The sequence below is a fragment of the Pezoporus flaviventris genome, unplaced genomic scaffold (genome assembly GCF_033815535.1).
Source record: "Pezoporus flaviventris isolate CSIRO_AGI_PZ_B2104156 unplaced genomic scaffold, CSIRO_AGI_Pfla_v1 ptg000059l, whole genome shotgun sequence".
NCBI classification, from domain to species: Eukaryota; Metazoa; Chordata; class Aves; order Psittaciformes; family Psittacidae; genus Pezoporus; species Pezoporus flaviventris.
The window spans coordinates 2,438,024-2,726,381 of record NW_026892607.1 but is presented as its reverse complement, the minus strand read 5'-3'; the positions used below and the strand labels follow the sequence as shown (position 1 = coordinate 2,726,381).

The 288,358-nt window shown below is 45.7% G+C and overlaps 5 protein-coding genes across 18 annotated transcripts; 2 read left to right on the top strand and 3 right to left on the bottom strand.

The window, feature by feature from the left end:
- Positions 1-6,527: 6,527 nt before the first annotated feature.
- Positions 6,528-22,551, bottom strand: LOC133277675 (cystathionine gamma-lyase-like). The gene is made up of 12 exons (XM_061469773.1): positions 22,337-22,551; positions 20,390-20,471; positions 19,783-19,878; positions 16,481-16,590; positions 15,525-15,656; positions 13,574-13,631; positions 12,550-12,627; positions 11,422-11,574; positions 11,102-11,223; positions 9,473-9,525; positions 8,081-8,219; positions 6,528-7,268 (listed from the first exon to the last, which is right to left on the bottom strand). Exons 1-12 carry the CDS (start codon positions 22,496-22,498, stop codon positions 7,248-7,250), a joined length of 1,206 nt encoding a protein of 401 aa, XP_061325757.1. The 5' UTR covers positions 22,499-22,551; the 3' UTR covers positions 6,528-7,247.
- Positions 22,552-26,496: 3,945 nt separating this feature from the next.
- Positions 26,497-50,904, top strand: ANKRD13C (ankyrin repeat domain 13C). Its single transcript, XM_061469755.1, has 13 exons — positions 26,497-27,096; positions 34,299-34,340; positions 38,128-38,232; positions 39,201-39,286; positions 40,503-40,548; positions 41,597-41,663; positions 43,090-43,234; positions 44,238-44,369; positions 45,111-45,272; positions 46,019-46,098; positions 47,275-47,373; positions 48,231-48,331; positions 49,444-50,904. Exons 1-13 carry the CDS (start codon positions 26,745-26,747, stop codon positions 49,572-49,574), a joined length of 1,548 nt encoding a protein of 515 aa, XP_061325739.1. The 5' UTR covers positions 26,497-26,744; the 3' UTR covers positions 49,575-50,904.
- Positions 50,905-55,932: 5,028 nt separating this feature from the next.
- Positions 55,933-76,772, bottom strand: SRSF11 (serine and arginine rich splicing factor 11). 6 transcript variants are annotated; one of them, XM_061469748.1, is made up of 13 exons: positions 76,658-76,772; positions 76,385-76,522; positions 70,169-70,302; positions 66,086-66,195; positions 64,035-64,127; positions 62,711-62,760; positions 61,483-61,610; positions 60,418-60,499; positions 59,187-59,318; positions 58,561-58,650; positions 57,903-57,998; positions 57,317-57,455; positions 55,933-57,207 (listed from the first exon to the last, which is right to left on the bottom strand). In XM_061469748.1, exons 2-13 carry the CDS (start codon positions 76,510-76,512, stop codon positions 57,010-57,012), a joined length of 1,380 nt encoding a protein of 459 aa, XP_061325732.1. In that variant the 5' UTR covers positions 76,513-76,522; positions 76,658-76,772; the 3' UTR covers positions 55,933-57,009. The 6 variants fall into 6 exon arrangements, with proteins under 6 accessions (XP_061325732.1, XP_061325733.1, XP_061325737.1 ...); XM_061469749.1 differs by lacking the exon at positions 76,658-76,772 and having other exon boundaries at positions 55,933-57,204; positions 76,385-76,573; XM_061469753.1 differs by lacking the exons at positions 76,385-76,522; positions 76,658-76,772 and adding an exon at positions 66,493-66,609 and having other exon boundaries at positions 67,256-70,302.
- Positions 76,773-79,193: 2,421 nt separating this feature from the next.
- LRRC40 (leucine rich repeat containing 40) lies at positions 79,194-95,699 on the top strand. The gene is made up of 15 exons (XM_061469747.1): positions 79,194-79,374; positions 79,927-80,108; positions 80,772-80,845; positions 81,744-81,873; positions 82,298-82,421; positions 83,218-83,360; positions 84,348-84,520; positions 84,806-84,896; positions 87,367-87,412; positions 88,995-89,103; positions 89,992-90,099; positions 92,260-92,370; positions 93,542-93,619; positions 94,339-94,524; positions 95,327-95,699. The coding sequence occupies exons 1-15, from the start codon at positions 79,224-79,226 to the stop codon at positions 95,430-95,432; spliced, it is 1,812 nt and encodes a 603-aa protein (XP_061325731.1). The 5' UTR covers positions 79,194-79,223; the 3' UTR covers positions 95,433-95,699.
- Positions 95,700-103,207: 7,508 nt separating this feature from the next.
- Positions 103,208-264,520, bottom strand: LRRC7 (leucine rich repeat containing 7). Of its 9 annotated transcripts, XM_061469768.1 has the most exons (26): positions 264,401-264,520; positions 195,800-196,002; positions 189,446-189,563; positions 188,444-188,522; positions 187,641-187,730; positions 185,151-185,207; positions 163,148-163,211; positions 158,936-159,010; positions 156,671-156,815; positions 154,743-154,815; positions 148,779-148,908; positions 148,028-148,143; positions 139,980-140,049; positions 138,141-138,240; positions 137,383-137,507; positions 131,958-132,158; positions 125,790-125,912; positions 123,902-124,013; positions 123,400-123,580; positions 120,770-122,447; positions 118,950-119,099; positions 114,249-114,368; positions 110,737-110,955; positions 109,323-109,415; positions 107,348-107,422; positions 103,208-103,507 (listed from the first exon to the last, which is right to left on the bottom strand). In XM_061469768.1, exons 1-26 carry the CDS (start codon positions 264,423-264,425, stop codon positions 103,400-103,402), a joined length of 4,530 nt encoding a protein of 1,509 aa, XP_061325752.1. In that variant the 5' UTR covers positions 264,426-264,520; the 3' UTR covers positions 103,208-103,399. The 9 variants fall into 9 exon arrangements, with proteins under 9 accessions (XP_061325752.1, XP_061325744.1, XP_061325747.1 ...); XM_061469760.1 differs by lacking the exon at positions 125,790-125,912; XM_061469763.1 differs by lacking the exon at positions 125,790-125,912 and having other exon boundaries at positions 107,348-107,405.
- Between the last annotated feature and the right edge of the window lie 23,838 nt (positions 264,521-288,358).

Here is a 288,358-nt window from a genome sequence, read left to right as displayed (position 1 = left end):
CTCACCGCCGCAGCCCCCTCACCGCCGCAGCCCCCTCCCCTCAAGCGTTGCAACAAGACACCACTTCGAGCCACCCAGCCCGCTTTTCTCTCTCACAATCCTGTGTAGCAATACAACTGGCCTCCCCCCCTGTACTTACAGAGTACCACAGTTACAGAGTCAAAAGGAGAATTGTTTCACATAACGACAGCCACAGAGAGCCTCCCTCCCCCCAAACTCCTTGATGAACAAACCCCACACATTACAGGGCCGCTGACCCCACCGGGGATCCCGGGGAGTGAACGGGCTCTGCGCCAGACGGCTTCAGCCTGACACACTCCGGGGGTGCAGCGAGGTCACACAGGCTGAACCGGGATACGTGCGGGTGGGAACAGAGACTTGGGGCAGGGGAAGTTAATCCTGTGGTGACAGATGTGAAGAACATGAGCATAAATCCATGTTTGGATTGCACAAGCAAATTTGCACAAGCAAATTTTCCAGAGTCAAAGTGCAGAAAATGCAGCTCCACGTTGCCACAATACCTGACCCTGCTACTTTCTGCTGAATTGCCTAGTGTCTGAGAGCAATTTAAGTAATTTAAGGAGATAGAGAATATAAACAAGATAAACATAATAATAAATTATTAGACCCCAAATACTCTCACAAAGTGGAAGGCACAGAACAGGACACATGGATATGCCACAAATGCTGGTTTTCACAGAGCAGTTCCCATTAGTAATGCATCCATTATATTTCTGCATTGAATAAGGTGTTAGAGAGGGTGAAGTTTTTACAATAAAATAATCATATAAAATAGTAAAATGATTATATTTGAGAAATTTATAAATCAATAGTGAGGCTTTGTATATTAGAAGACGTTGTAACTTTGCCATTTTGTATCATAGTTACTCTGTAACTACATGATACAATGGTAGTCTTGGTAGCAAGAGCTAACATAACTGCATATGGTGAGGGGAGTATGGGTGTATGTATTGTAAAACTCTACCCAAGCAGAACCTAAGTTTAAGATAGCCAAAAAGGGCATACCAGAAACATCCTGGTGAAGATAAGAGAATGCTAACGTCCACAAGACGATTGGGACCTAGCCAAGTACAGAAAAGGTGAAGAGGACAACCTGAGGAAGACTTCTTACTTCATCTGAGGAAGACTCCTTACTTCATCAGGGTGACCACCAGAGGGGGCTGCGCAAGCGCAAAGGAGGCTGATGTCGTAATAGATTGATGTAGCAATCTTTGATGCATATGTATTAGTAAATGATGTAATCTGTGTTGAATATGTATTAGTTACGAAATTTTTAGTGTATAAATTGCGAACGCGATGTGACGGGAATCGGAACCAGATTTGGGTGCGTACCCCTGGTTCCCGCTGCCTCAATAAAGCACCTCATATAACCATTCCGGTGGTTATGTGTCAGTTCTTACGCTAACAAAGGGACTCCATAATAAGCTGGTAAACAGTGACTTCATGCCTCTGCCTCCTCTTAGCTGGCCTTCAGTAATTAAAATTGCAACGTGAAGTTTCCAACATCACCTACAACCTGAGTTCCTGCATCTCTTCCACAGGAGCATGAGCAGCAAGTCAAGGGAAGGGATTCTCCCTCTCTGCTGCACTCAAAGGAACCCCCTTGCAGCCCTGATCCACCTCCAGGGCAGCAGCACAAGAGGGACGTGGAGGTGCTGGAGTGAGGCCAGAGGAGGCCATGGAGATGCTGCGAGGGCTGGAGCAGCTCTGCTCTGGAGCCAGGCTGAGAGAGCTGGGCTGGGGCAGCCTGGAGAAGAGAAGGCTCCTGAAGGGGAGACCTGAGAGCAGCTCCAGTGCCTAAAGGGGCTCCAAGAAACCTGGAGAGGGGCTTTGGGCAAGGGCCTGTAGGGACGGGCCAAGGGAAATGAATGGCTTTAACCTGCCAAAGGGGAGACTGAGATGAGCTCTTAGGCAGAAGCTCTTCCTTGTGAGGGTGCTGAGGCGCTAGCACAGGGTACCCAGAGGAGCTCTGTCTCCATCCTACACCACTGGGCTTCTTAGCAAGACATGGGAGAATCAATATTTTCCTAATGGAAGACGACAGAAGGGAGGAACACAAATTGCATTTGTCTGTCAGCTCCTGCACACAACAGCAGATAAAAAATTATGAAGCCCTTTGTCAGGCTCAAACTCATTTCAGTGTTTCACAAGCACTTGCTTGTGATGGTTAGGAGTCTGTATCAATACGATAGTGCATCTGCTTTGATGGATCACTGCCTTTGAGTCTGCTAAATCCCCAAATATGCAGGATGCTGAGCTGCCATTCCCAGTTCATTCTCCAGCACAGACCTACAGCAGTGGGTAAGATGAAACACCTTCGTATTTGTGTTCATGGTCAGGGGTGACAGAAAGGGCCCGTCTGCAGCTCTGCACAGTGGGCAGAGGAGATGGAAAGTATGCACAGCCCCGCCTGAGAGCCCCTACATACACAAGTTTATGCAATTGTGACAAATAGTGGATTTCAATTACAGCAACTTTCCTGTAAGTGAAAGCTGGGAGTTTCTAAGAACCCTTCTGACTAATGTGGTCCCGCTCTTGGCTGTGCTATGGCTGGGAAACAGAAAAGCCCTTCATCATAGGGCTGTAACGGCGACTGCAGCTGATAGATGCCAAAGCAAGCTCCAGTCAGGGGAACCCAAGACTGGGAGAGAGCAGGAGGTGCTGACTCCTGCCCCCGCTGACATTTGCGATGCTGGGAGCCAGCAGCCAGGAGCTGCATCTCCTCTGCTCAGTGCTGCAGGGGTGGGGAGCAAAGATCCCAAGAAAAAAGGTCCCCTCATGGAGGATGGCACCACTCACCTGGTGCCCCAGTGCTCAGCACATCCCACAGCGCGTCCTGGCTGCTGCAGGCATCCTCATGGGGGATTCCGGATGGAGATACCCACATGTTCCCTTCCCCAGATACCCCTTCGGGCTGCGGAGAGGGGGCTCATGGCCACATCTGCCTTCAGTGCAAAACGCACCACCTCCGTGACAGTGGTGCTCGGGTGAAGCTGTGCCCAGAGGAGCTGTGGCTGCCCCATCCCTGGCAGTGTTCAAGGCCAAGTTGGACACAGGGGCTTGGAGCAAGCTGCTCTAGTGGAAGGGGTCCCTGCCCATGGCAGGGGTTGGAGCTGGAGGAGCTTTAAGGTCCCTTCCAGCACAAACCAGGCTGGGATTCTGACCTGGTCAAGCTGCTGTACTACAGAAGAGGCAGGGCAGGCACTGGCAGAGCTTTCAGCATCAAAAGCCAGCTCTGCTCTCATTGATTCCCAAGGCACCCTCTCTTCCCAGCAGGTTCCTGCTGGTGTAAGGACAAGGACCATTTTGCCTCCAGCATCCCTCACCATGCAGGTTCACAGCACAGCACAGCACATTCACAGGGCAAGGAGCAGAGCTCCGTGCCACATTACATCCCTGGCCCCTGAGTGCTGCTGAGCCACCTGAGGCTGCGGTCCCTCACAACAGACATGGTTTAATCAGTCTCACTCCTGGGCTTAGTGTGAGACAATTATCTCCCAGGGAACAAGATGTAATCCTGAGTCAATGCAAGTGTGATCTGGGCCTCAACATGAAAAGAGAAATTCCCCTTGAAGTGTAATGCAGTCCGAATCCATGGCTGCAAAATCTAATCAAAGGATGAAACGTGCCCTTTTAAGTTCAGAAAGAATGCAAGATGTGAAATACATGATAGATCTGGAAGGGGCAGCTGGGCTGACTCCAGGAAAGTCATAGAAAGAATGGATGTTTAGAGCAGATCCCAAAGGATTACCTTCTGCTCAGATGTATAATCAGATGTTGCATTCTCCTGCCATTCACTTCAAACCCTCCCCACAAAGAGATGAGTTTCTGGCATGTCCAATGTGAGGCCAAGCCCCCAGTCTTGGGTAGGACAACCTCAGAGCCAGCTTCAGACCCACACTGAGTGTGTTAACAAAATCACTGAGCAGCTCATTGCGAATTCAGCTCTGGCAGTTTCATCTGTCCTTTCCCCATATAAATGGCACAAAAGAAATCCACATCTGCAGGGAGCAGCAGCTGGAGAACACAGAAACACACAAGCTGTTCCTGTGATAGTGAATATTCTTTTGATAGAAACCAGACACTTGTGCCCCTTTGCAAGCAGCCAAAGACCAACCGTTCCCACACCAGGACCTGGAGCTCATTGCACAGCATCGTGGCTGCACACTTCAAAATGTGTGTATCTGTGAGACTTCCGATGGATGGGCTTTTACTTTTTGACCTGCTGCAAACAGTAACCCACATTTTGGAGGAATTAAAGCTAAACCAGACACCAACACATTACACACAGTGCCACAACCCCACCACAAGCTGCAGTGTCCTGCTCTGGAGAGAACCAGCAGACCGAGCACAAAACCAGGTCTCCCCTCAAATCGCAGCTCTGTCAAGGGCCATGCTCACAAATGGTCATGGAATCCCAGCCTGGTTTGGGTTGAAGGGAGCTTAAAGCTCACCCAGCTCCAACCCCTGCCATGGGCAGGGACACCTTCCACTGGAGCAGCTTGCTCCAAGCCCCTGTGTCCAACCTGGCCTTGAACACTGCCAGGGATGGGGCAGCCACAGCTCCTCTGGTCCTCCCTCAGGACTCGCTTCATCCACCCTCAAGGTGCCGTTCAGCCTCCCAGGGCTCGGCTCTCCTTTGCCATGAACCATGCTCAGGCATTGCTTAGCAGCTCTGTATTCAGCATTCCAGTGAAACCCTATTTGGGCGTTTGTGATCTGATTTGCAAACACTGATCAAGGGTATTCAGAGGAGTAAATAATAATGGAAGTTACTTCTGGTTCCCGATGTCCTGGGGAGGGCACAGATGAGAGCTGCTCACCTTCTACTGCTCGCTCTGTGGAGCAGGGGGGTTCCAGCCCACCACTGCAGCCTCAGCACACCTACAGACACGGGATGTTCACAGCTCCCCATCAACTCCTTGCAGGCGCAGGCACATCTTCCTCTGCAGTTTATCCTTCCTAAAACTGCCCTTTTTCATTTAGTAACCTCCTTGTTAATGAAGACATGACAGAAACCAGCAGGACTGGGAATACAGAAATTAAGTCAGATATTTAGTGAAAAAATGTAACCACAAGCATGATAATTTCAAAGAGATTAACAGGGAAGAGATAGTTTTTACTACAGGGAGGATGAGAGGTACTAACTCACACAATAAACCCCCAATGCCCTTGAGGCTTTTCACTACCAGTTTTGGGCTTTCTGAAAGTAACAAGAGCTCCTCATTTTCATACCACCCACCCACCTACATCCCCTATAGCATCTTACTGTTTGCTTTTATAATATACTCCCATGCAATGAGGTGCTGCAGCATCCTGGTGAACCAGGAGTCACTGTGCCTGACTCATTTTGCTAAAAAGTACCTTCTTGTCCCCATTTCTGGAGGGCTGTTTGCTGGGCATGCATACCTTCAGCTCACTTTTCCCAGGAGTTCATCATTCCAGAGAATCAAGACTATTAGAACTTGTAACAGTCTTCCAATACCTAAGTGTGCTGACAAGAATGTGGAGAGGGGCTTGGGACAAGGGCCTGTAGGGACAGGCCAAGGGGAATGGCTTTAAGCTGCCAGAGGGGAGACTGAGATGAGCTCTTAGGCAGAAGCTCTTCCCTGTGGGGGTGCTGAGGCGCTGGCACAGGGTGCCCAGAGAAGCTGTGGCTGCCCCATCCCTGGCAGTGTTCAAGGCCAGGTTGGACACAGGGGCTTGGAGCAAGCTGCTCTAGTGGAAGGGGTCCCTGCCTGTGGCAGGGGGCTGGGACTGGATGAGCTTTAAGGTCCCTTCCAACCCAAACCAGGCTGGGATTCTGTGACTCTATTCTGTTTGCATGTGAATATATCCAGCTGTTCACTGCTCTGGAAGGCACAGTGCCGAGGCTGGCTGATAGGATTGTCTTTTTACTCTGTGCTTTCACACAGAAATGCTGTATTGATCCAGGATGGAAAGCAGTCTGCATTTTAATGACAAGAAATAGAAGTTTTCACCTATTTAATGCTCTGCTTGCACTCAGACACTGTGCTTTCTTCATCTGAGAAAGAAACAGAATGAAAAGACACCTCTGGAAATCCCATTTTTATTCAGTTTGGGAAAGCTGAACGCGGATCTGTGCAATCAGACTTGTAACAAGCAGCACTTTGTGACAAATGCCAGTAGTACTTTGTAAGCCATACCTGTAGTAGTTTGTGAGAAATGCCTGTAGTACTTGCACCTCCTTTATGGTTCTTCAGTATTTCATAAGCTGTGGGCAAGCTCTGCTCAGAGATGAAACCTTGCAGCCACCCACCACCTACCTCAAGCCAGCAGCACCCTGAAACACCTGGATATTCCTCGCCTGAATACTGCATTTTGCAGAATAAGTTGTCATAGATTAGAATTTATATCCTTTTTTTGACAAAAGCAAAAACATCAGTGACATCCATCTCCCACTGGAAAATTTACACAAATCCAGGGTCATTTCATCAGCTGATTTGGAATGCTGGTATAGGAAAAGATCAAATCAATACATCAGGGAAATTCAAAGCATATTTTAATTAATATTCCAGTTCCAAATATAAATCAAATCATTACCATAATTGACATCAGATGATTTTGTACTTTTTAAGTGAAAGAATCCTCTTTAAAAAGTTCCCATTGTTTACCAGGTATTGGATCTCGCTTCATTTTCAATGCTCCATAAGATATCAACAGGAGAAAAAACATTTAACCACATTTCCAACCTAATTAAACAACAAATACCTAACTCAGCACTTCTCAAGTTGGGCTGTTGGGTTAGAAGAGATGAGAAAAACTTGTTGTGCAGTTTGAGGAGCACTCACATTACCAACCAACCAACCCTTTGACAGAACAGCCCTGCAGCGCCAGCGTGACAAATAGAAACACTACCGAAACACTACCCTCACTGACAGAGCCAGGATAATATTCCTGAGTGTGCATCTGGCTGCTCTCAGACACAGTGTATTGACTCTATGAATTCCAAACCCAAGGGATTACAATAGAACAGGAAGGGACCCCCAGGAGAGCCCAGGCTGTGTGTCACAGTGCACGGTCCATGCACAGCCTGGCAGCAGCAGAATAAACCTACAGCACAAGGATCCCCAGGGATGCAGGGATTCCATTGAACAGATTCAAATTCTCAGAGACAAATCAACAGAAAATCATTAGCAATTTGGCTTTCCATGTCATCTTTCTTAGGCATTTCCACATTCAATTCCAAGTTCTGGCCTTAGACTTCAAGCTTTACACTCTGTGACCTGCGGTAAGAAGGAAAAATGAAAGACAATTACGCTAAGCACCTGTATCAACTGTGCTGGTTTTGTTTTCCTTTTCATAAATAAGGTACATTTTAGCATTAGATTATCTTCATGCTCGGTGCTGGCATATAGAAATACGTGCTCTTACTATGGTTTATTTTCCCTATCACCCAACAAAAAGAGAGTGAAAAACAGAGGGACAAAAAGTACATCGAACTAGGAGTCTATGATTCTATGTGTGTGTGCTCATACACAAACACATCTACACCTCATGCATTTTATGTGAGCTGCCTTGAGAAATGAAGTCCCTGTGTGGCATCACGTTCACTACCATGAATAAAGAACAATTTTAATCTACTGTCTCAAATCCAGAAGGTTGGGTAGAGGAGTAGGAGTAGTGCTTACAAATGAAATAGGTTACTCCAGTATTGGACTTACTGTCTGATAGGAGCTCTTCGCTTGAAGCTCCTTAATATATTTCAACCCTCTAAAACTATGACATGAAACATCTGAAGCACGCACTAGGCACTTCCATGTCTACATGAGTTTCCCCTCAGCCTGACTTTAGTGGATACCCGCATCACTGGGTCAGGCACATCCTGTCTGAATCTATGTCAACTCAGATGGTGGCTGACAAGGATTGTAAACCTTGGTGCACAGAGAAACCTAACAACAAAAGCTTTACACACACTCTGCAAGGTACCCTTATGATTAAATCAAGTGAAGCAAGAATTACCAGCAGATAGTTTGGTGAGGGAGGCAGAGGGGAAATCATTTTGGGAGTGATGGCACTAAGGTAACAACCCACTTACTGCAGCTTCCAGGGCCTGATCTAGATCTTTCAGTAAGTCTTCTTCATCTTCCAAACCAATCGACAGGCGAATTAATGTGTCGCTGATTCCAAGAGCTTCTCTGTCTTCTTTAGGCACTGAAGAGTGAGTCATGATGGCCCTGGAGGAAAAAAATAGCCTTTTTTCTAAGAAGTTTTTAGTTTTATCATTAAAGACAAAACCAATTGGTTTCCTGGCAGCATTCCCTGAAAATCCATGAAGGTTTTACACCTTTTGGGTCCCACCTGCTGATTAACCCACAGATGCAAAGGGATCATGTCCTCAACTCCTGTAAGTTACATGAACTGCAGACAAGTCAGTGACTTGTATCTCCCAGTACAGTATTTCCAAGCCACTCCTGATGAATAACAAGTGGATACTTAATCTGGACCTGAAAAAGGAGAAAGTCCTATTCCTCTTCCTCCCAGATATATTTAATTTCTATCTTATTTTCTAGAAAAGGGTACCTAAAAGCTCTGCTTTAAGCACATGGAGAAACAGCTGCAATAGACAATCTCCAGAGTGAAATCTCCTGAGATTTTGATTTTAACTTTTGGTTTCTTGGGTCATTTGTCAAACTGCACCCACTTACAGTGACGAGTTTGTTCCATCTGCTATGGAGGATATAGCTAAGGAGCTATTTACCCCATGTGTTCAGTCACTGACATTCACCAATTCACAATTACATTTTGGATTAGAATCCAAAATGGTTTGTGTTGGAAGGGGCCTTAAAGATCATCCAGTTCCAATCCCTGCCAGAGGCAGGGAACTGCTTGAGTGTTTTAAGATTTGCTGTTATTCAAAAATGAATAACTGAAAATATTGAGCATATAAATTTAGCCATAACTTTCTGTGTATTTCTTTGAAAAGCAGACTGGATTTAAGTGAAATAATCTAATTTCATAAAAATCCTATTTTTTAGCCTTTTAACCTAGATAGGGGCACCTAAGCATTACTAAATTCCCCACAAAATTCCCCTGACATGGAGCAGTCAATGCAGCATGCTGACCATGCCCTCTTGTGTAAGCAGGCAGAACAGCAGAGCTCCTTCCTCAACAGGGCGACCAAAACTGCTCACTACTAAAACACATGTTGATTTCTTGGATTTCTTATCATCACAGTAACAGATCACATCTCAGTCCCCAGTTAAGACAAGGAAACGTGGAAATCCTTTTAACATCCCACTCATATTGACTAAAGCCACGCTCATTCTGGAGTAACCTCTGGGGTTTGCTCTATACAACATTCTATCCTTGGATCTCAATTATATGCCAAATATCTTGGCTTTGTGGACTAGAAAGTTTTAGAACTCCCATCACGTTTTTTTGTTACCCTGCAGCTGGTTTTAGGCTTTTAAGATGAAGGATGACTTACGGATGCTCTGCGAGGCTTTCATAGCCACCCAGACTCTCAGCCAGCGTAAAAACCTACAGGAAAATCAAGTTAACATAACAAGTGTAAGGTTCTGAATGCTTGGAAAGAGATGGTTAAGGGAAAAGGAATGTTTAGGGGTTTTTCTAAGTTTTTCTATGATAATTTTTATATTAGAAAAGGTATTACCTGTAATTAGGGTATAAATTCTACATTTAGCAGGTAAGAGATGATACTAAGATTTAAACCAGACTCGTCCTAAAAAAGGCTCTGAAGAGACACTGATGCAAAGCTGAAACTAAAATATGCCCATGTTGATCAAATGTAATTCAGGAGTAGCTCCCACAATGTGATACATGGGCAGCACGGAGGAAGGGCAGAAGGGAAAATGCACAACAGGAGGGAGCAGCTCTGCCTGGGCACCAGCAGTGTTCACTCTGTTCAGATAGAGCAGGCTGCCTGAACAAAGACTCAGATCTCATAAATTTCAGCTGAGGTTTAAGTGATTATACCCTATCTTACAACCCCTTCTTTCAGCAGTGATCTCTGAATTATGGGCATACATTCCTGGGTGACAAAGGGCCCTCTGGAGAGCCAGCTGCATCAAACATAAATTCACAGCGTGTCTGCTGTGAATGCACTTACTGCCCTCAATGTTCCTCTGCTGCTCCTGCTGCTCATATTCACTTTTATTCCCTTTAAACAAACTAACCCTAAACCTATCAACTAAATAACTCTCTTCTCGCCATGGTTTAAGGAAATGGCTTTACTTCTGTACCAACCTAGTGACAAGCTGATGGCTATCCAAGTCAAAGGGCTGACCTGAGTATACTCATAAGAACTTGCTTCTCCTGGATTGTATTTCCTGACACTTTCTGTCCAAGCTGGTAGATCTCCCGTGCCAGGATTAAATGCTCTCTCGTGTAAAACAGTATTTTATCGGAAAACCATGTCTTTAGTAAGTCATTTTCAGCTTCCCACATTGAGTGGGAAGTAAGTAAGACAGGGAGGAGAAGGAAGTTCTAATTTTCTTCTTTTGATTATTATATGTTGATTTGTTTTCCAAGAACAAACCAGCAAAAGCACAAGTGCAGGAAGCAAATTAACCAGAGATCAAGACTAGCCAACACATTAAAGAGTACAGGCAGAATAAATACATGGCAAAGACAAAGGCAAAAGCCTATGGTTTAAGTAAAATAAACAAACAAGTCTTCCCCAACCTGAGGGACTCCCTCTTTGTTTCATGATTCACGTCATTTCTCAACGGGATTTTGCCCTGATGAGTGCTTTGAACTATTACAACAGTATTACACCAGCCCCAGCTCCTCTGCTTTCAAATCCTACAGGCATTTCTGCAGAAGGCAGGTATGCAGGCCCTTTGTAGGCCTGGATATACTACACCCTACTGTGTAAACAAACACCTCAAATCAGCTTAGGCATCCTTTACTTCCCTCTCATTAGCCTCCCTTTACAAATAATCTATTATTTAGGGATGGCTACACCCAAAAGACTTCAAGAGCTTTGCAAGTCCAGAGAAAGACTCTTCCCACCCCAAGAAAAAACACTTCCTTTACCACCCTCAGTAGCACAGTCTCAGTCCCTCTAAAGCAGCATGCATTTACCATCATTTACCTTTAAATTCTTGAGGAAGGTAGCAGCATGTTTGAGACTCCCTTTAATGTAAAAGGTGACCATGCCAGGACAGCCAGTACACTGCCGTTTGATCAGCTCATGCTGAGGGTGTGAAGGCAAACCTGAAATCCAGAGAAGTTGCTTTAATTTAATTGCTATCATTTCAAAGGGTAGAGCAGCTCACTCACAGCAACGCAGAAACAGCTGCTGCCGAGGTGGACACGCAGTCAAGTCACCCAACGTGAAGAGCGTACAAGCTACACATAGTACTGCAGTGCTCAACTCCAGACGTCACCCACTCTGAAGTCTTGCCAGCATACCTGGGAAAATGACTTTCTCCACCCGGGAATCTGACTCAAGGAACCGAGCAACAGCCAACGCGTTGTGGAAATGTTGCTTCATCCGGAGGTGCAGTGTCTTCAGACCACGATTGCACAGGTAACAGTCAAAGGGGGATGGAACGGCTCCAAGAGCTACAGAAATGAAAACGTGCAACAAAGGGGGGGAAGGTTTAGTAAAATTTCACAAAGTCCCGATTCCCAAATTCCTAAAGTTAGAACAAGACCAGTGGAAAGAGATCTGATGCAATCTGCCTTCCTCACACGGTAACCCAGGCAATTAATGAGCTGGATGAACAAGGTGAAGACGCAAGGATTAAATGCATTAGACACAATATACCTTTAGTCTCTCTGTTGTAGACAGAGGGCAGACAGAATACTACGCAGAAATGTATTGTTACAATTAAGAGGCAGTAAAACTGTTAAAATCAACCTATATAAGAAAACTGCATTAGGCATATCCTCTGATGGGTGAATGAGTTTAAAAACCCAGATGTACTTGATACGAGTTAGGTGGAATTAAATAAAGGCAAAATTTAAATGTTTATATGCCTCTTCATGTACAACATCAAGATAATATAGGAAATGATGGTGCTTTCTGCCATGGCCTTAACTGCAACCTAAAGAGAGGCTTGGCAAGGAGCCGTGTCCCATGTAACTGCAGGTGCTGCCCATGGGGACAGCATCTGATGCTTTCAGGAAAGCAGGGACAGAGGGAATTACAGTCCTGAGGCCAAGAGTGCTACCTCCATTCAAGCCCCTGCCCCAGACAATTCATTCCGCTCAGCAGCCCCTGGTGAACAAATGGGGAACAACCCACCCTGCTCTCAGTGGGAAGCGTTGTTAACATTATTCGAGAGAGAAGCCAGGGAGGCACACCAAAAGCTGTGGGGTTTGTATAAGGCCAGTGAAAAGCAGGGAAGAGAATTCAGGATTCTTACATCTGTGTCACCACTTCCTCTCTGGACATTTACACTTCTAAACATTTAAATGACTGAGCTACATCTCTAGATAGGTTTCATACTTGTGTGCATGCAACATGCTTTCCATTACAAGCTGGTACATTTGAACACAACTGATTTCAAGGTACTTCCTACATTGACTACTTACAGTTTTGTAAGAATTTAAGCCTTTCGTAGAGATCATCACGGTTTACTGAAACGAGTCCCATTACAACATCACTATGCCCTAAAAACACAAGGAGAAGACAAGAACAGAATCAGCCACTCCATCAGCTGCAGGGTTATGCCACAAACCCATGTTTTCTCAGTCTTTTTGCTAATACAGTCCCTTTTTTGCAAGACACTGGGCTCCTTGTCATTGCTACATCTGTCCTTCCTGCACAGCACAAGGACTGTAAGGCAGATTTCAGCTTTTTCTAAAGCTCTGGTGAGCAGCATGCTCCGCCCTGTGCCCCCAGACAGTTCCCAATAGAACTGCCAGAAAGTGGGAATTCCAGGGTACAGGAATCAGGTGTGTCCTGCTGAGCTGTCTTAGCAAGGGTGAACACCAGCCAGAAAACTTCCTCTTCTACCCACATCACCAAGGACATCCAGTCACGTTAGCTCCATGTGGGCTGCCTGGGACACAACACAGTGAATGTGCTTTTGGACAGGCTCCACCACAGATGAATGAAACCTGCTTTGAACCTGAATGGAATTTCTAGCCACCACCTTCTACTGAAGCCACTTGCTTTACTGTAGTCAAAACCAACACGGCTAGAAACACCTCTAGGTCTATTGCCTGAAGACAGGTCAATATTCCTTCTCCCAGGGATAGTTTAGGAGCTATGAAGACTAATGGTCTACTGGATGGCCCATCTCCTCTGACAATCCATGTAAGAATTACTAAAAGGCACACTGGTTTTCGTGAACTAGGAAGGTGCTGAGGTGCTGGCACAGGGTGCCCAGAGAAGCTGTGGCTGCCCCATCCCTGGCAGTGCTCAAGGCCAGGCTGGACACAGGGGCTTGGAGCAAGCTGCTCTAGTGGAAGGGGTCCCTGCCCGTGGCAGGGGTTGGAGCTGGGTGAGCTTTAAGGTCCCTTCCAACCTCAACCAGTCTGATACTATGAACTGCCCACAGCCAGAATGGCTCTTGAACAGCCAGCCTGAGCTGTGTCAAAGTGACACACTTACCATTCATGTATTTGGTGGCAGAATACATGCAAATATCAGCCCCCAGAGATAAAGGACGCTGAAATGAAATGGAAACAATAGGTATGGTTAAAGCTCATGTGTACTGTGGTTCATTTCAAGCTACCCAAAAGGCTGCGATCCAACACAGAAAGTAACAATAGGTGAAGAAACTAAAAACCACAAAAACTTAAGACCTTAAACATAAAACCCTGAGAATGAAGATAGGATATGTGACAAAAACAATAGTACAGGAAAGCACTCCGAGTTCAAGAAAAGCACAATAAAAAGAACACAAAATAAGATGTAATTTAAAAGCACTGGTCCAATTCCCACCAGCTTCAGGGGAGGAGGGACTGAATACATCCAACATACATTCATATTTGTGAAAAAATAGTTCTATTGCTCAGCTGAGGCAGGGATAAGTAATGCTATTTACGGTGTGTTTGTTTGGGAAATGAAGGCCTCAATGCAGTCTGCAAAGAAAAAGATCTGCACTGCTGTCTAGATATGGGTACTGGTGATACCAGTATTAGTGATACAGCACTGAAAGAGCAACTGAAACCTGAAGAGGTTTCCTTTGCCAGGTCTCTCTTCCCTGACCTCCCAGAAGCCTTTCGAAGGTGAAGCAAAGGCAGATGTTGATGGGCGAGAAGTAATGACCAATATTTTTAATCAGTCACTAAGCAAAGGACTTTGCACATAAGATAAACACATTTCAAAGGCTGAAAAGTATCAATATGTTAAAAGGTAACAAAGCAGATTTAGAATGAAATGCTGCTGCTGTCAGCTTAAACGCGGGCACCTAGTCAAGGAACGTGGATGATGTGCATTCCCGGTGCGCAGCCAGGAGAGCAGCAGCATAAACACCAGTGCCTCTTACACTCAACAGTGCTACACAAATCACCCTCAAATTAGGATCTTCTCAGCACAGTGCATCAGCAGCAGTATGGAGGGGTTTAAAGGCATTCACTATTAATTAGAGTTAATCATTACAACTGACTTTCTCTTAGCAGCAGGCCAATAAAAGCCACATTAACTAGCTCATATATCCAGATGCTCACTTGGCTTCTTTCAAACTTGTCTTGCCAAGTAAATGTATGTTGCAAAGGGGAAATCGTCAAGCCTTTGGTATGCAGAAGACAAACTCAAGTGCTGCTTTAGCTAAGCATTAACACCTTCTGAAAGCTCTCTTAATTTATAAAGATCTCAGTGCCCTTAACAAAAACAGACACCTTGCCTTTTGCATTCATAAAAAGCTTTTACTTTAGACTTAAAAACACAGCGAATCAGCATCATCTCCTGGGAAATACAAATGAATATTTCTAGCCCACGTTAAGATGAACCAGACTTCAAAGTTTAATAGTCTTCACTTCATGTATTCTAGTTATCCAAGCATAAATGTTATGCTAGTTGTTTGAGATCAAAAGGACAAACTCTTAAGCCACACATTCAACAAGATATTGAAGAAAAGTTAAATTGAATGTCTCAAAAGGAAACAAAGTTTGCTTGGTTTAACTTTTTCTTCCACTGCTCTTTTCAGAATATCAAGTGGTTCAGAACAGATCATAAACAGCATATACAAAAGAAATGGTATAAAAAGGCCAAAGTTAGGAAACAGGATACTTCTTAATAGGCCTGTTATGATTTCCATCAGTGAGAACTAAAAAAACATGATTTTTGAATGGCTTACCTGATTCAGTGTGTTTATTGGACTGTTGAGCTATACTGGGTTTGCTGGTATCAATCACACTGGGATGGGGCTAGCTACAAAGTACTGCACATACCATCCTTAGTAATGTAAATAGCACAGTACATGGGTTGTATTTAGAAACAGAACAGGTCATTTTACAAGACATAGATCAAAACTACAGTCCCATGGTGGTGTTTCCATTTAAAAAATGCACCTTTTAATACATTGAAATGATGGGGTAATTGTAAACAAAGTGCTTACCTGGAAATATGCAGACATAAAAGTGTTATCTACCGCCAGAAGAACATCTTTATGCTTGTGTACTGAATCTGCACACGCTTGAATGTCAATGACCTTCAGTGTGGGGTTTGTGGGTGTTTCAATCCAAACAAGCTGCAGTAATTCAACAACACAAAATGTCAGTTTAGAGGTTTTACAGTGCTGGCGATGATACACGTGTAAGTCCACAAGTGGTTTAATTTGTTGAGTGTCAGCTTCTCCTGCAGGTTTGCAGAGTGGCAATAAGACAGCATCCCTACTGCAGAAAGACAGGGTGCCCAGAGAAGCTGTGGCTGCCCCATCCCTGGCAGTGTTCAAGGCCAGGTTGGACACAGGGGCTTGGAGCAAGCTGCTCTAGTGGAAGGTGTCCCTGCCCGTGGCAGGGGGTTGGAAATGGATGGGCTTTAAGCTCCATTCCAACACAAGCCATTCTGTGATTCTGTGGCTCTTGAGAGAGGCAATATTTTACATAAAAATAGCTGATAAAAGGGAATAACATCAAAGCTTTGGAAAACCTCAGCGCATTGCATCTGAAGAAGGCCTGACATAGCCACACCAAAGTCTTTACATTCAAAACTTTGTAAGCCTTTTCCAGCTCAGTGATCTTCCACTAGAGCAGAGGGTTATTTATCTGTTCCAGTGACAGGGAGCACCCCCTCTTCCTCTGACCTTGCTGCTCCCTTTGCTGTTTCTGACCTTTTCTCTCTTCCCCTCTCTCTCCATACTGTTTTTATCCTTCTAAGTGTTGTCAGTGAGGCACCACCACCAAGTGGACTGGAGTGGAGAAGTGCTGGAGCCAGCTCTGCCCCAATCTGTCCCCACAAAAGACACCCCTGTAGCCCACTCTGTTTGACACGTACACCCATTACAATAAGAGCAAGAATCGAATTGTTGAACGACATTAAGCAAGTAAGTTCAGCAATTTCCCTCTCCCCTACCTTGGTCTCTGGTGTAATTGCAGCTTCCAGGCATTTAATACTTGAACAGTCAACAAAAACTACATTCAAACCCATTTTCATGGCTACTTTCCTGAAGTACCTGTTTGTGCCTAAAAAACACAAACGAAAAAATCAGAGGTGCAAAACAAAACTTCACTGATCCCCAGACTCCTGCATTCATGCATGGAAAGTCAGGAGGGTACAGTTTTATGCTGTACACCATGAATGGCACATTAGTATTTTTTATTCCCAAAAAGTTTAAAGATTTCCATAGATCACGGAAAAGGACTAATGGGAATATGGAATCAGAGTGATTGAAGAAGTACTTTCAATTATCAGCTCTTTGGGGTTGGTTTAATCAGAAAATTAAATGGACCCCTTTTAGTTCACCTGCTTCTAACATTTCCTCCAGTCCTTTGCCATGCACAAGTCAGTGGTTACAGCTTTCACATTCTCTTTCCCACTTTTCAATTACTTCTTTCCACCACACAAACTCTTTTCTATTTCATAAGCTTCACTGCTGCTTCTTCTCCCACATTCTCAAGGGGAAAACTCCAGCTACTGTGTTTCTTTACCATTCCATTGAAGCAACATGTAGCAAGAAACATAAAGGAGTGATTACTTCCTTCCTTTCTGTCTTTGCAACCCTTCATTGGAAAGACTAAAAGAAGAAGCCAGGAGCAACCAGTTGCTCATTAGAAGTGCAGCATAGTGACTATCTGCTGCCTGGATTAAAAATTAATTCCTTCAGTCTTTCTGCCAAGGTTGTTTAACATTCATTCACTCACACGGAACACGAGTTTGCCATTTAGCCATAAAGTCCTAACACGTGCAGGGTATGATCCTGTGCGCTGAATGCTGTGTCTGAATGATGATTTTTTAAAGGAAATACTTTTATGTCTACAATGAGCTGTATATTATAGTGTCACTTGTGCTGTAGGAAATATGTGCAGGTATAGGAAATTTGCGCCTAGGCTGTCAGCTCTACAAACAACAGAAAGTTGCTTTACATACTTCAAGTAATAACACACTACAATGAAACCTTAGATGGAAATCAAAGGTTGCACAGAAAGTAGCTCTTTTAAGAAGTTACATCAGCGGCTCACAGTTCAGAAGTGCCAAAACCTGACAGCTCCTCCTCACCCTCCCAAAACTCAGCAACTCTTAAACACATCCCAGGCAGCGCACTTGTCAGCATTGCCTGAGAGCCTTTCAATTCTTTCACTGTTTTTCTGTCAGCCTTGCAATCTGCAGCCTCATTTGAGTTAGCAAGTGCAGCACTGCTCTGTTAGCAAGTGCAGCACTGCTCTGTTAGCAAGTGCAGCGCTGCTCTGTTAGCAAGTGCAGAGCTGCTCTCCTATCCAACCCGGCCTTTTACAGAAAAACATGGTAAAAGCTTAGCAAAGCCAGTGTGCCCTTGACGGAGCAGGGGCACATACCAGTGCTCATACCCACTGACTCAAAGGTTGCTATTACAAGGCTGAAAAGACAGGCTGAGAGAGCTGGGCTGGTTTGGCCTGGAGAAGAGAAGGCTCCTGAAGGGGAGACCTGAGAGCAGCTCCAGTGCCTGAAGGGGCTGCAGGAAACCTGGAGAGGGGCTTGGGACAAGGGATGTAGGGACAGGCCAAGGGGAATGGCTTGAACCTGCCAGAGGGGAGACTGAGCTGAGCTCTTAGGCAGAAGCTCTTCCCTGTGGGGGTGCTGAGGCGCTGGCACAGGGTGCCCAGAGAAGCTGTGGCTGCCCCATCCCTGGCAGTGTTCAAGGCCAGGTTGGACACAGGGGCTTGGAGCAAGCTGCTCTAGTGGAAGATGTCCCTGCCCATGGCAGGGGTTGGAGCTGGAGGAGCTTAAAGGCCCCTTCAACCCAAATCAGTCTGTGATTCTATGATTCTAAGAACACGAGCAGGAAAGAGGACTAGGAACAGCCAGAAGAGCACGAGCTAGGAGAAAAGCAAGCAGGGATGTCAGGGGACAAGGAGCCCCTAACAGCCAAAAGAGGAACGAAGGGGATGAACACATATTGGCCACAGTATTCAATGGCAGATCTGCAGATGTAACATGTATGGGGTGTGAGGTCTGCTGAATAAGGCTGGCTGGGGGGAAGCTGGTCTCTTTACAACAAAAGCATGAAAAAAACCCTCAGGGAAGAAACCATGAGATTCATCTGTGCCGAAACCACCAGGGGCTGAGGCTTTAATGAGCAGATGAACTGGTTTTGCTTGAAAAATACACCCATGGGCCTTTCTGAAGTGAGAAGCTGATAATACACTTTGGCCAAATGACTTACTGAGTTCTGAGGTGGGAGGGCAGTGTATTAAAGGACTAGCTTGTCACTGGGGACTCCTGCTCCACTCAGCTTGGCTCCAGATGTACTTGGAGATGAGCTATCTGACATGAACTAAGACATTAAAGCAAATGTGTGTATCTGTATTTGATGTGCACAACCACAGAGAACTGATTAGCAAACAGTAATCACTCAGCACTGGGAAAGGTGATTACTCTTGCTAAAAGGTTTTCCAGCTATTGCTTGGGAAAGCACAGCCTGTTGCTGGCCTCTCTAACCTTCCTTTGGAAACAAAGCAGGTTTGATCTCCTTGTGCCAAGGACTTGGAGCAGATGGAGACAAGCTTTTCTGACCAGTGAAACATAGGAGTTGGGCACTGAGGACACTGATTGTCATAGGGCGTTCGAGCTGACTTTCCTACTAAGGACTGTTAGGTGGCATCAATCTTTTGAAGGACTTTGGCAGAGGTGGATGAACTCTGTTCCTGGGGAGTTTCTTGGAAGAATGGATAAAAAAAAAACTATACAAGATCAAAACCTAATAGTGAGCTGCAGCACCGCTGAAGCATTCAGAAGACATGTGCATAGCAGATGCAAGTTGTGCTTTCAGGAAAGATGACAGAATTGTTGTTTGAAACAGTTCAGACAAAATGCTGGTTGATAAAGGGTCAGACCTGGGAAAGGGATAGTAAAATACCAGGAGCTGGGAAACTTTGCTGTGCTGGACTGTGGGGGGTCCTGCTTTGCAAACAAATCTGTGCAAGGCCAAGATATTGCTGTTTTCTACTTATTATTAGTTAGTTATATTGTTTTAAACCTGCATGTTATGCCACAGAACCTTTCAGTGTCTGAATTCCTAACACCAAAATCAGACAGGGGTGTTCTGTGTTCTCAGAAAGTGAAAAGGCTGTAAAGGGAAGTAAGGTCCTGTGTGGGAAATTCAGTTCATGACAAGCACAAATAGGTACATTTAATCACTTGTGCAATGAACATCAAAAGCATCCTTGTGGTTTACATACCTCCATAGACATCATCCATGCAGATAATCGTGTCCCCTGCCTTTAACAGGTGAGTAATATTCAAAGTAGCAGCTAAGCCAGAAGCATAAGCCAAACCTAAAAGAGAAAACAGTAAGGGGCAGACACTGTGTTTTAATGTGATAAAACCTTGTCAAACTTGCCTTCAATTTCCTCACTTTGCTTTTAAAAGGAACCTGTTCTGTCACTCTCACACTATCTCAATCATTCAGTGGACTGAGTAAAAGCAGCAGCCTGATTTTACACAGAGTGGAACCCAGAATGAACAATAGTCCAGGAAGCACTGCTGCCTGTCTCCTGCTCCCCACTGCACTCAGTGCGGCTGCACAAGGACAGATTCCATTTAGCTCAGACATCAAATGCAGCGAGAGGAAGCCCTGCAGAAGCCCAGGGATTGAGCTGGACTTTGCTGAATGTGTTGAACACTTTTCACTCTTGCCCATAACCAGCAGGTACAGGCTGTGAAAGCCTTGCTGTGATGTGACTGCTGCTGACAGCTTGGTGTCCTTGCTCCCCAAGTTATGCTTCCTGTAGACCATCAGGAAACACCATGCTGCCATCTTGCTTGAGGAAACTATTAATTACTTACAGTATTTAGCTCCATCTAGTACTGCCACAGCCTTCTCCAGGCAATTCCGGCTGGGGTTTCCACTCCGGCTGTATTCATAACCCTATCGGGAAAGCAAGAAACAGACACAACTTAAGAGAGAGCACGGAGGAAGCTGTGTACAATAGTTGTCCCAGGTTCCTTAAAAAGCCCTTGTGCTCAGCACTGAGATTATGCATCCACCTCCTCCAAGACCATCAGGCTGGTTTCCTGGCTACACCAAGCTGCTGTACACAGCATCTGATCAGGCATCCCCAACCTCAGAATGGTTTCTAGGGATGTGCTGGGGGAAGTATCCCACTGCTGGCCATGTTCTCCTACTTTTTCCCAGATAACCACTTCTGGTCACTGTTGGAGAAAAGGCTGACAGATTCCACACATTCTTATGTTATCAGGAAGGATGTGTCCCATCACCACAATGCTCTGCTTGGAAGATGCTACAGGGCACTGACCAGCGCCAACCTGTACCCATCAAAAGTTCTTGAAAGCTCAGCCGTTTCCCTGGCATGAAACCAGACCAAGTTCCACTTTCCAGTGCAACAGTTTTTATGTGAAGACGGAGAAAATTGAACAAGAAACAAAAAATACTCATGCAGGGGAGACCTTACAGCAGCTCCAGTGCCTAAAGGGGCTGCAGGAAAGCTGGAGAGGGGCTTTGTCCAATGGCCTGCAGGGACAGGCCAAGGGGAATGGCTTTAAGCTGCCAGAGGGGAGACTGAGCTGAGCTCTTAGGCAGAAGCTCTTCCCTGGGAGGGTGCTGAGGCGCTGGCACAGGGTGCCCAGAGAAGCTGTGGCTGCCCCATCCCTGGCAGTGTTCAAGGCCAGGTTGGACACAGGGGCTTGGAGCAAGCTGCTCCAGTGGAAGGGGTCCCTGCCCGTGGCAGGGGTTGGAGCTGGAGGAGCTTTATGGTCCCTTCCAACACAAACCAGGCTGGGGTTCTGTGCATGGATGCACATGTTACAGAGGGAACTGTTAAGTGTCCTGGTATCTGTGTACTTTCAGGACTTCTGCTTAATGAGAACTTGGTTGCATGCAGGAATCTGGCAGATGGCTCTCACAGAGCTTCCAGCAGGAACACAGCCATGCTCTTGTCAGCACAGGGACACAGCAGCATGTGACTGCTTCATCTGTGGTCTTCTTCAAAACAGCTGCTGACTTAGAAGCACTCACAGCATTATGCGAGTGGCTGTGTGGAATCAAAGATCACACGGCAAACACGGATTGCCCAACCAGCACAGGGTGATGTTCAGGCACCAGCTTAGGAACAAACTGGTTTGTGAACGGCAGGTTTGTGCCATCTCCCTCATACTTGAGTGGCAGCCATCAGAAACCTCACGATAGTTCAACCCCGATGCTTCCCGCACTTTCTACAATACAATAAAATACAAACCATTTGACATGGTTTAGTGGTGGCCATGACAATGCTAGGAGAACGGTTGGACTTGATGATCATACAGGTCTTTTCCAACTTGGCTGATTCTATGATGCTATCCACAAAACGCTGCTGAAACACTTGTTTGCTCTGCAAGGACAACTGGGGCAGCCTCTTACACAACTGCTGTAATTGGGAAAACAGATCTTGCTCGGGGACAGCAGAAAGTTTTGTCATCACGCAGACTTCAAGAGAGCCCCAGCCGCACAGAAACCATCCGACCGGCGCCTGAACCTTAGAGCCCGGTTACAGCTTCCTCCACCCACCGTCCACGTGGGAAACGATGTCTGAGGGTCGTTCGGGAGCGAGAATAAAGGGACTGTTTCCACGTGCTGCAACCGGGAGTCCCCATCCCTTTCCGTCCCTTCCCATCTCCTCTCCTCCCCTTCCCAGAGGCTGCCGCTCCCCCTCTGGCCCCTCCCGCCATGCCGGAGCCCCCCGGTCCGTCCCGGCGAGGACAAGCCCGCCCCGGTGCCCCGCCGCCGGCCGCACTCACCGCGTGCTGCCCGGGGCCCTGCTGCTTGAAGGTGGTGGAGAGGGAGATGGGCGGCACCACGGCGCCAGAGCTCCACTGCTCGGGCTCCTGCCCGGCGTGAATCGCCTGCGTGGCGAAGCGCGCGAACGGCGGCAGGAAGTCCCGGGCCCCGCCGTGCTCCATGGCTGCGCTCCGGACACCGCCACCGCTGCCGCGCCACAGGGACCGGCACCGGCACCACAGCCCCACGCCACCAGGGGCCCGGCGCGGGCGGGGCCTCGCCGCCGCCTCCCATTGGCTGCGGCGGGGAAGGGCGGGGCGGGACCGGGCAGCGCCCGCGCCGCCGGGAGGGGAGCGCCTTCCGGTGCGGTCCCGCCCGCCCGCCGGGGGGCGCCGCAGCACCGCAGCACGGCCCCGGGGAGGGCGGGAAGAGGCTGCCCGGCGGCTGGGGCTCTGCGGACGGGGATGGGGGCCGCTGACCCCACCGGGGATCCCGGGGAGTGAACGGGCTCTGCGCCAGAGGGTTTCAGCCTGACACACGCCGGGGGTGCAGCGAGGTCACACAGGCTGAACCGGGATACGTGCGGGTGGGAACAGAGACTTGGGGCAGGGGAAGTTAATCCTGTGGTGACAGATGTGAAGAACATGAGCATAAATCCAGAGGGACCTGGACCGTGGGAACCTCCTGGAGCTCAACAAGGGCAAGGGTAAGGGCAAGGTCCTGCCCCTGGGTCGGGGCAATCCCCACCACGAACCCAGGCTGGGGGAGACGGGATGGAGCATCCCTGAGGAGAAGGACTTGGGGGTTGGGTGAGGAGAAGCTCCTCACTTAAGCTATGATGTCTTAAACCTCCTCACCTACTTTTTCCTGTTCAGTTTAATTCCCCTGAATATCCTCTGTCACTCTACAAGACGACTGCTACCTAGCATCGATCCTGCCAGCCATTCTGAATGCCTGGGAGAAGCAGAAGTTAATTTCTCCACAGCTGGGAAATTCCATTCACCGTCCTCCAGGACCTCATTTATTTTTGTTTCGCCTTGTGGAAGTAAGGAGAGGCAACCAGAGCGCACCCCTCTACACTAAGGCGCTTTCAGTACTCTATTAGTTACTCTTCATGACTTTAAATGTTGCAGTTACGCTCCCAGCAAGGATAAATGCAGAGAGACATTTGTCATTTTCACTTACTGCCTACCTTCGGGTTTTGAACAAATTTAGCTTTTTATTCCTCTCCAATCTTTTTACCTATTCCTTTACATACTAAAAATACCAGCATCCTTCCTGGAGGAACACACCCATTGGAAATTACTCCTCCATTATTTGTTTTCCACTTGAGCAATTGCACAAGCAAATTTTCCATAGAGTCAAAGCCCAGAAAATGCAGCTCCACGTTGCCACAATACCTGACCCTGCTACTTTCTGCTGAATTGCCTAGTGTCTGAGAGCAATTTAAGTAATTTAAGAAGATGGAGAATATAAACAAGATAAACATAATAATAAATTATTAGACCCCAAATACTCTCACAAAGTTGAAGGCACAGCACAGGAGGACACATGGATATGCCACAAACGCTGGTTTTCACAGAGCAGTTCCCATTAGTAATGCATCCATTATATTTCTGCATTGAATAAGGGACTCCATAATAAGCTGGTAAACAGTGACTTCATGCCTCTGCCTCCTCTTAGCTGGCCTTCAGTAATTAAAAATGCAACGTGAAGTTTCCAACATCACCTACAACCTGAGTTCCTGCATCTCTTCCACAGGAACATGAGCAGCAAGTCAAGGGAGGGGATTCTCCCTCTCTGCTGCACTCAGAGGACCCCCCTTGCAGTCCTGATCCAGCTCTGGGGCAGCAGCACAAGAGGGACGTGGAGGTGCTGGAGTGAGGCCAGAGGAGGCCATGGAGATGCTGCGAGGGCTGGAGCAGCTCTGCTCTGGAGCCAGGCTGAGAGAGCTGGGCTGGGGCAGCCTGGAGAAGAGAAGGCTCCTGAAGGGGAGACCTGAGAGCAGCTCCAGTGCCTAAAGGGGCTCCAAGAAACCTGGAGAGGGGCTTTGGGCAAGAGCCTGTAAGGACAGGCCAAGGGAAATGAATGGCTTTAACCTGCCAAAGGGGAGACTGAGATGAGCTCTTAGGCAGAAGCTCTTCCCTGTGAGGGTGCTGAGGCGCTGGCACAGGGTGCCCAGAGAAGCTGTGGCTGCCCCATCCCTGGCAGTGTCCAAGGCCAGGTTGGACACAGGGGCTTGGAGCAAGCTGCTCCAGTGGAAGGTGTCCCTGCCTGTGGCAGGGGGCTGGGACTGGATGAGCTTTAAGGTCCCTTCCAACCCAAAGCAGTCTGTGATTCTGTGATTCTAAGACTGGCTCTGCACCATACATGTCTCCAGCATCGGGGCAAACAGTCTCTTGTGAGCATGGAACAAGAGACAGCTTTGCCAGTGGTGCCAACCTCTCAAATTCTGTTTGTTGATGGGTCTTAGTTTTCTCTACAAACAAGAAGATACAAGAGTCTTGTCAGAAAGACCAATGGAGTATAGAGCAAAGGTGACTTTTTTTCCCCTATAATCATTTAAAATTGTAAATATCCATGTGGGAAGCAGCTATCACTGTGAAGACAACAGGCACAGAAATTGGATTTCATAGTTCCATCTCTAGTAGAACTCTCCTTAGCTGCTTGGTAGAAGAGGAGATGATGCAAATCAGGTGAAGAAAAAGGTCACTCAGAGTAGTTTTTTTATCTTTTATCTAATCTTGCTGACAAGGTGTGGGCTCTTTCTCCTGGAAGCCCTAGTAAAAGAATCCAGTTTACCTGGATTGTGACATGTCCTCATGTTTTTATGATTCATCCCACTATTGTTAAGTTAATACGTGCAGGAGCAGCACTGAAGGAGTTGCTGCAGGGAACTTGGGGAACTCTGAACCTAATGCAGTTACTTTATGAGATGATAACACATCTACACAGACACGACACCTGTCTTATCCTTCCCTTTTCCTGTGCGTGCTTTTGAGGAAAGCAATTTGTACCAGTGTCATCATTCTCCAGATAACTTATTGTTTCATTGTCATGGATCATGCTGGGTCTTTGCCTTCTCTTTCCCTCTCTCAGTGACTGAAATACCCTGACAAACAAGGGAAATGGGTGAACAGGGCAGCGTTTTGTTCAGACTAGCATTAGCAGCCCATTTCTTTTCCTCAGCTCACACAGAGGTTCACCGAAGGAGCACTGGAGACGATGCCCAATTGCTGACTTGAGGTCACCTTGTGAAATCCATTGATGTTTCATGATCTGGGAAGTGGCCCAGAGCTTCTGTTCTCTCAGCAAACAAGGCGCATTGGCTCATCTCGTTTATTTCATTGCTGTGCGGTTTGTTTACACCTCTGGCACGCAGCACCGACCAGAACATGCACTGTCATCTCTACACTTGCGTAACTAAGCCTCAAGCCAAGGCACTCCTGGATCCACTTGGCCACTTCACAAATGAATCTGAGAGGAATCCGTAGGAGTCATCACAGCAGATTCTTGCCACAGGCTGAGGATCTGGAGCCATCCCTCACAGTATGCCAGCACCAGACACGGTGCTTCTTCCCCTCTGCAGTCCTGGTCAGCCAAGAGCACTTCCGAACGGCCACAGCCTGTGCGGTACCTGCTGTAGTGTTCCAACGATATGGAAGTAAGGCCTGTGGGAAGGCACAGCTCCCTGCGCAGTGCAGTGACCCCACAGAAGAACGGCAAGCTGCCTGCCCCACAGGGTGTTCCCGCTCTCTACACCCATCAGGCACTGACAGACGTTCCCCTGGAGATGACAGATATATTCTTAGCGCAGATACACGAGCGTGCCCGTAAATCCCTACGAAGGATACACCCGAGCCCGGAGCCAAAGAGCCAGCGCGGGGGCTGTCGGCGGGATTCCAAGCTCTGGCTCAGCCTTCACCTCAGCGGCGGCGGCGGCCACCAGCGCCTGCCCGCGGGCTCCTGTACCTGTTGAAGGCCTGGTTGTGAACGCGCCGGCCTCTCGCAGCCCCGTCAAGCCGAGGTGAGCGCGGCGAGGGGCGGCACCGGGACGGTACCGGAGGCACCGGGGCGGCACCGGGGAGGCACCGGGGAGGCACCGGGGAGGCACCGGGGCGGTACCGGAGGAACCGGGGCCGCCTCCTCAGCCACTTCCTCAGCCGCCGCTTCCCGCCGTCCGCGCAGTCTCGCGGTGCCTGCGGAAGTCTCGCCTCGTGCTGCTCTTCTCGCGGGCTCAAGCTACCAAGATGGCGGCGGCGCCGGGCTGCTGAGCGGGACCCTGCGGCCGGGCGGGCTCCGGGCGCTGCTGGCGGGGGATGCGGACGGGACCGGGCGCGCCGCCGCGGCTCTGAGCGCATCGACACCCCCCGGGCTGGGCCGAGCCTTCTTGGCGGGGCCCCGCCGCTGGTGGGGCGGCCGCTGGCGATGACCGGAGAGAAGCTGCGCTCGCTGCGCAGGGACCATAAGCCCAGTAAGGAGGACGGGGACCTGCTGGCGCCCGGCGAAGAGGAGGCGGCCGCCGCGCCCGGGGGCATCTTCACCGGCGGCCGCGGGAGCAGTGGGAAGGGTGGCCGGGCCGGCGGCCACCGTATCTTCAGCAACCACCACCAACGGCTGCCGCTGAAGGGGGGCCCGGCAGCCGGCGGGACGGGCCCCTCTGCCGAGCCCGACAAGTGCCCGGCGCACTTCCCGGTGCACGAGTGCGTCTTCAAGGGGGACGTGAGGCGGCTCTCGGCCCTCATCCGCACCCAGGGCATCGGGCAGAAGGACAGTCACGGTGAGCGCCCGTCGGGCCGGGGTGCGGGGAGTGGCGGGTGGGGGAGCGGCCGCGCTGTGGGAGCTCCGCGGCCCCTTCCCGCTGCCCTGCCGGGTGTGGGGCCCCGGGGCCGGGCTGCGGAGGAGCGGGGCTGCACGGTTGGGAAGCATAGAGCCGTGGAATGGTTTGGGTTGAAGGGACCTTGAAGCTCATTCAGCTCCAATCCCTTGCCATGGGCAGGGACACCTTCCACTAGAGCAGCTTGCTCCAAGCCCCTGTGTCCTACCTGGCCTTGAGCACTGCCAGGGATGGGGCAGCCACAGCTTCTCTGGGCAAACCCCTGGGGTTTTGGCGATAGGAGGGAGCACAGTGTTAGCTTTTGTGACAGTGTAGTGGTGGGAGAGCTGCTTCTGACCGGCTCTGCCTCGTGTCCTGAAACCTACTCCATTTAACAACAAAGAAATACTATATTTTCCAGATGTCTGAAGTGTCACCTGTTTGGTTTTGGAGGTTCTGAGTCCCCCCAAAGTGTGGCTCCTTTGGCGTTGCTGGAATTTGCTTTGTTTTTTTCCCCGGGGTAAAACTCCAGAACTTCTTTTTTCCTCCTTAAGTGTTTTAGTTCAGGGGTTTGAAAGAGACAAAATCTTGTTCTCTGTTCTCCTCCAAGCTGGGTCTGGACATAGAAGTGGCAATAGCAGATACAGAAATACAATCCTCATGCTGCTCCCTAATGCATAAATATTTAGCTCACTAGATGATCCTTAAGGTCCCTTCCAACCCAAACCAGTCCATGATTCTATTTAAATCCTGCTAGGACATCTTAAAATAATATCAGAGAATCCCAGCCTGGTTTGGGTTGGAAGGGACCTTAAGGCTCATCCAGTTCCAACCCCCTGCTGCAGGCAGGGACATCTTCCACTAGAGCAGCTTGCTCCAAGCCCCTTCCATCCTGGCCTTGAACACTGCCAGAGATGTGGCATCTATATATTTAATTTGGGAAATATTTTACATTTAAAAATACTAAATCAACCTGTCAAGTCAGCTTAAGTTTCATGTTTTTCATCTGTAGGCTTCCTACCTATTTTAAGAGTAACATCATTGTGCTGAAGAATGCTAAGTTATCCTTTGTGTGGTGTCTGGGAAGTTGTGATTAAAGGGTGCAGTTATGTTCTGTTTCTGATTAAGAGATAAATGTTCCATTTGTTTTACTTAATTGTCTTATGTAAAAAAGAACATTAAGGTAGAACCCCCTTTGGGATTGGCAGAATGGGAAGAACAGCATAATTGGAAATTAAAAGCTATGTCCATGATAACTTTGGGCACTCTGAGACACAGACTAATGTATGTGGAGGAATACACAGCTCGGTTTCCTCAATCAAGGCAGGGAGGAGTATTTCTTCCAACTGTCATAACATTTTTCTGAGTATGTTGCTGTAAATATAGCTACGGATATATTTATCCTGTCATCTTCATTCCAAAGGCTGCAGCAAATACTGGGAGAATGAAAGCAGCAGACTGGGGAAGAAATTCTCTCACTTAGTGTATTCCTTCTGCTGACTTCTCCCCTACACCTCCTCCAGTTCCTTGTCAAGTAACTCATCATCACAAGTTTAACATCTTTACTTGATCCATCTTTGCTGCACTCTCCTCTTCAGTGTCTATCACAAACACTGATCCTATCCTTTTTTAATATATATATATGCACCACATATATATATATACATTTCAAATGAAGATCTTTCTGCTTTCTCAGTAGCAGTGCTTTGGGGATTTCTGTCTCATTACCCTCCTCCAAGTTTTTATTTTAAGCATTTCTTTACTATTAAGCTTTCAGATAAACCCCAATAACAAACTTCTTAATGTCCTGACATACCAAAGGCCTGACTAGTATTTCCTTGTTATTGTTTTCCTTCTGTTTGAATCCATCTGTCACTTGTTTACATATCTGAATCATACGTTATTTGGGGTAGATATTATACTCGGAAATAAGCCTGAAGAATCCCAGTGCATGATAAGGAAGTGAGAGAGGGGAAAAAGAACTGCTTGTAACAGTGTTTATAATTCAGTCCCATTTTTAGCGTGGTTAAGTGCAGAAAAGCCAAGTTCTGTAGAGTGTTAAACTCTTGGTGTTCAGATAAAACAGCTGATGGTTGTGACTGTAAATGGTGTGCAGCCTCACTCACTCTAAATTGACCTCAAAAACCATTACTCATTGGAATGCCAGCATCATTGTTCCAAAACCAGTGAGTTTCTGGGGAGAAGCTTGTCTGTATCCCTTTCAGGTTACTTGTACTATAATATGCATTTAAGAACTTTAACACATATTCAAAATGAAACCATGTTGTATTTTGGAATAGCCAAATCATCTTGCTGAATTACTCTTGGAAAGCAGACTCAGCTTCTTTGTAGGTGTGCCAGATGCCTCACAAAAGGTTAAAGGCTGCACACACATGCAGACAAGTGCTGTATTTTATGTGTCATTTTGTGCAAATGGGTTTTGTTTGCCTACCCTGGAATGCATGTGTAGGATTTCAGGCACTGTTGTATCACTGCTTTCTCAGAATAAGGCCCTGGAGGCTCAGTGACTCGGGGAGGGAAGTGTACAAGCTCATTTCCCAAAGCTATAGATGTCGATGAAGTCGTCCTTAGATGGAAAGGAAACATGAGATTTGTTTATGTGGTGGCTCAAGCTGTTGCCAAAAGATAATGAATTTGATTGCAGCTGCTCAAGTATGTGCCCATTCACGTTCCAGTCGGTGTCTTCAAGTGATCGTATCAAACACGTTGTCATTATGATTAAATTGCACGGAAGTAATCAAAATGACACATCAGCCACTTCATTAGAGTGCCCTTTTTATTCCACCTCCAAGAGGTGAAGCACACAGTTATATCTTTGCACCCTCCTCTTCCTCTCCAGCAGCCGTCTTGTGTAAAGCTCCTTGTTTTTATGGAATCTAACATTGACTGTTGTGGCTTGGGCTGGGGTTCTTGGAAAACCTCATCCTGTGCAACTGGAAGAAGTGAAACTGCCCTTGCCACACTCTTGCCTGTCCTGCCAGAAATGCCTACCTGTGCTGTGCACTGGCTGGGAAAAATAGAGTGGTGTTAAAGCTCACCGTGTGTTTTCATCAGGCTCATTTTGCCTAGAATGGTTCTCTGTGCTCTGGCTACGTCTAGAGGAGCCGCTGCTGTTCCTGCCGTGATCGAGCAACTAAACATCATTTGTGTTTTAGGATCCTGAGGTTGCAGTGCAATAGTATTCCACTGGAGTGGTTTCCTTTGAGCCCTGTAAGCACTGATCCTGATTAATTTATCAGTCTGGGACTTCATGCATCATGATGGTGGGTCTCTGTTTCAGCAGCTGCTGGAATTGGGTTTACACCTTCAGATCCCATCTCTCCCAAAGCAGTAGAAGTTAACTTGTCCCGTTGTGTCTGTGAGCCAGCCAGGTTTCTGGGATTAAATGTGTGGAATGTTTTTGGCTGCTGTGTGCTTGAACAGCTCTTCCCTTTCTCCTGGGGTTGGGGGGAAGAACCTGAAGATTGCATGGAGACATTCTATGAGTTGAGGGATTCCTCAACTGTAATTTCTTATACAGCCTTGCACAGTTTAGGTGGCTTATTTTGATAAGTCAGAGTTCAATTTGCTGCTGATAAACCTCATTTTGCTTGGCCCAAAGAGCATCAAGACTTACCCAGATCTATCCGATGGATGATTAGCGGTGGAGCTGTGCAAAATGCCATTCAGCGTTTGCCTTTTGGGTGCCCCAAAGCTAGCAGTATGTCTTAGCTGTTGTTGAGACTGCTTTCTTTTGATCAGGGAGGTTCTCTTCTGAAGTAGCTGTGGAGTTTTGATGGAATAGAAATCTGTGTGAGATTACTGCGGTCTTACAGGGTTTGGTGTGCTGCGTGTGTGGTGTTAGACCACCCCATCCACAGTCCTGCCACCAGGCTCTCCAGAGCAGCCACATGCTGTTGTGTCCGTGGCTGCTGAACTTGGCTGGTCCAGATTGAGGGCTGTCTGGAGGGGAGTTTATCAGGGCAGTGAGAAGTTTCATCATATCCCTTTTCTGTGTGTTTCTCTTCCGGGCCCCCTTTTCTAAAGGAGCTTTCCTGGCTTACCTGTTATTGTGCTCCTCTCCCTTTGGTACCACAGCTAACCTCTTACGTTACCTCACTGTTGTTTGTTAAACCTTAGACTTCTTCCCAGGGACTCTCTGGCTGAAGACCAGCAAGCAGGATGTCACCTCTTTTCAGGTTCCTCATAAATAGCTTTTTATATTTCTATTCCTTCTGGAATTGACAGGTTCCACTTTCTGTACTTTATCAGTTATTGCACTGTCTGGTTTTCTGCCTGCTGCTCTTCCTCCCCCTCATCTGCTCTATCCAGATTTCTTGTCTAGTTTCTGAATTGCATACTTTGAAAGAACATTGAATCAAAGAAAAATCTATGCTGTAAGAGCTCTCTGGAGGTGGGCTAGTCCAGCCTGCTGCTCGAAGTAGAGATAACACTGGAGTTAGATCAGGTTGCTCAGAAGGAGATCTAGTCCAACCTCCTGCGCAAAGCAGAGATAACAGCTGAGTTAGATCAGGTTCCTCAGAACTGGGTCCAGAGGAGTTTTGAGATGATGTGTGCCATTGCACACCTGCGCTTTCTGCTTACGGGCTGAATGAGATCTGACAGAGTTCCCAGGAAAGCTGTCAGGGGCCTGGTTAGCTTTGGGTTTGGTGTTTTTTGCAATGGCAAGAAACACCATGCTGTCATAGCTGGTGGAGCTGTCTGGCTCTTTTCTATCCACCCTTTGAAATGTGGGGTGAGTTTTTAATTTTAAGGTATATTGATGTAAGAGAAAACTTAGTGCAGAGCTATTTTTATATATACATAGAATCCCAAACTGGTTTAGGTTGAAGGGACCTTAAAGCTCATCCAGTTCCAACCCCTGCCACGGGTACGACACCTTCCACTAGAGCAGCTTGCTCCAAGCCCCTGTGTCCAACCTGGCCTTGAACACTGCCAGGGATGGGGCAGCCACAGCTTCTCTGGGCACCCTGTGCCAGCGCCTCAGCACCCTCACAGGAAGAATTTACATAGGCAAGCACACATACACACACACAAATATATATATGTATGCATGTGTATCGCCCATTGAAGTGCTTGATAAGGTGAGGAAGATGTTTACCCCTGGCTTCCATAATTTGAAGTTTCTGAGCACATGGTTTGGCTCCTTCTCAAGTCTGTTCCTCAATAACGTTATTCCAGTCACTTAACAAAGAGTGGCTGCATCCGGTATTCTGCATTGTGTCTTGGCTCAGAGATGTGATGAAATCTATTAATAGACAATTTGAGGTTAGCTCAGAGTGTGCATAATGAACTAGGCTGGAGCTGTTTGTGATGTTGCTAGTGACCCACAAGAATCATCGGTGCTTTGTGTTGAGTAGCTCATACAAAACCACTTGGAACCTGCCTTTGCTTGCCTATCTTGATCAGACATTTCATGATACTGTAGTATGCTGGCAGTTACTTCGTATAGAAGCCTCTCAGTTCTTGGATTGCATCTTTTAGGTGTATGGTACATCAGCCTTTACATGTAGCAAGTACTTACAGTTAACATGATACTGGAAAATAACGCTAAAATCAGTACATTTGCTGTAGTTGCAAATGACTGGTTTTCCAGTGATTTTTCTCTTAACTCCACTAAGAAAATATTTATATATTTAAACAGAGCAATGCAGTTAAATGCAAGCTACATCAGTAAAATGTGCCAGAATTCTGGTAGCATCACTGATCCAGAAAATCAACCCTCCGTACCTCACAGTGCATATTTAATAGCAGAAGTACAGAATGTGTCATATGCGTAGCCAGGAAAACAAGCTCGTGTTTGTAATATCTGCTGATAATCTCGGAAGCTTTCTTTGGAAACAAGGCACCAAAACAACCAAAAAGGGCTTTTGTAGGGAAGTTGCTGTTATTTCACAATCTGTCCAGTACTGTATTAGTGAAAATTTTGTATTAAAGCTATGAAAAAGTAATAAAATAGGCTCTTAAAATTTTAATCAGTGTCATATCTTTGAGTAGCTTTTAGCCTAGATATGTCATTCTTTGTAAGGTATCAGACTTTTCAGACCATGATAAGCATAGAGGTTTGTGTTATCTGTCTTGAAGATACAATTGGGCCTCTTTGGCTGGCTTAAGTTTCAAGATGTCACTCCAAAAATATCTCCCTTGGTCCATGAAATGTGTTTTGGATATATTTATTCTAACAAGTATAATCCAAATGCTTGCTCAGAAGAACGCAACTGCTTTGGTGTATTGTAGTGTATTCCGTGGATGGATCATGTAACAGGTTTCGTAACATGTTTGAGTTCTATATGCAGATACCTGAAGGAACTGCAATGGATTCATGGAGTTCAGCAAGTTCAAGAGCCTGCTCCTGAGTTGGGGCAATCCCCAGCACAGGCCCAGGCTGGAGGAAACTGGATGGAACATCCCTGAGGAGAAGGACTTGGGGGCATTGGTCAATGAGAAGCTCCCCATGATCTGACTTGAGCGTGTGCTTGAGCCCAGACCCCCCCCCCCCCCCCCTTCCCCATGCTGGGCTGCACCCCCAGAGCGTGAGCAGCAGCTCAGGGAGGGGATCCTGCCCCTCTGCTGTGCTCTGGGGAGACCCCCCCTGCAGCCCTGATCCAGCTCTGGGGCAGCAGCACAAGAGGGACGTGGAGCTGTTGGAGCGAGGCCAGAGGAGGCCATGGAGATGCTGCGAGGGCTGGAGCAGCTCTGCTCTGGAGCCAGGCTGAGAGAGCTGGGCTGGGTCAGCCTGGAGAAGAGAAGGCTCCTGAAGGGGAGACCTGAGAGCAGCTCCAGTGCCTGAAGGGGCTGCAGGAAAGCTGGAGAGGGGCTTGGGACAAGGGATGTAGGGACAGGCCAAGGGGAATGGCTTTAACCTGCCAGAGGGGAGACTGAGCTGAGCTCTTAGGCAGAAGCTCTTCCCTTTGAGGGTGCTGAGGCGCTGGCACAGGGTGCCCAGAGAAGCTGTGGCTGCCCAATCCCTGGCAGTGTTCAAGGGCAGGTTGGACACAGGGGCTTGGAGCAAGCTGCTCCAGTGGAAGGTGTCCCTGCCCGTGGCAGGGGTTGGAGCTGGAGGAGCTTTAAGGTCCCTTCCAACCCAAACCAGGCTGGGGATTCTATGACGTTGACTCTAACATCTTGCTATTTCATTATTTTAGGAAACACTCCGTTACACCTTGCTGTGATGCTGGGACATAAAGGTAAGTAAAATATGAATTTTGTTGGCTTTTAAATTATCTCAGAGATTTGGTGGCAGGAAGAAAAAAGTTTTTTTTTTTATTTTTCCTGCACATGATCTTGTGTTTCTGGTTGAAAGTTGAGGTTTTCTGAAAAGAAGCCACCACATGAATTTACAAGGGGAAAGTTGGAGACGAGGTTAGAGCTGTTCTTCAGGCCAAGATCCAGGAGCTTGGTAGTGAATCGAGTACAGTGGATAGGAGCTGTAGCTGTTGGACTCTCTGTGAGTCTAGAACAACAGTGGGTGGACCCAGCTCCTCTCTTCTTGCAGAGTTGGGAGGAAATTGGGAAATTTGGAACATGGTAGAAGATTGAGAAACAGCTCAAAGCTGGGGCGTGCAGCAGGGGCAAGCATCTGCACGCCTGCTTCCCCTTTCCTACACGAGCAGCTGAAGTGGAGGGATGTGCTCAGGATGTGTAGGCAGGGGACTTGATCCAGGCAGATCTCTATCTTACTCTGCAATTAATTCATGTGTGGAAGGGTTACTAATACCTGTTTGTGGGGTGATACCCTTTCTTTTAGTCAGTGCTGCTCTGGTTATTAGTGTCACTGTGTGTTGCTGATCTGCTCACTAGAGGTGTCTGATAACCCCATTTTGCTTTCCCAGTGAAGTGAATCAGACTAACATCCTCTAGAATAAAATGACTCTGTGAGTGGAAATGGAACCTCTCACCTGCATTTTGCATACTCTCTCACTCACTGGATTGGAATTCCTGACTCACTGCCTAGCTGTCCCTTCAGGTGTCAACCCCTGTAGGGGGCATGGGACAGGTACAGGGCTGTTGACTCTCCATGGCTCCCAGTTTTGCAAATTCCCTTCAAGGAGTTCTTTACAGCAGAATTTCAGAGCACAGGATTTATATTTCTACTTCAAGTAGGAAGTATAGATATAGACACGTCTCAAGACTGGGAAGAACCCTGGAATATGATTGTTCAGTGTCTGTGGCAGTAAAATTTCACTGCTGCAGCAGGGATGGCTTGGTGTCATTCAGCCCTGTGAGTCCTGTGCCTGGGTATGTGGTACTGCTCCATGAGAGAGCTGCTGTGAACCAACACACCTGGCTGGTTTGGAGAGGGGAACAGGAACTGCAGTAAGTTGTCTTAGGATGTTTTGGAAACACCTATGAAGTGATCCAAGATAATTGAGAGTTAGAGCAGGAAGTGATTTTGAAGGAAGAAGGGAAGAGGTGGCATATGCAGAAGAAGAGGCAGTAGAGCTTGCTGGAATCTGCTGATACTAGCCCAGGCTGGGGTACTTTTAAAATAAGTCAGTAAAAAAGGGAAGAAAAAGAAGCTATGCAAACACTTTTTGTGACAGCAGTGAGTCAAATATGTTTTACAAGTCACAGATAGGAGTTTTTTTCAGTGAAAAATGAGGCTTCATCAGAATTGCTATTTTCCAGTGAGGGTCCTATGCTAGAGGCTTGGATCACCAGAAGGAAATGGAGGCAGAAGCCTCTTTCATTTCTCAGCCATACATAAGGCATTTTTCTTTGTAAGGTACATTTTAGTTCTGTAACTACTCTGCGTTGCCAAGCAGTGGTGACCAGCAGTGTGCATGTTTCAGGCTTTAGTTTGTCACGGTCATTAGGTGTAGAAGAGGTTGAGTGGTTTTGGTTAGAAGGTGATGAGCTGTCATGAAGGGACACATTCCATATAGCTACAACAGTATCATACCACATTAATGAATACAAACAATTCTGAGCCAAGATGCTTCTAATAAAACTGGTAGAAAAGCATTTGCCAACTTTAATTCAGTATGGCTGACTATTTATTCTGAGTCTCTCTTATGTTTTGGTTACTTTATGTAAAGGATAAAGAGCAATCTATTCAGTGCAGACAGGTTCCTTCAGTGAGCTATCCTCACGTAGAGCACAGCAAAGAGAGCCTTTCTTCCCTCTTCTCCTGTTCTGCTTGACTGCGTATTTTAGATTTCAGTTTGCAGTTCATCTCTTGGCCTCTTTCCATGTAGTCGGTCATCCTGTGGGTAAAGCCGTAAATCCCTTAGGATGCTTGTGGCAAGCCTCTGTCTAGTTTGCCTAGAGCAGGGCTGTTTGTGCACAGCATCCAGCACGATTCCTGCTTTTACTGTTTTGACTTCAAATCCTGCATAGTTGTTGATCACCAAGAGCCCCGAGTCCTTTCCTACCTCATTGGTCTGTCTCATTGATATTGAGAGTCAATTTTCTGTCTTTCCAGGTGATGCATATAGATTGTTCAGCTGTGTAGCAGTGTTATAGCTGGGGTTTTCTGAAGAGCAGGGTGAATTTACATCCTGTTTATTTAACTACAGTGTAACCTGGCTGGTAAGTGCAGGCTTATTTGCCTGCTTGCTGTGCAGTGCTGTTACTGCATTTGGCACTGTATTTAAGCAACCATAAAAATACGTCTCTGTTTGTGCTGACTGAGTAGTCAGGGCTTTTGTTTATTTACCACAGAAGATAGTATATTCACCAGTGAGGTATCTCTTCCTTCCTAAACACTGTGCTTGCTGGTGACTCATAACTGTTGCATCTGGAATGACTGGTATGGTTTCCTGTAACACCTATAGCAGGAGAATAATCCAGGAAGTTCCTCTATCCGTCCTGCCTGGCCATCCTATTCATAACGAGACATTTGTCCAGCCTGCAGCTCCAGCTTGTACTGCTCTGCCATTTGCAGATGGGTCAGGTTGATTTTAATGAGATGTGGTGAGGAAACTTTCTGTAGTTGGAAACTGAAGAACGGTTTCGTATGAAGACAGCTTATTCAAAACATGGAAACAACAAAAGCTTTCTGTGCTCCCTGATTTTAAGGACTGCTTGTTATTCCATCACCTTTTACCCATAGACAGAGAAGGGAAGGCAGGTTGAGCTGTGTCCCCGCTAGGAACGTGTGTGTGTGTGTGTGTGTGGCTTTGAGATGTGGAAGTTACTTTATCAGCACAGCATGTGCATGCTGAGTCTCAGGGTTAGCACTGGTGCTCGCTGTTACTGGTGATGCTGGTGAGAAATGGAGCACGTTGCAGGTGTGGAGCACAGGACTGTGAGCCGTGTGCTCCAGATACCCATGTTGTCAGTCCTGCAGTACCTGTTACTTGTGCAGCTGGTCATGCACATGCTCTGAGGCTTTCCTCGGTCAGTGAGCTTGTTTGCTCACTTCAGATGCCACAGGACGTCCCAGCGTGCAGTGATGTGTTAGTGCCACAGCTTCCTCTGCTACCCATGCACATGCAGTTCTCAGGACTTGCCTAAGTCTACATCTCCATGCAGTTTTCTAGCAAACCAGTTTACCATTGACCTTTAGGTGAAGGGGGTTGAGATGGAGAGGAGGGGGAAGCATGTGCACAACTTCCATGTGTGGAAGACTTATGAAGTGTGTCTTGGTGCTTGGATTTGTACATTAAGTAGAGCTGATGCAATATTTTAGAAGCATTTGTTACATAGTTTTGTGTCTGTATATGCATCCAGACATACAGCTTCATAAAAAGCAAAACACAAGAAGCAGAAGGGATGTTTCTTCAGTGGTTGTGTAATTGGTGGTTAATCACTAATTATATTTTTAGTGCCAGTGTTTACCAGGGAAGTGCTATAAATACATGAATGGGTTTTATTTGTCCATAGTTTGACTTGGGATCCAGATACGTACTTTGATAAACTGTTTTATATGTTGAATATCTTACTTTTGCTTTATTATCTTTTCCTTTATTACGAGTGATATTGCTACATCCTTGATGTTTATTGCAAATAATGATTACTGTTTTGTTACAGAATGTGCCCACTTGCTATTAGCCCATAATGCTCCAGTAAAGGTGAAAAATGCTCAGGGATGGAGCCCTCTTGCAGAAGCCATCAGCTATGGAGACAGACAAATGAGTAAGAGCCCCTGCTTCCCTATTAAGGCCTTATTCAGAACAGGAAAACAGGTTTTCAAGCTATGTTTTTTTTTAATAATATGCCTATTTTAGTTCTCTGAAGAGTTTATCTTAATATTTTCTCTATCTAAATATGATATGATAAGCTCTACCTACACATGTTCATTTCCTTGATAAGAAAGATACTGCATTAGGATACATAATGCTAAGTAAATATTTTGCTTGAAGTGATTGTAGAAGCTATAAAACAGGATTCTGTATTTAAAATTGGAGTTACAAGATCAGAATGGATTTTAGCTGTATAGGATCATCCAATTAGAACTGCTTCATGTGATCATACATATCAGTTATATGGAGATGTATATCAGATATATCAATTGGCAATGGGATATTGCTTTCATGTTGCATCTCAACAGGCCAGTGGGCAAATACAATGATTACTTACTCCAGATATAAAGTAGTAAAGAGAAAATTATTTTACTGCTGCTCACTAGTGGATGTTCATAGTATTATATATTCCCATGTCGCATAGCAGAAAACTCGGATCTATTACTATATTAATGCACTAGTTTGTAATATACTACCAACATTCTGCATGTCAGCTCCTCACTACTAAAGAAGTTCCTCAGTGAAGTAGATGTCATGCAGTCTATAGACTCACATTCAATAACACATGTATATCACATGTTTAGTAATGTGCATGTCAGAGACCTGTTCAAGGTCTTCAGTGATGTTCTGTCTTGACATGATTGTATTCTTGTCATTCTAAGTAATTACTGAGTCTTTTCTTCCTGTTTTAATCAGAGAAGGCTGTGTATAATTACTGTAACTTGAGGTTAATTTCTCTGAAGTCTGATGAAATGTTACCTTTGCATTGTTTTTCCTTTTAGATGTCAAATAATGACACCAACCTTTCATAAACCAACAAATAAATGGAACAGATTTACCTGATAGTTAATTTCTATTTAGTTTCAGCACTCCTAAGGAAGCTCAAACAGCAGTCCAGGGAAAGTGTTGAAGAAAAGCGACCTCGATTATTAAAAGCCCTGAAAGAGGTAAGTTCAAGGCAGTTGTGCTGACAAAACAGATCGTAGAATCACAGAGTGGTTTGGGTTGGAAAGGACCTTAGAGCTCCTCCAATTCCAACCCCTGCCACAGGCAGGGACACCTTCCACTAGAGCAGGTTGCTGAAAGCCTTCTCAGATTCTAAAAGTTCCAGTAAAAGGTTTGTGTAGGACAGACCTCTGGTCTTTGCAATCCAAAAGTTAAAGGCTGTATTCTTAATCTGTATTTATTTAATTAGATTTTTAGGCTCTCCAAAATCTTTTGTTTGGGTGAATAATGCCACCAAGAAATCTGGAGAGAGACTTTTTACAGGTGTTTATTTCCCTTTAGGTGGGGTGAGCTGCTCCTGCCTACTCATGGTAAAATACGAATGGGTTTATAGAAAACCAGCTGTTTGTCTTAAGTTAATGAACCCATGCCTCTTAAAAGTTAAGTGAAACTGCATCTGTGATATGCTCTGTAAATATGCTCTGCCAGTTTCATTGATCCAAGAAAAAACCAAACCTGCTGTCTGTCTAGGAGTGAAAAGCTTTCAGTTTTTGTGTAAGAGCAGGCAGAAAGCAGATGCAGCCTTAATCAAACAGCTCTGCCATTCCTTATTCCTGCTGGAGCAAGGCCTGTTCTGGAGTTGCATGGAGTGCAATTATGTGGCTACCTCAGTGTACTACCAACATTTGCTAATTTTAATCAAGTCACCCCTTCCTTTGTTTTTGCTTTGCATACAGTGTAAAGGAGTTGGCTGGCAGGTGTTTATGGAGATAGAGCTTTTATATAATGAATTAAGCATGTTTCCAGAAGGCAGATTGAGATTTGCCTATGTGAATGCTCCTAGCTAATACTTGGCTCATTAATATAAGCCAGAACTTGTAATTCCATAGGGTTCAATGTGATCAATCAAAGCAAGCAGAGGTCCATAGGTCTTTTTCTAAACACATATTTACAATAAATCTTTTACAATCCACTACTTAATAGCTGTGTAAACGATTATTTTTTTAAAAGGGTGGTTCAAATGAGTTGTGAAATGTTAGCATTGATTCTAGTCTAGCTAGAGCTTCAGAAATGCTTAAATTCGGTATCAGTTCAAATAGTAACGTTAGAGAAAGTTTTCTTTGTCAGCAAAGCCCAGTTTCTGCCTGTCTGTCAGCAGATTTTATACTTGTCATTTAGCCTGAAAAACTTGTTAATATGTTGTTCTTTTCATCTCAGCTAGGTGACTTCTATCTAGAGCTTCACTGGGATTTTCAAAGTTGGGGTAAGCAACTGCATATTCCCTTCACAGGGAGATAGTGTAATCAGTCTTCAGCACACTTGTTCTCTCAAGCTGAAATTATCAATTGGTTTGGATGTTGGAAAGTTCACCATTCAGTACTCAAGATCTAAATTACAAGGAAAAGAGGACAGCTCTCTTTTTGAGCTATTTTTGCTTAGTTGTATTTTTGCTTATTCACTTTTGGAGCTGAATTTTGTTCTGTACTTCAGTGACACAGTGTGGGGGGGACAAGCTGCTGTTTACTTTAAGAAATGGATTATTAGAAAAGTGAAATATCTGTATCTGGTTGATTTGTGTCACTACAGAGCATTGGTTTGAACAATTTAATTGAGTTGAGGCATTTAATTTCCTGAACTTAGCCTGTACTGTGAATGGTGACTGTCAGTTAAGTGGAGCTGTGTGGTATGTTCTTCAAGCCTGAGCTTCACCTTAATACTTCTTTTATGTGACTGTATAACCTTCCACCTCCTCTTATTTGAGTAGAAAAATAGAAATAAATGAGCAAAAATGTAAGGAGAGCTGCAGTCTCATGTGTCCACCTTGTAATTCTATATGGCCTCTTGGTTCCACCAGTGCTTTTGTCTTTGCTTGGTGTTTTAGTGCATTGGGGTTTTTTTTCCTGCTTATGGGTGTTCAGCTTTAATGGCAGCTGGGCTTTCAGTTGGAACAATATAGTAAATAAACTATCAAATCCTAGAATTAAGGTTTCAAACTGCTAGAAGACGAGTTATTGGGATTTATAAATGATTTAGCTGTGCCTGAGGACACTTTAAATTATATCCTGATGCTGAAAGCAGCCTGTACAATTACAAATCGGTTTTGCAGTTATTGAGTAGAAGTAACCCTGGTATTAGTATTGAATAGAAATAACCCTGGTATTAGTAAGTTATATCTGTATTGAGATCATAATGGAAAATGGGTGCAATATATTAAAATGAAAAGAGAGATTCAAAGTGATGCATAGTTTTAATAGAAATACATTGCAGAGGAACCTCAGTGTCTTGATTATGTTCTCTCTTCCTACCTTCAGTGCCTTTACTTTCCCGAATTCTGCCTTCTGATGCATGTAAAATACACAAACAAGGTATAAATATCAGGTAAGTCTGATTTAACAGTGTGTGTTGTCTGAGTCAGAAACATCTGTGTGCCAGTGAAAATGCTGGATTCCACTGTGGACTGAACGAAGTCACTGAGGAGCATGCAAATGTTGGTGAAACAGCCTTGTGTGTGCACACTGGTGGCTAGAGCCAGGAAGTGGTTTGAACTTCAGACTGTCTCTTCCCCCCCACATTGGTCTGAGTTTAACTTCAGTTCCTGAGTCACTTAAAATGGAAAAGAAAAGCAGTTGAGCTGTATAAGGCTTTATCTACCAGACATGACAATGACAAGTTGAAAAATAGGAATTTGGTGTTTTTAATAAAATTTCAAATAAATGAGCTTTCAGTATTTTGTGGAGAACAGGAGAACAGTTGCTACTCCTGTCTCTGTAGTAAAATACTTAATGTGACAGATTCACAAGGTCAAGCGAGTGTTTCCAGGAGTCTGTCCATGTTCTGCTCCTTCAACTTGCTTGGTTTAGGCATTTGGATTTAAGTGTCTTTTGTGGCTTTTTCTTTAGGTTCCAAAATCTAAAATAGACAACCCCCCAGTAGTATGGTTCAGAAGATTTAATCTGTAGAAGACCTTGTGCTGTTAAAGCTGTTAGCACAGGTGTGGGAACTGATTTTTTTTAGGTCAGATTTGAGTCTGAGCCCATTTTCTCCTCATTTCTGTGTGCTATGAGACTGTTTCTGTGAGACTGGCATTGAGCAGAAATAGCTGCAGATTATTGAAATCAGAGGTCAATATAGGATGACTGTTAAGCAGTCACCCCTTAGACCTGAAGTGGTCACTGAATTCAGGTTCTTCAACCATCTTTGTTAAAGAAGTAGATATTCTAGCAATAATAGATATGAATTGCTAGAGAGGTCCTTGTCCTTGCCTCCCATCTTCTAGTTATTCAGGTCAGCAGAAGCATTTCTTTTGTGTTGGTGAGGGGGAAAAGTAGAAATAGCAACTAAAATAAGTCAAAGAAAAACCCAGTCTGTTTCTTAGTCCTCTTTGTAATTTGGGTCATGTCCTAATATTGTTACTCACATCAGTGGCTGCTGCTTGCAGAATAGAGTGCTGCTCACATGGAGTAGTTGTATTTCTCGATGTGTAGCACTGGCTACATAAATAATGTCACTTCCACATGCTGGCAGTTTGGGAATAAAGTCTTCTGAAGAAGATGTTACCTTTCCCTCTGAAGTTGGCATAGTAATAGTTTGGAATGCATTTATAATGGTAGAGATGTGATAATGTGGAACTTATTGTTAATAGCAATTTGATTTCTGCATCCAGGCTTCACTTAGGAAATGTATTAAAACTTAGGCTTTGGTGTGTTTGGTTGTGATTAAACAAATCAAAATGCTTCTGCTTGAAAACTGAATTTAGGAGTGTATTTGAGTGTTCATGGGTCCCTGTGTTGGTGTATTTTCACAGGCTGGACACAACTCTCATAGACTTTACCGACATGAAGTGCCAACGAGGGGATTTAAGCTTCATTTTTAATGGTGATGCCGCACCCTCTGAATCTTTTGTAGTTTTAGACAATGAACAAAAAGTTTACCAGCGAATACATCACGAGGTAAAGTCCTGTGTGAGCAGAGAGTGTGAAATAGCTCAAGTTTTAATTTCATTTCAGAAATCTTATTAAACAAAATGTGCCTCTCAGAAAGACCCCAACAAGCTCCAAGGAAATGCAAACAGTTGTTATAAGTTCAGCTGTGTAGGTGACATGAGAGTTTGCTGTGATAAACAGTGCTCTTGAATGCAAACTTTGAAATGAGGAAAAAGCTGGAATGTAAACCTTTTGGAATAATCTGTTACCATTCTGGGCAGGCAAATCTGTTTTAAGTTATGATGTGTGCTACTTTTAATCTTCCCAGTGGGCTCCCTGGGGGGGGGGGGTCCCAGGTGGGTTTTCAAATTTCCTTGCCAATGCTTGGTATCTGTTCCATCACCCTGTGCCCAACTGAGTTGCTAACAAGCACAAGGATCTGACTCCTTGGACCCCTTGTATTTTAGTCAAGGTTTTAATTTACAGCTTTACCAACCAGTTACGTACGTAAATGGATCTTTGCATGTAGGAAGAGGCTGCTGAGCTTCTGGATAAATCACTTGAATGCTTTATTTCATGGAATCTTAGAATGGCTGGTGTTGGAAGGGAGCTTAAAGCTCATCCAGTTCCAGCCCCCTGCCATGGACAGGGACCCCTTCCACTGGAGCAGCTTGCTCCAAGCCCCTGTGTCCAACCTGGCCTTGAACACTGCCAGGGATGGGGCAGCCACAGCTTCTCTGGGCACCCTGTGCCAGCGCCTCAGCACCCTCACAGGGAAGAGCTTGTGCCTAAGAGCTCATCTCAGTCTACCCTCTGGCAGTTTTTTATTTTCATTAATACTTAAGATGAAACTATTGGTAACCATTTGGCCTAGAAAAGTTTGAAAATTCAGGAAACACTGGTTCTGGGAGACGTTCCAAGTGAAGAGATTTATTGATTTACTGCTAACTTCTTTTCTTCTATAAGAAATGTTAAAAAAGAGTAATCACCATTATTAAGTTCTGTTCATATTTGGGAATTTTTCTTCTAGGAATCTGAGATGGAAACAGAAGAGGAGGTTGACATTTTGATGAGCAGTGATATTTACTCAGCAACATTATCAACAAAATCCATCACCTTCACGCGTGCCCAAACGGGATGGCTGTTTCGAGAAGACAAAACAGTAAGCAGACAGAAAACTTCACAGGCTGCATTACTGGGGACAAAATAGTGCAGACAGCCTTATGATAAAAATTACTTCATTGTAGGAGTATGAGGCCTCTGCACATTCATTCCGGGGTGTGCAGTGAGGAGTCTATGCTTTCCTGTGTCAAAGTAGCAGGGAGATGGGAGCTTTGAGGGTAGTTTCCTTTGGGTGTTCCTTTTTGTGTTATCCATCTGTCTGAGATCTGAGTTCTCAGCTGTGAAGAAATTGAAATGGCCACTGTGGTATCTTCTTGAGTAGGAAATGATTATCTTGTGACTACGAAGTAATTTGGTTTCATCTGCATATGTTCAGGTAGTGCCATTCCTCACGGATTTTCATCTGAGCTAGTGCTGCACAACTTTCTTCCTTTTGGATACCAAATCCATATTCTGCACCTGTAAATTATCCTTCAACACAGCTTGCTGCTGAAGGGAGTTTCAGTCACATTCCCCTTGGCCACTCTTAAATTGTTAAGCAGTCCTTTCTGTCTTAAAATTGCCATTGGTACAAAATACCTGCTCATGATGGCATTCTTGTGTTTGTGCTGTCCAGACCTTGCTGGGATTGTCCACTGACAGTTCATGTGGTTGGTTGTGTGAATGACAGCATTTCAGTCCTGAAGTTATTGCACTGATGTGCAATTATTTTGGTATACAAGAATTTAAATGGTTTTATTTTATCCCTGTGAGTCACTAATGTCCAATTCCTTTCCTGCAGGAAAGAGTAGGAAACTTTTTGGCAGATTTCTACTTGGTTAATGGACTTGTATTAGAATCAAGGAAAAGAAGAGAACATCTCAGTGAGGAGGATATTCTTCGAAATAAAGCTATTATGGAGAGCCTCAGTAAAGGTGGCAACTTGATGGAGCAAAATTTTGAGGTATAATCAAGTAATTCTTCACAGTATGTGTATTTGTGCATAGGAGAATAATCCTTCACTCCATTTAGCAGAATCTCTAGATAATGGTTTATTCCATTTTGATTCACTGAATTTATAATAACAAATCCAACTTACAAGTATAACCATGGTGATACATTAATGAATTATCCTCATTAGTGCACACATTCAGGAATGTCTGTGATTATATTGGATATTTCAGTCTTAATTTGGCCCTTAGTAAAAAATGATGGGTTTGGCTGTGGCAGATCACTTTAACTTCTTTTAGGGGAAATGTTTATGGTTCAGACTCCCTTTCTGCTTTGCTTTCAATCATGGTTTTCTTTAGCTTCATTAAAACGGAGCTAAGCATGTTATTATCGCCATGAAATCAAGAGCTATTCAGAATGAGCCAGACGTCATCTGGGAACGTGCATTTTAAAATGGACTTATTTATGTCTGTATTAGCTTGTCCTTTGTTACTTGTCATTGACACTTGAATTGACTGATTAACTGATGTATTAAACCAGCCAACATCTATGTAAAATACAGTTTGAGGCCAAATACCTAAATGGAGACTATGAGAGCGAGAGCAGGCGATTGAAAAGCCCAGTGAAGCATCAGCCACAGACTGGATAGACTATATTGCTGTTCTGTGTAGAGTGGAAGAGCAGTTGTATCTTTTGAATGGCAAAATTGTAAGAGCATGTAAGGAAAGATAAAGAGTTAAGACCTGTTTTTCTGAACAGCCTGTCAGACGGCAGTCCCTTACTCCTCCATCACCCAATACAATTACATGGGAAGAGTACATATCTGCTGAAAATGGAAAGTGAGTATTACTGCTTCATTGGCACTAATGTCCATAGACACTGTTAGAGTATTGGGTTAGGGTTGTGGGGTTTGGGGTTGGTTTGTTGTTATCTATATTCTGTTTACATTATGTATTTATATTCTATTTATATTATGTCCCTGGGTTAGCTAATCCTGAGCACAGAGACAGGCAGGGCAGCAGATGGGTTGAGAGCAGCCCTGAGGGGAAGCTCCCCAAGACCTTCAGTGTGAGCTTGAGCCCAGAACTCCCCCATGTGCGGGGCTGCACCCCCAGAGCGTGAGCAGCAGCTCAGGGAGGGGATCCTGCCCCTCTGCTGCATGAAGGGGAGACCTTGGAGCAGCTTCAGTGCCTAAAGGGGCTCCAGGGAACCTGGTGAGGGGCTTTGGACAACGGCCTTTAGGGACAGGATAAGGGGAATGGCTTTAACCTGCCAGAGGGAAGATTGACATGGATCTGTTGTGGGGTTTTGGGGGTTTTAACTAGTTTAATTTTTAATATATTTGAGATGGAATGAGTATTCAAGCAGAATAAATAGGCTGTGCTTGAACAGCTCTTGCTACTGGGGCAGAAATATGTATGCAAGATTTTGCTTTCTTTAATAATCTGAAGGGAGTTTAATGGGGAAAACAGGTTTCTAGCTACTATAAAGCAAAAGAGGAAAAGATTGGTTATGTTGTTTGTTACCTGTCCTGTAGCAGTCCTGTGTTTTCCAGTATTGCCTTGCAGTGCTTGTAGAGTAACTTTTTTTTTCTGAGATTGTGTTGCATTTTAGGCTGAAATAAAATTACCCTTTTTCTACTCCAGCCTGATTCTTTGTTCACATACAGCCTGTTTGAATTCACACCTGAAGTCAGCTGTATGTGTTTCTGGGTATCTGCCATGTCTTTCTTTAGAGCTTACGAATGTAATGTTCATGAGGAATTATATGAAGATTTTTAAGTCATTCTACACACTGCTTTTGTCTTGTCTCCTGGTTTAGCAGAGCTCACAGTAACCTGAATTAAGGTGGTTACTGACTATTCTTTACTGTGCCCAGCTTTTACTTTTAAGGTATTTCCTTTAGTGAAGGGATTCTTTACTGATATTTTCAAACCTGAGTCTGTCTTCTTGCGTTTAAAACTGAGGTTTCATCGAGAGGAAAACTGACTTTGGCTTTCTCCCCTCCCCTTACAGAGCTCCTCATCTGGGTAGGGAGCTGGTGTGCAAAGAAAGCAAGAAAACCTTTAAAGCCACGATAGCTATGAGCCAGGAATTTCCCTTAGGAATTGAATCGTAAGTCAAACTAAGTGGCCGTGAATGTTACTAATGTGTAGGAAATGTTTTAATGTGTTTATGAACTGCAGAATCCTTCATATCTTCAGATAAGGAAAATGGCTTAAAACATAGGAGTGAAGTCATGCTGCTAAGCAAATACACTGCTAAATTAGAGACCTCAGTGGTGGGGTGCCTGTTATTAGAAGAGCTGAGCGCTTATCTTGCTTAATACCAAACCAGAGAGGTTTGACCTGTACTGTTTGACATGTACCTGTAGGACTGAGTCCAGGGGAGGCCATGGGGATGCTGCAAGGGCTGGAGCAGCTCTGCTCTGGAGCCAGGCTGAGAGAGCTGGGCTGGGGCAGCCTGGAGAAGAGAAGGCTCCTGAAGGGGAGACCTGAGAGCAGCTCCAGTGCCTGAAGGGGCTACAGGAAAGCTGGAGAGGGGCTTGGGACAAGGGATGTAGGGACAGGCCAAGGGGAATGGCTTTAACCTGTCAGAGGGGAGACTGATACTTCTTCTTAGGCAGAAGCTCTTCCCTGTGAGGGTGCTGAGGCGCTGGCACAGGGTGCCCAGAGAAGCTGTGGCTGCCCCATCCCTGGCAGTGTTCAAGGGCAGGTTGGACACAGGGGCTTGGAGCAAGCTGCTCCAGTGGAAGGTGTCCCTGCCCGTGGCAGGGGTTGGAGCTGGAGGAGCTTTAAGGTCCCTTTACCCCAAACTGTTTTGTGACTAATGTCACGATACTGATGTGCCTGTGTGTACAGAATTGTGGAGTGTATTTGCCTGTAACAAGTCTTAGCCCAGAGTTACATCCTCTTCTCTAGAGGGAAAGCTGTGAAACAGGAATTTATAATGAAATCTGGTTTTCTTTTCAGATTGTTGAATGTTTTAGAAGTAATTGCACCCTTCAAGCACTTTAACAAACTTAGGGAATTTGTTCAAATGAAGCTTCCACCAGGCTTCCCTGTAAAATTAGGTAAGATAACTACAACAGCTCTGGCTTTCTTTTTCCAAATGGGTGTATTTATTCATACAGTACATTCACAACTCCCGTTGAGTTTTGGAAAAGAACTCTGACATAAGAACTTTGTTGCTGTAGACTTCAGGAGGAAGAGTTAAGTTTGTGGAAGTAACATCAGGTAGGAAATGTGCAGCTGAAAGGTGAATCTAGTCCTAGTCAGGAAGAGAGCTTGGTTATTTACCTTTTCCTTATGTTTGCTCTAAGAGTGATGCAGATTTGGTTAATTGTCCTTGCGTTAAAAGCTGATCTGTCATGAGTTAAGCATTTTGAAGCATTTTCATGTTTCTTTTTCGTCAGGGATTACTGATGATTACTGACTTTTTCACTTACAAAAATAGAGGAAACTATTACACTTCTAACCAATGGAAATGTGTAAAGCAGTTTAGTCATGGTATAGATTATCACAGCATAAGCTGCCAGGAAGTAATAAGTGTAACACCTTTCTAAGTGTGACAGGATTTCTGTCATCCCTGTAAGCTGTTCAGGCTCAACAAGCCTGAACAGACTCTTCTGCTCCTATCCCATTTGCACAGCTCTGTTTATTGAGGATTGAATTTTTGCTGTGCTCATAAAGTTAGTGTCTGGGCAGGACCAGTTTTATTGAGGATAACTCAAGTGTTCAAGGTCAGTCCAGATTGGAAAAGGGTGGTATTGTCAAAGCAAACATGGGAAAAGTTCATCTTTTCATGTGTGTTTGCTCAAGGGAAGCCTACCTGTGGCAAGGTTATCTTAGAGGCAGATACCCTCTATCTTAACAGATTAATCTGTGTGTTCACAGCACCTTGGTTTCCATGTCAGTCTGCAGCAGGAAATGAAATTCACTGGATTTATATTACTAAGAGTTCCTGGAAGGGTGTGTTGAGATGGGTATTGTTTCTCTGCTCAGGGTATCTGGGTATATTCTGAAGTAACTTCCTTTAAACCCCTTTGTTAAAGAGCTTTGAACACCAGACAAGCTTCCATGTCTCCACCAAGTCTGAAGTTACAAATCCCTGAGTAACAGAGGGTGCTTATTGGCAGGGTTGCATTTCTTTGCCCTTCACTGTACCGTTTTGCTTCCTGTCCAGATATTCCTGTATTTCCCACCATCACAGCCACTGTGACTTTTCAGGAGTTCCGTTACGATGAATTTGATGAATCCATCTTCACTATTCCTGATGACTACAAGGAGGACCCCAGCCGTTTCCCTGATCTCTAACTAAACTGGAAGGTGAATGGGGAATACCAATACCAGCGTACCACAGTGAAAGCAAAAGGCTGCAAAAAGAGCCCACAGCTAGAGCTAGAAAAAGTGGGTCGTGAAGGAAGGGATAAACTTAATAACCCAGAAGAAAAGGGAACATGTATCAAATGACTGATGTACTGTACTCACTATAATGGGCGTCTAATGTAGTTCCTGATTTCCAGCAAGTCTCCTGACGTGTCGTTCACACTCGTCTCCGCGCAGGTCTGCAGCGTGGCGGTGCCACCCCGATGGCCCTGGGGACACTGAGCAGCTGTGAGGACTATCATTTGTTTTTAAATTTTATACATTTCTTGGTGATACAAAAAGCACTCTCGGACCATTAGCGTACAGGCTGACGTGTCTTAGCCCGATATTAGCCCTCTGCATCATCCCACCGTGCTTACGACTGACCATATTGTATTCTTTCAAGCTTTGTTTTCATGGATTGTAAACTACGTATCACAATGTATAGTTCAGTAATCTGAATGTTAGCTGAACGTATATTAGAAGGAATGCTCTTTCTGTAGAGGAATGAACCAAATGGTAACCATTAAACAGTTGGGTTTTCACACTGCAATACACTTCAGAGATAGCGTTTGCTCTGCAGGGAATAAGGTACCTCCTTAGCACCTTAGTGCGGTCCATTGTGGTGCTATCCATGTCTCTGAACCCTTTGTTTCTTCACTGACCTTTCTTGTGTTGGCTTCATGATCAACTTCATCATGCTGGCTTGGACATCCCTGCTGTGCCCATGCTGCTGTGCTGATGAATGTGCTCGGGGGGTGGGGGGGTTGTTAGCTACAGATTGTCACCTTTTTCCTTCTCTTTTCACATCCACGTAGGAGACTTGCTCCATAATGGTTGAGATCATTTCGTGTCTGTGTTCAGCAGCCACTTGGAACCATGGGGTGCATAGAAAGAGTTACTGGAACAGTACACTCGAGCATTAAACCTTCATACAAGAAGTTGTTTCTCTTGAGGTTAGTTTAATTGTAGTGCACATCGAATAGGGCTCACGTTGGAAGACTTCATTTGCAGATGCTTAGGATGTTTCCAGGTTTAATTTCCTTTCTCTTGATGTTTTGTAGGTAGGTGCTTCAGTACTATGGCCTCTTGAGCTCATTCTCATTCCAAGTGGTTCCAGTCTCCTAATTTGACAATAATCCAGCTTTTTCGTTTTGTTAGAAAGAACTTGTGCAAAAGGCTAATGGTGCTATTTGTTTGTATTGAGACATTGAAAGTGCTGTGGTGTAATTGTACAAAACTGTAAATATTTCCAAAATTATATTCTTTGTGCACTGTAGTTAAAACTTTTTTCTGGAAGTCATAGAGTCAAGTATCAAACTTCATATCAGAGAGCTCCAGCCATGCTTCGTAGAGGTACCTGACCTAACTAACCATGCAGGTCATGAGTGGAGGTGTCTCATTGCAGGGCAATAGGAGCTGGCTTGTGAGGTCCATCGACAGGACAGGGAACACCCATCCCAAGCAGATGTTCCTTCAAAGCTTGTGGCCTCCATCTGCGTAGAACCCAAAGAGGCAGCGCTAGGGAAGTGCAGGATCCACCTTAGGTGGAGTCCCAGGGAATCGCTGTCTGCGGAGCACAGATGAGCTGAGAATGGAAACAGAGGCTGAGCCTCTTGCAGCGTCACTGGGAACCTGCAGGTTGGGCGGGGGGGTAACGCTGTGACCCATGCACTGGAGTTCAAAATCGGGTGGAAAATAGGGGGGGAAAGCAAAGGGAAATGCAGGATTGCGGCGCCTCCTGACGTACTGTACCGGCAGCGGGTGTTGAGCATTCGGTAGGAATGACGGAACTTGTTCTTCCAAGTAATGATGAATTCCTGAGGTGTTCACATCCGTGCTATAACCCAGTGCCCCCCGTGGGCCCCTGCGGGCTTCAGCCGCGCTCACTGGGAGCGGCCAGGCTGCGACACGGACACTGAGGGACCCCGTCAGGGCTCGGTGGCAGTGGGGCTGCAGCCTGGGTTCTGCTGGGGCTCGCCCCGTGCAGGGTCGTGCTGGGTGACACCAGTGGGAGCAGCACGGGAGCACCGAGCTGCTCTGCAGTGGCAGCAGAGGGAGGCTTCTCCATGAGGTCAGTGTCAGAAATCCTGTTCTTGGGCTGCAGGGGAGGGAGCAGGCATTTCGTGTGACTTTGGTTGTTCCAAACGGCCACGCAGAGCTGGCTGGCAGAGGAGGGAGCGTTCCGAGCTGGCGCTGTGCAGGTGATGCAGTGACGGCCGCGGCCTGGGCTCTAGAATAAGAACAAAGCTCTTTGTGCAGCCCCACGAGAGGAGGGTTCTGTGTGCGTCCCTTCTGCCTCGAACACCCCATGGCCCCAGGTGGAGCAGGAGGTGGTGTCTGAGCCCGAGCCGCTGCACTGTGGGAATGGTTTCTGTGCCAGCCTGCCTGCAGGTTTGGAGGTTTTGACCTTCCCGATCACACCATGAATAACTTTGGTACCTTTTCGGATCTGCAGACACTTTTTGCAGTGGTTGCTCTGTTTCCTAGGGCTCGCTCTGACGTGGAGTGAGAGCAGGCACAGAGCTGGGTGGCTGCAGCCTTTAGGTTATTACGGTGTGCATCCCCTGCTGCTGCTTCCCCTCCTGCTGTAGCAGTCTGACTCCAGGCACGTTGTGCTCAGTGCCTGCTTGGGCCCTGTGGCAGCGCACACAGTGAGCCTTGGGCAGCTGCTCTTGGTACCTCTCCTTCTGACTCTGGGTGATGTTTTGTGTCTGAAGCATTCCTGTCGGGCGCAGGGGATGCTCAGGACATGGTGTCCAGGGCTGTAGGGCCCATTTCTCCACTTGGATCTGTTCTGCTTGCTGGGGCTTGTGCTGTTGGGCAATAAGTGTGTGTTGTCAGTGTGGATGTGTCTGTGCACCAGCACTGCGGGTGGGTGAGGAGTGGGGAGAGAACCCCAGTCTGCAGCCGTGCTGTGGGCACTGCTTCCCCCACTTCATCCCATCTCCTGCTGGGATACCCAATGGAGATGTATTCCCTCGGGCAAGATTGAGCTGGCAGAACCTCACTTTTGGTTTCCCCCTTTTCCTTAAGACCACGCTGGGCGCTGAGGGAAGGTTTGGTTCCCTGGACAGTGGGTATCTTCTCCTCACCGCCTAACGAGGAGCCAGTCAGCTTTAACCTGTTAATGTGGCTTGTGCAGGGATTAGGGACTTGTTGCAACCGGGTGCCTGGAATGGGAGGACCTGGGTGCTTAAAACCACCTTTGTGGATGCGCTGGTCCTGGTGCCGTCCAGCCTAACATGAGGGGAGAAGGGAACTCACAGGGGTATGGTGAGCATCACCCAGCTGTGGGTGGTGCAAGGAGAAGTGGACACGGTGCTGAGTGATGGCTGTGGAGGTGGAAACCTCCAACCAGGGCTGGTGGGGAGCCCCCTTGAGTCCAAGCACTGCTCTGATCTCGGCACTTCCCTGATGGCTGCGGGGTTTCTCTCTGAGCAAGTACTAAAAACCAGCCATGCATTTTGCTAAACAAATATAAGAAATGAGGGCAAAAGCATCCCGAGGGTTCTCTCTCGACCAAACTGTTTTCCTGGTCTTCCAAACTTGTGCTTTAATTGGTGGCAAAGGGAATGTGTTTTCTTTTTCCTTCCAAGGAGCTGCTGTTCCAGTCACTGTACTCACTTTACTCTTGGTTTGTGTGTGTTGAAACGATTTGTTCCAAACCCCTCTGGAGAGATGGGTGCTGGGACCCCGCCGCGTGGAGCTGATATTCCAAGCAAGTGTCTGGGTTTTTTAACTGTCTTTGTTCTTGGTTTGTAGTCCATCGAGGAGAACTGCGTTGTTTAACCTGTATTAACAAACCTCCTGTAATGCTGCAGTTTCACCTTTCTTTTCCTTACAATTTGTAACGATCATGGAAACAAATGTCACTTTTTGCATTTTACCAGCTGTCCGGGTCCATGTTTTTAACTTTCCTTCACTAATCGTGACTTTTGGTTGTATCATTTGTTAGAATAAAGACCAAAATACGCTGTTGGATTCTGAACCTGTTCCATGTGTGAGCATCGAGGTTTGGCTCTCCTGGTGCGGTACTGTCCTGACCTCCCTGCAGGGTCCATGTGCCCCTGGGGCTGAGCAGCCCCGCTCTGGCTGCAGGGGCATTGCATTGGTCACCTTCTAAATAAACCCCTACATTTTCACTAATGTGCCCTTCCCCTCTGTGAAGCTCCACGTGCCAGTGGGTGGCAGATGCCAACCTCATGAGGTTTAACCATGCCAAGTGCAAGGTCCTACACCTGGGTCAGAGCAATCCCAGGCACAGCTACAGGTTGGGCAGAGAAGAGATTCAGAGCAGCCCAAGGAGAAGGACTTGGGGGTGTTGGTCGATGAGAAAATGAACATGAGCCGGCTTCAGTGTGTGCTCACAGCCCAGAAAGCAACCGTATCCTGGGCTGCATCCAAAGGAGCGTGACCAGCAGGTCGAAGGAGGTGATCCTGCCCCTCTGCTCTGCTCTCGTGAGACCTCACCTGGAGCATTGTGTGCAGTTCTGGTGTCCTCAACATAAAAAGGACATGGAACTGTTGGAACAAGTCCAGAGGAGGCCACGAGGATGCTCAGGGGCTGGAGCACCTCCTGTATGAAGACAGGCTGAGGAAGTTGGGGCTGCTCAGCCTGGAGAAGAGAAGCTGCGTGGAGACCTCAGAGCAGCTTCCAGTATCTGAAGGGGGCCTATAGGGATGCTGGGGAGGGACTCTTCATTAGGGACTGTAGTGACAGGACAAGGGGTAACGGGTTCAAACTGAAACAGGGGAAGTTTAGATTGGACATAAGAAGGAAATTCTTTCCTGTGAGGGTGGTGAGGCACTGGAATGGGTTGCCCAGGGAGGTTGTGAACGCTCCATCCCTGGCAGTGTTCAAGGCCAGGTTGGACAGAGCCTTGGGTGACCTGGTTTAGTGTGAGGTGTCCCTGCCCATGGCAGGGGGGTTGGAGCTGGATGATCTTCAGGTCCTTTCCAACCCTGACTATTCTGTGATGTGGATGGTGGCTTCTGGCACTTCCTGAGAGCTATAGAGTCAGGAATAGCTGCTGGGAGGGAGGGAAGGAAACCAGCTCAGGAATGACAGTTGGATCTCCTAAATCCAGCATTGTACTCCTTTAAATAACAAGATGTGAGGCTTGGTCTCTTTGCAGTCTCTCAAAAGAGCTGTGGATGGCTTCGAAAGCAAAACCTGGAACTTCAGGAGTTTCACTGTGCCTTGAAGAGGGGGTTTGGGGTTTTATTACTTAGAATTGCATCAGAGGCTGAGCATGCAGTGCAGCCACCACGACGTCTGCCTCTGGCTGAGGCTTTGCTGACTTTATAAATAGATTTTAAAGGTGAGGAAAACAGAAAGTGCTTAAAATACCACGTTAAAGGTACAGTGACTGCTGCAGCTGCAGCTATCACACTGCTGTAACGGGCCAGCAACTGCTGGGGGTAGCGACAAGCAGTAACTACTGAAACATAGGGCAGGGGGGCTTTAACAACTGCAGCCCATTCCAGCATGGCTCATGGTTAAAGCTGCCTGCAGGGAGGCCAGAGGCACAGCACAGGCTTGGGATGTCTGTACAATAAACCAGAAATGAGTTTAATTCCACACAGCCCATGATGTGCCATGGTGGGCTCCACGCCCTGCCTTGGGAATGACTCCCACAGCGATGTGGTCGCAGGACCACATCAAGATTTACTTTATTTCTCTTTGGTTATGTTCTGGACCTTCACATACAAGTACCCTGATGACAACAAACATCCCTGAAGTCATCACACAGCTGGTGTGTGCCTGGTTTTACTTCCTGATACTACTGTCCCTCTCTCCCTACCAGGAACTGAAGCCAGGGCCCAGCTGTGCAATAGAAACCTCTACCAACAAAATACCCCAAAGTTGGTAAAAATTCCCATTTCTGCACTGCAAGGGGAAGCTCCACCAGCCCTGGGGTAAAGGGGCAGTTTAGGTTTGATGTGGCAGCTTCAGAAGTTCAAGCACCACTTCTCACTTCATCCCCAAACTGACTCCTTTAACCCAGTGAGTTTTGAGCTGACAGCAGCTTCACCTGCACAAGCCCTCCCCCTGCATCCCTGGCTGCTGCTCTTCCACTGCGGTGAATGGTCATAGTTCAATGAAAATACAAAGACTTTTACCAATACACATTTCCTGTCAGCAGCACTTGTCCCGCACCGCCCCTGGTTCAGCCCCTTCCCTTCATTCCCCTCAGAAGTCAAGTAATTCTTAGCGTGACACCTGGCCTAGGGCTATCCCAGGTTCTGAGCAGATGGAGCTGGTACTGAGGTCCTTCCTGTGTAAATGACCAGCAGCAGAGGGTAAGTTTAAGGGTTTTATTATCAAAGTTCTGTAAAACAATTTCAGAAACTGTACATGGACATGGCACAGACCGTGGCCTACTTCTGTCTTCTGACCTGCACAGAAGTGAGAGCTCCTGAACTAAGGAAACAGCTTTGCCTAACTACTCTGCAGATAACATGGAATCACTGTGCATAAGAGTACTACTGCAGTGACAGTAAACACAAAGTATTAGTTTATACAACTTGAGATCAAGTAAAAAGTACATTATCAAGTAGACTTGCTTTTAAAAGCATCCGAAGGTTGATTTAAAATGCACTACTACCTCTTTGCAAAGTGTTCAGCTCAGTAACAAATAAAAGAACCTGGCTTAGGAGAACTGCACAAATCAACCTTTCATCACTGGGCGCTGGCCAAGCAGAGGATTTCTGCCCCAAGGCTCAGGAGGAAAAGCCAAAGAACCATTACAGAGGATTAAAAAGGAAGCCCTCAAAAAGGTCAGTGCATCTTAACCTTGTCAAAGCCAAACAAAACCCACCGGGAAAATCAAAACCAACCCCAGCCCCATGGCTTTAAGAAATAAACAAAACCCAAAGCTACCTCTATGAGAACGCTGGTTCCAGCCGTGCTGTCACCGTGGTGTGTGCAGTCCCACGCTGGCCCCTCGCGCCGCTCTGCAGGATGTCCCAAGAGGGAGGATGTTTCTGCCCCTTCCCTATGCAGTCAGTGCATTCCCTCTACTTCCCTATTACTGCAATGAATCAAATTCTAGAGACACTATCGGAGGTGAGCTGATTTACTACAGGAGATCAGACAACAAACAGTCCATGCCTGCTGTAGATGCATGCAGCTTTTTACTTTTGCTTGAAGCATCACCAAGTTAGTAGAAATGGCTTGGCTCCGCGCTCCCTCAGCCAGAACAAGGATGGTTACCCTTCTACCAAGCTTTCGTGTGAGTTAGTATCGGGAGATTTACAAACCAGGGGTAGCTCAGAGCTGTATACATCGAGGTTTAGGATTAACGAGTACAGCGTAAAAGAATCACACAGGAATGACACTGATGCACGGCTGCAGCCGTGGCCACTGCACAGGCAGAGCTCAGTCACTCATGTCCATGTCCTCCTCATGGTGATCATCCCCGTTCACTTTGGATTCCCTCGCCGCATCCCCACTTCCTTTATCAGCACTGGACTCCTTCGCTTTAGGGGAGGAAGACTCTGACATTTTCTTGTCTTCCTTCTTCTCCTTCTCGCTGTCGTAGCCTTGTTCTTCTTCATCGTAATCCCTTGTGACCTGCTTTGCCGAGAGAAAAAAAAGGAAGAGTAAAACTTGCCTTCCAAGCCCCTGCTGGCTCCGGGTCAGGGCTGCAGCAGGGCCCTGCAGCTGGGCAGGTTTGGAAACATACTTTCACATCCTTGTCACTCTCAGATTTCCGTTCTCGATCCTTCTCTTTGTCTTTGCTCTTTTTCTTCTTGCTGGTTGAGCGCTCCCTCTCGTCTCTACTTCTCTCCTTGTCTTTATCCTTCTTCTTCTCCTTTTTATGTCTACAGTGATAAAGCATGGAGAAGAATTAAAGCCACAACCACACCACCCATAGCTGTCACCCACAGTCCATTAGAAATCTGAAGGGAGAACAGCAGTGTGTAACTACAGCACACTGTTAACTCTCAAAAAATAACCCAGCAGCCCCATTTCCCAGCTCTGGAGCAAACCCAACCACCCAAAAGCAGAGTCTAAGAACAGCAACACACCAGCATTTTATGGAGCATCTCAAAGTTCCTCATTTGGGGAAGAGAGGACCACAGAATGCCCTGGCCCACCCAGAGGCCAGCTGGCCCCTATGGTACAGAGCCAAAGGGGCTGGGAATGCTCAGTACCTTCTATCATTCCCCCTGGAATTCCTCCCTTTTGGAGCTCCCCTGCTCCAGTTCCCAGCTGGGCAATCTTCCACCCAGGCACCACTTTATGCTGTAGCCAAGAGATCAACTGACCTTCTTGGAGACGGGGAGCGGGACATTTTCCTCTTAGGAGACCTGGGTTTTTTAGGTGACCGTGTTCCACTCCGGCTTCTTCTACGTCGTCTTTCTCTGCAGGAAAGAGACATCAAGGCTTTTTTTCTCTAAAGCTACAAATACACCTCTGGCTCAATAATGGGTATTTACTCCTGGCAGCCCTGCAAAGCCCTCCTGATCTGCAAAGTCATCTCCTGTTCTACCTTCATCTTCATGTACAAATATCTTAAACTGTACTGGGGACCCTGGCTCTTTCTGCAACCAGAAATAACTATTTGTCCTTGTTACTACTGCAAGTTCTTTTTGGAAGTGTTTTAAAAAAGAACAGAACACGTTTTGCTTGTATTTATTCCATAAATCGGGAAAGAGTTTAACAGTGACCTCAAAGAATCACATTCTCTGCTACAGAGCAAGCAGAAACTGTTCTAAGCCCAAACAGCACCTCCAGAAAACTACAGTCAGTATTAGGGAAAAAATAAATCATCTTATCAACATGGGTAGAGAGCATGTGTGCATTTGTGCATACACCCAATGTACCCACAGCAGAATCCTCATCCTGCCACTCACAATAATGTTCTTTTGATTAAAGTGGAAAAAAATGCTGGAAACAGCAAGGAAAGCTGTTGTGTCACTGTACCTGCTTGTGCTTCTTGACCGTCTGGTTGTGCTGTAGCTTTTGGGGGGAGTTTTAGAACGTTTCTTTTCTTTCTCTTCCTTCTTTTTATCCCTTTTAGTAAAATACAGATTTTAAAGTTTAAGTCATTGTCAAACTATTCAAGTAGCAGCCTCTCCTTTTGCTACGTAGGAAAACAAATGCAGACATGGTAACATGGGATAGTGTACACAGTTGAGTATTTCTGAGGCCAGTCACATTACAATGATGGCAACACAGATTAGTTACCTACAGCTAAATAAGATCGTAGCTCTTACAGCTTCTGCGTATGGACAGCAAAAGAATCTGCAAGCCCAGATGCTCATAGCTCCTGCTTTCCAGAGGCAGCTACTGAGGGATTTGGCTAATGCCTGCTGCATCTGCTGACTCTCAGGAAAAGCAGGTTATGCGTTTTTATGTAACCAACTGCACATGCAGAGGTCTGTTATTAATCTGTAAGGCATCACAAGAGACTGTGACTTTAATCTTGCCCTAGTGTTGGCTTTTGTGGGTGTTTTTTGTTTGCTTGTTTGGCCTATTTTTTTCCTAAATTAGCACAAAATGTAGTAAGTCACTGCTAGCAATTAGAACAGATTTACTGAAGCCATTACCTGGTTTTAGATGTGCTCCTGGACCTCCTGCTTCTCTCTCTGGAATGAGATCTTCTTCGCCTTGGACTTTTAGACCGCCTCCTGCTTCTTGATTTTGAATGGGACCTTCTCCTTGATCTGCTTCTTGACCGTCTACAAGCAGCACATTGTACATGGGAGTTAAATACAGGGAATTTTAATACACTATTCAAAATCCATCTGCCTCGTGCTCAGAGTATCATAATGCATAATGATACATGAATAAAGATACAGAATACAGAAAACAGCAAGAGTTGCATTGAGTCCACCAAGGAAAAAGGAAGTGCACAAATGTGAAAAGGCAAAGAAGAATGATGCTTCGATGATCTCTTTTTAACTCTCCTTGTAAGAAAATATCTTATTCCTCTTCTTATAAGAAAATACCAGGCCTATTGTAGAGGAAAAATGGTCTGTTGTGTTGAAATGTGAAGAAATTTTTAGAACACCAAACCAAATACAAGCCAGTTACTGAATATGCAAACAACAAAGTACAGATGGGAAAGCCATGGTTATAATGGCTTTGCACAGGCCACTGGCATGTGCTGCCTGATTGGAGCTGACAAGCCAACAGCATAAACGAGCCATATGTCTTCTAGTTTGGGTATTAGAACAGCGTTAAGATCTCTAGTCAGAACACCTGAACAGTCCTGATCTCCAAGTAAATCATAACCTAGAAAACCCTGGGAAAACTTTGGTCACACACTTCCACTAAGGTGAATGTGCTGCACATACTAAAACCAAACAGCCCAGCAAGTAAACATCTACGTACCTAAGAAACAGTGCTCAGAGAAGCCTCCTAGGACTTGGTTTTAAGACAAATTATAACTACCACATGAGCACACTGGAAAGAGACTGAAGACAGAACAGAGGTTTAAGGACAACAGCTTAGGTGTTCGCAGTAGTGAAGGCTGCGCAAAGCCAAGGCTCTGGGCTGAGATGTTTCTTATCTAATACAAGCAGCCACTGATTGCTAAATAAAATCAGTCCAAGCATTGCACAGTGTCCTGAAGGTCCTTCTGCAGTAGTCTCAGGTACTTCTGACGTACTTTTTGCCATCAGCTCTCTCCCACACTAACAGTCTAGCCAGATCATGGCCTCAGCTTTCTCCAACCATCTGGCAGCCTCCAGGAGTGAAGCGTCACTTTCCAAGAAGGATTTTTGAAGGCACTATTTCAGCCATGTGGGGTTTTTATAGGGCAAACAAGCTGACTACCTGTGTCTAGATGAAGAAGGTGTCCTCCTCCTCCGCGAGCGTGACCTCGACCTTGAATGCCTTCGTTTTTCATCTTTTTTGTCTGGAGGTTAAAAAAGGAAAGCAAAGTAAAAACCACAGTGTTATTTTAGTATTCAAAGAGATTTTATAAAAGAACAAGTTGAGCTTCACGCCACAGAAATAACCAAGATAAAGAAAACATAAGGAATATTTTGGAAGTAAGGCTTATCTAACCTTTTCCTCAGAAGACAACACAAAGAATTCATACGATAAAGATGTGTGTGACATAAAACCAACATACTGCTTTATGCAAAACTGAAGAAGCCAAAATTCAGAAGATGTTTAATTTAGCAGATTTAAAAGGTAAGAGCTGCAGGGCACTGAAAAGCCTTGGTAAGATCTCAGAATCTGCCACTTTGTGAAGGGCTAAAGAACCTCTGAAATCACTGTTCTGAACTTCCCACAGAAAGCCTGAAGCAAAGCAATCAGCACGGTTTCTGGTGTAACAGAAGAACAGGAGCTCTGTTCTTTCTTGAAAGCAAACAGGAGGCTGGAAAACTGTATTTTCAGTGTTTCAAGTTCCTGCTTCTCAGATCTGGTGGGTCTTACATTTGTGGATGAACTGCTGCATCTTCTTCTAAAATAAAATCTACTGAAATCAGCTACAGAAAAAAGAATCATTTACAAACTTCCACAGATCAGGAGTTAAAGAAAGGAAATCATCCCCACGCACAGGAATCACCAGGATACCAAGTGGTTAAGTCACTTGCTGTTTCCAATGAAGTCTCAGAGCTGGCACTATGAACTTCCACCAGGGGAAGCTCAAGCATTTTTCCATCTTCAGACAAAGGGAATTTGGGGAAAAACCAAGAGACCATTAATTCCCTGCAACATTCGGCAGGACACACGCAGCATTCACACTATGGGACAATTAAAAACCTGTCAACCATACATTAAGTCACTATAGAACATGAAAGCATTAAGCCAATATTTTGCAGACCATGAGCTTTTATCATATACTACAGCAAAACTGCCTCTTGAAGTAAATGAGGCATTTAAAATTACCTGGCTCAATAGCAGCAGAAATTAATGACTGTGCTTCTCGTACTCTTTTCATAGCTTCTTCTATTTCTTTACTGGAGGTATCTGATTTCAGACTTGGGGAAACAAGACCTGCAGCTACATGGTTCAACCTGGGAAATAAAAAAAGGAATTTTAGTAATTCCGTGTCAATGAATCCAAGAAATACAGCCTGAAGCCTATTCAGAGTGACTGATCTAAGTGAATCAGTACCTGCCCACGCTTGTCACCACTTAGATAAGAGGGTAATAAGTCTAACATGTGGTATCTGTGCTGAAAACAGCAGCACAAGATATAGCACCTATAGCTCTTAGAATTCCAGTCAGCCATAAAGAGCAGGAAGCTTTGTGTTGGCTTGCACAGGTAAGTTTCTAATGACACCTTTCAGAACACTTGTACAGCACAATTTCAATTCTTAACACCTGAAAGAACAGCTCCATGGGTGACAGCGTGTAACACAGCAGAAAGTAAGCTTCCATTTTGATAAGCCACACTGGGAAGTCTACAGTGATGAAATCTGCAATTCAGAAGATGTGCTCTACAAGGTGGCTTTGAAGTCAGGTGTACTGGGTATATCTAATCCATTATCTTTGTTAACTGTTTTGCTCAATCAGCTATGCAATCTCTGCTTACAGAAATATCAATTTACAATAGGGAATAATATGCCAGAACAGTATTAAAAAAGAAGATGGGTCACCTGGCATAGAATCCTATCAGACAATGGTTTGGGCTGGAAGATACATAGCTTTATCACCTGGTTTAGAGGAGATGGCTCTGACAACTTAAAAACACTGAACAGCCAAACAGGGCTAGAAGTTGTTTAGCTAACAGAGCAGCAAGGCAAGCAATACTTGCTGAAGCTGAGAGTTGAAAGACTTCCCTCCAAAGCTCCCAGCAATTTGCAGTACCAGGGCTTTCTGAGGCAGATTTGGCTTCTTTGCTTTTAGAACATTTCTCATCTACTCATTTGTCTAACAGCTTTTTTCTCTAGTGTATTAACTGGTATCGTTCCATGGATGCAAGGCTGAATCATCTTCAGTTCCTCCCCCTCTTCTCTCTACCACAGAGAAGAGTCTGCACAAGATCCCCAAGTCACGAGTTTTCTCCAACCTTAATTAGATCCAGCAGGACAAAGACTGGATACTGAATCACAAAAGACATTCCCATAATCCAGTGTATTGCAATTCAAAGATTTGTAAACACTGATGCTTACTTTGGATCCACTGTGCTCATAAGTTTTAGTAGTTGATCTGCTGCAAGAGACTGTGAGGAGAAACAAAAACAACAGTTAAAACCATGTTGGAAGATGTGTGTGCTTAAGAGGATCATCTTCCCTGAATGTATCCTTAGCAGCAGCTGAAGCAAAAATCTCTACAGATAAAAAAGACCAAACCAAAATACTCCCCAAACAAGTTCCAGACAAAAAGTTCCTGGACAGAATCAAAGCCCTTGAAAATAAAAATGCACTCCTGGTATTTATGAGTTATTTCTCGGTTACTTCAAGAGAATGGAAATCTCATTAAAGAACAAACTTACCTGTCCATGGGAAGTCCCCAGTGTCAATTTATAAGCAAAAGCTTCTTTAATCTAAAAATTCTATGACAGTTGGTCACTTCCTGTACCAGTGGTATTGTAACAACATGTTTAGTCCCCACTAATTTCTTCATACGGAAGCTGCCTTGCGTTGAACCCAAACACTTTTGTTACATTCAGCTGCTTAATGAACAAGGGAAACAACCCTTCCTCATACCAGCTGTATTTTATTTTATTATCACCATATTTACTTGTTACTACACATGGCATGCACAAAGACAATGCTAAATGATGGATTCCTTAGCAATGCACTGAATTATTACTACTTCTTGTACCTGTAAAACATGTTTGTTCTCCATACACTATTTGGTTCCTATATCTTAAGTATTAACCCAATATAACTCACTATTACTTAGCACTTAAAGTCTGCTTTTATTTATTTTTTAAAAGACTACAGTCTAACAAAGTCTCTGTATTTTCTATACCTACAACATTAAAAACTCAAGCAGTCTCTATTTACTATAAGTACAGTTTCACAGCTTGGTAACGACACACGTGTGAAGTGTTTCACTACTAGCCCCAGACTATTTTTTAGGTCCCTCTGGCATTTAATTTGTACTCCTACAGATACTACTTATTCCAAACAACAGAAAAAACCATCACTGGATTTTTCAGTGGCTGTTAAACTGATATAAATGAAAATTACTTTACAACAGAAGAGGGTAAAAAAAAGAGAAGTGTTCATATACAAGCCTGCTATGCCAAGAAACAAGACTGCATTCTATAACAATTCTGAGGAGTTTAAAGAACCCGCAGCCTGTGCAATTACATTCAGCCAAGCATTTCATAAAAAGTAGTATTTTTTACCACTTTTTCAAACCTAAGTATAGCATTTCCAGATCTCCAGCTTGTTATTTAATATACTGATGAACCCTAAAGCATCATGTATGATAACTGAACTATGTAAGAGACAATAAAGAGAATGTTAAGAGCATGGGACATACCTGAGAGTTTAAGTTTGCCCCAGGAAGCCCAAGAGCAGCTAGGGCAGGATCAAGAGCAGGAGCTCCTAAAGCAGCTAAAGGAACAGCACCAATCTGTAACAAAGGTAGCAATTAGACAAAGCCATATTCAACTGGTAAAAAGCTGTTGGATTGAGATTCCCAAGCCTTAGACATGTGAAAATGTGAACTGGGGTTTCCTCAGGCTTCTAGCTACAGGAAACATTATACTAAGGTTAGCCAGAATATTTCAGTTTTCCCTATCCAGGTATTCCAAAGCTTAGTATAGGAAAGATTCTTGCTCCTATAAATACTCTAAAATGAAGTTCTGTTTCCTCTGCATCCCAATGGGTGAGTCAAGGGAAGTAAAAAAAGCAGAACGTTTCAGTACAGTCAGGAAATGGTTTAAAATGAAGTTGTTTTCCAGTGCTAAAATGAAACAATGCCAACAACCACATATCTAAATCAATTTAGGATTTAAATGAACATGTTTTATATTAAAAGACAATATTATTACATATCTGCAAATTTCTCTAGTTAGGTTAAAACTACAAAATGGGTTGAAAAACTACTAGAAGAGTAAGTAGGATGATGGTACAGGTCTGAATTCCTTAAATTAATCTAGAAGCCTCATAAAGAACCTGATTTTTGGCCATTTGAAGTGAAATGATCAAAACACACAGTGAGATTAAACCCAGGTGATCTCATGTTAACCAGCTCTGTGCTGTCACTGTGAGGGCTTGCTCTCCCTTCATTCCATCCTCTTCACTGCCTCCTTCCTGACAGCTCTGGCACTTGAGACTCATTAGTCAACCAATTCAACCCACCGAGGAGTCAGAGAACATACTTTTGTGGCTACATCCCACTATCACTATAGCTCACTAAAGAATCTGACAAGCTCCAGAGCCAGTGTGAAAGCAGCAGCAAGAGCATGTAGTCAGGAGCAATGCAGTGGAACCTTACCCTATCTGACAGGGAGTTTTCCAGTTAGCTGGTTTCTTGCAACTGTACAGGCTCCTCCCTGCAGTTTGAGAGTAAGATGTCCAGCTCCCAGTAACAGTCAAGAGGAGCTGCATAACCAGCTTTCAAGATGTATGTGAAAAAAAATTACCATCCATCACAATTATCCATAAAATGCATGTGTTAAACAGATTCTACCATTAAGTGGATTGGGAGTAGGCTAGGATTCAGGTTACAGAACTAAGATTAAGGTGGTTCAGCAATCATTTTCAGGAATTTACATATACAGGTTTTGATTAAACTCATCTTTAAGATGGTGTTTTTTTCTTCCACGCCCTTCCTCGAGTTTCAAAGCTAAACTTCAGGCTTTTCCCTTCATATATGGTTTAAGAGACCTGAACAACTCAATGTCAAATGTATCTTCCATGCAATCAGAAATCCTAACAGAAGCTATACAAAGAAAATATAAGCACAAGCTTAAGAAGTAGATTTGGGAACTGTTGAATTAATGAAGCTTTATTCTTATTAATTTGCTTCTTGTACTTTTATTTTGTCTCTAATAAGATATGTGCTTTGACTGAAACTATTTCCGTGATGTATTATTCTTAATGTTCATCTTCCACAGGAATTCTTGTGTATTTAGATAACAAGCAAATACCTTTAATACTCCAGCTGAGGGGAAAAATTGTATCTCCACAGCATGTCAACCCCTTGAATTTCACAAATGTAAAGCCTACAAGATCTCTACTGCTTGTCAAATCTGTCTTTAAGCACAGAATGGAGAAAAAAAAAAGGATGAGAAAGAGATATAAACACAGGGGCCCTGAGAAACCAGAGGCATCATATTAGGGAAATAAAAGTATCCCATCTACCAACTATCATAATTTAGCCACAATTCACAAGAGGCAGCTGTAACAATCCAAGACACATAAACTAAAGCATTCTAGGAATAGGCATTAGTACACAGAATCATAGAATTAACTACATCAGTCTATTTGTCCTGGAAAAAAACCCAACAGAAGTAAGTTAGAATCAACCAGGATACATCCAATCATTCGCATTAGCTTTAGCCTGACAGGAAATGGGAAGCCTACCTGAGAAAGTGGGTTAGGAGTAGGCAGGAGTCCACCTCCAGGCAGCAGACCTGCCACAGCATTAGCTGGTGCCAAGAGAGACAAAGCCTTAGTCTCATCAGGAATAACTCCTGCAGAGAAACAGCCTTGCATTAGAGTGCATTCCATTTCAAAGGCAGAAAATACACAAAAACACCCAGAAAATGTCTCCCTGATACACCACCTGAGTTTGTTGAAAGTACTTATGTTGGCTAAAATACAAAGCTCGTTGTCTATTAATATTTATCATTAAATTTTTTTGTCAGAATGCAACTTCAATGTGTGACAATTTGACTGTTCCTTTTTCTCTACAAATGGTTAAGTTTCTAGAGCAAAAAAATAGCACAATACACACTACTTTTTTGTTAACACTGCCAAGATTTCATCACCTGTACTCGATTTTTAAGTCATGAACCAAACGTAAGCAAGCACAGTCGGTTCTCCAGGGGTGTGCTCTCAACTTTCAAAAGCTGTTTTATGAACAACGACTCGTGTCGGCTGCTTCACTATAAAGCACACAGAAAAATCAAGATACACAAGACAAAAAAAGTTTGATTTAGGGGTTAATAATATGGTACAGTTCACTAAGTTTGCTTTTACACCTACCATATAAATTTTGTAAAACTTAAAAGAGAAGGTATGGAAATATTTTTGGTTGAATCAAGCGTAGGGCTTTTGCTGACTTGTCAAATGAAAATGAAAGTCTCTGCAGATCTTCAAATACACGCTCTGTGTGTGTGTCTGAGGGTGGATGGGTGCATACATACAGGATATTGTGGCACATTCCTTACCTGTGCAGTAAAATGCATTTGTTCCAGTATGTGCCATGCTTATTGTACCAAGAATGCTGCTACATACTGCCATTTCAGTAGAAACTTCTGGCCCAAAATCTTGCAGCCAACTAAGACAAGTGTCTTATTTTACTGCCTGCTCTGCACATACAATTTTAAGGGTCCTAGCATGAAACAAGTCATTATGCAGGTGGTTTTTATTCTATCCAACAGCAAAAGCCCTATACAGATGGATTAATTTGTTAATGTGCCCAAGCCCCCAAAATGAGAGTTCAATAAAACAATTTTACTATATATTTGCAAATACCAGTAGTGTTTCTGTAATACACATTAAGAAACTGCATCTCATCATAAAACATACAATATGTACAGGGCACTTAAGAGAAACTGGATAAGCTGCAGAAGAAAACTGTTGGGTGGTATTTTCAGCAGGGCCTGGTATATAGTTCAGGCTGAACCAGGGAAAAGAACTGTAAAACACAACAACAAAAAAGAAAAACCACTGTTAAATAAAGGTAATGGTTCCTTCCACCTATACTGAGAAGTGCCGATAATATAAACAAATGTATAATACACAGCACTGTTATCTTGCTTGTGTCATTGAGCGGTCATCAATTTAGATACCCAAAGTTATGGAGGGAGAGGGGGGGAAAAAGGTCATTTAGATAAAGGGCATTAACGCATCAATATATTAACATACCTACAGAGAGATTATGGGGGAATTTTGCATGCAAAATTATGGCTCAGAGCATATTTATAAATTACAGCTAAACATTTCAAATTAGTGCAACTACAACATTTCTGGCATCTAAATATAAACCCTCAGACTTATCTTGAGACACCTCATAGAAGATCTGCATCCATTAAAAAAAAAATCATGCATCTGATCCTCTAATTGTTTTTCTTTAAAAAGTATTTAGAAATAAATAAACTACAGTTCAAAAAAAAAAAAGCAATGAGGCCCCTCACCAGTTAATTTTCATGCTTCAAGAGCTTTTTATACTGCTGCTTTGTTAGAACCATGAAATACTGCATGAATGTGTAGAAATGAAAGAAAAAGAAACAGACAAAAGAAACAAACATTAACCAAAGAACCTAAATATCCCCCCCAGCCACCTTTAATCTTAAAGAGTTCCTTCCGAACGTAGGAATAGCACAGTGAAAATGACAAATACTAGACCTTACCGTAGACTTTGTGTATAGTTCTATAACACAAAGCAACAGCCAACACCAAACTGTGTATGCTAAAACTGGAGTGCGCTTGTGGTATAGGGGATAATTATTGCGCTAAACAGATAATAAACATTTACTTTAGTGACAGGTAATATTCATACAGAATTATCACAACAGAAAATAGAAGATCAAAGGGCCCAGTTCAGCACAGTAGTTAAGCATATGCCTGGCTTTAAGCACATGAGCAATTTCACCATGGTGTTAAGAATCTTGCTGTATCGTGCTTAAGTAGCTTGTTGAATTGGACTCTGGCAATTTGCATTGGCAGGGAAAACTATATTCCAATATATGGACAGGAGCATACGGTTACAAAACCAAGGGGTATAACTTTATTGGCTGAGTGTATCTCTTGTGATACACCACATCGTTCTGCACCCCTAGAGCACCAGAGGAAATAGGCCACAAGGAGCTCCTGGATTTTAAACAGGCCCGTTTAAATATTCTATTTGTTCATTACTTTGTTTTCTTTACACAATCTGAACCATAAGTACTGGGCAGATTTCTCTATGTGCCAGATTTATACACCATTGAGCACAATGGACAAAGTCAGACTGGTTTTATCCTTATTGGTCAAGTTAAAACACTAACGTTCTGCACCACGGGCCTTGGTGATTGTTTCAGTTCTGACTCAAATGGTCTGCTGCTGTATCACGTTTTAATACAAAGACAAGGACAAGATGCCTTTCAACTACATTATTACACCTAAACTAGCAGAAGCAGTAACTCAATGGTAATTTTAGAACATGTTCTGTGCTCTCAAAAAGCAGCATGTTTCAACCAAAGGTCATGCTGCAGAGTCCTATGTTCCATAAATTAAGTTTCCGTAACATTTAAGTTTAAGTAATTACAAAGATAAAACAGCTCCCCAGGCCTCAAAAGACAGCCTACAGCATTATAATGTCGTGAGCATAGGTCTGAACCCAGGCCATGTACCAGATTTGTTGCTGTAGCACAATTTAATCTACAGAAGATTTTATTTAACTCAAGCAATCAGGGAAAATCCATTAATTCAGAAGTAAATCAAGAAACAGTACAATGGATATCAGTTACTTCTAAAGCAAGTCTAGAAGAGTTTAATAAGACTTCTGCAAGAAGAGGTGTCTTCTCAGCACTTTGTTTTTAAGGTAAGTTCCAAAAACCCTGCTCATTGCCTTTCAAATTACTGTAACACCCTAAAACGTAAAAATAAAAAGAAGAAGAGAAAATGTAGTTAACAAGTGGTTACACCAGGAAAACACTTGGGGACTTGAGTGCTTGCTGGCCTTTAGTTAATGTCTAGAATCCCCTGTAGCTGCAGAGGACCCACTGTTTTTCAGTCATCTGGAAGGGCTTTGCATTTGCCTTCTCCACTACAAAAATCACACACACAAATAACAGAGAGAAGAGTTTATTATTTAGTGAAATTCTATAAAATATATCAAAGGATGAACAAGAAAACTTGGAATAAAAAAAAACTAGTCCCAGTGCCCATTTGGCACCTCTTGGAGATCTAATTTCAAATTACACCGTAATTATTCAAACCCTTGGTATACTGGACTTATAAGGAGAGTGAGTGCCTTTTCAGGGAAGTTCCCAAATAAATGCAGTGGCAGAGTATCTCAGAGAAACATTGCTCTACTCTCCCATGCGCTCTCATGGAGGGAGAAGCCATTCTCATGAAGAGATTTTTATCTATGTGGAAGTGGCAAATAATTATTAAGGCAAAATTTCCTTATAACATGGACCTGTTTGCGTAAGTCTGTTTACAGAAACGTCTCATTGAGACTGATAAAAAGCAAAATTTGCAAAAAATTCTGCCTAAAACGTTCATATTCTAAACTTAAAGACACACAAAAGCAGTTCAGAGTTAAACTTTCCACTTTCATTCAGTGTCATTAAATTAAAAACTATTTAATCCATGGGGCAATGGCAATATACCAAGGGTTTCAAAACATTAATTATCTTTTATGCTTGACGTTTTACTAATCCTCATTTTTGTGAACTATACTGGAATAAAATGCCCCATACAGGGGCTTCATAGGCCATTAAACAATTCACAAACCTTCTGCATACGGTACGACTATCAAGGCTCTGTCAACGAATACAGTGTTTGTCAGGTGCTGCGCCACAACTGCCGAGTCGGGGTCATGGAACTTTACAAAACACACACGTGATGACACAGGCAAAGGAGAATCACTGCAAGAGAAGGAAATCAGTTACTGAGGTGGAAGCAAATCTGACACTGTGAACCTTGTAACCTCTACCGTCTCCTCACTTTGACCAGTCCAGGAAGTCACAAGGGACCACAGGGCACTTCTCTATGCAAGAACACAACTTCAGGTTTTGTACCAAACATCATTTTGATTGACCACAGATATAAAACTACACTGCATGAAGCCAACTCACTGCAAAATTGCAGGAACATTTTTACTGCCTCACTTGTAACTGGACATTAACTCTACTCTGCACAATGCATCTATGACCAGTCACCTAAATGCAAGTTAGTTTTCATGACCTGTCTGTGAGAAGGGAAGGAAAACTTTGCTCAAGAAAGGTAAACCAACTTATATTATCTATACCACTTAACAAAACTAGGGGGTTTACACTCTCTGCTTTAAACCCCAAATTACTCATTAAAGTAAATGATGAAACAAAGAGGGCAATGATTTGAAAACTGCTATGATTTTACTTATCAACACATTTTCATAAAAGCTCATAGACCAAACTTTTTCACGCTGCTTCTCAAACAAGAGAAACTGCCAAGTTCATTCTGAAGGGATGTAGCACATGTCTGTCATTCCACATTAACAGAACTAAACACAAAGCTCAAGCAGCTCTGTAGAGACCTCTTTACAAGACAGAGGCCTGTACCTTACAAGAGGTAAGTAAGTCTGTACCTACTCCACAGCTCAAAACGAGTGTCTGTCAGAAGAGCTGTGTAAGACACCCCCAGACATGGAAAATCCAAAAGAGAACGCAAAGGTTCCGAGTTACTTGACAATAACCCAGAAATAACTACTTCCTACACAATAGGAGGGAATTGTAGGACACAACTGTGAACCCCAAACCCCCTTTCCTGAAACCAAACCAAACCCTCCAAATCAGAGGCAGAAATCAACCTGGTAAAGGTCCAAAATGGGTTTCAAAGTACATATATCCTTAAAATGGTTCAAATTTTGCTTTAATCAGACATATAAACTAAAATACAGCAAGACAAATTGTTACACAGACACAACTTTGTAGCAGAGGAGTTAAAAGCTGTCTCCAGAAGGTACAGGGCAGGCACTGAAAGTTGTAGCAAGTCCTAAGACATTAATTCACAGGAGTCCAGAATACACGCACTGTTCAGTGCTGCCCTCAAGTACCAGAAGTACAAATTAGCCTAAAGGAGTAGCTCTGATACTGATCTTGAGGACAAAGATCTCCCTTTGCTATCTAGATTCCCAGAAGCAGTTATAAGACTAGCACTTCAAACCACTGCCAAAACAATGTTAGCAACTAAGGTTGAAGATCCTCAATCCAGTCATTATGACTAAAAGCACTGAGAGAGTTGTCAGAATTCAGGACAAAGGAGAATGACTTCGATATCAACAAGAAAGATATCCAAGTTCTATTTTTGTTAGTGCAAATGCCAAAACCTCTCTAAGCTTCACCACCATAGCCTCAGCCCAACGTGCTAGTTACACAAACTCCAGACCTGCCTTCAACGTCTACCAGATCACTTTACTGTACTTTAAATTTAACCAGATGTGAAAAACTAGATTGGAGCCAGTGTATGGCAGCTTTTAAAATCTTAAAATTAGAAACATCCATCTCATCCAACATCTTGCAGAGTTAATAAACTGGAAAGTAACAGCTAAGTGATAAATGGCACAAAGAGAGACAAATGGAAACTATTAGCTCTTTTGTATCCATAAATACGCAGCAGCTTGCCAAAATGGTGCCTCTTAACCATCTGCATAAAACCCAAAGAAGCATTAGCTTTAACAGAACCACAGTGGTAAAATTTGAAAGCAAAGTAAATCAAGAAGTTACAGTATATCTGAATTATGTATTAATCTAAGGTCTAAAACCCCAATTTATTACATAAATGCAGTACAATATTTTCCACATTCTTAAAATGTCTGTTGTAACAGAGTAGATGCTGTTTGTAGACACAAGTGCTACCAGGTACTAACCTGTACAGCCAGCTGAACATACAAAACCAACTGAACACACACAAGGCTATGCTTATGCAGCCTGACATTTAATATAAACCACTGTATTTCGTTTTTATAAATGTATTTTCAGTCACTCAAAAATCCAAGCTGTGGCTGAGTGAAATTCAGCAGAACAGAATGTTCTCAGCAGTTACCAAAAAAAGGCCATCATTATTCTAATTCACCAGAGAGTAAAAATTCAGTAATTCTCTCCCAGGTACCATGCCTCTGAATGCTAAGGCATACGATTTACTGGGGTTGGTGTCTGAACAAGGTACTAAGCCTGAAGTACAGGAGATGCTGAAGCACAGCGGATACACAGGGAAGCCTGATCTTCGCCCTACAATCTCTTAACTACTCACTCCTCATATTGCAACCAGCTTCTTAAATCTGTGTTAAGTGATATTTCAGCCAATACATAAACACTACTACTTACATAAAATCAGGCTAGAACCAGGCTGGAGTGAAAAGACTGTCCATGCAAGAGATGTTCTTCCATATTACCATGTTGACTGGATGGAAAGCAACAACACAGAAACCCAATAAACCCCTACTCCATGTGCTTCACTCGGCAACAGAAATTGTCCCCCTCTTCTCAGCAGACTAACTACATGTGGCAATTACAAGTAATGCCAGTATTCTGAGAAGAGTCCTCATATAACTTTCATCAGCAGTTTTAGACAAGGCAAAAGATCTTGGGAAGTAGCGTTCAAGCTGGATGAGGCTTGGAGCAACCTGGTCTAGTGGACTGGGCTGTATGGGGAGAATGGAAAGAATGTAAACCCCACAGGTTGAGATAAGAACAGTCCAATAACTAAAGTATAATGCAAAACTACTATTATTATAATAATGATAAGGGAAGGGAAAAAAAAAACCAACAAAAACCACAAGCGATGCACAATACAATTTCTTACCACCCACTGACTACTACCCAGCCTGATCCAAGCAGCAACTGGTCCCTTCTGGGTGACTCCAACAAGTTTCTATACTGGGCGTGATATGCTGTGGAACACCCCTTTGGCTAGTCTGGGTCAGGTGTCCTGTCTCTGCTTCCTCACAGCTTCTTGTGCCCCTTCTTACTGGCAGAGCATGAGACTGAAAAGTCATCAGGGTAAGTGCTACCAAGCAGTAACTAAACCATCGGTGTGCTATCAGACTAAAGTCGAAAACACAGCACTGCACCAGCTACTAGGAAGGAGAAAAATAACTGTTACAGCTGAAACCAGGACAATATGCTAAACAGAAAACAGCTTATGTATATACGCGTGTATACATACACTGCTTTAAGAGGAAAAAAACCCACACTCTCAAAAATCCATACCTTCCCCTCTTCCATTCCGCCTACCACGGAAGATGAGCCATATGGAACTCAATAAGGACAGGAACCAGGCAACTGAGTCAGGAAAGAACAGAAGATGGAGGGAAGAAAGGTCTTGAGGAGGAAAAATGGAAGAAGTCACAGAGCTGGCTGCTGACTGAATGTGTGACAGGAAGCTGAGGTGTACATGAAGGGTGTAATAACTGATTAGATAAATTGGAATAAGGAGATGGATGAGGGGAGAGAAAGAGAAACGCAGACAAGCTCAGGAAGTCATATCTGATCTGGAAGGCCAGCAGAATAAGGAACTTCTACAGGGGACAGCGGAATCAGACTGACCAAGAGAAAGATGAAATAGAGAGGTAAAGCAATAGCACCGGTTACTCAGAAACACTGCAGCAAAGAAGAATCCCACTATAATCTGGGACATAGATTCAGACTATGGAGAGAATTTATAGATTATAATTTATATCCTGTAACACCCCCCCCCCCCCCCCAAAAAATGAACACGAAGGGCAGGGTAATGTCAGGACTTGAAGTTTAAAGGAGAAGGAATAAAAAAAGGCTTTATGAGAAACAGATAAAGAACCTGCCACTATTAAAAATACAACCCTCTTTGGTATGAAATGAAACCAGAGACTGTAAAGCATCCCAAATTCAGATCCCTGAGCATCTCGGTGGAAACCCACAGCGGGTCTAGAGGTGCCCCAGCATCTCCATATGGACAGCGACACAAAGGAAATGACACAAAACCTCCTTAAAAAAACAAGGTTAAAAATTAACCCCAGGCCCAAAAAAGTGCCTGGTCCAGGATAAGCTGCACAACCTTTATATATGGTTTTCAAATATGCTATTTTTCCACCAAGACGTACATTCTGCAATGAAGATATATGTTCAACAGCTATTCAGTATTTTCTGCATCTTTTATGCAAGGCCTATTCAGTTACACTGTATTTCCTGCTCCTTATTGAGTTCTTCAGTGGCTTTCCTATAGTTGTAACTTTACTAAGGAATCTTTACAATATCCCTACAAGACAAATAAGTATCATCCTCCTCTCTCATTCAGGACTTTGAAATACAAAAGACCAAATGTTTCAAGTAATTTTTGGTCACCCAATTTGAGGTATCTGGCACCTGGCTTAATGGAGTTATTTGCATCTTGTTGCCTTTTCTCCCTTGGCAAACTGCCTTCACCAACACAGCTATAAGGCAGCCAGCTGGTATTTTTTATATAAACCAGCAAGTCTGCCTAAAGACTGGTATCTGCTAGTATCAAGCATTACAGCTACTGGGGTATAGCCATCTCTTCTCCCATAACCCATCTCTACAACACATCCGTCCATCACTGGCTTCTCTCCAGTACACAGCCCAAGACAGATCTATCGCCTGCGCTGAGTAGGGCCCCATGGGGCTGGGGTTTCATTACACATTCGTGCAAAGGAGACAGACTAAGAATGTACAGACAGTCTGAGGGATGGTAGGAAGAGAGCTTTGGATATGGGGATTTTTTTGTAGAGCACTTCATTCCAATACCACAAAAGTAATCCTCTAACAGACTGATTAGTACGTATCTACAACATTTCAGAAACAGAATTTACCTAGAACAACATTCCTTAAAATAGAAAGCAGAGCATCAAGTAACTGCATCTGTTTAAAGATTAATTACTTTGCTGGCTGCCAAGCATTAACAGTTCTGCCATTTAAGTTATCCCAGCTAGTATCACAGCTCTCATGTCTTTAAGTGTCCCTCCATTTCAGTCACACATACATTCCATTTCCTTCCATGCTTCAATTTCCAATGTGAAACCACCAAAATCCAACCCAAAGTGCAAAACTGCACAAGACCAGAAATGCTGTTTCAAAATGTGCATACATAACCAGCCAGCAGGATGGGCGAGCCTTCCTGGGCTTGTGCTAGAAGGGACTGAAGCTCAGTGATGAATAAGACAGATCTTAGCAATAACTACCACCCCCCCCTCCCCCCCATAAAAAATCCAGAGAGTTTTTGGTATTAAAAATAATTGACTGCTTCCTTGTTTGATTTTTCTCCACTCAATGCTCACTCATCATGGCATAATACATATGCAAAAGATCAACATATGACATTACAGTCTGTAAACCACATGAAACTGTCATGACCAAAACCAATGTTAACACCTAATGAACATAATAAAAGTGCATTATTTGTATATTAGCGATTACCTGCCCACTTTGCACGGAATTCTTTGCAAGGAAGGCATATTTCTGTATCTAAAAAAGTAGGTTTATGGCCAACTGCCTATAAACGGTTGTGGAGGTTAAGCAGGCAGCAGAGGTTAGCTGGCCAGCCAAGAACAGAACAGCTCCTAGAGAGCAATCGGCACGTGGCAGGGAGAATCCCGCCTGGAATGACATATGTAAAGTACTGCCTTCTCCCCACACTCGTACCTAACGCATTAGGTGAATAATCGCAGTTGTGGTAAGAACACAACCTCCTGCTAGTGCCCCGCAAGTTGGGGGGGGGGGGGCAAGAGCGCGGCTCGCTCCGCTCCATTCCCGGCGACGGGCACGGCGCTGGCCGAGGCGGGCTCTCTCCGCCCGGGGGCCGGCAGCCGCGGCGCGGCGGGCCCCGCTGCGGGCCGCCATGGGGAAGGGAGGCGGGCGCTGGCCTGCGCTGGGGGAGGGGAGGGCGGAGGCGGCGGCCAGGCCGCGAGGAGGCGGAGGAAGAGGCCTGCTCCCGCCGGGGAGAGACAGAGAGAGGGAGGGGAAGGCCCGCACTCACTCGGGGGGGAAGAGGCGCAGCTCCTCGATCTTCCCGAGGAAGCCGAAGAGCGTCCGCATCTGCTCGGAGCTAGCGCTGGGGGAGACGTTAGTGACCTGGATCACGTCGGTGCCACTGCTGGAAGCCATCGCGCCGCCGCTACAGACACAGCGGGGATGGGGAAAGGAAGAAAGGGGAAGAGCGTGTTATGCCCCAGCAGCCACTCGCTGCCGCGCCCCGAGTCCGGCCCGGCCCGGCCCCGCCACCGCCGCTCAGGACCCGCCGCTGCCTCACCAGCCTGCCTGGGCCGCAGTATCCCACAATGCACCGCCGCTGCACCCCCCCACGCCCCACCGCGCAGGCGCATTGCCCCCGGCCCGCGCCGTGCGCAGCGCCACCGCGCAGGCGCGTGTCCCCGGCCTCCCTCGGGAGCGCGCGGGGCGGGAGGGCGCATGCGTAGACCGGTGGCGGCGGGAAAGGCCGCTGCCTCAGCGGCTTTGAGGGAGCTCTCTGGGCTCTTACGGGGACAGGGAGCGTTCAACATCGCCTGTCCCATGTGCCGGTAACACAGCAGCTCATCCAGATGGCTCCCCAGCTTCCAGAGCGCTCCGGGTTAGTCCTCAGAGGAGCTGGTCTGTCTCGGAGGCTGCTGTGTTGCTAAGTGCGCTGCACAAGGTGTTCCAGATGGGCTTGGTAATGCTGCTTGTTCCTTCAGAGCTGTAAGCGTAAAACTGACATGACTTTGACAGGCTAGGTCAATCGGCACATGAATTGTATTCACATGGAGATGAGTGGAATAGGTGTTTTGTTGCCTGGCTTCACTGAGATGAACGTGCTTTGAGTGCTCTGTGTTCTGTTCTAGCAATATACTGTAAATAAAACAATCATAGAACCATGGAATGGTTTGGGTTGGAAGAGAGCTTAAAGCTCATTGTCGTGATTTAAGCTCAGCTGTAAATCATGCCATCGCTCTCTCACTCCCCCCTTTCCCCTGCTCCCCGAGGGATAAGAATGTAACTCCCACAGGTTGAGATCAGAACAGTCCAGAAACTAAGGTATAACACAAACCACTGCTGCTACCACCAATGATAATAATGACAAGGGGAGTAACAACGGAAGAGAATACAACCGCTCACCACCCGTCAACCGATACCCAGCCCAACCCCAGCAATGAACTAGCCTTTCCAGGTAACTCTCAGTTTACATCCTGGGCATGACGTGCTGTGGTATGGAATACCTCTTTGGTCAGTTTGGGTCAGGTCCTGTCTCTGCTTCCTCCCAGCTTCCCCTGCTCCCTGGCAGAGCATGAGGCTCACAAAGTCCTTGGTCAGAGTAAACCTTACTGAGCAGCAACTAAAACCATCGTTGTTATCAGCACTGTTCCCAGGCTGAAAGTCAAAACCACAGCACTGCACCAGCTACTGAGAAGGACAAAAAGTGACTGCTGCTGCTGATCCCAGGACACTCATCCAGTTCCAACCCCTGCCACAGGCAGGGACACCTTCCACTAGAGCAGGTTGCTCCAATCCCCATCCAGAGGCTTGACCACTGCCAGCGATGGTTACTTGAAATCTTCATACAAAACTGGGGTTTCCAGCTGTGTTTTATTTTAATACTCAGATGAAAGAGAGAGGAGACAGAAAAAGGGAATTACAGAGCAGCAGTAGAAAGCTAATGAGGCCAAAACCCTTCCTCAAGTGTTAGCGCCTGAAGCAGGACAGTTTCTTGAGTCACATACTTATTTACCTAACGTATTTGGTCCTTAGCTAGTTACTTTTATCTTGTTTGGCACTGTTATTAGTTTTTTTCAAAAAGGGCAGTGTGGAACACAAATGTTTGGAACACAAACCTTGTGTTTGTGAAAAATGAGAAGTAGAAAGAGCCACAGCTAAATTCTCTAGTGATTGAGGTGGAGACACTCCTTTCCCATCCTTCCCACCAGGAGAAGCTGGTGGGATCGGGAAATATCGCTCCTGAGTTGTGGATAAACAGCAGACACAGGTCCCTGTTAACCTCTAGCATTGGTAGGATTGTTCAGTCTAATGTTTCTATTCAGTTTGCAAGCTGTGGACTAAAGGGGAAATGGAAAACAGCAAGTTGATAAAAAAGTGCCATATAATCACAATACTTGCTGTGCCATCTCTTGAATCACTCCACAAGCTCAGAGGTGGGGTGTTCAGCTGGACCAGGGTCTTTTTTGACCTGTGGGTGTGATTTTTAGTATTATAATGAAGACAGTTCACTTCAGGACACCTTAAAAGTCAGTTTCTTTGCCAAGCTGGTTAATCAAACAGTCACTTTGCCAAGCTGTCAGGTAACTCATTCTTGGTATAATCCATCCTGGATGTTCTCCTTTGATCTTATGAACAGAATCAAGTCCATGTTCAGGATCCTAATATGTACATTAACAATACCAGCGGCGGATGTACAGTATACATCACTGCTGTTGAGGGGACGGGATTTCTTTGTCATCCCACGTGTTGGAGGGAGCCACGGACAGAACTTCATGTCGATCTGGAGGATGGAAACCACACAGGGCAGCGCTGAGGCCAGCCTGGTGTGGAAATGGCGGCGCTGTTCTCGCAGGGGGCGACAGCCCGGTTGCGGGGCTTAGGGGCAGCCGGCACTCTGGGCCCCGCTGCCCCCCGGGACGGGCTGAGCGCCCGCGGGCCGGCCCCGCTCCGTGTCCGGCACCATTTCGACGCCGTGCCCGGAACGCGCGCGGCCGGCGGCAAATGGCGGCGCCCGGAGCCGGGACATCGCGGGGCGACTGCCGGAGCCGCGGCCCCTCCCGAGGGCCCCCGCCAGGCCCCGCCTGTTCAGCGGCGCTGGGGAGGTGCCGGCGCGGCCCCGGCGAGGGATGGCGGCGGCGCGGAGAGCGCGGGCTGCGGACCCCCGCGCTGTGTTCATGCGGGAGGCGGCGGAGCCGGGCCCCGCCGTGCCGCAGGGTCTGATCCGGGCGGCTCGGAAGAGCGGGCAGCTGAACCTGTCGGGCCGGAACCTCAGTGAGGGTGAGCGCGGGCAGCCGGCCCCATCAGCCTGGGGCGGCTCAGCGCCTTGCGGCGGGATCGCAGCGCTCCTTGTTCTCCCTGTAGCGGGCGGTTCCAGCCCTCCGTCCCGCGCCTCAGCCGCGCCGAGCCGGGGCTGCTGTCTCACTGCGGGCGGCGGAGCTGCGGGGCCTGATGCGGAGGGGTGGGAGCCCGGGGGAGAGCGGCTGCGGTTGGGCCAGGCCCTCGGCGCTTCCGAAAGCCACAGCTGTGGCTTCAGGTGCTCTGTGTGCTGGGCGATCCCGCGGGCTTGTGTCCGTCCTGTGGCTGGGTTTGCGCTAGGCGGTGCCATCCGGGCAGGACAGGAAAGATACGGAGGGAGCAACAGCAATGAATGCTTCCTGCCATCTGCAGATGAACTTAATAGATTGCCGTCACCTTGTTATTGTCAGGTCTGGTAAAACGTCTGTAGAAACCCAGTTGCCCATATGCGTGTATGAAAAGCATTATGATGGTGTAAATTTGAGAGTAAGCACCTGAAGATGTTGGTTGACACTTGTGTGTTTGTCTGTGTAGTGCCTCAGCATGTGTGGCGGATAAACTTGGATACTCCAGAGGAAGCTCGTCAGAATCTCTCTTTTGGTGCTGCGGATCGCTGGTGGGAGCAAACAGATCTGACCAAGCTGATACTGGCTTCAAACAAGCTGCAGTGTCTTTCAGAGGATGTCAAACTTCTGCCTGCACTCACTGTTCTGGATGTAAGTACAGTGATCCTATTACAGTAGGACTGTGCTCTCCCCATAGAAGGGGAAATAAACAGAGCCGTAGATAGAATCATAGAATAGTTAGGGTTGGAAAAGACTCTAAGATCATCCAGTTCCAACCTCCCTGCCATGGGCAGGGACACCTCACACTAAACCATGACACCCAAGGCTTCGTCCAACCTGGCCCTGAACACTGCCAGGGATGGAGTATTCACAACTTCCCTGGGCAACCCATTCCAGTGCCTCACCACCCTAACAGGAAAGAATTTCTTCCTTATATCCAATCTAAACTTCCCCTGTTTAAGTTTTAACCCGATCTTTGTTTTGCATTTCCCTGCAGCAGTGGATGTGTAGAATTGGCACTTGTGTATTCTCAGGATACAGAAAAGGTTGTTACAGATCACTCTTTTATCAGTTTATATGCTGATAGTGGGTGCTGTTCTGTAGAAAGATCATATCTACTCTCTTAGTTTTAATTAAGTCGAATTTTGCAACTTGGCAGTTGCAGAGCTACTGTTGGTACTTGCTTTGAGGCATGTATGTAGCTGTTACTGTGTACAAAATTACGCTGTGTTTAGGTTAGCTTGATTTGTTTCTGGGAAAGGAAACCTACATGGTACAAATTAGTAACTGTGTGCTCAAAACTTTCTTTTCCAGGTGCACGATAATCAACTGACATCCCTGCCTTCTGCTTTAGGACAGTTAGAGAACCTTCAGAAACTTGATGTCAGGTAAATTACACGTTACAAAACTGGAATGTGAGAAATACCACAGTGACTTTGACAGGGTGAATAAGAGATTGCAGGATATCAAGTTTTCTTTCAGATACTGATTTCAGATTTTCAACAAGAAAATATTAGTAGATTGAGAATTGTAAGTTTTGGATCAAAAATGATAACCTTAACTTTGTTAAAGTTTTGTTTCACTGAAATTCAAAGCCATGGTCTCACTTGGAGGGTGAAAACTGATACTTTGAATAAGCACACAAAAGCAGTATCTACATTCATTTGGTTCATTCTGGCAGCTTTGAGTATAAACATACTTTTTTTTCATGAAAAATATACATTGTAAAGAACTGTATTGTTCTCGTTCATGCTGGAAAGTTCATCATCCTCTGTTTACTGGAGTAGTTTTGTAAACTAGGGCACAAGAAGAAGGAGGGTATGCTGCCTCTCTGTGTGTGAAGTACATCAAACAAACAGAGATCCTGCTGGGATACAGCAAATTCAGATGAGGATAAAAGGAATTCTTGAAGAAGTAAATAGGATTAATTTCTCCCAGGAAACTAATCCATTGTGGAAGGCTGTGACAGTTGTAGGAGACAGATTTTTCTTCAAGGTGATGGTATCTTGAGCAGCAAGTACATGTGCAGGGTGCAGCATGGGAGTGGGTTGCAGAAGCCTTTCTCCTTCTGGATGGAATTAATAGTCTGTGCCAGCACGGAATTCCCTGTGCTGGGTGTGCTCCATGCTCTGTGCTCTAGGCTCTGAAGAGTTTGTGTTTCAACAGGCCATGGGTGCCTGAGATCACCCTGCTGATAGCAGCGACGGGTAGGATCAGGTAACAGGAGTGTCTGCAGCAGTTACTTCCTTAAAACGACTCAGTAATTGCTTTTCTCTTTGTGTTTAGCCACAACAAACTGAAAAGTATCCCAGAAGAGCTGCTGCAGCTGTCACATTTGAAGAGCCTCCTTCTTCACCACAATGAGCTGAGTGTCTTGCCAGATGGGTTTGGCCAACTTGTCAGTTTAGAGGAATTAGTAAGTTGCAGCTCTTTGAAAAATGTTTATTTGTGCAGAAGGGCTGATTTCCCCACCTTTTGTTACTGCTGATTAAAACCCTCTATGTCTAAGGCACAGAACTTTGTGAATGTTTAAGGACTTACGTAGGTTGTCAGTTTCAGTTACTACATGGTGGGTTGTTGGTTTGCTGTTTCCTTGCTTGAAACCAAGGTTTGCTCTTGGTTTGACAAATATTGTAAGAAAAATCAAATCCTTTGTGATTTCTCAGTCACAGGAGACTTGTTTCTTCTATTCACATTCCTACCAGGTTGATCCTGAATATGTCAGCCATCTCATTTTAATGTTCTGCCAGTAATTAACTTTGCAGTAGTCATACTCATGGGATATTTTAAACAACTCTATTTCTGGCCTCTTTCTCTCTCTCTCCTTTTTTAATCTTCAGGATGTGTCCAACAACCATCTCACAGACATTCCAACAAGTTTTGCTCTGCTCATTAACTTGGTGCGACTCAATCTGGCTTGTAACCAGCTCCAGAGCCTGCCTGCTGACCTCAGCGCCATGAAAAGTAAACCAGTTTCTTCAGATGCCATGCAGCCAGCTCTGTACTTGTGTTCAGAAATGTAGTGCATGTTATTCAGGCTTTAAGAAATACATGCTTAAAGAGTTACTGTGTTCTCAAGAGTATTAGTTCAGCGTGATCTAAAAAAGTCAGTTACAGCTAGTGTATATCCAGCTTGAGTCCTCTTATGGTTCGTATTTCCTGATAAATGGGGTGTGGAATGATCAGAAAGGTGTAAAGGATTAACCTAGTTCTGCTTAGAGGTTATTAGCCTTATGGCTGCAATAAGAAATCTGACTTTTTTTTTCTCTAATGCACAGTTTGAGTGGAAAATAAAGCATAAATGAGAGACAGTTAAAATTACTGGAGAGGAAAAACATAAATTGGAGTGACAAAGTTGACTTGTAACACTTGAATGTTAAATATCAAGCTGAGTAGTGGTTGATAGGAAATGCAGATATTAATAGCTGAGGCAGCTCTAGAGGAGCAGCTTTTATAAGTGCTGTAGAAATGACTTGCAGATCTTTCTGAGATGGTCTGCAATGGTTAGACCCTTTATTGACAACAGTGAGTTTTTGGCAGTGTCATTGAAAGCATTCCAGAATGTTCTGTGAAGAATAAGTGAAAAGCAGATGCCTTCGTTTCAGAAACATTGATGCTGACTGATTTGATATCTTCCAAAATTCTGTTTGACAAAATGTTCTTCTGCTTATTTTAAGCCTCAGGATATTTATGCTTCCATACAATGCAATTTTTATATTCTCTTACTTCTCTGTTTGTCACTGCACACTTCTTTCTGTAGGCTTGAGACAACTGGATTGTACTAAAAACTACCTGGAAACGGTACCTCCTAAACTTGCAACTATGGCATCTTTGGAACAACTTTATCTGAGAAAGAATAAACTGCGTTCCTTACCAGAATTTCCCTCCTGTGAGTTACTGAAGGTAAGGTCTGAAATGGCTGGTATGCTGTATTTTGGTACAGAAAAAAGGGTATTTTCTGTAAACTTAAAATAACAACTTAAACACAAATTCTTGTGAAGTGCTATGATCAAAAGTTGTGTTTAAAACTCTGTTTAATACACCCCTGTCTGCAGTTACTCTTATAGTCCATATTGGTCAATCCTAAGATCATGTGAGAGACAAATTTGCAGCATTACTCTTCAGATTTGGGAAAGAAAAGAAATATTTAGAAGAGGAATGACTGAAAACTGGATCTAGTGTTGTCTTGCTACAGTTATTTTTTCTCTCTAGGAACATTTTCTAGATAAATTTACTTTGTTCATGATCGTTTTCTTCCTTTGTAACTGCAGAGAAAGTATACTTTTTATTTCTCCTTTTAGGATAATCAGATCTTCTGATATTTTGCAGTCTTAATTCCCAGTATGTTTAAAATTGAAAATTGCCTGTTTCAGAACATCAGAAGTTGGTTACTCAACTAATAATAGCAAAGTGAATGGGCTAAATGAATGCCTGTACCACTGCGTTGTTCCCAATGCCAACATCAATCAAAGAGTGCACATGCTTTAGTTGTGCATAACTCTGAACTCAGTAGTTAAAATTCCAAGCTTTTTCAGCATTTTATAACAAAATTATTCCCAATTACATTTCCAGTAGGAAGAGGGGGAGCTACCCTCTCAACTTCCTGTAACTTGGAAATTAAGAAACTTCTCGAATAAAGGCATTGTCAAGTTCTTGAAGATGGGGCAGATTTACTCCTAGCTTGGAACTCAAAGCTGAGGGTTCCACAGTGGTGACAAAAAGCTAAGTTCAGACTAGTGTGCCTGGATCTTTGGAGACTTTGGTATTTCATATGCAGATGAAAGGGAATTGAGATCTACATTTTCTCCACATCACTGCATATTTTTGCCAGTGTCATGATTTAGGAGATCAGTAGAGTAACATAATTGTGGGTGATCTTTGTTTCCATAGGAATTGCATGCTGGTGAAAATCAGATTGAAATATTAAATGCAGAGAATCTGAAGCATCTGATTTCCCTTTCTGTGCTGGAACTCAGAGACAACAAGATAAAATCAGTTCCTGATGAAATTGCTCTGCTTCAGAAACTGGAGCGACTTGACCTCTCCAACAATGATATCAGTAGGTAATATTAAAAACTGCGTTGTGGCTGTGATGAGGCACAGCTAATGACATCTGATGATAGCTCATTCTGTAGCTCCTGCATTGCACTTTGTGATATGTAATTAAAAAAGGACTCGATCATAAAATGAAGGAGCCCTTTCTATGTTGTGTAATTTATTAATTATATGTTCTGTATCTCTTTACCTGAGCCTGAGCTTCAGAGTACCATGCCATCTGGCGAACCATTGCCAAATCCTTTTAGAAATTGTTTTGAGGCTGCTCTGAAATGAGATGTTTCCATTTGCAGGTTGCCTTACACACTGGGGAACCTTCCCCAGTTGAAATTCCTGGCATTAGACGGAAATCCTTTGAGGACCATTCGAAGAGACCTTCTGCAAGTAAGCAATAGAGGCAGCATGTAAAGTTTGGTGTTGTTGCTTACGTAAGTTATCCTGGTTGTGTAGCCAGAACATTAGAAACAGTCAGAATACATCCAGATGCCACATAGCCTTTGTAACTTTAATCTGCCTCTTATCTGTGCATATTGTGATTTGGGTGCTGTTTCCACTGGAGTCTGATGCAGTGCGTCAGACCATGAGGACGGGGGAGTAAAGGAGGTTGTTGCATTGTAGGACATGTTTCAGATTTGCCTCAGAAGTTGTAATATATATTGCAAATGAAGCAATGGATGTCTGGGAAAAGAGCGATAGTTCAGCTGTCTCCTGCCTAATCCTGCAGCAGTCACAGTTCCTTGCAATGCTATGTGAGTACTATACATCAGGCTTTTCCTAGAGGAGTGTGGATATCTGTTCATCTCCTACTCGCCTGATACAAGGCTCTATGATCCATCTCCAGAGTATATTCGATGGCAGATGCATTTTGGGCAATGACAGTCTGATGTACTACCTTTTGTTTAGGATAACCTGAACCTCAGACCTGTGTTCTTTGTGTAGGTAACCAGCAGAGTGAAGGCGTGAGATGTGCATGAGGAAACAAGTACATAGGGCAGGAGGGAGGCTGGAGCATAGGCACTGATGCTGCTGTAGAATTCCCTCTTTGCTCCCCAGTAGGCCTCTCTTCTCATAGGAGTTATATATGTTCCTGTGGTTTTACTGGTGTTATAAAGTAAAAGCTTACAAAGCTCTGTGATACTCTAAAAATAAGCAATACCGAAGACTGTTGAAAGGGAATTTTGTAGTATCTGTCAGAAGGGAGAAAACATTGTGTATCTGATTAACTGAGCACTGTATGCACTAAATTAAGGAGCAGGGCTCCAGTGGATGAAGTCATAGATGATTCCAGAGTTCAAAATTGGCTTAAAATGTACCTGCAAAGGAGTGTGAGTTAGGGTTCCTGGTTACTTAACTTCTGGTACCCTGGCTTCCAAGGGTTTACTGTCTTTGAAATATAGGAGCACGGATGTGTGTAACTTCCTGTGTGTATTTCAGATTTGTAGCAATGAGAGGTATGAGGATTCCATCACAGTGTTTTATACTTACACTGTCTTGATCCATTACCAACACTGTAATTTCATGTAACTGCAATTTTAAATGGTTAGTAGATTTTTTAAGTGGAGTATTTTGGAGAATTTTAAATGGAGTAGATTTTTTACACTTGATTTAGAGGAGTAATTGCTGAAGCTTGTGCAGTTCCACAAGCGCTTCTTAGAAGCAGGGAAATGCTGAGATTATGGATTGGCAGGGCCCGGGGGTAAGAACAGTCTAGCAGGCACCTGTTCTGCCCTTGTCCACCCCTGCTCCAGCTCATCAATCCCTGTTTCTCAGGCTTCTTGTTCTGGTCCCAAATTCATTCTTGTTTCTTGGTGAATTTCCAGTCAGTTTCTGTTAAATTCTGGTCTCTCCTTTTTGCATAACTTACCATCACCTAGCTGTTGAGCTGTGTTTTACCTGCTCTTCTCTCTGTGCAAGCCATGTAACTGTTACTCAACTTCCCCTTTGACCTTCACCTTTTCCTTAAAAGTTTCCTGGTTCTTCTATCCTGGCTTCCCTCTACTTGCTCAGTACATGCCTGCAGTCACTCCTGGTCTCCTAAGGCGTCTCTTTCTCAGTCTTTTATCTTCTGTTTCTGTCATCTCATCAGATTCCAGGTGAGAGTTCCTTCCTTTCCAGCTTCCACGTTTTCTTTGTTCCGTCTGCATTCAGATCAACCAGTCTCTTACTGTGTGTAACACATATGTCAGCTAGAATGAGATATGTTAATTTGTATTCAGCAGTTTAGTTCAGTCCCTGGTTATAAAGCATGTAAAATCAGAGGGAAAACCTAGCTTTATCCTAAACCAAATGGGCTAGATGAGGTTATACTTACTTACTAGTAGATTGTGCAGCCAGTAGCTGTGTTTGACCAGTAGAAGATGTTATGAGAGGACTGAAAGTCAAGTCTTTGGAGAGCTGAGCTGTTAAAAATCCATGCAAATGATGTCAGCTGTAGTGTTTTACCAATATATATCATTTTGGACATAAGAAGTTAGCAGAATACTGAACAATTAGCTTCCCTGACAAATCTACGTGTGTGCTCCAAAGCCCAATTACACCAGACCTTTTTAAAGGGAAGATTAAGTTCATTTGAACGTTTTTCCTTGCTCTTGGAAGTGCCTATCTGCTTCAGATACAGAGCTGAAACTGTGGAGCCTGAGGTCAGGCTGGAGTATGAAACCGAACTTGTAAATAAGCAAGTTCAAAGTTGCTGTGAAGAGGGATTTCCTGTGGGAAGCATTAGGTGGGTTTTAGTCGCCAGTGCTGTGGGCTCCACATGTGTCACTGGAATTGTCATTCCTCACTGTCAGAACGGATACATAGACACTGCCTGGCAAAGACTTTCCTGACTTCGTTTTTTTTCTCTATTTTGAAGAAAGGCACCCAGGAGCTTCTGAAATACCTGAGAAGCAAAATCCAAGGTATGTTGCTCTGTTGCATTGCATTTTGAAGGTATGTTGCTCTGTTGCATTGCATTTTGAAGAGAATCTGTGTAAGAAATGAAAATGAATTGGAACCTGTTGAGGGTGTCTGTTTAAATCCAAGTTTCTCCAGTTACCCTGCAATTACCCTGAGTTTTCTTTACTCAGCAGTTTGCTCTTATATTTCCATGCTGTTCCTTTTTCTTACTCTACTAGATAATACTGACTGACAGACATTGCTTGTTGAGGAGTATCATTTAGAAAAATAATGTTCAGTGTTTTCCCCCTGGTTCCTTTATGCATTTTACATGAGGAATTCCAGTAGCTTCTCTTATTTTGTCTCTGAACATGATGGCAAGTTTGCATAAGGCAAAACGACTGAGTTCACGTGTCATGTTAAATATCATATGGAAGGGATTATGCTGCACTTAGATGGCAAAGTATGCTTAACCTCTTAATTTAGAAAGGGCCTTGATAATTCATGCAAGCAGCCTTTATTGAAAATGGTATGTGGGAATTTTCCTTTTATTTCAGTGGGTTTTCTCTCCCTCTGCCAGAGGATGGCAGTATTAGTTAGGCTACTGCAGCATGTAAAATTGCTTCCAAACATCAGGTTCCATGCAAATGTGACATATTAACTTGACAAAAATTAATTGAATGCCAGAGTACATGCTCAGAAGCTTATCTGGTGAAGTACAGTAGATAATGTAATTGTGGGTAATAAAATTAGCTGATGTCCTGCTCAACAGCAATGCTTATGAGTTTATTCTGCATGCTGTGGCATCTAAGTTGGAGCTAGAACAGTAGGAGTGCTGTTTCTGTAAAGGTTTAAATGGGGAAAAAAACTTGGGTTTGACCCTTTTGACCTTCCCTAGTGAAAGGACAACTAGTTGTGGTTAAGGACAACTGTTGGTCGACTTCTATTAGTGACTGCTGCCGATTTTCAAGGAGTTTTGTTCAATTTCTTTTAGTGGAAGTTGGATTTATCACTGCTTTAGACTTTAAACTGAGCTTCACCCTGCTTACGCGTGTGAGGCCGCACCTCAGATGTGCAGAGCAGTGCTTTTAAACTGCATTTCTTAAGTGTTCCAAGTAGCCCTTGCAGCACCAAAGGCTTTTCTGTGTGATTGTAACAGAGGAGGGTGTGATGATGGTTTATAAATGTTAATGTTGTGGTCAGATTTGCTGTTCTGGAGACAATAGATCTAGATCATCATTTCTAGCCCAAATTCCCTGTTTGTTTCTAGCTCCCATTCCCATGGAGGCAGCTGCCTACACAAGTTCTTCACTAGTGTAGCATCTCCATTGCTCCCTATCTTTTAAAATTCACATCAACCCCTCTCCTCTCCCCTCCTAAAAACCCAACAAACCCAAACAAACCAGAAACCCAAGATTACAGAGAGCCTTTACTAGAGAATACTTGGAAATATTCTGAATCAGTTAATATCCAGTTGAGCAGGAACACAGGAAGAATTAAAAGGGGTGGTGGCAGGTGACTAGGGACACGAAACCTCCCTGTCTAGGATACCGCATCTGCTGGCAGCCTGCAGTCTGTGTGACTGTACATGTTTGTTACCTGTAGATGATGTAACCAGCTCAAATGAGGAGCCTCCTGTGACAGCCATGACGCTTCCAAGTGAGTCCAGGATTAACATGCACACCATAACCACATTGAAACTGTTGGAATACAGGTATGTGTGTTGAATACTGCCTATTTCTAAGGTTGTAAGAACACTTGTATTTTTTTCCCCTTTTTTTTAGTCCGTATGACATATATCAACTTGTGTGCAAATCCTGCTGCATTTGTGCAATTTTCACTTCAATGTGTGTGCTCAGGAATAGGTTTGAATTGCAGAGTTTTAATTATTTGTTTGTATTATCAAATATTCCACAGTAATATTCATTTTAAATCACTGAAACACTTCATACCTTCAGGTGCTTTTAGTACCTTTTAAACTTCCTTACCAATTTCCATTAAGTATCAGAACACCTTGTAGTACATGAGTTTCTCCAGTTAGTTCTTAAATGTAACCAACAACATGAGTTGTTAGGTTGGGAAGGGGGAAGAAACCCTGATATACTGAGAACTGCTGGGTGAAATGCAAAGTGCTGGTGAAGGCTGGGACGTGGCAGGGACCTTAGTGGTGAAAGGGCTGATGTGGCTTCGGTCACCACAAATGTTCAGGAGCCCCACAGTGAGTAGTTACCTGCTGTTGTGCTGGGGGTGTTTCCTTAGCTGAGAGGGGGAAACCTGTTTCATGCCAATCTTGCCATGCTTTCTGGCCCAACATGCAGCATCCGCAGGTGTGTTGAGGTAGTGACGTAGCTCAGCTCTTACTGACTTTTCTTAAGTATGGTAACAGATCAGTGCACCGATGTGAAATGATACTGTCACCCAGATGCCACATAACATGGCACAGTGGTTAGTAGCTTTCTGATTAACAGCTTTGCAAGAATTTTAAGTTGTAGATATTTCTTTATCTATTCTACTACTCATCTTCTGAAAGATTAAAATGTCTGGCTAATAAACAGGAAACGTTTGACTTGTGTTACTCAGCGAAATGCTTTCCATTGTTCAGTGAGAAACAGGCAGCTGTGATTCCTGATGAAATGTTCAATGCAGTCAGAAGCAATCCTGTCACCATGATCAACTTCAGCAAAAACCAGCTGAGTGAAGTTCCTCCAAGGTACTGTTGTGAAGGTTGTTCTCTCTATGTGGCTTTCTTTCTTACTTTTGTTCCTCAGCATCCTGTGATATTCCTCATCAGGTGTATTTACACTTCATGCTGTGCATTTGTTTGTGTACACACAGGCACACAAACAAAAGTGTAATTGAGATGCTGGATAATACACTCATGTTTCTAGTACGAGTAGCGTGCTGCGGGTCACTGATGGGCAGGAAGATGGCAGTAAAAAGAAGCTTGGTTCTACTCAGTGGTGCTTTCATTCCGTGTTGGTTTTCATCTTGCTTTGCTAAGGTGAATTGAGAGGGGTGGATGTGACTTCTCACAATAATGAAGTGCTGGTGCTTAACCACACTGGGGGATTGTTTTCTCTAGGGAGCATTTTTTTCCTATGTGAAGATAATCTGTGTGGATTCACCACTTCATTATCATAGAACCATAGAATGGTTTGGGTTGGAAGGGAACTTAATGCTCCTCCAGCTCCAACCCCTGCCACAGGCAGGGACACCTTCCACTAGAGCAGCTTGCTCCAAGCCCCTGTGTCCAACCTGGCCTTGAACACTGCCAGGGATGGGGCAGCCACAGCTTCTCTGGGCACCCTGTGCCAGCGCCTCAGCACCCTCCCAGGGAAGAGCTTTTGCCTAAAAGCTTATCTCAACCTCCCTTGTTTCAGTTTGAACCCATCACCCCTTGTCCTATTGTTACTATCTCTAATGAAGAGTCCCTTTCCAGAATCCTTGTAGCCCCCTTCAGACACTGGAAGCTGCTCTGAGGTGTCTACGCAGCTTCTCCAGGCTGAACCGTTCCAATGTTCTCAGCCTGTCTCGATATGGGAGGTGCTCCAGCCCCTGATCATTCTTGTGGTCTTCTCTGGACTTGCTCCAGCGGCCCATGTCCTTCTTCCATTGAGGACACCAGAAATGCAGATAGTGCTGCAAGTGGGGTTTGATTGGTCTTACTGGGCAATAACTGTACTGTACCTGGGGTTCTATTTAAATTCAGTTTCTTCAGGAAGTGTAATTGTTTGGTTGTTTTTTTTAAGGAAGCATGAACAGTTTCCATGCCTCTCCTTGTTAGGTTTGTGTCCCATCACACAGCATTTGATGTTACTGCACTTGTTATGTCATCACAGTCAGGGAAAAGGTTTCTCTTGGCACAAATGGGAATAAATAGCATTTTTGTTTATGGAGGAAGGTTACTTCATCTCTGGTGGCCCAAGAAAATCATGAAAACTTTTTTTAGGCTAGCAACACATTTGTGGGTGGAACTGATTTCCATTCTTGGACACAAGCGTGCTGCACATTTAACCTTTAGCACATAGAACTTGAAGAGATGCGATCTCTTTCTTATAGTTAAAACTCTTTTTTCAGTTCAATTTCTAGAATCAATTTAGTGAGGTGGTGCTTGTGCATCCCACACTTTTCCCTGTGCTGGAGGCTGTTGTGTTCACTGGGGTGGGTGTGGGTGTGCAGCTGCTGGGTGCCAGAGAATTCAGTGGCATCCAGGTGGGAGAGATGAGTATTTTCTCATTTAATTATCTTTTGGGTTTAGCGCTAAAGCAGAGGTTGTTACAGGGATTCAGCAGCTAACTTTTGGATCTGTTAAATACTGTACACCAAAGCATCTGAAAATACCTTTTTACAAGAAGCAGCAAATGCTGTTTCCTCGGATTTGTAATGGCAGAGGGGTGGAACAGAATGACCTAGGTGTTTTCTAAGGTCCCTTCCAACCCAAACCATTCTATGCTTCTAAAAGAACAATCTCCTTTTGTTTGACTGCTGAAGAGCATGGGTTAAAACACTTCCAGGGCAGCAGATGGCAGTGATGGTCATCTCTGCCATGGCTTCTGCAGTACCTCTCAGCTGCAATGAAGTGAGTAGTTTTTTGTAATAAAATTTGCTCTCTTTATCACTGAGAGAAAATTTACCATTCTGATAGCTTCAGATGAGCTCTGTCTTCACATCAGGTGAAGGCTCCAGGACAGGCAGCCTTCACAGGTGAAGTTTCCATTGTCTTTGCTCAGAATTGTTTCTGAAATGTCAGGAAGCACAGAGTGTCCTGGAGTTGTAGAATACCTCAGGGTTTTGTTTTCTTTTTGGTAACTTAGACAATAGAATGCAAACCTGATCTTACATAATAAAACATACTTATATTTGGTTTCAGGATTGTGGAGCTGAAAGACTCAGTTTGTGATGTCAGCCTGGCCTTCAATAAAATCTCCTCCATTTCCCCCGAGCTTTGCATGCTCCATAAATTGACACATTTGGATATCAGGTTTGTGACGTGTGTTGGACTTCCTTTCTGGGTAACTCATTTTCATGCCTGTTTAAACCACCATCTGTTATAGCAGTACTGAAATAATTCTTCATATCCCAAACTGCCTCCACGGCATTGGGTGCCTGGCAGATCAGAAGCAGCAAGTGGCCTAGATTTAGGCATCGGTTAAAGAAAACCGCACAACCCAAGTGGACAAGCTCTGAGCCTTGCTGTGATGAAAGGTCTTGCTTCAGTCATTGGAAGGTTCTCAGAGATGTGAAGCTGCTATTTAAAAACAGCCCCCACGACCCCACAAAAGAAACCCACACCAGGAAATCCTGGAGGGCAGCTGGGAAGTAGAACAGTGATGGTACAAAGCTTGTCATGCTGGCTGTGGGTACTTTGTTTGCAAGAGAGAGTTACTGTCATTTTACCTTCTAACTCCTGAGAAATGCTCACTGCATTTGTGCAGACACCAGGATTAGCTCATTGGTGTTTGTTTACCTTTGGTGTTTCACAAAGCACAGTTGCAGAGACAGGCATTTGCTTTGGCCTGATTTAATGTATCCTGCCTGTGCCTGGAGAGAGTGAGGGGCCACCAAGACAAAGGGACTGGAGCATCTGCTACAAGGAGAGTCTTAAGTCTCAGAATTTAGGTCTAAGTTTGGGCATCTTTTAGTGAGTGGTCTTTATTGTCCTGGAATGGCTCTTTATGTCAAACTCAGGACAGACCTTCTTTATCCTAACAAACCCCTTGTATTTAAGAAGCTTCCAAATGGCTTCCTGCTGTGGAAAACACCATGGTAACCATAGCCAGAAATTGCTACAGCATTTTTAAGTGGTTTAGTTATCCTGCTGCTTCACTTTGATACCAGGACCTGCACAGTTTCATCAACTGTCCTCTGAACCCCCAGAGCTGACTTTCCAGGCAGGTTTGTGGAGCTGTTTGTTAGATGCTTTGCAATACTTGGGAATATTTAGAGGATAGACTTTGCATCTCCTATGACAGGAATGGAAATGCAAACCTGGCTTGCATTAGCCAGGCATGGTCTTAACGCCTTTATGAAGCAGTTAATTGGTGTAAGACCCTATGGTGGCACTGATGAATACACACATTCTGTCTTGGTGGATTCTTAACTAAAACTTTGTAGAAGTTAGTGATTATTGTTTGTCCTTATTTGATACACAGAAATAATTTCTTGACATCTCTACCTGAGGCGATGGAGGCACTGACAAGACTGCAAATAATAAATCTTTCTTTCAATAGGTGAGAACTATTTATATGTTTTTTAATATAATAACCAAAATAAGTGGGCTGAATTGAATATGATTTTCCTGTGATGTGAGGGGGCACTTGATCAGTTGGCTGTGGGGTTAAAACTGATGCAGTGACTGTTTCTCTAAACAATGGATAGTGTAGTTTTGGAACTTTCTGCCGCATAAGTTTTGGACCTGGCTAAAAAAGGAATTAAAGAATCTTCTGATCAGTGCATCCCACCACAGACCTCAACTGGACTGCTCGCTGGCAGCCAGAGTACAGCAGGACCCTGGGATGGAGGAACAGGAGGGGAATGGGCTGCAGGAAGCAGATGAGTGGTGCCCTGGAGAGCATCTGCTCTCACTGCTGCTGCCCAGGCAGGGCTAGGCTGGAGCCCTCTGCCCCTGCCCCAGCAGGATGGAGGGATCTGTCTGTTCTCCTGGTGGTGGTACACCCCTGGGTCATGTTCTGTGGGACACACCAGCCCTACTCAGTGACCACGGTTGGCCTGTGACACCGTTATAGGTGCTGAGCTGCCACTGCACACATTTCGGTGACCTCTTTCTCTGTGTGCCAGCTAAGATAATGAATGCTGTCTCCATTCAGAGCAACCTTAACCATTTCCTTAAACAGCTAAAGCTTCAATGCTGTCTGATTTTAAAGGCTGCTAATATTTTTAATGCCCTACTTCTGTTTTTCATTGTTTTGCCGCCTTCTGCTTCTTGAAGACTTAAAGTATTTCCCAGTGTCCTTTATCGCATCCCAGCACTGGAGACGATCCTGCTGGCTAACAATCAGGTTGGGGCCATAGACCCTCTGCAGCTACAGAAGATGGACAAGCTGGGAACACTGGACCTTCAGAATAATGACCTGCTTCAGGTGCCACCAGAGCTTGGAAACTGTGAAACGCTGAGGTGTGTTCTGTAGGTGATGACATGGTTTAGGAAACAGGTTCTGACCCATTTGTTCAGGGCATGTGTTGTCAGAGGAAAAAGCACTGATTGGCAGTGTATTATTGTGTAGGTCTCAGTGCACAAAAAGGGTCTCTCTTATCACTTGTAAACCAGTGTAGTTGCTTCCATGTTTATTCAATTGGGGGGGGGGGGAGTGTCATGATTTTTATGACAATGGAAAGAGTGTGTTGGTCTGTGGAAATTTCATGTTAGAGCCTAAGCTGGTTATGTACAAACACACTGGCGGTGCACCTATAGACCAGCCAGGCAGGGAGCTGCTGTACTGTCAGCCTGTACGTTTAGCTCTGTGTATAACTTGGTGTAAGAGGCAGGATGATAGCCTCTGAATAACATATGATGAGTCATGACTCTGGATGTCCCTGCATAATACACCTCAAAGATGCCCGGTGTAAGCAGTCTGTCTTGTCAAAAACAACACATTCCTGGTCCTTGGGGTCTCCCTCTGTAAGGACACTGTCCCGAGAGACTTCAGGTACGTCTCAAGGGAGACCTTATAGCAGCTCCCAGTGCTTAAAGGAACCAACAAGAAAGCTGGAGAGGGACTTTGGACAAAGGGCCTGTAGGGACAGGACAAGGGGAATGGCTTCAACCTGCCCGAGGGGAGTTTGAGATGATTAGTGTGAACAAGGGAAGCAGGAATTAAAATTCTTCTTACAGAAGAGGAATGAAGAATTTCAGATCCGTGTGGAGTGTGTGACCGTGTTGGTACAAGCAGTAGCTGGGTTTCCCTCTGTCGTTCCAGGACACTCCTGCTGGAGGGCAATCCTTTCCGCACGCCACGGGCAGCCATCCTGGCCAAAGGAACGGCCGCCGTGCTGGAGTACCTGCGGAGCCGCATTCCCACCTGATGCACCAGCACAGGCCCTGGCCAGCCTGGGCCATCCCAGTGCAAGTGAAGCACTGCCCTATCCGACCCCAAATGCCGTGGGGTTTTCCTGCCTTCTTCCTCCTCCGTCAGCTCCCTGTTACCCTGCCTGTGCTGGGAAGCGTTTGTAGCAGGAGCTGTCTATGAACTGTTTTCTCCTCGAGCTGCATGTTTCAGGAGTGCATTTTAAAGTACTGCACCACACGTTTACACTTTTTGTGATAAAGGATGCCACTGCGAGCTGCCTTCAGTAATGTGACAATTTTTTTCTACAATCAAGCTGATTTTTAAATGGAATTGTCAACATCAAAGTAGTTGAACAAAAGCCAGAAGTAACCACTTTGCTTTTGTATGCCTGTTTTATAACCTCCCCCAAGGTATTTACTCTCTCTCTCCACTGCTGCCTCAGTGGTGAGTCTGTATGTGATAAAGGGCTTCAGCCCTGCAGCCGTGCAATGAGCTGTGCAATGTATGAGGTGTGCTGTGAGCTGTGTGTGTCACACCTGAACATAGACAGACTGTGGTCAAAGGTGGTAGCTGCACTGAACAATAAACACTCCCTGGTGGCTGTTTGGTTTGGTTGAATTTGACCTTAGAAGCTGTGTAGCTGGTAATGTTCAGATACTTTCATTTTCTGTTTAAATGTGCTTCCATGTCCTGGAAGCAATACCTTTAGTGGGATGTTAGTAATGGCAGTGGGAGGGCTGCTTGTTCTGGGACAGCAGATCCATTGCTTCTCCATCGGGCAGCTCCAGGTGGATGAAGGGGAAGAGGCAGCAGGTACCGGAAGGGCTGGGTTGTTTCTCAGGCTGAGCTCACCAAGGGGGAACAGCCGCCTGTCCCATGGCTGTGTTGTCCTGTGTCAGGTGTAGATGCCAAGGTACACTTGAGCAGCATCACCTCTGTCTTCCCAGTACTGCCCTGTGTTTAATGCTGTCCCTATGGATGACTACTACTTCTAACTGCAAGCTGCTGACTTCTGTGCAATGAAGAACAAGTGCTAAGCTTTAGAAGCAGAAGTACACCTCACTTCTCTCTTTAGCTGTATGAAGGCTGAAGGGCTGATGTGGAATGGAGATCCTGTCTGTGGTACGTGTTTATAAGGGAAAAATGCAGGTTATGGAAGCATTTTCCTTTCTCCACCCAACCTCTCTATAATGGCAGAATTAATGTGATTCAGCATTAAACTTTACAGGTTTTGGATATGTTCAGAGGTAACATAAAATACAGTGACCTGATCCTCAGGTTTAACAGCACCTCTCAGTGAGAGAGGGGGTCTGATGTACCTTGTGCACGGCTACACCGACGGTGGCTGGTGGAGATGGACCAGATCAGGCCAGCATGGCTGGAGCCAGAGACCTGCAGCAGGTACTGACCTACTCCAGAAGGCGAGGGGCTGGGAACAGCTGCAGAGAGTAAACAGGAAGGAGTTTCCTGTGAGAAATACCCACTAGTGTTTGTTGAGTGCAGAAGGAATGATGGTGGGTTTGAGCTCAGACATGTCAGGAGATACTCTCTGGTTACCTGGGGGATGGAACTGCTGCTGCTCTCCCACCTTCACTCCTCTCTTGTTCTCCCATCTCTCCTACAGCATTTGTATCTACAGAGCAGTGAATGCTGAGCTGTTCCACACACACGTGCAGCCGCCCCCTCTTCATATCTGATGTCTCACCGGCAGCTATGACTGACCGAGGGGAGCTGCTCCATTTCCAAGGCTCTGGTAATTGCAGAGTCTCTCCCTCAGCCTCCACTCGGTTTGCTGGTGGATGAGGCTGAGGGAGAAGGCACGGGGCTGCCATGGGATGGGTCACCACCAGACAGCTCGCTCCCAACAGCCTTCTCTGAGAGCCCAGCTCCCTTCCAGCAGTAAAAGATGACAAACTTAATTACAATAAGGTGACATTTTTATTATTTATACAATAAAGAGACTTTTTAATGTTATTCAAAACACTTCTTTAAATACTGAAAAAGTTGGGTACACCAAAGCCGAAAAATGGCTCTGCTATACACTGCACAGCATTGGTTTAGTCCCTGTAGTTGTTCTATGTACAGCAGCATCTGCAAAATGCAATCGAAACACAATATGCACCTTACGGGGGGTGTCATACATGGAGGGGGGGACGGGGTGGATACAACCGGCGTGTGCAAATTAACCCACCAGAGAAGTGATTGCACTGATCAAGAGAGTTAAAATAGAGTTCTGAAGTACCTTTTTGCACATAAAATGAAGCAGCTTTTCAAGTTCAGTAAGTCTTTATACTGCAAAAAACATTAAGTACATTCACAATCTATGTTAGTAAAGTAGTAAATATTTCTTCATTCAGCCTTATTTACATTAATACTGTAATTAAACTGAAAAGTACAGTTAGTCATTTGTAATATAGCAATCTTTGAACACATACAAAAATGACCATTTTCTGTATATAATTTAAGCTCAAAATCACAATTATCTCAAAATATTAATTACAATACAGCCATCTCCATCATAATTAAACATGTCTTTTATAAAATGGTAAAATCTTTAACAAAGTAAGCTGTTGGCTACAGTACTCACAAGTAGAAAACTGAACCGATGGGAGCGTCTGCTCTGCAGGGGGGGCGAAGCTGCCTGCACCAGCCCAGCGGCTGCGGGGCCCCGGGGGGACACTGGGGACCCCTTGTGTGCCACGGGGCTGGGGCTGGGCAGTGGGAATGCTGAACGCAATGCAATGGTGGCACTTGCTTCCAGCCCACTCGCTGGAACTGCCCGGGGAGAGGATTGGCAAAAAAGCTTTCTTTTTAAACCCTTTTTTAATGGTTTTAATAGAAACTGCTCCTGACATTTGCTTTTCCTGCTGCTGCCACCCACCTGTGCCCCAGCCTGGCCTCTGGGAGCCGCATGGCTTGTGCCCACCATCACCAAACGTGTTCAAACCAAAACCAAACCAAACCATCAGTTAATCCGTATCCTATCCAAACTACTGGCCTGAAAGTTGTATCATCGTGTTGTATTCACACTGGGAATAAAGCCTCAAATCCGACTGCCTGGAAATGGAATCATATTGTCTTTGTGCGCTCGCTTGAAGTTCAGGTTCTGATGGGAGAAGACCGGGGAAGAGCACTGGGGTGGGATGTGGAGGTGGAAGGGAGCTCAGCTGCAGGGAACGCTTCATTTTTGGCAATCCTAGTGTGGAATCCAGCAGCCTCAGCCCCCGCAGCCCCCAACCTGCGCCTCTGGGGCTCTGGGGAGATGGGTACTCATGTCAAATCCTGGTTCTGCTTTTACAGGGCTCACCGGTGGTGGGATGGGGAGCACTGTGGTGGAACACAGCACCCCACATCAGCCCAGCCTGCAAGAGCCCGGCTCCAACCCCGCTCCATTAGAGGTCGGTCCACCCGATAAATATCCCCAACAGCCCCTTGTTCAGGCACTGACCCCACTCCTCTGGAGAGCAGAGCCTGCTCCTGAGCAGGCCAAAATGCCTGGGGTTCCATTTAACACTGACTTTGCATTTACTGTTGCATATATCTCCATCAGATATATACATATATACATCCATAGCTATAAATCAGCGCTTTTGAGTTGCTCAAGGTAACTAAGTGCTATATTACAAGCCAGAGAGCTTTAACCAGGGAAAGGCTTTACATTCCAAGTGCTGACTAGCAACAGCAAACCAATCTCCTGAACATTTCATACTAATTTCAGTTGGAGTTTTTGCTCCTGCGGGTTAGTGGTGGTCTGTAACATCAGTGACTGCACTTTTCAGGTGTCCAGGGCTTCTCATTCCTGCTCAGATAAAGACCACACCGAGAAAACCTGAGCCAGCTTCCAGGCTGAGCATCCCTAGTGCAGCCCTGGAATGGCTGATTGCTGTCCTGGGTGCACTGTGTGCCCAGCACCGGGAACGTGGCCCTCAGCTTTACTCTCAGCTGCCCCCTGCACCTCAGCTTTGTCCCTCCTCCACCAGGTACCTGCACCAGGACGCTGCCGGGCGCTGTGTCGCTGGCTGGCAGAGCCTGTCCTCACCTCGGGAGCTGGCGCAGTGCCGTGAAACACCGATACAGACATGGACGTGCTAAAAAATACCTTGGAAAACCCCCAAACCAATCTGAAGATGTTAAATGATCACTATTATGAACAACTGGCTTCTAAGTATGACAGTTCATCAATGCCCGGGTAAAAACTGCAAGCTGGGAATGGGAAAACAGGTAAATTAAGACTGGAGAGTCCTGTGGGCTTTTCATGGTCTGAGCTTCCCCTTTGTCTCAAAATAAGCAGCTTTTTTTTTTCCTTTTCCTCTTTTCTTCCTTTCTTCTTTCCCCTTAGAAGCTGCCTTCCAACAAGGCAGCAGAAAAGTAAAGGCTTTCCTGCCAGTCTGTGCTGGGCCCCACTGTGTGTTATGGGGAGGAACCGGAGCGGTGGCACCGACCACTGAACTCCTTAAAACCTGTTGTAAAATGAGCATATGGGAATAACCTTGCAGGCTTCCTTCTGTAAGCTAGCCCTTCCCTGAGGATCATTAGTTAAATAAGTGTTTATTGCATGGAAAAATCTAAAAAGCACAAAGCAGGGGAAGCATCTGCCTCTTGTGGCCGTGCTTGCCTGGGTCTGAATCCATTCACACGCACAGAAGTGAACCCACACATGGAATTCACCTCAGGGGGAGTGTCACTGCCTCCACGCTTGCCATATAATCACATTTAGTAAATAAAATAACATAAAATATCATCATCATGTGCAAAGCACACACATAACCTGGTACCTGACCTGCAAACGGGGCTGCAGGTGATCGTGGCTGGGATGTTACAGGAGACCTGCCAGGGAAGACAAGAGGTGCAGGCTGTATTTTGAAGGCTCATTGGAAAGCTCCTAAGTAGTCCATTAAGTAATGTTGATTGCTCACAATACTACTGCTAGCTAAACAGTTCAGCCCATCCGAATAGAAATAATGCCAGCAAGAATGCATTTGGTATTTTGGGGCAGTAGGGTTGGTGTTAAAGCTTCACTATGGTATGTTTGAGAGTCCAAACGTCCCCCAGCCACCCTCATGAGCTGGTGGCAGGTTGGACCAAGTTAGGGACCGGAACATGACATTCCACTGCACTAACCTGGCTTCGTTGTATTTCATTATAACCCATTAAGGAAAGCACTTAGCAGCCCTGGAACACGGACCTGCACACAGCCTGACTGGTGATGCCAACCGTGCTTTGGGTCTGATGAACTTGGTGTGCAGGAAGACAACGGAGCACAAACTGGCACCAACAAGTGGCTGCGTGTGGGGGCACAGTCACAAGAGTGATTTTCCACATGAAAAGCCAAAGGCAGCTCCAGAGAGGGATTTAGGTGCAAAAATACTCAGGTAGGGACCTAATTCCCATTCAACATAATTACAAGCTGCGCAGGTGTCTACAGTTTCCTGAACATGATGTTGAATAAATTCTTATGTTTTCTAAAGGGCAATGGCGACTCAGGAATGGAAATTTTGGCCTTGGAAATGTCAGGGGAATTAAAGAAATTTTGGATGGGCTCAGCCAGAGCCGGTGTGACCTGATGGCACGTTAGGAAATCACATCCATGCGACAGGAAACCGAAAGCTGGAAAAATGGAGCAAGCAACAATCCAGCCCCAGCTCTTGAGAATCCAGCGAGCTCTTTCAGCTGGTGGCATCAAGAAGGTTTTCATTTACTGATAAGTATTAATTAACTGGTGTTCTGAATATCATAAAATAACTTCTCCAAACTGGAAAACTTAGGATAAGCTTTGGCTGTAGCTCAGTGGCACCTGCTGGTGTCTGGCAGTGCCAGCAGCACCATGGTGCTGTCACTTGGAGCACTTGCTTGGATGAGGGCAGATTCACATGAGGTGGGCTTGGAATTTATGTTTCATTAATATTTATACATATAAACTTAATTTCTCCCATTGATTGAGGAGAAGGAGGGAGATACAAGATGAAGGAGGGAGGAGCTGTCGCTGCCCCATCCCTGGCAGTGTTCAAGGCCAGGTTGGACACAGGGGCTTGGAGCAAGCTGCTCTAGTGGAAGGGGTCCCTGCCCGTGGCAGGGGATGGAACTGGAGGAGCTTTAAGGTCCTTGCAACATGAAAAAAAATCACCCAGATCTGGTGCTTCCTAACAGCATTAGGGGATGGTTCCTGCTGCACCGTTTTACTGCCTAACCTGTGATTTACTTTTTGTGTGTGGGATCTTTGTCTCCTCTCCCATGTGCACACGTGGTCACAACCACCACCCTCTCCCAGCACCAAGTGACTGCCAGGTCCCAGTAGCTGCAGCAGTTTTCCTTTCTCCCAGTTTACCTTGATATGGGCATAAGCCCTTGGCACACCAACCTGCCTGTGTAGAAGCTGCTGGTGCAGGTGTGCTCCAGTGGTGGCAGGGACTCATTGGCTGGTAGGAATGCTGATGGCACCTTGTGCTGCTCAGTCCTTCCCCCCGCTGCACCCAGCGTGCAGCTGGGCTGCCCTGGCTGCAGTTACACCAGGGTGCAGCAGCCAGGGGCTGCATGTCACGGCCCTCTTTAATCTGAACGGAATTACCCTGGTCAGCATGTGCCTGATGGGGAGCAGGAAGGGTGAGAATTCTGGAGGCTCTTGCAAGCAGCAAAGTGCAGTGCTCTGGCCATGTCCTCATGCTAGAGCTACACTCCTCTGCCTTGAGCTTCTAACCCAGGTGGAAAAGATAGATGTAAGGGAGCCTGGCCCTCCCAGAGCATGCTCTGGCTCTCCGTTCAGGCCAGTGTGAGCGGTGCCATCAGGTCAGAGGGAGCTGGATCCCCATTTCCTACGTTTCTCACATTTCTCCATCTTGCCGTTGGTTACAGACACGACGGATGCCTGCGACAGCAGCAGTTCTGTGCTGTCAGGATGCTCTGTTGGGACAGCTCTGGGATATGGACGTGAAGGGTTTTCCAGCTTCACACTCGCATTGGGAAGCTTTCCCCAGGCCAGGCCAGCATCACCCCCGGGACTGAACCTGCTCCCCCTGAGCCACATTACCCAACTGAAAGAACATACAAAGGTTGAAGCCTCCCTGACAGTGACACAGCGACCGGGGCGAGCACGGCTGGACCAGCGTGAAAACACAGAACAGGGTAAGACCGGGAGGCACAGGGAATGGAACTAAAGAGCCTGTCATTAAATTAAACCCTGAAATAATAAAATCAGCAGCAACAAAAGGTGCCTTTACTGCCACCCATCACAACCTTCCGTTTCTGACCATACCTGCCTGAACTCATTGCTCGTCCACCGAGTGTGTTCCCATGGGATCAACTAAAAGTGTCAAACGACAGAAGTTAACCAATTTCATCTCAGTTCTTTGTGTAGGTCCCAGAGTCGAGTGTAATTTATTGAGTATCTCACCCTGTGTAGTGACATTGTTACTAATTCATATGGAGCCAGCTATACACACTGCATATGTACAGGTATTTTCATAAGGCATATAATATCTTTGCATTGAAAATAAATGAACATTAGTAAATTTAATTTAATATATACTTTCTTTGAGGTGTTTATGAAAATATTTTTTCTCTCTATTTTTGTATGTGACATGATAGAAATATTTCATGGGAAGTACAGGTTAATATATTTTATCTTTATAAAGGCATATACAACTTTGAGGCAGTGTTTCTGATGGACAGCAGAATTCCTAAAGAACTTGTATGTGCTTCTGTGTTTTGAAATCATATGAAATTGACTTTAAGAAGTAACTGGATTAAAAAAACGCACCAATGCACAGCCAGAGGCTGACAAGTAAAACTAATACGTAGCCACATGAACAATATATTTATATAGTTAATATATTTTTTCAAGATGATTGGTACTAACATAGAGTATTTTACATTTGGCACTACTGTTTGCCATTGGTCCAGCAATTGGCAAAAAAATTTGTTTCCTATGTATAAATCTGTTTGAACATTAGATCTGGCTAGACATATTTACTATTTATAAAAAAATAGTTAGACAGTAAGCTCACGTTGAATAACTAGGTCTACTGTGTTCTGGAAACTCTTCAGGAGTAACACAGCCTTCTCGTGTTCCATATGTACAAAACTGTGTCCGTTTGCCTGCAAGACAAACACAAGGAGAGGAGAAGTCAAAGGACGTTCTATTTAGCCTTGTCATTTGGGGGGAGCAAAGGGGTATGTGGAGATTAAAACCAAAGCTACAATAACTAATGATCATACGATGGTTTCCTGCACACAAGAGTCGGATTGTGCCCTTAAGAGAACATCTCTCTCTCTCATCCTTCATTGGACAGATGCTGCACCCCTGCTTAAAGCCTCAGGGACGCTTCCCAGCTTAAACTACTCAGTGACTCTTCAACATTCCACATATTTTCTGAAGGAGCAATGACCCTGGATGTGCGAGGTTCGAACACTGCGAAGCCCAAAGGAGGTTAATGCCACCAGAACATGTAGCTGAGTGGAAAGGCAGGTTCCAGCTGAGACACGCTGCCTATACAGAGTGGAGAATGCACTCAACTGTTCCGGTTCTGTGCTGATTCCCTCCCCAAAGACAGCAGGAGAAACCTTCAACTATTACAGACACTACAGCCCTATGGAAGAACTATTGCAGAAGATGCTTTTTGCACACACCCAGACCACTACACATGGGCATCCTGGCCACCACACAACTGTACTACACCCTACAACCCATGGAAGACACTTCCCAAGCCCCCAGCCCACCATCAGCATAAGCAGCACAAAGTGGCTGCAGAGCCCTGCTGGAGCCAAGATCCTCCCCCTGGCGCAGGGGCTGCAGAAAGGATACCCCGTGGCCTCTCACTGCATTAAAGGATAAAGCTCCAAGAAACAGGAATACAGATTTGAGGCAGGAAGAGTTCCAGACGTTCACTCGTGTGCCCAAAGTAGGCAGTCATTGGCATTCAGTTGGAGGTCATCTCAGGCTCTGGTGTCATTCAGAGACACTGAAGTTTCCGAGTGTTCGCCACACAGCTCACTGGGATCTGCACTGCTCATTCAGAAATAGAAACGGAAATCAAAGAAGCTGCAGACAGCCTAAGGCCAGGCAGCTCTGCCCTTGTCCCTTCTCCTTGTCAAGCTGCACAGTGAGGGGTGTGGGAAAACCTTGTGCAAGCTCAGCTTTAGCTAACAGAGAAGCCTCATTTCCACAAGAAAAGCTTCTGGGGGAAGCAGGCTGTAGGAGGCACACATCCAAACACACCGCAGCGGTCCGCAGGCAGGGGGATTTGTGATTTACCAGATAAATAAATGGTAACTGGAATAAATGGTCACTCCTGCTGGGGTCTCACATTCCCCACAAAATACATCATGAAATCCCCATCTATTGTTACACATTGAGTTATCCCATCCCTGGCAGTGCTCAAGGCCAGGTTGGACACAGGGGCTTGGAGCAAGCTGCTCTAGTGGAAGGGGTCCCTGCCTGTGGCAGGGGTTGGAGCTGGAGGAGCTTTAAGGTCCCTTCAACCCAAACCAGGCTGGGATCCCATGATTATTTAGTTCTAATTCTTAGGCAGGAAGAATGGATTGTAGCTGAACATGGAGCCACCATAACAAGATTTCTGAGAACTGAAGGGCAGCCTTTAACACAGGGCGGCAGAACTGCACGACATGGCTGAGAGCTGCTCTCTCCTTGCTGGCAGCCCCAGCAGCCATGCAGCCATGTTCCTCCTTGAAAGTCATTACTCAACCTGCTGCTAATTCAATAGCAGCAAACCAATATTTACTTATCAAATAAATAACTGAAGAGCTTATGGCACAGGAGGGGAAGACACAACAATTTTGCTCCCCCAGGATCCCAGTGGGACCGTGAGCTCCTGGACTTCTACTGACAAGAACATTCTCCCTGCAGAATAGCACACAGATGCTTGTCTCTCAGAAACAGGCTTTGGGCAAAACTGTGCTTACAGATGTCAGTTTCTCATGGGTAAGTCCAGCCAGGGAATGTCAAGCCTTTTACTTTTTGAATCTTCCTTCCCTCGTCTACCAAAACTGCATGGGGAGACACGTAACTGCACGACAGAAACATCACTGCTTCTCCTGACAGCATCCTGCAAAGCAGAGTCCTTCATGTGAGTGTTTGGGGAATTCCCCCTTGCAGCCCTGGGCTGGTAATACCTGTCCATATTTTACCTACACCCTGAGTAAATGGAATGCAACGTGTGGGAGCACAAAAGGGGCACAGATATGGCGGTGTTCCAGTGACTGTGACATCGGGGATACTAGCCACGGAGACACACAAATGCACTGGCCAGGAACCTGGTGGGAAAGGGTCAGACAGACACAGTGGGAGAGAGAGTCCGTAGGATGAAGATCTGTATGACGGGAGAAGCAGAGCAGGGGGCAGACTGCATGAAGATGGGGTCTGAGGCTGAGGAAACACAGGGAGATGGTGCCTCTGAGTCCCAGCAGAAACTGGGACTCGTAACACAGAGCCCTGGTCTCTGGTAGGGGATGGCCTCATGAGATAAAAACAGAGGTGATGGCAATGGTGGAAAACTGTGGTGAAGAGATGCCACTGAGTATTACTAATTTCAAGCTCTTGCTGCCCAAGGAACGGGATACATTCACAGCTAAAGGCACCGCTTGTATTTGAGAAGTAAAATATCTTCATCACAGGTATGGCTTTTGTCTGTTAATTCCTCCATGAGATTAATGGCCCTTTTACTTGCCACAATATAAATCAACACCTGGTAATAGGCATTATGCATGGGCAGAAGGAATTGCAAATAAAAGGAAAACGCTCTTGCCAGAGCACCTGGAATGACGGTGATGAATGAGGAGCTGCGAGCTGATGAGAGGGACTGAGAGTGCTAAGTCAAACTCCGTAAGTGTAAGGGATGAATAAATCAGGAGAGTGAGATCTGCTCCCCCCAGACCACACAGCAGTACCTTAAATAAGCATATGTAAATGCTCCTGGTTTAGGAACACATGCTGAGACATGAGAAATCCCAGCTCCTGATGGCCTGTGTCCATCAGAAGTCACCCTCTCACCTTATTTGCCTGTTGCTTTTTGATATCTTTTAGCATATTTTTGCTTCTGTTTCTAAGCTCACCTTTCAATATAGCACCATCTCCAGCTAACTTTGAACTTCATTTAGCTTTGTTATTTTCTCTATCTCCCAGGTTTTGAGCATCCTGGCAAACATGAGTTGCCTATTGCAGGGCTCAGAGCTGGTCACTCCTGCAGTGCCCCTGCTGGGTAGGAGGGAGCGAAGGAGGGAGAGGGGCAGGAGGAGGGAGAGAGGCTACTGAAGATGTTTTCTCTACAGCCAGCCATTGATTTCAGTGAATGAGGAGCTTTGAGAGGTGTGTGCAGGAATAGCCTGTCTTTCTCTTTAAAAAGCTCACTGGAATACAGGAAACATTTGTTACAAACAACAGAACAAAAAGCGGAGACTTCTCTGTAAATCCCACAGCCGCTTCCATGATCCAGCAGTGGATCCTTCCCCTGCAAGTGCGTTCACAAATGCTCAGGCAGCAAGAGAGAGGCAAACACACTGCCAGTTACTGTTCTGTCAAAACCAGTCAATACATTGCCAATACAGTCAATTGCCAACATAGTCAAAACGTGAATGTAGAGCCCCCTACACCAGTGCAAAGGTCAAAACTGGAGACACGTCCTGCTCTGTCACAGATCCTGCTTGTGACACTGCCCAAGAAACTCCTCTTTCCCTGCACCTTCTTCTAAGTTGTGCCACCTGGACCAGTCCTGTGCCTCTTTTTCACACCCTCAGTTTCTTCCAAACAGCTTTATTCCTTCTGAGAGAAGCCTTCAAAAGCACTGTAACGCTGTTAAAATCAGCGTTAAAGTACCAAGGTAACAAAACCAGTGGTTAACTTGTCCTGAAAGCCAAGTCATTGTACTTGTAAGATGCAAATACTGAGGTCAGTGACAAAGCTTGATTTAAATCCATCCCTACCTGGAGGATCTTGTCGCCAGGCTGGAGCAGGCTGGATGCTGGTCCGTCAGGCTGAACCCTAGTAACAAAGATACCCTATAAGTCAGAAGTAACAGAGGTTAGGATGCTATCACCAAGAACTACTTCCCAAAATACAGGTGTCTCCCTAACTGCTGTCTGGGGCTTTACATATTCTGTCAGTGTTCTAAACATGAAACTCTACTAAATCTGTTCATAATCAAACACGAGGATGGGTTTGTAGCAGCTCTTTGTGACCGTCAGCGAGTTATCACCTGAGAGGGGCTTTGGCCAAGGGCCTGTAGGGACAGGCCAAGGGGAATGGCTTTAACCTGCCCGAGGGGAGACTGAGATGAGCTCTTAGGCAGAAGCTCTTCCCTGTGAGGGTGCTGAGGCACTGGCACAGGGTGCCCAGGGAAGCTGTGGCTGCCCCATCCCTGGCAGTGTTCAAGGCCAGGTTGGACACAGGGGCTTGGAGCAAGCTGCTCCAGTGGAAGGGGTCCCTGCCCGTGATGAGGGGCTGGAGCTGGATGAGCTCTAAGCTCCCTTCCGACACATCTACCATTTGAAACTAAGATTCCGCATCACAAAGCAATGTCCGATATGAACAGGGCAAGAGTAACAGGGTTATCAGGAGGATAATTAAAATGGAGCAAGCATTAATTAACAGAATGATAAGGTACCATAATCTATACAGGAATATGTGCTTAATTTGCTTAAAAAAAGTTTAAAATATTTTCTAAAATCCAATCTTATATTCAGCCCTTGAGATACTCAGTGCAATGCTCTGCAGGACTGTCAGTCCAAGGTCTGAGCCATGAATGACTTTGAATGGGGTAAAATTATGAAGTGATAAAAGATATTTCTAGATTAGTTTTTTCAGTATTTCAGTAAAATACGTTAATAAAATCCCAAATCAAAGAATGAGTTCCTCAGTGGTGAACATATTTGAAGTATTCCCCCCGCAGCTCAGGCAGCCCTGCACTTGTGCATCCTCCTCAGGGTCCCTCTGCTGTGCTCATCCTGCTGCAATGTTTCAGAGTAACAGCATATAAAACCCTTTATCATTATTACTTTCCTCAACATAACCACCCCATCACTCCCTTAGTGCACAGATCTGCATTTCTGCTATGGGTAAAATGAAGCTCACCTACAGGTGTTGATGCACTGAGCATGTTACTGGTGCAGGCACATTCGCAAGGGGATACAGACTCTGCTTTAGTAATTTCAGGCAAGTGATTGATAGACAGTGGAAGCACAGCTTGAGTCAAACATTGTACAGTAAAGAGACAGTGATGTTATAAAGTGTTAATTCTAGTTTGCAGCCTCAAAGGAGGACACAAAAACGAGTGTTTTAGGGGAGAACTGTTAAAATACCCAATAGTTGCGTATGTTAAATGCAACCATTCTTGAAGTCCAGACCAGGGTTATCAATGACAATTTGAAAGGAGTTAAGGTTGTGTCAGACTGGCATTCCAAGGAAATAATTTTTCCAGTTTGCAGGCAGATCTCAAATATCTGAAGAGGTGAAAAGCCAGTTTTATTGTCATCATTTGCCAAATACTCTCAGTGTTTATGGAAGTTACGACAGCCTCTTCACGCTGCATCCAGTATTGTTAGAGTATGAACTCTGTGTTCAACAGAGACGTACCCTTACACTTGTTTTTCCACAAACTCCAATCAGTTTTACTGCTCAGAACAGGTCTGAGAGTCCACGTCCTGCTCCTAAAGCCCTGTGTAGCTGATAATCTCCAGTTGTGTTTTTATAGGCACCCATATGATTTCTGCTTTGATTCTCTCTTCTTCATTAACCAGGGAAAAAGCAAATACTCTCCTAACAAAAGAAAAAGTCAACTATGGGGAAAATTCTTTCAAATATCACAACAGAAGTGCATAAGAATTTCACTTATGTTGTGTCTGTCTCCACATGAGACTCGAAAGCAAGGAGCATTTAGAGAGAAATGTGTAACTAACTTACCTTATCGGAAGGTTTGAATGGATTTCCTTGTCCGCTTATTCCACCGCTGATACTAAAACCAAGGCCAGGATTCTTCTCTATCCTCACACAAAACTAGGTTAAAAAGACATGGCAAGGTAAGTCAATGCCAAAGTTCCAGCCTATCCAAACAGCAGCATCTTCTTCACATATATCCATTGCATAGAACCACAGTCTGGTTTGGGTTGGAAGGGACCTTAAAAGCTCATTCAGTTCCAACCCCCTGCCATGGGCAGGGGCACCTTTCACTAGAGCAGCTTGCTCAAGCCCCATCCAACCTGGCCTTGACCATTAATCTCACTGCTGACAAGACGAGCTGACCCTCTCAGAAGCTGCTCTGCACAATGCAGTAAAACTCGTTACAAACTGAAAGTATCTGCGTGGTTTTAGCATGCTGCAGTGACACTGTAATATTCACAGTGCTGCATGCAGTTTTTGGAAATATCTTAGAATTTTGTGTTCAAGGATTAAAAAAAAAACCCTTATTTTTGTGAGAGGAGTTCACATTGGCCAAATGATTAATTTAAACACTGGGATAAATCTGTCACTGATGCTTCATCACATGTGCAGCATCCCCCCGTACATTGCTTGTGTCCAACCCAAGGGATAAGTACTTTGAAGCCTGGGGCCACAGCCTGCTCTGAGCACCAACCCTTCCAAGTGCCTTACTCCAGGAAATAGTGCTGAATCTCATCTTTTAGTCAGGAAGACCCTAATGGCATTAGGTAATTGAATATAAAATACAAATTACTTCAGTATAGCTTTTAATGACTACTCATTGAGCCAGCCTCAGCACGTACTTGGGCCACACAAGCAATTGCTTCAGAATCCCAGTGCAGTACTTAATACAGACAGCTACTATGTGGATTGACCGACCCTTTACTCAAGGGAAAGGTTTACTGATGATTCTGCACCTTATTCTGCAAGTGTGGTCCCTCCAACAGTTACTGCAAGCATTAAGGCCAAATATAATGGGGATAGCACCACTTAATGAAGAAACTCGGCAGCGCACATGATGTTGACTGGGGGCACTGGAGCTGCAACTGGGCTTTCCTAGGGCCACGCTGGAGCAGCCCACACAGATCTGAGATCAGTGTCTTGCCAAACGTGCTGCACTGTCAGCACTCCACTGAGTCACTGGAGAATCATCAGAAATTGCAAGTTAGCTCGGTGCGACCCAGGAGGTCAGCTCTGATCAGGAACTTCAGTGCCAAGGTGGGCTGCTCGCTCAACCCAGGCAGAAAATACTGGGGAAGAGGCCAGAGCTGCTCATCCACCCCCAGCTCAGCCACCCCACAGTGCCACCCTGTGTTTCTCCCAGTTCCTGCTGCACGCAGGGCAGAAGAACCCCCCCAAAGCATTGTCAAAGCATTACTTTGCAGCCCCACAACCTCACCTGCTCCTGGTACGCCTCTGTGCTTCTCTGGCCCTTGGTTTGGATTAAGCATCGCCCCGTCTGAGGTGCCCGAGAGCTCTGCGAGGAGGGAATCTGGATGGGCAGCGGCGGCTGGTACTGCTGGATGGTGACTTTGTTCATGTTCCCTTCATACTGCTGCTCGCGGCTCCGATGCTGAAGGCTTTGGGATCCCATGAGAGTCTGGATATGGCTACCTGCCTGTGGGTAACGTAACCCGTTAGGCCAGAAATTCAGGAAGCTGAAAAGAAGCAATTATTACAACTTGCAGAGTCAAGTAAAAGCAAACCTCTTAAATCCTCTCAGAGGTTTGCCTTTTGACCACGGTTGGAAACCACCGTGATTAAAAGCAGCAAGGACATGCCTGTTGCATTTAGTGCCCCTGGGAGGTTAAGGGAAATCAGCCATGTACAGGATGCTTTGGAAACAGAACACACTGGTTTGATCTCATGGCACGATATATGCTCCTGCTCAGGATGTTTTATGAACCGCAAACATTTAATAGATTGATGTAGGCTGCATTATCCATCCCAGCACACTCTGAAGATACTGGGATGGGATATTTTCCCTGAGGATAGCTTGAAATCAGGTTGGTAACACAAATACAGCATTGTGCCAGCACTGTGCACTGAGTAGAGAAAGCGTAACCAGTTACATCCCCTGCCTGCTCCTAGGAACAAATGAGGCTTTTACAAAACACAACTAATCAAATCAGCCAGTTTCTATGATAATATCTACTGATCGGAAGCTCCAACACTTTGTAAGTATAAGTAAAATGCTGATGTACATTTTCTGGGCCTTTCGATACTCTCAGGAAGACAGAGGAGAAGACACAGCGGTGCCTCAGAGGAAAATGTCCATTTCAAATACAAGAAAAATTGTGCTTCTTCACTGAAAAACCTCAGATCTTCTTAATCAGCCTCAAAGACCTCTGTACTCAACAGCAGATGCTGGGAATGAATGGGAAAGGGCCTCCAGCCTCTTGGTTGTGGCTAACAGAAACACTCCCAGGTCAGGAAAAGGGAGAGAAAGGGTGACTTGGACACCTGTACATCCCAGCTCTGAGGCAGCCGCCTTGCTCCAGTTCCATAGCACAGGCTCTTTCTGCACCCATCGAGACCACTGCAGCCCATGCTGGGGTCTCCCAGGTTTGCACAGCTTCAGCCTTCACATGGGCTGCTGCAATCTGCAGCCTCACCCAGCACAGTCCTGTCCTCCCCATCCCCATGCCTGTACTGCTGCTCCTTGAGCACTGGTCTGCTGGTCTGAGGTCTGCTCATTTGCCCTCTGCATTCTCACTCTCCAGCATCCCTTTTTACACAAGAACTGATTTCCAAGTGCACCAAGTTCTACCCCTTCCCTTTTGACAGAGGAGCAGCTAACTCAGAACACAGCAGGTTTAACCAGGCAGGTACCTGGCATCCGTCCTGTGGATATGGCAGAAAAAGGCGTCTTCCAGGAAGCAGAAATACTGTTGTGAGCTATGCTCAGAATTCATTTTCTCCCTCCAGTTAACAGACTTTGAAGAGCTCCTATCACTGCTTCTTCTGCATTCACACCGTGGCTCTTGCTGGAGGTGGTTAAGCCACCTTTCTTGGAAATGGGAATTATTCTGCAGAAAAACAGCTGTTATGCAGGCTGCTTCCCCAGGTTCATCTGTATTCCTTAACATCCACCACAGAAGTTAAGTATTTTCAGCCCAGTGTCCAATATTTACAGTGTAGTTGAAGTAGCTGACAAGGGATGGAACAATGGATTACTCCACTGAGTTAAGCAGATTTCAGTACCATTATGCAACCTTTGTACTTACCACATCCGAGCAGTGAGATACTGAAATACGCAGGATGAAACAGAACCTGCAGTTTCTTACCATAGTAACAGCAGTGATGTACAAAGGGAAGATACAGACTGTGTGAATGAATGAAGGCAGGGTTTATCCCAATACGCCAGTGAAGATAAGCAGTGACTCCTCTTAAATTTCTTACCCTAGTTTCTTGCATATCAGAGGATAAAGAAACCCTTTGAATAACTTGGCTGCCAGAGGCAGCTCCATCAATACCAGTTGCCTTCCTCATCCTCCTCATCCCTGTCCTGTGCCTGGGGAGGAATCTCTGGGATTCTCTGGCTGCAATGGCTTCAGTCTCCCATCTTCAAGCAATTCCTTTGTCCATCTCTTGTCTCTGCTTTTGTGTGAAGGCAAAGGCTGCTGCTTCCAAAATGGTCTTGGATACAAAGATGTGAGGCCAGTATGAAGATGTTTGCCTCCTCAGTGCTGACAGTTATTTACGCCATAGAAGTTATTCGTGTGCACATTGTGCCTTTCACAATGGTTTTGTTCACTCATAAGACTCTTCTTCAGGAACAAGCAGGACCAGACTCCATACAGATAATGTTCAATGCAATGATCGCTGCTTACTTGTGCAGTTCCACCTTGTAAAGCTGACTGTGAACGCAGGTTGGTTTGCTAAGCTCCTCCATTCCCCAGCTTCATGATCAGAGCATCTCGAAATGGCAGTTTCCAGTCGATGAGCAGAGCCAAGCTGGGGCCGGGAGAGAGCAGCCAGTGTTTTCATGGAAGCAGGCCAGATCCAAGCACTGAAATCTGGTATCTACCACCACGAGGTACTTGAAATTAGGCCCCTTTCTAGTCAGTTTATCAGCAAATGAAGTGTGCCTAGGAGGTCCTGGGGAAAATGGCTGTGCCCAGGCACTGGGCTGGCCTCATCTCAACCCATTCATTTTGTGTTGTGAACTGGAGAATGTAATTGAAATGAAACATTTGAGTGAAGACTTCGCAGGCCAGGAGGGAGCTGCGAGCTCTGACACGTGCAGGAGTACACCTGCCAAACCCATGTGCCCGTTTCGCAGATGGAGATGTAAGCACTAGCGTGTGCACTGAGTACAAAACCAGGGAGCAGGCATGAAGACATCGTCCTTAAATCATAGAATCATAAAATCAACCAGGTTGGAGAAGACCTTCAAGATCAAGTCCAACCTTCACCCCAGCCCTGCCAAGGCCACCACTGCCCCATGGCACTGAGGCCTCCCCTCCACGCTGTGTGAACACTCGCAGGGACGGTGCCTGCAGCCCTGCCCTGGGCAGCCTGTTCCAATGCCTGAGCACCCTCTGGGGCAGGAATTGTTCCTCAGCTCCATCTAAACCTGCCCTGGGGCAGCTTGAGGCCGGTTCCTCTTGTCCCATCCCTTGCTCCTTGGGAGCAGAGCCCAGCCCCTCCTGGCTCCATCCTCCTTTTAGGTATTAGGTCTTCACATGTTGTCCTGTGGATAACAACATCCAGAGAGTTCCCACGATGTTAGAGAACACCCGTGGCCAGAAGACAAGAGGGTTGAATCACCACGGTTATTGCTTTAAGCTCTGAAACAAAAGTACGCATTTCCCAAACCTCATTAACCTGTTCTCCTCCTGCCCTGCCAGCGACGTGCGGGGCGAAGAGGACAAGCACAGCCAGGTCAGAGCCCGCTCGTGTGCTTACCTTCTTGGTGACGGTGTCCGGGGGCACGTCCCGCCGGCCCAGCGGGTAGGGGTTCCACTGGCTGCTCACGGACACCTCCTCCTGCCCGTTGTCCAGAATGCTGCTCTGCTGCGATGGGGTCTGTTGCGGAAACGGTAGGGCAGCCTTTAGTCACTGGGCACACCACGACAGAAAACACTCTCTTCATATTTATTCCAGCAACCAACCCAGTTACACTGCAACACGCTATTGCTAACGCAGCATCCGCTTAGATTCTTACAACAGTTCATTAACAACCTTTAGTGGGACTTTCTGCAAGCAGAAGATCTTGAAAGATACTTAAGAGAAGTAATGAGAATAATGAATGATGAGAGAGAAGAGAAACTTAATTCAATGTGACTCATTATTTCAGAGAAACAAATGGTGGCAAAGTTCCTTCATTTAAATGGGCAGTCTGCCACTATTATCCGAGTTAGAACTTTCCTACTGGTCATTCAGGTATCAAAACCCTTTAATTAAGTATTTGCCACCAAGATAAATTGTATGCTTATAGTTTCTTCAGGAAACATTCCTTACCAGCAATACTGACCTTGGGACTACTCTCACCTCGTGTATGCTCTGTGCATCCTGTGTGTGCTGTGACTGGTCCCTAGGCTATGGCTGGTGTTGTTCTAAGGTAACAGGGTATCATCTGCATGATATTAACGAGTAACTGAACACTGTCCTGGCTATGAATGGCCATAACACACATTGAAAGTTTCCTAAATGAGCTTGAGACTTGCATTAATATCTTCCACTTTCCTCTCCTTTTCTACATGTTTCTTCTTTTCCCCTGGTTATTTTACCCTGCTTCCAGTACCTTTTAGAACTCAGGTACTTTTTCTGCCCCATCCTGACTTTCTGTTTCCTGTCTCTGTCTTTCTCCACCAGCACTGGAGATTTTGCTACCATGGGTAGGGCTTTGTGTGCTCGACTTTCCAAAATGCCAGCACTGTGCTACCACCAGCAGCACTTCGCGCTGGGTAGTGCTTATTCAGTTAACTGCTCATTCAGCTCTGATTAACGGTAATCTGCAAAGGAAAAAGAGTCTGCTCTTCCCCACTGTTGTCCAGGCAACTTCTTCTTCATCTGGTATTAAAAAAATCAGGAAACACTTCTTTAGATGGCTGCAGAACAAATCGCTTTGAAGCATTAAAGCTGGTAACTGGTCACTTCAGAAATTTATAGTGCAAGCTTAAAACTCCTTCCACAGTGAATAGAAGTAAATTGTGATTGAAATCATACCCCTCAGAGGTTAAGTTGGAAAAAAAATCATCCGATTTTTTAAAATCAAAGAAAATTTTCATTATAATTCTGTCATCGTTCAAAAAGTCTTCTGAAAAAATCAAGAAAATGTGATTTTCCTTATATTAAAAACACTAGGAAAAAGCTTTCCTCTGTTGAAGCTGCGAGACCTCCCTGCAGAGCTTGCTGAAGACATGATATAAATGGAAAAAGGAGAGCAGGCGCAGCACTCTTCCTACGGGTTATCCCTCATGGCTCAACAGAGGCTGCTCCCAGGGCCCTGTTCTCTCGGGTAGCACAACACTCTAAGTTGGGTGCAGAGCTGTAGGCTGCTGTGTAGACATGGATGGGACCTGACTTTATGGCTCTAAGTCCCTCCCAGCACAGCTAAACCTTTCCTGCCGAGCTGCCGGGGTCAGCCCAGGACACGCTGAGCCCTCTCTGTCCGCAGAGCAGAATTTGGGTCAGCCATTCTGCCCTGCTTGCTGCCCATCGCCATGTAACCCTCACCCAACCAGGGAACATCATCCGAAACCAGGGCAGCAAACGGCTCCTCAGAAGTACAACTGCAGAAATCGCTGCTCTGAGGAGTAGTAAAAAGAAATGACAAAGGCCAGGAATCATCTCCGTGCTGCATCATCCCTGCAGTCACCCACACACTGAGGTGGAATGACAGGAATTTATAACATGTGGTAGGTGCCTCCCCAGGCAGAGACATGGAGTCAGTGAGACAGCTTCCTATGGAAACTCCTGCGCTTACTGCTATGTGACCATACACTCACAGAATGGTTTGGGTTGGAAGGGGCTTTAAGATCATCCAGCCCCAACCCCTGCCACGGGCAGGGACACCTTCCATCAGAGCAGCTTGCTCCAAGCCCTGTGTCCAACCTGGCCTATACATGTGAATATGCTGATTATTCCTAAAGGGAGTCGGTACTGTACCCTTCTGGGGATGAAAACCCATAAACCTTAAGAAGAATCATGAGATGGATGCCAAAAATGGAAATAATTCCTCTGCAAAGTGTTTCTTTTGTCACTGCAGATAATGCTGGGCTGGTTTGATAAGCAACTGACTCATCTGCAGAGGTGAGTTTGCACTCAGAATGGATAAAGCAAAACACAAGAGGCTGCTTTCTGCTTTCTTAATAAAGAGGAAAATACTGTGAGAACAGGTTTTTCTGTTGCTTTTCTGCAGTATTTGCAATATTACTCATCTGCAGGCTGCAAACAAACTACATATCTGGTAAGTCTAGAAGGAGGCAAAAAGCAGCAGTTCAAATAGTTTATACATGGAGTAGAATCAATGTAATAAGCTCTCTCAATATAAGCAATTGCTATCTTTGATTTCCTGATGCTGACAATTAGACTTCACTCATTACTCTCTTGAATCTAGGCCACAAGAAGGAGGAGGAAGAGGTAAATATGAAGGTGCTGTGGCCTGGATTCATTAAGAAATGCAAATTCCTTAGAACATGTGAAGGAATAAAACGAAACAATATTAAACATTCACATTATACAGTTCACAATAACTGTCCACCACTTTTCAAACAGTACAGTAAGAGAATACACCCCCTTCATGCAGTTCAGCATCTTATATGGGTATGTAGCAATGCTAATGAAATAAAGCAGAATAAATCATTTAAGCCCACACCCCAAAAGTTGTCATGAATTTCCTTAGACATCCATATATTAGAATTTCCTTAGACACCCATATATTAGCATCCATATTCATCTACAGCCTGGAATTCTTGAAGTGCTATAAAATACCTTATTCCTAAATGTGTGTAGGAAACAGAACATTCTTTGGAGCTGATGTCAAACACACTTCTTGCAAGGACTTGTGACAAGGATTAGTGTGTACCCAAGTAGACGAACAAACTCGTTGAAGGAAAAAACAGTACGAGCAACACTGCAAAGCTGCCTGTGTCCAAACACACACACATCTACCACGGTTCAGAGGTGACCTACACGGCATCAGCTCAACAACAGAGAAGCACACACTAACATCAGGACTCGTTTAAATCCAGGGACAGCTGAATGGGCGGTGTACATGGAGGTAACGGCGTGGGGAAAGTAGGCTACAGGAGAACGCTGACAGTGAGCTCAGTGTGTGTGTGTTTTAACCTCTCACAGCTTTCCCTGGAAATCCGGTGCTTAGTCCTGTATCGCTAAGCTAAGCAGGACTAAAGGCTGTCCTCAGGCCAAGCAGCGCAGCCTGGTTACGTTGCTGCCGTTAAACTACCTCATTCTTCTAAAGAGACCTGGATCTAAACCCTTAAATCGGGCACTGGAGCCCTCCTTTAGGAATTTGTGGCTGGCTCCGGAGCCCCTCCTGGCCAGGGACATCCTGGGAGGTGCCAGCTGCCCAGGGCCGCCCCAGGCTGAGGCTAGCCCTGCAATTCACAGCGCAGATGATGGCCCTGCAGCGCCTGGCTCTGTGCTCTGCTGCCCTTTAACTGCTCACCGACAGGCTGCTCATTTGTCCCAACTTGGGTTGCTGCAGCAGCAGTCCTCTGCCATTGCATGCAATCCCAGTGCTGCCACTGCTCCCAGTGCTGGCACTGAGCTGCTGCAGGGACTCCAGAGCAGCCATAGGTGCCACAGAGCAACGTCCCAGCATCCCCTCTTGATACTCTGACAATCCTCCAGCTGTGTCCCTCTCTGCCTTGACATCTGTGTTCTTCCCATTGAATACATCTTAAGTCATAGAATAGAACCCCAGACTGGTTTGGGTTGAAGGGACCTTAAAGGTCACCCTGTTCCAACCCCTGCCACGGGCAGGGACCCCTTCCACTAGAGCAGCTTGCTCCAAGCCCCTGTGTCCAACCTGGCCTTGGACACATTTGTTCATATATGGTTTTGTATGTAAGTATAATCGATAAGTATGACATAAGTCTGTAAGTACTTATCAATAATACATCCTTAATAGCTGTAAATAAACAGGGAAATAAAGAGAATATTATTTTCTTCCTACAGACATCACTCAGCAAAAGTTTAAAGTCAGTTTTTAGGTTTAGTAGGCATGTACTCAAAACCAATCAACTATTACAGTACACCCAATTAGTGTTCAGCTATTAAAATCCCCGTCTTTCAGAGCCTATTTAAATGTACAATTAAACATTTCTGCGTTCAATTTTCCAAGATCAAACAGTGACAAAACAAAGCACGCTCTCCATTTCTGTGCAAGTACTAAGTCATTGAGAAAATGATGGCATCAGTCTGTAAGACGAGAGCAGAAAGCAGTAATGACAGCCACGAGAGCTACTTAATCCCAAAAGCAAGATTACGGAGTAAGGAAAAGTGTTTGACAATCATCTTTGCTTTTGGGATTGCGTAGAGGATAAGCATGAATCATAGGCAAAAGCTAAACCAGGAGAAAGCAAGGAGTGTTATCAATTTATTGGTAATGCTGGTATATGCTGGCTATCCCATACTTACTTTCGGTAGAGGTAGCTCTTGAAGCATTTGGTTTTCAAATTTAGATTTAGTCTGCAAGTTTAAAGTCATGCTTCTGCCGGCATGCATTGCTGAAAACCCTCCAGAGTGCAGCATGCCAAGGCTAACTGTGTTGTGTTTGTAAGCAGCGGTCTGAGTAGAGGAAACAACCACGTGACAGGTATGAACACACATGCTCCTTCAAGTAAGTATCACACATAAATGGTTAATTTCACAGAAGTTTTAGTTTAAGCAAACAAACAGTACCGAGAAATAAATAGCTTCTTGAGGCATGCACTGGGTCACACAGAAGCATATACATTGCTAGTTATACATAAAATGGATACCAGAAAAGACTGCAACGCTGACAGCAGATGGAATATGTTCTCTGTAGGTTGAAAATTGCAGGATTTAATGGGGTACAAGTCTTTATTTTGCAAATATGGCCAAATTTTACTACGTCTGCAGCCACGGGTGGGCCAGAGAAGGTCTCTAGTATAAAGAGCATCAAAGGCAGAGGAGAAAACCCTGCACAAAAGGCCCTGCATCACCTCCCCAGCTCTGCGGCTGCTCCTGGTGGGCTGGGACCAGGTTGCACCAACCCAGCATCCCACCGCCCTGGGGAGATGGGCAGTGTCTTCTCCTGAGCGGCTGCTGCATGGCAGTGCCCAGGCCTTCCCAGCAGCACAATCCCCACCACACAGCCCAGCTCCTTAGAGCTTTGCTCGTCCAGGGTGGCCAACAGCCGGGAGCTGGCTCGCCGGCACCTGCAGGGATCACTGTGGACTAAGGTAGCTGGATAAGATCACCAGTGTCAGCTTCCCATGAGCAAAGACACATCGTAAGCTAAGTGTGAAGTTATTGCTTAAGCAAGCATCTGGGAAGGGCTTATTTCCACCAGAAACGGCCCTACTTGGGGTGCACTGCTTTGCCTAGGAATTAGGAATTTTCCAGTCAGTTTGACGCAACACAAGGCAGAAAGCTGAAGGAAGGGAAAAGCTCCAGCCTTCAAGCCAGTTTTTAAGCTTTACCCATTTGATCCTTAAGGATATTTCAATATGCATCACATCCGAGCAACTGGAAGGTTACGAATATCTTAACACCAAACTCATGAGTATCTAGTGAAAAAATAGGTTTAAGGACACATTTTGAAGCTAACTTATGCATTTCATGACAGTATTTTTTCACAACCACTTCAGATTATGAAGTAAATCCAATTTGTGAAGCAGGTCATTAAATAGTCAAGACCAAGACTGACATCATGCACTAATACTTGTACTGGTTTCTATAGAAGGCAAATAAGCAGAACTTCCTACAGCTAGAAGGAGTAATGGTCATAGCCCTTGCTCAAAACAGTGGCAGTGTGCGTCCAGTTAAGGGATCCCTTGAAATCCCCTCCACTAGCAGTGACATGAAAGCTGAAATACATCATTTGACTCTTTAACTCTGATGGTTTTATTTCTTTCTTTGAAAGCTCTCAGATCATTACTGAAGTGGTGCAGCACCTTCCCATCTGTTGATAAGGAGAGGTTTTTATGGGACGCATTACTCCAGGCAGTGCTGCAGCAGTTACTGCATTAGCAACGTGCACCGTGGTGCGTTGCCTGTGCACAGGCTCTGTATTTATTGCTCATTTACCCAGGAAACCCTCACTCCAGCTGCTTTGGAGCACCCCCAGGCCCCTTTGCGGGCCGGTTCCCCTGACACCAATGCAAGGAATTTCAATACTGGGAATTCTGGTGGTTACCACTGCGCGTGCAAAGAGTTTGACAGACCGAAACACACAACTAAAGGCATTAATTGCAGAGAAATGCCAAACATACCCTGTCTAACCTTCTAGCTTCTATATGTCTAAGTAGCTGTTGTCTCCAGTCAGCGGGCATTTTAGCACAGCTCTCATTTCCCTTCACAGGGGTAGGCCTTGTCTTTATATCACTGCTATCGGAAGGCTTGTCGCCATAGTTACCCAAGTTATAGTCTGACGGAATCTTTTCCAGCAGAGCTGCCATTGTAGGCCTCGCTGAGACCGGCCTGGTTTGGGATGTGCCGTAACTCTCTGTACTGTAGCTTCTGGCAGACAACGGCCTCCTTTGTGTCAGGTTTTTAACGGGAAAGCTTCCGGTCTGGGCTTTCACTTCTTGGTAGGAAGGGTGCTCGTCTTCGTACCTGCCGTTCCTCTTGAGGAACTGCGACTCGGCCACCGAGATGCTGCCCTGGCGCTCCACGGCGCCGCGGTACGGGGCCCTGCCGTACCTGTCCCCCGGGGGCAGGTCGTGGGGCTCGCTGACCCTCCTGAACATGGACATCTCGGTGGAGCTGGCCAGCGAATCCGCCCTCCTCAAGAAGCCCGGCCGGGAGCCCTGCGTCGCAAAGGGGGCCGCGACCACGTCGTCGTTCACCGAGGGCTGCGAGAAGGAGAACATGTGCTCCACGGGCGGGTAGCCGCGGTAAGCCCGCGGGCTCACCAGCTCCTGCGGCAGGTTCTTACTCTGCTGGGGGATGTAGTCGGGGTTGAGCTGGAAGGGCGGCAGGAGCCTCTTGTCCGCGGTCACCTCCACGGCTCCCTGCGGGTTGAAGCTTTGGTCGAACTGGTAGACCTTCTTCGTGACGGAGGACTTCTGCTGCGGCTGCACCTTGACACTGCCGTAGGTCAGCAGCTCGTCGTCCAGCATGGGGACGGACTGGCTGCGGGACATGCTCAGCATGCCGTGCTCCGGGCCCAGCAGCTTGTCCACCCTCTCGTGGGTGCCTACAGTATCGTTACCGGATGCATAGTTTTCTAAGGGGATATTATAAACTTTGTAGGTACCAATGTCAATCTCATCGATACTTTGCGACTTCTTAAATTTGTTCGTTTTTAAATCCCTCATCATGGGAGAAAGCCGCTCCGTGCTCTTGCTGATCGAAATCACGTTTTTGGAAGGATCCGGGCGACAGTGGATATGGGAAAAGACGTTTGTGAGACTTCTGTTAGCGTTTGGATCGTGGTATTCCCATGGTATTCCCGGAGTGAAGGTGCTAGTCATTTCGGGAGACTCTTTGATATGATCTTTCCGCTCGGGCAAAGGGCTGGTGGTGGGGGTGCTTTCCAGTTTGGAAGGAAAAGCTGTCCTGTCTTCAAAAGGACTGGGGGTTCTGGTCCAATTTTGCCAAGGGTTGGGAGGAGGCACTTCAGATTCGTGTGTGTTTCTGAGCGTCGGCTGCTCCAGCTCCAGGGGAATGCCGACGATCCTGTCTTGCCTGATCAGCGGCCGGCGCCCGTGTGCGGACGTGCTCCTGGACTTGGCGCTCAGGAGGGGGTTGGCGCCGGGGTTCTCCACCGCGCTCTCCTCCGCCACGAAGCCCGTGTTGTCGTAGTGGGTGCTGTCGTTCCAGCTGTCGGTGAAGGTGTCGCTCAGCGGGCGCCGGTCCGTGCGCTGCGGCAGGCTCCCGGCCGGTGCCGGCTCCCGCTGGCTCAGCAATGGCTTTGTTTCAATGGGCTGTGGAAAGGACTGGGCCAACCTGCAATAAACAGAACAAACCCAAACAAGATGAAATGCCCTCTATTAGAGCACGCACGCAGCCAGCAGACAGATGTAGTTACGAGGCAACTTAATCCTCTCCCAGGTATACTCTGGCTTTGGGATCGTACCAGGATCCTTGTGCACCTTGTGCCACTGGTTGGGTATGGATACCTGCAGCAGTGTTTTGCACTGGAGCAGGCATTCTATAAGTACGTACACAGACAAACCAACAACTCCATCAAAACTCCTGGCTGGCTTCAATGCCATGTTCATAGAATTCCAGCTGAACGTATTTTCCTGCTTCAAAAATAGTCTTCTATGAGTGCAATGGAAGACGATTTTTAACACTTACATGATTATTTCTTTTTAACAAAAAGACCAGATTCATTTTGTGCATGTCCTCACCACCAAGGGTTTAACCATCTCCAGTGAGCGGGCTCCAGCCTCTCTTTAATGGGGAAGAGCCTGTGGATGGAACTGTATTAGGTGATTTATGGCAGGCACAGACAAGGTAGGGTGCTCCTGCGACGGTGTGAAAGTGTTTCCAGGTTGCTGATGGTCAGTGCAAATTACAGCCTCAGATAACCAGGGCAGAGGGAAGCTCAGGACAGCAATAATGAGGCACACACTGTTGTCTGTGTGAAACTCCAGCCAGCTGCAGCTCAGGACCACAGTGAGCAGAGTAATTGCGGCTCAATTACTAGGCACTTTTAATGCATGGTTATAGCACTTAGTTGAGCCACCAGCTGTAGGATTACTGACACAGAGTATGAACGGGTGGCCAGCTCTGCACAGCCTGAGCTTTGAATTGCTACACGGACCTCTGCAAAAGCGGGGTAAAACCACTGTATTTAACTGAATACCTTCACAGGCAGCATGTGATCACTTTGAATGTCTATGATAACGTAAGACAAAAGGCAACCAGAAGCTGTGTAGAAAGATGGTCCCACCTGTTCCCCCACAAAGAGTTGTTCACTGCTTCTTTAGCCGTTGTCTGCAAGGACCCCATTTTAACATGCGTGTTGGAGGACCCTGAGGAAGCCTGGGAAGGGGAATAGTCGGAATAAGTGCCTGAGGAAACGCTGTTGTTCATACAATGGATCTTATCTGCTTCAGACTCATCGGTGGATTCTGAAACAAAACACAGCAAACGTTTTCAGGGGATGGCATTTGACAGCTACACTTCAGAAGAACACATTTTTAAATGAATACTAAGGAGATATATACACATGGCCACAAATACGCATGTAATATGTTTTAAAATCATAGTGATGTGTAGAACATAGAATCATAGAATGGTTTGGGCTGGAAAGGACCTTAAGATCATCCAGTTCCAACCCTCCTGCCATGGGCAGGGACACCTCACCCTAGACCATGTCACCCAGGGCTCTGTCATCTACCTGTGCACAGTACATATGTTTTCATCTAGAAGGATGTAAGTTAAGTGAGTACCTTTCTTGTCTTTACTCAGAAGGACAAGTTTGGGTGGGTACAAGGGAGTCTCTGGCATGGAGGGACGGAGTTCCCCTATCCTCATCTCGGTGGGAGGATGTCCAAAGGCTTCCTGGGGAATAGAATAACGCAGAGTAAACACAGGAACCAGAATCCACTGCAAGGAGCAAACATTTCACAGCCTTCTTTTCATCAACATGACAACACACCAAAGCCCCACTGCATGGGTCATGTCCAATCATGCTGGTTTGTCAGCTGAACATTCTAATTAGTCCTACAGGAATACATGTAACACGTCTGGGACTGAGCTAGTTCTGAAAATGGGGACAAACCAGATGGAGCTTGCGAGATACATCAAGGCCATGTAAACATTTTGGATGGGGTAAAGGCCACAGAAGTGCTAGCTGCCAGTAGGAATGAATAAAAATTCAGAGCAAGCAACAACTTGTTTCAGGAGTAAGCATTCTCATTCATTTATGCGTGGCACAACTCCTGCCATGGATGCAGCTGGCCCTGCAGCAATATTTAATTAAAATGACCTTGTCTCTAAAGAGTCTTTTTTGCTAAATTAAAATTATTCAGATTTCAGAAACTTCTCATTGAGAGTTCAGCAAACCTGCACCTTCAAAGGCTGCCCTGCACAACCGTTGTGCTGCTCTAGCCAGCAACAGGATATACACTGCAAAGAACAAGTTCAGAAGTGGCAGGGAAGTGAGATGTACCCATAGATGTTTTAAATGAGGACATTTAAATTGGGCTCATGGGGTAGCTAGGAGGGAATGGAGACACAAAGAGGGAATCCATGGCATTTCTGATCCCTGGAATTGCTCAGAAATGAGGAAGATGCTGACCTGAAGATTGCTGGCTTGGGGACACAGGGTGCGAGTGGCACCTACCGGAGGAATAATACTGGTAACCCTGCCCTCGGGATGGAATGGATGGAAGGGGAGCCCAAGAAGGAACAGAATGGGAAATGCAGTCTGTGGGTGTCAGTGGAATGGAAAGGGAATGGTGGAGACGGGCAGGGCAACACCAGGAAGTAGCACTGATGCAGCCAAGATCCTTGTGGGGAGGAGTAGGAGAAACATGCATTCGCCCAGGAGTGAGAGCTGAGATTTCATAAAGAGATGGAAGTTGGAGAAGGAGAGGATCTAATAAATGCAAGTAAGTCTTGGAGAGATATAAGGAGAAAATCAATAATTAGCAGTATAAATAAGGAAGGAAAAGGTTAGGAGAAATGTATCTGGGAGGGAACTTGCACTTACAGAGACACTATGAGGATCTCTGTACCCTGACATTTTGTGGTTAAAGGTACTCCAGTGATTTTGCAGAGTGAAGTCAATAAAGGAAAAAGAAACAGTTTAAAATGGAGTACCAAACCCCAAGCCACATCACTAAAACGTAAAATGCTACAATCTGTTTAAATTTACTTGCTTTACTCTGCAGGAGAAAACTATCAGAGGTTTACTCTCCATTAACTAGGGATGTTTCTATCCTTCTGCACTTGGTGTTCTACTGGATGTAGCACCATACCAAACCAGATACCTTTACAGCCTGTGTAACGAACCCTCTCAGTGTTAACATTTAAGCAACTATAGACCCATACTGATTCTTAAAATGTCTTGTAAAGTCTTATTCAAGACTTTAAACTGCTTTCACATGCAGAGATCCCGTGCTGTGCATGGCATTTCTTGCATGACAATAGTGGTGTACATACAACTTAAAGCTACCAACAGTGCAACATTCTTCCAGTGCAGCACAACCATCTCCTAGTGCAGTCTAACAAAGTGATGCAAACCCGTTTTTGAGGAATAGAGAAGTGCACAGCATTCACAGTGGGGAATTCTGCACCTCTGAAGCATGGTGCGTGGTAACTCTCTTGCTGTACCTCTGAGCTTTCTGCATGCTCTTCTTCCTCCTTCCCAACTGGGATTTCCAGAGTTGATCTATGAGTGTTGTCTGCATCAGACAGGTCACCCTTTTGGGATTCTTTGGTTTCTCTATCTTGAACCTAGAACCCCAATATTGTACCATGAAACTTCTGAAAGTTATAACTTAAAATGAAACTACTTGCTGTGAGACAGGGAGAGCCAGCAGTTCCATTTGTGACATAGTGATGAACACAGGTTTTTATTTCAGGTGCAAGATTTTATGCAGTTTTCTATGTTATACTCTTGGGGTTTCTCTTCTTTTTAGCCCCTCCTCCAGCTATTCCAGCAAAACTCAATGCATTTTTGAAAGGACTAGTCTGGAGTTTGTGAATATTCCATGAAAGTGAAATACATTGTAAAAAACCAAATCATATTCCCTTAATTCCACTGTGTTTAAGAGGACATGCTTTCTTACACACTCAAGAACAGAAAGGTCACTAATAGGAGAAAGAAAAGTGTTATTAATAGGACCAATTGCAAGAACAAAGGGAAAAGATAAATGCAATTGTGTTGTGTCAGAACTTATTCATCAGGACTAACCAGGAAAGATACAGGTAGAGGATAGAAAAATATGGTGAGCTGTTCCCCAAGAGAAAACACATGGTAAAAACCATTAAAGTAACTGGGAAAGAGAAATATCACCTATTATTCATGCGGACAACACTAGAACATCAAATTACAACGTGGAGAAATGGGATTCTTGAAATAATCCAACTCTTGGAGTCTGCTTGCAAAGAATATGAAGACTTGGAGCAGAGCAGACGGGGGCTCTGGGCAGGCACAGCACACACGAGGCACAGGAATGTGGGACCGTTACTGATGGGTCTGTTCCAGAGGAACAATGAAATACATGTAGAGGGTTGGCAGCCCTTCTGAACTGGAGGAGGCCAGGTCAGTCTGAGGAATGACATGCTGGCTAAATAATTGGAAGAGCAAAGAAATAGGTAGATTAAGGCAAACGTTACTCAGTCCAGGTTTTAATGAAAGAATAAAGGAGATCACAGGAAGTGTGGGAACAAACACAACCAGAAGCTACCAGAACATCCCCAGACACACGGGCTTCTTTCCTGACAATCACTGTTGGTGGTGTGGCTTTGTAACAAAGCCTCACTGAGCCGCTTACGTTACAGCCTCTGCACAGAAAGCAGCAGTGCTTGCACCTCTCAGCCCTGCGGGTCAGTGGCTGCGAAGTCCCACTGAGCAGTCTTCCCTTGACAACATCACAAGTGAATGCTCTCTGAAGCTCAGCATGTGAAAGGCAGGCACAGTGCTGGCTATGCTGCTGTGCAAGATAGCAAGTATCAGACTGAGGTAAATAAACCCCAGTCCTCAATCCAGGAATGCAGAGAATTACCCCAAAACCTAGGATTATCCCAGAAGAGAGCAGAAGGGAGGATCTTCCACTTGCTCCTCAGCCTCTCCCACTCTCTGGCTGCAGTGGCAGCTTCCAGAAAGGCCAGTTTCAGCAGCCATTAGATCTGAAGGTTCTCCCAAGAGGGATGTTTATACAAGACATAACTGAATGGATGTAAGGAAAACTTCTGAATATGAATATGGAATCTGAAAGTGTGAGAACGAAGAAACCCTACCTTTCCTACCTGCAGAGGTGACACAGCAGCCAGCACAACATTACAGCACTGATGCAGCAAGCTCAGCTTTTCAGCTCCAGCAACAATCTCAGACACATGCTAGAGCTTCAAAAGGAGACATAAGTACATGAGGAACAGAGTGGGCAGAGGCAGTTTTGGAGCTCCCATAATGAACACAGATATAGCAGATCCTGGAAAAAAGCTGCAGGTAGGACACTGATTGTTCCTGCTGCCTGCCCTTGCCTTGCAGGCAGATGGACCTACAAGCAGTTGGAGGAATGCACACGTTGACCTTGCCGATCCAGGTGATCAGAAATACAGCCAAGGCGAGGCACCCAGGAACTCACCCGAATTACCCATCACCAAAGAAACCAAAGTTAGAGATCCCCAGTTTACAAAGGTGCAGTTTAGACTGAAAATTCCCATTTCCAGTAGTTCGGTCTCATCTGGGTAAGCCTGTTAGCTGACCCGGTCAGGATTCCACGAAGACAAACTGCAGAGCTTCATAAACAGACCTTATCCAACCAGTCATCAGTCATGTACTGCAGAGGACCTTCCAAGACCACCCTCAGTTGCAGACACGGAGAGGCTCTTGTCCAGCTCTGTACGTGGGCTTCACTGTGAGGACAGAAGTCCCAGCACTGCCCTGAGTTGCAACACCTTGATTTGTGAATTGCAGTCTCTCATCTGTGGAGGAAACAAGCTTCTGCTGCTCTCTGTCTTGATGGAACTGCACCCAGCTGCATACATCTCGTGTCCGTGCGCTGTGTGTACAAGTGCACAGATGCCATGCCTAGACATGGAACACCACACCTCCTGCATCCTCGTGCAGAGCAGTAGCCTCATGGGGTCAAGAAATCTCTTTTAGGGAAGGCAGCTGTACCTTGGAGACAGCCCTGAATAATGCCCCTCCAATCCAGACACCGAGATAAGGTCAGGCAGAAGTCAAAGTAACTGAAAATGAACTTAAAGACATTTGCCATCCTATCTGAAGGAAGGTCTCCTGTGAGCCAGACCTCCAGATGAGGAAATCATTACCTTCTTCCTCCTTTGACAAGGGCATAACCTCAGTAAAGCTCTTTTGTGCTGCGGAGAAACCCAAGCTGCCATAATGAGGATATTTCTGATTCCTGGTAAAATACAGGTAATTCTGCTGCAAAGAGCTCATCAAGACATGGGCTTAAAGCAGATACAAGCCAAAACTGTAGCACATATTCCTCTCCCAACCAGGAGAGCCTGTCATGGCACATCTCATTAGTGGAAAACAGCTCCCACGGTAGCCACATGGACTGTATCAAGGGAAGCCAGGCATCCTGGGGGAACAAACCCCACAGCCCAAACCCACACAGTGACAAGGTCAGCAGTTAGAAGGATCAAGGTCTGATGCTGACTGAGATGAGATGAAGGTGCCAGAAGATCCCATACAGCTCAGGCCATATTCTTCTAGCTCCTACCACTAGGATCTGTATTGGATCACTTCAAGAGTAACAGTCTCTCCTTTTTACACAGTATTAGTAGGCCTGCTTGGAATTAACACAGAGGGTGGAATGCTGTAGGCTGGACTAGGAAGAGGTTGGTTTGGTCCAAAGCTGAGAGTTATACAGAAGTATTTCCAGTTTATTTCTCAATCCATACATCTCAAGAATACCAAAACTACAAAGATCTTGATTGAAAGCTGATTTGAGGTATTTCTCATTGTTTCTCACGGAATGGCTACACAACACACTGAGTTATTCCAGGCTCTCTTTTGTCCAAAATGCACATCTTGCAACATAAAAGACATCAGGACATTCATTCTTAGGACAATGAAGATGGTTATTTTAATACAAGAGATTGTTTGCCCATTAGAACTGCAGGTGGAGGATGACACAGGGGGGTTGAAATGCAGCTTCTTACTCATTTCTAATGCTTCCTTTACTTATGTAGAGACAGTTTTGTGAAGAGATGTGTAAATTAATTGCAAGGAAAACCAAAAGTGATCAGAAAAGAAACCAGCTTTGGCCTCTGAGCATGAAAAGTGAGCAGTGCACCTGAAATCAAATTTCCTTGTTATTAGAAACTGTCTTCAGCCTAAATCTACATCAGAACACACCTGCAGTTTCAAACTGCATTTAACTCAAGGCTTGAGATCATGTCTCCTAATTATCTGCAAAGCAAATGGAGCTTAATTACGTTTTATTTAACGTGTTATAACTGAAATCATGATAATATTATTCACAAAATCATTCGCCCTTTTCCCAGCTTCTCATACCTCCTCTTTATCCTCACGCAGGAAGCCAAAGAGAGCAAAATGCATGCAGCATCCTGTTTTACAGCCACAACATCCTCCCAGTGCCGTTACTTGCGTGAATGACAAAAACACTTTTTTCTCTTCTTTAGTTGAGGAGGTAGTTGTGCAACTAATCCAGATGGTCCTAGAGGTCCCTTCCGCCCTGGTGTTCTATGATACTAGTCTCGACTGAGTATCAGGGATATTAAGATCTTGATAAAGTCCCACCATCTTCACTATTACAATATCAGAAGATGAAAAAATACATCTTCACTTGTCTGCTGGCAATAGCCATGAGCTTACATCAGTTGCTCATGGTAGCAATTTCAGTAGGAAATTTCAATCACATCATTTAATTGCACTTCAGGAGTTACTGCAGCCGCTTCAGCAATTCAACTGCTTTTATAGAATGCTTTCTGTGATGCCCATGAACATTCCCAGGAAAACCAGACAGGACTATCTTCCTGTTGCAAAAGGGAATGCGTTGTTGTCAAAGAATGAAATGTAAGAAGGAAATTTGCCTTCACCCTTTTCTGTGTTAGAAAACAGCTGCATAACACAAGCATCTCACAGTAACTATAGTATTTTATGGTGTTTCTGCAATTTACTTGCTCCTTACACCTCCATAACAGAGGCTTCACTGTGCAAGCACAAGACACTTCTGTGGCTCAGTAATGTTTTAGTTTAACAATTGAACATCCAGTTGAACTGTACTAAACATTTAGTTTAGGCTGTAGTAAATCAGTGCAGCCACCTCCTTCTGAAACCACAGCCACAAGACCAACCACCCAATGTCTTTGTCAGACAACACTGATCCAAATGCCACAGAGGTAATATGTTCACAGCAGGGATAATTCAAACCTGCAGAAAGCTGGGAAGAATATTGAAGTTCAAAAGTGACATGATACAAAATCCATTGCATGTATTCAGCAACAACAGCAGAACACGTCGATGCTCACACCACAGGTCATAAGCTGGCTCAAAGGCCAGATTTACCAGTAAGAAAGGATTTAAAGAGTCGAAAGGAATAACGGTGGAATTTAGGATTTCAAATCTAGATAAAAACATGAATGATTGCAGTATTTTAGCTTGAAGGACTAATCAAAACTGTGCCTAGATTTGAAGAAAGTCTTCTGAAGCCATCTTGAAGAGAAAACTTACAATTTTAGTTTGCCTGTTTTTTTTTCCTAGGAAATGCAGTGTAAATGAAACACAAGGCCCTGACAGAGCAGCTACAGCAACTGCTGAATATGGAAGAACAGCCAACCCACGTTGAGGCTATGGGGAATTGAGGAAGAAAGATTCCTGCACACGCAACGAGCCAGAGCCAGGGATATTTCAAGGACAATGAATTCAGCATAATGTGTAACTAGCAGAGGAGTGACAAGTTAATGTGATCATTTCTTTTCCTCATTTCTTTCTTTTCAACATGAAGACTTCATCAAGATTTTCAAGGTGCTCTTGTAGACCTGCCCGAGCTTTTAAACTACGAGTGCGTGCTGCCAGGGTAAGAGATTCCCCTTAGTTACAAACTGTGCCTGCGCAGAGCAAGTCATTAGTGTGAACCTTAATGAGTAGGTGCCCGCTGAGCTGAAGCTTCAGCTGCTCGTAGCAGCTTTGCACAAGACTGCAGCGCTCAGGAATTCACCTTTCAGTGACTGCATTCACGTTACAAGTGAATATATTGTTACTACACACACACTGGCAAACATACCAAGGGCTATATTCTGCAACCTCTTTTAAGTCCCCTCTGTGCAGGGGAAACCTGATCTAAAGCTCCCTGCGGCTGAAGCAGCCCTCCTGCTGACTCCATTCGCTTGCGACAAGGTCCCTGGCTATCTATCCACTAACACAGCGTGAATAGAAGCAGCAGAACCTAATAGCATCGTGAGGTCAGATGGAACAAACTGATTTGCCTGCAACATATCTGACACAGAAATGCACTTACTGAAGTCTGAGATGTGAATGATGACCAGGCCCATTCTCCTCCTAATCTGCAAGTCATATCCCTACAATTTAGGACAGTGCTCGTATGTATCAGTAGCTAAATTCAGATCTAAGTAGATTTAAACCCCAAAATTCAGTCTGATCAACTGCGGAGTTTTGGAAAAACCAGAGACGGGATATAAACCTAAATTACAAGTTACAGAATGAAACGAGGAGCTCTTAGGCATGAAGTTCACAGCAGATGCAGCATATCACTGGAGGGAGTTATGTGAGAACCTCATTTTGAACTCTGGAGAGGAACAACGATCCTTTTACATTACCTCCACTGAAATCTCCTTTGGTGCCATGGGCCACTTGTGCTCATACTTGTCTTTCACAGTTTGGTCACTGTTGGCGGTTGGTGCTGCGTTCTCAGGCCGTACTCCATGGCTTGTTTTGCCCACCAGATTTTGAACTGATTTTACCATATTCTTTAAATCCTCCGGGTATGGAGTGGGATAACGTTTTAGATTTATTTCAACCTGAACATTCATAAAAAGAATTAAAGCACAAATACAAAATGAAAACAGCATGCAAACGAAAACCATGGTTACAGTACTATGGCTAAGTGCAAATCCCTCGAATCTTTAATTATCTCTTTGAGGTAATGTGCTGCAAACAGCTATCTTCATGGAGCTTTTGTACTGAAATTTGCTCTCGGTTACACTATGTCAACCTGTAATGGAATTTCAGTGACATAAAATAATGGATGGGAATGATTCCCTATAAGCCCATCTTGTGCCCTGTGGGAGTACTGTAGTTTAATTGTACATTTTGCTTGAGAGTACTGACATATTAAACCACACCTTTGAAAAACAGCACTGGTGTAAATGCAGAATTAATTATAACTGTGTTCAGTGTTCTGAATTCATCTGAATTATCTATGGCAGCTGAGAACAGACTCTGATCTACCGGGAGCTATTTGCTCTTTGTTGTACAAGTGTGTCCTACTCTTTTCTCATACAAGAAAACAGACTCAAACCACGACAGAGAAGTCACCCAAATGGTGCTTCGAGTGACTGACAGACCTACAGATTTGCCCGAAAGCTCCACATTTACATCTATAATTTTTATCACTCAGAAGCAGAGAAACATCGTATTCCCCAAGTGCAAAGCGATGCTAATTTGAAGACAACTCAACAAAATCTCAGGGCCGAGGGAAGGGGGAGGAGCAGCTGAGAAGGCCCCTGGGTGCCGTCACCCCATCCCATCACCTGCAAAGACATCACACTGCCAGCAAATTGCTCTGAGGAGATGGTGCAGCAAATGCCCACATCAGCAGCGATCCAAGCAGGACAGATGACACACGTGATGCTGACCTCTCCGTACACCTCCTGCACTACGGACCTATTTGGTCTGCTGAACGTCGTCCCACCCCGTCATGAGAAGAGATGCTGAGGAAACTGAAGTGTACATCCAAACAAAGCATTACCTTGGCAAGGCTGCCGGGGCTGCACAGAGAGTGTGGGCACCTATAGGTCTGTCCCTTGAGCCCTACCACAGATGCTTCCCTCTCAGCATAGGGCCCTCTGCTCCTCAAGAGCATCTCCTGCCCTCCCCACTGCAAACCTGTCCTATGTCCACCAAAGCTATGAAAGATGGTTGTGGCTTCACGTGGGATTCACAGGGGCACCAGAAAGCCCACCCTGTGGAGCAGCAAGGCTGAGCACATGCACTGGCCACCACACACAGGCAGCTGAAACACAGCTGGTGCTGGCTGAGCCCAGTGCTCTCTGAGCGCCTGAATGTGGGGTGGAAATGTAATAAAATCCTTAAACGGGGTAAACTTCCAGCTCCCAGTGCACGCCAGGATAACTGCTCCCAGTTATGAGGCTGTGAAAGTTGAAATCACCCCACATTTACAATGTGATAAGTGTTGGGAAGCGTTTACTACAAAGAAGCTTTTGCCTCATTGTGTATGTAAGATCAGCCAGGGGAGCTTACTTTTGATAGCTCACTGTTATAGCTGCTGGAATTTAAATTCCTAAAGAGCAGGGAAAAATGTAATTTGGGATTCCAATGAGCACGGGCTGTTCATAGGAAGAGTTTAGAAGCAAAAGCATGATCGATTTGGAAAATAAAACTGTATGAAATACTCGCATACGATTCTGAACCACAACCAAATAAACAGTACAGAGAATTGATTCTGACATGACTTTAACATAAAATGTTACAATGTATGACTGTGATGCCATATGTCGAGAAGGAATTTCAACAGAAAATAATAAATTAAGTCTGTAAAGTGTTACTAAAGCTCTGGTTGATTTACGGTTGAAAGAAATCCTGTTTCCACATGGCCTAATGAGGCAACTGCTTTTTCCCAGGATTAGGACTGTGATTGAAGGGTAAGGTCTGCAGACAGCCTGCTAAAAGCCAAGCCACAGGGCGAGTTCTCACTTGTACTAGGCAAGGAAGAATTAACTGAAAGGTTTTCCTGAGATAGACAAGTCACAGGCAGGGATTTCAGCAAGAGTTTTGTACCACTGTGTTAATATTAAACAGTGAACGTCTCACGTGGCAGCGGTGGAAGGGGGGATAGCCACTGAATGCAGATATTTTGATCAGTGATTTAGATTTATCATTAGAGGAAATCTGTACTCCCTGTCGACACAGCTCTCGCTTGTTTAACACTGTATCAAAAGAAGCATGACCCTGAAAGAGAATTTTCAAGTTCAAAATTCTTGATGGAAGAAGCTACTGAGCAATTTTGGTTACCAAATAAATCTGCTTTAACCTATAGCTGGCTGAGAGTTCAGTTTCAGCTAGGAAAGATCAAAAGTGAAAACTGCATGCTAGAAAACACCACTGATGTCTGTGGTTACTGCCTGGTGACAGTTTAAATTAACCTTCAAATTCATCCCATAAAGGTCAGGTAAAACTGCTAAGAACATACATGTTAAAACCTCCCTTTGACCTATGGCCACACCGGGATGGTGTGACACACACTGAGTCCTCAGAAGGTTCCAGCAATTACCTCTACTCACAGGCTGATGGACAGCTCGGTCAACTCCTTACAACACCCTCATGCTCATTTGTATCTAGAGCTGTCCTGGGTTCAGCAGTAGCAGTCATTTTTCTCCTTCTCAGCAGCTGGTGCAGTGCTGTGGTTTTGACTTTCAGCCTGGGAACAACGCTGATAACACCGATGGTTTTAGCTGCTGCTCAATAATGTTTACTCTGAGTCTCATGCTCTGCCAGGGAGGAGGGGAAGCCAGGAGGAAGCAGAGACAGGACCTGACCCAAGCTGACCAAAGAGGTATTCCATACCACAGCATGTCATGCCCAGGATGTAAACTGGGAGCAGTTACCCAGAAGGGTTAGATCACTGCTCGGTCAGGCTGGGTATCGGTTGGCTGGTGGTGAGCAGTTGTATTCTCTCCCCTTGTTATTTCCCTTATCATTGTTATCACTGATGGTAGCAGCAGTGGTTTGTGTTATACCTCAGTTACTGGACTGTTCTTATCTCAACCCGTGGGAGTTACATTCTTTAGATTCTCCTCCCTATCCCTCTGGAAGAGGAGGGGAGGAAAGGAGAGGAGGGGGTGAGAGAGAGACTGAGTGGCTGAGTTGCCGGCTGGGTTAAACTATGACAAGAGCTGAACTGACACTGCTGGGAAAGAGCATGCACACACCAGAAGGATGCAAATAAACATTTCTATCTTATTCATAGTCACTGATTTTGAGGTCATTTTTTCATGGCTTGGGCAAAAAGGCTCTTTTCCATGATAGGGAAAATCCCCCCCACACCTCCAATGGGAAATCCTTTCACAGCCTGGCGAGATTTCCCAGGTTTGAACAGAATTAGGTCTCTACTCACAGTTTTTACCCACTGCAGGTATTTCTGGGTACACACAGTGAGGTATCAGAGAAGAGAGAAGCTCTCTTCAAGGTACACAGACAGGAGAAAATACCTGATCAGCTCCTAGCTCCCTGCTTCGCTTTTCATTTAATAATTCTGCTCCATCTAAGCAATAAGTACAGCATCAGCTGCAGAGTTTAGTGGTTTGAACTGATGAGAAGACATTAGGATCATTATCCAAGGCCAGTTTGGATGGGGTTCCTGCTCTAGTGGAAGGTGTCCCTGCCCGTGGTAGGGGGTTGGAACTGGAGGAGCTTTAAGCTCCCTTCCAACCCAAACCATTCCATGATTCTCTGATTTTGGAGGAGAGGAACATTGGATTTTATGTGGGAATAGAAGAATCTCATCCAGAAACAGACTCACGGTCTACAACACTGGTTTATGCCCACTCCCTATGGATGAGAGGGAGAACAGGTAAGAGCCACCACTACTACAGGTAAGAGCATCCATTGCACCCCCAACAGCTCCAGGGCCTGGGATCACACCACACAGAGACATCTGCTCGCAGCATGGCCACGGGCCAGCTATTCTTGCTAAGTCCTGTTTCCAGGAAACCTGGAAGCGTGGTGCTGTGCCTCTGCTTCCCTGCTCTCCATGCAGCAGATGGCAGCATTTGAACTGACGTAGGGGAACAGCTCAGTGCATGAAGGAGTTACTGATTCTACACAGTTTACTCAGAGGAGACATTTGTTTCAGCCATTCACAGTGTTCTGAAATATATTAAACCCCAAACGGCTAAGTGATGTAATTCATACATTACATTCCAATATTTAAACTAACACTAGCAAATACCATACAATACAATTAAATTCCTCTATCATCTTGCAAAGATTCCCAGATGCTGTTTTCCTTATATGACCCATAAACGGGCAATTCAGCTGGGGTACACTTTCAGTTTAATCCCTTTATTGTGAGGCAAAGGTTGTGTTTGGGCTTCTTTCTCTGCTTTATTAAAGCAGTAGAGTCTGTTATCCCTGGTTACAAGAGTTGGATGAAAATTCCTTGATTGGGAAGAATACTAAAAAGGAAAAATCCAAGATTTCCAAGAAGATCTAAATGGGATGTTAAATAACTGTTAAAAATGGTATTGCTCATTTGAAAAGGAAAATATGATTTAAACCTCCTCACAGGATTTTTGTCCCTGGCAATACATTTGATGTTGGGTATCTTCCCACAGGTAAAAATGTGCAGTGTTTAAGTGTTTGATCTGGGGTAATTCCTTTATATTATTCAAGAAATGGAAATTTTCATGCCATATGCATGTAGCTAATGTCCTTCTGACAAGCTTTATGATTATGGACTCTACTGAAACCTCTGGAATTACCTTGATTTCACATAACTGGAGGAGGATACTCATGTTTTGATCTTCATTTATGTTAGGTTACAAACCTGATGAGACCGACCCTCTCCACTGCACATCCCCATGTACCCCTGTGAAGCTGCAAAGATCTCACTGGCTTCAAGAGGAACGTGGAATCCCCTGTGTGATCTGATTATTTCTCAGGAACCAGGTGGTGGGACAGGAATTCCAAGTCTCCCAACCCTCTGGGTTATCCTTGTCTGCGTGACAAAACACCCTGCACAGCAGGAACCCAACATGAGGGCTATGGGCCTTAGCTGACATGTGGAAGCGAAGCAGTGCTGTCTAGACAGCAATAGCAAAAGCAGAATTGGTGGTGTGAACTTTAGGGAGAGCAGTCATGCTATTCCTCCTCAACCGCTCTACTTCAAACACGGTGATGAGTACTTTCTAGGTATTTAGAACTCAAACCCAGCTCAATCCAAGATCTGCAGCTTGGACCCTGTCCATACTATGTGAATTCCAGAATAAATCAAATAGAACTTACCTTGACTTTCCCTGCATTTTCCTCCTCTTCCTTTTTTTCTTCAAATTCAAAGGCAACAGTCATACGTTGCTGTCTCTGCTCCTCCCACAAAGTAGGGTTAAAACTATCACTGTCTGACTGGAAATCTACAGTTAAATTGCAAAGAGCCATTAGTGCACCCAGCACAAGACTGGAAATGATCTAACAGACATGCCCTTAGTTGATCCTGTCATCTTGGGTTATCGCCTTAGAACTGCTGAGGGGGGGAAGTGAGAGTAGTAACCCATAACCCATTACAAACAGTGCTTAAGCTTTAAACTGAAGTGAGAGCGATGGGGAGCAACAGGGTTTTGATGCAGGTCTGGAGGGGAGGGATGTATGAAAGCTCCTTCAGATGGGTCCAGTGTCCCCGCAGGTTGAGCCTGCTCTGACCGCGTGCCCATCTGCATGGCAGCAAGGAGTATCTTAGCGTTTCTGTCCCATGCACACCCAATTCCCAAGTTCAGATTGTTCCTACAAAGCCATTCTGCTGACGGTAGAGAAGTGCTGAGGAAAATGTAAATCTGATGGGCTGAGAGTAAAGGATTTGTAAACAGGATTCCGTTGGGTATGACAAAACACACACCGGTATGTGTGCACCACCGGCTTTGTGCGTCAGAAGAGACACACACACACAGAACCAGGTCTGAAACCCCTTCTTTTCCCTCCCGCTGCTCTTTCCTCCACTATCTGCACAAGCTCTGCTCCTGCCTCTGTGGGCAGAGCTGATGGCGTTTTACCTTCATCGCTGCGGGGTTGCTGGGGAAACATGTAGTTAGTCAGAACTCGCTGCTTTGTTTCGGGGTGAGCCTCGGTTTGCAGTGGAATGAGGGCCTTGGACTGCACAGAAAGGCAAAACAGAGAACTGTTAATTCACAGCATGTGCGTGGAGAGCAGATTTAGCACTTGATAAATAGAAAATACAAGATTAACTGAAATTCCACATGAAAACAAACTTCTCTGTGGACTAAACCACGTATCACTTTGGTGGAAAAGCCTCCCCTCCCATTCCTCACTTCTGGAATTCCTACCAGGATCAACAGAATAAGCCCATCTATCAGAAATACTGACTGCACATTCAGTCATTCCATGGAGGAAGCTGAAGGCCCAGTGGAGCAGAGCTGCAGCTACACAGTTACAACACCCACTCTGGTCTATTTAAAGCTAGGGCTAACGAGGAGAAGATTCATGATGGTTATTAGTTCATCTGAGGGCAGAACTGGTGCAAGATACTGGAGAATTTACATGGAGGCGCTCTGCTATTGAGATGTTACTGCTGTGTCTTGCTTCAGCTGGTGTAAGGGGCTTTGGGCAAGGGGGAATGGGGGAATTGAAGCTGCCCAAGGGGAGACTGAGATGAGCTCTTAGGCAGAAGCTCTTCCCTGTGAGGGTGCTGAGGCGCTGGCACAGGGTGCCCAGAGAAGCTGTGGCTGCTGGGGTTCTGTGCTTTTTTATTACCCCTCCACTTAATCTCCCCTCCCTCCAGCTGTAACATTTTTTGCTTAGCTATAGAATCAAGAAGTACACAGAAGGAGCAGTGCAGTAAGCAGCACCAGTGTAAATCTACTGACTGCCATGCTCTTGGCTTTGCTGTGATGTGAGGGCCTGGCTGAATGGTGTGCCCTGGCCAGGAGTCAGCAGGAATGTCATCTGATGTCTGGACAACGGAACCTCCCCATCTGCTGGGCTCTGCTTCCATGAGGGCTTTTTCATGTGGATAAAAGGATGGACTCATTTCTGCTAGTATGACAACTGGCCCCTGAAGAATTAACCTCATCAACCGCAGCTAAAGAGCTGTAATACCTGACTATGAGCGTTATTGCAAAGTGGGAACAATGAGATTATGAGACTGTGTTGAGATTATTAAAACCTGTTAGGTAATGTCAAACGTGTCTTTGTGCAAATGGAGGTTTTCTCCATTTAGGGTTAAATTATAGAGTTGCAAAATGATTCTATCCATCAGTCCTGGCGAGGGTCGGGACTTATTTCAGTGCTGAGATGCTGGTTGAACCGTTCCATTTCTCAGTGTTGCATAAGCTGCATCACTTGTTTTAAAATAGAATCCAAAGAACGCATAGCTTTGGAACAAAGAAAGGCAAACTTAAATGTAAAAGGAACTTAAATGAGAGTTTTCTCCAAAACAAGCCTCAGAGTTCTGGTGCATCTTTTACATATTTAAACTCCCATTGACTTTAATGGAGTTTAAAGTATGCAGCAATGGGAGCGTGGACAAGGGAAAGGGAAAAGGCAGATGACGAGAGGCACCGATGGAGTAAAGGATGGAAATTTTGATAATGAATTCTTACCTCTTGCATTCCTATTTACAAAACGTCCCCTTGTACTTTTGGCCTCAGAGAAGCTTAGCTAAATGCAAGTGATAAATCCTGCAGAGGGGATCTCTCCAAGTTAATAAATGACATCCAGAGGAATCCAGACCTTGATATGAAAGCATAAAGCTGGACTGGGAGCAACTACTTGTAAAATTCTCCTACAATCCTGTATTAAATTACAGGTTTCATCTCCAGCCCTGGCTAAGACCCTGAGTTAGTGAAGAAAATACGAGTACCCAAAGTCATTACCTGGTTGTCAGAGAGCCACAAAGCTGCAAGCTCTTTGAGCTTTGTAAAAGTGAAGGGTAAATTCTTCAGCCTGTGAACGATAATATTGGAACCGCATGAATCCATTTGCACTATAGTTTCTTTCAAAGCTCTGTATGTAGCACGTTTATCTTGACCATGCTGAGATTGCTCTGATTCCATCTCTTTATATTCTCTCGCTTTTTAAGAAAATACAATTGCTTATTTAAGGCCTTCCAGATTTGGAATCTAAAACTACTGACATCATACCCTAAAACTGTTAAGGAGATACCAATATTTTGCCTTGGCTGTAAGGTAACCAAAGTTACAGCTTCTAATGCAGCCAACAGGAAAAATCTTGGTCCCAGGGAGACTTAGAGGAAAGACCTGACAGTTTTCAGGTAACAGAAATCCTTCTATTGGACATTTACATTTTGGAACAGAAATAATCTGAACTTACTGAAAATTCCTTTTTGCAGAAATGTTAGGAAAACGATTAAAATATTATAAATATTCAGAGTGAACCTAAATGCCAAAATTAAATGAAGCAGGAATAAAAAAAACCTTTCAGTTATACATGTAAATGCATTTCCTAAGAGTGATCTGAATGTAGGAGTGGGGACAGGATGACTTAATCCTTGTGGAAGCTTCACTCAGGTTTTCCCCACTAATTCTGAACATCTTTTTACATCTTGGTCTGTGCCAACACGAGAGTGTCCTGACCACACACTGACACTGACCCATCTTAGTGTTAGGGACAGTGAAGGAGCTGGAGGACTGTAGGAAGAATTGGACTGACCAGAGGACTGCCTACAAAGACAAAAGCTAAATGTGATTTAACAGCAAGAAAAGAGGAAAAGCCCTTTCCTGAGAGTCAGACACCCCATGCTACGGAAAGAAAAGCTCTTACAGAGCTGTTCACTCACACCTCAGGTAAGGGTGGCATCGTGCTGCCCCACGTGCAGGGCATCCTCATCATAATTCATTGCCATCTCCCATCAAACCACCAAAACCACTCCTGCAGCCTTCTGCACATTAAAACCTCCCCATACTTTTGGGACATAGACACCTCATGCGCTTTTCCACCACTGCCTCTCTGCAGTGCTTTGAAACTGTGCCCATTCCGGAATTTGTAGGTGTATTTTTACCACAAAGTCATTACCTCCGAAGACAGTGTTATTTCAGTGTTATTGCTGTGGAACAGTGCACTACGGACACTCTTTATATACCCAGGTTACAAGTTTAAGCTTTAATAGTTAACATAATGATTCTTAAATAGTGTTTAACCATGTGTTTAATGCAGAGCTTTTTTCTGCCTGAAAAGAGAGGAACTTTGGCTTTTCAATTGGTACCGTTATTTCTATACGTTTTAGGATTCAGTACTAGTAACATAAGTTTCAAAATTCAACAGAAGCCTCTGTCTGCAGGTGTTACTGGTGGTGGTTCAATGCACTCAAGTTGAGAAGTGTGTACCAAAGGGAGAAGCCAAGCTGGTGAGCTTGCTCCAGAAATGGTGTGCGGCAAGGGGATCTCCAAGCTGGTTTTCCACTTCCATACTCAAACAAAATTAGTGGAATTAGTTATTTTTAATTCTTCTTCGTCAGTAAGCCTGGATACCCCTTTTTAAGCATCTGAAAAGGCCAGATTTTAAGGAGTCTTCAAAGGAAGAAATCCCCAAATAGAGCTCAAAGAATGAGGGCACCCAAAATCATGGGTGGTTTTGGAATATGCTCAGCCGAGATATGCCCCAGCCTCTTTGACTAACTGCAATTTGGTTTTGAGAACTAAGACTGCTTCATAAATCATGTGCTGTAGGAACATCTCACCCTCATCTGTACTGCCAGTGCTCCTGCAAGCACTCTGACCTTCGCCAACAAATGAATTACCAAGTGATTTCATGCTCTACCCTGGGTCAAAACAAGGCCCTTGATAACTGGCACTTGCACTGCGTTAGTTTAACCATGAAAGGGAAATACATCAATGTTTTTCCAGCTTCATCAGTCAAAACAAGGATACACCACAGCTATAGAGGATCTCAAACATTAGTTCTGCATGGACATAGGTTGATTGCTTCTCCATCCTCTAGGCCAGATCCTACTTGCTATAAATCAGCATAACCTGCTGATTTCAAAGAGCTAGCTCCCATCATCCTCAGTAAAGGATTTGGCCTCCTCTGAAGAGAGAAATTTTCATCAGTAACTGAGAAAAAGCAATTAATCTGCACTGCTTCCATTGCTCTTGCACATTATCTGTAGTCAGTACAGAGAAATAAAACTTTCTGGCTGTGCTGTTCAACAGAGAGCATTTCTTTTATGCTGAGATGCTGAAACTCCTCACTAGACAGCTTGGAAAACCACGTATGTCATTATTTTTATCAATCTAAGGGAAAATATATTCACAGAACTAAATGAAACTCTAATTGGTGCAGAGATAGTTAATCAAGAAGATGGCCAAATCAAATTGACTTAGAAATCAAAGGCAAACTAGGCTGTACCAAACTGACTTGCTCTGACTGCGACTGGTATTTTATCCAGCCTGAATAAAGGACCTTTGCATGGGGCCGTTTCTCTACCAGAAGGCTTGACAGAGCAAGGGCAGCAGTCAGGATGGGGAACAGGATGGACAGAAACATGGTCACAGAGCCTACACCCTTCCTTCAGGCACCAGCCCTATGATGTCCTGAAACATAAAGTCCACGGGAAAACAGTACCTCTGATTGTTCAGGACAATGGCACCAGTTCCAACTGGTGCCTGCTGGGTGTGCTCCCTTGCATGAGCAACAGTTCCATTCCTCTGCAATGTTTTCATGGCTAATAAGTTCAGTTTGCAATCTCTTACACTGGTTTGTAAAGAGAGCTGAAACCGTGATAGCCAAATCAAAGGAAACTGAGTGCTGTAGAGATCACCTGGGTGCCCCATCCCTGGCAGCGTTCAAAGCCAGGCTGGACACAGGGGCTTGGAGCAAGCTGCTCTAGTGGAAGGTGGCAGGGGTTGGAACTGGATAAGTTTAAGGCCCCTTCCAATCCAAACCAGTCTGGGATTCCACGATTCATACTAATTCAATTAAACTACAGGTTAAATCACATATGCTACTGGCAAATGAAAATGTTTTAAAGTTATCAATAAAAATCCTTCTTTTAAGGTAAATCTTGATGCACCAACTGATTTTGCAGGGAAACAACTGTCCCCAGTAACAGTCTGGAAACAATTGAGATGTCAATGCTCATTTATAGTGTTTAATCATCACATTGAATATGTTTTCTTGTGAGAAAAAAAAGGAGAAGAAATGTCCCCCAAAGTTCTCAGGTGAGTAAAATCAAACCCACCCCAGCACACTTTTTGACATGACACCCCCAAACGTTAAACCACTGTATCATATGACTTCACAACCTCAGGGAAGCTACACATCAGTGTGTTACACTGGTCTGGAGTGAGGAACTCAATATAATCCCATCATTAATCCCAGAATATACCTTCTGCATAATTTGTTACGTTCTTAACGGTTAGAGACTTTAAAAATATTATTCATGGGGCACAAGCAAAGGAAAGAAAATGTCATTGATGCTGCGTAAATATAGAAACCATCAAATGTTGATATTTGAGGGGTCTCACGGGGCAAAGGTGGTCTTGGCTTTTGCTGAAGCCTCCTGACGGACATAACTTGAACTTCTCTGTCCTGATAATAATTATTTTTCTCATAGTTTTGCAAAATAACCCACTACATATTTGTACCAGGTACTGCATTTTTGTTATGTGCTAAGTAACCCAGCTCAGAGGACGGGAAAGGTTTCCCCTGATTGTTACGCTGAGTAACATAAATGTACAAAGAGCTTATGGGAAATACCTTCTAGATTCATCGATGCACACATCATACTTCGGTGGCATTCAGAAAGACTTTTTAATAATAAACCAAACATGGAAAATTCATGTGCAAACATGTTGAAAACTGGTCATTACAAGCAGCATCACCAGTCAGCCAGCGGAGCCCAGAGACAGTTGTGCTTGTGACAGTCCTCCAAGGGAGCTCTCAGCAAATCGGTAATAACAGGGTTTTCAGAGTGGGGAAGTTTGAAAGAGCATGATTTATATTAACCCATCAATATACTGCTCATAAAACCACTGTGGACATACATGGCCAGCAGTGACCACCTCTTTGGCAATGAGCAATACTGTACAATTGAACATCTAGCCAGAAAAAGAAGAGGTACACCAGGGAATAGCCTTGTTTTGAACGGGTCATGTCATCTTAGGACCTTTTTTTGCCTAACTTCTGTGGGTGAGATTCAGAGCAGCAACTGAGTTCTGACCCCAGGACAGAAGCAGTGCAAATACAGAAAGGTGATGATTCTTTGAGCTCTTCTTTAAGCACAATCTAAAACTAAAAGAAAGGTTACTTACCAGTAACCGATGCTCTTTGAGAAGTGTAGCCCAAATGTACATTCTAACAATTCTACCTCTCAATCACAGGACTCATACCTGGAAGGACTCTGAGGAGAGAGGAGAAGCAGATGGAAGACAAATGTATATGTGGACTACACATTGTGAAGAACACCGGTTACTGGTAAGACATCGTTTGAATGAATCCCATGTGTACTCTTAACAGTGACTGAATCCAAGCAGCTACCCCCAGGGACTCATTACGTGCTGGAGGTCTTGGTATCTTTTGTACAAGTAGCAACTGCACAACTACTTATCAAATGCTGCATCGGTTCTTGAAGCACTGGAGATAGTGTTATGGCTGGCAAAGGCCAGGATGAACCTCCAGGTAGCTGCATTGCAAGTACCTGGAGCCAAAACTTCCCTGACTGCAGAAGGTGAAGCTCCCCAAGCTCTGGGTGCTTGCACACTAACCCTCCTTAGGCTCCACCTTCAGCAAGTCAGGATTGAACCCATCACTGCCTTTTAATGTGTAGAGACAACAGAATATTGCATTTCCCAGAGATGAAGAGGGTTGAAAAGGTTTGGACCTGTAAAGATCAAAGGAGAAAGGACTCCCAGCTATGGAGATGGGGAGTATAGATACAGCCTTAGAGTGTATGGCATGGGAAAGAAAAGCTGGGTCTATTTCCCTGGTTAAAATGGAATTCTAATGTGAATATTTGAAGAATGTCCTGGAATTAAATCAGCTTCTGGTGAGTTTCAATAGCAAAGTCCATCTTACAGTGATGGGGGCCTTCGGGAGATACTGAATACGAGTGAAAGTTTGTAGTAGCCAAAATCATTGTCCATCCAGGCTACTAGCAGAGTCATGGGGATAAAGACAATGGCGTAAGAGGCTAATGGATACACAAGTGCACCATTTATAGCCACAGCTTACACATGAGAGGTGAAATCTGGCATGTGATGAAGTAGATGACCCTGAGGTATCATTCACTGGGATGAACCTCCAGGGGACAGATACCCAAGCACTGTGTTCCCTTTGTAAAATTACACATCCATGACAAGAGCCTGTGCCCTCTGTGAGAGAAATAAAGTGCAAAGATGCCAAGGAGCCCATCACCATGGGGTGAAGCACATGCACTGGACCCCTGGCTCTAGAACTGCCTTTCTGTTCTGCTTGTGTGTCTGTCTCCTCTTCCAAGGGGTATCCAGGAGAAGAGCTGGGGTGCTCTACCTCCTCTGTCATAGGTGAAGCAGAAAGAGCAGAGGGGCAAAACTGGTGTAGTGACATGGAAAGGTTCCTAGCAACAAGCAGAGGCCAAGTATGCTCCTTATTATCATGGACATGTGGACTCATTCAAGGAAAGAATGGATATTGCCTTAATGCTGGTATGAATGGGAAACTGGGAAACCAGAAAAGTAAAAACAATGTAAAACCCCAGCATTAAGATGGTATCTGAACTTTGTCCAAGCCTCTGGTGCCAAAACACTGAAACTTTGACTTCATTAAAATGGGGATGTCCATAACAGCAGCATTATCACAGTGTCCCAGCAGGGAAACATTTAACCTCAGCCAGAACGGGTATCAACGAAGAGTAAAAATTTATTCCCCAAACCCCTACAGAAAAGCACATGAGACAGTTCATGCAGGTTTAAAGGCTGAAGGCCTTCACTCTGAGTTAGCTCCTATCTCTCCTAGCCTAGACTCTGCTCTCCCACTAGTTATTCAATGCTTACATCTCGCTGTGCAGCTTTTCAGGTTGCCTTGAGAGAGCAACTTCTCACCCCAACAGGCAAAGGTCCTGTTCTCATGTTTGCCAGGCTCAATGGTGAGGAACTCAGCCACAAAGAGTGTCATGAAATGAACACAAGAATGATTGCTTCTTCCTTTTTCAGTGAGATAAATCAGCTCAGTGATGCATCCAGTGAGCCCTGAGCAAGTGTAAGGGCAGATGCAGGGCTACCAGCCAGCACTGAAGGGCGGGTGGGAAGGGCAGCAGCCCATTCCACCCCATGGAATATCACATCAGCAGGATGCTGGCCCTGGTAATTACCTTCCTCCACAGTGGAAATCCCAATCCTCTCTTAGAGCTGGGTAGATGGGGACAAAGGAAGGTGGAGCAGGGCTGCTGCTCTGGTGGCATCCATCTGTCAGGTCAGCTTGGTTGGAAGCCCTGCCTGGTACTACCACCTCCAGTGCCTCATCCCAGCAGTAAACCACCTCCTCCCTCTCAGCAATTACACATGAAGACATGAGCCTGAAATCAGGAACTGGCCTGGCTTGAAAGTTACTTGGCCAAAAACAAGGAAAAAAAAAGAAAGCAAAACAAAAAACCACACAGTTTTTCTGCTTCCTCAACACGCATTCATGGCACAGGTTTGTAAAGAGGTCAGAGTGATCCAGGACAGGTTGGATTCATGTGCCAGCAAACACACCCTGCAGTGCTACTCCTTGAAGTCCCCCAAGACCCCAAACCAGCATTGTCCTGCTGCCTCCTCACTTCTCCATCACCCTGTGCCTCCTCCTGTGTGCTGGCCATGCAACAGCAAAGCGGACCAGCCCCTGGAGACATCATCTGAAACTTCACCATGCCTGTGAGAGGCTCCTCTCATCTGTATCATGCACGCATCCGAGATCACTGTGCACCTCAACAGGATCACAGCAGGACAGGACAGGGTACATGGGTGCAGAACAGTCAAGGGAAGCCTCAGTGCCTATGCTGGCACCAGCCTGACTGACACTAAAGGCTGTAGAGATAAAGGCACAAACCTACACTGCTGTGGGGACAGACCGATGGGACAGTGCTCCCTGGCCCTGAGGAAGCACTGGGATCTGAAACCCCAGATCAATGACCCAAGGTTTGATTCTGGCATTTGGACAGTTTCGACACAAACTAAAGTTTAACTTTGTGTTCTGGTCCATACCTCATGTATTTTATGATACACAATTGCAATGCTGAAAACCATCAAACAGAATGAAGCAAATAACTTCAAACCAATATATTACAGGGATTTCTACATGACTTCATTTGTATTTTATGCTTAAATTTCAGCAGTGAAACTGCTGACAGAACATAGACACAGATGTGGGAAGTCCTTCCCCTGGTTTTTACCGAGTAGGGATGACAGTACTGGAAACAAAACAGCATTTGCACATCCTACTTAAGGAAAAGTCTGATCTGTGACATGGGGTGGGGGTCAAGAAAGGCTCACTTAAGGATTCCATTTCTCAGGAATAGCATGTGAAGAGGAACCTGGTCTTTCCCAAAACCTTTGCTGAAGGAGATACAAAGTTTTCTCTTGCTTTCAGCAGAGGCAGGATAACAGGATAACATGCCAGTGCGCCTGCATTTAATGAGTCCCTACACACCAGCTTGTCACAGTGGTTTAATCATTCAATATTACAAAGTTGTATACAATTTTGGAGCCAAATATCACACTTCCACATGGAAACAGCAGGAGATAAAAGAAGTAAACAGGCTTTAATCTGTTAAAACACACTGAAACCCAGATCTTGGCCCCATTCAAGTTTGGCAGTGGAACTAAGACCAAACCACAGAGATTAAAGAAAATAAATCAAGGTTTCTTTCCTTATAGTTTAAATAATCATAAATATAATTCTTATATTAGTAAAGTCTCACAGTGGCTTAGAAGAATTATGTGAACTGTACCTGTTATCACTCAGATTTAACACTCGCAGCTTCTGCATCTGCCCAATTTCATCAGGGAGGAATTCCAGCTTGTTGGAGCGCAGAGACATCACCGTCACGTTTTTACAGCTCCCGATCTAGAGGGGTGGAAAACCCAAGATATCAGGATCCCTGCTGTGGCAAAATTCATTACCACTAAACTTTGGTGTTGGGAGGTGACCAGAAACACAGCAAATAGAGAATGTAGTCCTAAAGCAATGTCCTCCCTCAGCCAGTAACATCAGAGAAATGCCAGCGCTGCCTGCACTACCCTGAGGGACACTCTCACCTTTACATGAATTTACCAATTGTTTTACTGTTTCACTATTGAGTACGTAGGAGTACTGAGTATCTAAGTATGTATTTAGATTGGATCTAAGGAAGAAGTTCTTTCCTGTGAGGGTGGTGAGGCACTGGAATGGGTTGCCCAGGGAGGTTGTGAATGCTCCATCCCTGGCAGTGTTCAAGGCCAGGTTGGACAGAGCCTTGGGTGACCTGGTTTAGTGTGAGGTGTCCCTGCCCATGGCAGGGGGGTTGGAACTGGATGAGCTTAAGGTCCTTTCCAACCCAAACTATTCTATGATTCTATGATTCTTCTGAGTAGGTAAGAACATGCTTCTTCCACGCTGGGCAGAAGCAATTGCTTGAAGAGATGTTTTGTCTGAGTAGGGATGAAATCTTGGCCCTACCACAAACACTTCAAGGTGTAAATTAAACAGAATCAGCTTCTCACTTCTCTGGGCAGCTCAGGAAGGAAATTCTCATCCACAGCCAAAGTCCTCAGGTTGTGAAGGTAGCCGATGGTGGAAGGTAGAGACTCCAACTCATTACAGCTGCAGTCAAATTCTTCTAATAAAGACAAACTGAAAGAGGAATTACACTTGTTAGATGCTGTACAAAGACCAGATAACAAAAATGAACAAACTAGAACCTCTGAAAGTTGTAAAGCATCACACTGTTACAGACACCATGCCCTGAAGAAGGAACTTTTCGTGCAAATTTCCCTAAAAGTCTATAATAATGTGATTTTAGGAACACTTTTCATCAGTCTTATCCAATGAGGCAGTTTAAGAAAGACCACTTGTCTTCCTCACATCATCAGTCTTACTTTCTGTAGTGAGGGTGTTTTTCAACTACTTCAAACAGTGAACAAGGCAATTCCTACTCAGCAGAAGAATCAAACCAAAAAGTTTATCAACTTAACAACAGAGACACGCAACAGGTAAAGCAACAGCACTGGTGAGAGCAAAGGGAAGGGACACAGAAATTACCTGCAGGGTACATTCAATCTGAGGCACCTAACATCACAGAATCATGGAACCAACCAGGTTGGGAAAGCCCTTTAATCTCACCCAGTCCAACCATTCCCAGCCCTGCCAAGGCCACCGCTGCCCCATGGCACTGAGGCCTCCCCTCCACACTGTGTGAACACTCGCAGGGACGGTGCCTGCAGCCCTGCCCTGGGCAGCCTGTTCCAATGCCTGAGCACCCTCTGGGGCAGGAATTGTTCCTCAGCTCCATCTAAACCTGTCCTGGGGCAGCTTGAGGCCGGTTCCTCTTGTCCCATCCCTTGTTCCTTGGGAGCAGAGCCCAGCCACCTACTGCCACCACCACAGCCATATCACCCTTACATTACAGTTACAGCTGAATCCCTCACAGCAAAGACTAATTTCAGCTACTACTTAAAATATCAAATCTCTTTCAAGTGCTTGTTGTCTCTAAGGACAACAGCTACTATTACATTATGAATATTCTCAGCCAAGATCAATGACAGCTGTTTTGTTTATTTGGGCTTTTTGCTTTTAAGGGAGTTAAACTGGGAGAAAATGAGGCATAGCTGTGCAGTCTATGTATGCATCATCTCCAAAGTGATAATGGGCTGTTTCAGGTCATCCTAATACAGATCAGTGGTGACAAAAAAGATGAACTGGGATCTAAATGCAGTGATCAGCCTCTTGTAGATGGACACGGCTTTTGTCTCAGCATGTGCCTCTCTTACATGCTGAGAGCTGGCTAGAAAGTGCTCTTGAAAGGGTATCTGATGGCAAGGACTGAAACAAAGCAGACCAAAGACATCTTCAGACACTCAAGTTCAAAAATCTCCATTTTGGTCTTGTATCCCTTTCCCTAGATTGTATTTCCTGTATTCTGTCAAGTTGGGAATAGAAAGAGGTCTGACCTGACGATCAGTGCTTGAACCAGCCCATCCACTGCTGCTCTGGTATGGAACAGCCCCAGTAGTGCTTCTCAGCCCTTCAGGACCCTGTCCTACCAGGCCCTCAGCCCCTGGGATGCTCTGGGGGGTTTGCTTTTCCCAGGAGACAAAAGGTATCAGGCAACACTTACCTATCAGTCTTACTTTGGGGACTAAGAATCAACAGTTTGCCCTCTGCTAGTGCAAATAACACACAGAGGAGTATATATATGCACAATACATGTTATAGAAGCATGCAATGGTTTGTGTTGAAGGGACCTTAAAGCTCCTCCAGCTCCGACCCCTGCCACGGGCAGGGACCCCTTCCACTGGAGCAGCTTGCTCCAAGCCCCTGTGTCCAACCTGGCCTTGAACACTGCCAGGGATGGGGCAGCCACAGCTTCTCTGGGCACCCTGTGCCAGCGCCTCAGCATCCTCACAGGGAAGAGCTTCTGCCTTAGATCCAACCTAAATCTCCCCTCTTTAAGTTTGAACTCTTTCCCCCTTGTCCTGTTCACTACAGTCCCTGATGAAGAGATATATTATATATTTACTATATATATATGCACATATATATGAAATACAGAGATATTACATATATATTCTGATCATATACACACACACATATATAAAACTCTGAATATCTTAAAAACTTAGGCTGGATATAAAATTTCTTCAAATGGATGCTGCACTGCTCCTTCAGCTCACGGAATACAAGTTTGGTGGCCCATCACAAATGCCATCATTCCTTGCTTCTGCCCCTGTTTTTCTGCTCCACATCTACTGCCGTTACAGTAAGGTTAAATGGCAAGCAACTGTTTCTTCCTCAGTGTTTGTCACCCACCCCGTGCACTGACAATGGGACTCCATGCCCGAAAGGTTGCCTGGGATTTTTCCAAACGTTTTGGTAGATGTGATGCAAAGCTCGCCTTTGCTCAGTCAGATCTCGATGGGTCACAGCTGCAGGGCTGGGCCTTTGCTGCATCTCTAATTTACCTTTATTCCAGTGTCTTGATTTAGAAAAAGGACTTTCAGCCTTCAAACGTTGGGAAATAGCAAAGCAGAAGTAGCTTTTCCTAGCAGGGAATTCTCAGAACTAGCCTCTAATTGCTGTATTTCAACAGGCTGAAAAGCCACAGTGCTTAGTGAAAGAGATGCATGGAACATATCCAAGAGCTCTGCCAGGTTTTGGGTTTAGCTTTTCTTTAATAAAGCTTTGTACCCACCACAGTTTATTTCAATGGAGATACAAAACAATTCCAGTAAAGGCAAAAGTCTGTCACGTTTACCTACTTCATACAGAATGTGTGCTCAACGGGGGGAAGTCCAACTGGAAAGCTTGGTGCATTGTGGGACACACGTTTTAACTTCTACTGATGAGAACACAACCAGAAGAGCTTGAAAACAGATAAGCTAATTGAGAACTACCATGTTCCGATGGCAATGAGAAACCCAGACATGCTGAGCTCTAACTGGAGCAGCTTCCCTGGCAGTGAAGAATGACTTCACCAGACAACAGAATTCTAAGTGAAGGGAATTGTCTGGCACAGACATTCTCAGCTTCTTGCCTTCCTGATGGAATGAGCAAGCAAATGAAGGTGGCCACAAAACCAACCAGCGTGAAACTGGATTTTATCCTTGTAACTACCATGGCCAAGAAAATAACGCACTTCAGAAAGTGGTTTTTCATTCATCACGGATTGGGCATCAAAGTAAGTTGACAATAGCAGCTATAATACCAACAGTGCTAATTTAGCTAAATACCATTAACCTTACTGTCTCCTTGGACTAAATTCAGATCATTCTTGACAGGTTTAAAGGCAGACTAGAATCAGACATGGACCTGCTGTTCAGTCTGGCACCCACTGAAATGAGGCAGGTCACAGGACATACACTGATGTAGACGAGGAATATTTTTAGACAGATGAGCAGAGAGGGATTCATGGAGAACGATGACTGCCATGGACCCAAGGGTAGTTCCAGTCCATCTCAGTCCCATTCCATGCAGTCACAGACCTTTTCTCCCAACAGCCACAGTACCCAGGTGACTGCCGCAGTAGCCTAAACCCTTAGTTACACCCGCTAATTCTCCAGCATCAGGCAAAAGGAATTTTGCAGACTTGGGAATACAAGTTTGCACTTTCATTTGCAGCATCTGGTGCTGTCAGACATGGTACAGCCTAGACAAATACACAAAGCACTTCTCTAACTGCACGCTGGCTCTTGACCTGCTGCACCGTTACCTATGGATGGGTTGTGACTTCCCTCGTGACACTCTCCCACTCACCAAAGGGAAGCAGGGACATTCCTTCACCAGGTCCTGTAGGTAAAATCTCCAGTCTGTGTCCAACTTGGAATCCCCTGATTTGAGGTAGAATTTTAGGTCTGCTGTGCATAGTATCTTACAGGGTCAAACTCTAAATGCTGCTTACATTTAAAGGCTTGCCCTTTGAACAAGACTGCCAAAAATGAGGGTGGTGGCTCCCTGTGAGCAACACTGACAGTGGCAAAGTGCTTTGTGTCTCATCAGGAAATTGGTCCCTTGAGGGAGAGTTCCCTCCTCCACATTGCTAATCTTTGTGTGACAACAATGTACTCTGCAGTGGGTACTGACTACCACTACCATTTAGGAGAAAGAGACCCAGTCGGAAACCATCCAAATGGATGAGTCAGAGAAAGGAAATTCATTCTGATGTGGGAGACATTGTCCTCATTAAATGAAAGTACTTCATTGAAAAGTATCACTCAACACTAATGTGATAATATTACCTGATTAGCCTAGTGCTCTGCATATGCTCCATTCAGAGCAGCACTATGTCTCTTTACAACTGTAATTAAAGCTCCATGACAAATAAACATATATAAGGTTAAAAAAAAAGGAGGGCTTCCCCTTTCACTTGAGCAATTCAATAAGTAAGAAAGGTTTGAAAATTGTTTAACAATTTCCCCCAAAATAGTTAATTGTTGCCCATGACACCAACCTTTCTGCAGTGTCCAGCACAGCTCTGAGTCTCCTGAGCTTTCACTGCCTATCAAAATGTATTGCTACACCATGGTTTGCGCAGCAAAGATTTGCCCTTTTGTGATTCATATAACTGATTTTTAATGCTCTCCATGAATACCCCATAAATCTACAGACACTGCAGGAAGTACAGCGTGGTAATCCCAACCTGAGCTTTCAGTTGCTTCAGTTGTAATAGTTCATAAATCTGGATTTGTTTTCCCAAACGGTACACCAACAACTCAATTATTATTGAAATTAGCACTAGAAGATGGGTGCAGGAGTGGTAAAGCAGTGGCTGGGCAGGTTAGAAATCATTTCTGTTCTAGAGACCTTGCTGTACTGTTGTATTTCTGGACAAGTCTAAACGAAGCTTTCTCAGCTTTAATTTTGGGAGCCTCCAAACAGACCTGGCTTAAGAGAACTACCTCTAACAAAACCATTTGTTGAGTTACAACCTGTTGAAGAGAGACCAACTTTTGTGCTGGAAGCAAAGGCAGAGCCTGAGTGCAAGTCGCCCTCGGATGCCCACTTCCACTGCTGGTATAAATGGCATAACCACACATTCAGTTGTGCCAGGCAGACAACCCTTCCTTGGGCTGAACTCTGTTCTCTCTTCTGCAGGAATGCTACTGCTGGGACAAGGGGATGATGCCATCGGCACTGCTCTACTTGCAGGAGGCAGCCAGTGACCAGGTATTCTGATTTTTTCCCCCCAAATACCAGTTTATTGCATTTCAGAGGTAAAACATGCAGAGGAAGAGGCATCCTACAAACACACCAATGTTAAAGGTATGTTCTGCTAGAGAGGGGTATGTGCAGTGTGTAACTTCATGAAGAATCACTCATTTCCATGCTCAGAGACACTCCTACACCAGCCTTGAATTTTACAACAAATTGGAGGTTTCATCTAGCAATAAGCTCAGCACACAGCAGTACAAGCTTGAATTTTGCATCAGTGATCATGTAATATCTGACAAAACAGTAGCTAAAGGGCATCCTTAGTGCTTTTCATAGTTAAGATTACTGACAGGACACTGCCACACTTTGATGCACACACCTAGGACTTTTTCATTTCTGCTGCTTCAATACTTGAGGAGATCTCCATACACAGGAGGTTTACAGCCATTTTCTTCTCAGCATCGAGGCCTGGCTGTTGCTATGGGAACAGACGTATTCCCCCAAATCCCTCTGGTTCTTCCACTTTTCCTGCTCTAATCATCTAAATTGTGAGTGATTCATACAGCAAAACATCTTTGTTCTTTTCCTTAGAAAATGAGATACATTTCGTCTTCTGATCGCTTACAGCAGTGTAAGTCCACAGAAGTAACAGTGTTGTGCCAAATCTGAATGCGATAAACTGGTGTTAGGCACACGTTTCTAAGTTATTTTATAATTCAGTACATCCTTGTCTTATTTTTCATTTTCAAGCCCCCACATTCCACAAGCAGAAGGGAAACCACATTTTCCTTAATGCTGAAAATCACGAGACTTATACTCACTTTCCAATTGCATTTGGCAGAATTGTAAGCTGATTGTCATCTACTTTCAAAGTTGTGAGCCTCTTCAACAGCCCTGCGAAACAGGGAAGGAAGAAGTAACAGTAAAACATTTCACAGTGATCTTTACTTTCTGTAATCCCCCATATCCTTCAAGAAACAGTGATTTCTAATGCTGAATAACCCTGATCTACAGTTTAGAAAACACATGTATATGGGATAGTGCGCAGCCACGCTCTTGTCCCATTGACAATGTGTGTCATCAGACTGAAGCACTGATTGAAGGTTAAGCTGAACTGCAGATAAAATATTAAATGTATTCCTGGAGCCTAGAGAAAAAACCCTGTAAAAAAGAAAGACTAGGATACTACCTGTGCAGCAAGAGCTGTATTTCTGCTGATCTATTAATGTTTCTATTGGATTCAAGTCCCGTTGCCTCGATTAAAAGGTGCTCAGGTCATAACAGGACATGAGGCAAAGCATCTAAAGTTAATGCTGCATTTATAAAGCTTCACAATATGTGAGCATAGACAGGAGACTGGAATCTGACTGAAAACCAGAATCTATCCTGACTGTATTTGCATCTGTGGTTCATTCTTATCGTTAAAAGAGTCATTACACATCTAAGTGTAAGCAGATGCATAACTGGGTAACATTCACCAAGAAGGGAATGAAACTTCCACTTTATCAGGGCAAAACTGCAGAAAACAATAACAAAGACAGAAAAAAGGGGAAAAACATTGCACTGCAGTGCTAGAAACAGAGCTTGAAACAGATTTCCACCTTCTGGAGGTTATTAACACTTCAAAATCTGCTTCTCCTCCTGAAGGAATTCTGCACTGAAATAGCAGGTTTTAAATTATTATTTGCAATTAATGTTGGGAATAATATAAATTAATCACTAATACAGAAAAAATGTATGAGAACTGAAGCAAATGAAAAGTATCATTAAAAGGGATGCTAGAAAATGCAGTATTAAAACGCTTGGCTTTGCTTTGCTGCTGTTAAATCTATTACTACTGAGTGATGAGAATTTGGAAATGAGGACTGAATATATACAATTGCAAGAATGTATAATTCAAAGAGTACACATTTATTCAGGAGCTAAATCTCCTCTAAAAAACAATCTGCATATGCACATCAGAAACCCACATAAAGCAAAACCTCTAGAATTTAGGGTGCAAGGTAGAAGACCAAGATGGAAAAGAGCTGTAAAAGGCATCTAATACCATTCCTGTAGCACAGGAACATTACCTAGCAATACTCTTGGGAATCTTGACTAAGACTGGAGAATTTAAGAGTTCCATGTTCAAAGGGACACACTTAGGAAGGTGAAAAACATGATGTGGTAATGATTTAGTGGCTCATCTGCTGGAAGGTGTAGAAGAAAGACTTCAAGTGTTGCCGAAGAAAACATAAGGGATCAAGACCAATATGAAACATGCAGTTATACAAGGTTAGACACCTACAACCACTCAGCCTCCAGAACTTCTGCATATCCTAAATAACTCAGAAATTCTGTGCATGCAATATAGTCAAAAAAGAAAACCAGTAGTTTGAACTATTTCTCTGCTTGATGCTCTCATATGGAATTGCACTACTGTAACTAAAAGCAGCAATTTCCTCCCAGAGTTTCTTGCTGCTAACATAATCACTATTATACTTACTTTCCGATTCAGATCAGCTCAATTATATCTTTCTTTGCTTATTCTCTTTAAAATAGCAGAGCAGAATAATCAGTTCCTTCTAACCAGGGATTTTTTTCCTCACTTTACAAAATGGTCCTCATGGATGGTCCAGATAGAGATATTTCCAACTCCTTTAGAATTTAATGGCAGTTCTTGTTTCAGCCATTATAAAGTCTCACAAAAAAAGATATAAATTAAATCCTCAACTGTAAAGGATTACAAGAAATCCTCAGCTTTTCTCACCTATGGAGTCTGGCAGTTGCTGCAACATATTGGATGACAACAGGAGATCTTCAAGTCCTTCACATCCTGATATGTCCAAATCCACAGTTTCTATCCTGTTTTTTGACACATCCAGGTACACGAGCTGTTTTAACTTCCCTATAGACTTAATAGCATGTTACAAAGCGTTACTTCAACAGATAGACACTCCATGCCAGCTTCTAAGTTCAATTAAAGACAAGCAATGGTAATACATGGTAATACAGGCTCATATTCAGTTATCTCAGCAGCCTTTTATTTCACTGTCACAGTACGAGTGGTGATCCAACACCCCTCCTGTCCCAACAACTGCAAAAGCAACCATGCCAGACTAAACAACACACACCAAGCTAAATAATGCGTTCCAAATCCATTACATCTGTGCAAGGTTTGAGTTCTCATTCAGCTGTATTCTATCTTCATCTGGACACAGATACAAGGGTGTTTACTCACAAGTCACATCTATTCAGCAGTCCTGAAGAGCACTAAGGCTGGACATGCAGGTAAAGCTCCTTTGCATCAAACTGATTCTCTGAATTTTACAGAACCTAAAACTAGACTGTAGACATTCACAGTTCAATTATGAGGGGTTAACCCCCTTGGTACATGCTTGTGAATAAGTGTTTATCTGTAGCTAGAGCATCAATGAGCAACAGGACAGGAATCATCTCTGCTTCTACAGAGGCAGTTTCGTCTTATCTTTAATCCTAGCTGAGTGTTGTGTAAAGGGAAAATCTCCCTTTCACCCAGCCTTCGCCATTCTATCCATTTTAACAGTTGAACACGACCGTTGTTTCTAGCACAGACTATTTAAAAACCTGAATTATCTGCACTGGAAACCTGGCAAATCTCTAAATCTTAAAATCAATTACCACTTGGCATTGCATTTCTGTTTTTAAAAGCCAAATTTCAAGGCTAATATTAACTGCTTTAAACCTCTTGTTGTGAGGAAGGCTTTCATAAAACACCATCTAGGATCTACTAGGACCAGGTTCAGGAAACACGAATTCTTCACTGAAATCATTATGCTCCTTGGGATCCAGTTCCATGATCTCCTTGAACTTTTTCACCTCTAAGGACCCTCTCCAGGGATTCTGGCAGCTCAACAGGGCTGTGTTTGGAACACAATTTAGCACTGGATTCATCAACCCATTTCATTGTGAAGGGGAAAGAAACAGAACAATGGTTATAATGTTTGTGCCCACACTCTCTTGTGGATCTGCTGTTCCTTCTGCTCGGTTACACTGCCGCAGCAATACTGCACTGTTGCAGTTCTAGATCTCCAGCTGGTTTCAGTAACAAGAAGTGGTTTCCACATCAGCTTTTCTTTGCAATGACAGAGCACTCAAAGTGGAGATTTGGACAGAGACTGAAAATTATAATTTTCCATGCAAACATCTGCTGAGCACAGAATAAACCCCAAATATAATCCAGTTAAGACAAAACCCAGCCATTGCTCAATGAAAAACATTGAACTGGGATTCACAAATGGTCAAAGGTGAAAAAGGAGATGTTACTTCTTCCAACACCTCGACATGTCAGTGCTAGATCTAGTTCTGCATTCTCCCTGCAGCAATAAATGCACGAAACCCATGATCTGTTGTCACCTGTGTGTTAAAACCCTAATGATGGGGAGCCCCATCTCCAGCCACAGTCACCGTGGGGATTTTAGAGTGACAACCTCAAACAATTCATGGCAACAAAGTTCTACGGTGAGTAGCAATGCCTCAGAAACAGCACTGACAGATAACCATGACCTTAATGTTTGCATTGTAAAATGCCTTTTGTTCCATTTCTAAATGGAGTGCTTTCTAGAGAAACACATCCTGTGCCCCTGCCTCAGAACTGCTTTTAGCTTACTTCAATCTGTACCTACCATCTGTTATTTTTAAGCTTATTTAGATTACTTAATATTTCCTCTTCTTTGTAAAACTCACATGGGTTTTTACAGAAGAGCTAGTTAACACACCGTGATGTGCAAGAAGCAATGACTCCTCACAAAGAAAACCACCTCAGGCTTAAATAAGCCAGGCACATCCCTACTTAGCCACTATCATGTAATAACACAGCATCGAAAAGCTTTTCATATGAACGGCTCTGCTGAGACTTATGTCTTGATAATAATTAATGACTACATGAACCAGGAATATGTACCCACCCAAGCAAATGCATGTGCAGTTGTTCACTGCAAGGTAAACAGTTCATTGGATCAACAATAACTTAATTACATAAAATAAATGTTCATACCCCAGGTAGTACTTGCAAGGAATTGTTGTCCATCCACAACTCCTTTAGATTCTGTATTTGTTCGAGAACCTCAGGCTGAGGAAAAGAATTCAGTGTTACGGACAGTTAAATAAATCACTGCTTTTGTGGTTGAATAGAAATCAATATTGTCTTTTAAAAAAGGATTCCCTCTTCACCTTCCTTTAATTTTTATAGCCCACATCAGACTTTCAGACAGTCAATGCCATGAACATCCTCATTTCATTCCATTTAACCACTGTTACTCTGTTCAAAACTTGGAACATTTAAGAAGCTTTGGAACAGAAATGAACAGAAAGAGCAACTCAGAAGTTCCTGTTCTAAACAGTCTGTTGGCAGCAGGAACAAGCAAATAAGAGAAGTGAGAACTGTAGAGCTGCAGGTACAATGCATAGGAAAGAAAGAGCAAAGCTCATCCTGCAGCACATGTGGAACTGCCTTTTGCACAAGTCATGGTAGCTGAACAGAGTCATGCCGCTGAAAACTTCGTTGGGTTTGATTGAAAACTGCATTTATGTACGATTTGATGGCTGCAAATGTCATTTTTGGTGGTTAAAACAGTGGTATGCAACGATAAAGCCTTAAAATGACAATACTGAACTTTAACTAAGATGCTTTATTCATTTCAACACTCCGGGATGTCAGTGAGAGAAACTGCAAAAGGCAGTTCCCAAAATCATTTCTCACTCATTACAGCTGTGAAATCAGGAGCTATCAGGTCACAATATTTCTGGGTTTCAGCCTCAGCCGTAGTTTCCTTTTTCATGAAACGCTCTTTTCCCAATAAACCAAGACTTCCGATGTTCCTTAGCTGCAAAGTCGCAGAGGACTTTCTTTGGCAGAAACTGATATGAAATACTTCCTTTGCTCTAACCCAGATTCTACCATTTATAAGTCTGTAGCACTATTGCACTGGAATTATTCTAACACAGCTAGAAACAAAAGTATCTTCAGAGAGAGCTCTGATCACCTGTAGTGGCCTAAGTTCCTTGGAAGGATGTAATTCCACAGGAAATATGAGTTTCCAAGTCACACAGTACAGGAAGAACCTTCCCACCCTCAGTTTCCTGTGTTGTCACCTAATCTGCTTCTATTACAAAATGATAAGTCAATAGTTTAAAGATCATTTATTTTGCCTTGGCTGCTTCTATTGAAATGTTGTTGTCCTTCAGTGGTTAAACCCACTTCTGATTTCCAGGCTGAACGGGTTACTGGTCATTTAATACTGCTCGTTCCTGTGATGGTCCATGTCTCTTTATTCCTCTGGGTGTTCACTGACTGAGGTTATTGCACAAAGCCACAATTCCTCTCTCAACTTCAATTTTCTTTTAAATCCCTCTCATTAGACAGACACCCTTCTCAAAGGCAACAGACTACTCCTATGTTGCACTATTACAGTGTGATTGGAAATCTCTTGAGCATTATTATGGTATACCATGCATTATGGTATAGTATTATGGCACCATAATCCAGATGAGATCTCACTGAAGTTTTGGTAAGTGATATTAAAAACTTATTGGTCTGTGTTAGAAATGCTTCTGCTGATGCATTTGTGGAGAGTATTCTCATTTTCCACATAGATTGCTACGAATGGAATGAGAATAGGAATGGAATATAAATAGAATAGACTAGAATAGAAATAGAATACAATAGACTATTCCAGGGACTTATAACAATCATGCAGTCCCACTGCCTGACCAATTCAGAGCTAGCCAGAACTTAAAGGATATTATTATGGTCATTGTCAAATACCTCCTCATCACTGACAGCCCTGGGGCATGAACCAGCTCTCCAGGAAGCCTGTACCAGGGTTCAAGCACCCTCTTAGTAAAGGAACACTTCCCAGTATCAAGCCTGAACTGAAGACTGACATGAATCTTTGGTAAAAGTCTATTACATTTTGTCCTCTTTCCTCTTCCTTTTCTCCCTCCCTTTATCTATTTCCTTTCACAATTTCTCCTAAAGCCTTGCTGCTGAGAGCAGACTCTGGAAACTCTGGGAAGAGCCACCCCAGGCCTCCCCCTCCCTTCAGATCCTGCAGTTGCTGTTTATCCTTTGCCCAGTGCCATTTTTTGACACTTCAAAGAGTGGGAGATCTCAAAACCTTGTCTCTACCTTGTGATTTAATGCTTCGGTTTTCCTGGAGACCTGGGACACAGATTTGCTATTCCTTTCCTTGATTACATTAAACCACTTGAATATGGTTTTCTATTTTGGAAGTGCCAATTTCTATTTTAGGAGCGCATGCCCTGCTCATGAGTTGTATAATCTTATTTCCAGAAAATGAATGAGCAGAATTGCTTCATTTTTGCAATAGCCTTTATTCTTAACCCCCCATGCCCATTGCTCCAGTTAGTCTGGAGGGAGAGCACTGAGGCATCCAGTGCAAAGGGAGGGACTGTTGCAGAAACTCAGCTTTTCCACACCACCACAGTTCATAGAATGGTTTGTGTTGAAGGGACCTTAAAGCTCCTCCAGCTCCAACCCCTGCCACGGGCAGGGACCCCTTCCACTAGAGCAGCTTGCTCAAGGTCTCCCTGGAGCCTCCTCTTCTCCAGGCTGAAGAAGCCTGGAGTTCTAGGTAGTATTTTCCTCCAATAAAAAGAAGGTTTCTATTGAAGCCCAAATCAGGTTTTGAGAATCCAGGAAAACAGGACCCTCCCACCCTTCTCCCTTTAAACTAGTACCACTTTCCTTACGACATTTCTGCAGATTCACGCAGGGCCCTTGCCTCTTTGCCCGTTTTGTTTGTGGCATTTGACTCCAGTTCATACACTGCTGTACCAGCTTCCTGAAAACTGACTCCATCCAGGGAGTCTGGGCCTCACAGCAGAATGGGGCCACCAGCTCCTGACTGATCTCTCTTAGGGGACAGTATGGTACAATGAAAAAATGTCGAATGATGATGAAGTCATTTAAAACAAAGACTACCCCTGAAGAAGACACACTGAATTCAGAAAGCATATACAGATATAAATGTATAAAATACTTATATAATAATACATATACAATATATATTTTTTTCTTACAATCAAAATTCCGAACACCACTTCTGAAAGTTTTATTCTATTTAACTATGCAAAAGATCTCTAGCTTTAATTAAAACTCTGAGTTAAACAAATCAATCTCCTACCCGGCTGTATAAACTAGTTAATGTTAATGGGGTTATAACCATAATGGTAGAAGATAGCGCACTGCCTATAAACCAGATGTAGACACTTTCCTATAGCTTTCTACTGTTAGATGAACTTTCAAAAGTTGTTTGAAGTGAAATTACCCTCATTTTAATTAAAGCTACAGGAGCTATCACCCTCCTAAAGCTGTCGCCCTTGATTTAGCAGCACTGGCTTTACTTCTATGGTTCTGAAGGAAAGGTGGTTGGGCTCACAGGGTTTCTCAGTCACTGGACAGGTTGGTGGTGGGTAAGGCACACACAGGCATTAATTTCCATCACCATCAGTGCAACAGCGAGTGCCACAGTGTTCATTTGTTGTCTTACAGGAGCAAGTCCTGAACAGCACAAGCAGCAACTGCTCTCAACAAGGACAAGGCACCAGTTTTCTGAGTTTTATGTTCTTTTAGCAGATTTAGAGCTCCTGCAGGTGAAGTCAGTGAGCTCTCCTGAAAAACAGGCACATTTTAAGACAGTTTAAGCACCCTCACACTGTTTCTGACAAGTGCCAACTCCTATAGGTGCAATAGAAACATACCTAAAGGGAACAGCGACCCGTTTGTTTTCTATACTGACAGTAGACAAAACTCCTGAAAGCTGTTAAATCTCAGGGAACCCAATTCTCATCTTAGAGGTGAGGTAGGGACAGAACTGCTTTTGGAGTCCAACATTTACTCCTGCTAATATTTACAAGACATACTGACAGATACTAAGAAATTACTACATAATGCCACAAGCATTTACACTGGGATCATCAGGTCACCCCACACTGAAGTATTCCAGCAATAGCGACCAGCTCAGAGAATCATCACCTTGATCTGAACTGCAGAAGCTTGACATAGGTGAAGCACATTCTGTTACCAGCATTCACCTCATGAACTATGATAAGTCTTCTTTCTACAAGGAAATGTGGCCATAGCATGTGGCTATGCTACATAATGGCTTTAAGTAAAGGTTTAATACCCCCCCCCCGAACACCCAAACCACACAAACTTCCCATTAAGGACTGCTGCATTTCTTACCAGTTCAGAGAATTCATTATTGCCCAGATCAAGCCTCTCCAGCTGAGTCAGTTTGTGCATTGACCTGTAAGAGATGAGGAAATATCCAAGGTGAAATTTTTACTTGCAAAATGTCAATCAGACTGGTCAGATAAAACCAAAGCTCAAGTGATACTGTTATTGCAAGAAGAATGCCATCAGTTTGATGCAGATGCAAATGAGAACAACATGCTTCATTCTAGAAACATTAGCTATAGCTCCTGAAACTTAGCCAGGACCCCTTCCAAGAGGCAACGTGGCTTCCCTCCTATGGGTCAAGTTCAATTTAATGAATTACTGCTTTTGTTTGCATGAGCAACGCTGGAACAGGGCATTACCTTTAATTTCTCTTTAAGCCCTGCTAGGCCAATACACTCCGACCACCACACTGGATTGCGGTCGTGGAAAAAGAGGATAAAAATAACAGCATAATTTAGCATTAACTGCAGCAGTGGGTTCAGAGGCTTTCTGAAGTAATCAGAGTTGTTCCTAATCAAAGATTAGCATAGGCTTAATTGACGTGATCTAAAATACCAACCTGCAATTTATAGCAGAAGCAAAACTGATTATCCAAGACGCTGTGGCTAAAAACCCAGCCCTGTTTGAACACTGAAATCAGGGGGAAATGGGGCTCTGCTGGGGCTGGCTGCAGAGCACGGCTGCACATTTATGACAATTCCAATTTTACTTTCAATTATCTAAAATAGGAAAAAGAAGTCGCAGAAAGAGAAGCGCTGTTCTTCAATAACAGAGCGAAGGACTTGTTGTTGGACATGTTAGTAAAATACAGACCCATGCAGATAAACAAATAATCCACCCTTAAGGTGAAGAAGTTACATATTGCATTGGATTTCTTTAATTAAACAGACTCGGGTCACGCTGAGTGACCTGCTGCACTTCTTCACTTCCAGTGTATCTGCAAGGAATGGATCTTGGGCTCTCCAGCCAGGATGAGGCACCAGATGTGGCTCTGTCCTTTACAGAAAGTAATGATCCGTGCAGAGAAGCTGCCTCTCTGGTTCAGTGGTCAGCTATCTGCCCAAGGACTGAGGAATCCCTTACGGATTTCTTTGGTGCCTTCTGTGTTACTGCGCTCCTGTTCTAACCTATTGGGCTTTCTGAAACATTCTTCTCAGTGGTCACCTTTCTATTTGCCCGTTATTGCTCTTTTCTTGTCCAGGTTTGCCCGGTCTCAGTTTCCTACCAAGCCTCTGAAATCTATTTGGCAACTAAGTTATTCCTGCTGATCAGTTGGTGTTTTGGAAACATCTAGAAAGAGTCAAAGTGTACTTCCAGAATCATTCCATCTTCCTATGCTGACACTCACCCGAACATGAATTCATGATAACTTTGCTTTTTAGTGCTTTCTGACAGCCCTCCTATGCCATACTCATATTCATGGTTGCACATGGTTTCTTTGTATTTTTCGTTTTCCTGCCCCACTCTTTTCCAGTGTATCTTCCAAACTATTTGATCCACGTTCACAGGTCCTTTTTAGACAACAGAACAACAGATACTTTTTACTTGTTTGATAAAATGAAAGGGAGCTGCCCACAAGCCTCCCAAGGGCTGAGCACTTGCTTTAAAATGAAGTGAAAAAGCAACAACAACCTTTTGGCTATAAGGTACAAACCACAGCGTTGTGGTTTAAGCCTAGAGGATGAAGGGGGTGATCCTGGTGCTTCTCTGAGACAATATTTACCAATAGAGCTGTGATCAGATCACAGAATCACAGAATAGTTAGGGTTGGAAAGGACCTGAATATCATCAGTTCCAACCCCCTGCCATGGGCAGGGACACCTCACACTAAACCATCTCACCCAAGGCTCTGTCCAACCTGGCCTTGAACACTGCCAGGGATGGAGCATTCACAACCTCCCTGGGCAACCCATTCCAGTGCCTCACCACCCTCACAGGAAAGAACTTCTTCCTTAGATCCAATCTAAACTTCCCCTGTTTCAGTTTGAACCCGTTACCCCTTGTCCTGTCACTACAGTCCCTAATGAAGAGTCCCTCCCCAGCATCCCTATAGGCCCCCTTCAGATACACTGGAAGCTGCTCTGAGGTCTCCACACAGCTTCTCTTCTCCAGGCTGAACAGCCCCAGCTTTCTCATCCTGAATTTATATATATATATTTCTATATACTCTACATGGACCATTTTAGTGTTATAGATCTTGATTCATGCTCCCCAGTTCCCAGCCTGTTTCTTACTCCATTGTGGTTTTTTACAGCATTTACTTATTCCTGTTATAAAACCAGAAGGAAAAATAAAAACATTTTCTCTTTCACTGGCAAGCCCTTGGTCTGCAGCAGTGTCTGGGAGGGTGGGAGCCAGGCAAGATAACTGAGCATTCCACCAGCACAGGAGAGGAGGATGATGCAGAGAGATAATGAAGTCACCTGCACAAAGCGAACGTTCACACTCTCCCCCAAATGATTCCATTTTATGTTATAATCTCCATTAAAGTAATAGTGAAAAATGTTTTTAACCCCTCTGGTGCTCAAATGCACTGCACTTCTCTTTGGAAATGCTTTGCAAAAGCTGAGTGAGGTGTTAACGCATCCAGGCAACACACTTAAGCCAGCTCACCTACCCTCCTGTTCTCCTTAATAGCACATATATCCCTAAAACATCTACCTTTTGTCTAACTTACTCCTCCTAAACCTTTCACCACTGTCTCAACTGATCTGTCATTTATCTAGTTCAGACTTCTGACACTTAGATACAAGTTGTAAATATCACACACAGATATGAAAATTAATTGAACTCCGTGGAGTAAGTAACTATACTTGTAACTCCAAAAGCATTGACTATGGGCCCGCTGGTTAACATATGGGATCTCACTGACTGTAGAAGAGCTCCTGTGTGCACTCCATGGCAGTGAGTGTTGCCAAGCCCGGCCTCCAGAGCTTCCTCAAAATGATTCCACTTTTACTTATTCACAGTTTACCAGTTACTGTTCTGGAAATCAGAGTATTTTTGTTTAAAACACACCAGAAACACGTTCCAGCCTGGGAGCGCCGCAAGTTTATAGGGCATCACACACGCAGATGTTCCAAGTTTCTCCAGTTACATTAACTGTACACACACAGTGCTCAAAGCTCTCACAATTATAAACCAGGAAACGTGCTGCATGTTTTTAACAGCTGGTACAAAGCTTTCTCTCACAGGCAGGACTATGCATTCTGCACTAAAGTCCATAGAGGCTTCTAGTGATGACAACTCCCCAGGTGATCCTAAACCCCAAGCACAAGAGTGGAGATACCTAAACAGCAGTGCCCCATTGTCATTCACACATGAAATCACTCTTTATACAGAGCAGGAATCATGTATTTTGGAATGTGAAACACTGAAACGCTTCAAAACCTAATAATAATCAAAGTTACAATTGGGTCAGTAAAGACTTGTGGATGTCACACTGTGTTCTACCTTTGAGCAAGGCTTCTGCTTTAGAACGTCTGGTTTGTACCACTGTAAGCAACTTTTAAATACCACTTCCCGTAATTTCCATCAGAAACTCAAACGTTTGTATGGGGGCAGATTAATTTTGGCTGGCTGGCACTACATCAAAGATAAATCACACTGCCCAAGGTACACAGGGGAATAGTAGCTGACGTTTTTCATTAACCGGTGATATTTTTATCACTTTCATGTAATTAATCGTATTTTTCTTATGGAGAGATTCATTATAATTTTTTTTATGTAGGGTCATTTTGTAAAGGTGGAACAGGACAGGTGCAATCATGGGTAATGTTCAGTTAAATATTCACTGCTTAAATGATGTAATGTAAGGTAACTAATGCACTAATAAAACCTGCAGCCCAAAATTTCACATAAACCTTTCTCCGTATTGCATTCAATCTATTCTGCGATTCATAAAGAACTGCAGGAGTTACAGAGACAAAAATCACAGAATCCCAGCCTGGTTTGGGTTGGAAGGGACCTTAAAGCTCATCCAGTCCCAGCCCCCTGCCACGGGCAGGGACACCTTCCACTAGAGCAGCTTGCTCCAAGCCCCTGTGTCCAACCTGGCCTTGAACACTGCCAGGGATGGGGCAGCCACAGCTTCTCTGGGCACCCTGTGCCAGCGCCTCAGCACCCTCACAGGGAAGAGCTTCTGCCTAAGAGCTCATCTCAAGTCTCCCCTCTGGCAGCTTAAAGCCATTCCCCTTGGCCTGTCCCTACATCCCTTGTCCCAAGCCCCTCTCCAGCTTTCCTGCAGCCCCTTCAGGCACTGGAGCTGCTCTCAGGTCTCCCCTTCAGGAGCCTTCTCTTCTCCAGGCTGAACAAGTGTGATTCTGGGCTGCTGAACCGGACCTCATGGTCGGTTTCCAATAAGGGGAATAAGTTTTTGAGTATTTTACAAACAATAATGGAACATGGTTCTCAAATGCATGAAAATCAGCCTCAATTACTTAGGGAGACTACTACATACTGTGTGAAAATGAACCTTGCCCGCAACAGTTTTGCAACATTCACACGCCATAAAGCATAACTCCCATGATACAGCTCAGTGGCATTCCTTACAAGTCATGGTAATCACATACACTGCCTAATACAACTTCCTCATGTTTTTCATGCTTGTTTTTTGCTGCCTTATTTAGAAGATGCTTATCTACACATTGAAAACACTTCAACTAACTTGGAACATGCCTTGGCTTAGAGATTCTGCCAGAACAAACAAGTCAACTGCCATATATTCTGTTAAGGAAATCACGGTATTCCCATCAAAACCCTGGCCAGCTTTCTGACAGACAGGAGGTGATGATGACATGCAAGTTTATCCAAACCTCCTTTCACAAACTTCCAGCCACATCTGCATTATTCCCACATCTGAACTGTATTCATAAATAACACAAACACCTCTAATAGGTAAAAACTCAGGAGTGAGAAGCCACTGTATCAGACACAGGTAGATTTACACAGGGGTAAGTACAATCTCACACTGCTAATCCATGCCTGCTTCTCACATGGCGTACTTCTAAGGCAGGACTGAGGAAGTTACAACAGTTACACACTGTGTCCTGGGCAGCAACACACAAAACTGCGTCTCCATTTGAGCTCGGGATAAATGGATACCATCATTTTCTGAAGAAACGAAAAGCAAATCAAGGCAAATATGCTGCCCTGTTCACTTCAAATAGTATCTTCTCACACTTCCGTTGTACACAGTCTCCTTTACTTCAAAGTCATTAAAACATCACATCCAGGAGCCTCTTCCGCTTTCAGTATTTTAAACCTTGCAATGTACCTTTAACTTCACTAATGAATCAGTTTGGAAGGTACATTGTGCTATTAATGTTAGTAATATACCTGTTGCGGAGTAGTTAAATCTCAACCAGGGCTAAAGCATTACATGATAGAATCACGTAAATCTCAAAATAACTCATATAGTTTCTAGAATATAAAACATGTACAGTGTGAAGTGAAGGGCGAAAAGTATAAATTAATCTGTCATAAAGTATTGAACCTACACATTATACAAGCTTCAAAATAACAGAGTCTGCTTAAAACCTGAGTTTGAGGGTACAAAATGCTGTTACCCATGGACTGAAACGTAACAGAGAAAGTATCTAAAATTATGTACATAATATATATCCTAATGCCCATCCATCTTTAACTCTCACAGTTAATAGCCATTTCAACTTTTAACTGTATTGAAGGACTTAAGGACTTGAAGATCTTCAGGACTGAAGAACTGCAGCACCCATGCACACATCGGAGAACATAGCAGAGACCCCAGAATGATGCCCAAAGCAGTTCTGCGTCTGAAGACCAAGTAAGTCCAGCAGCTCTTTATTGGTCAGTTGTGGCAGTGCTACTCTTGGAAGGCCTTATTAACTAACAGAGAGAGGTGAGGAGCAGAGTCTGCACAGCATCACTGCCGTGCAACATGTGGGGTTGCACACAGTGTCCCCTGGGTTGAGCACAGGGGAAACCACCCATCACGCTCACCCATATCAAACCCTCTGGGACTAAGAGGCCCCCTCCATCAGCCTTTGCGTACCAGAGTTCTTTGGTCTCGTAACATAGCTTGGGAGAACTACCTCAACACAGTCTACTCATGCTGATGTTCTTCATGCTGCCACTTCTGGGGCTTCACAGACACATCTTTACATGGAAGCTGGGAATCAAGCTCTTGTGTGATTCAGTCATAAGAAAAACACAGGGACACCTGATTTTTGGGAAAAAAAATGTTTGTGTGCAAAGTGGAAAGATTTCACACCATGACCTATATCACACCATGACCTCAAACACTGCCTTCCACACAGGATCCTAAATTCCCTTCTGCTTTATTCCTGCTGGAAACCCATCAGATCCCTAGAATTAATCCCTAAGTTCAGGACCCAGTTATGAATCATTCTACAGATGGAACAGTTTGCTCAACGGATGGCAGAAAAAGGTGGTATCTTCACAGTTTTGACCCTCATTCACACACAGATTTCTCTCCCAGCACAGTTTTCAGAGCTTTGGGGAAGAACACTCGGAATCTCAGTTCAGATCTACTTCTGCCTAACTGATTACACACATAAACAGAACACAGCTATTGCTGCTGCTGTGTAACAGCAGGAGGATGGGCTGGGATGGAGTCATTGGTGTGATGATCAGTACATGATGCATACAGTACTTCTGTACATTACCTTATGACTGTTTTCTGGAATACCAGAGGAATATCATCCGTCACGTACACATTCACAGCGTGACCCTGAAACGTCCCACCTATGATCACTTCCCGAAGGATCCTTTGATATAGAAAACCGAAAATTGCCACCTAACATTTGGTGTTTTCTCTTTCATAATGCTCATCTCAGAAAAACCTGGAGGATTGCCATCCGTAACGTAATGAGGAGTTACCTGCCCACTTGCAGGATTAAATGGCCTCAACTTAACTACAGCCCCTTTTCCAGACAGTAACGTGTGTTCCTTAACCTCATATCCACTGTAAAATGCTGATTTCAATGGACAACTTGAAGATGAAAAATTCAAAGTTGTAATATTTTGAAGTATATCTAGTTCAAAGCATTCAAAGTACCAGCACCAGCAATATATATTATGATCGATAATATTCCCTGGGCGCAGTGTGAGTCCCAGGGTAAACATCCCCCCGGCAGTCACTAAGCCTCGGAGGCAAATTCCCATCTATTAAAGTGGTTCTGCTGAGATCAAGGATTTTGTTGTCATTTGTCTGCATGTGGGCAGAGAAACACAAGTGGATCAGTAACAGAGGAGACACACTGAGAGCACAAACTGCTCCATGTTCTGGGACAGACACACTATTCAATACCTAGGGACACACCAGGACTCAGCAGGAGTGACTGTGCCATTCACTGCCACAAAAGCCCCCTTGTGCTTTTGCTTACAAGGTTCAGTATTTGGTAAACGAGGCATTTGACACCTTATATTTTGTTTATGGGACAATAATACAGTGGGAAGGAACCAGCCACAGCAGTGCTGACCAACTCAAACAAATCACTAAATCAATGCAAAATGAGTCGCACTTGGGATTTGGGTCCTCACCACCTTGAAGATGAGCAGAAGCAGACGTTTCCCACTACTAAAAGCTGACTAAAAATAACCCATGTTTCACCAGGATATACCATATGTTATTCAAATCCCTAAAGAATTCAGCACATGCTTTATACCCTCATGTACTAGTTTTACATGGAACGAATGAACATAAATTAAAGAGACTGAAAATGCTGTTTGGGCTCTGCTTCCCCATTTACTTTGCCAGAGAGGAGGAAGAAGACCTAAATTAAGATGCTGAACTAATTAACAGGATGAGCCAAGCTCAAATGGTGTTAAGGAATATCCAATGACTAAAAGTTAACTGAATCAGGTAGCCCAAAAACCAAAAGAATTTTACTTTCAACACAGATTTCTAACTTAGCAGTCCTTTTGATTACTCTTCCTACCAAAATATGACCTAAAGACATCACGAACACTATCAAAACCAGGACTATTTCTAAAGGCAAAGCCAGAGAAATTAAATGTGCATGTGCTAGAAAAAGACAAGGAGGAATTTGAGATGAAAAATGTCATGACTCAGTAACTAAGCACATATTAACTGAGGAAGAAGGATGGAAGCAGTCAGAGATAGCATGGAGCATCTCAGAAAATGAAAAACCAGGACAGCCCCTGTTGTCACATGTAAAGTATCCTTATGTAGTTACACCACCTCTGAAGAATGGTTGGCTGCTTGATAGGTGATCTCCAGCAGTTTTAGCTGTAGAAGTGCAGTTTGTAAGACCTAGATGATCTCTACACACTGAAACGGGCACAGGATGGAAAAGCCACACATGCTGAAAAGCCACATATGTCTACAAACATAGGTCAATAGGAAATACAAAGGTTAATAGCTCATGAAAGACCTCACTGACCAGCTACAGGAAGATGTAACTGCTAAAGAACGTGTGACCACTGTGATTCCCTCAGACATCTGCATTCTGCAGTTTCAAAAGCCATTGTCAATCACATTTTATATGTGTCAGAACATAAGCAGCTGGGAGGCATCGAGTTTGGCTTGATCATTTTCCTGCTGACATAAATAAACCACCTGCCGCGGCTGCAGGCACTGCTCCTCACTTTGATAAGGATGGCAACAACTGCAAACATCATTCTACCGGTGTTCAGCTCAGCACCATCCATCCCTACTCCAACAGCCCATTAAAGGGCAAATGCGCAGTCCCAGGGCATCAGGCTGAGCCATACCTCGGAGGTAACACGGGGAGGGATGCTCAGTGCAGGGAGTGCAGGCACTCAGGGGAGGTGTGAGTTGTGCCCAAGTCAGCGCTGCAGCAGCTCTGCAGCAGAGGAACACGTGCTTTGAGGAGTCTTCTGTTCCAGCTGGGGAAAAGAAAAGGTCTCCAACAGCGAGGGCAGGTAAAACCCCATCTGCTCCCAGTGCATTCCAGAAGTCATCTCCTATTGAATTCCTCTCAGTCCGGGTTGTGTGCAGGCAGTTTCACTCTGTAGGTACTTCATTTTAAACCAAGGAAAATTAAAAGGTGTTCTGAGCATACCAAGTGATTTCCATGTGCACCATAAACTAGGAAAGCAGAGCATAAAGTCTAAGTGTAACCGAACCAGACCTCATTAATACCAGTCAGAGGGAATCCTGTTTAGCTCCTGCTGTTCTGGGAGGAGCTCAGTGTTCTGGGATAATTAAGAACAAAATGAGAGTGAGTTCGGATGATTCTCCATGTTATAAATGTTCTCCCCTCCCACCACTTTGTGCTATGAAGTCTTTATCTGAAATTCATCCTAATGAGCAGACAGAAACCCTCCTGAAAAAAGAAATCACCTCTGCATCCCTTAAATGGGAATTGTAAGGAAGCAAATAAGTGATAATTCAAAGTACTTGGTGTACGAAACAGGCCTGGACACGTTCTCTGCTGCGTCTTCCCTTTGCCCATCTGACACACTAAAGCTATGCAGCGTGAACACCACCAGATAAGAAGCACTAATTGCAGCTTGAGCAACGTGAGGATGATCCGAGCTGGCAGAAGCGCCTCTGGTGTCTGCTCACTGTGATTCCAGCTGCACCTTCCCTCAGGGTGTCCCTCACTGGAGATACAGCCAAAAAAATGCCACCCCTGCCTTTAGACATGAATAATGAAGGCAATTTCTCAGACCACTCTGACCCATCTTGTATGCTGGAAAAGCATTCTTACAACATGAAAACAATATAACACATTTTCCTGCATCTTCTCGCAGCAGCAAATATATTCAGCTCAAAAAGCCTGAAGGGACAACATGTAATAGTGGTTGCTTATTAAAATATTGGCAATATTCTACGAATGTAGTGCCAAAGTAGTAAGTCTTGTGGAATATGATTTAATAAACTCAGCCAGAGCTGGTATTTGAAGAAAACAGGCCACGAGGAATGATGAAAATATTTGGAATGTCAAAGTGTGGGAAGGAGTTTACATCTTCGTAGTAAGTGAGAAGGAAAGTGGAACAGCATTTCAGACAGCAGCAGCCTAAAGCCAGGCTTTCAAACCTGCTTTTAGATGCCTCTGGACAGCTTCTCAGCTGATATAAAGTGTTCCACTGACTTCAACACACTTAAGCCAGCCTGCAATGTTTGCAAATCTACTTCCTAAACCAGATCTGAGGATCTTAGAAACACAAGCCAAGGGGACCAATGTTCTTAAGTCACAAGAATGCTTTTTATACCAGGTTAATGGCATCAGTTTTATTCAGCAAATTCTGCGCAGGGTGCCCAGAGAAGCTGTGGCTGCCCCATCCCTTCAGTGTTCAAGGCCAGGTTGGACACAGGGGCTTGAAGCATCCTGCTCTAGTGGAAGGGGTCCCTGTCTGTGGCAGGGGTTGGAACTGGATGAACTCCGAGGCCTCTCCCAACTCAAACCATTCTGGGATCCTATGATTCTAGGATTTTGACCTTTCTGAGGTCTCAAATCTTGTGTCAGTATCTTGGCTCACTCCTGTGAGACGGGACTCCAGAAGGAAGCAGGGCTCTACCCTCTGCCTTTCAGCACTGCAAACCCTGAGAAATGTTCATACTTATCTCAAAAAGCCAATGCAAAGTGGTACTGAAATAGGGAATAAGGACAAAATAACTGCACTTGACTCTTTCAGACAACAGTTTGATACATCACCAAAGATGCTTTAAGTGACATACATATCCCAGTTTTACACCAAAATCATTATTCCAGAGAACTGTCAGCGTTCAACACACACAGCACCTACACAAGAAGTGATTCACCTGCAATATTCTGCCTGCTTTCTCCACTTGGAATAAAGCCCCAGGTACAGAAAGGTGCAAGAATTATCACTGTACTGGTTTAGATACTTCCATTCTGCAAACTTAACCTCTGCAGAACATCTACTGTTATATCTATTCTGGCAAGGAAGAACCTAGCCTACTTCCCTTTATATTGGTTTAAAACCAAATTACTATGTGCTGTTTATACAGGGGTTCTGCTGCTGCTTAGAAACCTTGATCCTTTGAGTCTCCTTACACACAGTATAACCACTTTTAACAAATAACTAGCACAAGTAAGAGTTACAAGTAATTTAAACCCCACGCATTATGACAAATACAAGAAGAGCAGGACAATCTCTACGACTCCATCTTGTTTCCATCCCCTTTGCTGACAGGTATTTTGCGGTTGTGGATAACTGGCATATGAATGTTAGAGCTTAGTAGTGGAATCAGTTCAAAGTTTGGCATTCCCAGAGCAGCATTTAATAGTCTGGCTTATTTCACAGGTGTGAAAGAGTTACCGTAAGGGCAGGCAGTTGGCTGAGGAGTGAAAGAAATCACAACGCAGGACTCATTTAGCAGGCTTGTAAAATAAAATACATACACAAATAAATAAATTGTCCAGGGGGAAAAGGAACCTGTTCACTGCCCAGCACCACTTTATAAAGCTTCTACTTCCTGTGGTTCTATCTCTAAATTTTGGAGGAAAGACAGACATGGAAAGACAGAATGTTAGAGATAAATGTCAAATTTCCACATTATATTTACAGAATAAAAAGTACACTTGGAATTTAAAGGAGAGAAAAAAATCCATTTTGTGAAATTCCCTAAGAGTAAAGTCTTCTGGGTGAAAACCAGGATTCTCCATTTCCCAGCTTTTGTTATCCAACTGTGAAGCCAAACCAGATACTATCATTGTATATGAACAAATATATTGTTTTCAATATATCTGTTCATTAGCCAGAAGGAAAACATTTAATGGATGGCATCTTTCTTGTTTCCATTTCTCTTTGAAATATGTTTCATGGCAAATTTTAGATGAGACGGACCCTTTGTGCTTTCAAATGGTTGGAAGAAAATGTATCCAGATGCATCAAGACAGTCCAGCATTGATAGTAAAATACTACACAAGATAGGAAGCTTTCTTTTGCATAGAGTTTTAGAGAACCACTCCTGTGGAACTGGAAGGCACAGAAGCACTGTTGTAAAGTAGATAGAGGCAATTAAAACCCTGAGATTCATTATGACTTGATGTATTTGAAGAAAAAAAAGCAAACTAGAAGGTTACAGACAACAGCTAAGTCTCAACAAGGGTTTTTCCAGTGCTGAATTTGACAGCAAACATAATTGGCAGCAATTCTCAGAAATGAGACTGTGTGGCTAAAACATATTGCCTCTATTTTCACATAGCTGTATTTTATTGCAATCAAAGCCTAAAACTGTGCAATCAAGAATAAAACACATTGATTTATCTTTTAAGCCTGAAAACACATCAATATGAAATGGCTATTTGAACGAAAGGACTAAAACCCCAAACCACCCTCTCATCATCATCATCACGTCCATAAAGTCCCTTTATTCCTGACTCTAACCAGGAGTAGGATGACAGGTATGGAATATTTGAGCAATCATCTTCATCATCATCATGTCCATAAAGTCCCTTTATTCCTGACTCTCACCAGGAGTAGGATGACAGGTATGGAATATTTGGGCAATGCAAGAAGACTTCACTAAAGCAATCCCAAACCAAGGGGACAGAGAGGTTACGAGAAAATCAGTACCTATCAGAAATGTATGGATTTAAAACAACAAAGAACAACAGAACAAGGCAGGCAAGCACGTTCAAAGGACTATTATCAGTGCTTATCAATGCAGTCTTATGATGCAGAACCGGAGCTTGGGGACAGGAGGAGGGTGACTGGTGGGCAGGGCCATGGGATGCTCACGCCCAGTGTGCTTGGGACCTTCCAGGCCAGCTCCTTCAGTAGCCATGAGATAGGAGCAGCCCCCATGGTTGGTTCCCCCACCTCCTGCCTCCCCTCTGCCCCCAGCAGACCCACCCCATACAGGAATAGAGCCCCAAGTGCTGCTTTGGTCCTTTAGCAAAATGGAGAGGGATGTTCTTCAGTCCTCAGACGAGGAGGGAGAAGGGACTGAGGAGTCTGGTACTTTGGAAACTTCTCCCTCCTGCCCCTCAGGGCCAGCTTACCTGTGTTTGTTACTCTGCTATGACCATGCACAAGAAACCATTCTCTTCCAAGGTGCCTACACATCGACTGTGTGTGCAGAGACAAACACCAACCCATCTCCTCTCAACTTCTGTCTTCTTAGATTAAGGAACACTTTATTTTTAGGGCCCTTCTATATAATACAGTCTGCAGTCATCATTTTTCCTACCAGGTTAGGACCTTCTGTAGCTGTTCCCCATCCTTGTTTCATCTGGAGCTTTTCCAAATGAAGTTTCCCTTGTTTTTTATACAATGCCACAAAAACTTCTTTGTCTCCAGTGAAAATACTTCGACAAAGACCATTTGGCACTCTCACGACTCTATTAGAACAATGACTCAGACATTTTACATCCTACTAATACACTCGTGTCTCTCTCTTCCAGGGTGATTTCTGATTGAAGAACTCGTGATTTATAATATCAATTCCTATTAGTCCCTCAGTACATGACCTTGTGCACTGTACTACTAAATATCACACAGTTTTAATTGCTCTCCTCTTCAGAATTACATTGTTCTTCCGTTTTTAGAGGCTGTACTCGAGAACTTGATCTACAACTCATACTCCTCACAAAGCAAATTAATTCTGAGCAGGAGCTGAAGACCAAGAGAAACATTTTCCCCTAATGTTAGCTGGTAGGACCTGATCTCTTTGGCAACATCCCTGCTGTACATCATTTCCTAACAGCACGGTGCTGCACAAAAACAACAGCCCTAATACCTATTGTCAGGAAAAGCAAAGACGAGATGAGAAGCCCCAGCTTCAGTGGGAGAGCAGTGAGTCATTAGGACGAGTACCACACATACAAATCTCTTCTCAGCAACTACCAGCACCCCAGCTCCTCAGCCACAAGTCACTCACCATATACAAATGTGGTTTGCTGCAGTTGTTTGATATCACAGATCTCCCTGAACCCTGAGATAGGCTGAGGAAGTTGGGGCTCCTCAGCCTGGAGAAGAGAAGCTGTGTGGAGACCTCAGAGCAGCTTCCAGTATCTGAAGGGGGGCTATAGGGATGCTGGAGAGGGACTCTTCATTAGGGACTGTAGTGACAGGACAAGGGGTAACGGGTTCAAACTGAAACAGGGGAAGTTTAGATTGGATCTAAGGAGGAAATTCTTTCCTGTGAGGGTGGTGAGGCACTGGAATGGGTTGCCCAGGGAGGTTGTGAATGCTCCATCCCTGGCAGTGCTCAAGGCCAGGTTGGACAGAGCCTTGGGTGACCTGGTTTAGTGTGAGGTGTCCCTGCCCATGGCAGGGGGGTTGGAACTGGATGAGCTTAAGGTCCTTTCCAACCCTAACTATTCTGTGATCCTATGTTTTCCTCAGCCCCAGCACCTCTGAGAGCAGAGATCACACCAACTCCTTCAGTTTACTCACAGATATTGGAGTTAACTGAAGTAGCTGGGAGAACATGCAGGCAGGTTGCCTGGCTGCTGGGTGCGAGCAACAGCACAGGTTTCTGGAATCTTCCTTGAGGTATGAAACAGCCTCGACTGGTCTCAGGAATTCAACAGGATCTTGATGTCCCAGACCATTCACTTTGGCAGTGGCAGGTCAGCCGACTTTTGTTGCTATGAACAGCAATGGATATTGGTGACAAAGCCTAATCTCAGAAAATATAAAGCTCAATGCAAATTAATGAGCTTCCATAGAAAGAAGCAACCAGACCAGGCTTAAATACAAGTGTTAGAAACTTGAAAGCTTTTGCTGGTACATTTGAACATTCCTTTCGTAAATCAGTTGCACATTTAGCTATTAGATTTGGTTGAAGAATGGTTGATTTACCTCAGTTAGGGCAATAACTCTGAGCAATCCTGACACAACCACTGTGCTGCTCTAACACAATGTGCAAACACCACAACCAGGCTTGTGTTTGCCTGCCGACAAAAGAAACCTGGAGAGGGGCTTGGGACAAGGGCCTGCAGGGACAGGCCAAGGGGAATGGCTTTAACCTGCCAGAGGGGAGACTGAGCTGAGCTCTTAGGCAGAAGCTCTTCCCTGTGAGGGTGCTGAGGCGCTGGCACAGGGTGCCCAGAGAAGCTGTGGCTGCCCCATCCCTGGCAGTGTTCAAGGCCAGGTTGGACACAGGGGCTTGGAGCAAGCTGCTCCAGTGGAAGGGGTCCCTGCCCGTGGCAGGGGTTGGAGCTGGAGGAGCTCCCTTCAACCCAAACCATTCCATGATTCTATAAGTAAGTCCACGGAAGAGTGTATATACACACACACGTATATTGTGTATCTGTGTCTGTGTGTATAAGCAGACACACACAAAATAGGCAGTTATATTTAGCATGTACATATCTTCTGCTTCCTAAATCTGCCAGTGTAATTATGCTATAAGATATTTTTGGCTTTACTGATTCCCTGTTCTCTCCTGTGAGGGTTCTTTCCTCAGCCTGAATATCCTCCTTTGAACACCAACACAAGGGCTCAGGTCTTTGATGCATCTTCATTACTAATACAAGAACAAAGTTATATTCAAGCTCCTGGAAAACAGTGAAGATGGAGATGAATATAGATGAAAATATAGCTTGTACTGGTGTGAACTCTGCGTAATACAACTGTCTTGGCACTTACAAGGGAAAAAAAAATGGGAAAGCAATGCTAGGATTTAGCCAGGTGACCTTTGGTAGAAGGGCAATACAAATACCTTATTTTCAATATTGTGGATTTATTCCCAAGTTGAACACAAACTTTTGGGTCTCACTTGTTCTGGGAGCATATCAGAGTGCAGTTCGAAGATCCATTGCCTACCAGTACATCTATTACAACTAAAGAGCCAGGAAAAAGGGCACCAGGCCTAAAACCAGAGCCAGGACCGGAGCAATCAACCCCAGAGGCTGAGTGCCAGCACTGCTGCTGCTGCATGACTGGGGGTTGACTCACCATAATGTAAAAGTTGTTTCCTACGGCGTGGGCAGCACAAACATGACTTTGGTATCTGCAGCCAACGGGAGCTTTCATTCAACCAGTTCGAAACATCTAATGGCTGCAAAAAGTTCCCTTTCCGTGCCAGTTAACACCAACCAAAGCGCTCAGTGCCTGAGCTCTCACACATTCAGTACAATCCACTTACCAAACAGTGCTGTGTCATCTGCCTGCCTCCCCAGAGAAAGCTGAGCACAAAGGCACCATCAGAGCATTCTGTGGCTCCTACGGGAGGGTCCAATATTCACAGCCATTCCTAAAGGGTGGCCTTATCATGAAGAGTACTCCACAGCTCCAAAACACTGATGGTATTTGGTAAATGGCTTCAAAAGCATCAACACAGACACTCCCAGCCTAATAATCATTTCACCACTAGGTAAAAATCTCCTCACTGTGCCATTGTACAGGAAAACAACACTCCAGTTTGGGTCAGAGGTGAGGCAAAGCCGTGCAAGCTGAAGCTGCAGTTAAGAGAGCAGGAAACAAAGAGCATAACGCAGGCATAGAAGCTCTTTACCTGCACCGAGGTGGGAATACTGGGGCAACAATGTGAACCCCTGATTCACCAAGCCGGAGGCACACACACTCGTAACATCTGTCATGAACATCATTCACTCCTGATTCACCAGCATGATTTTAAAATAGCCAGATATATTTAGTGCATGGCTGTGCTCTCAGCAACTCCCTATAACGGCAGGTCTAAGAGGAGAATTCCCAGAGGATCTGTGGCTGCCCCATCCCTGGCAGTGCTCAAGGCCAGGTTGGACACAGGGGCTTGGAGCAAGCTGCTCTAGTGGAAGGGGTCCCTGCCCGTGGCAGGGGTTGGAGCTGGAGGAGCTTTAAGGTCCCTTCCAACCCGAACCATGTGATGCTACGATTCCATGTGCTCCGATACAGAACTGAAATGTGCAACTAAATGTATTTTTTTTCTTGTAAACTTGAGAAAAGCCTTTCAGTGGGGTGTCTTCTGTTTCACCAGACACAGCAGATGAAAAGTGCAACTGTAATCACAGGTTGTTGTGCTGAACCCAGAGATGCTGACAGATGCACTGGCATTCACGGACACCACCCACACAAGCTAATGCTAAACAACCCACACAGATAAAACTCTGACAAACAAGCAGAGCTCAGACTGGTGAGGAAGAGGAAGGAAAGGGTGCCTCCATCCTCCTGATTTCGGGCTCAGGACAATCTCTTTTCAGTGCACATTGCCCCGGGCTGTCCGTACACGTGCACACTGAAGTGTGTCACAGCTGTTTCCTTCCCGGTGAAGCCACAGCAGGAGTCACAGCATGCTCCTTGGTGCTCACCCTCCTACACATGCTCAGCACAAGCTGAGGCCACTGACCAGCATGGCTTGGAGCAAGCTGCTCCGGTGGAAGGGGTCCCTGCCCCTGGCAGGGGCTGGAGCTGGAGGAGCTTTAAGGTCCCTTCCAACCCAAACCAGGCTGGGATTCTGTGATTTCCAAGAGATACGTGCAAAGTTCCTTCACTCAAAGTTCTTAATCTAAGCAGGAGATCAGAGAGGGTCTTCACAGGGATAAAGGAATGACCAAAGATTGGAAAAAATACCAATTTCAAATGAATGGATGAGGATGGAGGAGGAGGAGGATCTGTCAACAGCCAGGCTCTGGGCTGGGGCACATGCTGGTTAGTTTGGTTATAAAGAACAGAGAAAGACATGTTGATGGAAAGAGGTTCACAGATACCAAGTGACTCAGGTCCTGCCAGGTAAGTGTTGATCACTGCCACGAACCTAACCGAGGGCAAGATGGGCCCTTGGTGGGACCTGTGGGACTTGGCAGTCTCCTACCACAGTCCTCTACGTGGTTCCTCCCTTAGCAGCATCCTCCTCTTTTCTCATCTCTTCCCAACCAGATTCAATCCTTACCGAGCAGGACAGAAAACCGAGAATCCCATCTCTCCACCCTGAGAAATGGCTCAAACACAGAATAATTAAACACTGAAGCCCAAACTGCCTCCCTCAAGCCCCATTGAAGCTAACAGGAATCCATCCACTGAGTCGCATGGCTTCAGCTTGGGTGCAGAATGACCAAAACCATCGCCGGCAACTGGCCTCAAACATGTATTTCAGGAGGGCAAGATCAGAGGTGCTACAGAGCTACTGGAGCCCGTAAAACACTACCCTGGGCTCTCACACAGTAATATCACACGTTGCTACAGTGAGTAAACGTCAAGTAAATTTTATCCAAACAGAACAATGAAAGTTGTCTTAGCTAGTTCTCCAAGCCAAAAGACAGCCCTGTGATTGAGGAGGTACACTGAGCAAACATATGAAACTCAGTCAGAATCTCACAAGTACTCTGAACCATTTCACAGAAATTCAAGACAAAACCCCCAGATTTTTCTATTTTTGTGGCATGAATTCAAGTTTTAATAAAATATTAGAAGTCGTTTGCTTTATTGGCCAGAGATTTCCAAATATTCCTAAGTGTTCAGAGGATCCTGAATACTGTGTCAATAATGATCTTTAATGAAACCATGGAAGAGAGACAATAAACTACTGAGTTTATAAGAGGATTGTGAAGATCTACAGGCTCAACATACAAGTACTTTCAGTACATGAACAGTATCTGCAAGCCTAGGAGTATCCCCCCATGGCAGGGGGTTGGAACTGGATGATCTTAAGGTCCTTTCCAACCCTAACTATTCTATGGTTCTATGATGTCCTGAGGAGAAGGGACTGCTGACAGAAACCAGGACCATCCTGCAAGGTTTCCATCTGAACAGGGACGTGCACGTCCAGCCCGGCAGGATCCAGCCCGGCAGCACCAGTTTAGAAGTGTGGTCTGCTTGTCAGAGGGAATCAGAGTGGTCTGCACAACGGTTTATGAAGGATGCCTCACTAACTGTCTGTCAGGGAAGTCTTGGGAACACCGTGACAGGTTTGGAGGCCTTAAACTTAGGACAACAAATACACCGATGGGAAGCTTGGCTTTTAAAGCATGATGTATTGAAGGCAAACACTCTGGAGATGTCTGCTCTGGTTAGAGAGTTACCCTTCAGCCAAGCATAGCCTGCATTCACTTCCTCTGATATCCTTATAATAACTTGAGAACATTCTGCATTCAGTTACTATGGATACATTTGACAACAATCTCCACTGATGATTGAGTATGAAATACAGCAAAATTAGAGCTGTGGTGAACACAAAGCACATCTAATTCCTGTTTATGCCAAACTGCTAAATGTTTCCTTAAAAAATTCTTTATACATAGACTTGACAGCACAGAATAGAGGAGAAAATATCATCTGCTTTCCAGTAACCTTTTGTTCAACATCTTTTAAGTAATACTACAGAGCTGGAGTTACTTGGAACAGTCTCACAATACATTTCACATCTATTTAAAAGCCAAAGTACAATATTATTATTTACTTGCCTTCCTTTCCATGTCTTTTCTTGCATTAGAACTGCTAAACAAGCTACCAACCTAATCAGGTTTTCTCATTCATGATATATCTAATAAATTACTGGGTAAGGAAGAAAGCCTTTAAGCACACAGCTGAACCTGCACCACTGCTTTGTAACTAGATTGTGCAGTGTATTCTGACTTACATTACTGCACTTGTTTCCTAAGTGCAGATGGTTTGTGGGGGTTGGTCTCTTTTCTTAAGTAACAAGCAATAGGATGAGAGGAAATGGCCTCATATTTAGGGCACCAGGGGAGGTTTGGACTGGATAACTGGGAGATATTTCTACCCCAAAAGAGTGCTCAGGCATTGGAACACGCTGCCGAGGGCAGTGGTGGAGTCCCCATCCCTGGAGGGTTTTAAAAGTCACATAGATGTGGCACTTAGGGACATGGTTTAACAGTGGACTTGGCAGTGCTGGGGAATGGTTGGACTTGAGCTTAAAGGTCCTTTCCAACCTGAACAACCCTGGGGTTGTAGGCACAGCTTGCTTGTCATGATCTGCAGTCTCTTGTTGACTAAGAAAACAAACCAGGCTGGTATTCAACATTTCCCTGTTTCCCTGTAAAGGCTGAATGCCATTCCAGTGCTGCTTTAGCTCCACCTGCCCCATTCCCAGCTCTGTGTTGCCCATGGGCTCACCACTATCCTACATTCTCCCACACTCAGCCCTCATCTTTCCAGGCCCTTTCCAGTATGTAAAAGGATGCTGCTTTAGATGCTTTTAATAAAAAGGGTCAAATTCACCCTGACAAGGAAGCAGATGCATTATTACTCTGTAACATGTGCTAACTCCTTTCTTTCCATCACACTGTGCACCTTTCTCTGCTTGCAGAGGACAAAAGATGCCCAGAAATGCATCCACCTCCCTTTTTTGTCCCAGCTGATGCAAAAATGACCTTGTCAACTTTCTTCCTCTACTCCATAGCACAGCTGTCCCTTCCATCTAGCACTTTCAAGCATATCATCTGCATAAGCAAACCCTTTGATTTCCAGTTGATCTCAGCAGCATATAGCAAAGAGCAGAGAACAAACACGTGTCCAAGTAACACTTCCCTTGGTGACATGAATCAAAGCACCTCCTCACTGTCAGAATCGGGGAGTGGGAAAAGTCACACCTTAACACACTTAGTGCTACTGAAAGCAGAGGCTACTGTGCTTAGGTATGAATATTCCAAACACTTGTAAAACTTGGCAAAATCTGCCTGTTAAACACCATCTATCACAGAAAAAAACACCCCAAATTATCAGTAACAATGGCACATTCCCTATCATGCTTCCACTGAATTCAGCAACAGCTCTGTTACCATCTTTAATGGGATGAAATTTCGTCTAGAAAGATAAAGACATTCTGTTTGATCAAAAACGTTCTGTTGTGGAATCCCAACTCTCCAACCACATCCATTTATTCCAACCAGCACCTTCTGCATGCAAAGACTGTAACTCCCTGCTAAGAGAGACTGATGCTCCCGAGGCAGTCAGATAACACGAATATATACAGTGTGGATACAACCTTCTGAGTGATAAAAGGCCTCAAAGGCTGCAAATCTGCTGTCCTGAAGAGGTCTAATTTCTAAACGCAGATGAACACTTTGATACCAGATTGAAGCTTTTTTGTCTGTTTTTCAATAGAGTAAGTGTACTCAGAACAGAGGAAAGAAAAGTTTATACAAAAAAAAGAAGTGTTTTAAGCAGCTATAAAGAATATTGCCTTTAAAAATAGCTTTCCTTTAAGAAAGGGAAGAGCTGTGGATAAATCCCACGGGAAGTAGTGAAAATGTCACTATATCCCATTAGAGGCAAAATGCCTGAGTAGGAGCTTTTGAGAACTGCGTGCTTGCTAAAAAGTGCCCTTTTAAATGAGCTAAATAATATGCACTGCAGTATTCACACCACTTCACAAACACAGCCTATTGCCACCACAAGCCTCACTTACAATGGGGACACACACCCCTCATTCCTAACAAGCCCCGAATCCCTGTGCATGCTTTCACTGGATAGGATCCCGATACAGAAAACAGACACGAAACACCAGTCAGAGCACATAACATTGCTTGCTGTGTGCAGGGCAACGTCCCACATTCAGCATGGGAAGCAGACAGATTCATTTTTTCATTTCTTTACTGTTTCCTTTTCAAAATATCATTTAAATGTTGGTTATATTACAGCAACAGAACACAGCGACTTGCTTTTTTGATGAAAAACATCAAAAATCACTGCCAAATGGGCATTTCTTCCATACCCTAATACACAGGTTTACACAGAACTGCAACCCACCCAATACATCCAGCTTCTGTACACATCATCTGAGGAGTTTGTCCTCCTAGTACACTGAGTGTGCTCAATACATCAAATTCCTTCTTGATATAGAAAATGCATCACATAATCACTGACCAGGGTTATCTCTTGCTGGTTTTTGATTTCTGTTCACATCTCCGTTTGAAATGTCACGTCACAGAGTTTGGATATTGAGTTACAGCCAGCTAATGTAAATGTACCAGTCCCCATCTTCCACTGTGTGTTTGCTTTTTGCTAAAAACCTTCAGCAGAATGCCTTTAAACCATGAAAAATAACTCTTCACAGAAACAACGTCACTGCATTGCTGACAATACAAACGCTTTGGGAATTTCGGGTGGAAGAGATGTATGGGATTATTCAGCCACTTACTTTGGTAGAGTTTTCAAGTGATTTTCTCTTAACTCCAAAATTCGCAATTTGACAAGTCTGAAATATGATAGAAAAGAATTAGTTCAGTTGATGAATTAGTTCAGGTACCCTTCAGAATGAGCTCAAACTACTTACTACAACAAAAAGAGAGGCTTAATGCACAAGAGTGAGATGTCTGGGTATTGCGGGGTTGAATAGGGTCAAAACGTATTCAGAACCAAATAGCTTCATGCAAGGTCAGCCAGCTTCAGAGAAGGATGTTATCTGTCTTTACCTGATCTCTTCTGAAAGCCTTTGAGACACATCAGGATTTCACAGTCATTCTAAACTATATTTAGTCATTATTCCACCAAGGCAAACATAGTAAAAGTTTCTCTCAAACGTTTCCAGCTGTAGTGAGGGATAAAAAGCAAACCCCATTCAGCTCACAGCTTCTGCAGTTTTTGAGCACTGAATTCTATGGCTCCACACAGGGAGACCAATCTATAGAGCAGATCTCCCCCGAGTTTGCTGTGTGCAAACAGGAGCAAGATATGTGCTCAAGTGCTGGCGTGAATTAGAACCTGCACACGACAACACTTCACAATCCCGTGTCACTGTGCAAACTCCAACTGGCAATATTATTTAAGCCACAGCAATAAATCTCATGAAGTAGAATAATGGGGAGGAACAGTGAGTTTCAGCAATTCAAACTCCTCCACTTCATATCACTCTATCTCTACAGTCCAGGTCCTTTAGTGCCACAAGTGCAAACGTGTGGCTATGAGAGAAGTCTACAAAACCCCAACAAAGCTTTAGATAGTTCTCTGTCCAACCCAACACCAGTTTCCTGTTTCACGGAGCCTCAGGCTTCCTGATATGATGCTCTTCTAGAAAACTATGATTTTACTTTGTCCTACCAAATAAAGCAGAAAACATTTCAAGTCCTCGCTGTGCTTAACCAGGACTAAAAAGAACGTCCAGTGAGAAATGTGGAAAGACATTTACATGCTGCTTGGTAGCACTGTTCCTGACTTCATTCACAAGGCTAAATGAGACTGTAACAGACCAACTGAGTCTTACTGTACCAGAAGGTACAAAGAAAGCACTAAAATATGGAGAAGAGCAAGAAGGGAGATGCAGGTAAAGAGCTAATCAAAGAAAAGCAATGTCTGTATGCTAACATGGGAAGTTCTGAAAATATGAGCAGGTTTTGGAAAAGCAAGATACCAAATAGATAAAATAGAAGCAAAATAATCATCAAGGAACCATCATCACTTTGTGTAGATAAATTATGCATTTGTGAAGGAAAAACAAGAAGTTAGTGCTTTCTGCTAAGAGGGTTAGAATATGAGGCATGTCCTGAAGCACAGAGATTATTAGACACAGCACCAGCACGGCTTCAGAAGAGCATGACGGATATAGACACCCCACACCTGATAAATTGAGGGTGTTTCCAATTTCATTTGGAACCAGATGATCTTAAGGTCCTTTCCAACCCTAACTATTCTCTGATTCTATGAATTTGAGCATACTGCGTGTATCCAGCCTGTCGACGGTTTGCTCTGCTCTTCCAAAGACTCCTCAAAGGAAAACAATGACAATTGCTCTTCCTCCTCCTTCTTCAAGCAGCTTTTTCTAACGGTCACTGCAGCCCAAAGCCCAGACTCAGCTCGGGTCAGTGACAGCCCCATCAAGGGGGTGCTGATAAAGCAGCACTTTGTGCCTGAGCAGACCAGTGTGATTTCCAACACACATTCTGCCACCTCTGGGTTCATTTAGGAGGGCTGAGTTGATGTTCCCAGTTGAACAGTAACACACACATACAGGTGCTGGGTGGACCATGGAAAACACTTATACTGGGGGAATTCTGCAACACCACCATGGATTTCCTTTGCTAATCCTTTGTCTTCTGAGCTATCTGCCCGACTGGATGATCACTGCCATTTGGCTGTGGCAAATTGTGTTAACTTTGATTTCCTCCCCTTACTTTGTCCTTATCTAACACTTTCTGGCTCAGCTTCTGCTGCATTTATTTTTACCCTCATTCTCCAGCCTTTCTGCTCTGCTGTCTTTTGAATCTCCTCTCTGTTCCGGCTTTCACATTTTATCTTTGGTTACTCAACCACGTTCACTCGTTTCTTTCTTTCCTCCTGACTCTCACCACGTTTTCCTTCCATTCAGTTTTCAACAGGCATAAACGATATTGCTCTTTCTGCCCTTGACACAATTTAATAATACATTTGATCAAGGACAGGTCTCCTCTTCAATTTCTCTTCCCACCTTTTCCCTAAACCACCAAACTGCATCGCTTCATCATAGAATTCCTGCTGACACCACATCCTCTCTAAAAACAATCATTCATCAAAACAGAGCTGAAAAGCCAAAATCTTTTCTTCTTTTTCTTTTGTTTAGCTTTGTTTTTGAAAAGAATACAGCTTTAAAATGGTCCCTCAAAGCTTCAACTGGGTTCATATGAAAGAGCAACACGCTCTGATGACTAATTCTTACCTTCCAAAGTTAGCTGGAAGAAACTCCAAAAAGGCATCGTTTAGATAGAGCTGGGTCAAATTTAGAAGTTGTGTGAAGCCATCTGGCAGCCTAAAAAACAGTTAAAAGCTTAATGCTCCCACCAAAGTTGCTATGGAAATGACAACAATGTATATTTAGAAAGATGACTCTCTCACACCTTCTTTTTCTACCTAAATTCTCAAGCAGAACTCATTACAGACAACGTTTTTGCCCACTTTCATCTCTTCCACGCTGCTATAACCACATGGAATGCAAATACCTTGCACAATCAAGTTCCATCAGCCTTTCCTCCCTTCCCAGCTGAGGGGTTTCAGTCAAAGGTGCTTTCTTTCTGTCTCTTTTTAACTGATATAGTAAAATATCATCCTTTTATCTCCCTCACTCCAGTTTATAAATCATGGGATTGCAGCACAGAGGTTTGGTTATTATTATGGCAAGCTTTCTGAAGAAATAAGGGTTGCTAAGGTCCCAACCAGGAGATGAGGGGATGTGGGATGCAGCCTGCCTTACTTCCCAAACACATAAAGCACCAGCCCCTGTGCTCAAAAAGCTCCATCCCATGGACTGCTTTGCCAATGCTTTCTTTACTCTGTGGAAAGACACCCCATTTGTTCCATGGCACACAGATCTTTTCATAGATGCATCAACCCTGATGTATTAAAACAATTATATAACTTAGATTAATCCTGCAAATGAACTTGATATGATGCCTTTACATCGAAGGTCACTCTGCAAAACGTTTCTGCAGTTGCAGGAAACAAACACAAAGTACTGATACTCACTTGGAGACCGGATTGACACTGGCTTCAATAATTGTTAAACATTTACAACATTTAATATTCTCTGGAAAATCTTGAATTCCTGAAAAAAATATTGAAAGGGTTGTCATACACACATTAAAAAAAAACTGTTTAACTTGTTTTGCTCAAAAATCATTTGGCATTTTCAGATCAGACTTAGGCTGTAACAGGAAGAACACATATGGTTTAGTATTATAGTGTAAAAGATGATACTTAAGCACTGAATAAATACACCAGAGGAGATATTATGCCTTGTATAAAACTATTATGCTAATGCTTGATTTATATAACCTTCTAGAATTAACCAGTGATGTCATCTGTACTGAGACTTGTGCCTTTCATTTCTTTCCAAACTGTTTTCCTTCTTTGCCTCCTTCTCTTTGCTGGAGAACATGAATATATTCCTGAGAGCCTCCAGGCCCAGACCAGGAGGGAATCTTTCACAATTTGAGTGCCTAAGCCTCAATTCCAACACAAAGACACTGAAGTTCAGCCAGGCAAAGGCTTTTAGGCTCATCAATATAACGGGACAGAAAGTAAATGTCTAATTTGGGAACACACTCAGCAAACTAATCACTGCCTATATAAATCCTGGCAGTTGTTCACCTGCAGCCCCATAGGCTTAAGTACATCACACAGGAGCCCAGAAAGTGCTAGGCCACTTTGGAGAGTGGAATGGGCTATAAGTGCACTGGAAAATGGTCTCCCACTCCTATTTGGAATGGTCCTTGGGGATCCCTGAGGAGCCTTCCTGTTTGTGATGTTCATCAGTCACAAACCATCACAGCATAAAGCAAACTCTACTCTTGCTATTTAGAGAAAAGTATATGAGGTAGATATCAGCCAGACTTCTCAAAAGTGCCAGACAGGAGAATGACAGATAATCTGCAATAGCAGCAAGTTTCTAGAACACAAGTTTATGAGCCATTAGGAACGAAAACCTCACAGTCAGTACAATTCCTTCAAATACTTTCAATCCCTTACCATTTTTACTGATATCGAGTTCTCTGAGATTCACCAGGCTGGCAATAGTGGTTGGCAGGCTGGAAAGGTCGTTATCTGGGATGCTCAGCTTGCGGAGAGCTTGACAGTTGAACAGTTGCTGCAACACAAGAAGATGCTTTACAGTGATCCACGAAAAGGAGCAGTTTGGGATCAATATTTATACACAGAAGCAACGAATATCACAAACCTACATTTGCTATGTAAGAATTCAGTAGTCAGAAAGTAGTGTGAAAAGCCGTTATTTGAGAAGACATTCTTGCAGGCTGCTCAGTATCAGAAACAGCACAAACACAGTTGGAAGGAATAAGCAGCAAAGCAGTTGATTGGCAGCAGGAATGATCAGAAAGAGCTTTCTGTCAAAAACTCACACTCACTGCAATCAGTATTTGCAGGTACATGTTTTGTATGCGACAAATTCAATCAAACACTGTTCTGGCCTGTGGTAAATTAAAATATTTGATTTTATAATTCAATTTCATGATAGGTTTTAAAATATTTTGACTGCATGCAGAAGAAATTTGCTATCTTTAAGAAACCAAACACTTTGACATTCCCAAGGTGTCCTTCAAACTTTGACATTCCCAAGGTGTCCTTCAAACTTTGACATTCCCAAGGTGTCCTTCAAACTTTGACATTCCCAAGGTGTCCTTCAAACTTTGACTTTCCTAAGGTGTCCTTCAAACTTTGACATTCCCAAGGTGTCCTTCAAACTTTGACATTCCCAAGGTGTCCTTCAAACTTTGACTTTCCTAAGGTGTCCTTCAAACTTTGACTTTCCTAAGGTGTCCTTCAAACTTTGACTTTCCTAAGGTGTCCTTCAAACTTTGACTTTCCTAAGGTGTCCTTCAAACTTTGACTTTCCTAAGGTGTCCTTCAAACTTTGACTTTCCTAAGGTGTCCTTCAAACTTTGACATTCCCAAGGTGTCCTTCAAACTTTGACTTTCCTAAGGTGTCCTTCAAACTTTGACATTCCCAAGGTGTCCTTCAAACTTTGACTTTCCCAAGGTGTCGTTCAAACTTTGACTTTCCCAAGGCGTCCTTCAAATCTCCCCAAAACTCAGGACTTAATTCTAACTTTCATTCAAACTCAGATTCAGACCTGACAATACGTCAGAATTCCCACTGTAAAACCAAACTCTTCTTTCAACCTAAAGTAATCAATAAATGATGCTGAAAGCATGAATTTCCCATGACTGCTTTCTTCATGAAACACCCCTCTCATACACCACCTTCCACGTGGGAAAACGAATGAAACTATCACGTTAGGAGGAAGCAGCCATGAAGAAGGATTTCACATTTAGGCACGCTGCATTGCCAGGTCAGAGGTGCCGCAGATGAAGAACAAACAGATCTATCTTTTAGATCAAGTAGCCAATAGGTTCTTCAAGCCCAGTGCTGGCAGGTACAAGAGGAGAATGCCCAGAGAAGCTGTGGCTGCCCCATCCCTGGCAGTGCTCAAGGCCAGGTTGGACACAGGGGCTTGGAGCAAGCTGCTCCAGTGGAAGGGGTCCCTGCCCGTGGCAGGGGTTGGAGCTGGGTGAACTTTAAGGTCCCTTCCAACCCAAACCATTCCGGGATTCCATGATATAATTGCTCAGCAACAGTCCTGTGGAAAATGGACTGCCACCACACCAGGCTGCAGAAAAGACCTGCTGAACATCTCCCACTTTGTGGCTTTGGGCTCCAAAACCATTCTGCTTTTCAAGAGTTAAAAGTTACCAAACCCTGTAGGACCTTCTGCAAAAATGGATTCACAAATGGCACCAAAAAGTTCAGTGCATTCCAGGCAAGAACAACTTTGATGATCCAAGGACTGGGAAGCCATTTAAGGACAGGCTGAGAGAGCTGGGCTGGTTCAGCCTGGAGAAGAGAAGGCTCCTGAAGGGGAGACCTGAGAGCAGCTCCAGTACCTAAGAGTGGCTCTAAGATGGGGACTCCCTTTTGACAAGGAGTCCCATGGAAAAGACAAGAAGTGATGGGCACAGGTTACTCCTGGAGAGATTCTGGCTGGACAAAAGAGGAAAATTTTTCCTAATGAGAACAACCAACCATAGGAATAATCTCCAATTATCCAATAATTCGCCAGCCTTGGACACTGTTAAGACTCAGGTGCACAGGTGCTGGGACATCTAGTTTAGGTCATGCTTTGCTAGAAAGGTTGGACCAGATGGTCCTTGAGGCTCCTTCCAGCCTGGGATTCTATGAGTCTATGAAATTCTCTTTGCAGGTCTCTCACAAGGGTTTTTGAAATGTTAGTGCTGTGGTTACACCAGATTGAGCCTTTCTTTCAGACTTCTCTATCAGAAGGAAGTCTATATGCTCAGCTCCAGGCTATTTGAGAAGGCATCATGATTTCTAGATGAAAAACCCAGCCAAGTATCTGGAGAGGAGAAAATTAACACACAAATGTCATGCAAATGCCAACCTGACCCTTCACTTTAAGCAAATTTTAGATCATTTTGAAAGTGCATTTTTCTGTCAAAACTTGCTACGGTAATCCTTTAGGAAATCTTGCTCTTCCTTCCACTTAACCCATCCTCAGAAAACTGAGAGGGAGCCGTATGAATTAACAGTGCTCAGAATGAGAAGCCCCACACCACAGTGGCTATCAACTGCCACCAGACACAAAGGGAAACACATCATTTTGGACACGACTGGAAAGGAATGTAATTAATAGGCTCTTGGGTTGGCTCTTGAAGTTTGCAGCCACATTAGTGCAGGAGAAGCTGTAGACCAGAGTAACACTCAGCATGGGGAGCCTTCACAATATTGGTACATAAAGAAACCACACCATGCTATTGTACCTGGAAAATTTAATTCCCAGTGCATGTCCCCAGCCGTTCCCCTGGAGAATTCATATTTTAAAGCCAAGAAAGGGCTGGAACTGTTCTGACAATATCTGAACAGATACAAGGCTTTGGAGCTGCTGAATGAAGCATAATAAAAAATATTCCCCCTGGAGTAACTCTGTGATGTACTGCTGTATCAGGATCAATAAGAGGGTGAATACAGGCATGCAGCCCCCAAATTGGACACTTTTTTTTACCCACTATGTTTTCTAAAGGTGCCTTTCTCAATTTCTAGTGCTTTCTGGCTTTGCCATCATGCCTTTGTTGTGATCCTTGCACTGTACGTCCCTGTTCTGCTGTTCTTTCTTTCTTTCGGGATGGAAACCAAGTGGTGCCAACAGAGCTGTGAGTTCTAAGGACGAGCTGTCATTCTGAGCATCTCAGGTTCCTGACTGACCAGCAGCAGAGGCTGTTGGCTTCCAGGGCCACTGGAGAGCAGTATGAAATCTGTGCTTCTTACTTCCTATAGGCATGGCTGTGAAATGGATTGGCTCATGTTCTGGGGGAATCTGATGTCAGGAATACAAAGAAATAACACTTCCCAGCTTTGCAGAACACAAATATGATTTCTTAGTGACAGATTTAGAAGAAGAATTCAATGCCTTTAATGGAAACTATAACTTACATAGCAAATGCAATGCAAAAGAGAAACCTTTGAATTTGTAATACCTACCCACCTCCATGAGCTATACGTTAGCATTTACCTCACCACCTTTTTTACGTTGGTTGTATTTTGTTCTCAGTGAGACATTTAAGCATTAAGATGTAGCCTCTAACTGCAGGAGTGTATTATTTTACCAACACGTGAGATGGCAAAAGACAGTGGTGGCTATTTCTAGAGTTTGCTGTTGGAGACAGACAATTTTTTTCCTTAGGCATTACCAAGTAAACTAATTTTGTCCCTTACAAAGTAATCCAAGTCTTTATAAGGGAAAGCTGCTGGGGAAAATTTCCATCTCGTTCATGTTCTTCTGGATATCGGTTGCCAGTGACTCCACCTTCATCAAAACCAATATTCAACTTTTATTAGTCACTGATTCATGTGGCTCATACAAATAGGGGCATATTTGCAGCAGCAGCTCATGATAATGAACCCAAAGGCATATAATGTAACAGACTTGGCTAGATATAGGGGAAAATAAAGAAGTAGAATTATCTAACAATCCTATAAATCCTTAAAAGAAAATAAAGATATTAGAAATGGGGAACTAGAAATCCATTTCTAAGGGAGACAGAATGAAAAAAAAAAACCAACATTGTTATGATACATAAAAATTAAGGTAAAAGATTAAAGAAAACCCAAGCAGAATGACTTTAATCAGATTAATGCAAACCAATGCGTTGGTTTCTAGAGCATGATGAAGCAGTGGAAGTAACTCGGGTAGATCAGGACTTAATGGAGGTTTTTACCTGTGCTGTTTTCATTCAATTTGTAAACATGATCAAGCATTCTGATGATAGAGTTTCAAAGGAATATTGTAACTTCAGAGGCCCCAGAGTTTCGGTAAAGAACAGGCAAATTGACCAAACAGATCTCCTCTGGATGAGGTGATTTGAATTCATGTTTAGAGAGAGGGCAGTTCAGCCTACGGTAGATCACAACACGTTCATGTTCAGTCATACCAGGCCATTTTAAGGAAAACCTGGAATTTTCTCTCCTAGCACATTAACTCAACAGTGAAAAAGAGTTCAGAGACATGCAGAAAAAAGATCTGAAGCAGAAAATTTGATAAAGAAGTTATTTGAACTGTTTAATTCATGGTCAGGATTAACAGCAGCTTAAGACAAAATATTATGAATGGTGATAAGAAAGCAAATTAACACCGTCATTAATCGACTCCTAGACAAGGCCTAGACTGTGTCAGACGACGCATTTACTTCAGAGGACTTCTTCAATCCACAGTATTTGCTTCAAAATATTATTTATAGCAAAGAAAAATGGGAAAAGAGAGGTGCCAAAATAGAGTCCTATACGGTTAGATCTCGTCAAGGTATGTATTCATGTGCTGTTGTGTTGCACAATCCACCGATACAAAGGAGATGATACCAAGCTGCAACATGAAGGTTTCCTTTCTGTTGTGACTGACACTGACACCTACCATCTTCAGCCCTTCCCTTTGGGCCCCCAGCTTTGCCATACAGAGTTACAGCACATTGCTCTTGTTCTGTGCCCTGATGTGTTTGTCCTCCTTTACCACAGCCATTTAGTTTGAATGCTGTAGTATGCGTACTTCCAAGAGACTCAAAACAAATCCACCCCAAAGCCCTGGCTAAATTCAACACTTCACATATTCTTCAGTCCAATTCTTCAGTCGCACAATTAAAATACACAACGTTAACAATAGATGATTATTAAGAGAAATAGTCCTCATTGTGGTGGAGATCATTTTACTCCCATTTCATACTTACGGGGACCGAGAAAATACCTGGTTCTCTGTTGTCCTTTCTAGGAGCAGGAGAGATGAAGCAGCTCTCCATGTCTTTTGTCTGTGACCCTTAGAAGATTGCAGCTACCCTGTCTTACCATCTGTAGAGAATTTCTTGACAGAGTGAGCAATCCTAAATGAACCATCATATCTAAGTAAAGGAACTCCATGTAATGGAAAAAAGATGTTTTCTACATTTGTAAATAGAATTCACATAAAGCCTCTCTGCAGCCTACGTAAGAAATACATTGAGAGATGCTGAAGAATGGATTACAGTGGAACAATGTTTAATTAAAGACTTGTAAGCACCTTTCAGTGCTGCTGAGAAAAATTCAATTAAGGAATGGATTACATTACTTCATGCTTCATTATGGAGCTTGCACCTACTCGTAATTGATTTTCCCCCACCTTGCCCTCTTTTGTTTCCACTACACTGAAGTTACAGTAACTTTTAATTCCTCATAGTAAACATTAATCAGCAGAAGAGCAGATTGCAAGATTCCATATAAGAAGTTTTGCACAGGAAGGATTACTTCAGTAATCTCATTGCAGAACCTCCTTTGCAGTTATAACAACACCAGTCACTGGCATTCCTCCCACAAAGATAAAGGGCTTATCCTGATGAGGAAATTGCTTTCAAATGCAGTGCTACAGAGGATCCAAATGTGAGATCAGCTCACCCTGGTCGAGGTCTGCAATGCCGCACTCATCACTGGCACTGCAGAAAGTCCTTCTCCTGAACAACTGTTAATTCCCCATGTTCAGACTTCACTGCCTGCTCCCTGTTTTAGTGCCCTGAAGTGAGGAGGAGGAGGTGGCCCCACTCCTCCCCATGCAGCACCACCCCTGAGGTCACTGCCCCGGGCTGCTTGGGCTCTCCAGAGGGCAGAAAAAGCCTTCTAAAACCAGAACTGAATCTCGAGTTGCTAACCATGACTTCCAAAGCAAGCAGATCTGCTGGGCAAGGGCAAGCCCCATCTCCGAGCTGAAGCACATGCTGCACACGCACCGAAGCACCCAGCTTTGCCGTCTGCACTGCAGGCACAGCACCCATTACCTTAGGTAGCTCTTCAATTTGATTGGCATCTAGGTAAAGCTCCTCTAGCGTCCGTTCAAAGCTGAACACCTCCTTTGGCACCTGCTGTAGGCCACAGTGAGAGTAATCCAACACGGAGACGATTTCTTCTTCCCCACGGAAACATCGGCAGGGCACAAGGCGGCCGATGATCTTCCTTTTGGTTGTCATCTCCAAGCAGCATACTGGGGGAAAAGGGGAAAAACACTTCTTTGAAACTGTCCACATTCTGGGGACTATTTCTTTAGCATCACTATCAAGACTGCAGTCCATTAAATACAGCTTCTCCTGAGGGATAATTCCCGTAGCCTGCATTTCTTATTCTACCTTTCTACAACACATGAAAAAGCAAGATTTGTCGGAGTAATCACAAAAAAAACCAAACTCAAGACATCATCTGTCCCCATATGCTGGGACAGCAGAGAATGCACCAAGCCCATCCACAACTGCTTCCTTTAATGATGAAAATTAGGTGTGTAAATCTGACACATAGGAACATACATCCACCATGTACGAGCAAGGCTCTGCAGCTGGGTCGGGGCAATCCCAGCACAAACACAGGCTGGGGGAGATGGAAGGGGCAGCCCTGAGGAGAAGGACTTGGGGTGTTGGGTGAGGAGAAGCTCCCCATAACCCAGCTTCAGCGTGCGCTTGCGCCCAGAACCCCCTGTGTGCTGGGCAGCATCCCCAGAGCGTGAGCAGCAGCTCAGGGAGGGGATCCTGCCCCCCTGCTGTGCTCTGGGGAGAACCCCCTGCAGCCCTGATCCAGCTCTGGGGCAGCAGCACAAGAGGGACGTGGAGCTGTTGGAGGGAGTGCAGAGGAGGCCATGGAGATGCTGCGAGGGCTGGAGCAGCTCTGCTCTGGACACTCTTTTAAACCACACAACTAAAGAAAAGGATATGAAAACTGAACCGGCCACAGAACTAGAACACAAGCAACCCAGACCAGGCAGTTTGTCATTCCTGCTTTGCTGTATCACCGTCGTCGGCTGGCAACTCAGATAAGAGGCAAGCAAAATGCCACTAGTTATTCTGCAGTAAAAGGAACACCTGGAAAGCATCGGAACAGGCTGTTCCCTACAACCTCTAATCCATCTTCGTGCACAGTTTGCACCAGCACCTTTAACTCCACACAGGTGTATCTCACTATTTTCCACTGGAATAAAACCACCTTGAGAGTACACTCAAAAACCAGGTTTTGTGCCCATCAAACAGCCTCTTAGTCAGGAGTAGATACTGACATTTTCAGAAGCTATTTTAACATGATTATAGACAAAACAGGCTCCTCTGAAGCACATTACCATGGAGCCGTGAAGGGCTAAACCTTCAGCTCCCATTTTCTAAACCACTAACAAGGTTTTGAGTTACATTTATAAAGAGAATGCACAAAATTAGCCCTAGCAAAGCAAACCAAAGCTCATCTGGATGCCAGCAGATAATTCATATTGCTTAAGCAATTATTAATCCAAAAATTAAGGGAAATAATTGGCCAGAAAATGCTCTATTCATGGCTCTCTGACTTTTTTATCATGCAATCCACCGATATTTTGGAGGTAAATAAAATACTCAAATGTTTCCTTTCCATGTTTCAGTTTTCTTAGCACCTACCTCCAATAACCCCAATGGGATGAGCCCACAAACACTCACACAAATAGCGGGTGTTCATGCCCTCAAGCAGACACCTGTTGGGATGTAGAAAGGAGCAGCAGTGAACCTGAGTGCAGCTGGTTTTCAGCCAGTTTCTGCTGCCTCCTGTTGGCTCAAGGGCAAAGCTTAAAGCAGAGAAAAGGATGGTGGAATTCTGTGATTCATCCCGAGCAGGTTGGGGGTGTAACATGAAAGTTGTATCTTAACCACAGTCAGCTGATGCACTGAGAACACCTGCATAATACATGTACATAAACTGCTAAATATGTAAACCAGAACACTCGCAGGTATGGGAAAAGCAGCAATTCCTTTACCAGCACTGAATGACAAAGCCTAAAAGCTTTCTTTCTGTTCAGTGGTATCAACATGCACCACACAAACCCACTGTGAGCTTTGATTTTAAGTGTTCTCCCAGCTCCCCACCCCAGGAACACTTGATCCCCAGTCAGGTTTCATACCCAGCACTGTAACTGGATGTGGCTCCTTGATCAGCACCCGAAATTCCCTATGCTACAGGAATGTTCATTTTAACATTACCCCTAATTTTCTGCTGGGAACAAGGCTACTGCCTCTTCAGCTCCCATCTGTTGCTCCATTTCAAACATGTTTGGGAGGAAATGACTTTTATCATCTTCTCAGCTCCCAGATACGTTGCCTTTGTCACCTTCTATATAAGGCAAAGCCCTAGAGCTCTGCTCCAAAGCAAGTCCAGCAGGGAATGGCCTGTATCACTGTGTTATCTGCTGTGTCCATCTCTTTCGCACTGTGCCTGCTCCCACCGCCACAGCACATCACACGCAGCCAGAACCCCTGGTGTCAGTCTGTGTTTGGGTGTTGAAAGTGGCTTTGGCCATCGCCCCTGGAAGTTATCCACCTCGCACCATGTTCTACCTGGCTTCAGGACCATCTGCAGCCGCAGCCACTGCTGGCTTCAGCAAACCTCCGGGGGAAGCAGCAGGGGCAGGAGGCAAAGCAGTGACAAGAGGAAAGGTGTCACCATCACAGGGCTGCTGAAGGGACCCAGGGGATACGGTGTTCCCTGTGCTCCCTGGATGGGCTGCCTGGCTGGTGCCCCCTTCCAGAGGGAGCACTTCAGTGTGTTGCAGGGTGCTATTCCTTCAGGAAATGCCTTGGGGAAGGCAGCACAAACGCTGCCCAGCTCCTCCGCCTCACCAGTACTTCCAGAATCCAAGCAGAGGCTGGAGGAGGTGCAGCACCATCACCGACACCAACCTGTTCTGCATCCTCGCCACCAGGAACACCCCCCCCCCCCCCAGATAGCTCCCTGGAGGGGACAAGATGGAACCAGATGAGAACTGTCAAAGCTCTGACCACAGAACACGCTCTGCACAAGCCAAATGAAGCTACCTGCCAAGCCGCACGGCTCCTGCATCAAGCACCGGACCCAGCATCTGCAATTGCCTATCTCAAACCTTGACACGACAAAAATAAATGCCCTTGGAATATCAAATCCTTTGCAGCTTCTCAAACCATTTAAAGATAATGAACTGAGCAATGACAGGAACTTCAGAAACTCCTCAAACGTGCTTCCCACAGGCATTACAAAGCACTTGGCTCTGCATTATTCTCCTCTCCTGTAGGCACAGACACAGAGCAAACCCCACGCTTCATTTCAATAGAAACCCAGAGCAGTAACAGTGTGAAGTGTGCAAATAGTGAATACTGCACTAAACCCAGCAGTTTCAACAGGACTCCTTTCTTTTGCTCATGCAAACAGAAGTGTTCCCATTACTGCAGTTTATAGAAATATCTGGAATTCCTTGTTCAACAGAAAAGTGTTTTATAAATTACAGAGAAAAAACTGCAGAGGGCAATCAAAGGGGATGTAATGACTTTGCCTTCCTCAAAAGCTACAGTAAGACCCAATTGTCATGATAAAAGGGGTTGGTGGAGTTAACTGGAACCATCTTCTTCTTCAAGGAAAAAAAACCAAACCACGACAAAAGCAGACGCTGTATTTAGGAAAAGATCAGTGCTGGAATGAGGCACTTTGCACCTGAATTGTGGTGCATTGCTAAGATTTGTGAGAAAAAATCACTATAAAGCAACTCTGCCCCAGAAACTGCTGCTTAGAGAATAGCTGCCAGAAGAACGGCCGTGGGGAAGGATGAACTTCAACGTGTGTTGGTAAGCAGCGGGTTTGCATGTGTCCATAGTCTCCTTTTTAATTACAAAGGGTAAATAATGAAGCAAACGAGCAAAAATGCTGACAAACCTTAAGAAAGTCCCCATGGATTTATCCTGTTCTGTGCAATCACTGCACAAAGCACCAGCCCAGAATTAAAGGGCTGTGGTACCAGGGAAAGGAGCACAATTTCATGCCCTGTGGGCTAATGGTAATTAAGCCCTTTATTAATCTCAGTGTTATTAATTCCTACTCTGCACTAATTCCAGTTTTGGTGATTACTCTTTGCTTACCTACATTTTATTCCTTCATAAATTTCACAAGGCTTTGCTTTTCTTCTAATGGTTCCTCATTGTAAGAGGATTGCTACTTGCGAGCAAAATTTAAGTCCAAGTCAACAGAAAGCCAAGATCCCCACTTTGGGAGGCTGAGTCACCACATGCATTGCTGCTTTATAGAATTCTTTAACCTCTCTAAGGGATGAAGGAAGTCTTCCCATCTCCCCACAGAAACACAAGTGTTTAGTGCTTTTCCCCATTCAAACTAGTGAACTGCAAATCTCTATAGCTCAGCGCGTGTCACTTGCTGCACATTACAGCCATAGAATCATGGAACTGTTTGTGTTGGAAGGGACCTTAAAGCTCCTCCAGCTCCAACCCCTGCCATGGGCAGGGACACCTTCCACTGGAGCAGCTTGCTCCAAGCCCCTGTGTCCAACCTGGCCTTGAACACTGCCAGGGATGGGGCAGCCACAGCTTCTCTGGGCACCCTGTGCCAGCGCCTCAGCACCCTCCCAGGGAAGAGCTTCTGCCTAAGAGCTCAGCTCAGTCTCCCCTCAGGCAGCTTAAAGCCATTCCCCTTGGCCTGACCCTACAGGCCCTTGTCCAAAGCCCCCTTCCAGGTTTCTTGTCTCTAAAGGATCTCTCCCACAGCCAAAATGAAGACATGCCAGGTTGTCTATTCAGTCTCACATGTAAGAACACTACATTCTCCAGACTCATCAGCCGACACAGAGATGCTCAGCAGCTTGCAAAGCTGTACAGACCATCCTGCAAAGGCAGTGGGAATTGGTGGGGCTTTTCAGAAGCAAAAGAAAGAGGATGAAGTTTATTACTGTCTTAACAAATACTTCATTCTCTACAACCGCATTCATAACAAGCCACCATGTGCCATTTTCAACAATTCAGAAAACAAAATGAAACAGAAACACAAGATTACCCCCCCTCCCCCAAAGGCTTAAAAATGTTGTGACCGGTTTTCTGAATGCTTTTAAAAGAGTATATTTTATTGAATGAGATTAAGAACCTATGAAAGAAGCATAAATATAAACTGCTGTTTATCAGCTTCATGCAAGCATCTCATTATCATCAGCTGCAGTTCATTCTCTTATAAAGAAAACCCTTAATCTAAGAAAAACAGTCGTTTTATGGAAATTAATTACAATAAAATCTAATCTCTTCCCAATTAATGGCTCTTTTGTGCAGGAAAACCACTAATCCCTGTTTCTCAGTAAGCACGAGAAGACATTCTCCTCACCTCTTTAGAAGACGGAGGCAGAGACAATCACTGCACTGCTCACAGAGCTCTGGCTTAAAGATGGAATGAAAAAGCTCAACAAGACGCCAAGTCTCTTTGAAGAACAGGAGATGCAGCAATTTATTTTTTAAGATAGAAGAGCTTATTTTCCATCTCAGAAGCTTGTTCCCTGCAACAGGCCTACACAGGATCAGATATTGCCTTTTTCCTTTTCCTCCTCACAAAGTAATTAAAAATTTGCTTTAAACCCCACAAGAAATGCCACATCTCCCGGAAAATATTCTTATCTAATCGGTTTAGTTTTATCCTAAAATGTGCAAAGCGTTATCTCCAATGTGCTCTACTTTTCCATTAGCAGCGTTAAAAAGCCAGTAGGAACAAGTAGGAAGTGGCAATTATTGGGCAAGGAACTTGAAGGAGTTGTAACACAAGAGCTGGTTTCAAAGAGCCTTTGGAATCCACTTGATCTCTTGTTGAAAGCACATTTAAAATAACAGCTCCCAAATGCCCTGTTTGAAAGATGTGGCTGTAATTATGAAGTCAATTCTGATGATCACCTTGGACCTGCAGAACTTCAAAAGCATTTATCTATAGACATGCTAAAATAACCAGCCAACCAGAAACCCAGACACCAAAAATACAGGGTAGAACGCACTGGTAAGCCTATTAAGAACAGCTTTGTGATTCACAGCTTTGGTTTGTATCAGGCCCACTGGCTTGTATCAAGCACGACAAGAATCAGTCAGTTTCCACAAGAAAATCAGCTCCTAAAATCTTAGAACCCTGGAATGGTTTGGGTGGAAGCGACCATAAAGCTCATCCAGTTCCAACCCCTGCCATGGGTACTGCTAAATTCTATGCAGCTCTTCTCTAAAAGGATTTTTATCCTACTCCACAGCCAGCATGGATCAGCTTCCTGCATCCTTTATCCCACTCTCCAGGCATGAGTTCCTTGGGATCACTGCATGCTAACATGCCGAGTACCATGGAGCTGCCGCCCTGTGTCTACCTGTTCCTCCTCTCCTTGGAAGTCCTCACTGGAACCAAATCACTTTTAATCATTAAAGGCAGTTTTAATTCTTAGAAGCAAGCAATAGTTTTTGGATACCCAATTCTCAAGTGTCGAGCAGATACATGAAGAAAAGAGGTGGTTAAAGTATTAATGTAATATTCCAGAACGTGCCTCTCTATATTGGCAGGATAAATCAGCTTCTGATTTTCTGTTTTTCATTATAGGTTAATTATGGAATTAATTTTTCTATCAACTAAGTTTTCGATGCAACACTTCATTAAATTTTTCTTATATTAGGGAGGTCTTAGCTTCTCGATGCACTGCCATCAACATCAATGGTCTGAGTCAAGATTCAAACAGCAAGAGAAACAACAAGTAGGAAGTGCTGCAGGACCAGGCTGTGCTCTGACAGGGTACCAAACGTAAAACAGTTCATACAACAGAAACTTCATCCAAAAAACTGTAAGAAATTGCAAAATTTGGGTGATCTGGTAGTGCTAGAAAGTCATGGAGAGATCCTGAAAATAAAGGACTTGGAAGGGAATGAGAGCACTGCAAGGCTGAAGTGAGTAATAACAGTAACATTTGCCAGAGGGTTCAGAAAATATTCATTATATCCAAAGCAGCAGACAATTTACTTGGCTGATTTCTTTGTCATACATCACTGAGAAGTGATGATTTTTCTGTTACTTTTTCCTTTCTGTTATTATCAGCAGAATCAACAACATTAATATGCTAATATGTTGGCTCTTTGCAGTGAGCTACAGTACTGAGCTTAGGAATCACACTACACTAATCACTAAACACATCACAGTTCACACTGTCCCCTTCTAGCCCTCGCAGAGGTCCTTCATCACCCCAGTGGCCACGTGAGGGCAATGTCAGCCTGGACCCTTCACCTACCATTTCCTGATATCAAACCCTTCTTGAACCACAGAGTAGTCCAAGCAAGAGCATGGTCTGGGATGCCACCAAACCCACACACTAGTGATGCTCCTGCCATCACACCAATGTAACGCCTCCTCACAGCCAGCCCGTGGCTACTTGAAGGGCGGCTGCACTTGCCAAACTCACTTGTCAATAGGGTTCCAGCCCCTTCTGCTACCAGGATTTGGAAGTTTGTTCCCTTCTAATGGTTTAAGTAGGATTTGAGAGAAAGAAAATTTAAATCATAGAACCACAGCCTGGTTTGTGTTGCAAGGGATCTTAAAGCTCACCCAGCTCCAACCCCTGCCACGGGCAGGGACCCCTTCCACTAGAGCAGCTTGCTCCAAGCCCCTGTGTCCAACCTGGCCTTGAACACTGCCAGGGATGGGGCAGCCACAGCTTCTCTGGGCACCCTGTGCCAGCGCCTCAGCACCCTCCCAGGGAAGAGCTTCTGCCTAAGAGCTCATCTCAGTCTCCTCAACCTCTGGCAGGTTAAAGCCATTCCCTTTGGCCTGGCCCTACAGGCCCTTGGCCAAAGCCCCTCTCCAGGTTTCTTGCTTTTTTACTGCTTAGCTGCTCTTAGTTACTATTAGTTAAGAGCTGTTAAAGATGAAGCAAAGGAGGGACTGGGGGTGATCCTGTTCTTTATCCAGTGTTTCTGCTAAAGTCAATACATCTGTGCACTGACAGCAAGGAAAAAAGGAAAAGGAAAAAAGGTCAACTTAGCCTTTCCATTTCAGTAGATCCTGTGCAGGAATGGAAGAAAACCAGGGGCAATATTAGAAGAGTTACAGGAGGAAAGAGCTGCAAGCAAGGCTGTGAGGAGCGTGCTGTGGAATCCCAGAGCAGGGCTCCATGCCGCAGACCCCTGCCTCTGCTGGGGGCTGGCCAGGGAGAACAGCTCAGAAAACAAGGTGAAACACTAGTGCCTTCCCATGAGGGTAACGTTCTTCCCAAGGTTCCAATCGGGGCATTTGAAAAGGACAAAGCGCGTTGCTCAGTTTGAGCAGACCCCGCTCCTTTTGATCTCATTTTCTCCCCTGGAAGTCACGATACATTTCATTAAGTTCCAGTTTTACTCATCCTCTTCAGCAGCAAGAAGCAGATTTGACTGAAATTTCAGTCTTGAGCCAGGTGCAGGAGGCAGGCTCATCACTTCTGTATTCCAACCGGTAACTCCGAGTTAGGAGCTGAGATGCGCAGTTTGTATATGCCAATTGGAATAGTTTTCATTCATCTTCCTGAACAGGTTAAGAAACTGGCTCTAAAGGTGAAGTCACACCAGGCGAATTTGTCTTATCAAGAAAAGGGGTGTGAAATATTACCCGAATGGCTTTCTTGCACAGAAATGCCACGATAGCCACCACATCTCACCATCTAATGTGTGACAACTGAATTCCCTCCGTTACATCCCCATTATAATATTCTCCATTCAAGTTCATATTCAGATTTGGGCTAATCCCAAAATAAAGTAACCAAGCATGAATGATAAGGCTGCAGCTTCACCTTTTGTCTCTTGTGAATATTGATGACACAGTTTCTCTGGCTTTGCTATACAGGCTGGGATGTTGCTCCTGACTTGATTCCTGCATCCTGTTCTCCCTAAGGAGAGTTTTCACACAGCCTTCAGGAAAACTCCAGTTTTGCTCAGTTTCTTTTTATACAATAATTGACAGAATTCCAATAATGCGTTGCATATTAATAGCACATGCTGAAAATTAAGAATTAAGCTCTTCCATGCCTTTGATGCGGGCGTTGTGGAGTAGGAGAGAATCTCAATACAGATAAGACAATAAGACAAGAAATAGCCTTTGGAAAGTGGGCTTTCTGGAAACTGGGGAGTTTACATTTTAACTTAGATCTTTGATGCATTTCAGCTTTTAGTGGCAGTAATCCTTCTGTTGGAAAGATTATCTGGTATGGAATTGTGTATGAAATACAGTTAACTTCTTGCTTTATGGTGTCATGGATCTTGTTGCCCATATGATGGCTCGAACTGCAATCCAAAGGAACAGAACAGAGAACATAATTTACCTGGTAAAGACATCAACCAAACAAACTGGCATTTAAATATGAGCTGTATAAGTTTCATTAAGGCTGGTTCCTTCCTCAGAGAGCACAGGACCATACAGAATGACCAATTACTTTTCAGTGCTTTACATCACAACCCGTCTGCATTATTCCTGACATATTCATCAGCTTAGCAGGAGCTTACTACAGGGAAATGTGGCGTTGTGCTGAGTATGCAGGATGAAACTTCCAGAGATGATAATGTGCAACTACAGGCTGCGGCTAGAAAGGGAAGTTTTAATTAGAAGTCACAGCTACAACTCATACCAAAAGCTGATCTTCTGAAAGAACCAGGCAGAGATGCATGGGGACACAGGACCTTTCTCTTGCTTCCCATTACTACTGCCTTGCTCGGCATGAGTCTGATGCAATCCCGCTGGAGCAGGTATGGCTGAAGTCCAGCACAGAAGGAGATGCAGTTCATTTTCATCATAGAATAGTTAGGAGTGAAAAGGACCTTAAGATCATCCAGTTCCAACCCCCTTGCCATGGGCAGGGACACCTCACACTAAACCATCTCACCCAAGGCTTTATCCAGCCTGGCCTTGAACACTGCCAGGGATGGAGCATTCACAACCTCCCTGGGCAACCCATTCCAGTGCCTCACCACCCTCACAGGAAAGAACTTCTTCCTTAGATCCAATCTAAACTTCCCCTGTTTAAGTTTGAACCCGTTACCCCTTGCCCTAACACATATTTGTTCAGACACTTGTGCTTCCAAAACAGGGTTACACCTGAAATACATACAACAAACTGCCTGGAAATGGGTGATGCTCACTCCCCATGGGAAACAGCCACATCCAGCCACAAACCCTTTTCCTTCTGAAAAATAGAACTTTTTTGAATCATGAAAAAGCCCCACAGCTCTGATTCCATGGGAGGTTATTTACAAACCTCCTCCACCACTCAGACTCTGCCCTGAGACAGCTCCTATCCTTCAGGTCATCACTCCTGTGAATATTCCTACTATTCCTTGTATGAGGTCCGACCTAGCCCACAGCCCCCAGGACTGTGTCCACGCTCCAGGGTGCAGATTATGCCCTAGCTGACTATGTCTTAGCTCCTCACCAGAAGGAAACCTGCTTGTGCACCACCTCACTGCTCCTCATCTGCAGCTTTTCGCTCGTACCAATGAGAATTGGGCCACATGGACAGAAACGGAGCAATGTGGCAGGACTGCAGATCCCTTCACTTACACTGACCACCGCAGGGACCTGCTCAGCATGCATGCCATGTCACATTACAGCACTGGCAGGCAGCTCGGGGTTTCTCCCTTCCTCTTCATAATGATCCCAGCCAGTTCCTCTTAACGTGTTAGCAGACTGCTCCTCTTGGAACAGCCCGAGAGACATTTTCTTTCCTGTCAGCATCCACATTATTGCTGGGTCCATCCAAAGCCTTTTATGATCCCTGACTGTCACCTTCACCACACTCTCCCTTTATCACCTCACCATCACCTAGTTCAACTCTTCTACCTTCCACTGACCCAAGTGTCAGAAGTACTGCTTACTCTCCAGCTCCTGTTGCCCACCTTCTCCCTCATCTCAGCATCTCCTGGCATCCTCCTATATTTTGCATAACCTACTCCCCAGCAGTCATCTATCTTCTTTAGCCTCTTCTGGTCTCCCATTCACCCACCAGCAATAACTTGTTACCTGCCCCATCTTCTCCTTCCTCCCTGAGCTTAATACAGTTCTCTATTCACTCTCCTTCATCCATCCCCTTTTGTCCTTCACATCCTAACCACAGCTCTTACCTCCAAACCCCTCTTCCTGCTCACATCCTCTGTCCTTCACCTCTGTACCTACAGCCCCACGTACCTGGTTTTGAAGTTACATCCTACCACAGCTCCCAATGGTCAGGCTGGCTTTCTGCACTGTGCCATTATCCTCTCTTGTGCGAGCTCCTATGTAAACATCCAAGTTCTCCATCTGAACCACACAAAGACATAACTTAGTTCTCACCATTGTTAACTCCTTCCCCCCACACTTACCCTCTTTTCTCCGTGTAGACCCGAAGTTTTGCCAAGAAAAATACAAAAACCTTTTACTGCCCAGCAGTTCCTCTTTCTTCTGTTATTCTATCCTCCTCCCTGGCTCTGGATACAACTTTTGCTCAGTGCTCCCTATTTGTTTCACCATGCCCACTGATGCTATGCGTCCCCGCTGCAATATGCTTGCTTGTACATTCAGAAATCAGATTATTAAGATGCAAAAGCCTGTGTCTGTACAGCGGAATGTCAGCACAAGGGGAAAACATCATTCCCACAAATACCCAAGAAAACTGGTTGCTTGAATACGAGAATACAGTTTTACATCTATCATCCCTGTGCATACCTCACTACCTGTGAACACCCGAGTACATCTCCTCTCTATTTCCATATATACAGCAGCTGACACATTTCTCTGGTGTAATTTTAGCCAGAATCAAATAATAAAGTTGGAATTCTGCCCTTTTCCCTGCACACCAACTACCTCCATCACTGGCCTTGAGCTAAGCACCCGGACCCTTCACAGCCAGCCTCCTGAACCCAGGGCACTGCGTAGTTCATCTGCAGAGTTTAAAATACATTTACACCAAAAACGTTCATTTTGTTTCAGTGCAGAGTACACTGCAGAACTGAACTGTGACCTCGAGCCCCAGAGCTGCTCAGAGCTGCCTCTGCATCTGCGCTGATGCTGAACCGCTGTGGTAACTGCATCTTGCACAGGGGAATGGCAGATTTAAGGGCAACTGCAGGACGGCTCCTCTCTTCCCCAGTAAACAATTGCACCAGAAGACCTCAGCTTTATAAATCTGAAAGAAGCCCTATCAGACCTCTTTGTGCTTCAGATGTTCTCACAGAGCAATAAACAAGACCTCTGCCTGCCTGACACAACCCCAGCTCCTGTTTCTGGCAATAAATTTCAAGTAACAATAAACCAATTCAGCAGTTTGTGGATGCAAACTCCACATCCAAGCCACTGTTACCTGCTCAGAGGGGGAACTCTCAAAATCATAAAATCACAGAACCCCAGCCTGGTTTGGGTTGGAAGGGACCTTAAAGCTCACCCAGCTCCAGCCCCTGCCACGGGCAGGGACCCCTTCCACTAGAGCAGCTTGCTCCAAGCCCCTGTGTCCAACCTGGCCTTGAGCACTGCCAGGGATGGGGCAGCCATAGCAGTGGTGCTGCACTGCAGGGGCTCGTGTTCAAACCCCTGTGTTGAAAAAGAAAGAGAAGCTGCAAAGCCTGCAGCAGCGTGTGTAAGCTCTTAGTACGTGTCCTCTGCTGGTGAATTCTCCAGCTCCTGTCTCTTCTCTCTACTCTTGCAAATGCATTAAGCAATACTGCTGAGCCATATTGTGATCATTTTTGCAGCATACATCACTTTAATGACAATCACAGCCGCTGCTGAAGGAGGAATGACATCCTTCTAAACCCCACGTGCCAACAACACGCCTGAACACACGCCTACTGACACCCAGCGGCAGGATCACCTCATCTTTGGCCCTGCGGGAGCCCAGGGTGCGGAGCAAGCCTGTCCTTCAGTCTCCACCAGAAAACCACCTCGGTGTGGGATTTACCCCACCCCGAGCCAGGGGTCCGAAATGGATGGGATGAACAACCCAGGCCATTCAAAGCAGGCCAGTGGAAATGAACTGTAGTTCTAAAGGTTTCCATCAGCAGAGGGCTCTAGAACCACATTCTCCTCGGTATCGTGTTTCCCTCCCATGATTAATCTGTCCCAGTTTTTTTTAGTCAATTAACATGCTGTTCTTATGGTACAAATGTTCTCTAAAAAAATTCTCACAGCTGAGCTGTCAAACACTGAGATTCGGTACTTTGGAATGTCAGGTTTTTAACAAAGTCCTGGAGTTTGGAAAGTAGAATCGCAACTTCAATGCCCAATTATGCAGTCTTAGCAATGACTTTCTGAAGAGAATTTCAGCACTGCCATTGTAAAGTGGGATCATCACCCAGAGCTGGGCCAAATTGCTCCACTCCAGAAATACAAGCGCTTGGTTCCTCATGGAGGGGTTCATCGGATCATCAGAAATCCCCGGTGTGGAAGTGACAGCTCTGGAAGACTGAAGAACTCGGATGCATTCTTTCCATTCAGCAACAAGGATTTCCTTTGGGATTTATTCAGTATTCCCTTTGCTCGTGCATGCTTTTGTCCGGTGGTCATCACTAAATTGCTAACTATTCCCCTTACAAAGTAAGGTCTTCCCTTGTGTCAGCTCATCTAGCCCAGCAGACGTTCTCCAGGGGCTAAGACACCTCCCCTGAGCAAGCACAGCGAATGCTCAATGTCCAGTGTAACTTCTTACAGCCAGGAACAAGATTCAAAAGCCATGGACAAAGAACTAAGCAGTATTTTAGCATCCATCCACCTGCCAAATGAAGTCTTAGCTGTGTATGAACAGGGATAGCCTTTGGCAGCAACTTAGGAACAGACACACAACTTGCATTGTACAATCTGCTCGGGTGATAAGAGGTCTGGAAAGGAGAGCAAAGCCTGGCCTAGAGGCACGTGCTTGTAAGCCAGAGAGAAGTGAAATACGGAATCTCCCATCCCTGACTGAATTAACAGAACTCTGGCATTTGAACAGTTTCTGTACCAGGTATCAAGTGTTATATCATTTGGACAGCCACAAGCCAAAGCAAAACCACCACTGAGATAGGTGTGATGCTAACACCAAATAAAACGGAAATGTTATACGCAGATCCAACTGAATTACAGCCACACCATCACATTCACATAAATATTTGTAAAGGCGTTTAAATATACTCCTCATCCCATTTCAAAATGCTCAAGTTAATTCTTACAGGAGATGTCGATAACTTCATTTCATCTGCCTCACAATACAACACTCGAGCAGATGCACTTTATAAAGATTTAACTGGTTTTCCTCAACTGCATCAATCTGGTATTTGATCCATCTTCTTCCATAATCAAACTGAACAATCCCCATTTGTCATTCTCACAGTGCAGGCAGAAGAATTAAGGAGTTTCCTGAAGGTCTTAGAAATTTATCTACAGAGTTTATGATTTCATCAGTTTATTTCAATTTAAATTATCCCAGCAACACCTCTGATGATGACAATCATGGGTTGATAAATGTGTCCCCAGGAGCAGCACAGCAGAGTGCTGGCCACGATACCTACTCCAGTGTTCTTCTGCATTTGACATTTTTCTCTCGCTATTGCCTGACTCATCAAACACTCTAATGCTAATTTATATTGAAATATTTATTACATACTCGTAATTTAACAGTTGGAAGATGCTTTGTCACTTTTCAGTCTCTGTCGCCATGGATTCTGTTTGTGAGACTTGGAGAAGGCAATAGAAAGGGCCTTTGGAAAACAATACAGACAAAAATTAGGCACTGACTGGTGCAAGTGAAAGAGCTGGAGAAGAGAAGGCTCCTGAAGGGGAGACCTGAGAGCAGCTCCAGTGCCTGAAGGGGCTGCAGGAAACCTGGAGAGGGGCTTGGGACAAGGGATGTAGGGACAGGCCAAGGGGAATGGCTTTAAGCTGCCAGAGGGGAGACTGAGATGAGCTCTTAGGCAGAAGCTCTTCCCTGGGAGGGTGCTGAGGCGCTGGCACAGGGTGCCCAGAGAAGCTGTGGCTGCCCCATCCCTGGCAGTGTTCAAGGCCAGGTTGGACACAGGGGCTTGGAGCAAGCTGCTCTAGTGGAAGGGGTCCCTGCCCGTGGCAGGGGTTGGAGCTGGAGGAGCTTTAAGGTCCCTTCCAACCCAAACCATTCCATGATTCCACCACGTACATCAAAGTCCTTAGCACCGAGTGATTACCAAACAGTGCACATAGACAAAAGAAACACAAAATCACGCACTTACTGATTTACTAGATGCAGTCAGCTCTTATAACGTGACAATCCTGCTAACGTCTAATTATACACATTCTTTCTTTGAGCTCTATAACAGCAGACTAAAAATTCAGTCCCTCCATGGCTCCAAAAATGGCAAAACCCCATCTTGTCAGGACTTAATTCACAAGGAACAATATAATTTTCATAACATCCAAGTTATTTAATTGCACCTACTGACTGGCAAGCGAGGATAAACCTCCACTGTCAGGAGAGCTGAGGGACTGAGACAACGTCAATGGAGTTGTTACTGCTTGTGGCTATGCACACAAAGAGCAGCATTTAACTGTAACTGCTGTGAGGACTTTCAATGCACAGCCTCTCCAGCACGCAGCTATATTGGGTTTGACAGTTTTACACAGTGTTGTCATGCAAGAGAGGCACTTGCAGAAAACTTCTGCAGAAGAGACTGAAAAAGCCAGGGAAAAGTACTGGGAAGCACTTTCCAGGGATAAGCTGCAGAGCCAGGTTCTCAGCCTGGTTTATTGGAGAGGTTCTGATTTGAAGGCATGTAACTGCAGACTGGAAGGAAGAAAAAGAGAATATCACTGTGCTCAGGCTGTCAGTGCCTGTTGAAAACAAAGGCATTAAGTGAAATATGAGCACAGCCAGGATGATGGGTGCGAGAACACGAAATAACAGGACACTGCCTGGTATTTGAATGGAGGAGAAAACGAAGAGAATTTGGAGTGGGACATGAAAGGATCTGAAAACACAGAAAAAAATCACCAGTGGTCAGGATGATTGCAGAGAGGACAAGTAGAACAGACAGGCAGTACAGAACTGGAACAGAAGCTGAACAAAAGCTTAAAGGAAAGCATTTAGTCAATACACAAGAAAGAAGGAATTGTAAATCCAGCAAAAGAAGGCAATGACAGCTTCACTGATGAACCCCATCCTTTGATTTCAGAGCGACTGCCTCAGCCCTTTTATCTCCATAAAGAGGTGATTACAGCTTTGTTGGGTCAAGCGACATATGGATCAGGCCTGCCCAGAGTACAGCACTCTAAGTGCCACTGAACCGCATTAGAAACTGAACATGAACATCTGAATTTCAGCCTGAATGAGGAAAAAACATTTGGAACAGCTTGGAATGAATCCCATTTCTCCCTCCCACCAAGGAAAACAGATGGGATCAGAAAGATGAACAACACCCTCACAGTCTATGCTACTGTTCTTAACGAATAAAAACAGAGAGGCAGAGGAGCAGGGGATGGGAAGGAACTTCTCTGGTGAATTATGACGCCCTACTAGGGCTTTACAACCACATCACTCAACCTCCTACCTAAACTCCTCTAACTCCACCTCTGGTCAAGTGGTGTCTTGCTCCTGGCGAGTCCTCCTGGAATGTCCTTGTGGAAACTTCACTTCCTCTGTGTTTCATATGACTATTAATAACTGGCCTAAATTCATCCAGAGGCTATTTATACCCACTTTCTCCTGTGCCAACATGCTCGTTTAGAGGTAAGAGCTTGATGGAATAGACAAGTCTCAGCATAAGGAAATTCAGAAGAGGCGACGGAAACTGTTATGAAGTCATCAAAACCAGATTCAACCTTGTAGAATCTTTTGGCACCTTACCTGGCTATGTGAGGTTTAAACAATTGTTGTAAAATGCTGTTATTTAAACCAACTTTTTGTTTCTTTCACCTTAATTAAATGAGAATAAAAGGTGATGTGTGAAATGGCTTCTCTGTTTTTGAGCATTCAATGCACCGAAGATTCTTGGGCTGCCCTGAATCAGAAAGACAGTGTAGTCAGGGGTCTGGAGCATGACGTGAAGGAGAAGCTGACAGAGATGGTTTGGTGTAGCCCCAGAAAGAAAGGGCCCAAAGTGATTTAACCACTCTCTTCACCTACTTACTAGGGGATTGCAGAGAGGACAGACCCAGCTTCTTCTTGGAGCTGCACAGGAAAAGGCCAAGGTAACAGACACAAGTAGCACAGGAAATTCTCACTAAATAGGAGGAAAAAGTCTCCACAATGAACATGGTCAAGTACTAGAACAGTGGGGCCAGACAGCTCAAGCAATCTTCACCCCAGAGACCCTCAGAAAGATGATCAGCCTAGGCAAGATCAAAGCAAGCCTTGTTTGGAGCAAGGGCTTGACTGCAGGCTCACTACTCCTCAGCTTCGATAGCTTGAAGGTCCTATGATTTGGTTTATTCATAGGCTTTCTTTTAGAAATTCAGTTCACAAACTGAAAATATGTAAGACTGGGGAAAAGCATTCAGATGAAGGTCATGTTAAGCTCTGCTTTTTATCAGGCGTCCACTTTCCTTACATAATGCAGCAGCATGGGGACTTTTCTTGGAGAAAAAACCACATTCAGCTTTTCCAAAACATGTAAAAAATATCTGCAATATTGAGTTCCTTGGAAATGGAATAGAAAGACATCAGCAACCCTGGTTATGGTGTCCTGTAGAATATTATATACATATATAATATAAAGGCCAGGTTGGACAGGGCTTGGAGCAAGCTGCTCTAGTGGAAGGTGCCCTTCCCTGTGGCAGGGGTTGGAACTGGATGAGCTTTAAGGTCCCTCCCAACCCAAACCAGTCTGGGGTTCTATGATGTAACCAGGGTTTTAACAAGCTTGTTACCTCTTCATTGTCAGAAACCTGACAGCTTCTACCTTTGAGTGTTTGGTGGGTTTAAACCACATGTGTAGAGAGTTATTTCCAACACGTTATGTAGGTACTCTCTTTACTCTCCAGATTAAAGCTCTGAAACAAAGAAAAACAAAAAAAAAAAACAAAACTGTATGTATATTTTCCATTTTTCCTTCCCTCTATGAATTTTAGCCCTACTGTTTATGAAATTTAGTCCTGTGAGTTATGAAATTGTTTCTCGTGTGTGGTTCAGATACTCACTGGCCTCATCCTGCTCATCTGCCAGCTCAGTTTTTAAGACAACATTTTGAGATTGGAGCTGTTGGTTGTTGACAGCTGCCAAAATCAGGCTGGAACTGCTTTGACTTCAAAAGCTTTTGAAATGGAGAAATGTTCTGAAGATAGGAAATCTGCTTGGTAAGAATGCTGGTATCCTACGGCCCAGACGAAGTCATTATTATTTAGTAAGGCAGTGTGAATCAGATCTGTGCCTCTTCCTCAAGGACATCCTTCATGAAATGCCTTCAGCAAGTCCTGGTTATCCTAAATATAATAATGCCTTCAAATGGCCATTCAGCTCTGCTCCCAGCAAAACCGTTTCTTCACGCCAGTTGAGAGAAATTTGATGAAAGCTTGTAAATTGAATTTAAAATTAGTCAGAAATTAATTAAATTCTGGCCTTTTTGTTCAAAGCAATCTCTGACACATTTCTCCTGGTTTAGTCCTATCAAATTAGACACCCATCACACGTCAGTCCTGCGCTCCGTCTGCGGTGATGAAACTGGAGAGCAACAATAGAATTCAACAAGTCCTTCCCTTCATTCTCCCTCTGCTATACTGACCACATCCAAGTCTAAATGCTCTGTGTAGCACAGGAGCAGTGCTCATGAAGATCCTTAGGTTACCTTAAACTGGCACGGGTATTAAGGAAAGAGCAAGTCTAAGTCTGATGATTCCAACACTGAAATCTTTTGTCAAATTGTACAGAGCAGACGTTTCTGCTCGTGCACCTGGACTTGTTTCTGATTTATCATAACAAAATAAATATCCCCGTTGCCTCCCTCCCAGATTTGTTTGCTGCAGATAGAACCATTACAAAACTAACAGGAAAATAACAGGAGAAAGTTTGCAGCTGTGCCACCAGTTTCTGGTCAAGACGGACACAGGTCACTCGCTTCCCTACCTTCATATCCCGGTGTCCAACAATTCAGGAGCAGCACATACCCTGTTAAAGCCTGCATAACTGTTATGACTGCCAGGTCCTTCTGGGTAACACTTGGGGTCTCACTCAAAGTGCGCAGTACCATTCCAAAAGCTCTGCAACCTGATTTCATAGCACTTGCAAACCCCAGAGGAAGGGGCTGGTAGAAACAAAGGTACCTCTCTGGCCACTTCCTGGCTTGGAACAGTTTGGAAGGTTAAAACAGAGCGGCCTTAGCTGTTTAAACCAGACAAGTCAAATGTAATCAGCTGTTTACTGTGAATACAGTAGATTGGAGGGATGTGGGGAGAAGTGACATGAAAATGGTTTTACAGTGTGTAGAAAGCATCCTGTGTAAAGGGCTTGTCTGTAAGAATGGATGAAAATACTCAAGAGAAAAGTGGCAACAGACCCTACAAAATGAAACATCGCATTACTTCCTTACCCACAGTATTTCAAGCACTGTTTCCTCTCATCTATTCACCAGGTTGAAGGGGACTGAAGGAACTGGCAGGAAGGAACCTGGCAGCACTCCTTCAGTGGCATACCAGCACCACAGAGCTTATCCAAGCTCTTTGGTACAGGTACCAGAGCAGCACAGTGATGAATCAGGGCTACTGAACCTTTATTTAGGGTTTACTAGTTCAGGTTAGTTGCAAGCTGAGTCACAAATAAATAGACATAAACAGGTACCCAAAAACCAGAGAGGCTTGCTGAGTTTGAACATTTCTAGAGAAGAGGATGGCAGTTGCTGAACCGGTACAGAGATTTGCGAGCATCAATTTATAACAGACAGAATCATTAGAAAAGGATTGCATTTCGTCACTTTCTAAGATAGAAAGACTGACAAAGAACCTGTCTTCTGCAGTTAGAGGGTGATTATAACAGATGTCAGCCTGCCAGAGAAAGAAGTTCCTATTGGTTTACAACAAGTGATTTCCGGCAACTTGCTTGAGTTACTTTTCTCTTTTAGGGGATTTTTCTTTTCAAGACCCATCAGTTCACAGACACACACCTGAAATGTGGACGCTGGTTGCAGGATCTGCAGTATGACATAACTGATGCACCACAGCTCCCTTGCATTTCCGTAAGGAAAAGGATAACAAATATTTTTCCTGCTTTATATACATGGGCAGCAGCCAAATTTAAAACCACAGTTTCATCACCTCTTAAGCTGTTGCATCCATTCAGGAGCAGCCCGTTCAAATGCAGAGTGCCTGCATTACAAAGGAAGCTGAAATACCTATAGAGAAGTCGGGCCTGGCCTTTATTCCTAGAAGGAACATGCCAGCCTGGCACTGAATGTTACTGCATGAGATGGTGATGTCAAATAGAGAGGAGGGAAACAGAAAACGTTCCCTTCTTCTTCTCCGCCACTTCTGAAACACTCCCTCAGCCAACAAAACATCCACAGTGGCCAGTCCCCTCCACCTGAGCGGGCAGGATTTGCCCTTTCCAAACAGAAATGTCAGACGCTGCGATGACTAAAGATGACTCACAGCCAGAGCCTCGGCTCCTACACTCAGAGGAAATCAAGGATGGGATTTTGCATGTAAACATTTACTTTCAAAAGTACATAAACATCTACTTTAAAAAGTACATTTACATGTTAATAGGTAACCGTAAACATTAAGAGGCAAGCATTCTAAATCACTTATTTCCCCTCATATTTAGTCACGTTTAAGTTGTTTGCCATCCGTATTTGTGTAATTACAGTTCTCAGCCTCTTCATGTGTCACAGGAGGTGACTGCTCCCCTGGCATCCCTGTGGCCACACTAGGAGGGCCCTGCCCTGTTCCAGGCTCCCCATCATGGAGCTCAGACATGGGCTTCTGGATGATGATGAAGGGACTGCAGCACATGACACGTGAAATGCCATCTGAACACCAGACAATGCCTTTTCAGTGTGAGGACAGAGGTTCCCCAGGAGGTTATGGAGTCTTCTATGGAGGTATCTTAGGATGAGAGAATGGTTTGTGTTGGAAGGGACCTTAAAGCTCCTCCAGCTCCAAGCCCTGCCACGGGCAGGGACCCCTTCCACTGGAGCAGCTTGCTCCAAGCCCCTGTGTCCAACCTGGCCTTCAGCACTGCCAGGGATGGGGCAGCCACAGCTTATATCTGACTAAATGCAATTGATATCCACTATTAAAGAAAATGGGAAGTAAAACTTCCCATAATCTCATCTGAAATTAATATTCCAACAATGGTGTTTTAACCATTTTGTGATTTACAGAAAATAGTGATGTGCATGTATCTGTGCTCCCAAACACAGACAACGGTCATAAATACAGTACTGGACACACAAAAAATAACCTAAGCATTAATTAATATCTCCGATGCCATGAAGTTTCATGAAGGTCAGCACACTTAATACCCCTGCTCACAACTTCTTGTTGAATGCCTGGAGGATGTTGTTTGAGGTCACTGAACCACAGCGCTTCTGTTACAAAACAGGACTTCCAGGTCTCAGAGCGATGTCAGGATCGAGCCTGCGTTTGAAAACCCATTTAGTCCCTTTGCTATGATTTCACCTTGTTCCAGCTGTAGCGGAGCACAGTGGGGCATGCCTGAGCACTTCAAGTCATGTAGAAAACTGAAATACTCAGTGAACTCATTAGAGGAGCAGATGTTTTAACACCCATGTGTTAGACTGCGGGAACTTTTCTACTACTGAAAATAGCTACTCCTCCAATTTACTCACAAGGTGTCTAATACTTCCTGATTCAGACTGTCAAGATGTTTCCTATGAACGCAAGCAGGAGAAACTTTGACCCAAAGAAATAAGGCAAAATGCATCAATTTACCTTTACTGGTTTAAAATATATCAAAATGGAACAAAGATAATACTGTGACTCTCATCTCTATGACATCCATGTGCCATGTGATCTCATGACGTCATGTCATGATGACGTCAGATGTTATTGTGAACTTTTAGTGACAAATAATGAACTAATTGAAGCAAAAAAACCCAATATATTTCACAGAAAAAAAAAAGAATTAAATTCTGACATTTGCCCAATAGCTTAGGAAATCTCTTCCTTTCAGAATCAGCTGCCCAACTTCCAATTGTGGTAACTACAGGAATAAACTCAGAGGCATGCATGCAATTCTGCACTTTAAAACAGACAGAGAACCTGGTCAGGAAAGGATCCACGTGCTCCTAACTGTGACACAGTCAAAGCAGGTTTGATTGGTTCCCATCCATGTGGTGGAAATGCTCCTATTAATGCTTTAGGAAGCTGGGCACATTGATCTAAAGGCGCTGAACTGAAATCACTTGACACTTTCCAGGAAGATGCATGAGCATCCTTCGGCAGCCCCGACTGACACCTCCCATAACCTCAAGCATCCACACAGCAGTTTCTGTGATGACAAGTCTCTTGTCCCAGCCGGATTTTCTTGCATCTCTACAACAGGAAGAGTAAAAGAGTTGGAACCTGAACGAGGATCTACTTTACAAGGTGGTGCCATGAAATTAAGCACAACACCCGAGGAGCTGAGGTCCTCTGCTTCCATTGTGTTTTGTCATGAGATGCACCAGAAATGGAAGGCTTACTGTCACTGGCACAAAACTACAGACTTCCAGCAGTGCTCACTCAGCCTGCTAGCAGCACAGCACTGAAATGCTCTGTGAAATGCTCTGGACTTGGGAAACTCAACAAAAACCAAGTTTTCAGCATTCCAGCATGGCTCTATATCAGACTGGGATTTTTCCTCTACATGTGTTGGACAAGACACCGATGATGCTCCTTGGAGAGAAAACTGCTTTTGTAGGAAACACCTCAAATCACTAGGTCAATTAATGCCACAATTTAAAAGGCCTTATCAGTGCTATGGAGACAGATAATCTATAGGAAGCTACATCAGAAATAGAACTGAAATTTGTGACTCATCTCCTAACACTTAAGTAATCTCGAATAGAACAACCTTTGTTTTAAAGGAACATACCCCTGTTTTTTTGTACATTTCTAGTTACAAAACCCAGACAAGAGGAACGCAGAGGGCTGGCTCAGAAATGCCATGTCAATACCTTTAGACTATTTTTCAAACCGACTCACAGAAGCCCTTAGATTTTTCCACTGACAGTTCATGCCGGAATATTATCTTGGTCCTTTGTGGTTTTACCCCTCCTGATTATGAGTTTCTTTCCTATGCATTTTTTAACCTGCGAAAGGGAAACTGTCACTCCTGCCTTCACAGCCAAATCCAGCAGAGGGAAAAAGCTGACAGCATCAGAATCACGGAATGGTTGATGTTGGAAGGGCCCTCGAGATGATGTGCTCCAAGCCCAGGCAGGGCGTCAAGCAGAGATAGCTGGAGGAGGACCGTGACCAGCCAGGTTTGGGTACCTCCATGGATGACACTTCACAACCTCTCTGTTCCAGTGCTGAGCTCCCCTCACAGTAAAAAATCATTTTCTTATGTTCAGAGGGCATTTGAGGTGTTTCAGTCTGCGCTCATTGGCTCTGGTCCTGTCTCCGGGCTCCGCTGAGCCTCCAGCTTCTCATTCCCTCCCATCAGGTATTCACACATTTATTCAGATCCCCTCTGAGCTTCCTCCTTCCCAGGCTAAACAGCCCCTCCTCATTTGAAAGATGCTCCAGGCTCTTATCACCTCCATGGCCCTTCCCCAGCCTCGCTCCAGTGAGCGGCCGCATTCCAGCAGTGCTTATGCAGCACTCACCTGAACTGGCACGGCTGCACTGATTGCAGTGGGAAGTGACATCTCTCCAGGTAGGAGATGGCTCCATAACTCAGCAACAGTGAAGGCACCCTGGGTGCTGGTAGGAGTAAACAGGGTGAGTTTATGCTAATTAAATAGCAGCAGCAATGTTGAGTCAGAGGTAGCTGCTAAGAAAAAAGGCTCTCTTGGCCTTCAGCTCAAATTCCCCAGAATTACAATAAAAGACTTTAATAAAAGATTCTCTCTTTTTAGTACAGAGAATCCCCTTCAGGGACCTTTTTTTTTGTTACTGTTTGGGGGTCTGTAATGCAATTTTCCCCCTTTTTGTTCTCCAAATCATAAGCGTGTTGATCTCAACCCATCAGGTAAAATACATTCTGTCCTGCTGCAAGTAGACCCAGGTAAGGATTGAATATACTGTTGTAATTTGATTTTGTTTTTGATTATAATCTATACTTCTAATGAACTACATACCTCAGAGAAAAGGCTTATGCCAAAACCCTTAGAAGCCTGATCAAGATGACAAACGTACTGACGTAATTACATCATTTTGATAAAGTACATATATATGCACTGATATACGTATTTGTACACGTATCAGGCTTTATGGTCACGCAGTGTACTATTTGTTTTGAACAGCTCGAGGTTTTTTGCTGTGAGAAATGATGCAAAGCACACAAACTTAACACTGAGGAGTGGAAGGGGTTTTGCCCCCACTTGGCCTAACCACAAAGGGCAGCTCACAGCCCAGCGCATCACTGCACTGCTCAAGTATCAGGGTCCCCACGGTGCCCCCGGAGTGGAACAACACATCGACCCATCAAGCACCGGATACAGGACAATGGAAAACATCCTGACTGTCCTGATGCTCCTCCAGAAGTGCAGCCCCACCAAGAGCAAAAGCCTGCACTGGTGCAAAGCACAGTCGGATCCCTCCCACTTCACAGGAACTTTCAATTGCCAGAGGGGAGCTCTTGGGCAGAAGCTGTTCCCTGTGAGGGTGTTGAGGCGCCAGCACAGGGTGCCCAGAGGAGGGAACATGGAAGCAGGACTCGGGGAAAACCTGATTAATGCAGCAGCCTTTCTGTCAGAGAAGGAGATTTTTATGTTCCACCCTGCTTAGGACAAAAACCTGCTTCTTCAGCAGGATTCCAGGAGAAAAAACATCCAACCATGGCAAACTGAGAACTTTTCTCCTCTTAAGGTAGGAGCACAAATGCCTCTCTCGCAAGGATTAGGCAGCCTTAGTTAAATCTCTTGGTCATAACTGGAGTTTCCTCCCTTCTGTAAACCAGCAAAAATTCCTTAACTGAAGTTGATGCATTAGTTTCCACCACAGGAGAATCTACTCTGCTACTTTTTTATAGATGGATGGATGGATGGATGGATGGATGGATAGATGGATGGATGGATGGATGGACAGATATACACACCTATTTGTGTACAAATCTTTGCTAAAACAATGCATGTATTATTAAACCCAGTACATTTTCATCAGGAAACAGCTTCTGCATCTTGAAGAAAAGCTTGCAGAAACACAGTTGCATATTCCCGATGAGCAAAGGGACGTTGTACAGCAAAGCGTCCAGCCCCGCGTTCATTCTGCTACTGCCATCCCCTCCTTGCCCACATGCCAGAGCACAGACTGAGGATCAGAGTGTTCCAAGTGCTACTCCCACTACACTCGCCTTGGTGTGTTTTGACATCTGGTGCTGGTTTTCCTCAAATCAGAATCTCCCATCTCAAAAACTGGATCCTCTCAGATCACAACCTTGGCCAGGCAATTGAGAGACAAGGCCTTCAGACATCAACCAAACTCGTTTGGGCTGAATACCACAAATAGTAAAAGTTGGGAAAATGGAAAATCCTCCAAAACAAAGTTAAGGAAAACCTCAAAGAAATCCTCCAGTTTCTCCTGGTAAACCCTACCAGTAGACAGATTATGGTTTCTAAGAGAAGTTTCCTACTAGAAAAAAGCAAGAGAGACTTGAAAGGTTGTTCCAGCACAGCTACACAGCCCTGACTGTTCACTTGGCACTCTCCTCATTCACTTTCATCTGAACACCTGCTTTGCAAATAATCTCTTTCACTTCACTTCAAAATGCCATAACAATAAAAATAGAGCAAACTCTAGTGATGGATTTAGATTGCTCTTCATTGTTTGCTTGCATTGTAATTAATTGCAATATAACCTTTTCAGGGAGATTTAGAGCCTGTTAAACAAGACAAACCCTTCAGTTTCCAGATGGAAACAATGCAGGAAAGGTGAGTTTTCAGTGACATTGCCGAGCTGAGCTGGTGTACTTCTGACCTCATGGACATGGGTGTTTCTCTCTCATCAACAGAGTGTGCCCTGTGAGAGCCGAGCAATGTGATGATGAATGGGACAGCCAGAGCCTACTCTCAACTGCCCTTGTGTAAATCTGTAGCAGTGACATTTCATCTGACATAACTAAGAGCAACATCTGCTTTTAAATGAATGGGGAAGTCTTAAAAGTACTCGAAATTTGGCACCTTCCTGACTACCCACACCTTGTACACTTCAAGTGCTGCACTGGCAGTCAATTCATAGAATGGTTTGGGGTTTAATGCTCATCCAGCTCCAACCCCTGCCACGGGCAGGGACACCTTCCACTAGAGCAGCTTGCTCCAAGCCCCTGTGTCCAACCTGGCCTTGAACACTGCCAGGGATGGGGCAGCCACAGCTTCTCTGGGCACCCTGTGCCAGTGCCTCAGCACCCTCACAGGGAAGAGCTTCTGCCTAAGAGCTCATCTCAGTCTCCCCTCTTAACTCGTTCAAATCATTCTTGTACAGTTCCTCCTTCTTGTTTAGAGATCAGGATGAAAATGTACTGAGTGCTACTGAGCATCCTTTCAGGATCACAAATGTGTGCATGTGCATCAGCTGCACACCCCTGACCACAACCAGTATCTACTTAGTAGTTACTCCTGCAGCTGCAGATTTTTAGGTATTTTCATTCACAACAGTTTTTCATGTAGTGGGTTCCTTTAAACAGAAAAAAAAAAGGATAGATTTTAATTAACTGTGGTTAAAGAGGACCCACTTTAAAGCAAGTAGGTCAGCACCTGCTTTGAATGAAATCAGTACAGCAATGCTTGTGCTAAGAGCTACATACGCTTTCAACTTACACTTTCTACCCTCAATAGGCACAACCCTAAGCAGTTAACTTCAAAATGCATGAAGCAAAATGAAAAGAACTTAAAAATGACAAATAGAAGGGCTGAGCTGCGTCTCCGGAATGGGAGCCTCCTGCTGCCACAATCAGCTCACACTATCATTCCCTCTTTATGAAAGGTGGATAATCTCACACCATCAAACTTATTGCTCTGGCAGGCCAGTTCCTGGCATTTACCCTGATCATAAGTGGGAGAAGTTATTTTAACAGATAAAATTTATCCATTCAAAGATAAATTTTACTGATTTCCTGTTAGTGGTGCAATATAAACACAACCATTAAAAAACTGCCGTACACAAATTTGCCAGTAACACAGTGTAGGATGAGACTAAATGGCTGAGGAGAGGGGGAAGGAGTCGTCAGTGCATCTGATGGAAAGTGCTCTGGTGATTAATTTTCAGACACTCTGTAAATACTCTTCATCCCAATTTAATATCGGCATCAGCACAATGCCAGAGAAGTGCCAAAAGTCAATCTCCATCCCCTTCACTCAAGCCTGTAAGCGGATACAGAAAAATGAAAGCAACAAAAGAAAATCTCCTTTCATCAGGCACCTCCTGAGCTCAACAAAGCGATATCTGTATTGTGATTCAATTACTCTCACATACAGGGGCTGGAGAGAAGCCTTCCCCAGGATACAGCATCATGTCATGCCTTCCTCTCTCTTAAACACATGTTCCCATCTCCTCTACACAGCGGCTGACAGGACAGAGCATCTCTCAAATTGAGACACTCAAGAAAGAGGGGAGAAATGTTCAGTGTTCTCAAGCTGAACATATAATGGGCAAGGTCAGAGCAATCCCAGGCACAGCTACAGGTTGCGCAGAGAAGAGATTCAGAGCAGCCCAAGGAGAAGGACTTGGGGGTGTTGGTCGATGAGAAAATGAACATGAGCCGGCTTCAGTGTGCTCTTGCAGCCCAGAAACCAACCGTGTCCTGGGCTGCATCCAAAGGAGCGTGACCAGCAGGGCGAAGGAGGTGATCCTGCCCCTCTGCTCTGCTCTTGTGAGACCTCACCTGGAGCATTGTGTGCAGTTCTGGTGTCCTCAACATAAAGAGGACATGGAACTGTTGGAACAAGTCCAGAGGAGGCCACGAGGATGCTCAGGGACTGGAGCACCTCCTGTATGAAGACAGGCTGAGGAAGTTGGGGCTGTTCAGCCTGGAGAAGAGAAGCTGCGTGGAGACCTCAGAGCAGCTTCCAGTGTCTGAAGGGGGCCTATAGGGATGCTGGGGAGGGACTCTTCATTAGGGACTGTAGTGACAGGACAAGGGGTAATGGGTTAACACTGAAACAGGGGAAGTTTAGATTGGATCTAAGGAGGAAATTCTTTCCTGTGAGGGTGGTGAGGCACTGGAATGGGTTGCCCAGGGAGGTTGTGAATGCTCCATCCCTGGCAGTGTTCAAGACCAGGTTGGACAGAGCCTTGGGTGAGATGGTTTAGTGTGAGGTGTCCCTGCCCATGGCAGGGGGGTTGGAACTGGATGATCTTAAGGTCCTTTCCAACCCTAACTATTCTATGATTCTAAGGATTAAAAAGTCACTGCACTGGCTTAAGCATGACCAGAAAGCCAAAAACTGAACTTAGCAAGACAGGAAGAACTCCCTAAAAAAATTTCCAACTGACGGTTTCTTTTTCCTTTGAGAATAATATTTTGCAAAAATGAAACTTGCCATACAAATATCTTCCTACAAGAGCCTTGCTTCCCAAACAGGTGTAAGAGGGGTTGGGTAAACTCAAAATGATCCGTTTTAACCTTTCTAGCTCAGAATACGAAAACATCAGTGTTCTACATCATGGAGCTGAACCATGGAGCTGAACCACAAACTGGTGTGGGTTGGAAGGGACATTAATGCTCATCCAGTTCCATGCAGGGATATCTTCATCCTTGCTCCAAGACCCATCCTAGCCTCTACCAGCCTCTATATACTCCACCAGGTTCGAAATTAAGCATCTGGATTACATTGCAATGAAATGTCTCAACTGGCCACTTCTGGGGGATTCTGTAAGAAATTCTCCATAAAGAAAAACCAGAAACCCCCATATCTCTAGAACCGAAATCCCACAGTTTGACCAGCTCTAGTTTCCAAGCAACCAAATCTTTCCTTAAAGTAGGATGCTCAGAGTAGGCTGGGGCTTGAATGCGACTTCCCCAGAGCAATGCAGTACTTAGCTGTACTGTGAGGAGTACCCACACATCTCTGGAGGATAAAGAGGTGTATGGGGACAAGAAGGTGTCTCAAGCAGCCACAGACACAGTCTGGAAAACTCCATCACTGAAAATACAGATGGAATTGAAGGAAGAATATAGAAATCTCCCCCAAACCAAGCTACTCACTGAACAGTGAGGCCTGTTCATTTATTCCCTTTCATAATTCAGTCTTACCACTTGGCAGCTGCATGACATGCAGGCAGCTGGTACCAGTCACCCACATCCCCAGTCAGACACGATCCAGGACAAGAAAATATCGCAGAGGGAGGGGGAAAGGCACACGTCACAAGTGTTTTTAGAATAAAGACGGTAAGGGAAGTAACAATATTTAAAAGCCCTGTATTAAGGTTGTCTGCATTCTAACACAGAACATCATTGCTTTGTACAGCACCCCCAGGGGAGAACTGCTTTTATAAAGGCTTTTAAACAATATTTATAGGTCCAGTAACAATAATATTGGAAAGCCTTTGAAAAGCAGCCTCACAGCTCTTGGCCAGTCCCCTTCATTACTTCCCATTGAGCGTGGCAAAATGACAGTATGTGGCTGTACTTCTGTATGGTCTCCCACAAAAACTAGCTCAAAAGAAGCAGGAAAATCAAGCACTTCAAAGTTAAGAAATGCCCCAAAGAGGCTGCCCTTACAACCTGAATTTTACCCATTTCTGTGACTGCAGTGTGACCCAGTCTTACAGTATAGTATTATCAATTTGGTCTGGGCTCTCTCTGAGGCATGAGTAATCTGAAAATCAGGGGGAACATGTAAGAAAGCCTACTAAGAATGCAGCAGAGCTGCTCAGTGCACAGTTAGGAATTCTTTATCATAAACATGGAAAGAGGAACAATTTCATTTCAGAATTACTCGCTGCCAAATTTCCACATGCTGCACCAGGTACTTGAAGGGCCAGAAAGATGAGACCTTAGAGCAGCTCCAGTGCCTAAAGGGGCTGCAGGAAAGCTGGAGAGGGGCTTGGGACAAGGGCCTGTAGGGACAGGCCAAGGGGAATGGCTTTAACCTGCCCGAGGGGAGACTGAGCTGAGCTCTTAGGCAGAAGCTCTTCCCTGGGAGGGTGCTGAGGCGCTGGCACAGGGTGCCCAGAGAAGCTGTGGCTGCCCCATCCCTGGCAGTGTTCAAGGCCAGGTTGGACACAGGGGCTTGGAGCAAGCTGCTCTAGTGGAAGGGGTCCCTGCCTGTGGCAGGGGTTGGAGCTGGAGGAGCTTTGAGGTCCCTTCCAAACCAAACCATTCTGGGATTCATTCTATGTTCAAAACTACTCTAGCAACGTCTAAGAACCATCAGATTTTTCATTCACCCTCAGAAGCTGCTCTGATAATCCTTAAAACTTGAAACTTTACAGAAAAATACAAATCGAGAACAGCAACAGAAAGAATTAGCTAGAAAGAAGCCAAAAGCAAAAATTAAAAGAATATATCAGTCTAATGCTTCATCCAGGCAACTTACAGCAACTGAAAGTGTGTGGATATCCTGGAAATCATTCAGCCTGCTTCATTATGCATATTGGTGCTGTTCCGTCTATAAACCAGAGAGGAACAGATGCCCCATTAGAAATTCAGCCCCAGACACGTAAACACCAGTTTCAGTGCCACAGTCAAGTCATTTGCTTTTGCATTTAACTTTGCATTAAACTTGCATGAGGAAAAGGATAAAACGAGAACCAAGAAAACAATCTCATCGATTTGTCCCCTAAAGGTGGTTTAATGGGATAAATGACTGAGATCCTGCTTCTCCAAGTAGCAACTCCATTTAGATAGAAAAGCCCGATTTTGAGGTATTCTTGGCTATAAATGCCTGAAGAACATGGTCTAAGACAATACTGCCTTCCAAATACCCATGTTTTATCCCTCTTACGCTGTCCAGCTAACACAGGAGAACTTCACTGATTTCCACTTCAAAGCTCTGGATAAAGGTGAACTTAAGGCCTCTCCTATTTAGACACAATCCGTCCTCTGGATACCATGAAGTCATTTGTCTTTCAGAATACTTTGGTTGTTTTTAACATCTAACCTTGACTTACAGCCTTTAAAAATGACAAGAGAGCCAGACCATGAGCATGACAGCAATTCTTTCCCGATGACCCTGTGCCCTTCCCAAGGAGGTAACAGGGGCAGCTCTGTTCACACATGAGCCGTTAGAATGCAAAGTCTTCCAGTGCACTTACAAAATGCAAGAAAGTCCCTTATGGATTAAGTTAGAAACACAGATGGGCATCACTTGAGAGCATCATAAATTGCTTTAGATTTGTAACCATGGCAGAGTCTCGTTCTTCTATAACAGAGTACTTATTCCATAACTGCATTATTAATAATTGTGAAATTCTCTTTTTTCCTCACTTCATGGTAAATCTTACTCACAACTGGCAAATGATTCCTCCCCCTTTCTTCCTGCACTGTAGTACAGCAAGAAATAAAAGGAGACTCCTGCCCTAAGGACTCTGTGCCATGGATCGAACACTCCCAGAGGCAGCCGTTCATGGCTGGTCCTCACAACTCCAACAGGCTGATGAGACAAGTTTCACCTCAAACCATGTTTCAGGATAAACCTGGACATAACTGGCAAGCAGCTTGGAGAAAAAGGATGCTCCTGACTAACTTCCAGCAGCTAAGCCTGAATGACCTGCCAAGAACTCACCTGCATACAGCAAAGGGGTGTTAGTGTCTCTAAATATCAATAAAACATTCCGGGTACCGGAGATCACCACTCGTGTTGCCTTAAACCAGGTGAGGATCTGACTTCCACCTCTACAGCTTGTGCTATTTCTATTCTTCCTTCTTGAGTCTCACCACTATCAGCAGCATCCCACTCCTTATCTCCATCCTGAATCCTGATCTACAAAACCAGCTTCATGATAACTGCCTTCTGGAGCCAAGTGTTCGTACTTACTAATGCACTACAACAACTACGAGGTCGAATATGGCTTTAGAAAGTATCAAACCCATTTTGCATTACTTCACTGCTGGTGCAGGAAGGCAACTGTACCAAAGACAGCCAATCCTATTACAGGAACGGAACATTATTTCCTACAAGCATCAATAAGATGAATGTCCTATTTTAGGAATTGTGACTATCCAAAAGGAGACAGAAAACTGCATATAATGTAATATAATGCATTTCAAAAACCAGTCTGATCTGTCGGATTTCCTAGTAAATCTAATCCAAGCAATTGGAAAGCCATTCTCAAAATGGATGTGTCACACTTCATTTCTGCTACCAACATCCAAAAACCTGGGGGAAACATGAGGAACTGGAGCAGAGCATCACAATCTCAGTTGACCATGGAAGCGAGAAATACAGAATGAAGCACTACCAAGCATCATGCCGTATACAAGAGATATTTGATTTCTGTGCCATTTAATCCCAAAGGTGAAAAGTCAGATGTCACTATAAAGATCACCCAGGAGGAGGATCCAGCCTGGGGATGAGCACCGAGCTCATCCCTTAAAATCACAAACTCCTGTCTTCCTTTACCAATAAGTTCACTTGCAATTTCTGTATGAGCATGGAAATGAATTACATCACCCACGGAGAACAGAATCTAATCTGAAAACAATCAATACCTCAGCTCAGCAGAAACAGTTCCATTTCTTTAGATGAACAGCTCTCCCTGTCACACCAAAAAAATAAAACTAGGCTTAAAATGCTGACTAGTGTCTAAAATTTCAAATAGAAGCTAATTAAAGACATGAGCAGGTGAAACCAAACTTCCTGTCAATGTGCATGCTCCATTCCTCACCGAATTCAGACTTAGAAAAAGAAGTAATTCCATGATGTTCATCAGTAGCAAAGCCTGCTTTCCTCTGGATAGGGCCTCTCTCTTCAACTTCCTTCTGCTCAACCGAAGCTTTTTCTGCAGGAGGGGTATTAACAAAGCCTGTTTGCTTTGGGGTTCTGTCCTCGGTGAGTTCCCTGCACAGCCTGCCCCTGCAGTGGGACACCAGTGAGGCCACTTGGAAGTTTTCTTCTTCTGTCCACAGATACATAAACACATTGGGAAACTCTTCCATATCAAACATGACTGAAATCAGCCAACAGGACCGAAAGTTCACAGAGCAGAACAGAAGGAAGTAAATACAGCTACATGCATGAAGCACAACTTGATGTCAGTGCAGCAGTCAAGTTTGCTGCTCGGGAGCCACACCATGCCTGGCTGTGCAGTGCCCAGAGAGAGCTGAGTCCCAGGAGCCTGCTCTGGGTCTCCAGGCTCTTTTAACCAGTGCCTTACTTCAAGGTACTGAGAAGTCTGGAAGAGTCTGCAAAACCAGAACCCGTAAGCAAACACCACAAGAGCCAGTGCCACGGCTGGAGGTACGTTTCAGAAGCCTTCAAACTGGATGCTCCCGACATTATCTTTCTAAAACTCAGTTATGAACTTGCCAGGTTTGCACTGGAAAACAAGAATCATGGTAAGTGACCTAAATATATAGATTTCATATGAACCATAGCAGCGGGAGCTCATTTCAAGCAAACATCAGCATGTGCTGCACATACTTTGGGAGGGCTGGAAGCCAGACTACCCAGCCCCAGCCAGTCTTATTCACTACTGGTAGAAGCCTAAGTTCCATGAGAGGGAATCCTGGCTGGCATCTCTGTGTATGTCACCAGAGGAACGCAGCAAGACACCAAATTTAAAACCATTAAGGCAAATAATGATACATCTTGTTGTACTGACTTACAAACATCAAAGCTGAAGTGACCATAAGCACCTGTAGCACCAAAGCGGTCCCAAGTGTCCGAGCGTGATACTACATCAATTTTCACAGAAGCTGAATTGCTCAAGCACCTGGCAACATCCATCAGCTTCTGAAGTCATAGAAGGCAGGTTAAGAAAACAAGAAAGAATGCAAAATGAATGACAGATGCATAATTCTGGGCTGTATTTCGTACTTATATCCACAACGCTGTAAATCAGCTGACTCTGGCTGCCTTTCTTTCCAACAGGAAAGCCCTCCAGAGCACACGTCTCCCTCAGCAGTACATGTTCCATGTTTTCAGCTGCCTTCCCAGATTAGCACTGTGGTGACCAAAAGGAGCGAAGGTTTCCTGCCATGCAGGAGATGCTGTCTTTCAGGGCAGCTAAAGCATACGACCCCCAGGTGGGTGAATGCAGTGACACATGTAAGGGCAGGGGAAACAGCCAACAGCACACCAAAAAACAGAGGCTATAAAACCCAGAGTTTAAATCTACTTTAGATTGAAATGAAGTTTCTCTCATCGTCTTTGCTTGCCACGGAATGTAATTGAAAATGGGAACCTTCCCATTCATGGGTTTGCACAGCTGGTTTTACCCACTGGATGCATTTCTGGAACAACTAAGATGAAGGTGCTTTCATTTAGACTGATCTTTTCCAAGCAGCAGGTCAGTATAAGATGGACAATCCTGTACACAAAACAACACTGCCACTAAAGCTTAAAGCATCACTGAAAGTCCCACATGCCATTGCTAGGAAGCAATGAATGATGAGTTAACACAAGTCATCTGTATATGCAGCTGATCAATACTGCCATGAGCTGTCAAGAAACTAATCTGCCCACAAGTCCCTAGCAAAGAGAAAAGGCCATTGTCTAAGCCATGGAATCACCCCCATTCACCCCAATCTGTGAGTGTCCTTCACTTAAAGATCAGAAAACAGGGACTTTGTATCAGTGATATTTCCAGCAATTGCTATAATTCGGTTCTGCCAGGCAGATCTGTATGCTGGTGGATAAACCAAGGTCATTTCTGCAGTTCACTGCCTTGCCCTGGCCTGGCTCCTTCTCTTGCAGATACTTGGCAACACATATCTTCAAGGGATTTACCATCCGGTTATTTTTAAGGCAAACAAGTCATTCCAGACCCTGCCTCAATCCTGCAAACAGCTCTCGAGAATGAAGCCTCTCAACTTCGCCTCTTTTTCTGGGCAGAAAACGTTATTTTCGCTTGAGACAGGGCAATTTAATTCTTAATCACCCAACCTGCACGTAAACCCGTCTTTCGGTACAAGTAAATGTGGGTTTTATAGCTAGAGGTTAAAGCCCAGTTTGAAAATACGTCCCTTGGTGTCTATTCAGTAGCTACCAAGCTGCTAAAAAGCCGGGAACAGTGCACATCCCCACTTAAATAATGCCAGGGGCTCCCTCTGGGTATCCAGCGAGGTGCATCAACCTGCCGCGGGTGCCAGCAAGCACCCAACATCTGCATGCCACGGTCAGCACGCGCCCTGCAGCCCAGCCAGGCTGCATTCCCTGAGCAACGGCAGGGATCCCGGCTGACGTGAGAGGAATACTTACGGGCACTGCATAGAGGAGGCTTACAACAGCTTTAGTTTCACATAGGAAAGCAATTTTAGAGTGTAAATGCAATTGTACTCTATAACATTCTCATTATATTGTGGCATCGCTCCTAAAAGGAATTAAAGGAAGGATTTTCCTGTTAGTTCATTGGCACAGCATTTGCTGACAAAGGATGCTTGCTGCAATACGCAGTCAATACCCCCCCAAGACATTCAGTGACATTTTAACCACAGACTTCAGGTATACCAGAAAAACATATTTGGATGCACTGCTTTGAGAACTGTAAGAAAGCTGAAGATGTGGCTAATAACACAACGTGATGGTTAAATAGGATCGCCTTTTAATAAATAGTAATGACATGTAATTTCTGTATTTCATTCAAAGATCTATTTTTCAGAACAGCCAACTTCAAGAGTTCAAAACCCACACAGATAACACTGACTTCATCCTGTGCATGAAGGCAACATAGAAAAGAAATGGAGATGAGTGATTTTTCTATAAGTCCTTGCAACACAACTGTATACAAGCCAAAGCTATAAAGGGATTTAAAAAAGCATTCAAATGCATGTGAGGGGAGAAAAGCCAACCAAGGCCAAGTAATAATACACAGACATGATGCCTGGCTCAGGAAATCCTTAAGGGTCTTAATGTTATTAGGGTATAGGGATGTATACCCAGGAAACATGATCTTATGTGGTATTACTATGAATATTATATGTTTATAATAGGAGAGACTTAAATGCCAGCATACCCGCCTCAGGCTCTACTTTCCCCTGCCAGTAAGAGCCTACTGGCAAACTACCTGCCAGTCATCCCAGGAAAGACACGCTGCATCAAACCTTTTCAGAGACATTATAGGACAGGGAAGGGTCAGACTGTAAGAAGCCATGGTAGGAAATCCTTCACTTACACTGTTTGAACAAGCTGTTTGTACCCTCTTTGCTCACTGTGTTGTGAACCACTCTGGCTTTTGGAGACTGGGACTATTCATCTCGCTGCATGTTCCTTCCATGGGTTGTTGCCACCCACGGCTTCTCTCTGGCTTGGCTATAGACATGCCCTGCTGTGAGCAGCAGCAGTCCCAGCCCAGGAACGGCACAGACATATTTCCCCTCATTTGATGCCTTGCCTTCAGCTGTGATTTCTCTACTCATATTTTCCCAGCAGTGAGCTTAGCTGCAGTCCATTATCTTGTTTATGGATGTATGTGAGCCCTACTGAAACCAACACGATTTTGTGGAGGGTACCAAGGTCTGCTCAGGTGGGGAGTGAAGACACACACTGCAGGGTGTCACCAGTGCTGAACACCAGGAGTTCCTAGGAGGAATCGCCTTTAGCTGATATGATTTAAGAACAAACCTTTGAAGACTTCAGTCCTCAGAGATTACAACTAAAGAAGAATAAATGAAAAACCAAACCCCACAAAACCCCCAGAGCTTGGTGCTGGACCAAGGACTGAGAAACAAAATTGAAAGGATTTGTTTAAACACGTTAGAGGAGTCTATCAAGGAGGTTCCTTCGTGGCACTGCATGCACAGGACAATCAGACTTTCATATGTTGATTCAGGAATGACCTTTGGTTTTTGATGAATAAGGAGTACATGCAAATATCTACTGACACCAGCTGCTGATCAGGGTAATATCCAAGATAAAGTACTTCCCAAACGTGCAAGACTGTAAAAAAAAAAAGACAGAAGGGCTTAGAAACAAAGCTGAAGTGCATGTGAAAGAAAAGAAAGCTGAAAATGACAGTGGGATAACTACCCACCGCACATACAAAAGTAATACAGGAGTAGTAAGGATAGGTGAGGGCCTGGAGAGCAGGGAGATGAGCTGCATCATGGAATAAATGACTTTGCTTTCTTCTGTTTCACTTTCCAGCTACTTGCAGGCAGAGGAAGACAGTGGCAGCAAATACTGGCTCTGAAAGTGTAGGGAATCATTCATGGGAAACACCAAAGAAAGAGTGAAAGGGACTCAAGTAAGGGGAAAAGTGAGGTGGAACACCACAGTGCACGAGGGACACCAGAAATGGAGGGGAAAAGCTTCCTCCAAAAATTAACTGTTAAGCACAAATCGAATAGGAAAGAAAACTGCTGCAAAAACCTGAGATGGAAGAGATCTTACCCACTAATGTTCACTCCACCTTAGAGGGAGAGAGGAGAGATGAAGAGGAAAAAATCCCTAGCCCCGACCTCTAGGAAGGGCTCTTCCTTTGGAAAATCAGAGAACTCTGAAATATGTATTGAGGAAAATTACTCAGCAGTTTTCCCAGACGATACGTAAAACCCCTCTGGTAACAGGAGCACAGAAAAGGAAAATGTTTGCTGCAAGTCCAAACGGTGATTAAAGACAAAGCACAGAAGTCAGAAAAACATGTTGTACATCTACGGACAAAGACACCATCTAAAACCACTTTCATGATGTCAGCAATAAGTGTTAGAAATGGAGGAGCCCACAGAGAGTTATGTTGGGATGACTCCTGAGGAGAAGACAACATGGGAATGAAACCTCTCGTATAAATGATGATGATGTAGAACAATGATGATATAAAAAATTAAAAGCAAGATCTAAGACACTGAAAGGAGCAGATGATGAAACAGGTTTGGGACTATAAATTAAGTTCCTCTGAAGCTCATGGAAATACACTGGGAAACTGCAGATGAAGACTTGGCAGCCTGCTAGCAGGAATTCTGCCTGCTGCTGTATTTACTGCAGGAACAAGAAAGAGCCACAGAGGAATTCTCAGCTTTTAGATTACCATCCCAGCAGCAGTAAGAGTTTGTTGGCTGTGATTTTACCTTTCAAGCTCAACTTGGAAATCCAAGAATTAATGCTACTAAACGTGCCCACTGCTCTGTTAAAAGAATCCCAAATCATTGTAGTATTAGTATTTCACTTCTTTTTTATTGGCATATCAGCACACTATATTTCTCTTTATCCTCACCTCAAGATACTCTCAGGGGCTTATTCTGTGTTAAGTAACTTAACTAAAACCTGCAGAGTGGAATCATCATAGCAAACCATAACTCACCAAATCCCACTAAAGGGAAGGAAAGGGCAAAGTTTAGCTCTCGAGTCATAACCAGACACCTTCTCCTCTTCTCTTTCCTTCTGCCCTTTCTTATGCTCCCCATCTTTCCTGCTAGGAAGCAAGAAATGCCCCTCAGCTCTGCCTTCTGGCATCACTCAAGCATTGCTCCCAAGGCAGCAGCAGCCCAGTGGCTCTCCAGCGGGTGTTCAACCTGCAGTTAAGAGGCAGCGAGCAACACGCTGCTGATGCTGCTGCTGCTGCTGCTGCTGCTGCTGTTCCGCCGCGCTTCCCACTCGGACCTGCAGGGAGGCATCCATCACTGCACAGACGGATGTGGCTTCCGCTGGAATCGCTCATGTTTCAGCTTGGTGATTTCATTTCATTAGCTTCCACTTCCACAGCACATACATCTTCTCCCACTGTACAGATGTTCATACCGACACAGGCAATATATCACCCCAGGTTCAATAGCACGGCGCTGTTCCTGCCACCAAGCCCTCCTGCGGGCTACGAAACCTCAGGAAACCACTTGTGTGTCTAGCTGAGACTTACAGCTCGGGTTTGAAAAGCATGGAGAGAATAAGCCTAAGAAATATGTGTTTAATAAAATTTGCCTTTCTTGTGCACTCTAAAAATGCGGGTAATTAGCCTGAATGGGAGTTATAAAACAACCATGGTTTGGGTGCATGAAATCATTGGACTCCCATTTTAACCCTAAATTTCATATGCTAGTGCCCAGAAAAACAGTGACTAAATTGTGTTTTCCTCTGCAGAAGCTATTTCCGAGCCCACTTGTGACTCCCCAGTGAGAAGCACTTGAATTTCTCCATGCTTTTATTCCACTGCTCCTCTCTGGTACCATGACACAAATGTGAGTCTGAAACTCAAGAGTTCCCAACCACGCAGGGACAATTCATGGGCTCCCACAACAAGGGACTTGGGTCACAGCCTACACCATTTCAGCTCCACATAGCAGTGTCCTTCTGAGGCACCAGATGCTCCTTCTCTCCTCAAAACATAACAGCAATTTAGAAGAAAAACACAGCCATACAAGCAGACAAATTCAGGCAGTCATGTTCACACTTTCAAAGAAGCCCTGTGGGTATCTGCTGGAAGCAAACCAAGGACACATTTATTCTTCCAGTTTTGCCCATTACATTGGGATTCCAACATTGTCTCCACCAGAAATGCCCATGCCCCATGACCACCACCTTCCCTCCAGGGTAAACACAGCAACATCATGAGCATCCAGCCACAGAGCAGCCTTACATTCACATGCACTACGTGAAGATGTGCTGAGATTCCAATGCTCACAGCATTGCACGCGTGCATGCATGCGACCACACACCTCCTCCACAAACTCGGTCAGACCAGAAGAGGAAAGGGATTGTAAAAGCCACTGCAACCCTGCTGCTTCAGTTCAGCAGCAGCAGCTCTCTGCTGAGGAAGACTTCTACAAGACAGCGTTCCAACAGCTTCCCACCTCCAACCACCCAAACAGGTCCCCATGAAGGCTTGCGTGGGTTCCCTTATAGTTGTTATGAACATAGCAGATGACCACAGGTCAGGAAAACATTGTTAGTTTATAGTACACAGCTCTGATTAAATCTTTGATATGAAATGACTAAAATAATCACAGAATCCCAGCCTGGTTTGTGTTGAAAGGGACCTTAAGCTCATCCAGTTCCAACCTCCTGCTACGCACAGGGACATCTTCCTCTAGAGGAGGTTGCTCCAAGCCCCATCCAACCTCCCCTTGAGCACATCCAGGGATGGGGAATCTGCCCGTGTTCTCACTGTTATGAGAAGTACATCACTTTTTAGCAGAATAAGCCACCTAGCTTCCCAATCACACAGACAGCCTGACTTCTTTTATTTTTAATTCATATCATTATCTTCTGGCCCTTTTCATCTCTGGCACAATGACAAAACAGCAATTCTTTCATATGAAGAGCTTATTTATTGAAGCAAAACACACCTGAATAGCTCAGATCAGCTCAAGAGAGGAAACACAACCTCTCGGCCAAAGCATCTGGCCGAGCGTCTGGCGCTGTGCATCACATTTTGGCTCTGACGTGGGTGACACACGACAGACATGATCCATGAGGAGCAGCTCCAGCGTGGCTGCCCGGGGCACCTCGCTGCACCCCAAGCACAGATGCTTCCCCATTTGCTCATGATGCTCATTGCACCTCAGCACAGCTCCTGCAGAGCCTCCACCATCACCTGCACTGCTCCTGGCTTTGCTAAACCCCAGAGAGCTGCTCAAGGGAGAAGAATGTGGGGTTTGATCCCTAAGGATCCCTTTGTCACCCACAGTCGAATTCCACTCTTGTTACTGGAATTGTACCACTAGTTAGGTCGGATCCGATATGAATATGTGGCGTTTGGCCACAGGCTGGTTTGGTCCCTGCTTTCCTCAGATGAAATTACTCGTGCATTGTCCACAGAGGGTTGGAGCAATTCCAAACAACCACAGTTACCAACAAATCCAGACTGCGGTGTGGGATGCCCAGGGAGGAAGGACACGCGAGACCATGAGGAGCCTCAAAGACGGCTCCTGATTAACTCTGCAGCACTGACCACCCCTCCTTACAGAGGGTAAACAGCAGCCTGAAGTCACTCGCACAAGGACCTGGATTTCAATCAAACCCCAAAGATCATTTTTTCCATCCACAGAGCTCTCATGGTGCTCCTGGGAGGAGCTGTGGGAACCGGGAAAGCTGCCTCTGAAACACTGAGCTCTGAGAAGTGAGCTGAAGAAAGCAAATTAGACTGAGAGAGCTGGGCTGGGGCAGCCTGGAGAAGAGAAGGCTCCTGAAGGGGAGACCTGAGAGCAGCTCCAGTGCCTGAAGGGGCTCCAGGAAAGCTGGAGAGGGGCTTGGGACAAGGGATGTAGGGACAGGCCAAGGGGAATGGCTTTAACCTGCCCGAGGGGAGACTGAGATGAGCTCTTAGGCAGAAGCTCTTCCCTGGGAGGGTGCTGTAGCGAGGGGGGCTTGGAGCAAGCTGCAAACCAGTCTGGGGTTCTATGACTGCTTTAAGCTGTTCTCTTCAACAATAAAGGCAAGCAACTTTGCAGAGGAAAGCTCACGTGACTGTACAGCTCCAGATGCTTTAATCCCACAGTGAGGACCCACATCTCCGAACCGTGTGTTAATTGTAATTAATTGTAATTAATAAGGAATTAATAAGGAATAATTGTTTTCCCCCTGACAATACAACGTAACCGGTATCTCCCCTCACACAGAGGTGTTACTGCTTGAAGGCAGGAAAATTACCTGTCACACTACCAGAAACTGGGCATTGGACAAGAAATAATGCTGCAAAATCCAAGCAAGAGACACATTCATGTTTTCACAGTTAAACATCTCTGTTGATATTCCACACACTGATGTATGCTTGCATATTTAAATTCATCTGCTTATATTCAATATATTTATGTATCCTTTGGATGCTTACACATTTATATGTCTATAAGTTACCTTTACGTGTATTTATAGGCTTGTCTATTATGTATTTATATTTACGTATTTAAATATAAATATTTAAAGAAATTCACATTGTAACTGAAGAAACATTGGAAAGACCAAAAAAGCATTCCTGTAACTGAATATGCCCCACGTTTGATGCTTCGCAATTAAAAGGCATTGATAACTTTATACCCATTTTCATATTAAAGATGTTATTTTCCTTAAGGTCTAGAATCCTTTCCAGTGCATCCCCTACACATAACTGCAAGTGACAGTAATGGGACTTAGATGAGCCCTTTCTAAAGAACAGAATGAACCTTTTAGCTGTAAAACCTTTGGGTTTATTCGCTGGTTTTTAGCCCCTGGTGATACCTGAAGATAACAGCTCTCACATCAAACAGGAGATCTCTATTTTACAAAATGCAGGGAAGAAAAGCCTGCTGCCACATGAGGAGCAATCTTTCACATTAAAGGTCAAATTTGAGCTGGTCTAAGTCAGGTTTGTCCTTTGGCGGAGTTACTCGGTTCACAGCAGCTGGGGATTTGGCTGCCTGGGTTGAGACCCACCATCCCATCGCCGCTTCAGCCCTACACAACGTTTTGTGGTGTATCGGTTACATTCAGGGCAAAACACATGAGGCAGCATAGCTGCATTGCAATGTATTCCTGAAAACTCCCATGGCCTTTTCCTGCCTACTTCCAAGCTATTGTCTCCTTATTTGCATTCAGAAAGATTGGGAAAATCATTGTAAGATAACCTAACCAGGGAAAGTCATTGTAAGATAACCTAACTACCTTTTAATTGTTACAGCAAGGATATTTTAGGGTGAAAAATGTGAGGCCAATTCAACATGCAATTGTGTTGTCATCTATTTCAATTGCATTAAAAATGTATGCCATGATCAACAGCCACCAGCAGAGATCTGATGGTGCAGCGTGTCCTCAGCTCCCAGGCTGGCTACTTACAGCAAGCTTTGGTGGGAGAGAGATGTACAGCACGGCCAGTCCAACCGACCGAACAAGCCAGCCCCAACACGTACAGCAGAGACTGTCATCATCCCGTGGATGCTCCAGGTTTCTAAAGGAAAGTACTGAGTATTACCTCAAGCCTGCACGGTCCATTTTCACTCACTGATGCAAAATACCGACTGAACATTAGTCACTGCCTGAGGCTATGCATGTCTGCATCACTGCTCCTGCTCAACAGCTTCATTCAGTCACTCCTCCCATACGGAATAATGGCAAGTTCATATGTACGTGCTCATCTTTGGCTTCTCCCTTCTCCTTCTATCCCAGCAACAGATCACATAGCTAAAAAGCTACAAGTACTTTTGTCCTGTTGCAAACGCACTGGCCAGTATTCTGCAACTGGTGATAAAAGCCCAAAACAGCAACTTTTATTTCTTACATTCCAACAGGCAGTCAAAAAAAAAAAAAAAAAAAAAAAATCAGTCTCAATGTTAAATATTAATGATTCATTTTGTTTCCATTACAGACAGCTACGAGGCAGCAGTTCAAGCCCGTTTAAGAGCCCTCCGTAACTTCACACACACAGAGGCTGTGGATGTGCATGTGTATCTGTCACAAGCGATTCTGCTCCAGCCTACTGACATTCTCCTTCTGTATATCACAAGGCACCAACTAGAATTTTTGGGTCAGATCCAAAAAAAGAATTCCTTCGCTCTCCAGATGCACATGGCGCTGATGTTATTTAACGTTCACAGCTGAAGCAATAATTAAACACTGGCTGGATCTGCAAAGGGTGTTTCTGGTACTGGAAGCGAACAGGGCATGAAACAGAGATGGAGAAGGGATGGGTGACCAGCTCGGGGCTGGCTGGGCTCAGCCAGCCTCAAGAACCAGGACTTCTTCGAAAGAGCTTGTCTCAGCTTCCCACCTCAAGCAGGTTTGCTCGAGAGCACGGTGCCTGCAGCGTGCCATGGCCGTCTGGCACCGCGGGGCTGCCAGCAGAGCATCATCCCCATGGCAGCTCCAGATCATCCCCTTCCTTGTGCCACCTCCCGTTCTCTGCGGTGTGAAGTCCCTCCTACACCACATTCTGAGATGCAGAATGCGAGTTAACTTGTGCTGCCTCATACCTGTACAGAGCCTGCTGCAGAGAGGACTGCTGCAGGACCCCTGCGGTTCGCAGTTTACCCCCATTCTGGCAGGAAAAGCAGCAGACTGCGAGCCAGGAACAAAACCAGAGGAGTCCAACCTGTGCCCAAGGAGGAAGCAGTGCTTTGGAGAAGGACTGAAAATGCAGAAGTTGCAGGTATGAACAACACCTGCTCTTCTCTTGCAGACAGCAGGGTGATGCTGAGCATGTGCTTTGTGAGCAAATGCTGAGCCAGGAGGAGGACACAGATCACTGGTAAAACCATGGTATTTAACATACATGAAAGCTACCTCACTGAGACACGACTCACTGCCCCTGAGCGACTTTTGTGCCTCCTTTCCGCCACATGGTTGTCACAGAATCCCAGCCTGGTTTGTGTTGGAAGGGACCTTAAAGCTCCTCCAGCTCCAACCCCTGCCATGGGCAGGGACACCTTCCACTGGAGCAGCTTGCTCCAAGCCCCTGTGTCCAACCTGGCCTTGAACGCTGCCAGGGATGGGGCAGCCACAGCTTCTCTGGGCACCCTGTGCCAGCGCCTCAGCACCCTCATAGCAAAGATATTTTTTCCTGATACCTGATCTATATCTCCCCTAGCTCAATTTTGTGTAATTGTTTTTTGCTTCGCTGTCATCACAGCAACATCGCTTTTAAATCGCTGTCCAATGAATAAGCCAAGTGACTTCATTAACAGAATGCTGAGGATGGCAGAATTCCTGACTATTTGAAAATCATTCAAACAACAGCATACGAGATAACAAAGTAATGTGAGTTTTAAAAGCACTGCGAAGTAGGAATTTGACCTCACAGATGAAAGATGTCACATGGATATGTCAACCTTTTATTGCTTTTGTAACACTTCCCATTCGGGCCTTCTATCAGAGGGCTGATAGAGGACAGCTCATCCCCACACCTCCGTGCCTAGCACAAAGACATCATCTAAGTATCCTGGATTTACTAGAAACAGTAGGATTCCACTTGAAACTTCATTTACATTGTCAGCCTGATTAACATTTAAGCATAGCTGAACAGCAAAACTTGAAACAAAGGATGAAATGATTAAAATAAACCAGACAAATGTCCCATGTACACTGTATTTAACCAGAACAGTTATCTGAAATCACTCCAAGGAATCTCCTCTATGTAACTCATAGGCACATTCTGAGGTCATCTTCTCTTTGGGCAAGGGAATAAATAAGTAAAACCAGTACATAATTCCTTTTTTTCCTCCAGGAACCTCTCCTCTCTTCCATCTTACAGAAACGCCAGCAATGAGCTGCATTTCCAAGCACAATGGCAATAAGAGACTGGTTTCCTCTCGCATGCAATCTGGTGAAGTTTCCTCCTCCCTTCCCTTGGTCTCAGCTGCACAGTTACAAAATGCAAAGGTAAAAAGAACACATTCCCTTTCCCTGGAGCTGCTCTGAGATCACATCCCTATCGTAGTCTTTAACTGGCAAACTTGCTGCGGTTTAAACGGTGCTCTTGCTCCCCTCAGCACTGCAAGACTCTCAGAGCACTACAGAAACATGCCACGAGAAGAACCCCTGAACACACAGTTTAACACACTCCTAATCTCCAGTCCTTCAGAGACATCGTCCACAATGAAGAGCAATGATGAGCATGGAATTCAGCGACTTCTCTATCACCACATTCCCTGCGGCAGCCCCTACCCCAGCAGCTTTTGCCTGTTTCGTGGCTCATTCTGCCACAAGAAGCCTGCTGAGAAACATCCCTATTTTGGAAGCATCCCATTTATCACCCCTGCAGCACAGCGACATCCCCAGCCTTCAGCAAACCAAGAGCAGAGGCACAGCACTGCAAGTCTTCCCATCCCAAGGCTGCATGGAGCAGCGATGTGTTATGAGCCACCAGCCCAGAGTCACCCCCAGGCCTTCCTTCTACTGCTGCTCCGAACAAGCCCGATCACACAGCAGCATTCAGGATGGCAGTCTCTGTACACAAAACCTAAGAGCCTCCTCATACACAACGATACAGCGCTCTCCACCAGTGAAGGACATCCATGTGTCCACATTTTCTGAGCCCCTGATGCAGCCACAGGGCTGGGAAGAACTTCTTCCCAATGTCTAATCTAAACCTACCCTTTTTCATCTTGAAGCCATTCCCCCTTGTCCTGTCACTACAGGACATTCATTCCCAAGTAACAGCTCTCTGCTATGGCAGGCTCCAACTGCCTGAAAGGCTTTTCTGAACAAGAGCAATTGGCGTGAGAGTGGACTCCCAAATTAAATTATTCCAGCAGACCAACCAGAGCATCAGCTTTACATCCCTTTGAGTTTCACCACACACAGCACAAAGGCAGACAGTCTTGCCCTGGTGCATCAAGAGCACCTCAGCACAGCCCTGCATCAGCTGGAAGACATTTCCACAGTCTCTGTACAGCAGTGGGGATTTCTCTTCCTTTCTTAAAATAGATTTTCTTATCTTGCAGATCTGGCAATGGCTCAGGAGATGAAAGCCATAAACAGCTGAGGAAGCCTGAATTTCCCCACAGTACAAGGCCAGTGTGTAAAATCAGCCCCAAAAGCCATTTCATTACAGAGTCGTTCACATTCAGAAAAATGACATTTTACAGTATTAATTTCCTGACAAATTGCCAACCAGAAATATTAAGAATCAAATGATAGCTCAATAGCTGCTGCCCCTTCCCTTACTGCTGAGTGGTGATGAATTGCTCTCCTTGTAAGTAAGCAAACACAATGACATGGCCTGTCTAAATCTGTAAATAACGTTACATCTTTTTCTGCGTTGCCAGGAAATAGCATCCCCTTTTGCTGCTCTTGTGTATATCCTGCAAATAACCTGGGACAAATCATCCCAAGAAAAGTAGCCTTCTGCTGGGAGATGAAGCCTCAGCGAGGAGCAGCGGCCAGGCAGGAGGTGAGCAGACAAAGCCAGGCTGGGGCTGTTTCCAGCACTGACAAAGCAGCTCTGGCTGGGATCACACCCTAGGTGAGCCCAGCTTTCCATGTTCTGCAGGAATTAGAACGCTTTCAAATAGGAGTCAGAAGTGCCCAGGCCAAATGGCCGTCCTGCTGCTCACAGCCAATACTTTGGGAAGAAACCTAGGAGTAAAACACTGACCATGTACTGAGCCGTGAATATGTTGATGCATCTGTAGCGTTCCAGCATTGGCTTCATGAGTATTAACAGGATCTGCTGGGGTTTATTGCAGCAAGAACCACCAGGACAGCCCGGGCCAAGCTTCTCTGCACATTTCTCCTTCATACTGGGCCTTCTTTTCTAGAGACAGATGAGCTCTTAGGCAGAAGCTCTTCCCTGTGAGGGTGCTGAGGCGCTGGCACAGGGTGCCCAGAGAAGCTGTGGCTGCCCCATCCCTGGCAGTGCTCAAGGCCAGGTTGGACACAGAGGCTTGGAGCAAGCTGCTCCAGTGGAAGGGGTCCCTGCCCATGGCAGGGGTTGGGGCTGGAGGAGCTTTAAGGTCCCTTCCAACCCAAACCAGGCTGGGGTTCTGTGATATCTGGAGCCTTTACTTGTGTTCTAAGACCACCGATGATTTGGTCACAGGTGTAATTACAAGAACCTCTTGCGTGACATACTGCACGTCCTCAGCAAGGAGGATCAGAATGGACCAGGCAGCTGCTGTACCAAGTGATTAATAGAGAAAATGGGATAATCTGAGCAGTTACAGGCCTGTCAGTTTGACACTGATCCTGCACAATGTAATGGAATAAGCAATGCACAGCACTATTTACGAAGAATTACAGCAGCTTAATAAAACTAATGCCAGCACACGTGTGTACCAAAAAATGCAGTGTCAAACCAGCCTAGCAAATTTCTTCTGATGGGATTACTGGTAGGGGGGACAACAGGACCAGTGGTAAAGCAACATAATTCAGCAGGCACTGGATTTACTACTGCACAGCCTTTGAGAACTCAGGATGTTATAATGGGTGTATTACACTAAATTGACTGGAAACTCATAAAAGAAAAGTTTAGAAAAGAAGCCTGGGGAACCTCTGCAGGAGGAGCGTGGTTCTAATCCAGGTCCCAGTTTGGGGCCCTTTGTTACTTTACCTCTCATCCAAAGACTTAAGAAGACGTGAAATCATTTCTGTGCAAGTGAATCAAAACCAGCTGAGCTGAAAACAACCGAAGGAGCAGGCAGCAGCCCTTGGCTGAACAGGAGGGAGCAAGCAAACAACAACATGGCCAAACAGAGGGCAAAAAAAGTACCAGTATCCAACTGCTCAGTACAGCCAAGCAACATGGGGGAATGAGCTAATGTGGTCAAACACAGCAGAGAAACTCAAAGGGACGAGAGCCCCAGCTCCTGTCTGGCCTCTGCTCTGCAGTATGGCTCTGGGAGAGCAGGAAGCAGGATTTGTTTGGAGTATTAGAACCTCTGGAATACGAAATGAGAGTAAAACCATCAGCCTGTTCTGCCTGTGCCCCCTGCAGCTGGTCCATCTTCCACAGGAAGAAGCTGTTCCCATGAACCAGGCAGCACAGGGTATATTCATGAGACCCACACTCCAAAGCACCGGCCATGACAGCATCGCTCTTCTGAACTGGGATAAGATCCAAACACCCGTTTGCCACAGCTCAGTTCCTGCAGAAGCTGATTTCTCCCTAATAAAGCTGCAAGAGATTAAACCTCGAATGTGAAATGTTAGCAGAAAAAGCAACGTTCAAAGCGCAGGGACTACAGGAAAGCTGCCCAAGTCACACTGATGCTGGAGAAGTCAATTAAAAGCAGTGACAAATGCTCAGATGTGCTCAGCAGGGCTATAGGGTTTTGGTTAATTTTGACTACACGGAGGATAAGATGCATCCACTTGGCTTGAGAGGAGAGTGAATAAGGAAATTCAAAGAAGCTGCAGTATCACCACGGGCTGATTATCACAGCCTTCCCCTGAAGAAGAGTTTCCCTTTCACTGTGCTTTTTGCCCAGCAGGATGAAGGACAGAGCTATTGATGCCTTCCCTCTGTAATTCTATTTAAGTCCATGTATTTTCCTTTCACAGAGCCAGAGGAGATGCTGACACATTGCCAAGCGTTTTCTTAGAGATTCATCAGCTAAAATAAATCCTACATATGTGAATAGGAAGTTTAATTAATCCACACTCCTCTGATTAACAAATGAAACAAATTAAACACCTAACCCCTAAGACTTCATAACACGCTTTTTATAGTGATTTCACTTCTCCTACAAGATTCCTTTGACCCAAACTGGGAAGTGCTTTTTTAAAACCAGTGAGACTGGAAGCAAGACTGTAAGTTATCAAAATGAACAAAGCCTTTCAGGGACGCTCACAGTGGCCGAGGATTCCTTCTGAAGTTCTTTAAATGCTTACATAGCAAATGTTTAGGGTCATAAGAAGTCCATCAGCTGCAGGTATTGTTACCGCAACGGTGAGCTGTGTTAGGCCACAAGCTGGCATTTCAACTGTGCTTAAATATTACCCTGTTCGTTCTGGATCCTTCCTCCTCCCACTCTCGGGATTGCTGAGCTGCAGTAGAAGGCACAACCATCATTTCAGGGGGAAAGGTCTCAGGATATGTAAAATGACTGGCCTTAGGTTTAATCTTACCGTTACAGCCTCATCCACTTACAGGGATGAATAAAACTGTCATTCAGTTGTCAAGCACAAAGAAACACACGTCCAACGTACAATAAACAAAGGTCAGCCTGACCAGACTGGAAAGGCTCCAGCTGGTGGAAAGAACCCAGACTGATCTGCAGGCAAGTGCCTGCTGATGCCAACGTGCTTTAAAACAACAGCCCCCAAACCCAACCGCTGAAGCGCATGGGCTCAGGCTCCTCAGATATTCACTCACTGCACCCCCAGTTTGGAAATAAGCTCTGCCTTATGCAAGAGCTTAAGACAGGCTTTTGAAGAGCGTGTCTTCATGCTGCTCCAGCACCCGCTCTGACAGACAGGCAGCAGTGCCAGCCCAAGAGGAGTTACATAAACGAGCCTGTATCGGGATGAAGAGGAGCAGAACGCGGGTCTGAATCGCTAATCAAGAGACGAGCACAGCGCTAGGAACAGGGAAAAGACTTAACTCTCATCTCCTCGAACTCATTGGCAGCACTTCAAGGGTTTCCCACAGCTGCCGGCTCCTCGTGGCTCACGGCGCTTCCCCGTTGAGGAAGGTGGAGATAAAAGGTCAGGGAAATGGATACGACTGAGCAGCAGCGTGGGCAAGACGACAACTGTCACTCCGTGGCTGCATTCCACGAGAGCTGACAGCCCATGCCAGCTTTGCCTTATCTGCCTTCCCTCCGAGGCGCAGCGGGAGCAGGCGCTGCCTGCCCGCAGCGTGGTCCTGCATCACAAGCACCAACCAACCCCACAGTGCTCCACACGGAAAGCATGAACCTCCTCAAGCCACGCAGGTGGAGTCAGGCTCTCCTCTTGCCTTCTGTTTTAATGCCACTGTAACCTACAGTGAAATAGCAAGGTGAGGCCCCTCGCTTCCTTAAACACCATTAACCATAGAATCATAGGTTAGGGTCGGAAAGGACCTTAAGATCATCTAGTTCCAACCCCCCTGCCACGTCTAAACGAATGTTATTTACGTTCTCAGTGTTTCTGAAGAAAGATGAATTCTCATTCTCATAGTAAAATGAACCACCCAGCAGAGAGTAAACACAGACTCATAGAAACCTGTGCCAGTGCCTCGCCACCTTCACAGGGAAGCAAAAAGCCTATGGAACAAGTGGGGGTTTTGTGCCTTTTGAAAGGGGAAAATCTAACAGAAATAAGTAAAACACCCCACTGAAAGCAGTTAACATTTCCCAGCCAAACAAAACATCAGTTACTGTTAGTGCTGTTTACTCTGATTCATAGAGGGTATGAGTTATGGAATTAGCAGTAATAGTCCTATAATACCCTGAAATGACGACGTTGCCTTACCTACCTGAAGAGCAGAAGAGGTGCTTGGTAAATCTGCCATTATGGACTAATGTCTAGAAAGGTGTGTAAAAGTTAAAGTACCTTAACTTTAGGCAGTAGATATTCATGTAAGATAGTAATAATCTCATCATTTTAGTGTATGGCATCCTAGAAGCTGAAAATTAGACGCATCCACACAGAAATACTTGGGTTAGGCACTATCCATAAGCAACGGGACTAAGCTGTGATATCTGTCCTTGATTTGAGTGGTCTCTGCCTACAAAACCATGCCTGGCAATAGGTGTCTACTCGCCTGTGTGCCTTTAACATGCTGTGTCCTGCAGTCATCGCCCTTAAGAGTGACAAATGTTGGTCCTCTGTGTGACAGCAAACGTTTAGGGCTCGGTGGCCATGAGCCTGTGTGCATAAGGTGACCTGTCTCCTCCTTTTGATTTCCCTCTTAATACTAATTATGAGCCAGATTGCTCACTCTTGGAGCCAGGCCCCTCTCCAGGCACAGTAACAGCTCAGGCCCAACCAAGGCTCACGCTGCTCTAATTTGCAGCTTCATTTCACCTGGGACGGTGCCTGGAGCAGTGGAGACCTACGGGTGCGATAATAACTAACTTAGGAAAATGATTAAATCACAGTGGCATCTCTAGGCCATGAAAGCAAGCATTATGATGTGATCACTCATCTTTCCCGTTTGCCAGGCCTTGATAAATGGTTTTAGTGGTAGCAGATGACTTTCCACACTGGGAACAGCAGGCAGGCCATAAAGCCCAGGCATCCCATGGCCTGCTGAAGACAAGCACTCAGTCTGCAAGCTGCCAGTGCTATGGATCCAGTACAAATATTCCAGGTTTTTACACGACTGGCTTTTTGTGATGCTTCTTCCAGTTGCTTCTCTTTGACAGATGCAGCATCCTAGAAGGAAAATGGTGGGAATGATGGCAGCGGAGGACATACACTGGTGTCCAAGTGTTCAAGGGCAGTTGAAGGTTTTTCTTTTCACTGCAGTTTACATCCCCTCGCACAGAGGTTATCAAGTCTTTGTGGCTGCACATTGTACATAGCAGGATCAGTAACCTGCAGTCGCCCAAATTTCAGGTAATTATACATTTTTATCCATAAACACTTTATTGCTCATGTGGAGATGTTATTTATTTGTAGATGGTCTTCAGACACTTTGCCTTACAGATAATAACCCTTGAAAAGCTTAAAGAGGAATTTTCATTTTGCCTTTTTCCATTTGGACAAACACAGATTTAAAAATTATCCTCATCAGAGATACCATCACTAGTGCCTGTCAGGCTCTTCTGGACTCCTCCATCGTGCTCCCTGGGAGGGTGCTGAGGCGCTGGCACAGGGTGCCCAGAGAAGCTGTGGCTGCCCCATCCCTGGCAGTGTTCAAGGCCAGGTTGGACACAGGGGCTTGGAGCAAGCTGCTCTAGTGGAAGGGGTCCCTGCCTGTGGCAGGGGTTGGAGCTGGATGGGCTTTGAGGTCCCTTCCAACACAAACCAGGCTGGGATTCCACGACTTTGGCATTTCAGACTCAGTTTAAGGTTGAGCACAGCTAAAGCAAGACCCCTGGAAGCAGTTTATTAAAGCTGAAGTCCTTACCAATGCATTCCAGAGGCTTTTGCTGCTAATCTTTTAGCAAGAGAGAAAATGCTTTTCACTCCCTCAATAGAAGATAAAAAAAAAAAAAAAACAAACTGAAACTACTGAAAGCAAATGAATTCCTCTTCAGCCACACCATGGAAGATACCACAAGTTAAGTGCTTCAGGTCACAAGTTACGAAACCAAGCAATTACAGGGCACTCTTCTGCGGTGCTACCCGACACAGCAGGGCCAGGCAGTCATCATCAGTGCAGCCCTGCCTCAGCCACACCAAGCACAGCCCTGCAGCACCACGAGGCAGATCCCAGTGTGTTGGCCGCATGGATGAGCCATGCCACTTGGCTCTTGTCCCAACATCCACAACATGCCTTTGCCAACTGCATTCTGCAAGGAGAATGGGAAAGGCAAGCTGGCTTTCATAGGATATAAACCAAAATCAGGGGCGGAGGGGTGTCCTGCAGCCCACCACACGTTAATGGATGCATTGTGGATCAGCCACACTATGGATCAACCATATTACTGCCACTTCTGACAAAAATGCTTACCTTTGCCACAAAGCCCTTTAAGACGATGCTTGAAAGCACCGTTATTTTAATGTACCTAAAGATCTCAGCCAGTAGTTGTCTTCTATGAAAACCTAGTTATGCCAACAAAAACTCGCGAGCCTGTGTGCTAAATATCAGCCAAGAATCAAGACACTTGTCTTTGGAGCTGTGCTCAGAAGCTGTGGGAAGGCCAAGGCGAGCCCTCGCGCAGCAACGTCTGTGGGACTGCTTGAAGACACTTCACTACCCACACTGAACTGGCCTGTGGCTCTGCTTTGATTAGCTCTGGTCATCGCTCGCTCTGGTGCATAAGATGATGATGCCTGTTGCTATTTAAAGATCTCACCAGAGAAGTCCAATGACGAAGCTTTTCGAGCTGTTCTGTACCAGTAAACACCAACAAACAAGCTCATCTGTGCCAACCTAATGCAAAGGCAGTGGGCGAGTACTTGATGTAACTCCAATGGTGTGGAAATCCTCTGCAGGCACCACGGGTGCAGACTCCTCCACGTGAAGGCTGGATGCTGGCTGGGGAGCTCCAGCCCAGCAGCAGAGCTGCTCTGCCTCATCAGTCACTTGCCCTGGTTTGCCCACCTCTCCAGATCAAACACATTCCAGGGGGTTTGGGGGAGGTTTTCCCCCTTTTCCTGTCATTTTTTGCTGAGCATCAAAGTACTTTTGCCAATCTCTGGTTAAAAACCCACAACCTTCCCTTCCACCACACCCAGCTCTCAAACCAGACTGGCTTTCCCCATCACGGACACTTGGTTTCATCACATGGAGCTGCTCTAATTGGTGTTGCCAAACACAACTTTGGAGCATAAAATGAAATATCAGGGCATGGCACTGTGCAGAATAGTTTTTGAAACAGTGAAAGGCATCCCAGAATGATCCCTCACCTGCGTTTGTATACTTCCATTACACTATGCACCATGTACAGTACAAATATCAGCCCGTTAAAACCCCGTATTAGCTCTGTGCAGAAGAAAACCCCTGATAAAACTGTGCTCAACACATACGCTCTGGCAGCCACATTCACATCTCATGCAAGTTGATGCAAGCTTTCGTGATCTCAGGGAACCTTTGGATCAGGATCCAGTTTGTGTTCGTGATGCTGAAAGCACGAAGTGACTCAGAATTTCCTCTTTTCCTCAATGGTTTTAGAGAAAGAATTAAGCTGTTTGGGAGTTCTTTTAACTTGAGCCATCACACGCTTGCAAGAACACAACAAAGCCCAGAAAAATGGCAACATCAAAATGCAAGACATTACCCACTGCTGTAACCATCCATGAGACACCAAGTTTGCTCAAAGAATGGACCATAAATCATCTGGACCTGCAGGTCCTTCTCAGAGCTGAACCTCTGCCTGATCCTGGGACTTTCACCACGAGGTTTGGGCCTAAGACCTGGATCCTCCCCAGCTCAACACGGGTGAAAGCAGAGAATTCAGCTCTGCTTTCTGTGCCACGCTCAGCAAGCAACCCCTAAGTTACATACACCATCAAGGAAAGCAGAGCGGGGGCCTCATTCTGTGCAACTCATGGGCTGCCTGCACATTGCTCTGCATTCACTATGGGCTCCTATATCCCCTTTCATCATGAATTACAGAGCTGCAATTATGGGTAACTCCAAAGAAATAACTGGATTTAAGGTAGTGAAAGGGGAAGGTAAAGAATTGGACTTGATGATCTTAAAGGTCTTTTCCAGCCTGGTTGATGCTACAATTCTTAAGGATAGACACAGCAGTTTCTAGATGCAAGGAACCCAGCAACGTTCAGGACAAAACATAAACCCAAGATATATTCAAGAGTATGCCCTTAAATACTGTCTGTCAAAGACATTTTAGCAACCTAACTGATCTCTGATGTACTTCCATTACTGTTGTGTAGTGTAAGTTGCTTTATATCCATTGCACACCACTAAATACACATTGTTACAGGACTCTTAGAACCACTAGGAATAAATCTGGCTTTTGCTCGTCTTGCTGACAATCGCATCACAAATACTTAAGATGCAAAAATATCATAAAACTGAAGTTTTTGCTCCTGGAACTCCATTACAAAGCCATTACTGCACTGCAGAAGACCCAGTTTTCTTCCTTGGCTTGCTTTGCTTTAAGGCTGTTTATAAATTATTTCCTTGTGGAACCACCGAGCTCCGTCTCATTCTGCCCCTGCTTGGCTGCCGACACCATGAGTAGGAGAAGCTGCGAGGATGCAGCAGCACAGCACCTTCAGCTCTATTTTCTTCCCCAACAAGAACGCGATTACACACATACTGACACAGGGTATTTTTGTCGGGTGGGTGTCAAACCACCCAAACCGACTCCTCGAACGCTGCTGGGCCAGAGCTGGCACAACACAGGCAAAACCAGGGTCGGTTTGGACCATGGCATGCGAGCTGACCCATTACCTCACATTGATGCACTTGCCTGGGGTCTGTTGGGCCCTCACAGGGCTCCTGACCCCCTCAGTGGTACCCACAGTGATGGCCATCTTCTGAACCCGAAGTTCTCAGGTGGGGTTTGAAACTGGTGCAGCCCCAAAGGCCAGTGCATCCCATCAGCTCGCTGCTCCCTGGGGCCTGGGACAAACCTCTGCTTTGCACACCCAAACTTAGCACCAGCTCCCAGTGGTAATAACTGAGAGCAGAATCTGTACCATCACAGCTTGGGAAGATAAGCAAATAGAGCAGAAAAATAGAGAGACAAGTGGGAGAGCGACCTTAAAGCCTGTTTAGCTGTGGACTTCTTTGCTTTCAAAGTATCTTAATAGAAAACACTCCACAACAATGTCATGTTCATAAGCTTTAGTCACTAATTAATAATAGCATTCACGTTACGGCTGCAGTTACATGGTGTCACTACTCTGTATTTTATTTCTATTTAGATTTAAAATCCCTATTTTAATCCCATTAGCTAAACAGGAGCTGCTACAACTGAAATGTTGAAAGCTTTTGTAAGACAAACACCAGTGGATAGCTTTCTCCAATCCATTCACACACTACCATCCTCACTTGAAATTCAAACCTTCCCATACAACGCTATCTAATGAGTGTACTTTTGTTAGTACCTAGGCAGCTCTCTTGACTTCAATTAAATTATGAGGATAAAAAGGAGCAGGATTTGACCTTCTGGGTATATCCAGACAGAGAGGACAAGCACATGATATCTCGGAGTCAAATCTCATGCATCTGGTCATAAACTCCTTTCAAAGATGAATTAAATTAGCCTGCATAACAGACATCAGAGCAAAGAGCTTAATGTGTTTTGATGCCGAGATGAGCTACACACAATTTATTAGGAAACAAATAATCATAGTAAATTACAGTTCACAGCTGAAAACAAGAGAAAGTGCCTTAATATTAATAGCTTTTTCCACCATGCAATTTCCAAGCACACTTTCTGCTCCTCTCTGGTTCAAGCAGGAAAATACAGTGCAACAGCCTCAGCACAGCAGCAAACCAGAGTCTGCTTCACCTCCTGCAACCCAGGGCTGGTCACTGCCCTTCTGTAAGCAGTTCATCTCAAAAAGCCTTCTGGAGCACAGCCTTGCACCAGGGATGCTAAAGGACTTTGTAGCTGGTGCCTTCCACTATTACTTTGCAAGAGCTCCTTGCTTCACCTCTGCAACGTGCTCTACAAACCTGCGCATCCGACACCTGCCCTTGGGTCTGCTGCAAGGCTCTGGCTGATCTCTGCTCTTAGCCATGAACATGCAGTCCTCAGTGGTCAGGAAATAACACAGAAAATGTCTTCAAAGCCACAGCAACCACCACAAAAAAAGGGTTTCAGTTTTTCCTCCGCGTTTTCTTAGAGAGGTGGTTGAAACTGAGATGAGCTCTTAGGCAGAAGCTCTTCCCTGTGAGGGTGCTGAGGCGCTGGCACAGGGTGCCCAGAGAAGCTGTGGCTGCCCCATCCCTGGCAGTGTTCAAGGCCAGGTTGGACACAGGGGCTTGGAGCAAGCTGCTCCAGTGGAAGGTGTCCCTGCCCGTGGCAGGGGTTGGAGCTGGAGGAGCTTTAAGGTCCCTGTCAACGGAAAGCAGGCTGGGGTTCTGTGACTCTACGAAACAAAATCACAACAAAAGTAGAAAAATGGAACCATCAGAAGTTACGATCCTTGGTGGAGAACTGTGGACTCCCCCTCTAGTTTTAACACTCGTGAGAAGAAAATATTTATCACAGAAGTACTAAACTGGGAAAATTCAGTTCAGGACCTGAAGTCTGGCAGACCATAGAATCACAGACCAATGTAATCTAAATCTCCCCTCTGGCAGGTTAAAGCCATTCCCCTTGGCCTGCCCCTACAGGCCCTTGTCCCAAGCCCCTCTCCAGCTTTCCTGCAGCCCCTTCAGGTACTGGGAGCTGTTCTTTTCTCCAGGCTGAACAAGATGTGGAAGGTTTCTCCTGGAGCAGCACAGAGCAGGTCTGGAAGAACCCTTGTTTGCCTGAACAGATTGATCTTTTCATGGAGATGCCTCAGGTAGACTTGAAAAGAAGAAACCTGCCCTTAAGCAGCTTTCCAAGAGCCAGCATCCACCCCTGCAGCTCCTCCCCAGGGAGCAGCTCTGCCTTTGGGTCTTCACAAAGCCACCCCTAAGGCATGCGGCCGGTACCTGCCATGCTCCAGGGAGAGCAGGAGAGTGCAGGGCTCTGCAGCAGCCTCTGTGCACTGAGGGCTTACAGGGAAAATCAAGTTAGAATCATAGAATGGTTAGGGATGGAAAGGACCTGAAGATCATCCAGTTCCAACCCCCCTGACATGGCCAGGGACACCTCACACTAAACCATCCCACCCAAGGCTCTGTCCAACCTGGCCTTGAACACCACCAGGGATGGAGCATTCACAACCTCCCTGGGCAACCCATTCCAGTGCCTCACCACCCTCACAGGAAAGAATTTCCTCCTTAGATCCAATCTAAACTTCCCCTGTTTCAGTTTGAACCCGTTACCCCTTGTCCTGTCACTACAGTCCCTAATGAAGAGTCCCTCCCCAGCATCCCTATAGGCCCCCTTCAGATACTGGAAGCTGCTCTGAGGTCTCCACACAGCTTCTCTTCTCCAGGCTGAACAGCCCCAACTTCCTCAGCCTGTCTTCATACAGGAGGTGCTCCAGTCCCTGAGCATCCTCGTGGCCTCCTCTGGACTTGTTCCAACAGTTCCATGTCCTTTTTATGTTGAGGACACCAGAACTGCACACAATGCTCCAGGTGAGGTCTCACAAGAGCAGAGCAGAGGGGCAGGATCACCTCCTTCACCCTGCTGGTCGCGCTCCTTTGGATGCAGCCCAGGATACGGTTGGTTTTTGGGCTGCGAGCGCACACTGAAGCCGGCTCATGTTCATTTTCTCATCGACCAACACCCCCAAGTCCTTCTCCTTGGGCTGCTCTGAATCCCTTCTCTGCCCAACCTGTAGCTGTGCCTGGGATTGCTCCCACCCAGGTGTAGGACCTTGCACTTGGCATGGTTAAACCTCATGAGGTTGGCATCAGCCCACCTCACAAGTGTGTCAAGGTCCCTCTGGATGGCATTCCTTCCCTCCAGGGTATCAACCGAACCACACAGCTCAGTGTCATCGGCAAACTTGCTGAGGGCGCACTCAATCCCACTGTCCATGTCAGCAACAAAGATGTTGAACAAGACCGGTCCCGACACCGATCCCTGAGGGACACCACTCGTTACTGGTCTCCAGTTGCTTATAAATGCCCTGAAAGAGCAACTGGGCTGCTAGGAAACCGTGCCTCAAAGGGGCCTTTGGGACACACAGCATTGAGGTGCAACCTCCCCTTCACCACGAGTCTGAGGACACTGAACACAGCCCAAGGAGACCCACATGCAGAGACCCAGCCGAAGCAGACCCTTCTCTTCTGCAATACAAGGAACACTAATGCTCTTTGGAGGAGGAAACAGCTCATCCCCAAGACTTTTTCACTGTGCCGTTTGCTTCCATGCTGCTGCATGGAGTCCCTGCCTTCAGCCACTGCCTCCTGCCGAATACATGAATATGATGACACCTCCTAAACACACATATCACCTGAAACACGCTCTGCTCACCTCAATCCCAGTGTAACCTGCTCCAGCACAATTTATTCCACTACACATCCTTCATTCTGCTACACATCCTTCATTCCATTACACTTCCTCCAGAGGGAATGGAGAAGCCACAGGAGGTAAAAAAGAAACCCTGGCCCCCCACTGATGAAGGATTTGATAGTCATAAAACTCCTTAATGGTTTGCATTTTACTTGATGAAAATTTCCAGGGCTTCTCCTGTTGTGGGGACGGAGCAGCCTCTATGAGCAGGGTGATTTCAGATTTTCAGGCATGCATTAATACGAATCTATATTCATATATACATACACACACACATACCGGGTGTTAGAGACAAGGGCTGACAATGTATTTTGCACTCAGTGCTAAAGCACTTTTTCTTACTGTCAACTGGATGGAGAAGGAGGTTGGAGAGGAGCTCAGAGGTAGCTCCTGTACATGATTTAATAGACTTATCAGTTCGTTAGCAAGATAATGATTGTGTGTCTGCCTTTCTTGTCAACGATGAACATCCCTCTTTCAAGGTATTGTATTTTAGGTAAGCATTTATTAAGAACAAACTCGTTATATTCTGTTAATGTTATATTTCTGTTAATATCAGTTATGTTTTTTCATGCTGCTCGCCCCATGCTGCCGAAGTCAGCACATTCAGACTAATGGACTAGAAAAAAGTGAGGTATTTCAGAAAGGACCCGATTTATTTTGCTTGAAGGTTTCCCAGAGCTATTCTAAAGGATAAAGAAATGGTCCCCTCATTGAAATAGAAGGGAAGAACATACCAGATACGAGAAATGCTCAGAATAGGATGAAAAGGATGGGTGAAGGTACAGACTCCTCTGTGGAGAGTCACTAAGTAGGTCAGTGTATAAAAGAGATGAGTTGGGGGGAAGAAACATGATAGATATCCATCAAACCCTGGTGGCGTGGAGAAGATGGATTGGGAGCAGCTCCCTGTCATCTCCAGTGCAAAAACGAGGGCTCCAAAGAAATCTGGCAGCAGAGAACAACTCCTGACAGCACAGAACGTTTGTGCTACTGCGCAGTTGCTCCCTAAGCGACCACAACGTACTCACGCGAGTTCAGGGTGACCAGTCAGAACCAAACCCAAGAGGAGCAATTCAGACTTACCTAATCTCAGGCTAACCCAACAGCCAGCGCTGATGAGGTTGCTCCTGCTTTATCCAAATCCACGGATGATGTCCCAGTTGCCGGAGCTACAAGTCCTGGGCAACAGCCATCTCCCACCTCCTTACTCTTACCCCGGTTTTGCTCCCTGCGGTAAGGCAGCAGGGCTGAGGGGGCATGGGAACACAGAATGAAGGTGACCACAAGAGAGCCCTTCTGCTGCCACACAACATGCCATAGTGAAAGGTGTTAAAAACACCAACCGCCCAAAACACCATTGTCAAAGGGAATAAAGGAGCCTTAGGACTATGCTAAGTCCAAACTCTGAGTAAGAGAATAAGGGCTGTAGAGCTCAGCATTTCTAAAGCCATCTACAGACCAGAGCCAACCAGCACAGTCCCATTTAGCTCCATGTGCCTGGAAAGCCACCCATGTGCTGGGCTGCACCCCCAGAGCGTGAGCAGCAGCTCAGGGAGGGGATCCTGCCCCTCTGCTGTGCTCTGGGGAGACCCCCCCTGCAGCCCTGATCCAGCTCTGGGGCAGCAGCACAAGAGGGACGTGGAGCTGTTGGAGCGAGGCCAGAGGAGGCCATGGAGATGCTGCGAGTCAGGCAAATTAAAGAAAAACTGGGGAGAGAAGCAAATGATACAACTGGGGTTTGATTCGTTTTCCCCACCCTCCCCATGGATACAGGTTGAGCTTCTTCCTTCATTTTATGCAAAAAGCACCATTCCTAAACTAAGATGTCTTGGACAAGGGCTAAATATGGAATGACACTTTGCATCACACCTATTTATGCTAAATCTGGCCACCCAGAAATAGCAGCGATGATTAGAGAGCGCCAGCAGCCCTCGCGCGCTGACTGGCAGCTCCAGGATCTCAGCTCTTAACTTGTGGAAGCTAACATATTGTTGCCATTATAAATGGAAATAATCATTCAGCAGCGGAGTGCTAATGACATCCCATTAAAAGGAATGCCCTTCCCCGGCAGAGCGATGCACGGACATGGGGAGCCCTGGGAAACGCACGGAATGCTTATGGTAAAGGAGTTTCTGTGCACAGATTCGAAGGGTGATGTGCTACCAGAGGCCAGCGTGGCACTGGTCATTTTTAGTGTGGCCTCTTTCACAGATACTTCTGCAGAAGTCCTGAAACATGGATTTACCAGGGGGAAAAGCCCTTGGAAAACTGCTGCAGCATCTGCAACCATGGAACAACAAAGAACGAAAACCCTGTTTTATGGCCCTGGGTAAACTCCTACAAATAGGTGCATGTGAACAGATTGGACAGGGCTTGGAGCAAGCTGCTCTAGTGGAAGGTGTTCCTGCCTGTGGCAGGGGTTGGAACTGGATGAGCTCTCAGGTCCCTTCCAACACAAACCAGTCTGGGATTCTGTGATTGTTCTATAGGAACTGAGGTTTCTTCCCATTGTTTCCCATCAGGGTGTAAATCTGGGACAACCCATGGAGACTGTCTTTGTCCTGGAGATGGTTCTGAGCCAAGCCCTCTGTTCTAGGTGACACTTACAAACCACAAACCACATTGTTATACAGACCATATTAATACATGACTACAAATAGAACACGTCTACGTTCTAGCATCTCTCATGTAAACTGTTCTTCTATTAAGTATTTGCTAAAAAACATTGCTCAAAAAACCATTAAAGTTCAGCTCAATGCTCCCATTGCTTCTTCCCTTCAGAAAGCAAGGGATGGTTCTACTTGACTGCCACTCCAAGAAGATACTCAAAGTCATAAAGACTTCCATGGCATTTCTGATCCAGCGGGTTTGATACTCGAACCCCCCCTTACAAACCAACCCTGTCACCTGTGGGAACAAATGAATTTTGCTCAGTTGTGGAGCTTCCAAGAGAATTATTAAGCCTTGGGATGTTACTGCTACCACCATAACTAAATACCTGCGCTGTAATGATTCATCTCCCTGCCCAGACACAGCACCACAACACCTCCTGAATTCATGAGGCAGGGAGTGCGTCTGTGAATCAACAGCAGCATCTCTGCTGTGCTCAGAGCCGGGGGGGATGACAGCTTCCACAGAGGTGACACCACAGGGCTCCTAAGGCAGGTACATCCCTGCGCTGTGCATCAGACACATCCTTCCCTCAGAGCAAGAGATGGGTAGCACCGGATGCCTGCAGGGACTTGTGTCATAGGACTCAGGGGTCTACCAGATCCCAAGGACACAGAGGTGCAGGACATTCTGCACAATGAGCCTTTGGAGCAGTACTTCCTAATCTGTCAAAGCACAGATGAGCAAAGGAAGAAAGTATGCAAAGGTTACCAAAGCAATGCAGGATGCGACCATGAGCCCAGGAAGTACAAGAGGATCCTGGACTCTTGTTCAGGCTGCACCTCCAGCTGCTTCCCAGCACCCACCTGATGCTCTCCTCTCCCCACAGATCCTCGCTCCTCCGTGCCTCCACACTAGGCCACCTCCTTCCCTTCTTGCCATGCAGGAGGGGACCAATGCAGATGCTACTCAAAACAAGGGGTCATGAAAGCTCACGAGATGACACTGCTCACCCACAGGTAGCACCATCCATGCCCATGGAGGCTCTCCCTCTCTCCCATCCACACTACCTGAGTGCCCTTTACACCCCGGTTGGGCGACCACACGGGCTTTGAACTGAAACATCCATATGGCAAGGAGCCCCCAAAGGCAGGTGGCACTGTGCCACACCGCTGGGGGACCGTGGCACAGCTCCTGCCAGCTCCAGCGGCTGCACACCCACCATCCGTCCGTCCATCCATCCATCCATCCCCAACCTCTGGCTTTCTCAGCAACCAGCATGAGCGAAGCCTCACATCTCTTCCTCCTTCTCATTGCATGACCATGAGCATCACAAAGCCTTCCTGTTATAAACCAAGAGGATTTGGGGGTGTTCTGCCACTGGGCAGGAATACCTAATGCAAAAATGAGCATTCCTCAACAAAATCTGTTGGAGGGTAATCCATCTGAGGCTCTCCTCCATCACCCTGAAGGACTCTTCACCCTTCATTTCACATGCTCATGAATCTGTAACCAGCCTCTCACCGACGTCCATTCAGAACATCACGAGGTGCTCGGGTAACCCATGTACCTCACAAAGCTCACTGCACAACACGCAGGGCACCTTCCGGAATCACAGCACGTCCCTCTGCAACTGTCCCTGTGCCGTGACATGCAGGCACCTTCGCTTCTCCTGCAGTGCTTGGCTGCCTGCATGGGCAGGAGGCTGCAACCCTGCTGTCCAAGTGGCTGCATGTGAGGAGGAGTGTGCAAACTCAGTGAAGATGAAGAAGAGATGCCCAGCACTCAGCAGAAACAGCACCTTTGCTGCTCTCAGGTCCTTATCTCCGATTTTGGAACCTACCCACTGATTAGCTGTTGGAAGCCATCAAGCATTTCTAGAAACAATTCCTGAATGGATGGCAAGCCAGAGCAGGTGACTTTTGCCAGGAAAAGAAGACGGAGCATTCCCTATTTCTGGTTCATCACCAGCATCCAGCCTGCAGAGCACCAGGAGACAGCGCGGCGTTACTGCTGCCGGAGAAAGCCTGATGGGTTTGGGAAAAGATCCCTCGCCATATAAGGGCTGTGAACAGTTTCCCACTTAAAGACAACGTGTGGGATCACAGTCACAGACACAGAAATATGTTCTGTTCCCTGACACCCACGGGCCTAAAACACCGGGCTGAGGCGCTGGCAGGAATAAGAACCATTTGTTAAGTACAGAAAATGTCTCACGTAATGAGAGAACTGCTGAAAGGCACCAATTTAGTGCTCAGGCTTTGAGATGCAAGGATTGTTACTGGAACCACAGCAAAGCTGCAGCATTCCCAGAGGTGGAAACACCCAGCGCACGCGCCATGGGGCTGGCTCAGCGTACCTAACGCCCGAGGCAAAACCAGACACGAGGTACAACAAGACTCTGACATCAAACAACACCTTTAGCAGGTTTCAGTCTCATGGAGCACAGCTGCCCACCAGCTACCAAAAGGCCTCTTCATGCTGTGTCGTGTTCCACTCCCCAGCCTCATCCCCTTCATCACCAGCTCCCCCCGCCTCCAGGCATCACTCCAGAACCATCCCCACATTTCCCTCCTGTCAGTGGTGCTCCAGCTTGTCCAAGCCCTTGTGTCAAGAGTAAGAATGAGCAGAAACATCTCACAAAGCATCTACCAGGGTGAAGAGCCTCTGCCTGAAAGACTTTTCCACGGTCTGAGAACAACAGTGAAGAGAAGATGGGAACACAGTGCTGGAAGCAGAACATACGGTGTTTGAATTGAGAGGGTTTATGTATATTGGGGAATAAGGTGACACGGGAGAAGCAGGCAGGGGAGGGATTGGTGGGGTTTGACCTGGGAAGAGCTGGAGCCTGAGCTCCAGGTCCTGCCACTGGGACCTGCAGCCACAGCTCCGCTCCTTGGCCACCAAAGGCAGCCAGGCCCCTGACAACAGCTCCTCTCACCTCCTCACAGCACATCCTGAGCCTCGCAGCTCAGGTCCCACCAGGGCCTGTTCACCTCCAACTACAACCAAGACCCAACATCTGTTACAGGTGAATCCATGCACGCTGCAGAACGGAAGGACAGCTCTGATGATGGCCCCTTGTGCAACTCCAGACACAGCACGAGTGAGGAATACACCCACTGGGACCACGGGCTCCTCTCCGAGCAGCTTCTGGAATGCCACCTTCCTCCTGGCACACCATCATCTTTCTTCCATAATCTTCCCTAAATCAACTGGAAATTTAGCACCAAAACAGAGCCACCAACCAAGCAGTATTTTAACATCAGCCACTGAAAAACAACCCCACAGCTTGAAATTCCACTCAGTTCCCTGCTCTGGAGCAGCGCTCCCCAGGGTATGGAGCATCAGCTCCGTGACTTGAGGTCAGTGCCCACAGCCCACAAGTCCTGCCGGCAGCAAGCAGACGGGCACACTCTGCTCTGCTGCTCCCCATGCCACACAGCATGATCCTCACATTCCTGTGTACCCAAATGTTCTTCCCATACATGTTTCCTACCTGGAATATTGCTGTATTTACAGTGTGGGTCACATCTTCCAAGCATCACACTCCGGTGATAAACCCAGCATCAGAGATTCCACAGGGATGCCTTTACATCCTAAGCACATCACTGAATACCAGTAACGACTGACAAGCTATGTGACATAAAGCCGTGTCTGCTTCCCATCCCCAGGAATTCACACAGCTCACACAGACCCTCCGGCATTCCACACATCTCCTTTATTGGATTTCAATAAACAGTGTCACCGACCTTCACCCAAGCGAGACACACTCCCACCTTCCCTGCCCGCTCTCTCCTACACTTGTAAAGGGTTAAACCTGTTCTCCTCAGGTTTTCTTTGCTTTCATTTACATCTCTTTTCCCCAGCAAAATATTCAAGGAGAACAATCAAATAAGGCCTTTTCCTCCCATAAGCTCCTCCTGCAGCCATGTATTCATTCTCTTTGGGTACAAGTGAACCAAGGGATGAAGAATGTTCTCCTCCTGAGCTCATGGCTTTCTCTCCTCCTTTATTCACCCTAGCTTGATCCATTAACATTGCACTTCAGCAAAGCACCTCTCGAGCTGTCTGGATTCTATGCTCCTTTACTTCCCTGATTTTGCACTTTGCTACCAACCACCCACAGCAGCTTCTCCTCCCAGCTCCCAGACCTCTCCCACAAGGCTCTGCCCAGCCTAACCCACAGCCTTCCAGTGTGTTCTCCCCTCCCAGCCATCGCATCTCCCATCCTTTGGCTCCTCCATAACTTCTGGGCAGGTCACAGTACACCTGCCCAGTGAGGACACACAGTAAAACACAAAGGATGTCTCTGCATTCCCAGGGAAAGAAACCGACCTGGCCAACAGCTACGGTTCTGAAGGACTTGTCCCAGGGTTTGATGCAATCTGCCGTGCCGGCAAATTAAAGCCTGCAGAAACCACGCTAAAATTAGAGAGAGCTGAGCTGAAAACCAAGGACACATGGTGGTGGCTCTTGCAAAGCTTTAAATAGGGTTTCCTACAACATGGAGGTGCTTGGTCTGCGCTCAGCTCAGAGCTACCGGGAGCATTCACTTATAGGATGAAGCAGCACTGACCCTTTCTGGGACAGTTCCTACCCGGCACATCACAGGGTCGTTGTTGCGGGCTCCCAGACAGTGATCTGTGGGCCTGCAGATGAGTGCCTGTGAGCGGGGCCCTGCCCAAAGGGAAGCATTTCCTCCTGCTCCCATTCACACAAGTCTGACTCCCAGCTCTCCACAGCAAGCCCAGCCCCAGCAGGGCCACCTAGGACCTGGGCCAGGGCTCCCAGGGATGGAGCTGCTGCTCCCACCTCACCCACTGGCAGGGCAGAGATGGGGCTGTCATTACTGTACACCTAAAGCCTAAATTCACCATTCCTGAGCACTGAAGAACCCCTGCTCACATCGCTCCCTGCTCCCATCCCAAGCTCTGAATGGCCCCGCAGGCAGCAGCTCTGGCACAGTGGAACTGGGCATCAGGCAGAGGATGTAACAGAGCTTGGGATAGCTCCATGGGCATGGGGCTCTGGGGCTGCTCCATCAGGAGCATCCGCTGGCCCCACTCCAGTGGGGGTTAATCCCAGTTTTCGTGGTCTGTGGTGAAGTTCAATACTCTGCTCACATCACCACCATCTCTGCTTCAAATGCACACAACCAAAGCTTGGTACAGATGGAGATACCCCAGGGGGCTGTTAATTCCTCATGGATTCTGAAGTTTTGTGGCTTTAGCAGCATGCACATCTGCTGCCTTGGGATATTCCAGAGCTAACAGAAAACCTCCCTTTGCAGATCCCATTTTGTAAGCGGCTACGACTTCCACTCATTTTTAGAGGCATTATTAAGAAGCCTTTATACATCCCCTGCTTCCAAACTGTGGCTCCCTGTGTGCTCCCACTGGGAGCAGCGGGCAGCTGGCTGTGGCTGCTGCCACTCCAGCCACTGCAAAACCACTCTGATGTAAGCCCAGGGTTTTAAGTATTCCCTATTATTTGTATCACAGAAAAAAAATAAATTAAAAATACTCTTTTATCAAAGTTTTACGCATCAAACAGCAGCAAACGTTGAGGCTCACACGGACATCAAGCTCACACCAAGGCATCTGACTGCAACCATTAACATGGTTTTCAAATGAATTACAGTATTACCACTGCTTGAGAAATGAAGAAACCTTTCATGAACAGAAAACCCCACGACCTCCCCAGGAGGAAAATTCCCCTCCCTACACCTACAACCTGAGGCAACAGCAATAATCTGGAAAAGGAGGTCACGTTTTCCAGGATGCACAATTTATCTCTAAGGATGCAGGCTCTGGAATCAGCTGCTCCTATCTGACAACTCGTTTGCTACTTCCCAGCGGTGGCTGCAGCACCCGGGCGGAGGTTGCCATGGCAAGCGGACGGCCTCTAACGGCAGAACCCACCAGATGAAGTCACTTCTCTCGTCACGGAGCCATGAGGAAGATGCCTCAGCTGCCTCTCATCCACTCCTGAGGGTTATCACTACCCACAACACCTGAGGTCAATACCGGGGACCACACGTGTTTAGCTGGAAACCACAGGTGCGCAAAGCCAAAATGAAGGGCTTTAAGAGAAGCGATGGGCAGAAGCATCCGGCATGTGGATGGGTTTAATCTCACCAAAAACCAAGGAACTTCCAGCAGTGCTTTCATGGACACGACCCTTCCCCGGCACAGCCCCACAGAAATAAAGCTCAAACCCAGCCGTGCCTCGGCTCCCCTGGGACCCGCTGTCCCCTCTGCCCTCGGTGCCTGGAGACCGGCCCGGGAGATCCCAGCGTGGGAACCCATGCCCCGGGACCCGTCTCCCGCAGCGCAGCCGCTGCCCGGGCTCAGGGCGGTCGCTCCGAGTCCCCGGGAGCGGTCCGAGCTGGTGCCCGGGGCTGGCAGGGGGCGGCAACGGCTCTGCTGCCCCCCGTCCCTCACCGCCCCCCCGCCCCGAGCCGCGGTGCTCCGGGAGGGAGCTGCAGGCACTGGGAAGGGCGCAGAATCCTCCGGAGCGGCGCTGAGCGCGGTGCCTCGCTCCGGGCAGGTTGAAGGCAACGATCGCGCAATACAGCGGAGGAGGCGGCGGCACCGAGCGCGGGGGCTGCCCCCCGCGGGGAGCCCCGGCTCCGGCCGCTCCTTTGTCCTCGGCGGAGGCTCCGCGGAGCCCGGGCGCTCCCTCCCCGCGGACCCGCAGCCCGACGGCATCCCGCACCGGGGGCGGCGGCGGAGCATCCCCAGCATCCCTCCTCCGCCCTGCCCTTCCCTTCCCGGCCCGGCCCGGCGGTACTCACGGTGCAGGCGGGAGCGCGCGTCCATGCGCGGCCAAGCCGCGGTCCGGGGCCGCCGCCGAGGGCTGCCCGCGGCTCCCGCCGGCCCCGCCGCGCTGAGCCCGCCCTCGAGCACAGGGCGGCGCCCGGACACAAAGGCGGCGGCGGGGCGGGTCCCGCTCCGCTCCGTTCTGCTCCGTTGCGCTGCGCTCCGCGCCCGCGCTGCGCTCGGCGGCGGCGGCGCAGGGGCGGAGGGGGCGTGTCGCGGCCGCGCCCTCCCCGCGGTGCGATGTGGGGCGGAGCGGAGCCCTCCGGCCCCGTCCCGTCCCGCCCCGCCGGCGCGCCCCGTGGTTGGAGCATCCTCGCCGCGGCCGAGGCATCCCCGCGCCTCGGGGGAGACGCCAAAACCCTCCGCGAGGCGGGATCCAGCCTCTCCGCTGCGGATGGGGCTCGGGGGCTTCCCGCGGGGAGGCGGCGGGAGGTGGCTGCGCACCCACCATCCCCAACGGGACCTGGTCAGCAGCCTGAGAACAGCGCCATCCCTGGCGGCGTTCAAGGTCGGGTTGGACACAGGGGCTTGGAGCAAGCTGCTCCGGTGGAAGGGGTCCCTGCCCGGGGCAGGGGTTGGGGCTGGAGGAGCTTTGAGGTCCCTCCCAGCCAAAACTGGGATTCTGTGTTTCTGGGGTCTCCCCATAGCGCAGCAGAGGGGCAGGATCCCCTTCCTGAGCTCCTGCTCACGCTCTGGGGGTGCAGCCCCGCACACGGGGGGGGGGGGGGGGGGGTGTCTGGGCTCAAGCGCCCACTGAAGCCGGGTCATGGGGAGCTTCTCCTCACCCAGCACCCCAAGTCCTTCTCAGGCTGCTCCATCCAGTCTCCCCCAGCCTGTTTGTGCTGGGGATTGAATTCCATGACGTTCAAACAGTCCCACCTCTCCAGCCTGTCCAGGTCGCTCTGGATCCTATCCCTTCCAGTGCATCAGCTGCACCACTCAGTTTGGTGGTGTTGGCAGACTTGCTAAGGGTGCGCTCGATCTCACTGTCCATGCCCATGAATGACCATAGAATAAAATATTCTTTCTGCAAAAATGCACCAAAGAGAAGAAGCCTTTGCTGTTCCAACCAGTTCCACATAAAACCAGTGCCAGGTACGCATCGGTGCTGACCACACTGGAAAAGCAAACTGCCATCTGCCAAGGGGCACTGGGTACAGCAGGGGCAGCTTCTGGTGGGCAGTTGATGGGGATCTGTCTCCCAGGACATCCACTCTAGCACGAGATGTGGGTTTTCATTATAACATTATAATGTGTTACTGCTTCTCTCTGTGGGTAACATCGAGGTGGTTGAACATAGAATCATAGAATCATGGAATGGTTTGGGTTGGACAGGACCTTAAGATCGTCCAGCTCCAACCCCTGCCACAGGCAGGGACACCTTCCACTAGAGCACATTGCTCCAAGCCCCTGTGTCCAAGCTGGCCAACATCATACAGCATCATACAAAGGTATTGCCAAAGACCATTCAGGGATCCTGAATCATTGCTGATCTTGAACCACCAATTCCCTTAGTCTTACATGAATTTCACAGTGGTTTGACTTCCACTGACTCACAACTCATGGAATTCCTCCAGACAGTTTAATAGGAAAGCTGGATGTGGTCCTCGAGGGGGCCCTGCAGGTCTGGGCTCAGCAGTGGTTGTTGGAGTCACTGGCTGGAGGACAGTGTGGTAAACCAGAGCGCTGCCTTAAGACTGATCACCCTGAAATAAAGTTATTTGTTCTTCTTATTTTTAGGGCTTTTGTAATATACAGAGAAGGAACGGTTCTTGAGGACACAGCTCCTTATATTTAATACATGGTGGTGCCACACAGCTCTGAAAATTTCCCCTGCAGAAGTCCCAGCATCTTATTTTCCCTGCTGGTTTTGCTAAGTCTCTCAAGTGCTACTTTATATACTCCCAGACAATGACAATCTCCATTTCTGGAGTCTTTAATTCTAAGATTGAGAAGAGCAGATGAGTCATGGGCTGTGGTGGTAGAGACGGATGCTGAGTTTCAGGTCATCTTCTAAGTATGCCACAGCAGATGGTAGCTTAAAGTCCACTTGGGTGCCGTGAGATGGTAATGGGGGTCCCAGGTTGGGTGTGTAGGGGACCTACCAGTGCAGGGTCTGGTTTAAAAGGTCAATAACTTTGGAAACAACATGAGCTGTCAATAATGAACCTTCTTCTTGGGAGTCTTGGAGGGGGGGAAGCAAAAGTGAGAGGGATGGATGGGATGGGATGGGATGGGATGGGTGGGAGCATCCCTGCCTACATCAAGTGTCAGTGCATCACTGCACTGCCACTGTCACCACCACTGCCACTACCAGTGTCCCCCCAGTCCTGGCCATCCCATGAGAGGGAAGGCAGACACATGGCTGGGGGGCTGCAGGCACTTGCCCACTTCCTGGTGTCTTGAACGAGGCTTTGAGAAGTCTCTGTGCATGGAAGAAGCTGTTGGGCAGAGTGATGGAGCTGTGATACGGGGACAGTGAGAGGGAGGAGCAGGTCACAGGAGCAGACCTGTGACCTGGTGTCCTGATGCTGCGATTGCTCTCAGATTATATGTATTTTAAATGTTAATATTAAAAGCAACACGTGGGGGGTGCTGGGATGCTCCGTGCTGGCCGCAGGGGTCAGGACTGTTGTCAGAAGCACCTCTCACCCCCTCACTGCCATTTCGTTTCCCCCAAACCATGTACCTGCCTCCCAAGCTCCGATGTTCGGGTGATGCACAAAAGCCTTCCCTACTCTTTAAATTCCACCCTGGAGAAGGCTGAGCCTCAAGGTTGCTCCAGCAAAATGTCTGTTTCAAACCTAATTACAGCTGTCTCTCAAATCCATAATTTCATCTAAATTTGCCACAATTCATGCATGACTTTCCCTGCCAGAGCCGCCTGTGTGAAGAGCAGATGAAGGTCATTCCTCACTCCGGTGCTAATGTGGGGAAATTGGGGTTGCTTTGATGCAGAGGCTTCCCACTGGTGTTTTCTGTCAGCGCTGGGAAGTTGTTGGCTATTACATTCTGCTGTACCCCTCATCAAAGCTCCCACACGGCGCTTGCTGCCGCGCGCAGGGGGAAGGAGATTCGGTTCCCTCCTTTGCTGCAGTGGGCTGCACTCTGCAGCAGGCGTGTGTCAAAAATACATTGCAGATACTGCAGCAGGAACAAATACTCACCATGTGCTCCATTCTATTCCACAGAAACAGTCTGTGTTTATTCCCTCTTTCACATCCTACTGACCTTTAAGGTACTTGAATTCTTTCTACCTCTAAAATTAACGTGTGCACGGTGTGGGTGAGGTGCACAGGAGAGACCCCTGGCAGCAGCTGCCCCCGCCATTGATGGGCTTCCAGCCCCGGGATGCTGCTGATCCCAACGGGAGAGAGAAATCTCGGGGTAAACAATAATCCTGTGCCTGGATATGGACGACGTGGCACTAGGAGGGGAGATGGTGGCAGCCGTCTGGAGGATGCGGTGTGGAGCGCAGCTCGCTTGTGGAGCCAGTGCTGTGCTCTGCTACGGGATGCTCCTTAGACGTGAGCACACCATGTCCTGGTAAACGAAACAGCCTCAGCACCCTCTAGAGCGGAAGGAGGACTCATAAAAGCTGCGCTGAAAGAAACACTGCAAGGGAGGGCTCAATGGTAACACCATGAGGCGCGGAATACGTCCGAGAGCAAGTATTACTTCATAGTCATGAGCAGTGTAAACCGTCTGCAGGTGATCCCTCCATACAGGTTCACTGCCATGATCTGGCTTTGAATGTCCTGGGGAACCACAGTCTTTACACTCAGCCCTCTGTTCATAACTCGTGATCAGAGGGCTGGGGCAGCTCTGCTCTGGAGCCAGGCTGAGAGAGCTGGGCTGGGGCAGCCTGGAGAAGAGAAGGCTCCTGAAGGGGAGACCTGAGAGCAGCTCCAGTGCCTAAAGGGGCTGCAGGAAAGCTGGAGAGGGGCTTGGGACAAGGGATGTAGGGACAGGCCAAGGGGAATGGCTTTAACCTGCCCGAGGGGAGATTCCTATTGGACATCAGGAGGTTGGTGGTGGTGGCTCTTGTCACCAGCAGCCCCTAGCACAGGACTCCCTGTGTCCCAGCCCGTGCTCCATCCAGCTCCTGAGGCCAACAGCCACGTCCCTGCTGAGTTTAACACCCGTTAGATGGGAGATTGAGTAAACTTTCATTTTTTTTTTTGGTCTAATACCCTCTTAGCATTTAAAAATAGAGCTGTTACTAAGCGATGGCAGTAAGTAGAAAGCAAAGCTATTGAGGATCGCTTCTGTGAACAGGTATTTTTCCCAGCCTAAGTACTGGAAACATTGTGGGTTGCCAAACTATGAATCAGAGCCTCCCTCCCCAGCCTGCTTCCCTCCTGTATCCCCAGAACAATAGCAGCAGCCATCAAGAGCTGTTTGGTTCCACTCTGGCTTTGAGCATCTTGATTTGCAGGTCAGGTTTGCAGCCTTTCCACACGCCTTAACCTCTTGAAACAAAAAGGGGAAAAAGAAGCAGGATGATATCACCATGTAGTGATGTAACCGTGGTGGGACAGGAGCTGGAGAGACACCCATGGTCCTCAGGTTTGAAAGTGAGGTGCAAGCCTGAGCAGCCACCTCAGTGCAGCTACCGGCTGCTGCCCCAAGCACGTCCTGGCAGCCCCACCACATCACCTGGGACGGGATGGTGGCAGTTCGGAGCAGGGACATGATGCCAGCTTGGTGTTGGCAGTGCTGCAGGAATTTTACAGTCTGCACAGAAGCTATGGGTGGAGCAGAAGAGAATCCCAGTTGCCCAGGATGAGCTCACTGGGATGCAGGATGAGCTCATTGGGATGCAGGCTGAGTGTGCATGGGCAGGAGGACATGGATTGGTGTCAAGGCCAGTGACCAGTAGCAGGGAAGGGAGAGAAATCATGTCATGAGGTGCTTCTCACACGCTGCCCTTTTTGTTCCTGCTTTAAGGAGATGAGAAGAGTGGGAACTTCCACCCAGAACAGGACATGACAAGAGGTGATCCAAGCACCCTTGCAGCATTTACTGTCCCACACAGGCCCCAAGCTAACTTCAGAATGAAAATGGCACTATTGTGTCCTTAAGAATGCTCATCACCTTGGGGTCACTTGCTCAAGGGATCATATTTGTTTCAGAACCATCTCTCTGAGAAGCTCAGCAAGCCTCGGTCCACCTTCTACCATGGCAGCTCCAGCCCTAGTAAGAACTGTGCTGCATCCAAAAGCAGTCGCTGTGATGCTTCACTTTGACTGGACATGGTCGGAGATGTGCTTCCTGAGGATAGATTCTGCTCTCAGCTTAAATCATGGACACCAATATTATCTTTACTGATCTCAGCAGCGCTCCTGCAGCTGAAAGCTCTAATTCAGGGCACTACTTATGGGCTTATCTTCCCAATGTGGTGGAGATTACTCACTGCTGGCAGGCATTTGTGTTGGGCTCGGGTTGAGGGAAGCTCGAGATGCCCGTGGTTCCAGTCACCATTGCACCCACCCACCTCTGCCTGAGGTGTATGAAAACCACGTATGAAATCAGCCTAGATTTCCATCACTCAAATGGTGCCATTGAATAAGAAAAAATAAGGATGAAAGGGAAAGATCTCCATAAGACAAGAGCTGGGGGAAAGGCCACAGGTGCTTGTGATGGAGGGAGCTTTGGGAACTCTGCCCCATCCCTGGCAGTGCTCAAGGCCAGGTTGGACACAGGGGCTTGGAGCAAGCTGCTCTAGTGGAAGGGGTCCCTGCCCGTGGCAGGGGTTGGAGCTGGAGGAGCTTTGAGGTCCCTTCCAACCACAGAGGGTACCTGCTCTGGAGAGGGATTATGAGCAAAGTGGCTGTGCCATGGGCTGGGACAGGCTCCTCCAGCCCCTGCTGCTGGGTGCCTGGTGTGTCCCTGTTCCCACTGCAGAGGAGCAGCGCCAGCGCCATTAAAAGCGTGTTGAAATGGACAAGTGTTAACAATTTATTTACAGTTATTTGATTTCTTACAGTGGGGGAAACTGTAAGATTCATTATTGCACACACTAATTGCTGTGGTTAAGTGTCAAACCTGCACCATGTAACGCTGTGTTTTCACATATTAAAGACATTAATTGCCAGGAAGCAGTTTGCCATGACTAATAAATTTGTTTTTTACAAAAAGAAGAAATCAATATTGAGTATTTTGAGGCTTAGGAGCTGAAGCAGCACAAAATATCTGAAGTCAATGTTTCCACACTGAGCTGTACTGGTTAAAGACCAAGGCTTAGCAATTGCATTATGGTTATCAAAAGCTGTTACTGGTCCTGCAATCGTGTTACTGTCTGGTTGCCACATCCAAATGAGTACCATCGTAATGCCCAGTGCCCAGGAACACGGAGCTGGAGCTGCAGTGGGATGGATGCGGAACGTGGGATGCAGGATGCGGGATGGATGTGGGATGTGGGAGGGGCTGAGACCTGAACCCCTGCCCAGGCTCCGGTGCTGCAGCGCAGGGAGACAGGGACAGAGGCAGGCACAGAGCAGTGAGCCGGAGCGATGCCTTTGGCTCCTCTTTACTTCCCCTTTGCTTCTCTTTGCCTTTCAGCACGTAAAACAATTTAAATCAATGACTGTTAAACACAAAGCAAGAGGCAAGTGTGATTGCAGTGACAGAGAGTGAGGGAAAAGGCAAAAGCAGTTACTTCATAGAATCACAGAATCCCAGCCTGGTTTGGGTTGGAAGGGACCATAAAGCTCCTCCTGTTCCATCCCCTGCCACGGGCAGGGACCCCTTCCACTGGAGCAGCTTGCTCCAAGCCCCTGTGTCCAACCTGGCCTTGAACACTGCCAGGGATGGGGCAGCCACAGCTTCTCTGGGCACCCTGTGCCAGCGCCTCAGCACCCTCACAGGGAAGAGCTTCTGCCTAAGAGCTCATCTCAGTCTCCCCTCTGGCAGGTTACTTACTTTGCTCCTTCATACAACCTACAGGTTCCCCTAGCTCTTGTCTCTTCATACTTTTCTTAGCAACGCATTCAAATAGCTTTGTTCTCGTATGGTGACCTGTCCGCTTTGGAATCTAATCACCTATTTCAAGCATCACTGTGGATTTCTAATGGCTCAAGTAAGAGTGGGCACACATGAGGATGCTTTTCCTCTCCAGCAACACAGAGGAGTGGGAGCTCTTTGCTTCTGACTGCTTTTCCAGCATTCCCTCTCCATGGGTCCAGAGCCAGCTGGGTATCCCAATGAAGCAGTCTGCAGCATCAAGCTCCCGGCCTGGGGGACATGCTCAGTTATGACCCAACCTTCTTGTGCAAATAGATGCTTAATGATCACCTCCACTGAAGGCTGCAGGATGTAAGCAGCGTTTCATACCCCGTAAAATCAAAGTCTCCCTTCATTTGATTGTATCATTTCTTATAAGCCATAAAGCCCTGCACTTGCTGCAGCCTCCTGCCTCGCTGCAGCCATACAGCCCATCCTCGGCCAGCCCTGCCACCTCCTGCTCTGAATGGGAGAACCCCAGTTCTACAACGGGTGGCATTTTAGGGCACTACAAACACATACATTTCCTGGGAAGTGACTGGGTTGAAGTCACTGAAGCACTGTTGGAAACTCAGGGCTGTAGATGGTAAAGAGGAGCATCAGCTAACAAAGGGATGTCAGCTGAGAATGTCTATTAAATATCACACACAGATCAGCACCAAAAGATGCTCAGGCTTGAAGGATTCTCATTGCACAACCAAAGAGGAATAACAATTTCTGTCTGAGGGCAGAGTTGCTCTCCCCATGCTCATTTCCCCTCCTTATTCATTTTTCTTTTCTAGACCCACTCTTTGCTAGTCAGATGGTGAAGGGCAGTCAGATAAATGTGAGAAAAAGAGCGTATTTGAAGTTAATCTTGTGCCTTGTCAACCTCTTTCATGATGATTAGGAAGGAGGTTTGGACGAGACGCAGAGTGAGCTGTGTCTGCAGCAGGAGAATAAAAATGATATTGTGGGTAGACTTCCCTTTCGATGCTGAGGAGAGGGTCGTTGGTCCTCCGGGAACAAGGTACTCACAGGTCCCTGCTCAAATTCAATCACACAGTTTCCTCTGCTTTATTTTCTGCTACTGATAAAGCTTTTATTCCAGATAAAAGTCTGGAATAGCAGAGTCCTGCACTTCCAGGTAACTCCCTCATCTTCCCTATGATATTCTTCCCTGTGAGAGTGCTGAGGCGCTGGCACAGGGTGCCCAGAGAAGCTGTGGCTGCCCCATCCCTGGCAGTGTTCAAGGCCAGGTTGGACACAGGGGCTTGGAGCAAGCTGCTCTAGTGGAAGGGGTCCCTGCCTGTGGCAGGGGTTGGAGCTGGAGGAGCTTTGAGGTCCCTTCAACCCAAAGCAATCTGTGATTCTATGCTTCTGTGATCCACAGCACCTGATGCTCTAATGCAGCTGCTGCAAGCTTTCATCAGACTTCTTTAATTTCATGGTTCTCAATATGTCTGTAAGAAGCCAAGAGCCAAGAGCAGGACTGGTAGAGATGTAGAATAAATGAAACTAAAAACAAGAATAAGAGAAATTGGAAATATATCTGTACTTTTCCTACCTGTATTCGATACAGGAGAAGCGGGGTTTAAATCCTTGTTAGCTGAGGTAGCTCTCCTGAATCCCCCATTGATTTATGGCAGCCGAGGCTTTTGCGCTGGTTCTTTATGACTAGTTTTAGGATAAAGTCTCTTCTCACAACAATCACTATCACAGCCAGAGTTAGAATAGGGGAGAAAATATCATCCAATACAATAACTGACATTTTCAATTAACTAAGACTTTGCAGAGGAAGAAAGCAGCTTAGAATTGATAGGTCTGCTAGAGAAAATGGGAAAACCACACAGCTTATGCTAGTGAAAAACTGAAATGCAGCTGCCGAAGCCCAGATATTCAAAGGACAAGTCATACATTAAAATTGTCCACAGGAATGATAGACTTCTCCAAACTCTGTGCTCTATTGTGTCAAAATAATCACGCACAGAAGTGGAACAGCAGTTTCCCCACCACATACAGCTCGTGGTAGGAAATGGTGCAGCTCAGCTGGCCTTCATAGGTCTTTGGAAGCGAAGAACACCTCGATCTGCTCTCATTTGCAGCAGGCCTCAGCTCAACTGAGGTATTTGGATTTGCGACTGTAATGAGGTGACTTCAGGCACACATTGGGTGAGGCCGTGTGGCAGCCAATTGGAATGGCTTTACTGCTCTGGAAGAGCAGCCTGTGGCTTGCATTAGGTTACTGGACTATTAAATACAGTATAGGGAGCCAGGGAGTGGAGGTAAAGGGGTAAAGAAACGTGGAGGGATGAGCAAATCATTCACCAATCAGATTCTTCCATCTCCTTTTTTTTTTGCAAATCAGGGGATTTTGGGACATATAAGAAACCCCTGAATTCAACTTACGGGCTCCAAAAGTTGGACAGGATGAATTAACACTTTTCTGCCTCATTATGAAGTTCATCATTTGAGAAAAGGAAAGGGGCTGCAGACATGGCAGGGGGCATGGGGGTGACCTCTGTGAAAACCACATTGACGCTTGAGATGTGGGTGAGGGATGGATGCGAAGCCTTTGCCACCTCCAGCCCGAGGGCAGCACAGGAGTAGCTGACCAGGCACGGGAAGGGTCCGCTGCCTCACAGGGAGCCCCATGGGCCACCATCAGAAGCAGCATTCCCGGCTGGAGCCTGCCTGCCACGGCCTGTGTAAAGAGCAGGGTTGAAAGGAGGGGTGCCTTTAAAGCAGACCTATTTTCTGGAATAGCTGCGCTGTGATCTGCTCCCCGAGCAGCCCCTGTTTGATGAATTGCTCTTCAAGTAGAAAACGGAGCAATAAGAGAATTCAGAACTTCCATTAAAGTTTGCTGCCAGATACATAATTTAGCACAGGGGCTCGCAGGGCCCACACGTGCCCAGGGAGGATTTAGGGTGCCCCTGCAAAGCAGAGCTTCTTCCTCAAAGCAGGTTAAATTCAGCATAAAGCTGGCCCCAAAGTGCTGGGAGACCACGGAGTGTCCATCGGTCCCAGGGACCACTGATGTCCGCTGGCGACCACGCGTCCTCCTTTCATCCCAGCCCCATGAGGAGTTCACGCTTGTTCAGGCTTATGGATTTGATGTGAAACAGCTGAAAGGCAGCAAACCTACCACTGCTTTCTGAAGGCAGTTTAACAGCAGACAGCCTCTACACTGCCTGGGATAGGGAAGAGGAAACCTTGCTGCTTCAATAGAAATATCAAATAAATCTTCAAAACCAGTTGGATTTTTTCCAATGTTGTCTGATACGAGGCTAAAAAGTCAGCTGTATACGAGAAACCACATGCTGAAGAAATCATTAGTTGTTAGGAGACAAACACAGTTTAGTCTCTCTAAAGGGAATAGTAATGTTGGGATGTTGCCATGAAGGACAAGCCAGGGAAGTTCAATGCCCTGGTGCTAGGAGGTGCATCAGGCAAAGATATCAGACATTTAACTTAAAAGTAAGCAGAGTGCAATGCACTTCTTCTGTTGAAGAGCATCGTGCATCGTCACAAGAACCAAACCACCAGCAGCATGTTGTGACTGTGTTTATCTGTATGATAGAACCCCAACCTGGTTTGTGCTGGAAGGGACTCTAAGGCTCATCCAGCTCCAACCCCTGCCACAGGCAGGGACCCCTTCCACTGGAGCAGCTTGCTCCAAGCCCCTGTGTCCAACCTGGCCTTGAGCACTGCCAGGGATGGGGCAGCCACAGCTTCTCTGGGCACCCTGTGCCAGTGCCTCAGCACCCTCACAGGGAAGAATTCCCCTTATTTTTCTGTGCAGGTCCATTGTTTCCCTTTGGGCCAAAGCAAAAGCTTCCTAATTTCCCACACAAATGACTAAAATAGGTCTTTCTCTCTGAATGCTCACAACTCCTTTATGTACAAAATAAACTGGCTTTTCATGGGAGGTCATTACTCCCTTAATGTTGCAAAATAAAGTGGTCAGTCTTAACAGTTGTTCACCTCCACCAAGTGCTCAGTTGTCCCCCTCCCCAGAGTGAGGGCATTGTATGTGCGGGCTGTCCTGAGGTGGGTTATGGCTTATCCCTGGGCAGAGCTTCTCCCGCTGTGTTAGCGCAGGCTGAGCACACGGGCAGCACATGGATGCAGTGGGGACCAGGGGCTGACGCATCACCAGCTCTCTGCCACACACGGAAGCTTGGCTGAATTGATTAAAAGCTGGGTGGACGCTGACTCCTTCCTCTCTGGCCTCCTCTTCCAGCAGTTTCCAGAGCGCAGCCCAATTAAGTGCTCCTGTGCTCAGATGCTGCTTTGATCCAAGTGCCTTTGCTGCATTTTTCATTGCCCTGACAAGCCTCCGGAGCTGCTCTCAGGGCTGGCTTGTGCAGACCTGCCTGCTCCCTGCCTGGATGAAGGCCCACGGGCAGCTCTCCCCATGGGCAGGAGGAGCGCTTTGGTGGCCTGGTGGGATCCCCACCTCCCTTTGCTCATCCCCATCCATCAAGGGTGCTGCTGCTGTTTCTCTTTATGAGGCTCCTGGTGCTTTGCTTCCCCTCAAAGGGGAGGCAGCTCTACATTATTCATAACTAACCTTTCTTGTCCATGCTCTAGGACAGACACAGCGAAAAGCTGAACTTAAAAATTTATTTTCTTCAGGAAAAAAATAGCAAGTGGATCTGAAAAGAGCCCATCTCCCGCATTAGCTGCTCCGTGTTCCCAACCCCGCACGGGGGATGCACTGCGCGCACATCCTAGCCAAGGGGGAGGACAAGGCCGGGGGTACAAAGAGTGTGAAGCCTCATTTTTCATCTCCTTTTGCATTTATGCAGTATTTTGGAGCACTGCAGCCTCTATAGGTAAGGGACAGAATCCCCCAGTGGTCCAGCAAAGCTGTCCCCATCCTGCCTTGGGAAGGAGGGAGACTCAAGCGTGGTCCCTTGGGGTGATGCTTCCATCAGGAGATGGTGCTTTCAGGAGGGTTGATCTGTGCTCACCTGTGGTGCCCATCTGTGGGACTCAGGGTTCACAGAGGAGGTCCTGGTGGCTCACAGCACATCCAAACACCTGGCTCTGGGTACATCCACCCATCAGGACACGTGGCTGATCTCTGAAGACCAAGCTCCTGCCAGGAGGTTGCGGGTACAAAGCTGCCTACACCTGCAGCAGAGGTTCTGCTTGCTGCCAATAGTTTTTAGTTGAATGGCACCGAGTTTTCCATCTCCTTCCTACCTCTCAGCTTTGCCTGTGCTCTCCCACCCCCCCCCTCCGTCAGCTGGGACTCTGTGCACAGAATAACCTTCCCCAGCAGTGAGGATGGGCTCCTAAACTGTCATTCCCCACCCCAGCCGTGACAGGTATCTCCAGCACAGTGCTGAGCACGGCAGGTACTGCTCACTCCTACGGCTTTCTCCAACACAGCTCATTCCACAAGACAAGTACAGGCTCGTACCCCCAGGCCAGGCAGCTGACGGGAGCCTTTGGACGCCTGAGATCATGCGTGTCCCATGGGGAGCTGCTGGTGCAGTCAGACACTTGTCTTGCCTGGAGGAGGTTGGCACTGTCGCTGTTGCAAGCAGATGTAAGATCTGGTGTCACCTGCAGCGAGAAGGCACAAGTCCTGTTAGCGCAGCGTGTTGTGTGAGCGGCCCTTACTGTCCTCGTCCTGCGAGCATCCCTACGGACAACACCTTCCCCTCGGGGGGGGAACATCAAACGGCTGCTTGGAGAGGTGCAGCTCTAGGACCTCTCCTGATTGCACTGACTTTGATGATTGTGTTTCTGGTCAGCCTTGGCAAGAGAAATGTCACCTGTAGCTCCAGAGCCATTCATGGATGCCTTCCAATGCATTTTTCCCCCTTAAGTTTCGACACGAAACACTTGTTCTTCACCTGCAAGTGACCAAGGGAGGGTCTCTCTCTCCCTCTCCACCCCTATGAGAAAAGGTCAAGAGGTTCCCCTGTTATAAATCTCAGCTTTCTTACACAAAGGGTAACCTAAAATCCAACTGCTGCCTGTAGAGCAAAAGAATGCCACCAGCACATACACAAGACACTAATTCTAGTGGCTCAGAATTTCTACTTGCCCCCTACTTTCCCATATGTGAGCACCTTTGGAAGAGCCCTGGTGCTCCTCAGCGTGGCTTCAGTCAGCTGGGGCGGATATAACCCCAGTGTTGGAAGCAGTGAAATAACATTCTCAGGAGGTGCTGGGAAGTGCCTTCTAGGCCTCGGACATGTAAGGAGCTGCTCTCTTTAAAAGCAAAAGCACGCAAATGATGAAGAAATAAAACTACTGTGAGAGTACAAGGAACAACACTGGGGTCTTGTTTGGCAGAGAAGCAGCCTGGAGGCCCCTCCATGCACGCCCGACCAGAGTCATGCTCCTCTCCCCACTGAGGGAGCTCAGAGGTTTCTCTCTCAGTGACGAGTTTCCTGAAGCACCTTGTGAAATCCTGTTTGTTTTCAAGCTGGGCTCACACCAACTTCTTGTATTTCTGATCAAGGGAAAAAGAGCTTGACGATACCCAGCTTAGGCATACCGGGACCCCAGTCTGTCCCAGCTCTGTGTTAGAGGTTCACAAGCTCTGAGTCTTTAAGCGAAAGCAGCCAAACCCAATTTCAAGGGAGTGGATGCAGTTCCTCTCCCCACTTCCTCAGCTCCTGTTGTGCCGCTTCCAGGCTCCCAACGGCCTCAGATCACCTGAAAATCAAAATGCTCCATCAAAACAGGGCAATCCCAAAACCCAGCCCCAAAACCTTGCACAGCAAAGGCCTTACATCAGTTTCTGCCTCTTGCACCCCACAGGTGGGGCTGGTCCCATCAGCAGAGCATCAGGGCGCAGCATTTGCAGACTGAATTCCTGCCAGCACCTCTCATGACTTGCTGGCCCCTTTGGGACAATTCTAGGGGGACAGAAAGGATCCAGCCCCTACCACCCTGCTCCTGCTCTCACGGTACCAAACCAGGGTGAGCAGTTGCTCCCTCACCCCATCCCTCAGAGCTGGTGCCCACTGATCACACCTCCATCCCCTCAAATGCCCTGGCAAGAGCTGCAGCAAAACTAGGGGCTCCCCAAACCTTCTGCACCCTTCAAGGCAGCCCAGCACCAGGGTAGGCAGAAAGCACATCTCTTCCCTCTCAAGGAGAAGCACCATCCACATCCTCTTTTAACAGCAACTACCCGATGCCGGGCAGTGGAGCATCCTTTGGGCAGCAGCTCTCCCAGCACAGGGTCCAGCAATAGTGAGCAGCCTGGGTCTTGGGGAGCAGACACAGCCCCTGTTGCTGGCTGAAGCAGCCCCAGCCACAGGCCAACTCTTGCAGCCATCCAGAAGCGAGAGCAGCTTGAAAAGCTGCCTGGAAGTGCTTGTGGTTTCACTAAGGGCTGTGGAAGCCTGGCGCCGCATCTCCTGCCCTCCCTGGGGAGTGCATGACAGATTTTAACAGAAGCCAGCGTACAAAAAATAAGCAGACAACACCACTCCAGAGATCTCCAGTCTCCCTTCATTACAGTTATAAAGGTAAAACCAAGTAGACATCAAGCTCATGCTTGATTTACACAGAACATCAGAAGTGGAGAACAAAGGAAAATGCTCTCTTAGTTTCCTGTGTTTAGCCATTTATTGAGAGCTTTAGCACGTTCCTGTATTTGCTTTGCCTTTGTGCCAGTGGTGACACATTCCCTCTCCTCCAGGACTGCTGTTGCCCTATGGATATAAACACAAGGCTTTCAAGGAGTGTTTTGCCCCTCCCTACAGCCCCTGGCTTTGGGCACAGTCTGGGACAAATGCAGGGCAACAGAAAGGACCCAGTTCCTGCACCCGTGGTACCAAATGAAGGTGAGGAGCTGCTCCACACCTCCACCAGTGCCCCATGCCCGGGTGCCCATCCCTCACCCCAAGGCACCCCTTGGGATACATTTGCCAAGGCTCAAGGAGGGATATCCCAGGGGCCATTGTGCCCATGTCCCAGCAGGATGGGGCTGGGGGTGTCCCAGTGCCACAGACTGGGATGCGCTGGGTTGCACTGTCCCAGTTGCGCTGTGAAATGCAGTAGCCATGGGAACGTGGTAGGTTTAGATGCTGGGTTTGCTTTATTACCACCCTGGTCCTGTGCTGCTGCTCCAGGAGCTGCTCTTCCCTGCTTCAAGCATCATGTCAGGGAGGGAGGATGCTGTAGCCCTGCAGGATGGACACATGGATGCAACAGGGTGGACAGCGAGACACGATGGAACGGACACACAAAGCCCAAATCCTCTGTCAGTGCACCCATTGTGTCTGCTGCCTGTAGCAACTTCAGCAACTCTTGGCATCCTACAACCTCCCAGCCTTTTCCAACAGGGAGGCAACGTCCTGAGGTCCCTCAGCTCTGGCAAAGGGAGGGATCCTGAGGGAATGGGAAGGACTGGCAGAGAGGAAAGCAGATAGACATGCACAAGACAAGGCTGAAAACAGCACCCATCAGCATCCCCTAGCAGAGCCTGAACCTCCGGGACATGCTGCTTTAATGGGGTTTGGGGTTTTAAAGGGGTCCAACGGCAGAAGTGTTAGCATGAAGACACAGTGAGAGTTGGGAAAAGCCACAGGGGGGGAAATGAAAAGCACAGGGAAAGCGAAAAAAGAGAAGTAGCTATGGAGATGTTGTGCAGCCTGGATGCCTTAGGGAATACAGGAGCTGATAACTGAGGTCTATATGGAAACTCTCTCAGGAGCTGGTTTATGATTTCTGGACTGTATCGCTCAATACAAGATGTCCTGGAGCTTTACCACTCCTAAACTCAGCCAAGCACAGATGAACTCTGCAAAGGGATCGGTTCTGAGCAGCCCCCAGTGTTCCATGGGCTGTTGCCTCGAAGGGACAGGGCTTTGGTCTTCCCAGAGACGCAGAAAAGCTCTTAGATAGGATGAGTCCTGCTGAGTCAAACCAAGCTGCACATGTCCTTAATTTGCTATTGTGATGAGCAAACTGGGTGCTGTTTCCCCCAGGACCATCTACCAGCTGGTGAATGCTTGTGCTCCACATTCAGAAAGCTCTGGGTGCAGAATTCATGTCCTGTGGAGAGAAGGCAACTTATGCACACCAAATGTGGATACTGCCTCAAAATCCAGCCCTTGACCTTGGCAGTGCTGAGAAATGAAAGGTGTGAGCTTAGCTACAAGGTGTAGCAAATGTATTCCTTAGAAACCTCACAACTGGAGAGATGACAGTGTCCTAAACTTGATTCCTTCCACGTTTCTGTGTAAGGAAACCATAGGAACTGATATCTAATTGCATTTGAACCCCTTTGTTTTTTTCCTTTAAATCTTACTTGGTTCCCTCCTAGGTTGCAGGATGCAGCCACTGCCTTCTGGAGCAGAGTCAGACCTTCAGTGTTTCCAAAGAACAAAAAAGCCCTAAAGCAGAAGGATCCAGGACACATTTGCATGGAAGGGGAAGTGTTTCCAAAAGCACAGAAGTGCTTTTTACTCTCCTTTTTACATTGAGAGAGCAGGAGCTGTCCAATGGTCTGACCTGCAGATGATCTCTTTGGGTAGCTGAGGATCAGGAGGTCCACAACAGCAGCAGCACCGACTGCATGGAGCAGGGTGCGATTTCTGTTCCGGCTCTTTGAAACCCCCCCGTGTGTTTTGTGCTGCTGGTACTGAAGGAGCTGGCAGCAAAGCAGGTTGGTTAAAATGCAGCTCAGACCATCCTGCCTGACAACCGAGGGAGAAAAGTTAGGCTGGAAAACCTCCACAGCACTGAATCATTCGCCTCCCTGCGTCACAGAAGGGGCTCTCCTGCAGGAGACGTCTTTCCCTTAAATGAGCAGAGAACAAGCAGAAAAACCAGAGCTATCCCCTGTAATAAATATACCAACAGGAGAAAAGCACAAACTCCTCATTCTCCCCTTTACAGGTCCCTTAAAAGCCAGCAGCCACACAGGTTTCCTCCCATTTCAGAACGTGCTCAATGCTGAGAGAGGCCAAGGGCATGGGCTTGGATCCAAAGCCCTCAGAATGAATTGCAGCACCCATTTCCTTCAATAGGCCACGGGTGAGGTGCAGGGGAAGGTCAGTGGTGGGAAGAATCATGGAATCGTGGAATACCAGCTTGGAAGGGACCTCAGGGATCATCTGGTCCAACCTTTTTAAAGCATGACCTAGACTGGGTATTCCAGTACCCTGTCCAGCCCAGTCTTAACAGTGCCCAGCATTGGGGAGTCATCACTTCCCTAGGGAGATTATTCCAGTGGGTGGTTTTTGCCATTGGGAAACATTTTTCTCTTGTGTCAAACTGGCATCTCCCCAGCAGTAACTTGTGCCCGTCACCCCTCATGTTTTCCATGTGACTCCTTGTCAAAAGGGAGTCTCCATCTTCGTTGTAGCCACCCTTTAGATACGGTGATAAAGGACACGGTGCGCACACAACTAGGGGTAAGAATGTGTCCCTTCCCTTGGTTATGTGGGTCTGCTCCAGCACAGGGGCCTCCTACTCCATCTCCCAGCAGTGAGCGCTCCCCACCAGTGGGCACCAGCCCTCCTTGGATCTCCTGCTGCTTCCTCGCCTTGCCTTTGCACCAGCCACTTGGCAGGCTCTGGCTGCCCTCAGTTTGCTGCTCACCACACTTAGTCTCTTGCATTACTATCATTATTATTATTACTATTACTGTTGTTGTTGCACTTTCACTCTAAGCCCTTTTTCCAGTCACTTACAGCTTCCCAACGTAATTATTTGGGGTCTGGAATGTCCACCTTTTCAGAGCTGAATATGTGACGGGTTTTGTGATTTCAGTTGGGTTGGTTTGTGTGCGAGCACTTAAAGAAAAGCCACGGATTGCCAACCAAACATACACAAACAAGGCTTTGGAGATGCTTTTCATGTTAAATTATATTTACCACTTTTACTTTACAGCCTGTCTGGTTTCATTCCAAATTCAACAGCGGTGCTGATGAAGCAGAAAGCCTTGAGAAAGGAGCAGTGGAAAATATACAAACTCTTGTTGTCTCTTCCTGTAATGAAGGAAGAATGAGGCCCCAGGGAATGTGGCCCAGGGACCCATCCACTACGATGTGCACCAGGGCTGCTTTGTAAGCCGAAGCCATTAAGGGCTGGGAATAGGATTAAGTACCTGGCCCTTGGTTCCATCACAATGTGAAGGGCTCAGTGTAAATCAATTATCTCATGCTGGCCTAAAAATAAGCATTCTAAATTATTCGGAGCACTGAAGAGGATTCTGCTTCCTCCTCACACTTAGTCATAAAATTCTTTAATCAATATTAATGTTATAAAAACCCCAGGCACGTTCCTGCCTTGTGCCGAGAAGCAGAGAGCATGGACCCATTCTGTAGGAGGATCGTGGCTCTTGGTACCTGCGGTGGCAAGGAGGACCTGCAGTGGTTTTCACTGCATTAGTTGCCATGGCAAGAGCTCCTTAGTTCTACTTCAGTTGCAGAGCAAGTTGTTTCTAAAGTTCTAAGCCCACATTAACTGTGGCCACACACTGCACGGTGCTGAGTCGTCCTCTTGACACGGAGCTGCTCTGCCTGCTGGCTCCTGACCTCCTGAGAGAGGAGAGAGAAGGCAGAGTGTTTGCTCCCAGGTTACCCCACTTTGTGGAGAGTTTGTTGAGAGCCCTGGCAAAGTTTGGGGCTCCTTTCTGCAGCGCACGATGTGGTGGCTGGATGGTGCTGTGGAGGTGTTCAGTGCTGGAGCCCTCACTGCAAGAGAGACATTGAGGTGCTGGAGCGGGGCCAGAGAAGGGCAGCGGAGCTGGAGCAGGGCCTGGAGCCCAAGGGTGATGGGGAAGGGCTGAGGGAGCTGGGGGGTTCAGTGTGGAGAAGAGAAGGCTCAGGGGGGACCTGATGGCTCCCTACAAGTGCCTGACAGGAGGATGGAGCCAGGAGGGGCTGGGCTCTGCTCCCAAGGAACAAGGGATGGGACAAGAGGAACCGGCCTCAAGCTGCCCCAGGGCAGGTTTAGATGGAGCTGAGGAACAATTCCTGCCCCAGAGGGTGCTCAGGCATTGGAACAGGCTGCCCAGGGCAGGGCTGCAGGCACCGTCCCTGCGAGTGTTCACACAGCGTGGAGGGGAGGCCTCAGTGCCATGGGGCAGTGGTGGCCTTGGCAGGGCTGGGAATGGTTGGACTGGGTGAGCTTGAAGGGCTTTTCCAACCTGGTTGGTTCTATGATTCCATGGATCTATGATTTTTAATGCATGCACGATATGCATGATAACCCGTCTGTATGTATATATATATATATATATATGTATACATAAATTCTTAATTTTGATTGTTTTCCAACTCTAAATAAAAAAATTTTACCAGCTCTACAATACTGATACATGAGTAATGCTTGAATACCCCCATAAATCAGTATTAATTATTCATTGAGAGGCTGTGCACTAAAAATCCCCATAATGGCCCAGGACTGAGCGGTGGTGCTGGATTTATGGTGTGATATCTGCCAATTAATTGGAAGATGCTTTCAATGCAGAAAAGCAAAGACTGTAGCACATTAATTTTTGATGGGGAAAAATTCCAGAGATCAATTTTACATTAATATTAAACTTGCTGTGAATAAACATTTCATTAAGATGAGACTTGATTTTTCACGTTAGCACATCTATTTACTTTTCTGCCACTCTATTATGACAAAAACATGAAAATCCATTCAGCAGAGAAGAGCACTTGACTTAGGACTTGTGACAAATGTATTTATTTCATATTCACAGTGCTAGATGTGGTGAGCACACAGATTCATAGAATCCCAGCCTGGGACCTTAAAGCTCCTCCAGCTCCAACCCCTGCCACGGGCAGGGACCCCTTCCACTGGAGCAGCTTGCTCCAAGCCCCTGTGTCCAACCTGGCCTTGAACACTGCCAGGGATGGGGCAGCCACAGCTTCTCTGGGCACCCTGTGCCAGCGCCTCAGCACCCTCACAGGGGGGAATTCTCGAATCCTACCTGTTATCCATCACCCCTCACATCCCAGAGCACATGGAAGCAGGCAGAGGAAAGGATGGAGGTCTCATCCCCACCAGGGCAGTGAGGCTGCCAGCTGCATGTGGCTTAGCCCTGGGCTCCCTTCTGCACCCCAAAAATCATTTGGGTTTCCAAAGGCAACATCCATGTGGCATGGACTTCTGCTGGACTGGGCAGGCTGATGCCAAGTGCTTGCTCTTGGGCTTCAGCTTGTATAGATTTTGACTGGGAAGCATTAATGGGAGAAAGGAAGCCGCAGCAGACAGCACATGTAGAAGTGCAGGCTCAGCATCAGCCCGTCTCGACTCCGAAATGCAAAAAAGAATCAAAACCACAACTTATTAGATGAGAGCAGCTTTGACTGGGGAAAAACGAGGACACTGGGAGCACATTCCCCATACCTATGTGTATTCCTCCTGTCTGGATATCCGCCACCCGGGGCCGCTGGGGATGGAGGTTCTCCCACCCCCTGTGATCTCTCAGAGATGCTTTTAGGCATCAGCCACGTAGAGGAAATATTCCTGCAGAAATCCACTTGGACTGTTCATAACATTAGGTATGTATTCTCAGTTTTGCAACATCAAAGCCTCAGCCTCATGTTTTCACCTCTAGTTTCTGTATAAATATAGAAGCTGTTTTCCTCCACATTCTTTTCAGCTTAATTTAACTTTTATTGAATTGAGTGAGGAACCAGCTTTATTCCATCTAATAGGCAATGAAGATCATGGAATGAGTTCCAAGGGGCTTTCCAGATGGAGAGGGGGAAAATATACGTATTATAAAAAACTCCAGTTATGTGGTTTCCACAGTTTTAAAAATAAAGCCTGGCAAATATATTTAGTGCAAAGAAAAAAAGGAGGAAATTCAGATTATGTCAGAAAAATTATCACTAAAAGGAAAGACTAAAGGGTGAGATCCTGTATTTTTGCAGTGCCTGCATCCAAGAATCTGGGAATGATGTTCCGTTTCCCTATGCCAGGGCAAGGCAGGAAAACTGAGCTGTGGGCAGAGGATGGGCTGCTGGATGCCTTGGGGGCCCTTCCCTTTGAGAGCCCCTGAGATCACCTCAACTCCCCAGGGGTCCATCACCCCCCATTGAGATACACAGAGAAATACTTTCCTTTCATGGAATCATGCAGTCCTGGCCTGGTTTGGGTTGGAAGGGACCTTAAAGCTCCTCCAGCTCCAACCCCTGCCACGGGCAGGGACCCCTTCCACTAGAGCAGCTTGCTCCAAGCCCCTGTGTCCAACCTGGCCTTGAACACTGCCAGGGATGGGGCAGCCACAGCTTCTCTGGGCACCCTGTGCCAGCGCCTCAGCACCCTCACAGGGAAGAGCTTCTGCCTAAGAGCTCAGCTCAGTCTCCTCAACCTTGGGCAGGTTAAAGCCATTCCCCTTGGCCTGTCCCTACATCCCTTGTCCCAAGCCCCTCTCCAGCTTTCCTGCAGCCCCTTCAGGCACTGGAGCTGCTCTCAGGTCTCCCCTTCAGGAGCCTTCTCTTCTCCAGGCTGCCCCAGCCCAGCTCTCTCAGCCTGGCTCCAGAGCAGAGCTGCTCCAGCCCTCGCAGCATCTCCATGGCCTCCTCTGGCCTCGCTCCAACAGCTCCACGTCCCTCTTGTGCTGCTGCCCCAGAGCTGGGTCAGGGCTGCAGGGGGGGTCTCCCCATAGCGCAGCAGAGGGGCAGGATCCCCTCCCTGAGCTGCTGCTCACGCTCTGGGGGTGCAGCCCCGCACACGGGTGGCATTTTTCCCAGCTCATGTTTTGAAAGGATCCTGGGGAATCACTTCCCTGCGTTGCCAGCACTATTGTCATTATTTCCAGCCCATCTGCCGCTGGAAATCTGGAAACCTCGCTATTCCAGTCAACTTTGTGGGGGTAGAAAGCGCCTGCAAGGCGCTCTGAAAGCTATGAAGGTGCCGAGTGACATATTCCTTATGCCTAACGAAACCCTCGATAGCTCCGTCTTATGCAGCTTTCTGCATTTGAGCTGATTTGAGATTATTTAGCGGGATTTCCTTGGTTCCCTGTGCCTTTGTTTCAGAAGCAGGGTGTTAGGGGGCCCGGGGAGCCCGTGGCTCTGTGGGCAGCTCGCACCTCCTCACCTGGGCTTTTGATTAAGTGATGTCTTAACCCGCTTTGAAGAACTTCTACACATCAGAAGTTCAGCCAAACCTTCTGAACCACCCCACGGTCTCTCCATCCCTCTGCCCCCCTTGGTAGCACCTTGGTCACAGCAGACACTGCAGAAACACCCTGCCCTCAGCCCTGGGGCAGTGGCTCAGTGGCCTTTGCCCTGCTCCCTCATTCACGTGTTTCTATAGCTATACATAGCTCTGGAAAAGTATTCTTGAGCTCTAGAGTCTCCCACAGCAGTTTCTCTATTTCTGTCTGGAACATCACGGTTTGATCCAGGTCTCTGCTTTCTAGTTATTGCCATGAAGAGGTATTTTTCAACCCCTGCCATCACTGCTGCTCTTTCAAAGGATGGATTTTGTTCACTGGGTTCTTGTGCACTGTGGGTAAATAAGTATTGCTTATTTTGAATGTTTGATGTTATCTTTACATTCATTTTCAAGGCCAGATTGGACACAGGGGCTTGGAGCAAGCTCCTCTAGTGGAAGGTGTCCCTGCCTATGGCAGGGGTTGGAGCTGGAGGAGCTTTAAGGTCCCTTCCAACCCAACCGGCCCTATCCTATCCCATCCCACCCCATCTTATCCCTTCCCATCCTATCCTATCCCATCCCACCCCATCTTATCCTATCCTATCCTATCCCATCCCACCTCATCTTATCCCTTCCCATCCTATCCCATCCCACCCCATCTTATCCCATCCTATCCTATCCTATCCTATCCTATCCTATCCTATCCTATCCTATCCTACCCTATCCCATCTCACCCCACCCCATCTTATCCCATCCCATCCTATCCTATTCTATCCCATCCTATCCTACCCTATCCCATCTCACCCCACCCCATCTTATCCCATCCCATCCTATCCTATTCTATCCTATCCCATCCCACCCCACCCCATCTTATCCCATCCCATCCTATCCTATCCCATCCCACCCCATCTTATCCCATCCCACCCCATCTTATCCCATCCCATCCCATCCTATCCCATCCCACCCCACCCCATTTTATCCCATCCCATCCCATCCCATCCCATCCCATCCCATCCCATCCCATCCCATCCCATCCTATCCTACCCTACCCTACCTTATCCTATCCATTCCCATTTTGCACAAAGCAACTTGCTGTAGCAGGATATGATAGAGTTGGGCTTGTTCAGCCTGGAGAAGAGAAGGCTCCAAGGAGATCTTGTTGCAGCCTTTCAGTGCTTAAAAGGGGCCTATGGGAAATATGGGGAGAAACCCTTTCAGCAGGGCCTGTTGTGACAGGACAAGGGGTGATGGGTTTAAGCTAAAAGAGGAAGATTCAGGCTGGATGTGAGGGAGAAATGCTTTACAATGAGGGTGGTAACACCCTGGCACAGAGAGGTGGTGGATGCCCTGTCCTGAAGACATCCAAGACCAGGCTGGATGTGATTCTGAGCAACCTGGTCCAGTAGAAGGTGTCCCTGCTCATTACAGGGTTCCTTCCAGTCCTATTCCATGAATCTATGCAAGGCCAGTGATGGTTTCCCACTTTCGGGGTGTGGCCCAGCCACAGGCACTCCAGTTGGGCTGCAGAGGGAGGGATGCTGTGGATGTGACCACCCCACTTAGTGCCTGGCACCTGTAACCCCCAGTTTTGACAGGCCCCTGGCCATCAGCCCATGGGCTGCTGCTCCCTCTAAGTTTGTTTTATCTGTTGGAGGGGTGTGTGTGTTATCATTAGACGGGTCCTCCTACCTGCTAAAGCTGGTATTTAAGGCTATTTAGGCTTCACAAGTAATATTATTGCTCATCCATATTGTACCGACTCCTCCCACCTCGTGGAGTGTCTCCTTTATGGGCTTCAGCCCAGCAATTCAGTCTCTCACCCATCATCATGATTTAGA

Excerpts from the sequence above, each read along its gene's own strand:
- LOC133277675 (XM_061469773.1), bottom strand. The coding sequence starts at position 22,498 with ATGGAGCACGGCGGGGCCCGGGACTTCCTGCCGCCGTTCGCGCGCTTC. Across the intron at positions 20,472-22,336 it reads AGGGCCCCGGGCAGCACGCG|GGTTATGAATACAGCCGGAG; the intron begins GTGAGTGCGGCC and ends CTTTCCCGATAG. Across the intron at positions 7,269-8,080 it reads ATCAGGCCCTGGAAGCTGCA|GTCACAGAGTGTAAAGCTTG; the intron begins GTAAGTGGGTTG and ends TTCTTACCGCAG.
- LRRC7 (XM_061469768.1), bottom strand. The coding sequence starts at position 264,425 with ATGGACGCGCGCTCCCGCCTGCACC. Across the intron at positions 189,564-195,799 it reads AAATTGAAGAGCTACCTAAG|CAACTGTTCAACTGTCAAGC; the intron begins GTAATGGGTGCT and ends CTTGTGTTGCAG. Across the intron at positions 159,011-163,147 it reads ATAATGAATTCTCTGAACTG|CCTGAGGTTCTCGAACAAAT; the intron begins GTAAGAAATGCA and ends TCTTTTCCTCAG.
- ANKRD13C (XM_061469755.1), top strand. The coding sequence starts at position 26,745 with ATGACCGGAGAGAAGCTGCGCTCGCTGCGCAGGGACCATAAGCCCAGT. Across the intron at positions 39,287-40,502 it reads TATTAAAAGCCCTGAAAGAG|CTAGGTGACTTCTATCTAGA; the intron begins GTAAGTTCAAGG and ends TTTTCATCTCAG. Across the intron at positions 46,099-47,274 it reads ATATCTGCTGAAAATGGAAA|AGCTCCTCATCTGGGTAGGG; the intron begins GTGAGTATTACT and ends CTCCCCTTACAG.
- SRSF11 (XM_061469748.1), bottom strand. The coding sequence starts at position 76,512 with ATGGCTTCCAGCAGTGGCACCGACGTGATCCAGGTCACTAACGTCTCC. Across the intron at positions 61,611-62,710 it reads ATGAGCACAGTGGATCCAAA|GTTGAACCATGTAGCTGCAG; the intron begins GTAAGCATCAGT and ends TTTATTTCCCAG. Across the intron at positions 57,456-57,902 it reads CGCTCCCCGTCTCCAAGAAG|ACATAAAAAGGAGAAGAAGA; the intron begins GTCAGTTGATCT and ends TTATCACTGTAG.
- LRRC40 (XM_061469747.1), top strand. The coding sequence starts at position 79,224 with ATGGCGGCGGCGCGGAGAGCGCGGGCTGCGGACCCCCGCGCTGTGTTC. Across the intron at positions 80,846-81,743 it reads CTTCAGAAACTTGATGTCAG|CCACAACAAACTGAAAAGTA; the intron begins GTAAATTACACG and ends CTTTGTGTTTAG. Across the intron at positions 84,897-87,366 it reads TTCGAAGAGACCTTCTGCAA|AAAGGCACCCAGGAGCTTCT; the intron begins GTAAGCAATAGA and ends TCTATTTTGAAG.